Below are 288358 nucleotides of genomic sequence, written 5' to 3' on the forward strand. Positions count from 1 at the left end.
AACACAACATCAGTGTCTCTGATGTGTAATGAATAATAATAAAGAGAACAACAGATGCAGTCTGGCTGATGGCCCAATTTAAAATACTTCATGCCCAATTACAGACACACTCATTTTATATAAGGCAGACAGTTGGATAAGAAATAGACTATAATTTTCTGCTTTATGACTGCTGTATAGAATACCTAAGGTCATAACATGGATGATTCACAGAATACATCACTTCTTATAGGTCAGATGTGTGACAGGGAGCTCCAGTTCTCACCAGACATGCAAAGGTACAACCAGGAGAACCCTGGGGGAGCCTTGTGAAAGAAAAACTGCAAAAGTTAATCTACTTTTCTAAAAACCACCAAAACCAGAAGAGTTTGTCCTTGAACTGCATCACTCAGATACAGATTTCCTGTCTAAGAAAGAAAGTTGGGATACAATCATGTCCTGCTCAACTACAAACTCCACATTTTTCACTCTTTCTTCCCATTCATGTCAACTATATCTGTCCTTGCTTTACCTTCACTGCTTTGCTTGCACAAGAGAAACTTATTGCCATAGAAGAGCCAGCAGAATGCCCTTAATTTTGATGACATCCTCTCTTTGATGTCCTTGATAGCTATTCCTCTCACTCAGGCAGAAATACAGATCTCTTTTACCCAAAGAACTCCAAAATCTACATTTTGTCTCTCCTTCACAAACCTCCTCTGATTAAAATATGATAAAAAGCCCACCCCAAAAGAGGTCTACACCAGTAGCAAAATCAGAAAAGTAATAAAATTAGTAATGAACAAAAAACCCAACCGCCTCATCATAAAAGGTCCAGACCAAACTGTTCAGTTCAAAATAGCTAAGTACAACATTATGATTTCAACTTCTTCAGTCATAAACCACACTTTGAAGGCCACATGTATCTGAAGACAAAATTCTGTGTGTTCCTTACTCCCATTTTCACAGGGCTCCACTGAGGCTTCAGAAGAATGGTTGTGATGTTTGTTTGGGGGGTTTTATTGATCCAACTCAAACTGGGTCTTAGTTCAACCTCTGATTAATTGGTATTTTTGAATGAGGGAACAGTCTGTTGGGAAATATCTGGCTGAATATACTTCATAAAATTGTTTCAGTTGGAAAAGGCCTGTAAAGGTCATCAGGTTCAACCATTAACCTAACACTGCCAAGTCCACCACCAAACCACATCCCTAAGTGCCACATCTACGCATCTTTTACTTGAGGTCTTTGTAAAGCTGAAGCTCAATATTACTTTAGGAAGTGATTTATGACAGGCTGAGTGCTTTAAAACAAGTCCAAAAATGGTGAAGATCCTACATATTTGTTTCATGAAGGACAAACTTGTATAAAGATGAATTCAGATTGCTCCTAGTATGTACTTCTTCTGCCTCTTGTGATCACACCTCAGAGAAACAATTGCTTGACTTATTAAACCCATCTGGATAGCACTGAAGTGCAAGGTCACTGTTCTAACAAGATCTTGTTTAGTGATTCTCTTATTGATTTGGAAAGAACATAAGGGCTAGGAGAGAAGTTTTGAAAAAAAGGGCAATATGAAGTTAAACTAAACTACTTTTGTTTGCTACCCAGGGCAAAGATACAGTGAGGTATGAAATAAGTCTTGTTTTTCCAGTTGCTGCCTTAATCGATCTAGATGTATAAATATATTAACCATCCCTATGGTTATTTTATCTAAACTAAATATTCTGTATTATTGGGAGGATAATTTTCGGATTCATGAACATGTAAATAAACAGTTTTGAATAGACCTAGTTAGAAATGGGTTTAATATCTTTTTACTAGGTGTTCTACAGACACAGAAAATAACAATAATAAAGTCTCAAAATTATACATTATCAAAAATAGGAACATATCAAGAATCCTATCATTTTATCACACCTAGAACAAAGATCATACTGACAGTTAAACAATAATCTGCAGAGACTAAAGGAGAAAATAGGCTGTAGTGAACCAGAGCAAAGTCAGTCCAGCACTTAGTTCTGTCTCTCTGTGCCCAAAAAGAAACATTTTAGGAAGAGACTAAGACAGGGAAAACATATCCTGTCCCTTCCCCATGGTACTCTTCAAGCCCTTTAGGATCTAAGGCTCACAGAAATGTTCAAGCCAGAGACAATGCCTTTGGTTAAGTATTATCAAATTTTTCTTCCAGCATTTTGCCTACAAATTGGGGCCATCAAGGGAAGCATGTGGCAAAAAATGCCAGAGTTTCAATTAATATGACCTTAAAAAAACATTAAAGAAAACATCTTTCTAGACCAAACCAGAAATAAACAAAGCAAGTAACCTCCAAAAATTAGTCTTAGACAGGAAGCTGTTTCCCACTGTTGTGGTTTGAGAGGAAATGAGTTTTTTTGGGATGGTGTGGTTACACCAATGGATTTTCAGATTGGCACCTGGTTTGTCCACTGAGGGCATGGATACGCCTCTGAGAACACAGGGGGTTAAAAGCTGTGAACGCCCAGGAGAAATGCTCTTAGGGTTCCAGTCTTGGAAGAGAGCAGATATCCCCCTGCCCGGCTCCAAGCTGGGGGGGGGGCTGGTGGGGAGGCCATGCGGCCGGAGGTAAGCCAGACCTGGACAGAAGTGAGATTCAAAGGGTGGAGGAGCACTGCAAGGCTTTGGGCAGCCATCCCCCATCCTCCACCATTCCCCCCCCCTCACCCCCCGGAAGGAGAGAGAGAGAAAGCAGCCCATGCCTGTGATAGCGCGGCCGGCGTGAAGGAGAAGGGGGGGTGCCCGACAGGGCAGCCAGCCGTGGGAGTTCTGGACAGACAAAGCCTTGGACTTTTAACCCTTCTTGTGGATGATGGAAACCTGCCAAATGCTGATCTTCCTGGAGTTAGTGAAAGGAAGAGAGGCTCAGAAGAATCCTAGGTGGGAGGAGATGATGGAGTGGTCTTTGGCTGGACTTGTATAGCCATGGCAGAACCACTTGAGTTCCTGTGACACAGAGATTGCCTTCTAGGGGGAGGCAATGGCTCAGAGCCAGGAGAGTGCAGTGATGTGAGAGTGTGTGAACAGAGACGACGGGTGAGGAGGGTGGTGGTGGTGCCCTCCGTCTTCAGAGAAGAAGAAGATGATCTCTGTTCAAGAGACCCCTCAGCCCCAGGGGGTGAAATTTGGGGGGGACAAGTGTCCCAAAAGGAGAGGGACTGTGCTCTTTTTGGAACTAGACAAAGCATCCTTAAAGGGAAAAACCCTAGAAGCTCTGGTCTATGTGCAGTGGTGAGAGCACTGGACATGGAAGGAAGAGGCCACAATGGCAAATGTTCTCTGGGCGCTGCCGCATGTGACACGGAAACACGAGAAGTTTCGACTGTTTCCTGGGGAAATCTGTAGTGCAAGAGGGACTCCTCTCTTCTTGAGAAATTGAGAATTAATTATCTAAAGGGTGGTGATGGACTGAGAGTGGATGATCTAAGGGGTGTTAACTGAATTGGAAATTTGTTGTGGGGAGAAGGAGGAAATTTGGAAGGTTTTCATCCTGTGTTCTGTGTGTTTCTCTTGTAGTTTTAGGTTAATAAAGTTTTTTTTCTTTCATTCTTAAGTTGGAGGCTGGTCTGCTCTATCTCTGATCACATCTCACAGTAGATACCAGGGAAGAGGTAGTAGGGAGGGAAGTGCTCTCATGGGGGCACTGGCATTGCGCCAGGTCCAACCATGACACCCACCAATGCCTCACTACATCATAGAGATATAGAATTTTGTTTTTGTTAATATTGTCTTCTCCTTGCAATTAGTAATTTCTTTACAGAAATTACTAATTGCAAGGAGAAGACAATATTAACAAAAACATTGTCAAAATATCTCCTATTTGTGGGCATTTGATACCTTTTACTAATACTTCCCTGTAAGACATTGTGAAACATGCAGGACTTGCATAATCAATCCACAGATATGTGGGAGCAGAACATGCCCTCCTATGCCACAAAAGCACATGCATAAGAAATAAGTGAATATAGATTTGCAGTCTCAATCCTGTAACCTTTCATGAATTCTAATGCATACAGGAAGAAGCCAGCTATCTCAAGCAATATTATTTCTGCTGCTCCTGGGTGAGATGTCATCTCTGACAGTAGCTTTGCACTGCTTCACTATAGAAGCTTATGCCCATCAGAAAAAGCTGAGATTCTCCAACAGCAAACGCACGAGCTAGCAGGGCATAGGTGACAGGATGGCACGTGGTATGCCAAAGAGCAGCACAATTACTATGAGGTCTTTATTAGTAAAAGGAGTGGGGCAATGGCTGATGAAGGACACCCTACTTTCAGAAGGAAGTGAACTCTTATGTCATGGACAACACATGAAATAGAAATGACAAAAACACAGCAAAGAAAACAAACCCACAAGTTTGTAGATTATCTGGTATTTGATCCAGATAATCTTTCCAACATTCTATCAGTCAGGGCAGGTTATAGAGCTGGCATACAGCCACTGCAGCATTCACTAAGCCATCTCGAGCAACAGGATGAAACTACAACAAGTAGAACTTTCCTACACGTAAATGAAAGTATTTCTGCTTTCCCATGCTGCTCGTAAGGGAAGCAATACTTCCCTAAGCTAACATTATATTTAAGTGATCTTGTTGAAGAAACAATGAGAAAGAAGTACTATTAATTTTTGTGTTGCCAAGTCCCTCAAAGCTGCAGCATATTACCCTCTGTGCAGATTTCATCAACCTTCTGCAGTGGGCTCTTCTGCCAAGCAGCTGGACTGAGGCAATACAAACGAGAGCAAGCATAAGGCAAGGGCTTCAGTTTGTCACAGCTCAAGGCCTTAGGAAAGGAGCTGATTCAGGCTACACAGAAGCAGTGTTAGAACCTCTGTACTGAGATGTCATAAAAGTGTAATAGGAGGAATAGGAACCTAGGAGAAAAAGGCAGGGGCACAGCTTTGTGGAGATGCATAGAGGAACTTTGCAATATGCAGGAACTTTGTACTACTACTGCTCACACTTTGGTCTCCCCAGCACATATGTTATGCCCTTCAAAGCATTTCAAAACATTTATGAATTGAATTTATGCATTTCCCCTGTTCATTACAGTAGGAAATACATACCCCTGTTTACCAACATGGAAACCAATCCAAAAAAATCACCACTTCTCAGATACCAGAACTACATAATGCAGTAACAACTGGAATTGATACTCACCAATATTGACTCACAGCCGTCTTTGCCCACCATTTTTTTTCTTCCCAAGGAAGAAATTCAAGCCATCAGGAAGATCAATTATACTCGGCTGACCCAGCACTACCACCAATGACTGTAAGTAATTCACAGCTGTTTTTTTACAAAGCCAAAACTTAGTCAGAGTATCATACTCCAGCCCCCCTGAATTAATAGGAAAACCCTTATGGATGTTTGTGGAATACAGACTTTTCCTTTCTTTATTAGGGTTTTTCTGTGAGGTACATCTGATCAAAGTTCTAGTTAATGACCAAAAGCACGACAGTAGAAGAAGATGTTTGCCCAACTCTTTCTTATTTTGGAGCATTCCTGTAAAACTGGACTGACAGTGTGTAGGCACATTGACACATTTGCTGCCAGCTAAATCTTTGTTCCCTTCCTTAGAACCCTGTAGAAGCGTTTGTGGAGCAGAAACCATTCAGAAAGCAGAAGAGTGCTGCATAGAGGTCAGCTTGCAGTTTGGGAAAGGGGTTGTGATTTCTGGAAGGACCAAAAAAAGTGGGTTTGGACAAACAAAACCGCATGAAATCGCTATAGGTTCCTGACCCTTTTTCAAGCCTCAAACATCAAACTTGTCAGCTCAGTTACAAAAAATGGTCTCCTCTAAGTAACTGAAATGCCACCCATGAATCAGAAAAACAAATCTGGATCAATCCCTGTTGCTACAGGGGCCCCACCATGGGTGTATGATACCAGCCCAAATCTCCATGCTACAGTCACCTCATAAAGTCTTGCCAGGTGGTCTCAAGGGCCTTGATGGACATAGCTCCAAACCATGCACACAGGGATAGGGGGACAATATTGCTATATAGTTTTACAGTCATCCATGAAAGAAAACAACAGGCTGACACAGTTCTTTGGACACAGTTTCTTGACATGGAAGGTCCCTTTTGGGCTGTATTTCCTCTGTTTTCAAGCTTAGATTGGTTTTTACACAAGAAAACACTGATGCATCATGATGCTCAGCTATTCCACCCGCTTAAAATGTCCCACAAGGACATTGACTGTGGTCGCAGGCCCACCGAGGCACTGAATGTGTGTGTCCAGGTGGGAGCACCATGGAAAGGTAAGATAAATGAGCTTTCAAAGACTGGCATTAACATGCAGGAAATCCTAATGAGCCCACCCTCATGCTGTTAAACTACAGCAAACTGAGAACACGATTCTCAAATACAGCCTCCCCAGGAGACTTCATGTGCTTTGTGTTCTTCAAACCTTGCCTTGTTGAGGAAATTTAATTTCACAGTAGGTCTGATGCCAACAGGGGTGGGGAAGAAACCTGAAAATTTTTATCCCTTCCTCAGGAATCTAGATTCATGTAACATCTTTGTTGGTCCTTTCTTTCCAGAGTGGAGGGCACTACATCTGGGCGCACAAAACACAGAGTTATTTTGCTATGCAAGAACCTGGCCATTTATGGTATGCCTATGAAAACCTCCACACGTGGTACAAGTAAAGCAGGAGGCCATGTTTCATTTTCAATCCTGTTAAGTGACTATCTGCTTTTTCTACACTGCAAAACTAGGAACCCGGACTGTGGCTGCTGCTGTGATGAACATTGGGGCATACAGAGAAAAAGTTATTGAGTCATGGGCTTGAATCCACCATCTCTTCTCCCATTCCCCAGCAGCCACATAAGGGGCAGCAAGTGCTGCTTTGGAAATATGTCTCAGCACTATACTCTCTCTTGCTCACACTCAAAATTTTCCTTTAACAAGCAAACTCTGGATCTGACCTCACTTCCATCACACCTCTTGCTTTACTCTGCAAGTGAACTTGCTGCAGAGCCTGAGCAATGTTTAACATTTGTGTAGATGGAGCATCTACACTGGTTTCACGGAGCACCGGTTTCACGGGTACACTAGTTCAATGGAGCCACATGCTCACCTAGGCTGGATTAGCTCCCCTGCTAGCATTAGTACCTCCTACCTCACTGCCTAGGATGTGCTCCTGTGCTCCAGTCACACCTTTCCAAAATACCAGTCCTGCTGCTCTAAAAATTATCACCAGCTGACATGTAATATAGTTTCACTCCCCTACAGGGACATTTCTTTCTCTCTTTTATCTTATGTGAACTGAAAAGAAGGCAAAAGAGCCTGCAACATGTACCATGCTGCATTTAAGCAGAAACATAAGCACAAACTCAGTGGAGGAAAGTCCCTTTCCAATGAAAGACATTCCCATTCTGCTTTCTGCATGTCATGTCTCAACTTAGCATGTATTTCAGAATTTCATAAATTCAGAATTCCTGTGATTTCATGGTAGTCAGAAGACCTGAAATCTGCTCCTATTCCTGCCACTGAGCCAAGGCCTTGGGTGGTTTCTTTTCTCTTTCTTCTCCTCTTTCCACTTCTTTCTACAATTAAAATCCTTTTGAGGAGTAATTTCACAAACCAGCTCTGCTGCTGATTGGAACCATCATTCTCCTTTGCCTTACCCAAAAAATATGCAAAGCTGTGAGCAAACCATGGCATTGATGCGGGCCAAAACAATGAGGCTTTTTTCTGGTTTTGGGACTGCTGAGGGATAGTGCTGGGAGCAAGTAAGAGGGAGTGCTGGGAGAAGTAACAACAACAAGAGCAGAGAGAAAAAGACAGAAAGCTTGTCCTGCCCTTGACTGAAAGAAGCTTGTGAAAGGTTAGCTCACATACATGGTCTGTAGAAAAAAAGCAGCCTCCTAACCTGCCTGTTCTAAGCTGCTCTCAAACTGGCAACAGCCCTACACTACATGATTTATACATGATGCACTCTCGGAAAAATTAAGGACCCACATCTGTGTTCAGAATCCACCCTGAAAACATACCCTTCCCCCAGAATTTCTGGTGCCTTACTAAATACAGTCAGCAGCTGGAGAAAGCTGGCAGGCTGTTGAGGTACGTAATGCCCTCCCATCCCCCCTGGTTACTGAAGCGCTGTTGAAGAGGAGGATTCTGAACAAGCAGAGGGCAAACATACTAAAATTGGACAAACCCAAGGCATACTTCAAAGTCTTCACAAGAAGACAGAAGATAGTATAATTCACACACAAGACAGGAGCAGTATAATTCAGATGTATTTAATATCATGTTTCTACTCAGCCTTATACTCTAATGAGATGCAGTGTGACATTATTTATTAATTCTAAAATAATTTACTTCTGTGATGGTGAGACTGAACTATAACTTCAGCAGAATATTATTTTTCTTACCCGCTGTAATGAAGTTGGTTTCATAGGAGCACTCTCCCTGTGGTAATGAGCTGCCTGTCTCCTGCCACTACAATCCAGTGAGAGAAATAAGACCAGCTGAGAAATACTTTATACTTTGATCTGTCTCAACAAATCAGTTCAAGAGCTCTAAAACAGAAATCCCAGGGAGAGGGAAGGGGAAGAGGAAAAGTTCAAGCAGGGAAGTTTTAAAGCTGTATTTGATTTGTTTCACTAGAGATGTGGTAGTTAAAAAAAAAATCAAATCTGTCTGTTTCTTCTTTGAGATTTGCCAGCTCTCTCAAGCCCTCTACTCTACCAACTTTGGACAACTTTATTTCAGTGATAACCAAAAGAATATATATATATATATATATATATATATATATATATATATAAGCCTCTGACACCTTGAAAAGTCAGATTCCATAATTCTATAATCTGCCCACATTGGAATTCTCCTGTTGCCAATATATCAACCGCTTGTTATCCACCTCTTATGAGAAAAAATGAATTGAGGGAGCAAGAACAGTACAAGACGGCAGGAGTGGAACCACTGAGGTTTTACTCCTTGCCTTTGAAGTTAAGCTGCTCTGAATGAGCAAGGCATGAATCCTACTTCTGGGACTCATCCTGTCCCTTCTTTGCAACACTGGGGATAAGGAATTCATTACAGCCTTGAGCATTACCATGCTGATGTCTCCTAGTTTTAATGTTAGCTGCACGGAGGAACTTTCTGTTTCTCTTGAACTCTTGCACTCTTTTTGTCTTCCAGTTGTTTTTTCTTTTGCTGTCTGCTAACTTCCTGCATGATCTTGGTCAAACCCCTTCACCCAAGTGGCTCCATCTGCTAAGAAATGATGAGGCTAATCTCCTTACACAGGGAGTATACAATGAAACATCTGGGGAAAATTATCATCAAGGGTTTGGTACTATTGGACAAGGTTTCCTATAATATCAGCACTTCCCTTGAAAGAGGGTAGAAATGTTAAGACTTTTAATGCAAGGGAACGGGAAAAAGCATATTTCAGTCAGGAAGCTCCTCATTATCAACATCTGAAACTATCCTCATTTTCCTGTACATCATTGACACTATTGCTATTTCTAGATACCAGCAGGCACTAGAGGTTGAATCTGTGCATATGTATGGTGACAAAAGTGCAAACTGGTATCACCTTAGTGCAAGTTCACTAGTGCTACCTTGGGTAAAGGTAGTGGTTTAGGTACTAGTGTTTCACCTTGGGGAAAACAGGCAGTTGTAAGGACTTAGCAAATCTAGCCCCTGGGATGGCAGTTTTCCTGCCCACCTGGGTTTTGTCATGTATTGGTTTCTCTGGGTCTAGACTGAAGGCACTTGAGACAGTAGTTCATGTTGGGACTCAGGTGTTTATAATTTCTTATCAGTAAAACAGTCTCACTACTGTGAGCTTGGCAGCTTTTCATTAGAAGGCACAAAATGGCTAACAATCTCTTGTTACAAGCTCTTTTAAGACTAAACTATCCAATTAAGAACTGACACCTTGATTATTTTCCCTTTTAATCCAATAACTGATCCCAAAGAGCCTGCAACGTGGACTTTTCTGCTCAATTACAAAATGCCACCCAAACCCATGAAGAATAAGGAAGAAGCATAAAGAAGAAACCCAGGACGACACCCTGTGCCCTCCATCTTGCTTACATCCACAACATACTAAAAATCCCAAAACCTAAGTTTCTCACCAAGTGATACACCTACACTACTTGCTATAATCTATTTCACACTTGTGGATTCTAGTCTATCTTGAAGTCTAGGAAACTTTCTCCATGAATGACAGTCAAAGTCAGTGTTCCCCTGGGGGCCAGGACACCCCAGAAAAGACTGAGAAATATTCCCAGTGCTCTGGGTTTCCATAGTCATGGGCAGCTCCCCTGCACACATTCCACAGAATGTTCTCTCAAAGAGTTGTGCCAGTTAAAGTCACATTTGGGATCTTGTGTATTTAACCCAAAAGCTAGACAGAGAGCTAGCAGCAGGTAAGATAACCTATTTTTTATATATTTTTAATATATATTAAATATATATTTTTCAGCATATTGGCTGAAAATTTGATTTCTATACACTTAACACCACATTCTGTTTCCAAGAGCATTTTGTAGCTATGAAGACTGTTTCAAAGAAAAAATAAATAAATTAAATTTAGGAGATTTTGAATCTAAAATATACAAAATTCAAGACAAAGGTCAGAGACAGTGTCAATGCTTAAAAAAAAATAAATCCTTCCTTCTTTTCTAATCAAAGTGCAATGTGGAATGGCATTTTAAGAAAAATACAGAACTGTGAAAGCACTAAGCAGGAGCAAATAAAAATGAGTGAATATCTAAAAAGCTTTCAAGTACACCACTAAATTTACTAATTAATTACACTTTTCCATGTTGCTTTTGGTGTTTGCCACTCTCTCATGGGGTAGAAGAGACAACAAAATCAGAACACAACACAATTTTAATTAGCTATGTTGGTATAGACCAACTTTCATATGTGTCCTACTTCTTTCTATAGAAGCATTATGGAAATGACAAGGATAAAAGAATTCTGCTACCTCATAGAGTATTTAACTTTAAACTTTAACTTTATCATGCATTAACTTTATCATGTACCAGCATGATACATTTAACTTTATCATGTACCAGCATCACTCTAGTCCCCTCAACTCACAGTCTAACATTTCTGAGGGGAAATAAAGTTAGTGTTCTCTGAAAGGTGAACTGAGATTATGTTTAAGAGCAAACAGAGGCATGGCTGGACTCCAGCAGCGTACCTGTGCAGGAAATTTCAGGATGCTGCTCCAGCCTCCAGGAGAGCACATATTTTCTAGGGAGAATGCATCTATCCTGACTGAGATTGAAAAAAACTGCTGGCTAAGTTGGCTGTCCATTCCCTGGAGTGCTCTTCCTCTCCTAAAAGCTGAGCATGTGCAATATTTATACTGGTCATATCTATTCATTTCAGCGCTGGGCTTTGCCCAGCAGTTTTGAGTGCTGGCTGGAAGGAGACAGCACAGCTGCCTTCTGAAGCCCAGCTCCAGATTCCAGTGCCACTGACACAGGGCTCTCTTAATTCCACATTGGCTGCTGTAAGTCAGCAAGGAACAAATGCAGGATTAAGTGTGGCAGCCGATTACGAGCGGGATGCCTGTTTTATTGGGACTCTGAGCTTCACAGACACCAGCATGACTTGGTCCACACAAGTGGCCAGAAGGTCACATGGCTTCACGTCTGGGGCCATGGGCATTAGGCACAATTTGCAAGCTAAAAGGGGATGTGAATCAAAGCTGACTGACAGGAATGCGCATCTGTTGAGGCAGTTGGGCCAGCAGATGATATTTGTCAGTTATCTGAAAGCCACCAACAATGTGGATCTCTGCTGTGAGGGTTTTAACTCCTGCAGGACCCAGTTTCTCATACAAGCTGACAGCCACCATTTCAATCTCAAATGCACCAGCTGAGAAGCCAGACACAGATAAATGACTGTTATAAGGAAATACAGTGGGTAATAGGCTGAGAGACGGAGCAGTTGTGACCCTTGGTTTTATGGGACTCACAGACACACTGTGCTGAATGGAAAGACCTTGCTCCATTATCTGTCAGCAGCAAAGATCACACCTCAGAACTTCTTCCCTCAGCTCAAGATGTTACTATTTCTGAAGAAATAACTATTTCTGTGAGAGAGTATCCCATACCTTCAGGCTTTTTCTCCAGCTACTACCCATGACACACATTTCACTGATTCATTTCAGAAAGACTGTGCTCCAGCTCGTGGTGGCAGTGTGTGTTCTAATGACAGCCACCACAGGGCACTGGCAATCCAATAGTTGCTGTTGGTGTACTTGGAATGATTTCTGTACTCTGGGTATCATTTTTCCCACATCTTGGTGTCTAGAAGTTAGATGTCAAGCTTCACTAATTACCTTGGCTCCCCTAGAGCGAGGAATGGGAACTTGCACAGAGCAATTCATGCCACCCTAGAATATTGCATCCTCACAGATCTCTGTAAAGAATATGTCTTTATCATGAAAAACTGAGGATAATAGCTCTTCTTTTAAATGAAAGCAGCATCAGCAAAAGGAATATTCTTTGCTGCTACCACAGTTTGAGAATCTCAAATGGCGCCTTTTCTGCCTGCATTTCTCTGTGAGCTCAAGAAATCAGTCCTCTCCCACAGAACCAGTCCTGTAGTATGGTTATTACCATCTGTTTCATCTCCCCTCTGGATGTCAAGGGTGCCAGAGCATTATGCATCCTTTATTTACTGATATTATACATATTCCTGGTGTTAGAAATACCTTCTCTGGCACCTTGTGTATGGCCACAGCTGGCTTTTTCATGCTTCTGCTGTTCAAAGACCACTATCACACTGTCCATAATACACACAGGGAACAAGCAACCATGGAATGACTTCATTGGCAAGCCACATTGGCATCAGGTCACACACATTTCTCATGCTGGTGCTGATGCATCCTCACAAACCATCATGTGTGCAGGCTCCTCATTTTGGCTAACAGCTTCAGAGATTTTGCCATGCTAATCTCCAGGGCCTCAACTCATATTCCTGAAGCACACAGAAGCATTTTAGCAACTCTGAACCTCCTCATGTGCTTCCAAAAAACAGCTGCCATCACACCTCTCTCACCAAATCTGAAAGCCATTTGTTTTCTTTGTAAGATGTTTCAGAGATTACACCCTGCTCTCAGCAGTATGAGCTTCATCCAGAAAAAAAATGGGCAGCAAAAAAGAGAAAAAAAAGGAAAAAGAGAAGAAAATGCAGTAAAAATTCTTTCAGACACTGGTACCTGACTCACAGCATCCAAAGAGCTCATCACAGAGAGCTAAGTAAAATGGCTGGCCACTGTAGTTTGCTGTCAGCTATTTCTGATGCTTTTTAATGCAGAAGAAATTATCAGTTCTCAAAAAAAAAACCTAACAAAAAAGACTTATGTATTTGCTCAAAAATATGTTTAAAAACCAGTGGTGGCTTTGTAGTTAAACACCACCCCTTCTTTTATAAAAACCCCATGCTTTATAGATGAGAGAATGTCCTCTATTGCATGTGTGGTTTTAAAAAATTGCAGCTTCCCTTTGCATACCTGTGCTTGGACAATGCTTCTCTGACTAACAGACATTTTTTGCTAAAGAGATACTTATATCTGTGCAGAAAATTCACCTTTCCACTAAAAAACCAAAATAAAACACAAAACAAACAATCAAACAAAAACCAAGCAAACAAAAAATTGAGCCAAACACTAGGTTTTTCCTTAAGCAAAAAGGAGCAATGCTCCTAGCCCTGAACCATAGAACATCTGCTGTAGTGCAAGACAGCTTGCTAAAAAATACAGCCCCAGTCCAGGCGAGCACAGAAGCACATGAATAAATAATAGAACAACACTCAGAATATTTTCCTATGCTGTATGAATGCTTCATGTCCAGAGCTCATTCCACTGCTGTGTGACAGTTCTGATGTCTGCAACATCTTTATTCACACATCAGCAATAACTCCTTCCACCACATGCCAGCTACATATAATCTTCAAGTCACAGTGGACTGGGAAGATATAATATGTTCAAGAAATACTTAAGCCAGTATTTTTTTACTCTCCTCTCTATCTCTGAGACAGCACGAAAGATCCAGATTTATCCATGCATCCAGATTTACCCAAGTGTTTTCCACATAATTTGGACCCCTTTGTAGTTTCTGAAACACTCCCTGATAATTTCAGCTTCTTGGAAGATGACAGCAAGCCCCATGCCATGTGGTTTTCTGATATCCATGCCAATAAAAGAAGCATCAAGCTGTGCATAGCCCATAGTCATGGGAGCATGTTGCCCAACAGGCTCACGCACCCAGTAGGAAGCAGGAGTGTGGATGCCTGAAGCAGTTCTGAATTACAGCATGCTGTATGTCTCAGTATTTCATCTGCAGAGATGAAACAAAATAAAAGGGTGGCCATTAGCACACACATGAGCTCGGTTAAAGTGCCACATGTGAGCTTCATGCAAATGCAACTTTGCTTGCTTCCCGTGAAAGAAACCTTGCCTTAAGCTAAAGTGTACCCAAGACTTGACCCTCACTGAATATTTGGGCCAGAGAGATTCTGGATGCTTGCTGGGCTCTAATTTGCTTACTGTTAATGAGATTAGCTGAGAATGTATGTGCAAATTGCTCTAAACCATTATTTATAGGAAGCCTAAAAATATCCAGCACTTTGCTTTAAGGTCTGACCTCCAGTTTTTACAATAGGCATTGAGACACTGAATGCTTTTTTTTTTTTTTTTTTTTCCCATGGAGATATTCTCTAATGTATTCTAGAAGTTTTATCTCAAAGGCAAAATTTGTCCAGCTTTTCCTATTAAAATTGGATCTCAGTGTCAATTTGTTTCTTCCTTGATTCCTAGATAAGGTTATTTATTTTCCTGCCAGCATCTGCACGAAACGTCGCATATCAAAAGACTGTACTGTAACCACTCACCTCCTGACATTGTGTCCCATGTTTAATCATGTCCCCAAAGAATCAATAACACTTAGCTTGGAAGACAGGAACCCAGCTCGTAAGAAATTTTTGAAAATCTTGTTTCATTTGAAAGGCTTTAGAAAAATCCGAACAATTCATTTTTCTTAATCACAAAAATTTTTACTCACATGCACATACATTCACAGAATCCCTTTTTTCCTACAGGCTCCACTGGGCATAGGAACTTGGTGAGATCAAAGTTAATGGGAACTAAGTAGAAATTTTCCAGTCTTGTCTACTATCAATTCACTTGTTCTTCCAATCATACTAAGAAGACACTGCCTAAGAAGAAAAAATAAATTACCAAACGAGTTCATGCTCATCTGTTTTCCATGAATTTAAAAGCAGTTTTTCCTGGTGGCAGAGATGATCTGGCACAAATTTGCATTCAAAGCCTAGCTATGGCAAGTGTTTTGATTCACACCCATATGATTTATTCTTAGGGTTAAAAAACCCATGTAGTCTTGGGATCTGTGAAACCTGCTTTTTATCTGAAGATACACAGTACTCTTTGAGGGGATCTTTTTCAAACATTTCTTTATGGATGTATTTAGTAGAGTTCAATGGGTATACCGTGCCATACATAGTTTTGCATTTCCATTTCACATATGCCTTTTGTAAAACTGTACCCATAGCATAAAAGGCAACTTTTTTTGACCTATTTTCTAAAACTATTTCTAAATAACACAAGGATAAAGTGGAACATATGCTTCAAACAGGAACATAGTGCTTCATTAAGTGTAGTTTTGCAGCCGATCTCTGCAAATAAAAGCCAGGGAAAATTTAATATTGCTTTTCAACAAGATGTCCATAAGTCCACCCTGAACACCTCCTATTCTTCAGCTTGAAATTTAATCACAGTTCCTCTCTTCCAGTTTTTTCCTGTAATTCCTACATCAATTAAGCCCCCTTAAGTCAATGAAAAAATACTGTCAAACCCCATTCTTAGTAGCAATTACACCTGATGCTCAGGAAAGCCAAGACTTTTGACATGAAATAAGAGATTACATACCAAAATCCACCTAAAAAAAAATCCGTTATTACCAAGTGAAGCAAATCACTCTTAGCACAAAAGCATTGCTTGTGAATAACTGACCTTTACAACAATAATGAACAAGTATATGCTATAAAGAAAAAATGAAAGATGAGGAAAAAAACATGAGGTGCTTCCCTTTAAGCTTTATTTCATTGTCAGAGCACATCCTGCTCTGAATAGCAGAACAAACAACTGTGTAAGGCCAGTCATAGTCACTCATTCAGTCAGGGCCATATGACACTAAATGAACTGAAGAAACTTAACCCAAGATTAGTCTCAGCCCCTCCCTCTGTTCCTTTGTTTTGTTACAGGATGGACTCTGATGAGCGATACCAACTATTATTATTATTATTATTATTATTATTATTATTATTATTATTATTATTATTATTATTATTATTATTACTCTTTTAAAAATACTACGTTATGGAACTGCACATTCCATCAGGTCAAAGCTTCATTCCCAATCCAATACTCATCTCTGACAGTGTCTGGAGAAAGGATTTATAGATGGGGCAATGATATGGTGACATTTCTCCAGGTTGCTTTCTGCCTCTGTGGACTAAATACTGGCTGGCTGTATTTAGCAGTTTCATTCTGTATAACATTCTTTTCCGACCATGTCCACCCATGTCTGAAATGGCACCTAGCATCCTACTGCGAGGAATGCCACAGGTTGCCTAAATACTCTGTGGAGGAAAAAAGAGCTCTTCTCATGTTTTCTTTGTTTGGAGAGTGTTGGTTTAATAGGCAAAATTTCTCTTATGTCCCCTGGTCCTTATATCAGGAGAGATAATGAGGAGTCATCCCCTTCCACAGCTGGTGAGATATTGTAAAAGAGCCAGAAGCCTGGGGGTTGATTCCCGCTTCTGATGTGCACTGGAAAGGTGTATTTTCAGGAGTGTGTAAGCCAGGGTCTGCAGAAGATACAGGGGTACATCAACAGTTCACATCCCTCTCTGAATGCAGGGCCAACTGTCCTCAGAAACACTCCATGGCATTAAATATTTAACCATCAATCCACTGCCCCAAAGGGTCACTATAAGCACTTTTCTTAAGAGTGAAAGGAACCAGCAGGGAAGACAGTATATTCCTGAAGCAAACCAGGGGCAGAAATCCATCTGGAAACGGTCTTCTTTTGCTCTGATTTGGGAGCAGATACACCCCAAACTGATTAATTACCCATACTGTGTTAGGTGCAGGCAACATGCATTAATTGGGGCTTTTTCTACTCCAAAACACTCAAGGCATTTCTATATCCTGCTACAGAGGTATGAATCATAGGATCATCAAGGTTGGAAAAGACCTTTAAGATCATTGAGTCCAACCATTAATCTAGCAGCACTATATTTACCACAAAACCCTATTCCTAAGTGCCACGTCCATATGCCTTTTGAATACTTTCAGGGATGGTGTTTCCCCCAGTTCCCTGGGCAGCCAATTTTAATGTCTGACCACCCATTCACTGAAGACATTTTTCCTAATATCCATTCTAAACTTTGGTGCAATTTGAGGCCATTTTCTCTTGTCCTATAGATTTTTACCTTGGAAAAGGGATCGACCCCCACCTTGCTACAACTTCCTTGAAGCCTGTAGAGCTGCTGTTGAAACACCAGTCTGAGCTTCCCTCATTGTTTCCCCAAAATTGGCTACTGCCCAAAATGATGGTGATGCCCTATACCAGAAATGTGGTTTTAGAACACATGAGCTAAGCAGCTGTGAGCATTTCTGAAGCCCAGTCTCTGGGATAACAATGAATGGGACACTTTTGAAGACTAAAGACTATTCTCCTTCTCCCTTACCAGTCAAGAGGAGCTCTGAGGGACATGTCAAAACCCCAAGCCTGGGCTGGGCATCATCTTCCATCAGAGCCTCTCCACTGAGCATTAAGGGAGGAAACTGTTTTCTCTGCTGTTGGCCCAAAGGGGAAACGAAACATGGGTCAAAACTCAACAGACTGCTGAACAGAGGGGCTGAAAGGATGCTGACCTGTGCACATTTCAGGGACACCAAGTGAAATAATTGTATTGAAGCATTAAGTGGCCATGTCCACACGCTATGGAGCAGCTAAGAGAGCAGAGAGCAAGATTCTTTGGCTGCTCTACATCCCTCCTGCACATTCCCATTCCTTGCTGCTGGGATAATTTGTGCAGTCTTCCTTCAGTACAGGAAGCTTTCCACTCAGAGTTAAACAGAAACATAAGGGAATACAGTTTTAGAATGAAATCATTGACTTCTTGAGCAGCACAAAGGGCAAAACAATAGCAAATGGCATCTGGTTTCTGTCAGGACGTACAGCCACTGCAAATTATAGCCCAAATGAATAAGAGCCATCCAAAAGGCTGATCGGTGTCATCTAACAGAGTCAGCTTAATTCAGGATATGCCTCTTTGGTTTCTCAGTGCAATACAAATTAGAAAAAAAGAGTGGCAAATTAAATATGTATGAGGCCTAGGCAGAACTTTCCATCAGCTATAGAATATAAAAAAGGAGGAGAAAGCAATATACAATTAACAAGGCAAGTATGCAGTAGGCAAAGGAAAAATGCAACAAACAGTCCCTAGCACAACAACAGGGCTGCCATGGAGCAGCTGCCTGAGTTTGCCAAATTCCAAGAGAAGACTAGAGAAAAACAAGCCCACAGAGACAGAGCATCCCCACAGGAGAAGCACATGTCCTGTAAACAATTTCACTACTGTAAGCTGGAATCTGAACTCATGGCAACCAGTTCCTGAGTTGCTTTGTCTGGCCATGTGAATCCAACACCACTCCTTTTACAGAGATTACCTACAAATATTTCAAAAGACGGAGGAAAAAGCACTGAGGTCCACCTATGCATTTTTGCTATATGTATTCACATCACTTCTTTTTTCCTCCTCATTCCCTCCCTTTTGGATAATGCTGAAACATCTCTTTTTTAAAAGCAGAAAGGTGCTAAGCAATCTTGCTCAGAATATTTTTACTAATGAACAAAAACTAGGATAAAGACTTGAAAATATAGTATAATAAAAAAATTAGAGATTATTTTTGGTTCATTTGATATAGAAAAATTACCTAATTGTCTTCAAATACAAATTATTTCAGCATAAAGCAAATACAGTGCACCACCATGTGAGATGGCTCCCCGAGGTACATAATACTGTAATAATTGGGGCATTTTCCATAGCTGAGGAAGAACAGATTAGTTTCCTCATATGCCTGTCACCGTCATATTTTCTGGAACAATCCCTATGCCAGAATTTTGCCCCTGGGAAGCTGAGAAGCCTCAGAGAAAAAGGAAAACAATAATAATCTAATTTACTTCTCCTATGTTTTGCTGCTTTGGAATGTGTTTGGACATTGTTTACCAACAGGTGATTGCTTCATTGGTTTCATGTGAATTGTTTTGACTTAATGACCAATCACAATCAAGCTGTGTTGGGACTCTGAAAAGGGTCACAAGTTTTCATTTTCATCTTTCTAGCCTTCTGTAAGTATCCTTTCTGTATTCTTTCGTATAGTTTAGTATAGTATTCTTTATTAATTATAATATATTATCATAAAATAATAAATTAACCTTCTAAGAACAGATGCATCATCCCTTCCTTTGTCTGGTAACCCTGCAAATACAAGATATGTCTAAGGAGATTCAAACTTTTTGGAGAGCAAGACAATCAGAGGATGTAGACTATTTTGGGGTAGGTGGCTGTTACCGTCTACCAAAACTGTAAATTAAATTTAATAAAAAAAGTTCAAGTCTCATATCAGCAGGAAGGCACATTAACATGCAGGTAGCTACTGCTGCCACAAGGCTGAGAGAAGTGGGATCCCTGCTCCCACAGCTAAGCAGGTGTTTTCTACCAGGTGGCCATTGTGCCAGCAGACAGGTAACATGGGAAAGCACAGCCATGGTCAGGCATGGGAAATGCTGTTTCCCATGCCTGACCTAGAGCAGCAAGGACATGAGGAAATACTGTCTACAGAAGCAAGATTCCTAGGCTTTCCTTTCTGAGTCCCTGCATCATCTCTCCAGAGAGCACCTACAGCCCAGCTTGCCATTGATCTATGACACTGAGGGCAGATTTTTGTTTACCAGGCAATTCATTCATTGTTCCCTGACAAGAGGGATTTATATGGTAACAGTAGTGCTTCACAGAAGAAATGGGACTTAAATATAGTGATGACCAAAGGGTCTCTTCAACCCAGACACTGGGTGCACAGAGATTTCCCCTCCCTTCCCTCTCCTTCAGCCTGGGAACACACAAACTGTCCTGCACAAGGTCATCTGCAGGACAAGGTCCTTTCTGCTGGACTGTGGAGCCTTGAGAGGACACCCATTTATTCAGCTGTCATTGATGCCACAGCAGCAAACACAGCATCAATTATGTAATTATATCCATGCTAGGACAGAAACCTCTGTTGTATATGGAACTCTTAAAGGAAATAAAGCATACAATGCAGGGAATCTGAAATGAGAGCTCAGGGTCACAGGCAAAATTCAAATGAAGTATCTTGATTTGAAAAAAAGAAAGAAAAAATCAATCAGCAGTCTCTCCCAAGGCATTTCACCTCTAATTGAAGAGTGAATTGTGTTTAGTTAACTGCTCATGCTCTTGACTGTCTCTCAGCAAATGAATCGTGATTACACTACATAAAATTCAGTGTTTGGCTTTCTTATGATCCCACAGGACTGGATGCCACACTTTAAGACACGTATGTAAAAAAAGAACTGAACTCTGAAAGATATCTTTTCATTGTATAGAAAAGAAAAATGTTTCCTTCAAATACAGATTTGAAGCCCCTCCAGCTCCTGTTTCCACAGCTGAAGTGGAAATCAAAGGAAAGGCCACATATGCTAAAGGTAAAATTAAAGCTTTTTCACATTCCGATTAACATTGGTCAAGAACTATGTAGGCTGCTATAATCTTGAATACCTAAAATCATATTATGTCGTAAACAGATTTTACACACAGAAGGATCTTTACTTTTTCATTATGTGTATGGCTAATTCTGGAGTGCTTAACTTTAACCATTGCTCAAAATTGATCAAAAATGAAGTTTAAGTGAAAACTTATTCAGACTTTTGTCTCAAATGTTGTCATTACTGAAGCAAAATGAGGAACTGCATGCAGCATTTATGAATCAAGAACAATTTGTCAGAAGCTGGGAATTTGAGTGAAGATGGACATAATAGTAAAGCACCACCACAGGAACTGAAAAAAGTCCTAAAACTTTCTGGCAAACCAGTGTGTTTTAAAAGCCAACCTCCCATATATATTGTTCATCCCCATTTGCTTTAAAATGACAGATCCGATTCTTGGGTCATCTTCTTTTGTCAAAATGGCTTTGCAGCTGGAGTACCAATAATTGGGTAGAGCATCTCTATGTGGCAGGATTGCTGGGTACTGTGGTTGCTACATCAGTATTAACTGATCTTCCATCCAGTGGATGGAATATCATGGGACAACTATGTCTTCTCTTCCTGGGCAGCTACGCTACCATTGCAAAATGGTCTTAGCTGTGATGGTACCTCATGCTGAGACACAGCTGTACTGCCTTCTCATCAAACTCCTTTAAACCCATTAAGCACCATTCCCCCCTCAGCTTCACCTGAAAAAAGACAATGCAGAAACTAATGGAAATTCACTCAGAAACAGAGGAGACGAAGCAGGTGGTAGAAACATGACCTTCCTTCTGGAGGTCAAATAGCTTTATTGTGATTAAGCACTACAATACAGTATATATCCATAAAAAAACTCTATAGTGTATATAAATTATTCCTTCCATTCAGTAATTCTCTTTTTGTTTTCATTTTTTTTTAATTTCCATTACAGCTTTGGTACAATGTGATTTTATAATATTTTTAAATATTTTTAGCTTCACAAACTCAACACAAAGTACAAAACTAATCCGAATCGGGGATATTACAATCTACACAGTGGTGTTCAGTGGTAGGAAAAAATCTTACCTCAATGAATTCATGTCACTAGCTAAGCTATAAAGGCATACCTAGCAGACATGACAAAAATATGCACCATTAACCAGCAAACATTTTTTTTTTCAAAATTTATTTTACTTTTTTTTTTTTACAGGTTTTTCCAGCAGCAAATCACTTGAGCATTGTCAGTACTCGTGTCCTCAACTGATTATTCTGTTGTGTTCCTCTTCATTTGAAGGCCATGATTTATTTGTCAAATAATGCACCTCTATCCTCATAAATCTAAGCCACAGTGTCAGTACTTGACCTGCCACCCTGCATTGTTGATGCTTGCACAGTTTGTCCTGCAGCTGGCAGAAATAACTGGAACATTATTGGAGGGGCAGTGTGGGGCAATCAGTCGGAGGTTGTTCTGTGGGGCAGGAGGTATGACATTACAGTAGACAGGCATTCCAGTGGCTGTAAGTGTTCCTTGACCTGATTGATTAGGTAGCATGATTGGTTGTTGATATGATTGTTGTGGCAATCCTTGAGAACCCTGGGTCATTGGCACCTAGGTAGGAATACGGAAAGACGTAGGGGAAAAAAAGACAGCAATTACTAAGCAAGTTAAAGTAGGCTCCCAGAATTCCTATATTCCTTCTAGCTGAATTTGTGTATACTGTATGTTCTGCCAAAATATTCTATTTTCTGCTGCTCAGAATTGTTCTCATCTCTGAGGATTTTATTGTTATAGAAGGTTTTAAAGAGAATTCCCTCTGCTTTAAGCCTAGAAAGTGTCTCTAGCATGACCTAGTAGAATATGTATTACTGGGATAAGTGCAAACAGAAGACTCAAGCCTGGTTATCTAGGCCATCTAAAAGGTCTAAACCTTTAACTTGATCATCAGCCTTTAAAACATATTTTCCATATAGTAATTCTGAAGATGTAAGGGGAAAATTTTACCCATAAGTAACTGCCCCATTTCCATCTGTGTCACTGAAGTGTTTTCAAAGAAGCTGAGGGAAAAGGGGAATGGCTGCTCAATCAGGGCAATCTATTAAAATGAATTAGATGTCATTTAGCTTCTTAACTTTCCAGAGGGACCAGAAGGAAGTGTAAGCACAGGCCACCTCTCACATGCGCTTGGCATAACATAGGTACAAAGGTTGGGAAATAAGTCTGGGTAACTTACGGACTTGGTAAAAATCAAGCCACTGCCTTCCCTCTCCCCAGAACCCAATAAACAATAATCCATTTGGCTACAGCTTGTTATAGAAGACATGTTGAGATCCTTGGCAGGAGTCTCCACAGATGAGTAATTTTTAACTGGATCAGGCAAAGCCCTCAACTTCATTACAGGAAACAGTACTGCACTGGCAAAAAAGAGAAGAAATGAACAATGTTCTTATATTTTTTTAAATTAATTTTCTTCACAGGAAGAAGTCTAATTCCTTCGTTCTTTGTGACATTACCCTCACTGCAGGCTGTAATAAATAGTTCATTTGAAGCATTTCGAAATCAGAACGAAAATCAGGAGTACTAAAACCATGTAAATAGGAAGCAAAGAAACTGACTTAGAAGCGTATTCATCAGAAGGCTTCCTGCCACACACTACCCAAATGAAGTTATAAGGGCACTGTGTGATGCAAAAACTTAATTCAATTAAGCATTCTCCAAGAAAAAACTCTTTTCTTACAGCTCCTAAATACCTGATAAGACGACATGGCTGGATACTGCACCATCATGCCTTGCACCTGATTCCCCTGTTGATTATTCATCATGTTCTGGCTTTGGGGCGGCTGCTGCATTCCCATGAGACCCTGGAACCCCTGCTGCTGGTTCGGCAGGACAGGCTGGTAACCTGGAAGAGGACAGACATCGTCAAATACCCTGCTGCTTGTAGGGGCAAAATTGCAACAGTTCTAAGGTACAGCAAATGATCCCATCATTTATACCCACATTAGTTAAAAAGTTACTTGTTCCTGCAGAAATGTCATTGGAAATGAAAACTGAAGTGCTGTAAACAAGTGCACTTGAGCACTTGTTGCACATGAGTGGCAATCCTAGCAAGCTGACCTGAGTGAGCAGCACACTTTCCTTATGCTTTTTGACACTGTGGCAGAGACCACCTGGAGGATTGTCTGCAGCATGGGACTGTAAAGCCCTAAAGAGACACAGGGTGCTACGGTGTTTTGGCTATTTCCTCAGAGGCAAAACTCCCAACAACTTCAAAGACACCAGCATTTGGCCGTCATGGTCTAACCTGACTATTTCTTTCTTTCTTTCCTTCCCATTTCTTAACTTACCCTTTTACCCTCCTTGTAATGCAGCTCCCTAGCTCAATATAAACAGAGAAGCCTTTATTTAATCAAGAAGAACATCTCTATACACGCTGGCTCTCACTTGCAAGGTTTTTTATGCAATTAGAGCATATTAAGGGTAATATAATCCACTGTACTATTTTTATGTGTGTCAAAGCAGGAAAATAATAAATGAGGGAGTATCCTCCCCATTACTTGGTAGGAACACTGCAGAAGGATAAGAAGAATTCTGTTTTAACCTGTGACTGTGTTCAAAGTTACCACAACATTGCAGATTTTCTGCTGGGATGGCTCCTCTAGGACTGAACGGATAAATGGGCAAAGACGGAAAGATCTAGAGAGCCAAGCCGCTAATGAGGCAGCAGTGAGGATGGGAAGGCAAGAACAAATAAAAAATTGCTCAGCAGCAATGTGATTTTGCCTGGGAATGAGTCTAGACAGATGGAACTGAGCTGGTTGGGTGATGGTGATATTTAGCAATTAAGAACTTCACAGAAAAAGCAGGAAAGGAAAGGAATATGCAGAAAGATACTGTCCTTGAAATATGAGGCCAGACATAGGTATTGTAAATCTATGAATAATTTCTCCTTAACACATTCTGTGTTCTCTAGCACTCATATTTTTAACATGCAGTTATTCAGTGCACTATTAACTCTGTAGTGATGTTTTTACAATAAGCATATTTCAGACAAAGAACCACAAGAAGGAGCAACTCTGTGTCATGTTTCTATGAAAAAATTTGTGTCACGTCTACTCAATTTTATATTCATGAATACAGTACCTAGTTCAACATACTTCACAAGTGAAAACCATCATCTGGATATTTCTTCATTATGTAAGAGAAATAAAGTAACAAATGTCTTTTTCTGCTGGTCTGTTGTCAGTTGATAGCTTTCCTTCTAAATCTGTTCTTATGCCAGGGAAATGTTGAGATTTCTGGTCAAGTATTTGGCATTAAAGATGCTATTCCAGAGATTAATGTCTCCAGTCAACTGAGCAAAATGAAAAAAAAAAAATTCCATGAGTAATTAACTTGGCTGGGATATAGCATTAAACATCTCCCAAACTCACCAATTATTATACATTCAGATTTGCTCTTTTCTTATGCCCAAACACTGTGTCAGCATATTTTTTAGTGATAAAAATTTCCAACATCAGAACTGCTGTAACTGAATTTACAAAAGGCTTATACAGCAATAATAAAATTGCAAGTTCTCTTCTGCTCCAGTACACCAATTATGGGGGGAGGGGATAAAGGATAGAAATAAAAAATTTAGCATTACTCTTTTGGTATTTGCAGGACTAGAAGTTAAGCAGAGGGGTGTCAACTGACAGCAGAAACAGCAACACAAAATTCATCTCCTCTCACCTCCAGCTGTTAAAGTTAAATCCCAGAAGTGTAAAGAACCATAGATGGATAGTGAGCCAAGGATCAAGTGACACTTTTGTGGAATGTAATCCAACACTGGATTTGGGCTCAGAGAACTGGATTGTAATGCACCAGCACAGGGTGGCAGACTGGTGCTCTGGAGAGACAGCCAGACACCACTGGGGCCAAGTAGAAAGCAGCCTTCTGTTATCTCTAGTAGATATGATGGCATTAACATTACTTTTGTGAGACTACCACAAATGCCCTGCTGTGTGTTTAAATATACAGCTCTCTCTTCACCTCAGCTTTTTGTTCCATATTCTCCAAATATGACAGATTTATGACGCAGTACAGACATGACTATCAAACTGAAACAAAAAATCATGGAAAAGCTGAAGTAGCTACCTGTATGATGAATGTATAGGTAAGATCTCCTGGGGATTACAAAAACATATAGTCATAGAATGGGTTTGGTTGGAAGGGACCTTAAAGACCATCTAGTTCAAATGACACACACACATACATAAACACCCAGCCCTGAAAATCTCCTCTGTACTGGGAAGCACTGCTTAGTACATGGCATAACCACTCCAGGTTTTAGATGCAGAAATATGAAAAGGAGGTGGGCTGAAGAGCTGAGGTCCACTGGGCTATGGATTAATATTTCAACAATCTTATTCCAAGACTCTTCAAGGACTTAAGAAATTTCTCCTGACCAAAGGACATATGTACTCCTCACCCCTGGCCCAACCTGCTGAGTACATCCCTGAATATTATTATATGTTTACATCCCTGAAAGTGAGAATAAGACCTTTTTCCTGCTCCTTGTGTAAGCCTTTTGCAATGCTCTGACCAAACAGAAAAGCCCCAGTACAAATACTTCACATGCACTATAACATACTTCCAGTTTGATTAGATTGGAACAAATAGGTTGTATCCTGGATCCTCTTAGTATGTAGGAAAAATTAAGTCCCATCTTTGTCCAGAAGGAGGTACTCTTGAATATTTAATGCCCTGACTTGTGAGTAGAAATGGGGATGTTGAAGAAGTTTACTGGCCTGTGTGTATTTTTGCAAAGATGCTGGCTGTCGTCTCTCTCTTACTTAATATTCATGGTCTTTTATTTTTTACGATCAGCACCATTTGGAATTAAATGAAGCTGTGGATGTCAGACTGTGCTGTAGAACCCAGTATAGCATTTATCCAAAACCCAGCATCTTCTTCAAGATCTTCCTCAATAAAGCCACTTAATTTTACCTGACAGCAAAGCCTGGCCCTTTGTCAAATATGTGAAGAAAGATACATATGTGAAGAAAGGTTCCATTCTATTGAACCTGACATGACATAAAACATGACAAGGTACAAAAGTATAAAAGTATATTCCAACATTACAGAGGAGGTAGAGAATATTAAAAAGTGAATCAATTTTTTTATCTACAACAAGCTTTATATGCAAGAAAAAAAATGTTGTGATAAACCAAAAAAGCCAATATCTGTTCTGCTATATGGCTTCTGTTTCAGCACAAATGAAAGTAGAACAATTGGAAGTCTAAGTGGCAATCCATTTGGACAAGAAGTTGCTAATATTAGAAACCAGCTGTTCTGAATTTCCTATCCCTGCAGCCCAAATTTTCCATGTAATACTTGAAATAGGTCCTCCAGTGTTTACTGAATGTTGATATCTCTTTATGTTTCTGCACTCTGGCCAGGAAAAAGAATGGAGGTGGGAGAATGGAGACTAATATCAACCTTTTAGCACTGTTTGTGAAACTATATTCTTTTTTTTTTCCTTTTTCCTTAGGCACAGACTATCAGAGAGTGCCACTCCACCAAAATTACTTATTTTGTACACACACAGCACAGTCTTAAACTATACTATGCTTTTCAGATGCTATTTACTTTTCAGTGACATGGAAATAATACTGTATTCTCAAAAGTCTTGAAAAACTGACAGCAGCGCATGAGAAACCAGGCATTACTGGGCAGAGGGGGATATTTTGGAGCTACACATGTGTAAGAAAAGTGAGAACAGGAAGTGGCAACATGCTTATGCAGCAATAGTTTTCTTTGCACTTGCTCTTTTGCTCATTAGCTTTCATACTACATGAAGAGTAATCCTTAAAAGCCTCTTTACAGTCCCCTGAGAACATACATACGTGGGCTATTTTCTAATGGCAGTACACATCAGATGAACCAGCCTGTTACTGCAAGCTTCAGGGCCTCTTTACTGCAATTATATCATTCTGCTCTATGTTATCTCTGCTACAAAGGCGGATTTTTTTTAAATCAGGGCAAACATGAGAGACATTGTTAAACAACCAGAGGAACAAAACGTGCACAGAATTTCAACGAATGCCTCAGAGGAAAGATGAGCCTTGGATTCCAGCTGGAATGGAAGAGGCTGTCATATCATCAAGGCAATTCTCTGAACCTTTATAGCCTGCCTCACCATGCTAAAAGTCATCTAACTTAAACATCCCAGGGGAGAAGGACTGCATGAAAGACTCCCAAACGTTTCAATTTCCTAATGTGGCTATACAGCTCAAAAGACAAAATGCAGCAGTTTTACACCATTTCTGGCAGTGTCACCCAGAGCTGCAATTAAGGCATGTTTGGTGCTCTCCTGGAGTCAGCATACATTCTTCATGAATGGCACATTGATGTTGGGAGGGACTGTTTCATTGCTCATTTCAGATTTGAAGCATGTGTTACCAATGTTGGGAACATGTGTTATCAGCACTGTGAGTAAAGAGTGTCTGATGAATGCAGGCAAGAGTCCCTGAACTGCGAATCTTATTGTACTCTTTCCATTTGAAGAGGCTCCTTGCATCCATGCCCATCCAAGGCAAACACAACACATACACTCACAGTGCTTTTTTAATGTAACATGATTTGAGAGCTCACCTGCTCCCTTTCTGCTTTACTCAGTGTAATAACACCTGAAATTCAGATACCTCAGCAACATACTGCAATGGCTTAGGCAAGCTAAGTCCAAAAGAAAGTTAAAAGAGAAACCCCGAGGAGAGGTAACTGGGCTGGGTGGAATGCTGCACAGAATCTGGTCATGCTCTGGCCTGCTCTGTGCAGTGCCCTGCTGGTGCCCTATGCCATCCTCCCTTTTCTTTCCCCTCCTTCCCCCAGTATAGACTAGTACAGCCCTTGCAGCAACTGCCAGGAGCACTGGAAAAGACTGAATTGGAGCTCACATGAAAAAGCCAAGGAGAACAAGCACCAACTCTTGTTGTGGACCTGGTGAAGCCCTTGAAAATATTTAACAGCAAATTTTGCCCACAGAAAGTGCTTACATTTGCAGAAGATTCCCCAAAACTGATAAGAGTTGAGAACCAAACAGATGGTTTGGTTCTCAACTCTTGAGAACCAAACCATCAGTTTGATGAGAACGAAACTGATGGTTGAGTTGAGAACCAAACTGATGCTTCCTGACTGGAAGGATCAAAGATGATCCTTCCAGTCAGGAAGCGCATCTCTTTCTGAAAGGCTTAATGAGCTCACTCTGCTCAACATATTAAAAAGCAAAAGAAGTATCTGCAAATGAGAGTTGTGCTGGTTTTGGCCAAGGTAGAATTAATTTCCTTTCTAGTAGCTAGTATGGGATGAAGTTTTGGCTTTGTGCTGAAAAGAGTGTTGATAATTCAGGGATGTTTTAGTTACTGCTGAGCTTACTCAGTGCTTACTCAGACTCTCTGCTTCTCATACCATCCCATCAGCAAGGAGGCTGGGAGTGAACACAGAATTTGGGAGGAGACACAGGCAAACAAAGGAATATCCCATGCCACATGACAACATGCTCAGCATATGAAGTTGAGGTAAGGAGAGTGTGGGGAATGCTCAGAGTGGGCATTTTTCTTCCTGAATAACTCTTAGGTGTGAAGGAGCCCTGCTTTCCTTGGGGGTGGCTGAACACCTGTCTGCCTATGGGAAGTGTTTCTTTGTTTTGCTTTGCTTGCACACACAGCTTTTGGTCTCCCTATTAAACTGTCCTTATCTCAAGCCATGAGTTTGCTCATTTTTAATTTTCTGATTCTCTTCTCTGTGCAGCTGGGGAGAATGAGTAAACAGCTGCATGGAGCTGAGTTGTTGGCCGGGGTTAAGCTGTAACAATAGTTCTTGAACAGATCAGAAAATGGTATATTAAAATTACAAGTCTGGAAGATAAACCTAGAACTTTATGGATTAGAAAAAAAAAAATCAAAGTTTCATGAGACCCTATAATTAACAAGGAGGCAACTTGCTGAGAGTGGAAGAACTTTTGCATCACTTAAAACCTCTAAAATGAGAATGGACATCTTGCTAGAAGATATTAATCAGTTTAATAAGTAGTTCTGGTAATAAAAATGATTAGAATGTGCTCATTGTCTAGCATTAGTGAGACTATTAAATTACACATTCCAGATTTGAAATACTTAGGAAAATGTTAGCCAGTTAGCTCTTAACATTCTTCCTGCCTCTCAAGCAAAATGACCGATCTTTTGCATAGGAGACAGGATCCTCTCCCCAGCCTCTCCTCCCTTTAATCACAGGCTGGCAATACCACACAGTTCATTCCACAGGCAGAGTTCACCTGTGTATAGTGAATATTCTAAGGGATATTTCTGGCCTATTTTAGTTTACTTTGCCCAGGCTGGAGTAGTGCTCAGCAGACTTTGTAGACTGAAGAAAATGGTTGGTATCTATTCCCACAATTTTATTAGCTACATTCTCCTTTACTTTTTGAAATAAGTTATGGGCAAAGTATTAAAGTGGATGGATCTAGCTTTTACTTTTAATAATACAAATTTACAATGTCTATGACTAAGTTATAATCAGAGAAGAAAAAATGTAATTGTAGAACTACAATTCACTCATAGATACATCCGTACATTTGGTAAAGTTTTTAATAAATTTTTTACCAAAAGCTCTGAGCTGGTTGATCCCAAAGTATTTGCAAAACTGTAAGGAGGAAAAAACTGAAGCAAACTGTTCAGCAAGACTGAACACTGTCTTAGAACCACAGAATAGAATCACAGAATTGAATCAGAAAATACCTCTAAAATCATCAAGTCCACCCATTGCTCTAACACTGCCCCATCCACCACTAAACCACACCTCTAAGCATCCCAAAGAACCTTTGGATTCTCAAATAGACCCTAAAGGTTGTCTGTAAAACAGGAGGAAAGCCAGCCTAATTGGGGAATCTTGCATAGGACAGTTGGCCAAGTTGTGGGAGTCACATAATGAGCACAAGTGAGAGCAGTGATTCCAGGCAAGTGTTTTTGGTGGCCAAAGCCCTTCTTGTTCCAGTGGTACATCAGTCCCTCCTGACTTTGCATGAGATACTCAAGTACTGGACTGCAACCAGGTGTTTCACCTCCTATGTGGACATTGTAACACCATCCCTATGCACTGCTTCCTTTAGAGGGGTGCTGCTCCAAGGCACTTGCTCTTGCTGGCTTGAGCCATGCACACACATGTCCAGGTGTGATTATGTTAGAACTGGGTGCCCAATGACCTGAGGAAAAGGTTTGGGGTTTTTTTTCTGTTATGCTGTTGACCATTATCTGGCAATTTTCATGGCAAATGATGGACAAAACTGTCATGGAACTTAAAATTAATTTATAAATTTAAGCTAATTTTGATTTTAGCCTCACCCCAAAGTGTCTGCAGTTTAGAAGACTCACACAGAAGACATACTAATTAAGTTCTCCCTCCTGGTGTTATTTTCCGTGCGAGTCTGAAGATTTTAACTGCATCTTGTGCAACTGAAATTCAAACCACTTAGTAAACAATTTTGTAGTTTAAGTTTTTGTAGTTTAAGCTATCTAAAATCCAAAGTACACTGCAAAGCAAATCGGCAGCAGTTGGTCTATCCATTCCTACTGCGCTTTCTCTATGGAATACACAAAAAAATGTCTTGACCTAGTAAGACATTTCAGCTTTATATTCTACTTGAAGACAACACAGATAATTTCTGGGTGTGAACTGGACACCATGTGAGCTAGAAGGACAAGTACATAATAGCTGAATGCTAAAATTCCTTCCCTTTACCCTCAAAACACAAGTCCATGCAATTATTTTACTTAGTCTTCACACACATACAAAGGGGGAAAAAACAAACAAGAATACCTATGCCTGAAGTAAGGAAGTCTTAAGAAGCAACAGAAAAGGTACAGAGGTAGGAGGCAGCACAAAAAAACAGCACATGTCAAAAACCACAGCAGCACACTGACTCTTTTTGCCTATGGCACTTGGCAAGTTCAGACCCTCCAAAAACAAGAGAAGCCTTTTAACACAAGTTTGGCTTCTTTCATTTCAGGTGAAAGCACATCCTACTCCAACAGTACAGCTTGCAGGGGAAACCACAGGTTATTATGTTAGATTTGTTTTCAGAATTTTAAACTAATGGCATTGATTCTTTCAAGTTTGTGAGGTCAAAACAATTTTTAGCTAATGGCACTCCAGCTACTTTCACTGGAAATACGTAACACAGCAAATGTATTCCTAAAGTGATTACAATGACAGTGACTCAAATAATTCTCTGCAGAGCTGAGGTTATAAAACTGCAGGATGTTGAACTTTGAGTCTTGAAATATAATTGCTGCCAGAACAGCAGCTCTGAGTCTATAAATTTGCCACAGCTTTGCAAAAAACACATTGATGCTGCCCAAACCTGGTAACAGACCAACAGCCACATTTGTTGTCAGACTCACACACAAAGAGCCATATTCAGCTGCATTAAGAAACTCAACAAGATGCATATGCATCAAAGATATGAGCCAGTAAGATTTATTATCTCAAGAGGAAGAACAAAAATCCTGGATAAAAGAAGTTGGACTGTCTTTCCCCCACCTCATTCTCTCTCAGGTTGACAAAGCTACAAATCCCACGAAAGCAACAGCGCAAAAATGTCTTCATCCAGCTTTAGAAAAAGAAATAAAACTGGGATATTTCCCACAATTTTAAATTATTCCCGAGCAACCTATTAGTTTGATTTAGTAAAAACTGCTGATGAAAATACTGTGCGACACTAGAGGATTTTTGGTTAGGTTTTTTTTTCCTCCTTTTTTTCCTTTTTTTTTTTTTTTTGGTGGATAACAGCTCCAAAATTGCCCACGTGCCAAGTTCCTCTAGGAACTACCCAGGTGAACTGCTCCTCCTTGTCCTCTTGCTATATTCTTCCTCAAAAAGCTCTACGAAATCTTGGTTTTACTTGTTTTGCAACCCCAGGGGCTGGAAGAAGCCCTAAGCACAGAGTGTCTGAAGCATCGATAGTTTCATTTGCTACTCAAGACAATGCTGCCAACTGGGGGCTTATCTCCACTGCTAACAAAATAGAAAAAAAAAAAGTTAGGGAAACAACACAACTTCCCTAGCAAATCAAACCCTCCTGGTCCAAAAGATGTGCAGGTTCGGAGCCTCAAAACCATACTTTTTAACTCTGCTTTTCCTGTATAAACTAAAAAAAGGTAAATTTTAAAAAAAGCCAAGATAGATTGCTTTTTGCACAGACTTCTCCTTGAGAACAGTCACTGCATAAAACAGATGAGTTCACCTGGGAGGTAGAAACCTCCTGTTGGGGTGATTTAGATTATGGCAATAAGAAATGATGGAAGTAACACCACATATCACAATGTAAGATTTAGCACTTCTTATATGTCAAAGAAATATCTATTACCTTTTTTCTATGATGCTAAGTTCCAACCTTAAAATGAGGAATAGCATTATCTTTTAAAAAAATTTATATGCATGCTCAATGTCCCATGGGTGAAAAAACTGGTTGCAAAGAGTGCTGAACTTTCATTTAATGCCTTCTACTCCATAATCCAAGAAACTACCTTTAGGACAAATATGCAAAATCATGTGTAAATTGAATTTATTAATTACTTAAAGATACATATCCACCCCTGAGTTACCTTTCCACACTTGAAGAGAGTTGGTTTAAAACTCTGTGACTTCACTACTAAGTAAAAAGGCCCAGACAAGTAACAGGTATGATTAAATACTTTCATTTTATTCCTAATGAAATCACATACTGTAACATCTTCTGAGACTAAAATTTTAATTAAGGCAGGCTGGCATTTTGGGTTTTTTTGTCCCCCTTATATTCCAGGGGAACAGCAGGTAAGGTCAAACAAAAATCTTATGTGATAAAATTGTGTGAGACTGCTCCTGGGAGACGTGGCATTATTAACGAGAACATGAAGAAGGGCACAGTTGAACAGTTCAAAGATAAATTACTGCATTCAGTTTACTTTTTGCTATCAACTGGAGAACCTGAGAGAGCTGTTATTTGACAAGTAATGTATATAAACAGGCATCAAAAAGAGCTTGAATACAGGAGACTCGAGGCTGGAGAAATTTGTCAGTTTAAAATCTGTATCCATTCATTTACTTCTCTATACAAAGGATTTTCAAATTATAGGGACAGCTTTAAGAAGAACTTGCTACTAGTAAGTGGCTTGATGCTGAAAATAAACCTGTTCTTTCTGAAAACCTAAACCCATGTAATTATATGACACTTTATTCACTTATTTGGTTTCCTTTCCAATACACATTTATTTTATGTTTTGAGACATTTTAATACTCTTCCTGCTCTTGAAAAACTATGAAAAATATTTCTTGCATTCTCCTTCAAGATAAATCTAAAGATAAACAGAGGGGCACATCTTACAGACATGGTATATAAGTCAAAGCTTCTGAAAGATTCTGAAAATTCTATTTTTAAGACAAATCCTTTTATCTCACTTCAGTAAAAAAAATACAGGGAACAGCCAGCTGCAATCCAAAATAATTGCAACACAATAATGCAGGGCTCCATTACAGCAGCCTAATTCCGGTAAAGCAGCTGATCCAGGATCTTGGCACTTGCCCAGGCCCTGAAGCCTGACTTAAATGCATTAACCCAAAGCATGTGCAGCTGTTTTTGTAATCTGAGGCTTCTGCATTTTACTGGAGACCAAGAAAGAAGGGGAAAAAAAAAAAAGTCACCCAGCTAGCAAATGACAGGCTCAACAGCTTTGGAGAAATGAGCTTTGGACAGTGTTTCCCCTTGGCCAGTACCATGAGCAAGGGTTTACACTGGAGTGTTGCAGATGCCCAAAGTCAGCTGAGGTGCCTGCAGGGAGGGTACTACAGGACCTGGGAGGATACTACATTATTCTGAGAAGGGTGAAGCCTTCTCATCCCAACAGAGCTAAGCCGCTGGAGGCATGTATTGCAAGTTGGTGCACAATTCTCACAACAACAGGGAGGTCCAAAAGAATTCTGAGGATCTGCCCTCCCATCCCAGCAACCTTTAGGAGAGTCAACTGAGACTCATGGGTAGGGAAATAAATAATTTTAGAGAAAATACAGGATGCTCTTAAGCGAGATTTACAGCTCAAACACCAAAGCAGATGCAAATCTGGTAGTAGCCCTTACTGCAGACACAGACAGTTACATTGATGAGGTCTGCTGCAATTCCTCTTTAGGAGGTTTTTGAATTGCTAATGTACAACTAAAACACCAGTGTGAGAACCCATTAGAATGTTTACAGAATCCTTTGGCACATGACGTGCTCATTAGAAGAGCTGCAATACTGCCCATATGTACCTGTGTCTATGCTTGCATTGTGTTACATAAAACAGTTCATGGCCATAGAGTAACTGTTATATAAAATATCTATGGATTTTGTCAGTAAATCCCTAAGGAACTGTGTGATGGGACAGCTAATTGCCAAAACAAAATTCAGTATGATTCAGAAAAAGCACAAATACAAGACTAGCAGGATCAGATTTTCCAGCTGCAAACCACTGATTCAGACTTACTGATTCAGATTTACTGATTCCGATTTACTGAATTTCAGCAGATATATTTGTTCCGTTTTGGATTTTTTTGGACTGACCCCTAATAAATAACGTCAGGTCGGAGTAAAAAAAGTTGTTTTGCCCTGTGTATTAATCTATCTATAATTTTTCTCTTGATATCAGCTTGCTATCTTGGCATCAGGTCTTGATACTGATGAAATATCTACAGCCACAAGCTCAGGATGAACTTCTGTGCCAGATATTGTGCAAACTTCAAGGAATAGCTGCAGTCACTACAGCAAAGATGATGCATTCCTGAAAAGACAACTGCAGGTAGAAAAATAAGCACCCAAAGGAAAAAAATTGCCCAGTGAAAAGGAGAACTGCACAATACTCTTCTGGCAGTACACCAAAATATGTGTGGAGTGCTTAGACACCTATTCTGAGCAGGAGCTGCTCGGGCAGACTGCTGCTCACCAGTCTGGCTGTGGAGATGGAAGGTCCCTGGGCTCTGGCTGCCTCTGCCAGGCTGTTTTTTCCACACAACTCCAGGTACAGGTTCCTGCCCTGCCCACATCCTCTCTGTTAAAGAAGACTGCAGTGTTCTGGTGATACCATTTACTGCACTGTGTTCCATTTTACTGTGGGCAGACTGGGGTAAACGACTGCCAGCACCATATCAAATCCTGCTTTTTCACCTTCACAAGCTGGGTTTTGTTTTGTGTCTCAGCCTCAGGAAGAAGTCTCATAAACACAACACCAACTGTAAATACTGCCAGCAACAAAGATACAGCCACTGCCTGATGGCTCTCTTCCTCCCTACGGCTTCTGCATGCACCAAAAGGTACCAAATCACAGAAAGCCGTGAGTTTGTTTGTTTACCTACAACATAAGGACACAGCAAGCTGCAGACTACAGCCCCCAGCTCGATGCAAACAGGCACAGGGATGTTACTGAAGCCAACAGGACTTTGATGGAGCATATGCCTGTCCATATGGGTCCAACTGCAAAAATCTCATCTTTTCCAAGTGCACCCATGCAGAATGCAATCCAAAGACTACTGGGGTTAGCAATCAACCTTAACCCACTCTGTACCATATTAGAAGCAATTGCCTGCAACACAGTGATTGCTCTGGCCCCTATACAGCAGAGCCCTTGAGAATTTGCTTAACTTCTAAGCAGGTAAGATAATTTCTTGATTTCAGAGCAATGATTTTCAGGCTTGAATACACTTCTGGACCAGGGAACTCAACCTTTTGAAGGAGACGATCTCCAGTGGGAAAGATACAAGCACATTTATTCGCACTATATTCTTATCATTGCTTTGAAAGGTTTCTGAGAAACTTTACCAGACAGGTAGCAACCAAATTAAGGAAAGAGAGGTCCTGTTCCAATAAAATCCAGTTCTACAATATATGAAACAAATTAATTTCTCAAATCCTTTTGCATAATCACTGCTTAACCCTCAAGAGAAAAAATGGGGCAAGGTGGGACTGAGCCTGCATTAATGCATGGCCCTTGCACTTGTATGTGTTTGTATGAAAGAGCCATCAGACCAAGCAGTAGCTATGTACCAACTAATAAACCAGATGGCAATCAGGGATGACTCTACATTATTTCACTCCTGTGGCACAGACACAGGGAGCTCCCACTTATGTCTGCCTTGCAATTACCAACTCTTCTAGTTTACTGCAGACACTATTTTATGTTTCCTGTCTTTCTTGATTAAAAGTGCCTTAATGAAAGTGGGTTAAGCCTTTGCTAAAGCAATTGCTATCATTGAGACCCTCCCTTCCCTTTAGCCCTTGAAGTAGAAAGTACAAGACCTGTAAAGTTCCTACATGTACTTTGTATCAGTGTCTGCTCTGGGCATCCCCTCCATTCCATATCACTGCAGTAATATAAACATTAATTGCAATTCTGACATAGGTACAAAAGCAATACATTCGCTCACTACACCACAACTGGGCTGTATCTTCCAGCTAAAGCTTTTTCTCTGAAGTGAAGGGTAGAATCTACAGATGCGGTCATCCCCATGCCCAGTTAGCTTCCCCTGTGGCCAAACTGTGCATCTTACAAAGTAGGGAATAAGTGAGTAAAAGAAAAAATCTCTGGAAAAGTAAAAAACATTCCCCTTTGACATCCCAAACAGAACACCACCAATTTCCAAAAATCTTTTTTTTTGTTATTTGATTTAGTATCTATAGACAATTTTGGTTTTTATTTTTTTTTTTTTTTGCCTTGGGTGTAGAGGATGTGTGGGGTATGAGTCTCATTTCAGAGGAATTTGAAGTTTTGTTTCAATTGTTCAAGGAATGTGCAAAATAACTTGTTCATACAGTTTTACAAACTCTTTTGATTAATCAGGCAGCTAAATTCACAAAGCCTGCCTATCTCCACATCACAGCCAGGAGCATTTTCAACTTTTGCAGAATAATACAAATATCCAAAAATAAAAGGGGAAAAAAAAAAGAAAACAGAATGCAGTAGCTGTAAACTTTCACATTTGCCTTTTCTAACAAGGGTTTAGTGTGACTTTTGAAAACAAGAGGGTTAACACCTGGAGTCACAAATTCCTTGCATAATTCACAAAAGAATTTAACAGAAATGACACTCAGCAACAAGCTTTCCTGAACAGCTGTGCCTAGAAATATTGGCTCAAAGGGAGCTGAAGAAAGAGAAAAGGAGAGGGAGGATGAAGCTGACTTGAGAGGACATCACTTATTTTCTGTATTGATTCCCAAGTCTATACCAAGTGGGACAACAGGCTGACAGCAGTGCTTGGGAAAGGGGCAGGCATCACTGCCCCAGTCCCTGCCTCACTCATGCTAGGGGCAGTCTTTCTGCAGGCTTGAGGAAGCTTGGAATCAGGCCCCTCGTCAACAGATGTCATAATGTCCAGCCAGAATATGGTTCAATTCAGCTACATGAACCAAAACCTCCCCTCTATCCCCAGCTTCCACTGCACAGCACATTAGCTGGAAAACTCCCAGTATAGCCGGTCCAGTGTTATTGCTGCAGAAGATGGTGTTGGTTAACTCCACCAGTGCAACAGCCTGAGAAGGCTGATCTGCCAAGCAAGAGCATTTTATGCAGACTTCTTCTGCAAAACCCACAGGATCAGTCCTGATCCCCTTATCTCCTCCCAAGGTATCTGCAATTGTGCAACTGTAAATAATGCAAAATACACTTTCATTTGCAAAAGCTCCCCAAAGCACAGCACAAATTTAAAAGCAGGAAAGTCTTCTGAATTTTTGTGCTTTGTCTGCTGTAGGTCTCCCCAGGGCGAAGTCTGCCCTTAGAAATCACTGGGACAGACCTGCCACAGCACATTTGCTGCCGCACAGCACACTTAATATTTTGCAATCTCAGCAAGGCTGCGTTTACAATCTTCATGGCCAAAAATATTTGCAAAGTCTGAATTCCTGATGGATGCCAGCTAAGTAATCAGAGAGATGGAAAATGCACAATAAAGACCATAAACATATGGAGTCTTCAACTCAGCATAAATACTGAGAACGAAGATCAACCTGAGTGTGTTGTCAAGGTAGATTTGAGAGCCAGCAGCAGCAGAACTTTTTTCCTTGCATACATCATAAATTCTGATAGCTTTTTTCTTGCCTGGGACCTAGTACACTCTGAGTGCATTACTACTTCTTTCTGCTTATTAGTTTTCTCGTCTGTAAAATAAGGTTTTGAGGGGTGGCATCTTCGTAAAACATTTTGAAATCCAGCACTGCTGAAAAGTGCTATATATTTGATTGATAAAGTCAGTGGAAAAACATCTGATATTCAATATAATCTATAATAAGGAGAGACCTTTAAGTGCTGAATTAATTAGGAGTTACACAGAGAACTTTGCAAAATTTTCAGTTAGTTGAAGAATGCTTCTTTGACCAAAAAAAAAGTCTGTTTGGTTTTTTTTTTTCTGGCAGTGCCTGCAAGAGGTAGGGCCACATTCCCAGAGTTCTACGTCTGTCAATACTGGCAGGAAGGTGAGGAAGAGGGCAAAGTAAGAGTCAGCTGCCAAAGCAAAATCTTAACTACAGGTCTTTGTGAATCAGAAATTTGTCAGCAAAGCAATATAAATGGATGTTTTCCAATTAAACTGGAAGGGTTTGCAGAGGCTTTACAATGCTTGCTAAAGGCACCTGCCAGCTCTCCAGGCTCAGCTGAGGTGGGAGAGAAGTTTTCTGTGGGAAAAACAGGTTTCTTAGTGCTTTTTGTTTTTCACATGAATTGTGAGTATCCTCCACCCTTAGTTCCTCTCATCCTATGAAACAATCTATGTACGTGGGCAGACGAACATATTCATTATATATTAATTCCTCCATGTGCAATCAATCATTGAATTTAATACAGTACCATCCTCCAAATCATCCTTAAGCTAAAATGCTTGTTTCTTGCCTACATGGTCTGGATGGGGTAATTGATTTCACATACCCTTTCTGGGGTTGCTCAAAGTCAAACCACAAAGCAGCTGCCAAAAATATCTCTTCATGTAGAATTTACAACGTTTCTGCATTTCTGAAGCAGTAGCTGATGTGCCTAGCCAATCTGCTGAAAATGTTTGTGTAGCTAAAATTTTTGAAGAGAGAAAATCACAGGATCTGCAAATACATCTGCAGAATATTCTTTAGCAACTACTGTTCATTCTGAGTGTGAACCTTGAGAATAAACTCTAACTTCTGTAAAAGGACAAACCTAAGTCATACCTTTAGACTACTGCTCATGACAAGGAACTTGATCTACACCTAAAAAAATTCCATCAGAGACCGTGCTCAATTTTGAACAATTAACATATCTTTTTCACATTAAGAAACAGAGGACTCCAGTCTTCACATTTTAGCAAATATATCTGCTGCAAATAAATAATTTTCTAATTATAAAACTGACTGCTTTATAGACCTTGTTCTCATATTCTGGAATGATCTATTGCATCAATAAAAAAAAAAAAACCCACACTTTTTTTTTCCCATCACAGGAGAAGCCATAGCAAATTGGTTCATAAATATTCACTGTTTTTTAAGGCATGGCTGTAAAAAAGGAGATACTTTACTGCTCTGGAAACAGTGCATTTAATGTCAGAGCATCTCTGAGAAAGAAGAGCTGAGGAGAGTCTCTTAATGCAGTGAAGTCCTAAACCAGTCACAGGTCACACTCACAAGCAGATTTAAAACGGTGGCAGAAGAAGTCAAATATGATGGATGAGCTTGCACCTATGCAGAGTTTCCAGTGGTGTTAGCAGGAGCCTGCCTGGTGGGGAAGCTGAGCTGGCAGATGGGAGCAGCCCCACTCCGCACGCCTGGGGCAGGAACGGGGCGGGCAGGCAGAGGGGGCACAGCTGGTCCCTGCCCAGGTGGGTGGCCCTGGCTGCTGAGGCACAACTGTCCCACTCCCCAGGCCTGCATGAGCCAGGCACAGCTCTGAGTACTCATGCTGCTCATGCTCCTAGCTGCTTGCTATGGCTCAGGGGAAGCACTCCCAGATGAAGGCACTAATTACGCCTTAGGCATAAATAACTACTCACGACCTCCCTGCTACACCATCCCTGAATTCTCTCTCCTTGAGTTCCTGCCTGCAAGTGCTTTCTGGATTTCACAAGGCTTTTTTATTTTAAATCCACACAGTTGATTGATTTGGTGGATATTCTGCACAGATAGCAAATAAAATTTATGAGTCAATGAGGCTCCTCCTCCCCATCTCCAACTCCATGGCTCATGACTGCCACATAGCTGCTCCTCCTGCTACACAACAGAGTAGGAGAGGAAATGAGCTACAAAAACCAAAGCTGCCCCAGCTGCATAAACTTCTTAGAAGAATGAAAATTTACAAATAGAAAGCAAACTGCTAGAGTTCTTAGAGCTAATTACTAATAAAATATAATAATTACAATTATAAAATGTCCCATAAAAATGCTCTTCTTTACAGTGTTTCCATGTAAAAATAGAATAATAAAAAAAACCCTGGGGCTGCTCAAATTTGTTTGATAAAATAGGTTATGATGTATTACAATTTAGACAAATAAAAGTTCAGAATAGTACCAAGGCTATAAAGCATGAGCATAACATATTGTTCTGGCAAGTGATAAAACTGCTCACAGTGACAGCTGTGATTTATGGAAGCAATTCAAATACACTTTGAAAGTATATTAGCTTTGCTTCTGCCCACAAAGGGTGCATATTAGCAGGGTAGGCCATGCTGATGATAAATTACATACCAGCAAGAAGTGAAGAAAATTGGCAACATCAGATGCCCAAAGGCCCTGAGTTACTTTGATAATGTGGTTTTCAGGATAATACCTCACATGCACAGGCATCTGAGCACAAAAAGAAACACATCAAATCTGTATTTTCATCGGCCCTTTGGAAGATAATGTTACAATGGTGAGAGTGGCTGGGACTTCCCAGCTAAAGCCGACATACAAAGCATTTACAAATTGGCTCTGGAAAAAGAGTCTGGCTCAGAGGGTCACAATTTAGATGCTACCTTTGGGTGGAAGCTGGAAAATAACTGCCTCCTGCTTCCAGGCTGCAGGCACTGAAGCAAGCTGCAGGCTATGGACCTACAGCACACCTACTGCATGGCTTCGGCACGGTGGGTAAAGGGACCCAAGAGCTGCTGTGGTTAGCTCTGCTACCACCCAGAATGGGATGGAGACGCTGCAGTCACCACCTGCAGCACCCCTTCTGCAAGGGAATCAAGTTTCCGGGCACACTTGTTCATTGATCACAGCAGTTCAATCTCACAGAAAAAGCCACGCTCTTCCCATGGCTCAGAGCAGCACTGGAAAAGGAGCACAGGAAAAGCATGATGACAATGTCTTAACCCACAGCAGGATTTTACTAATGTAAAGCACTGAAAAATTATTTTAAGATACTTTGGGCTAAATTCTGACGTACTAGCACAGATGATGACTGATTTCAGAGTCAACCTGTACTTCAGGGGGTGTCCTTTGAAGAGCACACATCCCTGGGCAGTGCTATGGAGAGCCATGTGCCTGGCTTTTCTCGTATTACTAGGGAAAGTTTAATAAATTCTATCTGCCTCCAATTATTGCAGTCCTCCCATTCTGACACACTGGTAAAGCACATCTTTGTGTCCTGAATTAATGACTAGGCCAAAGCAGTTACATCTTACCACGGATCAAAAGAAGTTTATCAGCAGTTATACTGTAATGAGCTCATCTGCAAAAAATAAAACACATTTAACAAAGACTTCTTGTCTGGTGGGAATTTTTAACTTATTTAATCCAAAACACTCCCTTGGGAAGTGATAATAGGAGTATCTATCCTATTTCTAGGATACCCATTACTGTATAACCAGAGGACCTCAGGCATATGGTATGCTCACAGAATGAGTCTGTGAGTAATTTTTTAGTGGAAGTTGGCAATTTCTGGAGTTTTTCTGTATTTACAGGCTCTGGATGAAAAATGGCCCAGTGACACTATAACTGAAAGGATATAAAACTCCTATACATGGATTGATACTTAAAAAGTAAGTGAGCTAAATGCTTTCTCTACAGATGGGGGCTTGGAGAAAATGCAAAAGTGATAAAACAGATTTTCCTAAAACATATAGGAAAAAAAAGAGCTTGGTACCTCTTTGAGCCTTCCCCCTCTGTAGTTCTAATCTAAGAGTTAGAAGAAAAAACATTTTTTCTTGAATTGAAATTTTAGGTAGTACAGATACTACAGCACATTTCAGGCTATCACTTCTATTTATTTACAGCTCTGCAGCACCATGCTTCTGTAGAAACATTTGCAAGAATTGAACTGATTGTGTGTTAAGCCTTAATCTTAATAGCTTTTTCATTGCTTGCTAATGGAAATACATATTCAACATTATTTTAAACTTAATTCAGCGTAGAAGAATTAGTTTCATACAGTGTAATTAGAATTTTTTTCTACAGCACTTCATAGAAATACAAGGCATAAATAGATTACTTCAAGCAAGGGAAAGGAATGAGAGCATTTTTGTTTCTTCAACAACAACCTGGATATAGTAACTGTAACAAGGAATGCACCCCCCTATTTTCTTTTTCTTGTCTATACATTTCAGATTCATGGTTTTCACTTTAAATAAAGGAATGTTCACAGCATTCCTCAGATTCTACTTTACCAAAAAACCAGAAATATTCTGCTAAACTTTACTTCTGAGCAGGGGAGGGATAATCCCCCTCTACTGCAAATTGGGTAGGAGGCAGCAGTCATTACTACAGCCTGTTGTCTTAGAAGAAACAGCACTACCCCTCCCTGTCCCATCACCTGCTTGTGACTTCATGTCCTGAAGCAATGAAATAACCTTCACAGAATTCCAGCAGTCACAGTAAAAGTGACCAGAAAAATGTTTATTTATATTCCTCCCACATACTCTAACCCAGAAAACATTCACTTTAGCCTCTGTTCCCTGAAGATTTCACTCCTAAATACATTCCAAATCTACCTTCTTCTCAAAACCCCATTTCCATGCTGCAGGCTTTGAAATGTCTTTCAGGACACTTCCTTGGAAGGATAACTTCTCTTTATGGGCACAGATGTTATTTTGTCTAAAGAGCCAAAATTACTGGAAACCTATTGCTCCATCTCCAGCTCCTCTGACAGCTTCCCAGCCTCTCTGACCTCAGCAGCCAGCCAAGCTGCTGCAGCTGCAGCTCATTTTTCTTCCCAAGGGAGAGCAGGAATGGTGTCCTGAGCCTCTGAGATCTCATTACAGAACAAAACCAACATCTTTTAATAGTGTGATGGATTTATGATTTCATTATTATTTTTGCAAGGGAAGATTCCACAGAAAGCACCGACAAAAGGAAAGGAGAAAATGTGGTCTCCGAAACTTGCTGATACACACTGTCCCCACCACCCCCTTCACTTTTACTAGGTATTCAATAATATCCTAGTCATGGCTTTATTTGTGGGCTCAGCAACACAAACAAATTAACACAAAAACTAGAAATGCTCCATACATGTCAGGTTCCTCAGGTCTCCAAGGAAAACAGCAGCAGGATTCCCAGGCCTAAGACAGTGGTTCTGGAAAGCTGTCCTGGAAGGTAAATATAGTATAAAAGCTGAGAGTATTTTGCCACATGCTTTTACAGCCTAGTAACTATAAAGAATTTCTTTGCAGTGCTGTCTTCAAATGGAAGGAAAATTCCCCACTTTATTATGTTCAATTTTTCAGTTTCTGTTATGTCAATATTACAATATTTTGTAACAAGAAGACAAAAGCTTCTTCATCTTCTTGAAATCAATATTACTTCTCAGGCAAGGGCAACTGGTGTCTCTTTGTTAAGGCTCTATTTTAACATACTGCCAAAATACAAATACAATTCTTACTCGATAGATAATAATCTGCTTTTCAAGACCAAAGGCTGAAGTAGCCAGGATAAAAAGCCTTCACATATTCTAGTATGCTGCACCATTCTTTCCCAACCCTGCAAGCAAATCAGAATTCTGATGGTGCAGGATGGTCTGTGCAGATGCACCTGTCCAAACGTCAGCTCACACCAGCAGAAGGTTAAGGTCCAAAGTAAAGAGAAATCTTATACTCCCCAAGATTCCCTTCCTGCCAGCCTTGCTCTTCCACAGTGTGATCATAGCAGCTTCACTACTGAGGGACTCTTCAGCAGATAACTGCATTATTCCACAAGTTAGGGATGCATGAACTGTAAGAAAAAGCTTGATAAATAAATCTGCAGTAAACCACACACACTGACAGCTATACAGAGACAAAAAGATCCCTAAAATGAAAATCAAGCACTGAAAACTGGAAGAAATTTGTCATTGCTTGGCTATAGCTGCATTCTCTTTAGAGGTCGTATTTCTAGCTTTCAAAAATGGAAATACAGGTCAATGCATTTGTGTCTGAATGGCCTACAGAGCACCAGGGAACAAGGTTAAATATTTGGAAATCAGAAAAAAGACAATGCAAAAGTAGTCCCTACAACCTTATTTCCAAGGGCATTGGTGCATATGAATGAGATGCAATATTTAATTACCTAATAATCATATATGAAACAGAATTTGCCCTAAAAATTGCTGAAGAATTGGAATGAATGTGAAAAATGCCTCTGCAGAATTTCTAATCTTTACATTTCCGATGTTGCAAACCACAGGAGAACTTCAAAAGGGTATTCAGCATGACAGCTTATAAAGACTTTACCTCAGCCCTTACACAGGTCTAGACATTCAAGAGCACAGATGGATTGGTAAACATTGCTTAGCAATTTTCTCTAGAGGGATTCTTTGTGAGCTGTGGGAAAAATCCTGTGAGAAGTTGGCTGAGAGGGCAAAGTGAATTTCAAAAGATCAAGCCTCGATGAAATCTGCATCTGCTTTTGCTGGGACTCTTCAAAAGAGCAGACATCTTGTCAAATGTTAACCTCCTGCCCTGGGGAGAACTGGTGCTGGAAGCCACAGGTTTTATTTCCTCCTTGTTTAGTCACATGGGAGAGAACAGACGTTCTCTCTAAGCGTTCTCTCTCTAAGCACATTCTCTTACTCAGAAGGCACACGTGTAGGGCTTTCGTGAATTATATAAAGAGGTTAATCTTTGGAAAGAAACAGATGGACACAAGGCAGACTGAAGGAAAAAAAAAAAAAAAAAAAAAAAAGGAAAAAACCTCCACACCAACTTGTCTTGGGGTTATCACAAAGCATTCATATTAAAGGAATTAAAAAATCAGCTGCTGGCCAGTTGGGATCCAAGAAGAATTCACTGTTCCTAAGGAAGCAAACAGCTCTGCCTAGGAAGACCCCAACATTCATGCAACAAAGGACAGCTCTTGGGCCCAACACAGATCTTCCCAAGGACACCAGCAGTCCACAGGCTGTGTTTCTAGTAGGACTGATACAGCGAGTTGTAGAAATTACAGGTGTTCAGATAAACTAGGTTTTAAAAAGACAGACTCAGCATCTTAATTCAGTCCTTCTTTAGACACTAGAAAGCAATAGAAAATGCTTGGATAGCCAATTTCTGAGCAAAGGTAAACATTCAGCTAATATACCGAATCCTGAAACAGTGGTTTTACTATCTTCATTGTACATCAAGACTAAGGGAATTTCTTGAGCAATTTAAAGGCACTTTTGGAAAATTAATCTAAAGTTATATCTAGTTTCAAAACCACTGGAAATATGTGACACATGACCTTTACCTAAGAAATTGAATAACAATTTTGATTATGGCTTTTCCTCATTTACAGCACAACCTAATTATGAAAATACATGCATGACCTCACCTAACTGTTGGACTTTTGGGATTCATTCCACCAAGCTAGCTCTTCAGATTTTTGAAAATAGTCAAGTCTTGCAAATTAAGCAGGTGGTTTCTGAGGGCTGATTCCTGCCATGGACACTCACTTTCCCCCCTTTTCCAGAAAGCTTCCAACTTCCCTGAAGACTCTCTAATCACTAAGCTCTATGGACCTTACCCTAAACGAAAGACAGCTGGGAGTTCTTTGACTTTTAGGTATTATAAAGTGACTCTTATTCCACAACTGTTGAACAAGACGAATGACATATTCTTGTATCTACTAAAGCAAAATCAGAAATCAATCACCTGCAGAGCAGATCCACCAATATTCACCCCTGCTCCACGGCCAGCACAGTGTGCAGTGCAAATCCTACCTCTCAGCATTATAGATCGCTCATAGCACAAAACAGACATAGATCAAGTCAAATCACATTTAAAGTTATCAAAACTTACTGAGATTTTCAGATTACTATCGTATAGCATAAAAACTAGGCTACCACTTGTTTCATCTCCAGGTCAAATATCTCCAGACCTAAAGCTTTTGAAAGCACTGTGACAAAGCTACTTTAAAACAGACAATCAACAGAAGTTTTTGACATTTCCTTTTGTGCTTAGTGAGCTCAGCATGATTAGAGCTCCCTACTTAACTACTGATATACTTGCAGACCACAACATAATGAAAAGAAGACGAAAGAAAAGGTGTGAGGCCACTTCAGGGGAAATCAGAGAAAGATTTTGGTTTATCAGCCCATTTTCTGTGCCATTGTTCACCTTCTTGGTATGCAGCAGCCACCAGAAGTATATTAAAACTTAAAGAAACCTACGAGAAATAAGAAATTCAGGATTTGTTTTCAAAGCCAATTTTGCAATCACTCAGCAAAGCACCCTGCTGTGATTACTTCAAAGAAATACAACTGCTTTGCTAACTGGAGACTCAGGCTGTTCCCCCCTCATTTTCTCAGTTTCAATTTGATGGATGTCCTGAGTCTGTTTACCTACAGGAGGAAACTCAGGAAGAGACTTCTTGCTGATTAATTATGGCCTACTTGGAATCAACATTTTACTAGTCATCTAGAAATAACTCTCTAAGATAAATTGTTTTTCCATGTGCCCACACCTGTTTCTCCAATAAATCATACCTTTCTAAGTACACAATGGGCCACATTATAGCAAAAAAAAAAAAAAAAAGCAATCTAATGCATTCCAAACACTCTAAACTTATTCAATGTTGCAATCAGGACCAAGTAGACTGAGCAGACAGATACTGAACTAAATGTCCCCTTCCTCTAGGTTTCAAATTGGTCAGAAAACTGATTTAAGACCACACACTGCCTGTAATAAAAAATGACTAGCTTTGAACTTCTACATTTTTCCTTATAATGGAACAAATAAATACATCGGGGGCGAGGGGGGGGGCTGGAGTGTATGTGTGGGGGGGAAGAGACAAACGTTAGTTCCATATATTCTATTCCATACATTCTTTAGTTCCATAACTTTTGACACACCACATCAGCCTTTGTAGCCATTTGGTCAGTCTCAAATTTCCAGAGAAGAAACTAAGAGTGTATAAGCAATTGTACATCACATTTATTTAAATTTTATAAAAGAAAGAAATCTTCACTTTAGTTTGTAAATGCTCCACAGTACTCTATCGACACCTAAACAAAATGGGTAAAAGTAGATGAGTTTTAATCACTGTGAAGTGTCCACCAGGAAAGTACAAATATGGCTCACTCCAGACATACATTATCTCTATGAAATTAGTGTGCAGACTCAACAATGTCCTACAAACCCACTGCCATTGCTAGCTGTGTTTTCTAGGAACAAATTTCTTGTTTCTTATACTGCAAAGACAGATTTCTGGGAAACAGAGATGGACAATTCAAAGAAAAGCAGAATAATATTTGCTTTATTATATTTAGGAATGCTTTCTTCCTGAACAGAAACTGACATAACAAACTCATGGCTTCCCATTTTTATGGAATTACCCTGGGGCTTGAATAGCTCCTGCCTATTGCTCTAGTGAAGCAGTATGCTGAGGCATGGTTCTGCACTAAAAAAACACAGCTCTTTTCACTCCTGCATTTATTTTTTTTCTCACATCCTCTGCCTCTCTGTACCAGAGTATCCTGTGCACTGCTCCACGATATGAACTGCTGACCTGTTCATACATGCTTCATTGATCCTTTCACTGACCAGCCTCCACTGACTTGGCTAAAAGTCCCAAGGTGAAGCGAGGTTTACCACACTGTTTTGGGATCTGCAAGGCTTGCATGGGAGCTGTAAGGAATGGCACTGTGGGCAGGAGAGAAGCTCAGGATGAAACAGCTCTATGTTGTATCCTCAGTCTCCTCAGCAGCATGCCACAGTGGAACAGAAACTTTATATGATGGACCCACTGAAAATTTTGTGGAAGGTAGTACTGACAGTAGGGAGCCCTTAGTGAAGAGCAGGAAATTATTTGACAGATGTTAATGCACCCATGCACCTTGGACATCACCTTCTCCCTCTGTAAAACAAGTCCTCTCATCAGAGGCTCAATGTGAGTTATAGCTGAGAGAGCACAGCAGTATTTGCCTGTGTCAACCCTGCAATATAAATCATCTTGTGATAGTTTGTGTATAAAATCTGCTCTGTAAAACCCAGCTCCACTCTTTTATGCGCAAATCACAATCAAATTCATATTCTTCTGGAACAAAGAACATCAGGAAACCTAATTCAAGTTTCTTATTCCTGTATTAGATGATAATTCTATTTTATCAAATTACTTTTGCCTTGCGATGTAGCTGCATTTATAATTATTTATTGCCCAGCTCAAGGTTAAGTGAAGGAACAGCTTCATTGAGAGTCCTGTAGAAACCCTTATTTTTCACAATGTGCTACAGAAGATTAATTGCTTTCTATTTCTCCAATTGAGAGAGAATTAAAAATTGCCATTTGATACAAACTATTAATCCAGCAATCATTTTGAAGTAGCACATTGCTTCTTTTAATTTAATACATTTCCCCTCTTTTTCTTATTCTATATCGTAGTACTTGGGAACCTTAAAAATTCAATTTGTGGAGGTTCATTTGTAGGACCTCCAAAAAGGTCTGCAACGTGAGTCTGCACTCCTGCGGAGTCAGTACCTGATGAAAGGTAGCTCTCAACAAAGAGAAAGCTGGAAATGCAGCAATGTTGAGCAGATGCTATTGAAGATGTTCTGTTTTACCAGCATGCTGCTTGGAAGCCCTTAGGACAGTGCTGAAGCACATAACAAAATATTATGATAACACAGACTGACAGAAAGAGCAAGAATACAGATATATACATACATACACATAGCCTAAATATTTGCTTGCTCAGAAATGGCTGGGGTTTTTTTTTCTTCATTTTTTTTCCCTTAACCAATGCCACAGGGCCAAGGTCCTTCAGAAAGAGATTGTTTGCTACAAGAAAAAGACTGCTGTTATTTTCAGGCAAAGTCCACTACCCATGTCTCATGATGGCTGTGGATTTTCATTGTATAAACAAATCTAAGGAACACCAAGAATGAAGACAATGAGAAATTCAAACAGTAGCAAATCCACAAATTACTCCAAACACTAACATTTAGGAAGACAAACTTGGGGACTCTATATGTACAACTTCAAAAGTATGCTTCCTGTTTTCAGCACTCAGTAGGAACTTTGGATGCCCAATTTTTTACAGGTGTGAATGAACAAATAGCTGCCACAGTAAAAGCTTTTTCTTTCTTTTTCTTTTTTATTTACATAAGCTAAGGAACATTTTTTAGAGCTGGAAAGCAGCCCTGAACTGGATGGCCACCATGGCAGCTGCCTTAACATTCTTTTAGCCCTGACTGCAAGCTGTCTGCCTGGTCCCCAGGAGCAAAAAAGAAAACATATTCATATTTCTTCATACCTAGTTCTTAGTTAAGAGATGTCTTAAGATTTGCTGTGGCTCTTTGGTATGACTATGGCACAAAAAACATTATTGCACAGGTTGGCTTCTTCTTCTTTCCTTGTCCTTAAGCATTTACATGACAGTAATCAAAAGACCATTTGTAATCAAGAGACCACATTTGTAACTAACACACTATGATCCTGGGAACTGCATTGAAAAGGAAAGTTAAATTAAATATGTAAAAATTCAGAATGAAAATCTGTGTTGAAGCACTTTTAATCTCAGCTCTTCTCAGAGAAACTGTAAAAGCTTACTTAACTTCCCGTTACTCGTTGCACCAGGGATTCAAACTTCTAAAAAAAGCGCTGTGGAACAAGGAACTGCAGTTGAACATATTGAGTAGTGTTGCTTGTTTGTCTCTCTATCCTGAAAATAACATTCCTGATCTGGTCATAGTCATGTCTTGCCACCAACACATAAGCAGAAGCAGAAATAGCAGCTTTATTTTTTCCATTCTGGAGTGAATGAACATAAAATGACTTGCGTTTACAGCGAAGTCCTAAGACTGGCAACCAAGGCCAAATAAAGAAACACCTCTTTGCTTCCTCAATCTACATCAGACTTGAAAGAACCCTCACCAGGGTCTGCAGCAAGAAAACCTGTGTTTATCCTTATCATTCATAATGACAAATGCCAGAGATACCCACTGGAAGTGAAACCTCAGCAGGGGCTATGTATTACTAGTAGTAACAGAAATCATCAAGCTGTTGTTAGAACCAGACACTCAGACAGTAAATTCAATTTTTTTTTTAATTTTCTCTTCAATACCACTGACAGCTACCAGCCATCACACATTACAATTAGCTCATGCTGCAGGAATGCTTTCTGCTCTGGTGCATAATGAGTGAGCAGCAACTGAGAGCAGGACCTGGGGAAGAGGTGAAGAACTTTTTCAAGGGGTATCACATATCCTTGCCAGTTGCTAAGGAAACCAGCTGCTTTCTTTGGGACGACTCAAGGGCTGCCTCTTTCACACACACATACTATGAGCGTTACTTCACTTGCAAACCAGCTAAGGAGAACTTTCAAAAATTGCCCACATGCTATATAAATGCAAACATTCTATATATCTACCATTGGTGAGTGAAAATTAAAATATCCTTGTGATTGCAGAGGGATGCTGTTCTTGTGGGTAGTTTAGGTAAACAATAAGAGCCTGTGACAAAGGCTGAACAAAATTCAAGTAAAGACATTGGGACTTTATAATATATCAGGACTGGTTAGCAGAGCACTGCTTTAGTTACTGCAACATCATTCTTGAGTTCCTCTGCCCTAACACTGATCAAACTGTGGGCCCTTCCTCCAGCATACTCACACACGATTCTTCTACTGCCTCCCAATCTAAATATGTGTCCTGTTCTATGGAGTTTTACAACTGCAAAGTGTGCTTCAATTCTTAAATCTTCAGTCAATAGCAACTGTGAGGCAAAAGCTCCCCCCACTCCTTCCTTCCTGCAGTGCAGATCTCTGCTATGCGTTCAGAGTTTTTCCTTTATTAGCTGAGACCTAAAAGCCCTCCACTTCTGCATCCTGCTGCATGCTTTCATCTGGAGAATAGCTAAAGGGAAGTGAGCCCCAAAGTCTACAGACCTCCTGTGAGCACCATGCCTGAAGCAGAGCTGGAGATGGCCTCCATCCCTGCAGAAAGGCTTTCTAGCATTTCTGTCACTGGTGGGGCTCCACTAATTCTGCCAACGGCAGGATGGTATCAGAAAAAAAAAAAAAAATAAAATCTGCCTTTGCTTTCAAGGACTACAATATAAACCTCTCAATTATTCAGTGCTGGAAAATTCCACTGCAAGAAATGGGAGCACTGCACATAGCTCCAACACAGAATTAACACCAGAGATGATGTACAACTCTTTTTGGCAAAGAAAGTCAGAAATACAAAGATTCTTTGTAGACATTGTTGAATACCTTAGTGTGTTATCTTCATTATCTAATAGCCTCTGTAATTTTTACAAAGGCTATTTTGAAAACACTGTTTTCAAGTTTTCAAGAGCAAGTACAACACAGTTAGAAATATTATTCTTCTTGTTGTTCCTGTGTATTAACTAACATGAGACTAACACATTCTCTGGAACAAAATTTAAATTAAAAAATTTGTATTTTACTTTGAAACACTAGAAATTCTGTCAGAAATGGCTTATATTCTAATTAGTATTAGAGAAGTTGAATACAACTTGTGATGCCTTGAAAGGAAACCAGAAATAAGTGCCTGCCTTAAGACTATTCTAGCTGCTGAACCTACCAGTGTTCTCTTCCCTCAGTACTTGCTCTTTTCTGGTGGGGATGCTGAATAATTAAACAAGTCATTTGAGGAAGAACAAAGCTTTCTGACAAAAGTAATTTCATCTTTTAATTTTCAGAGTCAGGTATGCTGTAGGAAGTGTGATAGTATTAATTCTTCTATTAATTTAAAATACAGATATTCTATAAAGTTGAATGCTGGTTCAGTACTGGTGCAGCACTACTGCATAAAGTCAGAGAGACACTGGTGTTTTTAGGACTAGAAAGGATTTGGTGTTTTTAGGACTAGAAATTGAAAAAATTTTAAGCCGCAATCCTGACTCATTTAGGAAGCTTCTCAAAAAGTCTTGAATGAACATTTTGTTCACAGCATCCTCCTCAGGCTGTAGGAAGAATGAAATCCAGAGCACAAAACTTCAGGTAGCATGGGCAGAGACATGCTATCTAAATGGAAGCATGCTTATAGGTAAAGCTCCAAGCTTCTGGATAATTTAAACATAAAATACTTGAACAGACACTAGTAATATTGGTGTGGATCCTTTCAAGATCACAATTTTTAACTTAGTCCAACTGAAATTGCTCCAAACTCCTTCTTGATCTGGTCATACTATTTCACTAAATTATTTTAAATTTCAAAGCCTTCCATCAACATTAATGAGCCTAGCACTACACTTATGTATCTAGAACAGTAGGGCTCTGTCCCTCCTATTCCTGTCAAGCCTCCGGGAAAATGAGATTCACTCCCCTTGTAATGCTTTTTGGGAGCAGCAGTATCTGCTGAAAAGAGTAGCACTGAACACAGATGGACACTTTCCATACAAATCTGTTTCAATAATGCAGTGAGCAATTACTGTTAGAGAAACAGTTTCTTCAGATAATTAGATACTTAAAAATTGAAGTTGTTTATGTTTATATAAGCAGTGAAATTATAGACAGAATTATGCAAACAAATCCATCATGGACCATGAGCTCCTGTCAGGTTGCTAATGAAGGTAGAAAGCAGCAATCTTTCTTTATAAGGTTCTCTAATGACCATGAAAACAAACCAATTTTGTTTTTAGTGCTGCACATTTCCCTTCCCCCATTTTTTCCCACTAAGTATCAGCTTATAGTGACAAATGCTTTCAGAAGACAAAGAGGATAAAAGAGGCTTGAAGTTAACACTCTTCAATTATGCTGACACTGAAATGATTAAATTAAGCAAAAATTCAGTATTTCATTGTCTATTTGACTGATTCCCACCTAAAAAAAAATATGGACTCTGTTAAGGTACATTTTGTCTTCACTTAAAATTTGTTTCAAAGGTGCATTTAAGAGAAAATTACCTCTACTACTTTACTGGAAGCTGTAAAGGCTTATAATAAATACTGCTCTCCATCAGGAACCCTTTCTTCAAGACAAACATTTCCTGTTTACAGAAGATCCATGAATGCTGGTTAAGAAAGGATTGTACACCCAGACAATGTTCAGATATATACTTTCCTCACATAAGGACTTTCTTTGCCTACTGCACACAAGCAAATATGTTGCTTTTAGGAAAAAATTAGAGAGGTTTCCTATTCTCTCTGAGTCTTTTCCTGATATCTGGGCCCTGAAACAGGTTATAATGGCATTATTTGTTGATTCTTGAATATATGAGAAGCAAAAATCCTAACATCATTACATTAATCACCAGAATTACAGAACAACAAATTATGTCAAATAGCATCTTATTTTGTCTGGAAATATTATAGTGTAAAGTTTTGGCAGAAAAACTTACTATCAAAGTACTATAGCTACTTAAAGATCTATTAAAGATCTTAGCTCTAATCTCCTCAAAAGATTATTTCATTGCTGATGCAAAACACTCTCCACAGACATTTACCTTACAACTGCATGATAAATCAAGCCAACATCCTCTTAGAACTAGACCCAAGCAAGAAGATAAATATTATTTTATCCATAAAATTTCTGTTGCACTCTGAAATTATCTGGAACATGAGGCAAACATACAACAATGAACCAGCGAAGGAAAAAAATAATGTAATTTGTTGCAGCTTGTTCATTTGTGAACAGCAATAAGAGTTGCATATCCGAAGATAATACTCATGTATTTATCCAACTCATACTTATAAAGCACTTCAGAGATGAAAAATCCTCAAAGTGCTCAGCATCTGCTAAAATAGGAGAAAATAGAGACACAGATATAAAATAAAACATTGCTGAAATCTTCTGTCATGACAAAATAGAAATAATTACTGTCTTATCATCAATATATCCCTATTTTTCTACTCAGACAGTAACTAGGATCAGTCTATCAAAATAGACATAATTACTGAAGAATGAAATACTGATGATTCCAGACATGCAATTTACAGAGTTCTGCTAGATGCAAATACAGAAATAATGTTTTCTTCCATGCGCTTCCAAAACTGTGCACTCCACAGTATCACCTGTTACAGGGAGCAGAAATGGAAACAGCAACACACCCAAATGGTCTGAAAAATGAGCATACTGTTTTTGACAATACCTGCCTGAACACACCTTGAGAATCCACCCGTGACATTGGACATATGCCATGGTGTGACAGACACCAGCTCAACCCTAGCCCCACCCAATGGCAACACTTTGAAAAACTTTGCACTGAGCAGCTCTAAACACAAAAATGGTGCAGAAAAAGCATAACGAAGAAGAGCAATGGCATGAGTGAAATGAAAGTATTTCTGTTTATACATTTTGGCTTGAACAGAAATGAACATAATTCAAATGGCAGGCATTTGCACAAAAATCTTCATGGAGGACACTGTGCTAGGCTTCTGCCAGAAATGGGTCACTTAGGTTCTCACATAAGCCAGCATTTAGGCAAATAAAACCAAAAAGGGTAAATAAACACACAAAATGTTTTCAGTCCTTTCTCTAAATGATTTATTGCTGCCAGAGCTCTAATCTAATTTTAGGTGAGCTCATCTTTTTTTCTGCCCTGGAGCCATTTTAACTCAATATTGCTCTCCTTCCAGAGCCGCGAGAGAGTATAGGCTCCCTCAGCCACCACAGATGCTGCACAGACATTTTACTTTAGCTGTTTGCTGTAAAAGTCATCAATATCGCTTCATCCTGAAGAGACCTTTTCTTAGAAAAATGAAAACAAATTGCTAACATTAGATGAAACTTTGACCTCTGCATCCCAAAGTAGGGGAAGTAAGATCTGAGCTCCTTGTTGCTGCTCTGAAAGCTTCCAAAAGCTCCTCCAGGCAGGCAAACTTTTGATTTCAATAAAACATTTCCTGAGCTGCCAGGCTGAGGGTGCCTCCTTGCTCACGCTGCTGTAGGAGCCATCCAGCAGGTCCGAGCAGCCAGCTGGGCTCCCGTGGGCCTGCCTGCACTGCAGCTGTCCGATCTCCGAAGCAGCAGCAAGTGATGTGAGGTCTTTGGGGAAACCATTTCAGAAATCATCTTTCCATCTGCGTCCTTCCCATCTGTTCACCCTTCCCATCCTCACTATTCCCGTACTACACCCTGTTTCACAAACACTACTTTCCATCATAGCTTCTTGTTGTGGCCCCTTGTTATCCCTGGCTCCTCATGTGCTGATCTGAAGCTAAGTCTGTGTGGGAAGGAAAATGGAAGTCTGAAACACTTGCTTGTGGATTGCTACTTTCCGGTCATACAAAGCTATTTGTTTCACACATACCAAGAGATGCTCAACGATTCTTACACTACCTCCAAAACAAGATCAGTAGGGAACTGCAATCTGCTTCCTGTCACACTTACCACATGCTGGGACCATGACTAGGGAAAAGGATGTATCAGATGCCAAAGGGATGAAACTAGTGTGCAAAATTGTTCTCAGACATGTCTAAAGATCTGAGATTAGCTAAACACTTGAAATCGTCACCACAGCAGGGAGCCTAAACTGTAAACATAATGTTTTCATTTTTAAACAAGAGATAAAAATAGTGCTTCCAACTGAGAAGGCAGCTGAAAGAGCGAATTGCAGGGAAAGACTGATGCGCTAGAGATTTTACACCAACTCCTTGACTCGTGTTTTCCAAACATGTAAGGAAAATGATGCAGTAAACACTGAAACAAAATTAACATTTGCATCTCTGCATTGTCTACACTCAAGAGCTCCTGTGCTACAATGTATCTTTAAAACTAGGATTTTTACACAGCTGGATCTTCTCCAGAACATCACTTCTACGTCAGACCATCTCTTGTGCATATCATTTACCATACCCTCCGCTAGGCTATAGATATAACATTAAACTGATAAATCTGGTTTTATAACAACACAGTAGATCTAGATAACGTCATCTAAGTTGATTTGCACTTTGTTTCAAGGATCCACTATACAGAGATAATAAATATGTTACTAGACTGTCAGGCAGGAGAAGCTAGAAGAGACAGATGACCTTTGTGCAATACTTCACCCTCTTCTCCTCAGGAATGCATAATATGAAGGTATGAAAGCAGACACAGTCAGTCACCACTGACACTGACCAAAATGTCACCAATTTTATTAGAACACAGAACAGCATAAAAAAAAAATTAATGAATTGTTTAGTTATAGCTGTGTTTGCCGTGTCTTTGTCTCTCTGAGAGCCTGAGAGAATGGAACAAAATTGCCAGCAGTCACATTATGGAGATAGGTTGACAAGCTGGATGACCCCATACGTCTTGTTCACATTTCATGTCTGGGCTCTTGACTTGCATCTTAAATGACTTCCATATCAAGGCTATTGCAGGGAATCTGCTTTGCCATTCTAAAGGGTTTCTGCCAAACTGAGATCGAATAATGGCACATCATTCGGAAAAGCAAAACCCACCCTTCCACCTACTCCCCCTACGCCTGGAGATAATGATTGAGACACCCTATAAGGGAAGGCGTGCACTAAAGAAACAGACAGGAAATAAATAAATTTTAAAAATCTCCAACACCAGAATTGTTTATTCCCTTGAAATGCGACGACTCCTTGACAACCACAATTCCTGCTCTCTCCCAACACACATCAGCCCAGCTCCCCCCCTCTGTCCCTCTTACTCTGGAGTCATCCGGAGTGGCGTGACACGGCAGGAAAAGAGACCGGTTCACTGTGAGACCTGCTACTCACTCTCTTACAGTGTAACGGCCCCCCTTCCAGCCGCACGGCGCTGCCAGCAGCCGCTCCCACGGCACCAACCACGCACAGCCCTGCTGCTCCTCTGGCACAGGCACAGCACAAGGTGGTGGAGAACAACCAGCCCCTTCTGCCTCACAGCCGGCCTGACCACCACGGAGGGCGGTACAAACACTTGAGGAGCTCCCATGATGGAGGGCAACCACAATGGGTGGCTTGAACCTGCAGTGTGACTGCTGGCACCAGCTCTCTCTCAGCTCTCTCTGTGCCCAGCAACTTGGAGCATGGACACTGAGGACACAACAGCACTGCATGCAGGTCAGCAAGGATGGAGGATGCAACCCCTGCTCTTTGTTGCTTGAGATGTCCAAGCAAAAGGGTTCTCAATTTCTAATTTTCACTGTCTTTTCAAACAGAACAGCTAACAGCTTTCTCCTCTGCTGCTCAATTAAAGCACCACCAGCAGGTTTCACCTGCAAAGGCACTGTGAGCAGCTGAAGAAATGAGTACCAGATGTACATACCTGCTTGTTGGGCAGTCTGGGGGATCTGTTGACTCCGCTGTGCATTGTACTGAACTGAGGCAATGGGTCTGTACTGCTGAGTTGTTGAGGTAGGGTACTGACCCGATGGGTAATAATACACGGGCATCTGCAAAGAAAGAGAACAGTAAACTCTAGAGATCAAAGATTCATAAAATAAAAAAAAAACAGGGATGGGGGGGAACAGAAGTTCAAATCAAGCATATTAGTGGTAATGGCAATCAAGAGAAGAGGTTGCCCTCCTGTCTCTTCAGGAATTGCCGCTGTGCTAGGAAAAGGACTATCAGTGCCAACATTTTTTTTCAGATACTTTAAGAAATAGGAAAAAGAAAGAATTTTATTTGAAAGAGGAAAAAAAATAGGATTCATAAAAAGCTAGATGCATATACCAAAGGAAAAAAATCACAGTAACATTTTATCATAGAAATATATCAAAAGCTGCAAGAAAATAGATGCAAACAACACCTTCTGTATCAACAAAGCACTTACAGACAGCATGTTGAACCATTAAAGGAACTCTGGAGAAAATGGTCCAATCAAAGCAAGGAATGGCCTGGAGTACAAATACATAGAAACAAGGTGGAGAGCAAGATGGAATGTGGCACCCTTTAACACTTGAAAGGAAATTATCAGATTGATGCTTCTGTTTAACATGTACATCCCTCCTTACATTAACATCTCCCTCTAAAGCCTTTCTTGCTCTTGTTGTGAAAACAATTACAGTCCAAAAAATAATCACAGCTGTTTTCTTTCAGGAACTGAGGATAGGCATTAAGTTAGCAAGTTCTGCTAGATGGGCTTCTTTTTCCTTCTATTATTAATGTCATTACAGAGAAATGTGTACTACATTTCCTTATCACACAAGTGAACGTGAAAGTTTGAGGGTGACTGCAGCAAAATATTTTTTTCTATACCTGCCACATCACTGTTACTGAGACATTTGAGTTAAACAGCTTTCAACTGACCATTCACAAGTTCAAAGCCCTCAAAATTTCATTTTCAGCTGTCAGGGATACTGTAGGCATCTGACAGAGTTTGGCAATGTATGGTATGAACAGACTGCAGAGGGACACAGGCTTGGGAGAACATTGCTTCTCTCTCAACTTCTGCCACAGCAGTCAGCATTTCTTAATAAATCATACAATTTTTTCTCACTTTGTGCATAGTCATATGCACAGAGTCAGAACAAAAGCTTTTTTTTTTTTTTCCATGCAAAAACAAGAACTATTTTTGCCACTTTTATCTGCATGGAAGAAATATTCCTGATACAGATCATTCAATTTGATCACCCATAAAGTTAGAAGACTAAAGAGTAAACTACTGCTAGGACATCATGAAAGAGATCAGAAATTCTCCTTGGAAAATTTCCAGTCTCAGATGAGGAAAAAAACCAGCATAGACACAAAATACTAGACAAGAATAAGCTATGGACTGCTACTTGGGCAAGTAGAAGCCTACTGAATGGGTAACTGTGGTGGGAGAAGGATTAGAATTAACAAAGCTGGACTGAGTGGTGTCAGAGAAGATAACCCTGCAGACCAACTGACAGTCAACAGCACCTGTCAGTCAAGAGGCTGAACACCCATCCATTCTTCAAGGTCTATTAATTTTCTCTTCAAACAATTAATTTTTCCCCCCTCTCTCTGCTTATATCAGCCTGAGTCAAACAAGTATGAGAAAAACAAGGTTTTGACTATAAAATGTGGTAAACTATCCTCCCTTCAAACAATACCAAGTGACACCTAATGGCTAGTGCCTGCCCTTCTGCCATTTGTTTTGTTAGTGACTAATATAATAAAAACAAAATACCTGTGTAGAATGGACACCACCATTATGAATTTGCTTCTCTGCAAAGAAAAGCGGAAGGAATAGGAAAGTGGGCCACCACATTTAAGGTGCAAAATCATTCTTTAAGCAGTATAAACTGTGGATCAGGAAAGTTTAGTGTGATAAACTCATCTCATGGATACCTGATTGCTCTCAGCAACACTATGCTACAGGAGGCTTGAAAGAAATGAGGAGACCCATTTTAAGTCAAGTCACTGCAAATATTTGATCCAGTCTTGGAGGAGCGGAACAGAACAGACATTCTTTCAAATATTCTTTATTTTCTATTAACATATTCTACAAACTAAAGAACATTAAACCCCTGTGAAAATACTCTCACTTACCCTGCCAGCAGCTTAATCTCACTTAGAGGATTTATTTTATCTACCCTCACCTTCCTCGTTTTCCAGTGCAGACAAGCCCCTAGATATTTAAAACAACATGAGCATTTGGCAACAATTAGAATTATCTCTTTGGAAATGATTCTGTAGGTATCAACCTTAAAACATAACCTGAAGAATCTAAGTTTTGAAGTCAGGTTTATAGTTGAACCAGCTGAGCAAAAAAATATATACACTGAAGCATACACTCTTTTATTTTTATACACACATAAAACCTCAGCATTAGTAAAAGGGTTATCTCCCTTGCTCTAATTTTCTCAATTCATTGGAGTACATTTGTTTTGCAACCCACCTAAAAGTTTATGAGAGTGCAATTCATCAGCATGGAAAAAATGTTAGTAGTAGAAGGGTAAAAAAAATTATTTCACTTATAAAAATTAATTGAAGAATTAGTAGTCATGCACACATGACATAAAAACAAGATTTGGCTTTTGATGGGATTTGTTCTTTTGGTTTTGTGCGGGTGTGTGTTTTGTTAGCTCATTTTTTGTTTGGTGGGGAAGGTCAGGTTTGTTTGTTGTTTAAAAGCTCACACATTAAAAGAGCAGCTTGGTGTAAAATACAGGCATGATCTAAAATAGGTCTTTTATTCTTGAGGGGCTTGGAAGGATCCATTCTCATTTATCTTGAGTACGTCTCTGTGTCAGTAGATGAAATGTTATTTTTCTTTTCTGATTCTACTTTGGTGAACAGTGGAATTAGAGGGATCAAAGATAACAAGTATCACTTACATCATCTGCTCTGATCCTCTTGAATTTTTTACCTTCTCATCACATCAGAGTTACTAAAATGCTTATGTGCTCTTCAACAAAAAGCATTACATTTCTGCAGCAGCCAACCAACATGCCAAATTATACTTGAGTTGCATTCCCATGTGAAATGCACAATCCAACCTTCAACCTTTTGCTTGTAAAACATTTTATTTACAGAACCAGAAGGTTTCCATGGCAGTAACAAGCATGCCAATGAAGCTGTATGGTTACCCTAAAACTAAAGTAAGTTTACCAAAAAATGCACTTCTTAGACTATAACCTAAATAAATGCCACCTTCTTTAGTCTAAAAGCATAGTTTTTTGATCTTATTTTTGACAATAATTTTTTAGTATGATTTTTAAAAATTACCTTGTTTGTAGGCTGACCATTCCACTGCATTCTAATTTTTCTCTCCTATACAACACTTTAACTTAAATTGTAACAGGACTGGGCAGGTCCCTTCAGAGACACTCATGAAATGGTAGAGTGAGGCATTACTTTCTCCTCTTTGTAATGTGCTTTGTCCCTAGATGATGCGCAGAGACTCAATGCAGCATTGGTTTTCTGCTTTGTTCTGTCCACATACAGCCTGGAGCCACTATGAGGCTGGGTGTCTCCCTGGCTGCTCTCCAGCAGCATCCATGACATTCACTGGTACTTTACTTCCCCGTGGCAGGGTCAGGAGTCCACACATACCTCAGGATGATTTTACTTTCATAAACTGCCTCTCTACTGGCTTTCAGCTTGATTCAGCCATTGGACTGGTACTCTACCTTCTCTTAACACTGCTGATATCCAGACAGGTTTGGACTAGCATCTCTGTCCAGCTGCTGACACCATTGCTAATGCCACTGATACAGCCACAGAAATGGGGGTGAAGAAGAAAAGACAAACCCCAGTGATGCACAGACACATGAAAGTGCCATTTCTTCTCAATATCTGACAGGGATCAGTCATTCTTTAAGGTCTTTTCTCTTCTTCCCTGCCCCCTCCATAATAATTACAGTAGCAGGTAACAAAAAAAATGTCTTGTAAAATGTTCTCCATTATAATTTTCAAAGATCATCAAGGAAAGCCCTGCTCATTTGCAGTAACTCCCCAACCTTCTTCATAACAAGTTTCCTAGAGCAGATATGCTATTAATAAAGATTTTGTCTTAGGGTCATTACAGATGCTCAAGGACGGGGCTTCTGCAAAGAGTCAGATGATTAAAGATGACACATAATTCATGATGACACAAAACTAATTCAAATGAAAATCCCTCAACATGTTAATTACATCTCCAGGACTCTTCAAGAATTCATGCCATCTCACTTTTGGGTATCATTTTGCCAGTATACCTTCCAGAATGAGTCAGAAGTAAAAATAACTTTTCAGGGAGGATATGCCTTCTCATTGGCATAATATTCATATTTTTTTCCACTTCTTCATTTGCAGAGGCAGAGACAGGTGCCATTGAAAAAGTACTACAAAGCAGAATGTGGACCCTTGTAAAGTGTTTGGTCCATAAGTGCTACAGAAAAACTATTAGGAAGGGAAGAAAACTAAAAATAAAGAAAGCAAATATATATACGTTCAATATCCATGACAGAAAGCAAACTGGCATTTGCTGCTAAAAATCCCTTTCAGAGAACCCTGGGTAACATTTGGGATTTGGGTTAGTTTTTTGTTGTTGTTGGTTTGTTTTTGTTTTTTTTTTTTCCTAATTGGCTGAACAAACAGAAATCCTTATTTTCAGTTTATTAAATTATGACCTTGTTGTCAAGCTGGTGGATACCTGTGATGAAAGAAGAAAAAAGAAACCTAAAGGTTTCTTTCACCATTTCTTAGGCATGTCATTTCAAACTCATTCTGCTTCTGCTTTAATACGGACTGGGAGAAAGAATCTTGGAGAGCAGCTGTAGAGCCATATTTAACTGAACTTAATAGAAGAACTAGTAATTTAAATGCAGTACTATTGGGTGTAAGGCTTGAAGCATTTCTTTCTCCTACTTTCAGCTCCCAAAGGAAATTATCATACTCACAGGATCTCAACCCAAGTTTTCACATCCATTTTCCAACAGCATACAGGGTATCACAGCCAACCTTATCAGCAGTGCATTTACAGGAACTAATTAGCCATTAAAGTCATGCCACTTTTATACTGATATAAATTCAATAGCAACATTTAAGATATAAAAGTGCTTTTACATTGATTGCATTGCATTGATTAATGCATCACATAATGTTTTGCTTCCATTACCATCTTTATTGCTTTCTTTTTTTCTCAGAGCCTGCCTCAGACCACCTGATATGGTGTCTGAGAGCAGCCTTACTATTTAGGGCATCTAAGCCCTAAAGAGTAACAAAGCTGACTCAGACTGACAATAGCCACTGCCACAGAGAAGCTGTGCCATGGGCAGGACAAGGATTTGGGATCTACCTGCCTGTGTACAGAAAGCTAAGCTCCCAGGGCAGAAGAACTCCTGTTTGCCAGGGATTCACTCTTTTTTTTTTTTTTTTTCTAAGAGGGATCCCCTATTTGCTGTACATGTGCTTAATGTAGTATCCAAACCACTTTCTAGGACTGAAGTGAATGTATAAAAACTTGAAATGTGAATCAGAAGCTCCTGTCTGTGCATGCAGATGCAGAGAGTGGTTGCCCTCTTTCCCTTCTGGCAGAACCAGGCCATTGTGCTTTCAAGGGATAGGGTCATGGGCAGCAGACACTAAACCCTCCCATGCCCTCCTCCACAGGTATCTGACAAGGATTTTTTGGAACAGCAACAAGCTGGAAATGGATGTTATCTGCAGAACTAGAGGAAACTGACAGTGCTGAATTTCTCACCTGTCCACACTTCCCCCCGAGGACAAACCATTCCACAGTGAAATAACTGAAGCTGTTGCAAAGCCAAAGGATATTTTTCTGCTGTCAACAACTTTCCACTGTGTTAAACTACAGGAGGGAAGCAGCTGGAGAACGGACAGAGACACAGTGACTATTAGACACACCAGTGCTGTTCTGGTCCTACAGCAGCCTATACATGAAAAGGCACCTCCTCACCACTTGGTCTGTGGAAAAGTTATTCTGCCTCTAAGTAACACCAGTACAAGGATTCATTTGGAAAAGAGCTTCACCAAGTAACACTGCACTGTGCTGAGTGAAAAACCTCTACTCCGTTGTGCATGCAGGGGTGAAATGCAATGCTCCCACTGCAAGGCTCAGCCAGGGGCATGAGCAGGGGGCAAATCCACCCAAAGCAGCTTATGCAAGGTCAGCCAAGGCAGGTCTAGGAGAGACCCCAGGGTGAGCTGAACATCTGGCCTCAACCAAGGGGGTGAGGAGCTGGTGTGGGGTCCCTGTCAGGACAGGCAGCACCATCCTGCAGTCCACTCAACTCCCACAGCAAACCCTAGCTGGCAGAGTTGGGAAACCTCAGTGCCTGCTGCAGTGGCAGCCTGCAACATGGAGGTGCTCACAGTTACCTGGTTCACTGGAAGTGTCCTGAGGCTGGATTAAATGATGCTGAAAAACACTGAGGGCACCTGGGGGTTGTACATGAGGACTAAAGCCTGGACAGCCTATACTTAGGACACACAATCTAGATAGATTCATCAGGGAATTTTGCTCTTTAGGTCATTTTTTTCTCCCAAATTTTCAAAAACCACTAAACCTGCTACGTTTGGGAAACTGTGAAATAATTTCCTAACAATATTTTTCTAGCAGTATTTTCAATTTTTTGTAAAAGAAAACACATTTTATTGAACTTCAGCTCCTTCAAACTTTTTTCTTGACAAGCCTTCTTTCAATAAAAATAGCAGCACATTTTTTAATAACAGAAATTATGGATTGCACAGTCCTCTATGGGATGTCAGCATCCAGTAGTCTTCAGATTTCTTTTACTGTTAATTAGTGATCTAATTAACTAGATCCTTAGTCCATTCAAAACACTGTAACAGTAAAAATTATTCATTCCTATGTCAATACCATATTCCATTGATAAGCACAAGTGGAAATTTTCAGTGAGAAGCAGTAAGCAAAAACTGATCAACCAAACAACCACTTCTAATAAGGTTTACAAAAGAAATGGTGAAGTTTTTTATTCTATTTTTACATTTTTTCTTCCAAAGGATAAAATGAAAACAGGACAAATGCTATTAATACCATTTAAAGTAGAACTTAAATGAAGTTATTTATAATTGGATAAAGAAATTTGTCTTTTTAATGTGTATGCCTTGAAAATTGGCCAGAAAGTCATCTGTGCATTTTACTTCTTGACAGTAATCACTTTCAATATTCTGTAAAGGTACCCAGGAGACAAGCAGAGATGTTTGGTAGTGAACAGTAAAACATAATCAGTCTTCAGGAAGACAGTTAAAATTACTGATCTGTGACACCTCACATGTTCAAGTCAATTAAATATGATTAACGACTACCTGGGCTGATGTGCATTTTGCTCTTTTGGTACATGCACAGGAAAAAAGGAGTGTGGGCATTTTCTCACCCTCCTCCTTCATATTCATGTGCAGATGTGTCATGGAGTATGAACATATGATCAGAAAACATTTTTTAAGAGAGGGAAGGAAAGGATGAAACGCAGAAAAAAACAGAAGCTCTGCAAGTACCCTGCTGCCTAAAGAACTGCTAAACATTTACCAGGGGAAAAATAAGAAATAATCTGGAATTTCTGTTCCCTCCCTGATGCTGTGAAGGGGATGGTGCCCAAGGGGCAGCAGGGGTTTTGCCTACCTGAGCAGGTGGTGGTGGCTGTTGCACGAAGCCCTGGGGCGGTGGTGGCGGCTGCAGCACCTGCTGGGACACCGGTGCTCCAGAGCCCGTGAAGCCTCCTGGGGGAAGCTGCTGGCTCGGGGAGGCCATGATGTAACCTGTCTGCTGGGCAGGCTGCTGCAGCATGGGTGAGGGGTACACAGGGCCAGAAGGTGACTCGGGGTTGTCTCCTGATGACTGACGACTCAAGCTAATCTGGTTGAACTGCGCTGTCATGTCATCGCGCTGCAGGGCAAAAGACAGGAGAGGAGGATACAGATGCAGGAGGCACATGAGTTAGCAAAACAAAACAGGCTCAGAGAGTGAGGGGAGAAAGGAATCACTCAGCTCTGATCCATGCCAAACTTTGCAAGGATCTCAACAAAAATGGAGGCAATTAAAATTAAAATCATCATAAATGCTTTGTCAAAGACTTCCAGACTTCAAGGTGAACGGCATCATTTGGCAAAAAAGCCAATTATTTTGGCTCTTTCCCCCTGCCACCTTCACCTTTAATTCTAAAATGACAAGTGAACTTTACAGTGTTCAAAAGAAGACATTTTAAATTTAAAGGGCATGGAAATAACAATATGGATACCTCTATCCTCAAATACAGAATTTGTCAGCCAAACATATGCTGGTAATTTCACCTATGTTTCAAACTGATCCCAAGAGGAATTCAGTAGGATTCAGCAGCAGATCTTTCCCTTTTTGGACTTCTTTGAAAATCCAAGGTGGTAAACACAGAGAAAATTTTAAAAAAAGCTAAGCCTGATGTTGCTATTTCAAGGTTTTTATTCCGTGCTGAAGAGAAACAAGTTCCATATTTGATTGAAGGGGGAAAGAAAAAAAAAATCTGTGGTAGGATAAACATACTATATAAAGTCAATGGACCTAAGCTTCATTACATGCTAGTAATAATACATGCATTCTGAACTGTATCTGTTCATTCTTGTAAAAAGATTAATACTGTTCAATGCTCTCAAGTTCATTCTGTGAAGGTCAAAGATTTACAAATGTGGGTGTGGTTCTAGGCATCTTCTTTTGTGCCCATATCATAAGACCTTCAAATACTCAACTTAAATTCCATTGTGTGCTAATATGCCAATTACAGATAGGAAATGAGCACCAAAAAAAGGCTCTTTTTTTAAAAGAAACCTCTTAATATTGTTAGCAGCCCTGTAGTATTTATTCTCCAAAACCATCCTGCACAAGCATTTAATGTCTGGAAGTGTCAAAATGTGTTAAAAAAACAAAACAAAACAAAACAAAACAAAAAGACTGCTTGTGGAAAGCACTTCTGGGACTCACCCTCCCATAGAGAGACTCACACCCACAACAGAAAGCAGATGTCATGGATCAATGTTTAAAACACTACTGGCATATCATCAGGTGGTTTATGGAAGAAATGCTGCTAACTTTTCTGTCATCCTACATTCATATTCAGACACATGAGTTGTCTCTCTGAAGCTGCTCCTTTAAAAAGCTAGGATATTCATTATCAGTATGATGCAATGATTGCAAACAGATCCTGCAAGAAACTTCACTGAGCCAGGAATGCCTCTAGATTTTCATAAAAGAGAAAAACATCTTCAAACACATATAATCTATAAAGTGTTTGTATAATGTAATGTGCATTGAAGATAGTAATTCAGATGAAGTTTCACTATTAAATTAACCAATAAAAATATTAGCTTTCTTGTGACTGTCACTAGGGGAACCTGATATTCCTGCAACAGACTCTTCAAGAGAATCAGCATTAAGATATGCAACTTTTGTTCAACATGGAATATTTCTTTTCCTTTAAATGGTATTACTAGTCATTAATAACATTATTTTATATGCAAGGATCCATTCAGCTTTGTTTGCATATCTTACTATAACTATGTGACATTGGGAAAAAAAAAATCAATCTTAAACAAGATTACTAGACCAAGAGTGAAAAACAACTGAAAAAGTCTCATGGTGCCTCTTTAAAATGTCAGCTTCATTTCAGAACAGTATAATCTTGCCCTGTAAGCACCAAGCCAGAATCAGACTCCAGAAGAACACTTTATTTATTTTCATTATACATGTCCATTGGTGCATTGTCATGATGTACAGCTCACCACACCTTCTGCAGCTAGTTCAGTGCTACTCACCTTCCCAAATCCTGTGATATCACCTAAGAATAAATCCAGGCAGTGGATTTTGTATATGGATAAAATAATATAAAATAAAAATAATGATTTCTTGAGGTCTCTTCTCCTTTCTTTGTGGACACAAAAGAGGAATAACCCTAATCTAAAATATTCAAGTAAGCAATTTAAGGTCACTTATTCAAGTTAGCAATTTAAGGTCACTTGGCATTAAGTGAGGAGACATAAGCTCCTACCAGCAGGCTGAACAAAGCATTTTTCTGGAGGGTCTGCTAAGCAGGTAGAGAGCCCTGCTATAACATCACCGTTCAGGTTAGGTAACCAGAATCAGTGGGAATGCTCATACAAAATGCCTGTCAGTAGTAAAGCATAAAGGTGAACAGGTATTTAGACAGGGTTCTCATGTAGGACACCTGTTGCAGTGCTCCCCAGAGCTCTTGGACACACATATTCACACCTCCAACTTCAAAGAAAAAAAGAAGTAAGAAATCTTTAGTACCACAGAAAACTGCTGTGTTGGAGAGACTGGCAGGAGATGCTGGGGAGGATAAGAAACTGCTGGATATTGGACTGACTGAGAAGATGGCTGCATTGTCTGAACAGGCTGCAAAACAAGCAAAGGGAAAGACAATAAATTCCACCAGAGAAAGATAACAAGAACCATCATCACCCCCTTTGTTACTGAGAATAAAGATCTCAAATACAGCTCTGAAAATACAGGTGACTCATCACCTGCCTGAGTACAAGAGGTCAATTACTGTGATTTTAGTCTTCATTTTAGCCTTTTCCCAAACAACTATTTCTTACTGATATTTCTGCCTCTTTTCGTGGATTTGATGGTTGTTAGATTAAATATAGCCACAGCTATATCCTCTTACTTGTAATATGAGGCAAAGCCAAATTATGATTCCATGTTCAATTTACAGAGATAAAAATGGAAAGCAGCACAGCCTAAGTGTGTATTTGAATTTCACTGTTAGTGACTGATTTAACTCCAAGTGTGTCATAGGCAAAGGAATAATGATTGTAAAGCTGCTTTGGGAGAACACAAGAGTTCAAAAAATGACAAAGAACAGACTGTGAATTACCAACAAACAGGCCATCAGCTTGGAGCAGATGTTTATCTAAGTGAAAAAAACAATTTTCCACAGCACTATTACCTTGGAATAGCTTTAGTATTCCTTTCATTTAAACCTCTCATATGACTTCTTACAGGTTTGGTACTATCTCTGTCTTCTAAAACTGTGAAGACCAGATCAAGAAATAAGAGCCATAAGCATATAAGTCCAAACCCAGTAAAATCAAAGGAACTTCACTGAATTCAAACACTGTATTTCTGCATAAGGTGGGCTGAAGCTGTGCCAAATTATAAACCTACAAGAGAACCAAAGTAGATCTTGGCTGCTCTGTGACTAAGCAGGATATAGGATTCTTGCTTGAGTAGTTCCCTCTGCCTGCTCTGCCCTGGGAGAACAGGCATGCAATCCACAAAATGAAGTCTGAGCCAGACCCAAACCCTGCTGCCCATGCTCAGCCACGTCTGGCCATGTGCCACAGCCAGCACAGGGATCAGAGAGCTAACACTGCACTGTGCTCAAACAAAATTGCTCTTCCTGCTGCAGCTCCAGAACTTCTAGCTCAGAGCAGGATCATGGCCAGAATATTGGTGCAGGCAGAAAACAACTAAAGTGGGGCAAAAGTGCTTGGAGAGCATCCATAGCTTGGGCCCAGTACAACTGGACATAAAAGGGTTTGTAGAGCTCTTGTACCTTATTCTTTGACTCAACCCACTGGTGTCAAAAGAGAAATGTCCCTGGATCTTTGGAGAGAATTACAGACTGCACTGGTTTGAGAATGAATGGTTCAGCTTCAACTAATGGGTGAATTTTTCAAACTAATTTTATGTAGATGTGTAACAACAAACTTAACAGTATTTTTGAAAATGAAATCATCCTTTAGATAAAACTGAAGATGTAATCTTTCCTCTCCATCTGCTTTATCCATCTTGAAAAGAACATCCTGACATGTGGTCTAGCTGCATTCCTCCTTTCTTTCCTCTAGGTCATTCTTCATATCCCCAAGAGCTCCTGCTTTTTTCTAGTGACACCACACCTACCTGTGTGACAAGGTGACTTGCCATTTGCTGCTGTGGCTGTTGAACCTGCTGAGGCTGCTGGGGTGAAGGCTGCTGCTGAGACTGTCCCACCACCTGGCTCCTCATTGTCTGCTGGCCACTGGGAGGATTGTATATTGCCGGTGTCCCATCAGGATTTACAAATGGTTGACCTGAAACAAAACGCCCGGCTGTTGCAGTACACTTAAGAAAATACTGTTTTCTGTGGGAAAGCAATTAATTTTGCTTTAACTGATCACTCTTTAGCTGACCTGCTACAAGAGTAAAGGGTTCATCACTCACAATATCTCATTACAATAATTACAGTATCAGACAGCTTTTTTTTTTTTTTTCAGGCAAGACAGCAGATATTTGTTTCAGCAGCATGATTTTCCAAGGAATGTGTGGAAAGTTACCATGGCTATAAGATGATTCAGATGCTACGGTTACTTGAAATCATTCAATGATGAATCAATTAACATTAAAACTGAACTTTGGAGCAAATACTGAAGGTAGAGAATGTTCCCTTATATTTTCCTCTAACACAACAGTAGTACACAACTACTTCTGAAACAATGTGGTTTGTAGGAAAAGGGAAAGAACCCAAACCCACTCTTGTTACTAATTTACTTACACATTCCAACAACATAGAGCTGTGCCTTATGCTTTAGAGGAGCTAGCACTCCAGTTTTCAAGGAAGCAATACTTAAGGTGTTTTTAAGAATCTCTTATATACAAGACAAATTCTTTTCAGAGTTCTACTAAGCTATTGAACTCATTTTGCTTTGAATAATTAAGCTGGGGGAAATAATCTTGAAAAACAATATTTGTTTAAAATAAAAATTTTTCCCAAGTCATTGTCTTGAAAACAAAAAAGAAATGGTATTTCTCAGTAGGAAAAATGTTTTCCATGACCTCAGTTCTCTTTTCACTTCCATCATAAATCTGTAAATCAAAGGAATTATGAATACCTTCAAGAGGAAAAAAATAAAGTAATTTTAGCAATGATGTTATAACCTTTGAAGTAGGTAACTAAAGTATGAATATCTAATATAAAAAGGGAGGTCTGGAGGAGTTCAGTAACTTAGAGTAACAATAATGAACTTTTGATTTGTACCCTACAAAGCATCTCTATCTGCTCTATCTACTCCTCAGCTTTCTGGTTTCTCCTTCAATTGAATTATGGTCAGAAATGCATTAAGAGCACTGGCCAAAGAACCTTGCCTTCTGTCTCTCTAAAGCATCAAGTTTCTGGATGAACTCAACACCACATTTATGCTGAGAAAGGTCACGAGTGAGTGGAAAAGAAGCATGGGGCAGTTCTATCAACTTATTTCCTGGTTCTTGCTATGAACCCCCTGGGTGATTATGGCATTGACTCCCAAGCTTTGGGAATCTCAAGCCCCAGAAGTACTTTAGAAGATTGAGTGAGCAGGATAACAAGGTCCCAAAGCCTGTGTCAGATTCTCAAGGAAAGCTAACAAAGAGCATTTCCTGTGGCTCAACGAAAGATGGCAGAAAGTCTGAAGTCTCAGCAACACTTTTAAAGACAAAAAAAGAGAAGATTTCTCATGAAGAAATCTTGAATTCAGAAATGAACAGGAGAGATCAGAAGGTAACAGGGAAGACATCTGTAAGTTATGAACTGTGGCCTTGATAGAAGGGCGAAGATTTCAATGCCATTTCAAGGAGTACCAATGAAAAGTAAATGCTCTTAAACTGTCAGAGGGGTTATGGAAGAATGTGTCAAGAAGAATCCTTTAAAGGGTAAAGCAGGCTGATGAAAAAAGTGAAATGGAGAGCACAGCCACATAAATGGTTCTTTGCCAAAGCAAGTAAGAAGCTTGACTATCTGGGGAAGGAGAAGGATAAAGCAAAGGAGAGAAAATAAAGGAAACTGCAGATATGGAAAAGAAAGTGTGTATTCCCAACATCTGGTAAGGAGCAGAGTTATACTCAGAGCAGGAAGAAATTGACTGCATCTCTGGATGCCATTAGAGGCTTACACAGTCAGTGACTATGTAATGTGAAAGGAAGGAAAGATCTTTAAAGGACATAGTGTTATGATCAAAAAAGAGAAAAAGACTGGAAGTAGCCACTCTGCAGGAAGAGAAGAAAGAGCTAAAGAATGGTATGACATAGGGAAAGAAAATCTATTCATTACAGGAAACAAAGACCTTTTCTCCTTTTCTTTCAACTGTCTTCTCTTCATCTCTGTTTCTGACAGCATCCATCACTTTGATAGTCAATCACAGCATCCAGCAATCTAAATTTCCTCCCCATGGAGCTCCTTTTGTAATGTTTCCCTAATAAGATGCAAAGACTCTAAGCGCAAAGAGTGACAGTTTTGCAGCATGTATTTTCCTGCATGTGAAAAACACAGCAGATGCCAAAGTACAGTCTGATTTCCAGCACAAGGTAGCAGCATGAAGCTAGGAGTGTGAGACAAGAATTTCAGGTTTTTAAAGAAATCTGCTCTCTCCATTACTTTTTAAAGTATATATTTACATGGAAGATGCAGAAACGAAACACAAGGCTTGACAGAAGCACAAAATAATATATACACAAAAATACTTGCTCCCTGAATGTTAACCATAAAAACATGCATAGGTTTCCCAACGATGCATCTGCAGACATAGGCACACAGAGCAGGAAGATAAGGTGCTCTGGTCTAGAGACAGTATTTAAAGGCATTATACCTATAGCAGAAAAAAACCCCAAAAAAACCCTGTGTACCAGGCAAAAATCTGAACTAACTGCTGCAATTTGCAAAATTGACAAGATAGATGTAGGAGATGTTCCTCTTACATGGCTCTTGCTTTCAAGTGTGGTCTCCGTCTTTGCCAGGAACAAGCCAAAGAACAATCCTGGCCAGGAACAGCAGTAATCTCTCAGCTGTTTGTGTTCACCATGCAACATAATTTCCTTTCATTTGTTTCTCAGTTCTGACACCTGAATTACAGTTGACTCCTGCCTAGGCTTGATGAGTTTTGGAGTGGACCATATGGTGGAACAAAAAATGCTGTGTTCTGTATTGACCAAGAAATTTCAGTGGTGCAGCCAGAACTGTCATCTACCAGAAGAGAAATGAGCAGATGAATATAATGATGGATCTTTTCCTTGCTGACAGTATTAGGCTCTCATGTCAATAATGCAATAGCTTGGAAAATAAGTACACTTAAAGAGTAAAGGGTTTAGAAGAGTAAAGATTTGTGCAAGTTACTAAGTCATCTCTCTGGACAGAACATATCACAGTTACATTTGAATCTAAACAAACAAGAACTCCTCCTTGATTTTAAATATGCTGATACATATTGATCAGCTCCAGATACTACCATCTAGAAGTATCTGTGGTAAGGTTGGCTGAAGAGTTTACCAAGGCTGTATTTTTCTTAAGTGCTGCAACTTTCTTGGCTGAGCTATGGCCAAAAAAATGATTCTTAATAGTGGACGCGCAAATAAGCTTTAAGCATTTCCACCAAAATAGTGGAACACAGAGATGTAATACATATAAAATACAGGCTATAAACAAAAATCCCCAAAGAAAAAGCTCCTGAATGTTCTGTTAAGTGCTTTGAAAAAATATTTTGGAGTTAAACCCTCAGCTCTCAGTATAATGGAAGCTACATTTCGCTACAGGGTTTCTTGTTTTTCACCCAGCATAACTCAGCTAAGGTTGACAGCACAGCCAGTAATGGTCACTGGACTAGTCTAAATTACCAAAGAAGCACCACACCCTCAAACTCCCTGAACCTTCTTAACACTGATAGTACAATATGGTGGGGAGTAACAGCATAACATGATCCACACTTCATCCAGACCAAGGAGGTAACAAATTGCCTTAAGCTTTCATTAAGCACTCAAGTTCAAACTGAAGAGTTTCTGAAATGCCCACAGCACTTTGGTGCTTGCAAGTGCCTCTTTGTGAGCTGCAGTGATGAAAACTATCAGGAATTTAAGAATTACATCTTTCTCTTATCACAAACTCCACAATTTAAATATAATTGCTAATCATATAGCTCACATAAAATTAATTCTGAAGTGCAGATTCAAATGCAGCCTTTAAGCCTTTTGAAGTTCTGCTGTTAAGCACAATCTCTGAGAATGTGACTTTATATTTTGGTTGCACAATATCTCAGCATGTTTGATATAGAAGACCATCTGTCCTTATTGATGCTAACAGGATCTTAAAGGATTCACTGAGGGCCAGGGAGCACCAGGACTGCTGAATGATGAACATCCTGTCTGGGATGGAGCAAGAGTGTTTTGTGTCACTTCCTACCAGCTATGACACAACAGCCTCAGAAATTAAATCTAGCTTTGCCTGCGCATTTGAAAACAACAATTTGCCAAACATCATTTCAATGTATATTTGCTCATAAAATGCCTCCAGAAAAATATGTCTAGAAACAAGAAATCTGCCAATTTACCAGCTGACATCAGAAACACCAAAGGGCAGAATCAGGCAGGAGGGAGCTGTACTGACCTGTGTGCGGGTTGAGAAGGATACTGCCAGGAGGTATCCCTGCAGCTTCAAGTGGAAGAATGATATAGCTGGTGTTGCTGGGGGCCACCTGGCCGCTCATCCCATTCTCAGGGTAGGACACGCTGCCTGAAGAATTGGCCGTCACCCCAGGGATGAGAGATGCACTTTGGAGAGGCTGATGTATTCGTGACAGTGATCCTGAGGAGCCAGCACTGCTGGAAGACTCTGAGCCTAACAGGGGGACATAAGCACAGCAGAAAGGGGGGTTACAAGGGATGCCACTCCCCACCAGACAGAGCAAATACAAGGACAGCTTCATGGACTGCAAAGGCATGCACCACTCCATGCCCAGCTTGTAGGAGCAGGATTTTCACTCCCTACTGAAGCCAGTACCCAGTGGTAATTTTCACAATCAAAATCCCCTTTCCTCAACATCAGCTCCCCCCCCAGCCAATAAACAGATTTACCACAAAATCCTCAGCATGTATAACACCAAGGTATCAGTTAATAAGGCATAAAAACTAAACACAGTGTTTATAAATGAAAAAAAAACCAAACAAAATGAAATTAAAAAAAAAATCACCTAACATTCTCTGCAAAGCAACAGCAATTGAGTGATCAGTCCAGTCACAAGGTAGCTGTGTAATTTCCATATTAACTTAAAGCTACCTAGGATACCACCTAAGACATTTGCCACTTTATTAAAATTGATCAATCCAGATAAACCAATTGTGCTAAAGCACATTTGTGCCTGGAAGAATGAGAAGACACATTATTTTAACCCCCAAAAATAATATTAGAAATTCTGAGATACTACTTGATTAGGTTTTAATTTGCTTCATAGAAAAAAAGACAAGAATTTCTGAGAGCATAAGGCTCAGGTGATTAGCTTCCCTAAAGTAGGATGGTATGGATGCTTACTCCACAGAGCAAAGTATGTTTTAATTGCAACTTCTTTCATTTTACTTGAGTCCACTGTCTATGCTTCTAACTTCCACAGTGTCCATCTGCAGGTATAGACTAAAAGCAAGGACAGAATTCAGACTTCAGTTTAGCAAACCTCTTTGAGGCAAATTATATATTATCCTTTCAGATATGGGATACTGCAGGTGGACCCTGTAGTGGACTGCTCAGAGCCTCAAATTCATTTTCAGTCAAATGCATTTGAAATTCATTTATTTTCTCACACTCAGAGAAATAAGAGCAGAAGAGGTTTCTTCTGAAGAAATCACACCACCATCCTGTTACGTAACAAAGGATTTTTCCACAGATTATTGCAGATTCCTGTGTAACACACATTTTTTTATCCATCTTCTTCAAACTTTGGGATCATACTGCAATCACTACAGACACAGTCCTCTCTCTGAGCTGTGCACTATTTGCCATAAGTAGGACCCTACATCTGTTTCTCTGGTATCTAATCAAGAAAGAGATTTCCAAAGAATTTTTTCATTTCATTAAATAAGTCATATATAATAAAACATCAAAGTTGTGTTAGTTGCTATATTTTTCCTCTCCTAGCAGACTGAGGTTAGAAATTTAGATAATTTCAGATTCCTGTGTTTCTACAAATTGCAGAGTTATTCCTGGAGGCCACCCTCATCAAGCTGCAAGTAGCATTTGGCATCTTCCTTGCAACTGTAAATGCAACTGCTGAAGTTCAATTTTCCTTCTTCATCAGTTACAAGGTCCTTTGCTGTATTTCCCTGGCCTTTCTACATGCACTTCATGTTGTTCCATTGAATTCTATCTTTACTTTCTCCTCTTTTCCTTCACCTTTTGAATTCAACAGGTCAGGAAGCTGCCTGGAGATGGTAGTGGTGATGAGATTTCTTAAATCTCCCATTATTTCTAAGTGTGTGTGTGAGTAGTACCAAGCCTAAGTTCAGAATCTCTCCACTTTTTGTGCTATTCCAATGAAACGCTATTGGCACAAAAGAGGATTTTAGCTGACATTCAATTGTTTTGGTTTTTCTTTCCTCCCTTTCTGCTGTTCTTATGACAGAATTATGTATTGATCTACACCAGCTTCTGAATCATAAAAGCCAGAGGACTGCAATGAATTCAGGTGTACTCATCACATGGCATGGAGGCAGCAGAAAATACTTTGAGGCTATCCCCACACATTGGTCAAGCTGATAGCTTTGAAATGTCTGCTTTAAAAGATGTAAGATCTGTTCTCTCATGTTAGTAGATCAAGTTAGTGATTTTGAAATAACACAAATAAGTCAAAAAACCATAAAAAAAATTTTCTGAATTTAAAAAAGAAAAAAATTCCAGAAATTACTGCTGTACCAATTTTGCCCCCATTTATACCGTATAAGAATGATCTACTTTATTTAGTTCTATTATTGTAACTTATTTCCTATCATTTTAAGTCTAGACATATTAAGCCAAGTAAATTCCAACACTAATATTTGGAAATTAACACCAATTAATCTTGTCTTTGTAGCTCTGATTAGCTGTTTTCACGCTGCCTGATTTTGAAAGGGGAAATCACTTTATAATGAATTCAGTATTGTAAAAAAGGGGAAAAATAAACTATCTGACTTTATTCAGATTCACATTAAAAGATGTCTTGCAAACGACTTCTGAAAGGAACTTGGACTAAATGAGATTTTTGCCCCCATTACACAATCTAACCTCCTTTTTTCATCATGTAATGATGGATAGTTCTTCTAGATTATTCTGTAATTTTCCTGCTGCTTCACAGTTGAGATAGTAATAACCTTCACATTCTCATCACTTTCCATTAATATATTTTTTAACTATTCTGAGAGATACAGAAGTTCAAAGAGCTGTAAAGAAAAAGAGACAGAAAAACCACCAAAAATGCCTAATAGCTTGGAGGGTTTGCAGAGGGAGAGCATGGAAGTACCATTAATTTTCCAATATTCTAAGTAACAGTGAGTGATGCAACATGTCCTGCTATATTTTCCTTGGATCAGCATTCAGTATCTGATAACTTTCAACATCTCTGCCCATCTCACCTTTCAAGTCCAAGGCAAATTTCTCCTTTCTTATCAACTACACTCTCAAATCTATCCACTATCACTGCTTGCTCTAGACCATCATCATTTTCAGGAACAATAGAACTGGAATGGAATACTGGACGTATTTCTGTCTTGGATATAGATTCTTGGATTAGAAATATTTATTTGCTACTTCTGTAAGTCCCTTGCCTTTCTCTATGCAACAATATCTTTTGTGATCTTTTAATGAAATGGCACGTGCTCATGTGAACAGGATTATTTCTCTCTAAGCTGCACTTCTAAAAATAAAACTGATGTTTCAGCATAGTTGGTGGGAAGATTATGACTGGAAGCAGTTGGTTCGTGACCTGCTGCCCATACATCAATATTCTGATAGTTTTTGCTGGACTTACAAGATTCATCAAGCTAATGCCTAATTCAAGTAAATTATAAAGAAGGAAAAATCCAGTTCCAAAGCTCAGAGAAAAAATATAGTATACAGGACACTTTATTTAAGAAACCCCAAAACCTAAACAAGAAACCAAAAAAAACAGCAAAGGAAGGTTAATGTATTAAAATGCCAGCAGTAATGTATTGAAATGTCTTTCCCAACAGGAATGGCAATGAGCACCTAACAGGAGAGATTAGACTGGGTCTCTGATTACTTGGAGCCCTGCCAAGGAAGCTAATGATCTCTACAGATCTGTAACAACACAGTTAATACCCCAGTGCAACCAGCTTTTTGCAGCTAAGGGAGAAAGAAATATACTATGACAGATGTGCATTCCACTGAATGGAAAATGCATTAGGAGAAGCTAAAGGTGCAATAACTACAAATTTTAAGCCTCCCAACAATTATTTGGGATATGTAGAAACACATAGGACATTTATGTGAAAGACATCTTCTCTCATGATGTTAAAACCTGTTGCAATGTGTCAGTGACAATAACATGGTAGTTGATATGCTAGATTTTCTCTTTTTGGGTGTTACAGACTGAACACATGTATTATTGTGCACCTACAATGAAAACTGTTTCATTCACCACTCTTAGTCAACCCTGGAAAGTTTACTGTATTACTAGAAAGCTAAACAAACCAACATTTTGCATGATGTCCTAAGTAGTAGGAAGGCAATCCAACTGAAATTTGTTAAATTATTAACTCCCCATTTGATACTGAATTATAGCTTAGAACATATCTTTGTACCTAGTGAACTACAGAATAACAGAGAAGGAAATTTTACTTGCATTGTAGAATCTATGCTTTTCAGTAGAACAGGGTATTCTAAACAGTCAACAGGTGCATGAAAATAAACATCAGAACCAATAAAACAACTATATAATGGGTTTCAAACAGCCCCTTTTGTGAAGTTTGCAAAAATGAAGTAACATAATTCCTTTGCTAAGCTCCAATTCCTGTGCAGCTGAAAACAATAAAGTCTAAGACTAATTGACACAACTGGACTCTACTGCAGAGAACAGCATGTTCTGTGATCTCTCTGTGAGCCTAAAGGGAAGCTAACATCTTTCTGAGCTTCAGTTCCTGCTTGTTTGCTATGTATCATTAATTACTGATTTATCATAGGTCAGGGGCAGAACATTTAATTTTGGTGGCAATACGAAAAACTATCCAGAAAGGCTACAATGTTAAATCTGCATCACTGTATACCCTGTTGGAGGCAGCTGTAAGCCTTCTATAAAAATTCTGAAAATTTTAATACTCCTGTGCTCAGGAAGAATGTTTAACAATGCTTCTGGATGACTGCCATATATATAGAGAACAATTTTCACATTTAAAGATTCCATAAATATTTTCCGTCATTTAGCCAATGAAGAACATTTTGGCCACTTAATGAATGCACACTGATTCAATACAAATTTTATGCAAGACAAAAATATTTTAAATTTATTACTGTGAACCTTACAGCCCTTCAGAGAAAAGTCTAGGACAGAATTGGTGCCTAGCAGACTCTGGCATGCTACCAGGGCAGTATGTCTAACATGGGTAGCAACACCTCTGCAAATCTATTTCAACTACTGTAGTGAACACAAGGGAAAAAACCAAACCAAAATGAAATCATCCAAAATAAAAACATGATCAACCTTTAAATGTCTATTTGAATTACAGAACACCAGGGCTGCCTATGTGAAAAGTAGAAAGTAATGAATATAGTATGCAAAACATTCACTATCAAGTATCACTTGGTACCTAACGCACCTTAGAAAATGCAAATATCACATTGACTACTGTATGAATGCACTTAGCATTTTTTTAGTGAAGGGAAAACATTTTATCAAGACATATTTCCCCTTTGTTTTTGAATTGTTATTCTTTTCTGCTTTAATGCCATTCAATAGCATTTTAAAGAGAAGGATAGAAATAGTGATAAGGATACTAGCTCTTATTACTTTTTTCAGGCTGTTTGACTTTGTCTCCTGGCTCTGAAGGTGCCTGTTTGTTTTGATATCCAGTCTTGCTCTTCTTCCCCACTTCTTCCTTTTATCTTGCTTCTCTTTTATTCTTTTTGTGCCTTGGCTAGCTTTCCAGTTTAAACGCATTCCTTAAAAAAGTCAAAGCATTTAAAAAAACCCATGGATTTTTAATATCACTGATGTTTTAAAAATGTATTATAAGAGCTTACATTTGAAAGCAATTTGGGGTTTGGTGTCTACAGGGTGCAGATGAATTTACAAGTATTGGCATGCTTCACATGTCTCTTCTTTAATACATTTCCTAAGTGAATCCTTTTTACAATGCTTGATTTTAACACTAAAATGGCTTAAAAATATTGCCCTTGCAATTAGATGTCTCCTCCAAACTGGATTTCCCTGACACCATTTTAAATGCTCTGCACCTCTGCAACACAATGTTTCAAATACATTTACCCACACTCTACTTAAGGTAGAATGATATAAAAAAATAAAAGTACAGCAGGAGCCTGTGCCGCCTCCTTAATTCTTGCACATCAAATTCAGTTTTGATGCTATTCAAATATTCATGGGAGGAAAAGAAATCTGGAAGTGAAACCGTGCTCTATTCCATAATTCAAGCCCCACTGCATAGCCTATTTAGTCTATATTCAAATAAAAAATACACTAGAGTGTAGTTTCAGAACTATACACACACTGAAACTCCACCTCGCCTTCCGTGGGGTACATCCCATAGGTAGACAGTATACATGATAGGGAGGATTCTGTCATCTCTCCACCTGGCTGAACACAGGGATGAAGGGATGGGGGAAATGGCAACAAGCTCCGGCCCAGCACAGCAGGCAGGTCTCCTGTGTGATTATCTCACTGTCTCAGGGGCCCTGGGAAAACACGTGAGAGGCTCTGCAAGTGGAAACAAACAACAGCAAGGATGGTGGTTCACTTGGCTGGAGGTTAATTCAGACTGCTCCCTGCATCAAAATTGCTTCCATATAGAGAAAAGGATGGGTCATGATCATGGGAGACTTGCTTCTGAAGGGAAGAGAAGACCCAATATGCTGATTAGACTCACTTCTTAAGGTTGTCCGCTACCTCCTCAGTGCTGGAGCTAAAGATGGGAAAAGAAAACTTTTTACTCTGATACAGCTCTCAGTTCATTATCCATTACTGATTTTTCAGTTCGGCAGCAATAAAGTCCCAAAAGGAAGTCTGTGGGCAATCAAGAGACTTCAAGGCCTTGGGATGACTGATTAAAGGATCAGGAGAAAAAGTAGTGCTCTCCTCTGCCCTTCCAGTTGCAGGGACTGATGAGGGAAGAGCCAGCAGATTAAGAACAGACTCTGAGCCTGACAGAACTTTTGGGGTTTTAACCACTGGCTGGTTTATAGAACACCAAGCCTAGACAGACAGGTTGCACCTGTCCATCAAAGGGGTGGAGAGTATCTTTGCAGAGGAGTTATCAGTTTATCCTTAAACTAGAATTAAAAAGCAAAAGGGATGTTATGCAGCTGCCAGTGTTTAAGGGGTGGTGTGCTAGTGAGGTTCTTTGGTCTGACATTCCAGTGGAGGCGGGGGATTGAGATGTATGGAGCAGTAAAGACAAAAAGGTTACTGATGTGTTAGAAATGAAAGAAGTGCCTGAGAATGATCAGTAGGAATTACAGCTTCTTCCCACAAAAAGGGAGCAGGATCAGTAACTCAATTTAAGGCCATCTACAGCAATGCACACAGCATGGGTAACAAAACAGGAGGAGCTGGAAGTAACTGCACTACAGGGCAGCTGTGACACAGTTACCATCACATGGTGGGACAACTCACAAAAGGGGAGGGCTACAGTGATGGCTGGAAATGCCTCTGAAGGCATACACACAAGGAAGGATAGATGGTGGGATATGCCTTGTACATTAGAGAGTGTTTTGACTGTCTAGAGCTTGACAGTGGTGATGAAAGGGTTGTGTGTTTATGGGTAGAAATAAGAGAAAATGCCAAGAAAGCAGATGTCAGGGTGGGAGTTTGTTATAGACCACCCAAGCAAGATGAAGAAGCAGATGCAATATTCTAAAAGCAGATGAGAGAAGTCTCACAACCACTGGCCCTTGTTTTTGCACATGACTGACTTAACAGATAACTGCTGGAAATAAGTCACTGAAGTGAGGAAACAATTAACGAGGTTCCTGAAGTACATGGAAGATAACTTCCAGGCAGAGCTGGTGAGGGACCCAGCTAGGGAAGATGTGCTGCTGGACCTGCTTTTGTGAACAAAGAAGACTTGTGGGTGACATGATGGTTGGAGGTTTATTTGGTACAGTGATCACAAAACAGACAGTTTTCAATCTCAGAGAAGTAGGAAGAGGGGTCTTCAGATGGGCTACCTTGGACTCTGAGAGAGAGATTTTGGCCTTGGGAGGCAGTCCTGAAGGACAAAGGGGTACAGGAATTCTGCAAGAAGGACGTCTTAAAGGCACAGGAGCAGTTTGTAACCATGTGCTAAAAGACAAGCCAGCATGGAACACAGACACCACAGCTCAGGGTAAAAAATGGCTATGAAGGGAGAAAATTAGAAAGGTCAAATCTCAGCTAGAAATTAATCTGGCTACTGCTGTAAAAGACAACAAAAAATGTTTTTATAAACATATTAGCAACAAAAGGAAGGAACAAATATGATCTCCATCCTGCATCGGTTGGAGGGGAAAACTCAGACACAAAGATTAAGAAAAAGGCTAAGGTACTTAATGCCTTCTTTGCTTCAGTCTGTAATTTCCAGACCTGTTCTCTGGGTACCCAGTCCCCAAAGCCAGAAGACAGAGAGAGGGATTGAAACAAGGCCCCCAAAATTCAAGGACAAAGGTGGCGATGTGCTACACCACTTAGACTCACACAAGTCTGTGAGGTCAGATCGGATCTACCAAGGGCTCTGAGGGAGAGGGTAGAAGTGCTCACTGAGCCAATTTTTTATCACCTATCAGCAGTCCCAGTGGGATCTCCCAGCTGAGTGGAAGCTAGAAAATGTGACACCCACATTCAAGAAAAGCCACAAGGAGCATGTGGGGAACCAAAGTCCCATTAGTCTGACTTTGGTGTAAGAAAACCTACAGAGCAGATCCTCTTCAGTGCCATTACATGGCATGCACAGGACAATCAGGCAACAGGGCCCAGCCAGCATGAGTTTATGAAAAGCAGGTCCTACTTAACCAACCCAATCTCCTATGATAAGGTGATCCACTTAGTGGATGAAGGAAAAGTTATGATTGTTGTCTACCTGGACTTCAGAAAAGCCATTTTTCAACACTGTTTTTCACAACACTCTCCTGGAAAATCTAGCTGCTCATTGCCAGGATGGGTGTACAGTTCACCCTGGCTGATGGCCAGGTCCAGAGTGGTGGTGAATAGAGTTACACATAATTGGAAGCTGATCACAAGTGGTGTTCCCTAGGGTCCGTGCTATTTAATGTCTTTATCTGGACAAGGGGATCAAATGCATCCTCTCGGGAAGTTTGTAGATGATACACAGCTGGGGGGGAGTGTTGATCTGCTGGAGGGTAAAAAGGTTTTACAGAAGGATTTGGACAAGCTGGAGTGACGCGTTGAGGCTAATTTTGTCATTCCATGAGACCAAGAGCCAGATCCTGCTCTTGGGTCACAACAACCCCATGTAGTGCTACAGGCTTGGGCAAGAATGGCCAGTGGAAAAGGACCTGAGGGTGCTGGTCATTAGCCAGCTGGATATGGGCCAGCATAAGTCACCAAGAAGGACAATCCTGGCCTTTATCAGCAATAGCGTGGCCAGCAGGACCAGGGCAGTGATTGTCCCCCTGTACTCAGCACTGGTGAGGCCACACCTCAAATCCTGTGTCCCGTTCTGGATCCCTCAATACAAGAAGGACACTGATGTGTTTGGAGCACGTCCAAAGAAGGGCAGTGGAGTTGGTGATGGGTATGGAGCACAAGTCTGATGAGGAGTGGCTGAGAGAACTGGCTCAGAGGCTCAGTGTTCTTTTTGCTCTCTACAACTACCTTAGAAGAGGCTGTAGCAAGGTGGGGGTCATTCTCTTCTTCCAGGGAACAAATGACAGGATGAGAGGTAATGGCCTCAAGTTTCTAGAGGGGATGTTTAGGCTGGATACCAGGAAAAAATTTCTTCACTGAAAAAATTGTCAAGCACTGTAACAAACGGTCCAGGGAAGTGGCTGGGTCACCATTCCTGGAGGGATTTAAAACACATGTAAGTGTGACCCTTGGGAGCATGATTTAGGGGTGCACTTGACCATGTTATGTTAATGGTTGGACTTGATGACCTTAAAGGTCTTTTCAACTCAAATGACTTTATGACTGTTCAAAATTTTAAACTCTGTTCAACATCCAGAGATCTAAAATGTAATTACTATATCAATGGCTTTATTTATTTATTCTAAAAACTCCATTCTGTAGCATCCTGAACCACACAAAAGCTACTGCAAAATTTGGGGAATAGGAATGAAATCTGACCAAGTCAGGTTTGATAAACTGGGTGTAAATTAAGTACCATCCATAAAACACTCTCAAGCTGAAAGAGCACTAAGTGCTACATATTGATTACCATTTGTCTGTACTATAGGTATCAAATGAACCAATCTGATGGAATCATCTGATGGCTTTGTTATTTATTATGCACTTTCAACCTAAAGTATAATAGAATAGCTTAATGGCATAGCTTGAAATTACTTAGATGCAGACCCTGTGGCTCTCATATATATTAATGTACTTGTAAAGTTAATGCAAATAAATCCAGGATTCCCACCAGATTCATAGTCCCCTTAAAGGATGTTAAATGGCAACTAAACAAAAAAATGGAGAGATTGTGGGAGCTCTGTGAGTCCACCATGTCCTCAAATGCCACCGCCAAGGCAGAGGCTGAACTCCAAACTACAAATGGCATGTACTTCAGCAATGACAGCAAAATGTCTTCTCCTCAGATATCTGATATCTAACTATTCACAACTCAAAAATATTAAGGTTAATAAAAAGGTAAAATCTGTGCTTTCTCTGACATTTCAAGCTACAAGTGCAGCATGTGTATGGTGTGTACACACTATACTCCAGGGAAAGCCTACCTCTCCATGATTTGTAAACCTCATGCACTGTGTTTTTTCTTGATTCCTAAAATCTCAGGAGCAAGTACCCACATACTAGCATCCACAGAGGGACAAACACATCTCCTGTGTTCAGGAAACACAACTCTTAATGTATTTTGCCATCTAGTCCAACCACGAGGGTCAGACTACCTGGTCTCTAAAGGTCCATTCCAGCCCACACCATCATGTGACAGACCATACTCAGACAAGCACCAGCACAGCCATTTATCACCACACAACAAGATGCACTGTGAACCCAATACAGTACTAGCTACCTGTTTTAGACAGTTTCCCGGTACTTCTGTTGCTTGATGAGCTATCTCCTCTTGTCAGGACGGTTATCCCACCAAAACTGGCTGTCTTTGTTATGGCTGGCTTCAAATTTCGATTTGAGCTGTCCGAGTCTGTGCTGCTCCATGGCCTCTGGTGGTCTGTCCACTTCAGTTCGTTCTCTGTACTGCTCTGTCGGCTGCCAGATGTCTTCCCAATGCTGTCCCTGTTGCCCCTACAGATATCATGACACAAAGATTTATACGCAAATAAAACCATGTCAAGGCAAAGTCTATCTTCAGGTACCCTGCAGCAACCCAAATAAAGAAAAGGAGATACTCTGCCTTTACAAAAGCAGGTCTGAAATGGGATTTGACCCCCATACTTATCTGCCTTCAGCATGCAAACACAGCTATGCCCTTTTTACATGCATGGCACTTACCACCCTCCCCTTCTGGATACGTCCTCAGAGCACTTTACCAGATGGGGCTGACACAGCAGTGTTATGCAGCACTGATGCAGCTATTCTGTGCCCATTGAGTGTTCTCTTCCCTCAGCAAGACCCTCACCACTTCTCACTTTGCTGTCCATTCATTGTAATGTTTTTGTCATCAACTTCACCTGCACTCTTTGTCTTCATATCCTTATTTCTATAACAGCTTGCTCCCAGTCATTATCAGCTTTGTGAGCCCATCCAAAGCCTTGCCTAAACGTGTCTCCTCTCAGTGTGACCCCAATCTCTTCACTGTTAATGCTTCACTTAGAGACCCACAAGTCAGTTTACTCTGTTTCCACTCTGCACAGAATAATAATGAAATTTCCTGGGTAGAGGCTGCCTGTCCTTAAACAGTTGCAGAGCACCCAGTGTACTGTGAGTAATAACACAGTAAATCCTGTGATCAGAATTTGGCTTATTTATGGTAAACTACTTGCACTGTACTGCTAAAATGACAGAACCAAAATGCCTACCACGGCTTACTGCACCATGACTGTTATCCCAAGTGGTGCTTGTAACACTCTATTTGGAAGGATTTTAAAAGGCATTTTCCACTCCTCTGTCATATATTACAGCATAATAGCTTGCAGGCTCAAAACTCTTTCTAGAGATCAAAAGGATGGGACTGTATCAATTTAATTTTTTTTGGTCCCCTTTTTCCTTGTGGACTTGGTTCCTGCTTTTTATTTGGAGAACCTGCTGAGCTGTGTCACTTGGGACATGTAGGAGGCAGCGTGTCAAAGATGGAATCAGGCTGTTGCATTCCTCGCCTGTAACAGAGCCTCTCTCAGATGTGATCAGCAGTATAAACCTGTTGACCTTTCCTAGACCCACACAGGGGGAAAGCATGAAGAGAAACAGCAGAGAAGCAACAACACAAAAAAAAGGAAAAAGATTTTAAAAATAAATCATCCTTTAAGATTTAATCTGAAAGAAAAAACCCCAAAGTATATTATTTACAGAGTTTTTTGTGCTCTTGTGCTTAGAAATTAACAATTCTCTTCTATTTATATGCTAGAGAAAAAGTGGGAGAGAAACAGAATGCTATTGTATTCCCACTATCTGTGGCTTTGGGTTACAAAAAATTTCTTTAACTCCCCAGACTCAGACATTAACTATTAAGAGTGTGTGTACAGACACCTCCTAAGTCCTGTATGCCCAATCCAACACTCTCAGGTCATCAAAGCTAACCCAAAGCAAGGAGGAAGCTTTTTTTTGCCTGCTGCCAGTGGTCATGGGGCGCAGAAGCAGATGCTCCAGCACTGCTCCTTATCTGGTGCAATCTCTCCATCTCCTCTGTGGCTGCTGTGATGACATGCAGACTCAGCAACCACACATCAAATTTTCTCCTCACATATGCATTTCTCCTCGCAGTGAAAAATTATGTAATATATATGATACAGGTTTGAAGTGAAATACACAAACCCCAATGCACACAGACATATAGCGAATATCTGCTGTGCTGTCCATGTGCCTTAACAGATGAAGGCACATTTCTGAAAGCATCCATTCCTTTTGAAAGCCTCCTCTGCTTAAGACTTGTGGCAGCTGACTGACTTTTAAAGGACCCTGGTTGATGTGAATTGAATGTGTGAGCGCTCATGGTGGGGGAAGACACCATGAGTTTCTAAAACTCTCAGAAGAATACTGTCATGACCAGATTCAGACTTCCAGTGATTCGTGTGTCAATTGGTAGAACTGTTCTTCATTAAAATAGGAATGAATCTTAATTATTTCCTGTTGGCCTGGGATGCTCTTTGGGATATGGAATGCATCTGAATGTGTGGAAGGAATTGGAGTTGAGAAGACAAAGCTAACAGAAAAAAGTTTCAAAACACAGATACTTCAGATAAGGGAGCTTCAATCAGTTTTGCCTCAATGTACTTTTACTTCAGCTTTTAACAAACCAACAAAAGGAAAAAAGGTCAGTCTGGGCACTAGTCTATGAAACGTGCCTGTCATATATGCTCCAGGAAAAATGGAGCTTCTCCAGTCTCTCCCAAACAGCCACAGTCTGAGCAGCCAGGCAGCTGAAAATCTCATGTGGTTCCTGAGGCAGTGACCCAAAGAAAAGGGTCCTCTTGTTACCTCTTCATTCAGAGATAATGGGAAGAGTGGGGTAGAACTCTGTTCTCCATGCTCCTTTCCAAGCAGCAAACTGACATACCCACACATGTCGAGGTGCATCTCAGCAAGGACACAGACAGAATCACAAGTGGGATACACTGGGAAATAAATATTAAATAAAATTCATACAAACCTAAACAGCTGCCTTTTCTTATGCATATCATTGCATATGCTACTGTCTTCCAACAGCCTACTGAAAAAATGAAAAGAAAGATTATGCTAAAAAACATGGTAGTTCAAATTTTTTCTGTTCTGTAAAGTTTTATTTGATTTCTAGATACATTTTTCAATTTGTGCTAGATTCAGTTTAAAGAACCAAAGCTAAAAATGCCCCTTCCTCCCTCTCCCATAGTTGCACACAGTCAACTGAACATAAGAAACATCATCCAGCGAGGCTGAGGGCCAATTTAGCATTTCCTGTTACTGAGAAAGGTAATTCTCAGAAGCTAAGGAACCATTCCATCCAAAGAAAAATTCATTAAAATGTCATCTAATAAGAACATAAAAAATTGCAAGCCAGCAAAATACTGCATATGTAATCTTAAGTACTTGCTAAGTCGCTTGGAAGTCTTTGCAGCTAAGAGAAAGGCTCAGATCCTCTGACAAAAAAGAAAGGCAAAGCAGTTGAACACACACCTAACTTTCAACACAGCCAATCAACAGGATTGCTCATGTGCACGGAGCTAAGCACAAGTTTAAGTGCTTCACCTGATCAAAGGCTGTAGGGCATGCAGCAAGAAAAAGCAGTGTTCTGCAGAATGCAGCTGAAGTCTCCCTCAGGACAGCAACAGTGCAGGCAGGACAATTCCCAACCTGGCCTTTCAGTGGTCCCCACTTGGGTATGCATTCCTCACACTGGGCTGGTCAGTCAGCTCCCAGGTTCAAGGACAGCAAACCATGTGTAAATACCAGAACTGACCACATTCTCCTGCACACAGGTGTGGAACTGAATGCATAAACCAGGGGAAGCCGGGCTATGGAGTTCATGGTTTATCCCACAGAGGTACCCACCCTACCCTTGGCAGTGCAGCCTCTGAGTGCTTTCCATGCTGACTTGGAAGTGTGAACAACAACTGTGTGATCTTTGTCGCCCCAGTCTCCCCTGAGAGGGAAAAACAGATTTATGGGAGCATCTGCTTTTAGCTTTATGGGTTCCTCTGTCAGAATTTTGATTTATTTTGATAAAACATCTCCATAGTCAAAACACAGAAGTAGCAGCTGAGGAAATATCCTTGGCCCTCAGAATATGAGGTAGTTAGATGACAGTGGCCTTGAGCTCCTGAGGGCCTTCCCTCATTCCACTTACAGAAGTGTCCATCAGAAAAGCTGGTTTGTACCATTACTGTGGAGTCATTTTCTATGGGGACAGCTTCACCCATAAATGCATCTGACAGATGTAAGGGCGGACAGAGAACAAAATACTGTGAGAGAGAGCCTCTCCTTATTCAAGGGGAGGTGGTAAACAGTTTTTAAACTTGTGCAGGACAGACTTGGGTCAGCACTGCTCAAACACCCACCAATTATATTCCCCACTTTTGGTTAAAATCCTTATCTGCCATAAAGGTGCACAATTTTTAAGATTTTCAACACAGTTAAGCTAACTTACGTCTGTTACGGAGCCAACACTTCATATTCAACATTTCAAACACAGTTTACTCTTCCCTTTTGGCTTGAGTGGATAACAAAACATTCACAAGAACTATTATGCAGTAATGCAAAGTAACAGTGAGCTCAAACATCACCAATTCATTACTACAGCAGCAATAAAACAGGAACTTGTGTGGAACTTGTGAGTCTTCACAATCAACAAGTGATGTCAATGCTGCTGCTCAGTCCCACAGGAGAGCAGGTTAAACAACAGACACCCAAGTCTGGTGTGTCATAAATACTGTCATCCAGCCACTGCTAGAGGGCTTTTTAAAGATCAGTAAGTTAAATACTAATACTCTGGCACTCCAGAGACAGAATGGTCACTTGAAATGAAAGCTTAGGTGCCGCCCCCACCCTATCTCCCACAATCTGCTTTTTAAACTGAAATGCAAAAGCCTCAGGAAAGCAGCAGTAAAACTTTATCTGCTCAGGTACCATACTGCAAGGCAAGCTCTATTACACCCTCTTAAAGCACAAAACTACTGCAGATAATAGGGACTGCAAATTTGTTCAACAGTCTTCACATTAGGATAAATAACCATAGAACTACAGATAGACAAAAAAAAAATTAAGAGAAACAGCCAAGTTTAGCACACACACACAAAATAAAGCTATTTTTTACCTGTTTTCCACAAAAAGGTTTTCCTGGGAGCAAACTGACTGAAAAATAAAAAAGGCATTGTATCAGACGTTCTAGGTATGTTCTGCTGTTCCAATTTCTTCCTTGATTTTAGAATTACCTCCCCTGCTCAGGCCTAAGGGGATTTCAATTCATGCATCATTTGCATTTGCAGAAGACAAGAGGGGAAAAAAGGTCAAGAATAAGGTCAGGCCAGTAAAATTAATTCCATGCATTACAACACATTGCCAATGAGGTGTCTCTGTTTGGGAACAAACTGAAACTTCTCAGTTAAGAGATCTGAAGAAGGTACTATGTGCAAAATACTGGCAATTTGAAGGGAAAAAAATATTTTTCCTGCATAGTATAAGGTTCCACTGGTCTGGCCTACCACCTCAAAATAAAACTGCAGGATGGCACAGAGTTGTAGGTAGGAAGGACAAACAGAAGGAAAGCATGCAGAATTTACAAAGTTACTCAAAGGGAGAGAAGATACTGCAGTACTTAGAAATAGTGTGTGACTTCACATTTTACAGTTGGAGAGGGAACACTGAGATATAAATGATAAAAACCTTCTTAATGATAATATTAACAACAATCATAGCAAGAAGGCTCTCTGCTGGAGGACTTAGATCCCAAAACAGGTGAAGGGCTCAGAAGAAATAAATCCTATGGGCAAGTGTATATCTCTTTCAGAATTACTGATTTTTTTATGCAGAGAAATGAAGCTGTGTTCAATTTCCCATGAATAATTCTCCCTCTCTGATTTTTTCATTTCCCTCCTATTTCATGTTCGCTACACTAAAAGCCTCGTAGCTGTCACTGGGTTATATCTCGATGAGGTACAGAAGAAAGAATAGTCAGCACTTGCAATGAATTTAAACAAAAGGCAGGTAAAGGAAGGAGGACACCAGAGATCATGGCCATTAGTTTTGTAACAATAGGACTCAGTCCAAAGAATCATAAAATGCCATAATTAACTGTGTCAAATTTTACCAGAATGGAATAGGCACAGAGTTTGGATGTTTCTGTTTTGTAAAGGGTGAGCTAATGACCCACTCAAAAGAGTCTAAGCCAACACCCTGCTCATTCTTAATGCTCCAGCTGATGCCTGGACAAAGTTTTCCCTTGACAGCACAGCTAGCGTTGCCGCATCAATCTACAACAGGAAGAAATTTAGCCCTGAGATGGCACTACAATTTTGCATTAGAGTGTAATTCACCCACTCAGCATCTACATTAGGGAACACCTGACAGTTCTGTGGGCTTCCCAGGTGAGCTCCTACCCTGCACTCCTGCTAAATTTGCAAGGCACTGGGCTGCATCAGGGGCAATATGTTTCTCCTTAGCACAAAGCCTCAGGACATCAGAAACAAATTCTCCATTGCCAGGAACCAAATCCTACCAGCTACAGCAGACCTAGGGTTTCACTTCAGGCTAAGAGAAGATACAAACTGTTTCATCTAAACCAGTGGGATCCTTTGTACAACTACAACACTGTGTCTTCTCTCATTCCTTACTCAGGTACCAGGTTTCACTAACAAATGTGCAGAATTCAGCATAATCTAACTATGCTGAAGCAAAAAGCCCCAGAAAAGCATACTGAGATCACCTCACAACCTCAGCTGTGGGGTCATCATCCCGAGCTTCATGATGGACATCTGTGCATTGACTTCTGTGCAGTCACATTCCAAAGCACAGGATTACAGCTATTCCTACAGAAAAACCTTTGCTCAGACCAGAGTACTGGACTGTGTACCCACAAGTTACAAAAGCAAAGGGGCCTGTAATGCACTTGTCTGTATTTATTTCATTTTATTAAAGTTTTAAAGACTGGGGCATAAAGCAGAATAATTTTCTGGGATTTATATTTTATCAAACAAGCAGAAATGTCTGCTTCCTTCTCAGTGTCTTGATGGGAACCACTATCAAGAGTATTACAGACTTTAAACAGAGTCCAGAGTAATTCAATTTGTCTTCTTGGTTGATGATGTTGGCACAGTGCCACACTGTGCCAACACGTTTCAAATCCCTGGAAATTATTCTTCAGTAAAGTTTTGAGGCTAAGAGGCAGAGAAGACAGGCACTTTTTTATTATTTTATTCTTACTGTTAAAAATCAAGTGGCTAAGCAGCTCCGGATAGAAATTTAGCTACTACAAGGTCAGGACTCACCTTCCTGATGTATACCATGACAGTGCTCAATTTAAAGTACCAGGAAAGCTTAAATACCCAGCACAGTATTGTTGTCAAAACACTTGACTCTTGTTTACCCTTTTAACAGACTGGCAACACACCTATCAGATAAAAAATTATGTAAGATTACCTACAAGTTAGTGTCCTTGGAGATCTCTGCATGCAAGATTTCCATTAGGATGCTCTGTATGACTAATTGTTATTTATGAAATTAGTATTTCACTTTTCCAATTTCCAAGAACCTTTTAAAGTCTCATCTGGAAAATGTGCATCAGTTCTGCCAGTGCACTAGATATACTGGGAGTTGCTGCTCTTGTTTTTAATTACATTAGCAAACACAGATAACTATTAAGGTGCAGCAATATCCTTCAATGGATAGAAACAGGTAATAATTTTCATGTCAGTTAACAAGATGTGATCGATCTCAGGCTTCCAACTAATGCTTTAACAAGCATTTCATCCTCAGCCACAAAGAAAGTCTCTGTACACCAGTACAGGAGTTTTAGTACCTACAGGTTTTTATTAATTTTAAGCCCTCTTCTTCCTAATCTTTTCACACTAGAGGGACAGAACAGGCTGAAGCCATGTCTACAGGTATTTCTTTTGTTCCACTCTTTAATCAGAAACTGATAAAGATTCTCTGAGTTTTCTTAACTAGAGGAATCGTGACCAACTGTACCTAAAGCATCTGGTTCTTTAGAAAAACTCCTTGGTGAAAAATAGCCACTACAGTTGACAACAGAAAATAAAGAGCATGGTGTATTTCCTTTAATAAGTTCCATGTGTACCATGGGAAATTCTAGCATTTGTGTAAGTAAGAAAACACCTACATTTTTCAGTGACTACAGAATGATTCCCAAAGAATGCATTTATGAACACTAAATGGTCCTAGCGTGACTCTGGCCCATGAGGTTATTCACTGCACTAACCCTGAAGAATGAAAGTTTCCCCATGTAATTTGATTGCTAGTCTTTACAGTCAATTTTCTGCAGGCTTCAAAGCCAAACATCGTGTATCATTTATGCACACATTTGGGATTCTCTACATACAGGGAAATAATGTTTTTTATTCCTGTATGTTGTTCTTTGTCCTTCTTGGGCAATAACTTTTCAACTTCTCAAATGCAACTAAAGCAGTTCAAACAAGGAACTTCTCTGCAAGACCCAGACAGTGCAGGTCTTCTGCTCCAGTTTACTTGGCTGTAAAAGTCACAAATTGTTTTAAAACTAAGTTTTCAATAAAATAACTTTTGCAATTTAAAAAAACCCTTGAAAACAGTTTTGAGCATAACAGAGCTCAGCCTCCACTTTTTTTAGCAGCCTGAAAAATCTGAGGTGCACTTTGCAGTTCTTATTTCAGTGAGCTGGAATGATCATGTTTATTAGCCATTTATTTCTTCACCAATTCTTTTATTAAAATATCAAACTAACATGCTTCTCAGTCTTGCTGAGACAGGAGCAAGACTTCCAGCTCTCCTTGTTGAAATTTGTAATAGCCAACACAACAGATGGAAAACCTGCCAGAAAGCATAATTTAAACTGACTAATACTAGAGTAATCATCATAAAGACTATCACAGTGATGGCATTACTCATGAACATACTTATTTTGTTAAAACCTTCCCACTTTTAAATGAAGAGATCTGGTGCAACTAGAGTTCTGCAAGATCAAAAGAAGAATAGGCAAGCTTTATATTGTTATATGGGGTCCAGGTTAAGACATTTTTCATAGCACTCGAAACATGCATGGAATTTTTTGCCTCTGCAACCAGACTGCCTTTTCCTTATAAATTTTGTTTAAAGTTCTGACTTTTGGGCCATTATCTTAAGAGTTTTGGGTGTCTCAAACATCTTTTGGGGGGTTGCTGCTGGATGCAGCACGTTATGGCAGTACTCTTGACCTTCATCGCTGCACTTTGAAGACCTCCCATGCGAGCTCTTTTCATGCATACTCTAACTAGAAGTGATGTATCTGTGATCCACTTGCTAAGATTCACAAGCAAGGCATTGATAAAGGCTTGACTACAGCAGTGTAAACAGTATAGAGGTAACAAAAATACCACATGATTAATCCATCTTTGACTCTCTGTATCTGAAATTTGCAGAGTAACAAGGCTTATGTACCTACCTCACACAAACCTGGGGAGAATTGGATTAATTAATGACTGCAGAGGGCCTTAAAACTTCACAGTCTTACATGCAGTAAGTGACTATCTATAACAGGAAGCCATTTCTCTCTTTCCTAAAATTGAAAAAATACATTGTCCACCACCACAACCACTGGCATCATCCTAAAAACACCTTGTATCTGGCAAGGGGTGCTCCACTCAAAAAAGCTCACATAAAACGCAGATTGCCTTTGACATTAAAAATACAACTTGCTGAAATTCACTGCACTATGATGCTCACTAATACCTGCAATAGCAGAGAGAGAGAGCAAAGGAGTGGATATGAGAGAGAGAGGGAGAGAGATCTAACATTGCTGATCTTTAAAAATACTCCCTCCCAATTCTATTTAAAATGTCTGCCAAAAAGCACACTTTTACTTAGGTCCTGCCACTTGAAAATGCCAACCCAATGAACCACAACAGCCTCCTGCTGTGGGCAATTCAAACACTCTCCACTTGCCTGTTTTTAGAACTCAAATATCTAAAGGTAACAGCAGCAATATACTATGGAGCCACTTTCAGCACACTTTTCCAGCCACCTCTGTTTCCCAGCCTGGCATTTCTAGCTGCAACTTGTGATAGAAACTGGACTATTTTGGAAATAACTTTCCATTTGGTAATTTTTAGCATTTTGGCTCATCTGAATTCTGTATCAAAACCCAAAGATTTTTTTGTTTTGCAAAAGCTCTTTTGTAATGTGTCAAAACCTCTTATATTTCATATAAGAAACTTGTTGCAAAGTGGCTTTTGCAGCTCTTGAACAACTTGACAATTCCACCATGTATAGCCTGGGACAGTATTTATATCAGGCCAACATGCTGAAAGCAAAACAGAAACTGAAAGGCCTCTGCTTTTACTGGAATCATCTCAGCCAGGAAAAAGTGAGGCTAAAAACATTTAGATGTAGCTAGCTATTTACTAAGAAGCAAGTGAGACAACACACACCTTAAAACTACACAGTGTATTCTGCCAAAAAACCCAACTTGGACATGTACAATTCCTAATAGTATTATTAGCTCTGCAACATATGAACAGTTTTGATTTAAAAGGACACTGCCCAATATGATTTTCAAAAATAGTTTTAATTGGATTTATTCCCATATTCCTCCTAAATGGCAGAACTCCCACTGAGATATGAAATAAAACATTAAAATCTGACTTTTTTCTTTTTTTTTTCCTTTTATTACCTCATCATTACAGTATTATAGCAAATTGTGATTTTCTTCTTTTTTTCAGGAACATCAGGTATTGCGCACAGATGTTTCAGACTTAAGTATTTTCCTTAGCAATAGATCTTGTTGAGCAAGTTCTGATTTTTTGTTAAGGGCAAGAATTTTAATGTCTGCTTCATTTTATTCCTTTCAGAATATAATCATCAACAGCATGACTGACTCTTTCTGATGGTAGAAGTACAGTTCTTTAATCAGTCATTTCAAAATAATGATGAAACTCCATGTTTAACCTCTGCCCTTTTTTTGTTCTCAGTGTCTTGATGCAACAGCATTGGCCCAAAAAACCAAAACACATAGGGAGTCTCTGCAGAAGGACACTTATAAAGATTTGATTCACTTTGAAAGAAATATAAAATAACACAGCTATTTGAAATTATTGAGAGTGTCCACTTAAATCACTGCTCTTTGGCTAGCAGAAGGAAAAAGGAAATAAACCTAGGCCTTGTGAACATGAACATTCAAAGAAACAGGATAGGCACACCCCAGACAACATGCTGGGCCTAATCTCTCTTCTACCCTTCTCCCTGCAACTCTCATGACTTCACTCTCCAGAAGCCAACCTCCACACCTGTAAAACTCCTCTGAGACTCTCTTAGCCAATCTGCTTTCCCTGTCACCTCCAGCTCCACAGGGCAAGTCCAGCTGCAGTGTTGTTGGAGGAGGGGGGCAAAACTGTCTGACTACAGGCAAAGGTATGGCACTAAAGAGGCAATTAAAATAACTACTCACATCTTGTGCAAATATTCTCTCCCTCACTCTCTGATACTCCTCTTCTCTCTCTTCAATTGATTTACTTCGTCTGTCATCTCTAAATGGAAGAATTCTGTTTTGCTGAGCAGAAAGAAAACCAGGAGGGTTATATAAGTTGAGCTGTTAAAAACTGCCATTAAGTAACTGTCAGCTGAGAATAATAAATGTTCACTTAAACAAATGAAGCACGAAAATGATAGCTGTCACTCCTGCACAAAGAACCCTGTGAGACTGGGCGCTCAAGGATTCCCAGATAGATTCATCAAGCAGGTGGCCAAAATAAGGCTTTCTGTATAGCTTTTGTGGACCCACCATCCTAAATTTGGGCCTAAGCACTGTTGTTCTCAAATGCTAAGATTTCTTGGTTCTCCTACCAGCTGTGAGGAGCAGGAGGGCAGGCAGTGGTGGGCTACGTAAGAAATCAAGGAAGAAGGAGGGTAACAAGGCTGCTGGAGCTAAACTGTAAATCCTAGAAGAAACCCACGAAGTCTGTGTGTGCAAAAAGAAGTCCCAGATATATGGCACAACAGTTTTAACCATTTTCACACTGTATGGAACCCTCTACTGAAGTTTAGCTGGAAAAGGAAGGGCCATTTTTGCCTCTTGGTAAACCACAGTGTGGGAAACGGTTGTGCCATGGGAAGAAGGAGAGGAGATGAGCCCCATCGGGAAATGCTTCATTGAAAAATGGGTTTCAAGGACTGGTCCTTCTCCCCCTGCACCCCAGGACAGGGTGGGATAGGTCAAGCTGCTTTCCTTTGAGTGATCCCCACAGTCACCACACCCTGAAATTGCTCGGGGTTTGTTTTCAAAGCCAGCTTGTATGCAGCGCAACTGGCAAGGCTGCCATGTACAAGTGAAAGTCAAGGAAAAAAGGGTGAAAAAATGAAAGGAAGAAAAAAAAAAACCGGTCCTTTATGAAAACATGAAGGCAAGTGGAAACAAGAGAATCACTGGTTGGTTCCTGCACAAACGTAGCCCTAGCAAAGAAAGCATATGCTGTGAGAATTTTCTCATAAAAGCAAATCACATCAGAACCATTTCAGATTTTTTTTTTTGTTAATCTATTCCACATACACAGCTTGCACTGGATTGAAACAGCACAACACCCGCTTTTAAAGTCAGCACAAACACACACATTTCCCTGGCGCTCCCCTACTCATCAAGCTCACCTAAGTTAAGGTAGTGTTATGGTACAGGCAATACGGGGGGAACGTCTGCCACAGTACATGCACAAGCAAGTAAATTACACAGACAGTAAAAGGTGGTGAGGGCACAGGAGGAGGAAGGGAAGTAAAAGACTGACCTCACTTAATTTTGGTCAAAACATAATTTAGGATGGTTAAAAAAAAATCAACCTGGCCTCACCATCACATCTTGGGGCTTTTTTACTTTTTTTTTTTTACACTTTTTTTTCCCTCTTTCCTTTTTGGGCTGCATCAGTTCATCACTGGTCCATACTGAAATCCAACTCTGAATGGGTATAACAGAAGAAGGAAGCTACAGGGAGCGTAGCAACTGCCATAGTTAGGCAAGACATTGAGGAATGCGACTGACACAGCCTTCCACACAGCCCAGAGCCACTGGCATTCCCCCTCCCGTGGACATGCAGCAAGTCCTGCGCCAAGCAAACCACCCATGCAGATCCACACACTGCCACGGCTGAAGCAGCCACTCTGGGGCTCGGAGCCACCCACGGTGGTACGTGTGCCAAAGGAGGCGGGGAGGGGCAGGAGGGCAGGGGAGGAGGAGAGCAACAACAAAAGAACAACAATAACATCAGTCAGCCCACCTTCAAAAACAGAACAAATTTCAGCAACTCTCGAACCGAAAACCAACCTGATTGTCTTCTTTATCAATACTAGAGTTATCTCGCTTCAAGATAAATCGCTTCTGGGATTCTTCACCTTTTTCATCTTTTAAATGTTCAGAAAACCTTTGCTCTGGTCTGCCAGCAAAGTAAAACATAGCAATAAAAAAATCTTTCTTTTGGTTTTGCTTTGATCTTTATTTCTCAGTGCTCTTTGTTTTCACACAGGCATTTAGTGCAAAAGCAGTTAACATTTGTGAGATGCTGCCTATAGCTGTCTGAGGCTGCTGTATCGATGCTAACTGTTATTGCTATAAATAGCTTTTGTTGTTGTTGTGCGCAAGGAATGGGAATCCAAATTCTCAGTCACTGAAATATTTAGACTCTCCTCACTGTGACTGAAGGACAGGGAAAACAAATTACCATACTGTATGTTAATTTGCTTCCTTCAGTAGCTGGGATCTCTGGAAACACTGCCACTTAGTGAGGCCTATCTGTCTTGAAAAGCAAGGAAAAAACTGGTAGGAATCTTAAAAAACACAAAACCAAAACCAGACACCCAGGAGTTTCCTCATTCCTGGTAAGCCAAACCAGTAAAGGGAGGGACTGATGATGTTTTGCTTGAACAAAATTTTATCTCATCACCACTAAGTGGGAAAAATACTCTAGAACAATCATAGAGCATCAATTAGTTCACTGATTTAAACTCATTTACTTATTTAGTTATTTATTTATAAAGTCAAACCTCAGGGTTTTGGCTCAACATTTTCAGGTTTATGTCATGATGCCATTCCATGTTCTCACCTTGTGCAAAAAGCAGTATCTTATATCACCCCACCTTGTGCAAAAAGAGAACTTTAAGAAGCAACTTTTGTGGCCAAGTTGGTCACGGACAATGCCTCGCAGCTCCTCCAGCCTGCACCATTCCCAGAGTGGCGTTTGAGCCTGTTTTAAGCCTGCAGTGTTTAAACCCGCAGAGTCTTAAGCCCAACCTCATCAATAGGGTGACCAATGGTCTCAAGAACTGAGCTCACATTCATATGTTGCCATCACCCGACTGAGCGGCTATTACTGCACAAACTCTGTTTTAAAAGCAGCAATTTACTGTGAGATTTGTCAGGGAACGCAAGCCTTGTTCTCAGTGCTGAAAGAGCTGCCAGCTTCAGTGGTGGTAGGAGATGCTCATGTCTAGATACCTACACAAACAAGACATGAAGCTTCTGCTGACATCAACGCAAGCAACACTGAAGAAATCAAAAGGCAGAATTTAAAGAAGTGCTTTTGCAAATAAGAGTCCTCTACAACCTTTAAAAAAACCTCTCATCTTCATCTTATTTCAAAACAGAAAATTAAACCAGAAGCTTAAATCAGCAACCATTTTGTTGTTACAGTGTTATGGATTTCAAATCAAAATACAGCACACATTCACACCATAATTGCAGTCCATAATAATTCATTGTCAGATATACAGGAAACATTTGTAATAAACTGTAAGAAATTCAATAGTAAGGCACACCAGCTATCCTGCCTCTCTTTCTTTATGAATTTTCAGCACTTTCACTTCTGCACACAATTTGCATTTTTGTGACAAAGCAACAAAACACACTATATCCCAATTTCCACAGATTTTGACAATTCAAGAGCCTCTGGCCATCATCCATAGCTATAGAGCCCAGGTCACTAGATTATCTGGATGCCTTGCTAGCCTTCTTTAGGAAAAGCCCAGAGGACCATGGCTCTCTGCATAGTAGTTTCATAATCTAATGAGTCATTCATTATGTTTCCTCATAAACAGAAAGGCTACAAAGCCCCATTAGTGGATTGCTAGGTGGGTTGTTTTCCCTTTGCTCCCATTAATAAGCGTCATGCCCATACAGCCAGAAATAAAGATTCCTTCACTCAAATGTTGTGCTTTCACAGGACTATCTGAGAATTGTTATTTTTCTGGTTGTACATCCTAAAGCACAAACCAAATTTCTGTGGTTGTACCATCAGTGTAAAATTTAGGGCCGTAAACTATCAACTTAACATCTAATAAACCATTTGCAAAGAAAATAAATTAATTCGATTTTAAAATTCCAGGGAAAAGTCATTAGAAAGAAAAAATCAGAGAAAAAAAGCTTGAAAAAAGTTTGAAAAAATGTCTCCTCCAGTTACTAACTTATTTAAACAATAACATGATTTTCATATTTCATAGCATTATTTTAAATTTTAAATCCCATTTTCACTTCATTTATCATTTATAAAATATTTCTGTTTTTCATAAGAGAAAAATATAAGATCAAACTACAAGTCAAAATTAATGATTCTGTATGTATGTGCCTGTTAATAAAACTAATCTACAAGCCCAGTAGGTGATCAATCTCCAGTCATGAAAAGAAATTTACATGGGCAGAGAGACTCTGCAAATGTGCGGAGCACTCTGGAGCACTAGGGTACCTTCAGCACCATGAGAATATCTACCCCTCTCAGTCATCTCCGCAGCTCTGGGCCACGGCTACCAACAAGGCTCCAAAGAGCTGGACCAGCTCAGCGTAGCATTCACATTCTCTGCAAAAATCCTTTTGCCCAGGATTTTTCTTCTGGGAAGCTGAGAAGCCTCAGATAAAAGGAAAACAATTCTTATCTCATTTGCTTCTCCTCTGTTTTGCTCATGTGGAATGTGTTTGGGGATTGTTTACCCAAAGGTGATTGTTTCATTGGTGTGGCTCTTTGGCCAATCAGGGCCAAGATGTGTTGAGACTCTGGAAGGAGTCATGAGTTTTCATTATTAGCTTTTTAGCATTTAGGAAGTATCCTTTCTGTATTCTTTAGTTTAGTATAGTATTCTTTAACATATAATATAATCTTATAAATTAATAAATTAGCCTTCTGAGAACATGGTGTCAGATTCATCATCCCTGCCTTTGTTGGGCATTCCCAGCAAATACAATAGCTCAGTTCATAGGGAGGCAAAGCCTGAAGGAAGACTGTCATGTGACAGTCTTGGCCTCCCTCAAACACTGAAATTCATCAGTAGAAAGAGATGCAGACTATTTAAAGAAGATATTCACACATGTGCTTGTGTTTTTCTCTTTAATACTGTCAACTGCATTTTCTTTTTCAACATCTATTGTACAAATAAATTATTAGTAGATACAGATGACAAACAATATTTAAAACCAGTAAGTGAAACCAAATGCTCAGAATCCCTTGGGTAGAGAACAGGTTGACTTTGAAATGGTTTTGGTCTGTTCCATGGATGGAAGCCAGTGTAAACTCCACATTTCCAGCTATAAAGTTCACTGTAACAGCATAATGCATTTGCTGTAAGGAACCAGAGACATGGAGGTTATTCCAGGGAGATCTGTTACATTAGTTTATGAATTTGAAGGTGAATCAACTGATTAAAACAAGGAAAATAATGCACAGTTTTGTGTAAGATGTAGTGTAATGTCATACACTATATAATTACAATAATACAGCAGATTAAGTGAATTAATGTGAGTCCTAAATTAATAACAATCATTTTTAGCTTTTTTAGCTGATACTGCTACTAGTATTCAGCACAATTTATCAGATTGTGTTCATGCATTTAAGGGAGTGAATTTATCAAGATTATTTTTCGTATGGTGTGAACTAAGTTCCTACCGACATCAAAGCAAGGTTTACAATTATTATTATTACTACAAGCCCATAAAAAAAATCAGGAACTTTCTCAGTATTACCACACTGGACACCTAAATTTTGTCATCAAATCCTAAAAAAAAAAAAAAATGTGTAATTTTAAAAATGGGACTTGCACAGCCTTTTTGAAGAGACATTGAGAACTTTGGAAGGCATCATCACTAACTCTACTCATCACTGTTTAGGGATCTTCAAAAAAAATTAGAAATCACATAAAAAACAACCTACAATACCTGTACTATACAGGTGGGTTGACCAAGGATAATAGTACACCCATCTACTTAGTAAGAGCCATCTGCAAGACAAAAGATATGCAACCCCCACGGAATTCATGTACCACTTGAGAATCTGAAAACCTACTACTCCAGAAAAAGAAGTTTAAGGAGGAAGTACCTTTTAAATCAATGGGATTTTTTTGTAATTTGAGGACTCTACTGAGAAAGCCAAAAAGTATGACCCAGTTATACCTTAAAGGCTCAGAAACCAACATAAAGGGAGCGGAAAAGCACACAGGCTAAAAAGATGTTAAGCCTGGTGTGGTTTTTTCTTTGTTTTGGTTTTCTCTAATATAACCTTTTAATCATTCAAATTTTTACTACTTGACCATAGGGGTGGAAGCAAAACATCTGTGCCCTGAAAATACAACTTCACAAGACCACAACTGCATATGAATTCATTTCATATCTCCTTACAGTTGTCAGGTAGCTTAGTCACCTTTCTGGCAATGTGGTTCTGAACAAAATGTAGAACTATTTCTTGCTTCCCTGTAAAGTTTTTGATCAGACACTACGAATGTTTAACAAAGACTGGACCTGAGAGTAACTTAGTGAATCCTCAGCGAGCTGCACAGTCCCCTTGTCACTCCCAGACCTGCCAGAAAGCACAGGCCCTTTCAGCAGCCAAGACAGCCTCTCCTCTCCATCCTGCCCAGAAAGGTGGCACCATAATATTCAAGTAGGTGCCACCAGCATATCTCCAGGTAGCCAGCTTCAGTAGGTGTCCTGCAGCACCCGAACATTTCACTGTTAAAAGCTTCCCAAACTCTCTTGAACATCTGTCAACTTCTGCAAAGTCTGCTCCCATCACTTTACACTGTTTCCTAATCTCGTTTGTTTTTTTTTTCCCCCCACAGTAAAAAGAAATCACTTTTTGTCAAGTGATCAGTTTAACCAAAGGCCAGACACAGTATGTAACAGGCATCATTAACCCTACTATCCAGTGTTTTTCCCTGGCTCAGGAGCACTTCTACATACTGTGTGCAGTATCAGGTCCAGACCTGTGGGGAGTACCCAGGTAAAATCTCATGGCAAGACTGCATCCCCTTTTCTTGTGGCTGTGCTTCTTCCCAGGCAGCCAATGATCATGCCAAATCTTTCAGCCTCACTTTTGTGTTGGCAGAATACTGTAATGGTCACTTCAAGATAAGTTTCTTGTTTCTGTGCTTGGAATTATTTCATTGTGAGGGTGACCAAACACTGTCACAGGCTGGCCAGACAGGGGGTGGAGTCGCCATCCTGGGGATGGTCCAGGACATGGTCTTGGGCCACTGGGTCCAGGCAGTGCTGCTTGATTAGGAATTGGAAAAGAGGACTTCCAGAATCCTTCCATCCTTAACCATGATGTCATTTTGTGAAACAATCAGTTATACAGTAAAAAAGTCCATAGCAGAGCAAACCTCTATCAGTACCTTTTAGATGTTTTTTGTGTCTGTTGATTCTTTTATAGGTTAGCCATTTTCCCTTCTGATGTTATAGCTCCTTAAAAGCTATGGGCAGTCCTTACTTAAGCAAGGCCCCAAAGGTACTTTTCTGGACTCATTCCTTACAATTAACTTTGATTTTTGAAATGGTAAAGCTGGAGTAAGCAGCAAAGTATTTATGTGTGTCAGGAAGAGAAAAAAAAAAAGATTTTGATGGCATTCGATGATTTTTTTTTTCTATTCTATCATTATGGTGACTTCAATGTGAGCTACTTCCATTCACTTCAGTAGAAGAGTTCCTCTCAATTTATCTCTGGATGACAGAAAACAGAGCTCATCCCTCAAGCATATTTTTCACACGGACTCTTTAAGGAGAATTCCCCATTACATGCTCATTTAATGATTTTGATTCTGAGTCAGCCCTTGTAAGTGGTAATGAAAAAACCCCAAGCCCTAACTACCTTAACCTGGTATTCACTATTTAATCAAATTACAGATTTTAAAAACATATTGCAAAATGGTAATAGCTATTATGATACACAGACTAAGGAAGTAACAAGGCATTTCCTTGAATCTGCCAAGCAAACTAATGCAGTTCAATAGACCTCTATTTGCACAGGAGATAAGAAGTTAAATACTAGGGGGAAAAAAAAGCCTGCACTCATTTAAAATAAGTTAATTAGCTCTGAAATAACTGTCTAAGAGTCAGGAAGCACAGACTCCACACCAAAAGGACAAATGGAAAGAGACAAGCAAGAGTTTTGAATGTTACAATTCTGAAGGCTTAGTCACTGCATCAGCACAGCTCACAAACAGTCTGGTATTGTCAGGGCTGACTTCTATACAGCACATAAATCTTTATTATGAGGCATATGTTTCTGACAGCCCCACAGCACACAGGCTGTTGCAAGATGCCTTTCAAAAGAAGCACCAGCCTCACCAGGTGTGGAAAAGATGGGTTTGCCATTATAGTGCCTGATGCAGTTAAAAAATCTAGCAAGCACTTAGTGTATGTCATCTGCAAAAGCCTCACAGGTAATAGCCAGGCAGCTGTCTGAAAGAACTCCACATAGGAATGCAAGTTCAAAAGGGGAGATCACTGAGATGGGTAGGAGCTCAAAACACCTGAACTGTGCATTTGCAATGCAATGTTCATTTAATGCATGGTGCAGCAGGTTAATATTCCTCTCCTGAATAAATGGCAACAAGAAACAAAAAATAGGTAGGGTAATGGGGCTAGGAAAGGGAAAAACACTACATTGGGTACTGTCAGAATCACATCTGGCAAACAAAATGAAAAACTGACAAAAAGGATCTTACAGAAGGATGCCAGGAGGAAAGCCATGGAGTAGCAAGAGATGGAGAGAGTCATTGCTGTAGAGAGAATTCAAAGAAGTTGTGAAGATTTGGGCCACTCTTATGCAGGCACTCTGATGGTTCAACAGGGTTTTCCTGTTATTTACACTTGTCTTTAATTAAATGGATTGCTCAGCCCAACATCACGTTGGCTTCTATTTTGAAGGCATGCTGTGACACAGTATGGTGACCTTCCCTGCTGTGCTAATTTGTGAGTATTTTCTGTATCTGCCTGCTGTGTGTTTTTTTGGTTTTAGGCTGAAGGCTCTCCTTGGGTTCTGCATTACTACCCTACTAAAACCATGGAAGCATTAGTGTCTCTTTGCTTTACAGCTTGAGGGGCAAAACTCTATTCTACCTGCAGTACAAATGCCTGTTTTGATCCTGGAGGCACAAAAACATACTCTGGAAGTTAGAGAATTTACAGACCATGGAAACAAATATCATCACTGTCAAAAGGTTCATCACCCAACTTAGTGAAAAGGCACTCCAGTCTTTTCCAGCCCATCAGTTTAAACTAGCGGATTAAATTCTATCAGAACAACATCTTTCAAGAATGAGGGCCCAAAATTACACCCTTCAAATACGTTTCATGTATTTAGGGGCTGATGGATGCTAAAACATGGTTTCAAAAAGCTAGAATAGGAATTTAAATATAGATAATTGTTAAAGTACAGTGCAGTTATATTATCCCAACTTAATACTTAAAACCACTCAATATGGCATTGCAAGCATTTGAAGGTAAATGCCTCATTAACAGATTGCTGCTTTTATCATATGAGTCACTAAGAACTTCTGTTAAGATGGTAAAAGCACACTGAAAGCTATAAAAGAAAAATCAGTCCTGTACTAGATGGTTCTTTAAGGTGCTGCCTTCTCGGTAGAACAAGGCGGGGAGGGGGAATCTACAAAAACCAAATGCTACATTTTCTCCAGTATAAGACCATACATTCTTTATAATTTTTTTCAGAACAGCAGCTGGCCTCTAAACATGTTCAGCAATTATTAAACAGGGATGTAGAAAACAGCAGGTTAATTTCACAGGCATTCTTCCCCTCTAATTGGGGTTGCTAATAAGTCCGGAAAGACTGAAGAAAAGAGGCAGGAATGCTTCATGGAAGCATTTTTCCTTCAGTGACTATGAGGTTTTATTATGTCACCTTTGCCCATTCATCAAGATGCAACAGAAATCTTTTTCATGCCAAATTATGCTGCATGTGGACCAAGCAGGGGACCAGATCCTGAGGGATTTCAAAGATACAGTACTTAAAAACCTCTATCTAATGTTGCAGTATCACTGCACAATTCATGACCCTCATAAGCTTTCCTAAAACTTATTTCCAGAAAATCAACCTGTTTTAAGATACAGATGCAAAAACAGTACTTGGCTCCCTGAGCATTGGCTTGAGTACAAACGTCAACATTTTCCCAGTATCCCTGGGCCAGAACACAGGCTTTGAACACAGGGGAGAAGCCTGCAGGCCAAGGGCACATGAAAATACCAGCTCTTCTGATAGATGGGGCAGAAGCACAATGTCCTCTCTCAGACAGAGACCATTTTAGGAGCTTCAAAATGCTCTGCTGTCCTCCTGTGATCAAACTAAGATTATTTCTTTACTGAGGGACCGGCTTCTTCTGCTTTCTCCCCTGTTGGATTTAATTCTTGATATTCAGGGTGTCTATTGAGACTGAACATCTTGCCCAGTGCCAATTTATTTCCAGCTAATAGAGGCTCAAAAGAGGTAGCACAGTTTATTATGGAATTCATTACTGTCTGATTTAAAGGATGTGGCATATTCTGTAAGTGGCTGAAAATTACAGTGTTACGTAACGGCTGTGATCTATCTAAAATTACACTTTTCTATTTCAGAAGTCCAAAAATTAACATGCAAGAGATAGAGAAAAAGGAAGCAAAAATCAAGATTTGAAGACTGCTGAAGATTTGAAGTTCACCAAAAACCAGCAGGCTAACAAAGAAATTATCAGTCATTTTGAAATGCCTCACGTATACACATTATTACCATAACAAATTCTTGTTCTGACTTCTGCTCCACGCCACGAACATTTTTGCCAACTCTAGCAGGAAGACTCATGCATCAGAAGGCATACTCTGAACAATCACTGGCCTGAAGAAGAGGGCCTCTTTCTAATAAACTGTCAGACACAGCCTCACAAGGCTACCCTGGAAACAGCAAGCTGAAACAATGGACAAAGACTTTTCCAAACTCATAATACTTTTTAGATTTCTATGAGTCCTCTTTCCTGTCTTAAAAATGTGGCAGGCTACAGAATATTGCAAAAGACAATTATATAACCAATCTAAACCACTTCTAAAATTTACTTGCTCAAATTTCAATACCTTTTTCCTGAAATGCTCAGACATAAAACCATTACTTCACCTGCTATGACTGCACTGTTGACTCTGAGGAAAGCACAGAGGTCATCTCAGATTTGCAGATCTCTCCCTCTCAATATGAAAGCATAAGTGACCAAACAGCACCTTGATTAATGAGCACTTTCTTACTACAGCTTGAACAAGCATAAGGATTAATTACTCATGCAAGAAAGAGCTTCCTTCAACCAAATTACCTACTTGCTATTCCACAGCACTCCCTTCCTGGGCAACCTTCCATCTACCCACACAGAGCAGGTGACAGTAACCTTCTAGGTTTCATAAAACTTATACTATTAAGTGGTGTGGATTAACAAGATTAAAAAGAAAACAAATAGAAGAAGATATACCATAGATATCTTCTGATTAGCACTTAACTGGTATTTCATCACAGTATAGAACAGATTTAAAAAGCACATGTCCACCTTCACTATAAACAATTTAGTTTTAATAAATTACATTAGATGAAAATGTAATATGAGAGCTATTAGAACTGGTTCATTAACCCTAACATCTCATTTATAGAATAAGTAATATCTTATGGGTCCAGTATACAGTTTACACTGAAGAAAGAATGAAGGCAGTATTTAAGGGTCAAATTCAACTCAACTTCAAGTGTACCATGTATCTATATTTTTTCATGTGACTCTTTCATGCAAAAGAAAAATATTACTAAAATTACAGAATGGTTGCTGAAAATAAAAGGCTGTCCTAATTCAACTATCATTAACAAAATAAACATTTTTTTCTAATCATGTCAATAATTGAATTAATAATTGAACTGACTGAATTAAACTGATTATTTTCATATGAAAAAACCCTAAAATCCAGGAAAACCAATGTAATCTGTTACTTAAATGTACATGTTACAATGTAGCTACATAACCTTGAAGTTTTTATTATATATTATTCTTTTATTGATGTTCTTACTAAATTATTAGTCACATTACATATTAGTTCATCTTAAACCAAAATGTGTCAGCCAATTACAGTGTTATTTCTCAGCTACACAGTTTCTTTGTTTCAGTTGCATACATCTACTGCGCACTCTTTTATTTCTCTACACGTTTGTAGCAGAGAATGCCACAATATTGACTGAGCAGCAGCACTTGTAAACCAGAGGAGTCATCTGGCTACATCCAGTTTCTGTTTTTTTCTTAGTAGTCAAGGAGTAACCATTCTGCAGCAAAGATGGAAACGAGGTAAGTACAACAGGAAAACAATGTCCTCTGACTCCATAGCCCCTTGAAGAAAAAAATGCAATGCCAGACTCCAATGAAAATAATGAAACCAGAAATAAGGGTGTTCATGTATGTTTTCATGCATCATGCGGCTCATAAAAGCAATTCTGATCTCATGAGATCATTCCTCTCAGTGTATATATATGATTATATAGAATAGCATAAGGTGCTTAAATGCAGATGGGATTTAATCAAACCATTTGCATGATAACTATTCTGGTTTACAACAAGAAGGGTAATAAAACTACACTTTCAGGTATACATTTGTCACTACTGCTGTATTGCTAAAATGTCCCATCCAAACAATAGCTTAAAGAAATTAAAGTCATTTACATTGAATACCTTATTAAGTCAAGGGGAAAGGCATATGTTTCTGCATACTCCAAAAGCTGTAACACTTGGTATCCCAAGGAGGTCTTCTTGGCACTTCAGCCTTGGGTAAAATCAATCCTAGAATTGATTCTGCATTGAAATTGCCATGTTCAGTGAATGCCATTTTATTGACATGCCTGTAGGATCCTGTACAAAAGTTCAGACTCTGAAGATGGTGAAATTGTTACAGTGCACGTCTACTAATATAGATGTTATCTACAGCAACATCGCTCAGTGAATACACAACAGAAACTAAACAAGAACTTTTCTTCTTTGTTTTTGATTCAAACCACTCTTACACAGAGGAGGCAGAATAACACAGATTGTACGACAAACTACAAAAGCCTTGCAGGTTATTAAAAGTACAACTTGAACATTATGTCTCCTTCTGCTGATACAGTTCATTTCTAGATTTTAAGGAACCCCTGTAATGCACATAACAGCTAATATTTCTTCAAGTTTTTGAAGCATCTCAAAGGCAACAAAACACAGCCCAACTGAGCCAGCATAATATTAACAGAGGGAAAAAACCCATGCATCACAAGGATCATAACTCACAATACTCCTGAAAAACAAAACAGTCAGAACTGAGGATGTGAGAATCGGTATGAAGTTCATAATAGCTATGTTACACCCTCAGAATATATGAAAATGTCTAAACACAGCATTATAGATCATAAGCATCCTACCTTATCGATTCTGATGAGCCCTGCCACTCACATTTATATAAAACAAGTACATGAATGCATGTGTGGGCTGTGGTACACATATGTTTGTCACATGGCTGATGATCTCAACCAAATGAAAACCCTTTCAATTTACCAAGCACCCCAAACATGTTTCCCCTACATTTCTCCACCTAGCTACAGATAACCAAATCAATGAATCTGACCGAACTGATACAGTTCACAATGTTAATGGGTCTGCAAGAAACCTTTAAGTACTTCCAGTTGTTTGACAGGAATTATGCGAAATATGCAGAACAGAAGGGGCATGTACACATTTTTTGCCTCAAAAAAGGGAGGCCGTGTCTAACATATGGCGTCAATTCCAAACTTCTCTTTATATCAAATTTCACTTTCCTAAGTTCCCCCTACATTTCTGTGTATCTTTAGATAGATGACAGGCAGACACAGATGACAGACAAATATACATTAGAATGGTGACACAAGAGCACTTTCATACCAAGCAAGGCAGACTTCCCATTTTAAGTAGTATTTGAGTTCTTTAACTATAAAAACAATATAACAACAAAATCCTCCTTCATTTTCTAATCAATTTTTCTCATATATACTGCTGAGAATAAGATTTCAAAAATTGGATGATTTAGTTAGGCAGGACTTTGTAAGCACTTTTAATTTCAAAAATCATATAAAAAGAAAATTGGTTTTGAAAATCCACTATTCTCTAATGAAAGCTAGAATACAGAGACTTAACTTTATAAAGGTCAATAAACACTTAGGTGGTTGAGGTCCTCACTGTATTTTAAAATTTAATTCCTTAAAAAAAGCATTGGAAACAGCAGGCTTTATTCACATTCCAATAAAATTAAAGAAAAAAAAAGCATTTTAGATTCTTAGAGTAAGCTCTTCATTATAAATACTCTTCAGCCTGAAAAACTGCCAATATTGTCTGACTGTATTTTTAAGAGATATTTATTTAATATTTATTTTCACTGAGAGTTCATGGAAGCTGCAAGATTGCACTCACAGAGATTCAGATCCTAATGAATTTTTACCACCTTTTTTCCCCTCTATGTAAAGCAGCATGGATTAACAGGAGAAGTTGCAGCCCTCCCTCCAGCTACAACTTCTTCAATAAACACTTTCTCACATTCCAAACCTCCACAAAGTAGGTACTTTGCAGGCATAGGTACATAAAAGTGGATCCACATTGCCCTAAGACAGCCAATTGCTGAAAGCCAGGAAATGCCCTGATCTGCTTCATTCATATGCTCATCCCCTGTCACACACTAGTCCTTTCCGAGCCACCCATAAGGAACACTGATACCAGGGTTTCAAAACAGCTCTTTCATCTCATAACCATTAACTCTTTTGACACTTGCACCTCCAAGCACCTGCAGGCAGTGAGCATGGGAGGTCTCTGCTGAACAGGAATAATGCACCTCACTGCCTGGGGCCAGGGAAGAACTCATCACCTGTAGCCAGGGAAGAACTCATTTCCGGCAAGCGGGAGCATAGATGCGACATGAACCCTCACTCAGTCAAAGAAATAAACACAAGGTGCTTATGCAAGCCCACAGGGCGACACTGCAGAGTCATATGTTCCTCTCAAACAAGCACATGTACACAGAAGTCACAGCCAGTGCAGAATTTATGAATTCCTGAGTATGCAAGAATATTCTTCTCTCTCCACAGTAGTAGCTAAAGTAGTTTGGAAACAACATGCCATAAAGAGCTAATTTAGTGCCAAAATGCAAATCTTTAGAACATCTGTCTGTGGGGCCCTCTCCATAAATTCACATGAAGCCATCAAGCCTTAGGCTTACAACACAACATAACCACGCTGAACAGCGTTTCAGACACTCTTCAGATTCTCCGGTATTCTGGATACTGTCCAAGTAGTAATTAATAGAGTCAACACATTCCCAGTATTTGGTGTTGACTTGAAACTGCACAAAACTGTCTCCTCTGAGAGCAGTGAAATTCAGAACATATGAAATCACATTAGACGCTTTCAGATGTGGAACATCCACAATATTTGCTGAGGATAATAAAATCTCATCAGCCCTTATTCATGCCAGATAATAACAAACTATTTTCTGTCAGAGCCAGGGACGTTTTAAAAAAACATGTCATCTCCTCCAGTTATGAAAAGAAACAGCCACTTCACAAAAGCTTTATTTTATGGTAATATCAAAATAATGTAAATAACACACTGGTGAACCACAAGGCAATACAAACTTCATATAATCCAGTTACCTACTACCAAGTCACTGAAGAGGGAAGAAAGCAGCAGTTTGTGGCTTGTGTGGTGCTTACAAAACAGCTGTACTTACAGTCAACAGAGGGGCAAAACCCTGTGTTTATTTCTGGAATATCTAGACAGGAATGGTGTCAGCAAAAATTTTTAATGGCCTCACCTCCAGTCTGCAAGAGAAGCTGAAGAGGCCATTCGATCTGTTATATCCCTACAAGATCCTGCCTGCTGAGCTTGCAAGAAGGTCAGTTCATACCTAGCAAACGGCCTTGCTTGCTCACTCCCACCATGCATGAAGCCACAGCTTCACCAGAGCGCTCAGATAAAACTCTGACTGTTGAAGAAGGCTTCAGTGTCCTCTCCAGAAGCACAATGTAAGCATTTCCAACAGTACTTCCAGTGCTACCCATCTGTGAGATGAAGGCCCCACAACAGAGCAAAGCATTTACAGATATTAATGTGTTAGTATTATTCTACTACCAAATCAACTAGGAGAAGGAAACGCTGCAAGGAAAGATGTGTAGCAGTTGGTGCACTACACCAGTGACATAGATGGGAAGGGAAAAGGGAGGACTACAAAAGAGAGAGGAATGCCTAAAAGCATTCAAATATGATTGATTGTGCTCTGTTTAAGAGGGGACTCATTTTCAGCTCTAAACTGAACACCAGATTGCTGCATACCAAGCTTTTTCTTATTCCAAACCTAAGATAGCCCTTGTAGGGGGCAGGTATTATCAGACCCTGAGGCTAAGCCTTTGCAGCCTGAGTGTTTTATCGAGCTACTGTAATTCTCTTGACTTCTGAAAATTGAACTGTTAGTGCATGCTTTACTCAAACCTTTAAAAACATTAATGCCCAAGTGCTGTTTCACAGATATCCAAGTATCCCAGGGACAGCCCAGGAAAAGGATCTAAAATAAATTTCCATTATCTTAAATTTACTATATTCACATAGTAGTAGACTTTTACGGCTGAGCAAAAAAGCAAATACCAATGTGTATTTATCTTGAAGAATTTGGTAGTGACAGAATCACAATAAGCTGAGTTGGCTCTCTGCAACTGGATATAAGTAATCACCTAGCTACTGGATATTTAAATGAAACAAATGTTTAGATTTCTACTAATTGAATACAGGAAGTACACAATTTTCAAATGGTGCTTTCCTTTTCCAATACCAGATAACAAAACTTCATTACCCAGCTGTAATTACTTCCTCTTCATTATGTAGCTCATAGGTAGAGAGGGACAGGAAGTCTATGTTTAACACATGTGGCACTTGGCAGGAAAAGTGATGATGATTAGGCATGGGCACATCACTGCAGCTCATATCAAGTTTTGGTTAGCTCAATAGTTTTGCCTTACAGAGCTTTAACCAGTTAATGGAGAGGCACAGAACTTATGCCAGAACAGGTTTAACCTGACAGGAATTTTGCAATGTATTTGCACCATCAGAAGGAACTTTTATTTCACAGAAACACTGTAGTCAAACAGTGAGATTTGAAGGGAAAATAAAGTGGAACTAAGATTGGAGAAGGAAAAAAAGGGAATGAATGGTGGCAGGCGGCGGAGGGAAACCAAATTATAAATTATCAGGCTGGGCAGAAAATGACTCTTGAAGCAGGCAGAGCCAGAACAAGGAAAGAGGCAATCTTCCAAATATGTTTGGGCTCTTTGGGATGTAGCTGTATGGTATCAGGTGACTTGCAAAGCAAAGAGCTCACTTCTGTGGCAAAGTGGTAGCACTAAGGAATCAGGAAAAGTGACATTCCAAGATACTGTGTTTTCTTGCAAGAAAACAGTTAGGTTGATTTCTCCTCATGTATCTTTATAGCCTTAGATAACGTCACCATAAGAGCCCTGTCCTCCCTTCCCAACCTGGAAAACAATAAACAGCACTCACTGCTGCCATAAAAACAAACAAAAATTTATATAAATATAAAAATTACACCACGCAGTCATGGTACAAACCAGCTCCTGTCTTGAGAAAAGGAACAAGGGAAAACACAACAGCGCTGTTACTTACATTCTTGTATTGCTGGTCTTGTTGATAATTACAGATTTTCCAGTCTGATCCACATTGTGATCCATTCCAAAATAAGCTGCCACTCTGTGCACTAGCATCCTCTGATACGATGACATCTGAGGGAACTTTTTATAGTGATTACTAAAAACAAAAGAAATGAATAGCATTGATAATTAAACTTCCCTCTAAGCCATAAATAAATGCAAACAGCAATACATTTGACTGTTCAGTGGACAGAAATCTCACTGAAAACTTCTCCATTACGCATTTACATATAAATGTTTTCTACAGAAAGGCTGAAAGAAAAATAAAAAGAATTAATTTTAGAATTTCTAATAAGTACATTTCCATGTGCAATCCTAGGACAAACAAAGCTCATGCTTCACGGTATATAGTTAGTGTTCTGAGTGCTGGGAAGAACACATCCCCCAGTCCCCCACACACACTCATGCTCCCTGCACAACCAATCCTACAGATTTGCTGAGACACTAGCAACAGCTTTCTGCCTTTCTCCCAAAGGTCAGATGTAGGGCAATTCTGGAAAGATCTAGTTTTGGTAAACACTTATTTTCCCCTCTATTACTGACAAAATGGTTATTTCCCGTCAGCATAATTTTTTTCCTCTGCTGCTATTCTGCCTCTCTAATTTTAAAGCTGCAGGAATATTTTATTATAAAGACCACATAGTAGCAAGAATCCCTCCATCTAAGCTCAGTTTTATTTTCCAATGCATTAGAATAACACAGCACAAAGGAAAAGCCATGAGATAACATATTTGATTATCCTCTACATTCAAAACTTTAATTACATTTTTGGATCTAAATGAGCAGAGCCAGTGCAATTACAACACAATGAAAAGGAAAAGGTTTTCATTTACATCGACTTTGTTTTAAGCTGTTCCACCATGTGGCAGGAAATAGAAGCCTGCTCTTGCAGAGTGCCAGCAACAGCCCTCAGGTGCACTGTAGTCCTTATAAGCATATCCCTCGCACAACCCATGCTGCAGCACATGCACATGACTTAATAAACCATGTGTGGAACGCAACTTACTTGTTGTCACTAATAAAATCAATAATTTCCTGTTCCATTTTCAAGAGGATCATTCTGTCCCTGTCAAAAAGAAACGCAAGGATTTGCACCATCAACCACGAGTAGACATTTTGGAGGAAAATATTCATATAACAGTGTTCGCAAGGCTATTTTGCAAGCATTGTAAGTCATCTCGATTAAAAATCAAACATGCTTTTTTTTTTTTTACCCTGGATCATCTGCAAAAGACTAAAGCCTGCTTTTCTGCACTTTCACTGATGTACAGATTTCACTCTTCTATGAGCTCAACTATGGTTTGAGGGCACTTTCAGCCACCACTGGAATCAATGTGTTGTATAGAAAGACTCACTGCTATGGATAGCTTTGGTCTTTTTTCTACCTTTTTTGAGGGAAAATGAGATTTCCACCTAAGCCAGATCTTTTACAAGAAGAGCTGCTAACAACAGAAATTTTAAACATTTTTTCTGAGACATACTGGAATTCCGTAAGGCATTGATTTGCTGCAAAAAAGCTGGACACATCTAGTTAGAGAGCACAATGAAGAACACCACCTTTGAGCTATGGCTCCCAGGAGGCAATGCCACAGCATTTCTCAGGCAAAATGCTCTGGTTTTCACTGGAAGGTCTCAGATATTCCTTTTCCCTCCCATCCCTTGTCAAAAACATTCAAAAGTTTCCCCAGTATGTTTCCACACATTTCTATACTGGACAGAGTCCCATCATTCCTTAATTCTTTTGAGCTTTCTCATTTTGCACAGATAAAGCAATTCAAGGACCTTCCATCATCTGTACAAGGGGTTATGCGAGCTGTTAGGTACCCAGTTATTACCAGTTCTCCTGGGAATAATTGCAGAATTACATGGTACCTATTTAACATGTCCAGCTGAAATGAGCATTGAAAATCACAATGTATAAAAATGTAACAGATCTTTCCTTGGATGTTTAGAGGGAAATTTAACGATGAGATGGGCTTGTAGCTCCAAATGAAAGCTGTGGCACTGAGAGCAGAATTTGGCACTGAACACAGGATTTTAATTGTGTGCAGCATTGCTAGAAGAAAGCATTTATTTTCATTCACTTTACATTCATATACAAATCTCTAACTGCAATAGTTATAATATATTATTGCAATCACCACGTAGAGCTGTATAAAAGAAGGTAAGGACAAAGACCAGATGTTACTGAAAGTGAAATTAAGCAATAGGTGATTGGATGGGGGAGAAGTAGTTGAGGACTCTTTATACCATTTTTCTCAGTTAAAAGCCTACCTCCTTTACATTTTTCCTCATAACTATCTCCAGATAGTTATAAAATACAGTGTACAGTTATGAGAAGTCAAAGACTGTCAACTACAATTTCAGGAATATCAGCTCTAACACAGGAAATACCTACCTGGGGTTATTCTTTAATGTGTTAATGAGAAACTCATGCAAATCTATGCCTGTTGAGTCTGTATACTCTTGACTGCAATCTGCAAAATAAAAACAAACAGCCTCCACTCATTTATTTCATTTCCACAGTTCCGAATAACTATGCTATAAATCAAAACCCATTTTTCAGCAACAATCTGAAAGAATATGCTCTGAAAGAAAAGAGTCATTTGAAGTTCAGCCAAGAAAGATATACATTCTGAAGCATCAGGTGGATACTCATTGTTCCTCTGTACAATTCCAATGAGAATACTGCATCAAAACTAAATATTGACAGAAATTGCGGGTCATTTATTAACACAGAAAATCTTCAATGCCATTCAAGACCCTTCCAAGTTCTTCCTCTAAACCATTAAAAAAAAACATTTTAAAGTGAGGAAAGAAAAGTTTTATTCATCAGTGTCTCTTTGCATCACTTAATAAACGCTGTACACTCAGCAAATGAGGAATCATGCCAGTGGGAACCCTACTTGCATTAAAAGCCTGAAAACCAATGACACCTGGGAGTAGGCAGGTAATAAGGATGCGTGACAGTAGCCAGAATTAATTTTTCAGCATTATCTCCTGACTCAAATGTACACACAGATCCTCAAGTTGATGTGAAATGTGAGAACTCCATTGAAGCCAAATGACAATTCACTCCAGCTGCAGATCCACACCCAGGTAGGCAATGATTATTTTTGGGAGATTACAATGCAACTTTATACCATGGATTAATAAAAGAATTTTAAAAAGCAATGCCAAATTTATCTAAAACATCTTTCCTGAAGAAGTCTTGGTAGGTGGTAACAGAAGATGGCAATGCAAGTTAAATGTCATGGATTAATTTCCTTAAGCATTCAAAAAAAATTCTCCATGAGAGAGAAACAATAATGAAGAGGATTACCCTCTACTGCCTACACTGAACAAGTTACGTGCCACTATATTATCATTAATCTAGATAAAAGAGTATTAATGGCTTATGACTATATACACTTATTATGCAATCACACACATATTTGTATATTTATTTATGTGTTCATACCAACATGGTTAAGCATTCAAAAGATTGATTTTACATTAGAAAATAAATAAAATCTAATAAAAGACCTCAGTTTGGAAGGTTTCTTCACTTAAAAGCCTGATGTTTGTATGAAAAACATTCTTACACATATACATTCTAGGTTCTGAATTTTCTCAAGTGTGTGAAAACACTTGTACTGTGTACATATACAAAAATAAAGAAATACATCCTTGCAAAAAAGTACAATCCTTTCTGCAATGGTAATTTTAATAATTCAAATATTTTCAAGATCACCTTTTGATAACATTCTGATCTTGCTTTTTTCACTGGTTTTATCTTTATTTTTATCCTTCTCTTTTTCTTTCTCGGAGTCATCTTTACTAGATTTATCTTCTTCTTGCAAGCTAGGAAAACTTGAAAGCTGGAGTTGGATTGACTCCTGTTGGGAAAAAAAGACAGATAAATTACGGGCAAGATTCAGTATGCTTCCCATGGCTTCCAACCTGCAGATATCATCATTAAACTATGTGTAGCTAGAAAAGTTGAAGCCAGGTACATTTCTTTCCTATTTGAAACATTGCATTTTTTTGCCAGGTGAATGACAATATCTTAGAGGCCAAATTCTAGTGTTAAGTAGGTACTACTTCTCTAATATTTTGAGTATTATAAAATTTAGGCTACTTCTGTTAAGGGGGACTATATTATTCTACACTTCAGTAGTTCTCCCTTATGACTTTTCAGAATAATGAAATACATTTCATATGGCCTTTTTTAACTATATCATTTAATGCTACATATGTTCTGTGATGATCAACAGATAGATATGTAAAAAAATAAAACTTTTTTCTTTTCACTAGAAAGTCTGCAGTTTGATATGAATTGTTTTGCACACATAAGGGCAGTATCAGGTAGATGGAGTTTTTTGGCTCTAATAGTAGAAGAGTGCCACCAAATTCCATACTCCATTGTATACAAGCGGGCTTGCTAACTTATCAGGTAATTCATATTTAAAGATATATGCAGATGTGTCTTTTGCAAAAGGGGGAAAATGTGCCCTGTGATCTTTCAAGGACATTTTAGTAAGTGAACTTCTTTAAGGCACCACAAATTCAGTATTTCAGAGACTGTGAATCCCTCTGAAACATGCTTCAGCTTTAAAAAGTTAGCTTTTAAGCAGTTTGTGAATTCAAGCTGGTTTGCATTTTCTAGTTTCTTTAAAGAATTTGCTTTCCCTGCTCACAACATTACTTTATACTGGTTTTGTTTTAACAAAACACAAATTTTTTTCTTTTTAAGTTACAATGGCATAATTTATGTATTTCAAGAAATCCTATTGTGGTTGGACAAAATTGAAGGAAGCATACTTCTTTGTTTTATTCTTTTAAAATAAAAAAAAAAAACCACCCCAGAAAACTACATGCTTAAGTAGTGTAAAAAAGCAAATTTGAAGAAAACTGTCATTAAACTACCTGGTAAAGCAGTTTTCTTTAATAGAAGAGAATCATGCATCAATTTTCATCATCATCATCAATTTTTTGACATCATGTCAACGAAAACCTAATTCATCTCAGTACTGGAGATTTTCAGAGTTTCTTGAATGCTAGTGAATTCCCTTCCTTCACTATTTTTCTAAGAATACTAGCATACCAAAAGATCAATAGAAAACTTTAAAGTAAGGGGTGTGCTTTTAAGGAACCATTACAAATTCAAAAGATGTTTCCATTAATTATTACAAATTTTAGGTTTCTTTAATTCTTTAAAGAACTACGAATCAGCCATCACAAGACATGTAAGACAAGATCCTAACAAAACAAGGCATCAGCATAAACATGCCACAGTAAGACAGAAATTGGTAACTTCTCAGCTTAATCATTATTGACTTTTTTGTGAAATTTGAATGGGGTACAAAAGACTTGAGATGAAAAGCATTGGAAAAGAGCAACAAAGACCTGGACCCAAAATTTAACCTGACCTACTACCCTTCATTCCTACTTTTGTTAGTTATGTCTTACACAAAATCTGAGCCTACAGAGGCAAAGAGTGGGAATTCCTAGTCATTTGAGATAAGGATACATTGAGAAATGTTTTCTGAATTGCTCACTTGTGCTCAGAGAACTAATGCTGTGCCTGCTTTCTTTCACTTCAAATGGCAGTTTGATTTCTCATTCAAACAAACTTTGGATCAACTATTTCCAAATAACCCCAAAGGATAACTTGATTCCCTGCCCTGCCCAGAGCAGAGTGACTGTGGTGCTGACTTTTCAACAGGAGAAAAATGTAACTGGCCACGTTGTTCCCAGGATATTAATCCTAAACTTCACAGTGGTTCTTAAAAATGCACTGATGAAAATGACAGACTTTACAGAAAAGCACATATATGAACATACACTAAATACTATTTTACATGTAACGTAATACTGAGGTATTTGCACTAGAAAAAACACACAAAAGGGCTGTAGAGTCGTGAAAGCAAGCTACTCTGTATTTTCTTAGATTTTTATTGATTTTTCTCAATAATAAAATACAATGTTAATAAATACATTGATACAAGTATAGTGAACAACAAAATAGATTTTCAAATTGCAATAATAATACACTTCTTGGTCTATAGGCATTAACATTAAAGGCAACATTTCTTTTAAATAAGGACATAGTGAACCATTGGATAAGCACTCAAGATCAAGTAATACAGGTAACCAAGTTTTTCCTTATACAGGAAAATGAAGGCAAGTATTCAAATATAAGTACAAACATCAAGTCTGCAGTACAATCCATACTCAGTAGTTCTGGCAAGGTACCGTACATTCTCTGATAATTAATTCCCTGTGGTTTATAAACCATTAAGATAAAATAAAAATAAATAAAAAATAATTCCAAACCAAAAATAAGCTATTTCTCCTCTTAAAGTAAAAGCAAAACAATTTGGTTGGTACAAAACTTCCTGTATCCTTCAGCCAGCCCAGGGAGGAGCCTGCAGGTCCAGCTTTCCATGGCAAAGTTGAGCCAAATTCATCAGTAAAAGGTCAGCAGGAGCAAAAGGGCAATTCCTATCAAATTAATGACACCAAGCCAATTGCTTCCTTAGAAAACACGATGGGGTCAAGGGAGATATTTTATCTCATAAATATTTTAAGATGGTCAAAGAAATCTTTGCTGCGGCTGGTCAGTCAGGTAAGACCAAAGGCTATGTGAAACAGGAAGCCCCCCGCTGCCTGGTGTAAGGATAGGGATTTTGCCTCAAAACCTGCCAGTCTCTCTGTAGTTTAGTACAGGTCCTGTGCAGTACATTGTAAACTACCATTAATGCCTAATACAATCTCTTTATACTGCTCTCCTTCTCGTTCTCCATTAAACAATAGAAAATACAAACAAAATTGGAACAAAAGCCACGCATTTTAAGTAATGCAAGTCAAGCGAAAAGCATCTACCTACAACAGAACAACTGATAAAATAACCTGCCCATCTACTGCATAAGCATCATTGTAGAGCAGCAGAACATGCAAATGTCCTGCTGCTAAACAACTTGGTTTTTGGTCTTTCAATAAAATTAAAAAAATAGAAAAACCTCTCCTTACTTATGAGCTAAGAGGAGAGACAGATTTGTTTCATTTCAAGTCAATAGAGGAAACAGTGAGAAAGTACACTTAAATGTCATTTTTATTTTTGTGCTAAGCTCACAAGAAGCCACTTACTCAAGCTCTCTCGATGGCTGATTTCAGTTGCACATAAACATCTCATAAATTTTAGGCAGTGTTCATCATATTTTGGGTTATAGTTAGCTGGGTTTTTTTAAGCCTTGCTCTCACCAGGCAAGCAAAGAGGAGTAACTGAGGCTTTACTTTTGCTTTTTGGAGTACTTTTTGAAGTTAGTCTGCTAAGACTGCCACCAGTGTTTATTGTCTGAGGTAAGGAATGCAGAGGACAGAACTCTACCAGCTGCTGGGAATACAACACCACCAGTACAGATAAACTCAAATACACGCTTTTTGATATAGTTTAATTTACACCAAGAGTTTAAAAAATGAATGCCATTCAGTAGGAGGCATCCTTGGCTCTACCAAGGTATTTTAGAGAATGAAAGATCTTTGAATTTTATGTGAAGGGGGGACACTGATATGAACTGAAGTCTTAGAAGAACCACAAATCAGAGCATATTCATAACTGTATTTGGTGCAGCCTCGAAAGAGATAGCCTTAGAGAAAAGAACATATTAATATTCTTTTTGATTGTTACTATTTATTTAAATTTTAAAATCTGAATTCTTTTGAATTCTTTTCCATTTGCTGAAATTTTCAGGGGGTCTGGAAAAAAAAGCAAACAACACCCTGTGATATAGTATAAAACTAGTATTTCAAATTAAAGTTCACGCTAAACCAGTAAGAACCATAAAAACATGTTCATTGTCCGATGTAATTTTTTCCCCCAAGAAAGACATTGTAAAATGCCCAATTAAGTAACAAAGTCATGCAACTGGAGATGGAGGTCAACCATGCAGCTAACAGCAATGACTGCAAGTGTACCTGGTTGTCATGAAGATTTTCTGCTCCCGGGCGAGGGGATGACTCTTCACACACAGCAAGACTCCGCACGAGTTTTCCCTTAGCTCCTGACTGAATAAGAGAGAGAGAGAACAAAACAGGAAGCACTCCTACTGACCCCAAGTCACATAAGCTGCCCACATCAGCTGTTCCCAAATATCCCAGATAACTATTTCCCACCCAGTCTAAAAAAAAAATGCAATTGCCTGGATATAACATGGATAAAAAAGGGTTCTAAGCAGCAAGACATTTGCCACACAGGGAAGGTGGTGGGTTTCTTTTTGCTTTTATCATTTCAGCTACAGTTCACTCACTTCCACCAAAAATTGTTACAACAAAGAACACACAGTCCAAGTAATTTAACATAAACTCAAGGGCTCCTTTAGTCATTTGGTTTGTGGTTTTTTTTTTCCTTTGTTCTGGGAGTCCTTCCCCTTCTTCTAGTAGTATATATCCAAGAAACATGGACAATAAAATATGCGTCTATTACAGACTTGCACTTCAAAAAACATAAAAGAAGTTTTTTAGGGTTCTATTTGTTTCTAGAAGCTCCTTTCCACACCTGCCCCCACCCATCCCCCCCCTTAGGGAGCTAGTCAATCTCTGTTTCTTTATGTCAAGATTATTCCATTAAAATAAAATTCCAACAGAAACATTAATTACTAAAGCAAAAGAAGAATGCTTTCTTTTTCCAGTGGTGCATAGAAGCACCCATGCTGTCTAACACAAGGACACAGCAAGCTCAGCAGCATAAAATTAGAATAGATAAAGGGAAGCCTGACACATTCTATCTGGAAGCAGTTCTTTGCCTTTATGTAAAAAGATACAGGGTAGGGGGCATGAAAAAACCTGCAACACTAACAAAAAACTCAACCAGACAAGTTACGGAAAAAAGCAATTTTGACTGTAGAAAGACATTTAACTGAAATCCTTCATCCTACTCCAAACAGAGATGGACCCTTACCTTGGATCTCTTTTTCTGATTTGCCCCTCGTTTCTGGGTATAGCAAAAAAAAAAGAGAAGCAGTTATCACTTCAGTGGACAGTGAGCATGATGAAAGCATTACCAGTAAACAGACTAAATCACTTCTATCTGATGTTTTAAATCAGTTGCTGACTGCAAAAGCAACTTTCCCAAACCGAGTTTGGAAAGCAGGGAAAACCAAGAATCATCTCCGTTCATTTTCATTCATTTTACAAACAGGTATAAACAAGAAAAAAAAACACTACACAGTGTTCTGTAATTTTGCATATAATAAAAATGTAAGAAAAGGTATACTTAAGTAAATGCTCCCCCTCTCCAAATTCCTCTTAAATTGTCGTCTCCCCCTTTATTTTTTATTCGATTGAGCAAAAAGGATTAAAAACCCCTCATCCGATAAAGTCTTCTTATCAAATTACCTTCTTAGGCTTTGCATAACAACTTTTTGTTGGCAGTAACACCTACAAACCAAACCACACATTAAGTAATTATTTATTAGTATTACCTGTAAGTTCATGAGATCAAGGTAGTTTTCTAAATCCCCAAAGAGGGAAAACATTCAAATGTCTCACCAAGCTTTAAAACAGATGTCTAGAAATTAACTTTGCAGAAAAAGTAATAACATGGACAGCAGCCGAAAGAGCTTGAAAGGTATAACAAATAACAGCATTTATTTTATATTGAAATAAAAGAACCCCAAATAAATAAATAAATAAATAATTTTAAAAGGAAAAATAGAAACAGTCGCAAAATCATAAGAAAAATGGGGGAAGCGTAGGCAATAAAAGAAATCACAGAAATGGAAAAGCAATGGTAACACATTGATATCTAACATGCCCATTCACTATTCCTCTCTTACCTGCAGCTCTGTCTTGGAATCACTGAGCTTCTCCTCCTCTACTTCTGAGCTTTCAGATTTATTAAGAACACAGTTGTCCGGGTTGGCTTCAGAGATGGCAGTCTCCTGCTCTTTTGCAGCTTCTTCTGCTGTCTCCTGGTTCAATTTACCTTGCTCAGACATTCTTCCAGACAGAAATTAAAATAACAAGATTTGGTGACCTAAAAGGTCAAGATACCACGACACAAACACACACACAAAAAAATTTGGGATGAAATTTATTTTTTTCTTTTAATTCCAAATTTCAGTTCCTTTGATAAACAAACCAAAATGTGGAGTTCAGGAGTGGAAAACTATGTATGTCTCAGCTGAAGAGATGTACTGAATCAACAACATTGGCAGGTTAAGCAAGCAGATCTGAACAGTCTTTGTGGAGGGCAGATTTAAGGTAATGTGCTGTGACTCCCCAGCCCCACCCAAGGACTGCCAAGGTTCAGGCAGGGACAGTGAAGGATTCTTTACCACAAAGCTCAATGGTACCAGGCATAAAGGACCCATTCTAGGTCTCTGACATCTTGATGTTCTCCTCCTCTATTTTTTTTTTTCAATTTTCTTTTTAATAAAAATAATAGCCAAGCAAACAGAAATAAGAACCAAGCATGAGCACTGTTTTTAGTATTCAGCCGTGGGTTTTATGCATAGCAGAAGCCATGGTGCCCACTACCACTATAAATATATATTTCTCTTTTTTTTAAGGTAATAATTCAAGATAAGTATGAACTCTAAATTTGGCAATAAAGCTATCAGGGTCAACATTTTCAGGGATCAAACCAACAGCTCCATTATTAAAACCTTAAGCCCCTTCCCAAAACCTGTGTCACTCTTCAGTACTAGGAAAATTGTACAGAAAGCCCTTGGCAGGTACTTCTAATGAAGAAATCTCAACTGAACTGCATTTACTCTCAGCTTACAATGGGGCTGTTGTACAGAAGCTTTAAAGGCTTTTCAGAGTTAAAGCCTATTATTTTCTCTCTCTTTCTCTGCCCCCAGATCCCTCCTGAAGACTCCCCCACTGATCAATTGTCAAAGAAGACTCATGAATAATTTAACTTTTCTTTCCCCATCCACTTCACTTAGGAAGCATCTTCAAGAAAAACAACTGTATTTGAAATATAAGGTTATTTCAGGAAGGGCCTTTTGCAACATATTGCCATTTCTCGACAGTGAAATGGCAGCTATGAAGCAAAATCACACTTTGCCATCTTTCTTCCTAAAGTTTGAAATTAAAAATTCAACAGAACCAGTATAGCTTACCTTAATTTTTTAAGCCATGTTTTAAGTGAAAAAACCTAAAGCATACTGAGTTATAAGCACTTACTTCTCCCACTTTTTGCTTCTGTTTTCACATTGCAAGCAAATAAATTTCCTGTATAATCTTCCAGTTTGAGAAGGACTGTGAACTTCACAAGTAATCAAGCTCTAAGTTTCATAAACAAATTTAATGGAATATGAAACTAACCTGAAGCTTGACTTGCCTTACTGTGAGCTAATTTGTGATTTTCCTTTCTCCTACCACTATCCCCAAGAAGGCCGATGATTTTGGCTATTCTACAGTTACGACTGAAACTTAAATTGCTTTGATGAAAATTCAAAACATGAGTGGCAAGACCTTCAACTGGTCTGTTAAATAACCCTTAATTTGATCAGGACTTTCATCAAGAAATGCACATGCACGCACAAGCTCCTCATGAGAAGATTCACTGGCAGCTCATCTACATGCTTTACACAGTGCTCACAAAAACAATGACACTGGGATCAGCTGCACCAAAGAAGCCGTTTACCTGAAAAACTGCTATAATTCCAACTGCCTTTCTAGCGTCTTCTGTTGGTCTTTGCTGTTTAAGTCCACACAAATGATCAACGGCAACGTGAGTCCCATGTCCCCATTAACAGCTCAGAGTGCCAATCTCCATGCTGGTCCTTCGGAGAGCTTGACGCACCATAGTCAACCTGGAAAAGACGAAAAATAAATAACACCGACAGTGATCATGGCACAAGGGAGGGGTGCAAAGGACAGGACCAGATTTCTAACACTAATGACCAGTTTCCAGCAAGTCACTTTCACAGCTTGATCCAGCTCCACCTGTCTCAAAACTGCCTGCTTCTTCTCTAATGAAGGCTAGAGCCGGCTGTTCAAGTCATAACAGCTCCTACGCAAGAAGCTAAAATTAACAATTGCATTATGCTCTGAAGATTACTCATTTCAATTCTAACCTTTTTTAGCGAATTCCAGCACTTTTCATTAAAAAAAAAAAATACATATTTATATATAAGCTCATCTGTTTGCTTCAACAGAAATCAATGAGGAATGAGGAGAAAAGATGTGCTGGCTTTTTAACTATGGCTTCTGCTCCAATTAAAACTTCAACAGTCAAACACTTTTGAAAAAATAGCTAGGTGAGTGCTTTTAGAAAGCGATCTGCTTTACCAGGGTAGTGAATTGAGATGTTCATTTAATAAGCTGAATAATATTTGACATTATCCAGAATGGGAGGAGGACGAGGAGGAGAAGGAAGAAATCCTATGCCCTGAACAACATCCGCTGAAAAAAATTCTTCAGAAGCATTTTGTGAGGAGGAAAAATGAGATTTCCAGGTTTTGGTTTGAGAAATAAGCCTAAAGAAAGAGTTGCCTCAGCAATGCAACTTTTATTTTTCATCGGGATTGGGTTTGCCAGCTGAATAGCTGATTTAACAGAAAAACAAGCATTTTAGGATGAGTCAGACTGATTTACAGGCCATGGCCAAGTGCTGAACTGCCTTGATACAACAGGCAGCTCTTCTCAAGACTTGTATGTGAGTCATGGTTGAAGCAGTCAGTGCAGACACACAAAACCAGCAAATAGAAAGCACATATCATTCTACTGGGGAGGGGGGAGGAAGCCAAGCAAGAATAATGGGAGATGATTTTCTGGTTTTTTGATTTTACCAGACTCCTAGTTTCTTCAGTACATTTTACATTGTGCACAGCTGCAGTTGCCACACAGCACGTGTGTACACACTGCAACTTGCCATGTGAAAAGAGCTGAATTTGCTGCACCAGAAGTGGAGTTTAGCCTTTCACAATATTCCAGTCTTGCTCTCTCTGGGAGCTCTGGCACACAGAGGAGACCAGCAGGCAGTTCTGTAAACTATCACTGCCATCCTGCAAATTTATAAACACAATTATTTCTTTTCCTCAAACTATTCCATAATTTGTAGAGAGTAATATAAGTATTCCTACTAGGTTTTCAGCATTTCTTGCAGGATATTTTTGGAAATTCTAGCTCATTTGAAATGTAGGTTCACAATGGGAGTGAAAGAACACCATGGAAAACTATGCCTAAATACTCAGGCACATGCAAAAGTATCCCATGGAGCCAATACTTAGCAAGCAAAGAGTGAATAAACCACTGACTCAAAATCATTTGCTCATACTCATCCTCCAATGACTGTTTCCCCCACACTTCCAAAAGAGAGATGGGAGAGGGGTAAGGAGAGGGAATCAACCAAAATCAATCACAAACCAAAAATCCCAAAGAAGTGCAGTGCAGCAAGGTTTCACCTGGAAAACAGCCATCCAGGAAATAGACTGCTGTAATCAAAAGCCTCCAAAACCAACAGAGACACAGATATCTGTACCAAAATCAGAACACACACGAAATTTATTGCAGAACTCTCCAGTGTGACCATAAGACAAACAAACAGAGCAAAGCAAACACCAGACAACAAATCAGTCAACCAAAGGTTATCATATGCAGCAGGCGAAGAGATCTGCCAAGACATGGTCTTGTGCTCAGATACTCAACATCATCTTATCATTCTTTATCCAAAGCAAATTTCATTATAAAATGCGTTCCCCATATTGCTACACTTAAGACTTCTGAAGACAAATAATTTTTCACTGGCAATGTACAAGAAGACCACAGAATCTTAAATTAAAACAAAAAAGTTGTCCATAAATTTTTCCAGGAAAACACAAGCAAGTGGGAAATAATCTTACAGTGTACAGCTACCATCCTCAAACCCAGAAAAACAATGTCCATCAGGATGATTTTTTTAAAGAAATCCTTCATAATTATCTTCTGGGAAACAAAAAGAAGGCAAGAAGAAGTGAGACACATAGCAATCAATTCCAGCTCTTCACCTTCCCTTAATATAGATTTCCTCCTCTTTTATTAAGCAATTTAGAAATGATGACTAATCATTTACATACTACAATACGTAAAATACACTACTGGTTGTTTGGGTGGGTTTTCAGAGGGACTCAGGTTTCCATAAAATATTTCAAATATAAATAACAAAAAAGAATCAGTAAGAAAATAGCCGTTAAAAGTGAGACATTTTTGTTGGAAGTGTGTCTCTGCTTCTCGTATATTTCCAGGATATCTCTCTATTCAGTGATGAGTGTACTTTTTACTATTGTCAGTGCTGGAATGACAGCACTGCTATGGAAAAACACACTGGATTATTCTCTTTCTTGCGCATCAACAGAAATGTCAGGGATGATTTGACTGTCAAAACCTTCAGTACCGAAGTGACGCAAAAGGCTGAACAAATGCACTTCTGTTTTTGATCCTCAGGTAGAAACCACAGAGCTTGTTGCTAGGCAAAATCCACCCTCTTGATATGCAAGGGAGCAAAATTTCATCGGGTGTTGGGATCTTAGCAGTCTACAGGAGCTTGTGGCAAAATTTGAGCCCCTAATTCCTTAAAGCAACTTGAGTATTGCATACAGCAATACGACAGAAAATACAGGGACCCACCAAGTCACTTGTAGGTCCACTTTAATGGAAATATGATCTGTTTGTATGGAATTTATAAGCATCAGCTGCTCAGCATATACTGTGGGATGGGAATGCTGACTTTTTTTTTCTCAAATTCTTTTACTTTTAACAGGATTTTCATTTTAGAAGCTGAAGGTACTACTGAGCTTGAACAACTACAGTCAGAGCTTGAAAAGAAATGGATGGAAGAAGGCGTGGATGGTCACATACATTCATACAACACATACCACGCAAATTCCAAGAAAAGTCTGTGGGAAGGAATACAATTAATTTAATGCAAGAGTTTAAAAACTATACCCAGAGGAAGAACTGTCAAAAAAAAAAAAAAAAAAAAAAACAGAAGAGAAAAGCAAGCAAAGGTGTTAGAAAGCCCTATGCAACGAGCACCTGAGAGCTCACCATCAACTGAAATTCAAGAGAGACATCTGACAAAGCCCTCAGAGGCCACTACAGGTGAGCAAGCCCCTTCTGTATAATGTATGAGGTGTTTTGAGGGCCTCAAAGTTACACATGGTGAAGCAGGCATTTCAAGATCATTATGCTCCCAGTGTCACACATTTCCTCTCTCAGGGAGATAAGCAGGCTTTAAGGCCAAAGAGCATTCTCTTAACCACGAGCAGGGAGCAGCAAGCAGGACAGAACTCAGAGTGAATTTCAAGGGCTTTTCTTCAAGCAAATCTGACAAGCACAGAGGTTAAAGACATTCCAAAGTCCAAATAGATCCTGCTACTGAAAACTTGCTGACGCTGCCCGTATCTGTAAGCCAGGGTCCTTCTCATCCCATCATGATTCTCTATTCTCAAGAATGGTTTGCAGGTATGACTCCTCGGGCTGGGAACAGAGCTGTCAGTTGGGCTTTCCACTACGCAATATAAACCTCACCCATACATATCAAGAAAGGTTTGACTCATTATTGCTAAATCACTCATCAGACTCCTGGAAGCCACTGGAAATGGACTCCAGCATTATCTTAAGATTATCAGTAAGCACAACCCTCAATTTTGCCAAATTTTTATGTCTTAAACCATAAACTTCCTGTTATTTGACACTTACTTAAATATTCTTGTTTCTACCATTAGGAAAATCAAAGAAAATCTCAGGTTTAATAATGAAAACAAAAGCTTCAACTCTTTGGTGTCTTCAAAGAAAATATTCATGATATAAAATGTATCATTAAAAAAAAAAACCCTACAAAAAACAAACCCCCAAACAACACCCCCACCAAGCACAAAAAAAAAAGGCAAGTAAAATAAATCCTGCAGTTTTAGATTAAACACACTACTACTCAGGTGTCCAACTCCCTTTAGGACTAGTCTGCATGCTTCTTTCATTGTTTTCCCATATTTCCCAAAGAAATACACAAATGCACTTGGAAGCCAGTGTATTAGCATAGCAGAATAATAATCCATACCAGCTCTCATATCAAAATGCTTTAGTATGAAAAAAGCCCACTAAGCTTAAAGCTGTGAAATGCATGGAATCCTACAAGTCCACTGATTGTTAAAAGACTGAAGACTAAACCTTAAAAAAACAGTGCAAAAATATTTGTAATTGAAGTGTTTGATGTCGTATTTTATTTCCCACCTCCTTCTCCTCCTCACATTGTCCCTCCCTTCTTCATCATCACTAAAAAACTAAATAGTGTGATTGCCTATATTTTCTGCTCCTGCATGCCACAGACCTCTATAAATAAAAGGGTATTTAGACTCATTTACTGATGGCACTTTACCAGAGACTGTCAGCAGATGCTATTTTTTCCTATGAGTTAAAAAAACATGAGCATCTGCATACAAGCAACAGTGCAGAGCCCCCTGACCCAGCTTCAACAGGCCAGAAATCAACCATCAGTGGCAGTGGCAGCCAAATCTTGATGAAAACAGGGCAGACTGAAACACACTGAACTAGACTTCAAATCCTATACAAAAACCAGTTGTCTCTGAAAAGAGCCAACTGGATAATATCGAGCAGCCTCCCAGCTGAAATGTCTGTCTTAGAATGGCACTGGCTCTCATCCCAATCTGCATGTGAAACCCAGTATTTACAAATAATAGCAAGGATTCTCAAGAACAGCTTAACAACCAAAGAAAAATCCCAGAAGCAAATCAACTTTTTGTGGTATACACCTGATTCCTTTTTTCAAAGAGATCCTCTTGTTACTAACAGATTGCCACCAATATTTTTCCACTTTAATCCCCTGTCAGACGACCTCATGTCAATGCCATCATCTTCAGACAAGTAATAATGATGTTCCCTCCAGCTTGTTATATTTCTGCAAAGCTAGAAGTTTTACCCAGAAAAATAAATATAGATGGCCTATAGGGAGAGTCTGCTTTGTTTTAATACTTAAGATAAGGCTTGGGAAAAAGAAAAAAAAAGCTCTTTTATCTGTCACCATGATCATTTGAAGTCTTCCAGGATCAGCATGAAAAGATATGAGGCTGAGTGATCTGGCTAATAAATGTCAATCACACAACTTTTGTAGGAACTGAGTAACACCCAAACTTTTAACAAGCTAATCAGATGTACAAATCAGCACTCTTGGAATGAGTTGTTTGCTTTAGAACAGCCTTCAACACCACCTCATGCATTTCAAACACACACACCAAATTTTCTCTCATTCCCTTACAAAACCTGACAAATTTCCCTAAAATTAAAGTCATTACATTAACTGATCTCACTGTTGGGTGGTGGAAAACAGCACAAGACTCATGAGTTCAAAGAGAGAGACAGTGAGGTTCCAAGCCATCCTCAATGCACACACATCTTGAAACACACAAAAGTCATTTTCCTTAAAACCCGTAATGGAAACAATAGCCAGCATGGGCAAATACACAATTCAAATGGAAAGAGGGACCAAAACTCATCTTCCCAGACAATTAGGTCTATTTCTCAGCTACTGAAGATAATTATATCACAAAGTCCTCTTTAGAGACCAATATCTTTATTTTATGACTAGAGGACATCCAGGGAGGATGCTTTACTAATTTTGCTGTAAAAATGTTCAAGAGTCTCACTGTTTTTTCAGGACATCATCTCCATTACCCCATCGTACACATCAAATACATCATATGTTTTTCTTACTGTGCCAGTAACTGCCCACCAGTTTAATTAGCTTTCTTGATTTCACAAAGGTTTTGTCTTCCTGTAGGAATTAACTGCATATCACCTCATAATTTGTTGTTAGGTTTAAAGAAGACCATTCCTTTTAGTTGCTAGCTAAACAGGTCTGCATTGTTTCCATTGCTATCCACCTCTAGTCTGGTTGGTTTTTTTTGTTTGTTTTTTTTTTTGGCAATTAACATTCTGCTCCATCATTTCCTCACTTGTCACCAAGACTACACTCTGGACACATGTTCCTCCACCCATCAATACATAGTGGTGAGCACACCAGAGGAGCTCTGTTTCCACAAAATCTAAAACCAGTTTAAAGACAATGAATAACACAAGGAGATCCCAGAAGGAACACTATCATTTCAATATGAAACCCTCATCAAAAGCACAGCCTAAATGAACCTGGGCTCCTTACAGAGTGGTCTCAGCAATGCTGAGGGCAAATCAGAGCTACTGTAAACAGCCAGAGTGTGGGAGCCACCACTGAATTGAACTGAACTGATGAGGCGACAGGTACCCAGCACAAGCTCAGTGAGATAATTAAAGCTGCTGGTGTGATGTCATGATACACTTCTATGCATAATGAAATCTGGTGGAATATACAGTTTACACTAATTTTGATTTTTATAGAATAGATGCATATAGTTGAGTTTAATGCAGAAGCTCTTGAAACGTTTCTTGTTTCTCTAAGTCAAGCCATCCCTACTCTTTCTTCTTTCAATGCCTTCTCTTCGCCATTTCAATCAGGTAGCTACACATTATGTCCATTTTGCTTTACACAGAACTACAAGATCAACTTATTTCTTTACTCAGCTCCTTCTAAAGCTTAAGGATTTCACTAGAAAACCTAAGCACCCCGCATCTGCATTTTGAGCATATATGCCTTTGAAGAATTCAGTCTAAGTATACTGCAGGTAATGAACGAGCAGCCAGCTGAGCCATTCTTCAACATTCACTAATAACCAAATACAAAGCAATTCAGTCCAAGGGGAGGAAAAAAAGCCAACATCCCTAAACAAAAGAAGCAAAACAACTTTGTACACTACTAGCACAGTATTTTAAAACACATAAAAGTAAATAGATGGTCCATAACTTATGAGCAATTGCTTTACACTTCTTCCAACATCGCCAGGGGATGGAAGCATAAACTGATGAAAATACATCAGGAACTGACCAAGTATCACCGAGTTTCACATGTGCTTGTCCTGATCTCTTTCTTTCCCAATTTATATAATAGCTCCTATATTTCATCCTGCCATTTCTTGACAAATTAGGTGCATTTTCACTAGATCTAGCTTAATTGGCAAATCCTGAAAGAAAATAATTGCTAAGAGCAAAGCAGCATTACACTGATGAAACAGACCTGAGCTTAACAACCAGAACTGCCTTGGCAGACAAACACTGACTGCAAAACAGCAAAAAGCTTTCATATAAGAATTGACAGGAAAAATTTACTTTATTTTCCTTCAAAAGTCTCTTCTGGTTACCAGAATTAAACATAGCAGCTAATCCTGCTTTCCTAAAGCCATTTTCTGAAACAAAACCAGGCTGCAGCTGAAGTAAAATTCTTCATTCCAGAAAAAAACCCCAACAAAAACAAAAGCAATAAAGATTAAAAAACAAAATGAAAAAAGCACCATCATACACTATGAGACATCCCCTCATGTACTCTGCTGCTCAGAAAGTGCAATTATACTTTTAAAATTCAAAGACAACTCATATCAAGCTTGTTTCAATGCTTGCTAAGTTTTCTAAGCTCTTATTTCAGCCAAGTCTTCTCTATCAAAACCCACAAAGACTAGATAGATCCTTTGAGAGTTCCCAGTACCAGATGTTTTTATACTTTTTAATATATAATTTTATTAGTTTTTCTTTATCAACAAGGGAACAGTCCTAAAATTTCTTTAGATTGTGTTTAACAGAAAATATACCGGAATACTAATGCTTTGTTGATAACTTCTTTTGTGCGTTCTGTAGACTAAGGAGAGCAACATCAACTAAGAACAGTTTACAACATGGACAAAGTCTTATCAAGTACACTCATTCTGCTATAAACCGCTCTTCTGTATGATGAACATACAGATGTATGAACAAGATTTTCACAGTTTTCAATCAAGTCTGGAGATGGCCTGTTTTTAACTCTGACTCTCTAAAGAAGGCTCTTTTTTTTAATGTCAGATCCACATGCCTTTTTTCTCATTATTTGAATATTTCTCGTTATTGTTGTTGTTTTTATTCTGAAGAGCACGAAAATTAAATCAGAGGCATTATCTTTCTGCCTTAATACTACAGAGAAACTATAAACAGATATAATAGATATAAATAGTTATAGGAAAATATATTTTAATGTATTTAATCTATATATATTTACATTTTAATATAGGCTATTGGTACTTTATGAAAACACATGAATCCCATTTTGTTGGTTGCAATTTTGTCTGGTCTAAGGCAACACATATTAAGTAATAAATACAATACATTACAAAAAGAAGCCTTAAGTATGCAATGGATTGTATTCAATACAATCCATGTTGCCATGGTTTCAAAAGGAAATTAAGAAAACTGCCAATTATAAGTAAAAATTAGAAGTCAAAAGGCCTAATGATTAACTGCATGTTACAAAAGCCAATGAAAGCATTAGGCATTTTTGAATAATGCTCCAAAGCACTGGAGTGCCAAATAACCTCAACTTATGCTCACTTGTAGAAATGAAAAACAAGTTGAGCTTTATAACTTTTGTCACTTCCCTTGTCATGTGAAAAAGAGATTAAAACCCATCCTAAAATATATATTGTTATACACCACATTTCCTCCTTAGCATCTTCAAAACAATGTGTTACACGTTCTAATCATCTTCTGAAGAAACAAAGGAAGACATTCAACTATGAAATACCAGTCAGGGATTTTCAATGTCACCCCCATGGCCCGCAAGAGGAAGAAATCCTCTTCAGAAACAGTTACAATAGTTGAGAGAAAAAAGGCAGAAGCTCAGGTTCACAGAACAGGCAATGCCAGTTCACAGGATCTGCAGCTTTGGCTTCTGAAAAGATCTTGCCAGAAACCCTGAGGTTTCAACATTATGTTTGCCTTTTCCAGTGGCTAATTCCAGGCTCCCTGTGATGTTGTGAACAAAAGAAAAAGCAGAAAAAGTGTTTCAATGTCTGATTGTGTTTTTCAGGACAGAAATTATGATATATTTATGAGAGAGATAAGCAGTTTTGTAAAAAGCGTAATTGGCCACCGCACATACACCCAGCCAGAAAGCTTCATGACACATGAACTAATAAAAGAGCAATGAATACCCAGAAGAAATCAAATATTCAAGCAAATGTCTCCAAGGAATATGTTCTATTAAATTTAAGCTGGAAAAATATATATATTTAATCCAAAAGGACATTCAAAAAACAATCAGAAAAACAGTGAGCTTTTCCAGTACTTTAAATCTTGTTATACAGATTGAAGCCTCCAGAAGTTCAAATATGATTTAAAAAAAACTCCTATAATATCAAAAATTGTGTTTACCTGCAGTGAAACAATCTGTCTTATTTGGCACTAGAAACCACTAACTACATCAATGATCTAAAAATACTGAGATTTAAATTACAGGAGAGAGGTGTGGGACCAAAGCTCCACAGCCTGCAATACATTTGATTTCCACTGACGAATGGCCATATCATCACATTTTTTTCATTGCTGTGCTCAGTAACAGGGAAAACAAAAATATAATTATCAAGCACAACACCAAAATCACAGGGGAGAATATACTGCATGAAATTTGAAGAAGAAAAATGTAGGTGGTAGGAATTTATTATAATATGTATTAGAGATAGATCTATGCTAAAAATTGTTTAAAGTAAAGATGTATGTCCAGGCTTGAGTTCCAGTCTGGCCCTTAAATGAGACTGTTAAATGGGGCTCTCATTTCAAAGTTTTTTAGAAAAAAAAAAATTTTCATAATATTTCATGAAGGTATCACTTAGATTTCAGAATTTAATGAGTACTTTGAAACTTCAGTTGCCTCAAATTATATAGCTAGAATTTCATATTGGCTGCTTATGGATATTTTTGTGGAATTCAGCATAATACGGTCACTCTCTTGTTTCTACCTTTAAACTTTTTATAAAATTCACCTGTGAATTTATGTTTTTTCACCTATGTACCCAAATTTAGAGTCTAGGCTGACCTTGCCCTTCCAAGAACTGAACCCATCCTGTTGTGTAGAACACACAGTCTGTTTGGTTAATTAGCTCTTCTCATGTAACACCATGACATTTGAGCCTCAGGATTTATTTTGATACATTCAAGATTTTCAAAGGCTGACGAAACATGACACAACTATGAGAAAGGGCAAGTCAATAACCACTTCTGTCACTGTAATCTCAGTTCCCCTCAGATCCTTCTTGCAAATCAATCTTCCTAAAGGAAAAAAAAAAAGACCTTATCCTTTGTATCATTTATTGTAACATGTCAAAGTGCAATGGCAAGGATTTATGACTTTTGATTCTGATGTTAAAACTTATGTGCCTGAGAACTTTATGCAAAAGACAATATAAGTAATCTACTGTATGCTTCGCTTAACTTATGACACACTCTACAGCAAAAAAAAATCTTCTGAACAAATACTGATTAAAACCCATTATATGCTGTACAATTTGAGACACTGAGAGGAGGGAAAGAGAACTGCAGTTTCATACAGAAACTGACTGTCACAATATCTCAAAATCACACAAATATGACATCCAGTTTATAAGTATTTTCTTCAATAAATAAATAAATAGAAGACACACTCTCTCCTTCCCCCTCTGTCCCAAATCCCAAGTAAATATGCTGTTTCAAAATGGTGTTAAAAAACCCAGTGGCTTGTTATGTATAGGTGCTGACTATAAGTAAGCTCACCAATATTCCAAATTTTAGCAGATGCAATTTTACACTTGCCACCATGAGGAGCATGTGTAAATAACCACAAACTAGCAACTCTGCTAGAGAATCACTGAACTTTCAATAATGCATGACTTAAAAAATAAAATCCATACAACTGAGTAAAAGAAATTTTTAAAAATCCCAGTCTAAAATATCAAAACATTTATTGCCATAATAAATACCTTTTTTGACTAAATGAGTAATCACCTGACAGTACAAGTTATGGCCATATTGTAAAAAAACTTGAGAGGATTTGAAAAACTAATTTTACAACAAAATATTTGTTTGACATTAACTTCAGCTGCTAGGTAATTTAGCTATTCTCCAAAAAAACTAAATTAAAATACTGTATCTTTGAGCAACCTTCTCTCTCTTCTCCTTAAAACCTCATACTTCAACTGTCAGCTGATTTTCTGTATGCTGATCAGATTTACCTAGGCTGAAGTTTTTTCCTTTTGCTATTTGCCTAGCCTTCTATGCTGCACAGGTGATTTTTCACTGCTCTCACAGATGAGCATTGGCTTTTATACACAGGTACCATATACACACAATAATCTGACTAGTTTCATTTTCTTCCCCTAGAAATCCAACAGAAAAGAAAATTAATAAAACTGCTGCATACCTTAAAATTAAAGTATCTAGCAGTAGGTTCAGTTCTTTTAATTAAATCCATAGCTATCTCTAGTCTGAGAAGTTGTGGGCACACTACAGGCTGTCTTCTAAATAGCGAAGTAATATCTTCAGAAAATATTCATTACTTAGGAAGGACCAAGCATAGGTCCATCAGCAACTCCTACAACTGCCCATGCAGACCAATATGTTAAAGGCTCAACAGCACCCAAAAAACTAGGTTGGATTCAAGTTGAGAAGTGGGCCACAAAAGCCCTGATCCTCAGAAGCTCCTACATGCATAGAGACCTGAACCAACCTCAAGCCTGTGATTTCATTCTTACATCTAAGGGATACTGCTTGCATCAGAGAAAAATGAAATGGATAAGCCCCCAATGAACAGCAATATTTATCTCTTCTTTCTACCCTTCTTCTCAATCTTGGTTCTCCTAAAGTACCTCCTGTACTAGCATGGAGGTACTAACATGGACATTTGGAAAACAAATGTCCATGTTAGTACCTCCATGCTAGTACAGGACCATAAAAATAGTTGGGTTTACCAATAGTAAACCCCACCTTCACCTATAAACAAGGAGTCTTGAAGCTGTGTGAGTCAGAGCTACTCACACAGTACACCTTCCAACACTAATTCAAGACTGTCAGCAACTGCAAAGGTAACACCTGTGAAGCCACATAAAGCTGTAACTGTTTTTAAAGGATTTCAGATAGCACTGTGCTTTTAAAGTTAAAATTGCCACTTTAACTAGAATTAACAAGTTAAATAGATTGCATCCTGTTTGATGAGGGAAATACTTTTTCAACTGTGTTTATCCAGAATCCTCCACATTTTGACAGGAGCTCCTCGGGCTACCATAATACATGAAGCAAATCCACCAAAATGAGACAAGAATGTGGTAAGGACGTTTAGGGAGGAAGCCCAATCTTGACTAAAAACATAAAACACCTATCATGATTCTGTTCATCAGAATATAGAATAAAGAATAACAATAAATATAAGGACACTTAAACATTCATAAACCTCCAAGGACAGCTGGACACCAAAATATCACAGACTCTTGCAGAAATTCAAGTTTCCTATCACAATAGGATAAAACCAAACAGAATTTCTGCACGTGAACTCCAATTATAGCAAGTTAAACAAAATCATTGTAAATACAATACCCAGCTGTCAGTTATAAATGATCCTGCTGCTCCACACAAACTCCTCTTGATTTAAATGGGACTCATAAGAGGAGGAGGATGGTGGAACACCTGAAGAACAACAGTAACGTTGACACTGAAAATGGATCTATCTTTTTGAACTAAACCAAAATAATCAGACTCATATGACCAGTATCAGACCAGTCTTCCTGGTCCTGCAAGTTACATATGAAACCTTCATTGTCTGAAAGCTAAAACATTCAAATATTAGAATCAAATCAAGCAGATTAAAGGAAGGATGACACTGAAAGCAGACTAAAAGGAGATGACCACAGCTCAGGAGTCCCAGCACTAGTGAACAGAGCCAGACTTGCTGTGTTCCCATAGCAGCTTGCAGAGGTTACCTTCAGCAACCCCTGAGAGTTCACTTCTGCTCAGCTCAGGGCTTTAGAAACATTCCTGTAGGCTGCACCTATATGGTGCAGCCTTGGCACAGGAACTGTTAATTGTACAGCAGTAGAAAAGCCAAGGGCTTGCCAGATTGCAAAATGGCATGACACAAATCAACAGAATACAAATGCAATTTAGGTAACCCTTTAGTTGTCTGTAAGCCAAGGAAGTAATATTTCAACCTGTTTTTCTAAAACATTTATCCAAGATCATTTAAAAGAATGTACTGAGATGCAATGTGGCTGTAATGGAGCCCACTGTTTAGCCTTCTCACTTTGCTGCATAATGTAATTTATTTCTCCTTGTAATAGTTTTCATTAAATAAAGAAAAAGGCCTGGTTGCTATGCATTTTTCACAGGAATATCAGAGTGGCATTCATGAGCTGATTTTTATCACTAGTGGACACAGAAAAAAATGTTCATGCAAAAGGAAAAAAATAAAGAAACATTAATGTTAAATTTCAAATGATATTTTATAAACACAGAAGTCAAGATTTTCAAAGTGATGGCTCCCACAGCATACATAATGTGTCATAAGAAATATTCCATATTTCTATATTCTATGTTTTATGCAATTTAGCCTAGCTATTACGGTTGTGGGAACCATAAGCAGCCATCCTGACAATTTCATTCTCAACTGCAACGTTGCACTAAGGGAGTTTTGGTACTTAATTTCCCTGTTTGTTTCAAAAATGAGGGAGGAAAAGATACAAGGAATAGCACAAGAAAAAGGAGGAAGAACATTTTAATTTCTTTGTGTTCTAATTATTTAACTCCGTGGTGAATTTGGTACTTAAAAAGAGCTGAGAGCATGGCGTATTAGGAAAACCAGTGCTTACACTAATCCACTTTTAACACACCCTGCAGGCAAATCTGTTAACCCTGGAATGCGACACCAACACCCTTAGATTCCCCTTTTTCCATCCCCTTTTAGAAATGAAGCCAGCCAAGATAAAGCCTGTGTCTCCTGGACAACTGAAGGACCTTGTATTTCCCATGAACAGCCTCCAGATCTTCTCTAGTTCGGAAATTCTTCCGTCTACAACTGTATGATCCCCCCAAAAAAACACCAAGCGACGATGGGGTCTGAAGATGGAAAAGTCCTGTGCATGGCCAGGAGCTGGGCTCAATGATCCTTGTGCGTCCCTTCTAACCCAGCTTATTCTGTGATTCTGTGAAATTCAATACAAAGGGAAGCAATGCTCCCTCTTTATCCCCAGGAGAGAGATAAGAGCTCTCTGGCCTAACCCACCTTCCTAAAACATACAAAACTACATTATCTTGTAATTCTTACAACATTTGCTGTTGTGTGTTATTTTTTCAGTTTGTATGTTTATTACTTCCCCATTCCCATTTCATCTTCTCAATATAGACAAAGCCTGAGACACTACACCACAATTAAACCAGAAGGACTAGACCAATACTTTAAATATTACTACAACCCTGAATACTAATCATTGTAACTTCTAGCTTTGGAGATCGTTCTCATAAAAAAAAAAGCAAGCAAATCCCACAAACCCACCTCTGCCCACACACTTCTTGTTTAAAGAGCTTTGTATTTACGTATTTAATTTTATCTCCTAACCCTGAGTTTCCCACCCATTTAGAGACGGAGCAGTTATTAAAAAGCAAAGAATTCTTGCCACTGGACAAGTCTTTTTTTGCCTGTTTTCTCCTGCAAAAATATCCAGACACGCTATTGCTCCTGAAAATTCAAAGTTCAAAGCCACAAGAGGATAAATAAAACTCCAATTTTCTTTTAGAAGTGTAATTGAAGAACAAGGAATAGAGAGAGAGTTTACTGCTCTTTCATATTTTTTCCTTAATCTGTTTTTTTTCAATCCTTGTCTGAACCATTACCACCTTAAAGTCAGACAAATTTTAGTCTGCTTCTAGATATAGAGGAATAAAAAGTCTGAGACTGTTTACATTTGTATATGACTGTAGCCAAAGACAGGTGCAATTCTGCCAACTGTAATTGCTCACATATTACCTTATGCACAATGTTGATTTTTTTTTTAATTCAACCAGATGTTAGAATTTCAAAGATTAATGGTCTTCTAAATGGTATTATCTGAAAGAACTGCCCAAATTTCAACTGCTAGGTTCAACAGAGGGTCTCGTTTCTTGGAAATCTTTGTTCTGGGAAACATTTAGACCTCACAAAATCAAAATACCAAGGCACTGTCAGAATTGAAAAATACTGAGAAAAACAAGCAGCCTCCAGCATTCATATTGGTGGCTTGACAACTCAGAATGGAACAATGGGGCAGGACTTGAGTGCCAGCTGAATGAAACCTGCACCATCTCCCTGAAACATACTTCCTTTGACTAATAAAACTTCCACTTATAGAAAAGCAACATGACCCAAAATATTTCTACCTAACCAAAAATATTCACAGAATCAAACTTCACTGCAAGAGGCTTTTGACCAATTCTAAAATATCAAAGGAAGAATAGCTACAGCAGAAGAAAGTCAGTAATGGATCTTTTCAACAATGGCTTTAACACCAACAGTGAATGAGAAGCCCAACACTTGTAATATTTTGTCTGCTGTGTGGAAATCTGCTCTACACTCCTACAAGTTGTGGAGAGCAGAAGGTCACAAAGAAAATTTCCATGTGTTTTCAGGACTGGCCTGATTCTCAGCTATCTCATCTACCCAAAAATCTTTCATCTCTCATGTTCTGGCTATAATCAGAGCAAGACAAGAATATTACTGATTTGAAGGCTCTGGCATACACATATTTTCATACTTAGGACAGCCTAAGAAATTACGTATGTTGACATTCCAGTACACTGAAGATGCGTGAACAGGACACATCAGTTTGATATTCATACAGCTGCCTAAAAACACTCATGATAGGGACAACTAAGAGTACTGACAAGAATACTGGGAAGTATTAAAAACACAAACCAGGAAAGAAAACACAAAGTAAAACAGGCATTTGAAAGGTATTCTTATCCTGTAACTTTCTGAAAAACCAATGAACTACATTTAGGTTTATCAATATCATAACAATGGTATGAATATCCTTATAACTGTATGTGGGAATTCTTTCTCACACACTGTTAGGAAGAATATCACTTACCTTCTTGAAACAATAAAACCCTGAAGATACAAAGGCATGTCTCACATTCTGTTTGGCTGCATGAATGTGGATCTCTGCCTCTATTACTCCATTTGCCTCCCACCTATGCCTGTTCAATGCAAAGGACTCTTTTTTCAGTGTGTGGGACTAAGAAGGGAAGAGCTGCATCTTTGTGTAAACTCTAAGCACAACTGCAAAATATAACTCTTATGGGTATTTCATAAGGGAGACTAGAATAAGTATTTTAAAACAATTTGTAACACTTGTTCTCCTCCTCAAGAGGCTTTTCAGCATAAAAAAGCTTTTGAAGCATGAAGTCAAAGAGCAGGGATAACGAAGACAGTCAGTTCCCCTATTTTTGGCGAGTACCACCACTAGCATCCAAACAACTAATAGGCTAATCCCTGGCAAATGACAATGCATTGGCTATCCAAGCATCGTTCACAGAGCACTGCAAAATAACTTTCATGCCATTGGTAAAAAACAAGCTTCTAGAAGACCTCCTCTAGAGGATATTCTTTCCCTCCCATTCATTATCAACATGCCTCACGATTATCCTCTGAGCTGTAAAAAATATATCCGAAGTGTTTAACTTCTGGATAGTCACTTCTTTTAGGGATTGCCAAGGTTTCAAATGCAATAGGAGAAACTTGCTTCAATTTCAGTGGAAGTAATTTCCTCAGTATGCGAACATTTAGTATCTTGCAACAACTGATTCAAATATCAGACTGCACTGACTCCTTGCCACAGCAGAATTAACAGTATTCCAGCTGAAGCTTTGATTGGAAAAGCTACTGAAGCACCCCCCCCACTCCACAGTGCTGTGTGGCCGCAGGTTGTAATTCCACCCATGTATTAAACACATTGTTTTAGGGGCCTCGAGATCAGCTTACCTCCTTCTGTTCTGAAAATGCTCTGCCTTTTTCTACTGAAATCAAAGCTCTTCTCATTTCAATACAAACACTGAAGATTTTGCATGAGTGACCTGATAAAACTAACCAAAGTACTTAAACAACTTTTTTGAATTCTCTCAGAGTAAAAATGTATGCATAATTTTCCATGGCATCTACTTCTTCAGCTTTTATAATCCCTTATGAAAAAGGCTTGTTGACTTCATATAGTAAATAGTTGTATCAGTCCAAGCACGTGAACCAGTACAAGAACAAATTTCACATACTTTGTTGGAATCTCTGGCAATTCACAATAGGGAGGGAAAAAAAATTACATAGTAATACAGACCTTGAGGTCTGAAGGGATAATTTAAGTACATTAAATTTATTTCTGTTTCAAGAGACACAACATAAAACTTCTTTCAATGGTCTTTAGTTCTTCTGCCAAGCACTTCTCTGAGCATGTTCCAAACTCAAAATTACCTCCCAGGAGAGTATCTCAGGTTGGAGCTTTCTTTCATTGTTTCTGGGTTTGCTCCTATGTTATAGATTATAGGTTCCAGATGTGAACTGGGAATGGTAAAAAAACCTTACAACCACCACATTTTTGTTTTCTTGGTCCTTTAGAAGTTTCTATAGAAACTGAAGAGAGTTAATTAGTTTTTCCTCTATACACTGTCTCCTGAGGAAGCCTGATCACAAAGATGTACCATAAAACTTATGGATCTCTTTCTCTCTCAAAATGTGGACACTTGTAACTGTACCAGCTTCGTGAAATCACTAAATGTTTACAAAAGAACTGATGGGGCCCTTCTTTTTAAATGAAAAATGGTATTTCAACACTCACTTTTTTGGGGGGTTGTTTTTTTCAATAAACACCAATATTACATGTGTGCAACTGGTGCATACACAAATTTTTTAAGAAACAGAAATCCTATTAGTTTACTTGGTTAAATTTAACCTAAACAGCAGAATGGCTGTTTAAATTATTTATGGCTTCCTTTTCTCTTCACTATTTTACTACTTGTGACCACAGAGAATGCAAAAATTTAATTGCAGGAAAGTACAGCTAAGCTTGCTTGTGTATATATACTCATTTATCTATACAAGAAACCTGAGTATGAGTAAAACAAGGTAAAACAACTTTTATTTTTTCTTAGACTGCAGTTGCATCTATTTTCACATGGTTTTATGGAAGCTAAGGTCAGCTGAGTATCATCCTACTGGGGCAGATGGGTAGTGACATCCTCTAGGCACTGACAAACACTTGTAATTCAACACTTAAACTTTCACAGCTGTTTTAACAAATCAGACTGATTTTTTTTTTTTGCAGTGTGAAGTCCCAAAGAAACACTTGTGCTGACTGCTAGTGACACACATGGAAGTGTGTTTATGCTTCTGACACACTACTCTATGGATAAATTTACTGAATGCACATTAAGTTTCAATTCCTCAGACAATGGATATATGTTCTTGTCAGACAATGAGAAATCCAACACAACAGTCTGTAGCTCAATCTATACTTTACCATAGTAGGGAAAGAATTGTATTTCAGCTCTTCTGGCTCATGTAAAAGGTTTTATCACTAATTCTTCCCTCTCAAAAAACAAAATAATGGTAAATACATTAATGTTTTACTGCTGCCACTGGCTTATTTTATTAAAAAATCTTTGCAATTCATGCTTCTAGTCAGTCTGTTTTTTCAAAATTCAAAATGCACTACACATTTTCCACAACATAAGGAACTACTAAAGATGTGAACAAAGAAATCTGTATAACCAGAAAGCTGCTCTTGTGCAGACAGGGAAGCCAAAAACAGGTATAGGGATGTTCCCTGGTTCACAAAGGTATGAGAAATGGGTAATCTCATGATATCAGAATTATCAGAAAATTCAAAGAGACTCAGGAACAGATAAACAGGGCATTACTGAAAACAAGGAAGAGAAAGACCGGCTGGAGCTAGCTGCAGCTAGAAGAAAGCAAAAAGTTTCCAGTAGTAAAAGAAAATTTGGAGATCAGAGAAGCACAATGCTCCAGGGGAACTGGAAAACAAAAAGGACAATTGCTGTTTTAAATTAAACTCTTCTTTTATGCTGAGCACAAAATTGGAAAAAAAAAAAAACCTAACACACTTGTCCCAGCCATTCATCCATGGCTGGTATCTCCTTGGATAGGCAGGAAAATGGGATGCAAACTCTGGCACAAAGGAAATACCTGTTGTACAGGTACTCCTCAAAATGAACCTAGACCAGCACTGAGAAAAACTGTAAAAAAGACTGCAACTTACAGCATGGAGCAATTATAGAAAAACCAGTTATAGCAGTTAGAGAAATGCTTTAGTAAGGAGAAAGTAAAGTTAAATTTCTATCTAAAAGCAACTGATTTAAGCAAAAGCTACATATACATGTACATGAATACCTGGTCGTTTCAGTCACAAACTTCAGTGATGTTTAGACAACACCCAAGAGTGAAACTGTCATGCCACAGTGGAAGCCGGTGGAAGGCTGAAAAGCAAAAGCCAGGACCTCTCACACATACAGAGCCCAGCAAACCAGACAACACCTGGTTTTCAATCACTTCTGTATTCCAGCCTCGGGAAAAACCTGGTCTTGTGAAAAATAATAGCTTCTAATGCAAAGAATTAGTCTCAAAACAAAAGTTACAAAGTCTACAGATTCCGAAGGCAATTAAATCCTTATACATGCATACACAATCATTACAATATCCATTTTCATGATATTCTGAAAAAGCTGTTGCGAAAAATATTTACAATCCAAAAATAAAACAGATAAATAAAGACTCCAATTTAAATACTGATTATTTTAGAATCACAGCTGTATCAGAAGAGCTAGGGGTTTATAAAGATTGAAAGGAACTTAGGATAGAGTATTATAAATAATTATTCCTTAATAAAAGGGGATGACCTAATATACTTTCTACACAAAATAAAAAAAAAAAGGCACTAGAGGGGGATTCACATGCCTAGAACAAAACAGGTCATACCTACTTCATAACATTTTCAAAACCTTCCCCCTCAAAATGTTTTGCCTATTGAACTTTCACTTGCAAAATAAAAAGCTGCCTACATAAGTGACAGATGTCTTAAATACTTAAATCTGCAATACTTAAATCTGGTGGTTTTGGATGTGTTCTAATTACTCATACTTATCATCATTGTTCAAACAATGGTGGGTATTGTTTTTTTCTGTTTTTTTATTTTAAATCTATCCTGGCTAGAGCTAACCCTAAAAAAATGCTAAATATAAACACGTTTCTAGACTTAAAATATGAAATCAACCAGCTGAAAGAAACCTCTTAATTTTTTCAAGTTCTGTCTCTTAAATTTTCACATAGATGAGACTTTATTTTTCAAATTATCTTTATTTGTACCTGTTTAAATTCTTCAACATTATCACCTGCTGAAACAGAAACATGCTATCAAATCATTTGTCTGGAAAACAGCCAGTAAGTAAAGTCTGTAATATCCAACAGTGACAGCAGAGAGTAACTGCAGCCAAAGCAAAGTGGGAGTCTTCAAATTTGCTGCAGATTGTGGAGCTGCACACAAATAACTGTGACTGAGCTAACTTGTGAAGGTATCATGACTTGACTGTATACGCCAATATAAGCCCAACAGAGGCACAGTGAATATTCCTACGGTGCCTCTTTATGATAAAAGACTCTAAAATGCCATCATCTCTAATTAATGGGGGAAAAAAACAAGATTCAAAGGAAAATAGGCACAAAAAGTGAGTATTTCCTTCCAGGTGAGGACACTGAGGAATACAGAAGCTAAATAAGCAATAAAGTTGGTCAAAATAAAGAGCTAGATGGGCAACCAGCGCTCCCTTTCCCAGACACATGGCCATTATTCTCCAGTTCCTTGCATTCTCCAGTGCCCCCTTTGTAACAGACAATTCTGTGGCAGGCAGTGAATGCTTGTGCAGGAAAATGAGCCACCAACAAAACTGAAGGATGTTTTAAAAAATTATTTTGCCTATATACATAAAGATGCAGGGCACATAATAAGAAACCTTGAGCATCAGCATTTTAAAGAGTAATAACAACTAAGAAAAACTTTCTATGCTTCTTTCATATTGACCTCCTGAAGCATATTAGAATTATCCGCAGATGAAATTGTTTCAGAAACTACTACTACAAGATAGTAGGTAGGAAAGTGAAAGAACAATGAAAGACAAATGCTTTTATTTATGCAAAACTCTGTCTATAGGATCCATTTTGTTTTAAAACTAACTAGACTGAGACAGCACTTACAAGCCATTTATAATAATGGCTCAGACTCACTACCTCCTTAAGAGAAATGAACTAGGAAATAGCAGCATGCAAGCCTGCATAATAAAACTGGCCATAAAGACGGGGAAAACCAGGTAACTACATCACCATGTAAATAGTAAATTGATGGCATTTTAGTTATTTACAACAAATGCACCATTAAAAGTGGACTGCTATTTTTCACATTTCTTTTACCAGCCTGATTAGCAGTGGCTACACACCTGAAGCCATCTCTTCATGTCTCACTTACAAGGAGGAGCATTTCTCTGGAGTCCCTTGAGGCTTGAGGACCTCAGCCACAGCCCCACTGTGTTATGGGCTATCAATGGGGATGTTACAGGGCACAAATGCAAGCTGAACACAGCAATCAGGAAGGGCAAGCAGTTCAATTTCCCTCCAAGCCGGCTTCCATTACCCAACTTAGAATTCACTCCAAGTGCTTTCCAAAGCCTTGCTGGGACTATTAATTTATAACTTGGGTTTTACCTTCACTGACTACCACATATACAGCTGCCAGCATACCGTACAGACATATTTTGGGTCACCACAGTTAAAGGTGGGACAGCTTAGTTGTCATTGAGCAGTGCAAATGGTGACAAAAATGTATCTTTTGTTTAAAAGCAGTTCCTTTTGTACTGTTTTCTTCCTCTAGTCACTTCCCAAATTCATCTCTTACAAAGTTTCACAGTGATGAGAAACAGCCAGCTGCCTATTCTCCTTCCAGAAGGACATTCATGCTTTCTAAAGCTGAACGTGAGGAAGGGAAATTCAGTGCTGGATTGCTGGACTAAGTTTGGAAGAAAACAAAGCAAAAACAAAAACAAGCTCAAAAAAACCCAACCAACTAAAAAAATCCACAAACAAAATCCCAAAACACCAAACCCTTGAACAGTGGGAATTTTCATTATTCTCATATCTTTCTCCAACTTACTGTCTCATGGCAGACCACTCTCCTCTTGGAAAACCTTCATGCTTCTCATTCACAATCCCCCCCATTTATCTGCTTTTACTACTGGAAAATGTATTTTTGGAGAAAGCTGCTGGGTTTTATGACGACATTAGTATGCTGTTGAACTTGTCAACTTATATTACCTGTAGCACTTGAATTTGTAGCTATTCCCACTATTAGGCCTCTTTTAAAGACAAAGATTATTAAAAGCCTTCACTGAAAAAGAATAACCTTAAATTATCCAAATAACCTCAGAAAAGCATTTGGAAGTACTGAAAATCGGTTCCTTCCTGAAATAAAACCCAACAAAACACCACCAAACATGTCATAGTATTTCACTGACACTACCACAAAATACTTCAAAAGGCAGCAGCCCTGTTTTTCCACTTGGAACTCAGTGAACACATCCTCTCTTGGCAGACTAGTGAGCCAGTTTATAAAAGGGTCTCCTTCTGCTTCTTGAAAAACAGGCATTTTATGACCATCACACCAATCACCAACAGCACATGCAGGGCTGAGAGGAACAGGCCTCCAGCGGCACATGACCACTCCCAGCCCATTTCCACATGCACAAACTTCACAGCCAGGCACCAGCAGCAGCCCTGTGTCATCCTCCTCATCTTAAGCTTGAGAATTTACTTGTTGGTTTTTCCCATTTCTTGCTTTTACAGGAAAAAAAAAAATGTTAATCATAAAGTTCAGCTTCACTGACACTAGTGAGCACAAGAGCGGGGTCAAGACTGCATGTTGCACCTACCGTCATTCTACTGGCTAAAGAACATAAACTTTAAATACAATTAACATTACTTTTATAGCAACTTCCTGTACTATATATCAGAATTTCGCCCGTTTCAATGTCTGAATTTAGCAGAAAGATGAAAACAAGTAATATTCCTCTCTGTCTTCCAAATGCAATCCTGTTGTTTCCTATCCACTGCACTGGAAGGGCAGTTGAGCAGCAGACTGATAATGCAGTCGTTTGGGGAAAATTCCAACTTATTTTGCTCAGTAATACAAATGCTAGATCTTGAACTTTTGAGCCCACAAAACACGTAGATACACATTTTGGAAGAATCTTCCCCCATACCAGCTTGCTGCTACAGAAACAGGATCCTGCTGCATATTTGACAGAGTTGCAACAATAGGGTTATATGGGCTAATATTTTCATGCATTTTTTTACAAGGATTAATATTTGAAATCAAGTCAATAAAAACAAGAGTCAGTCAAATTATACCTAGGCTATGTGAAAAAAAGAAGTCCCTCTCACTGCATTCCAAATCTGTGTTACTATAGACATTTGCACGCATACATTTAAAAAATCACAAATCATCTCCTTGGCAAATAATTGAATTCAAGAATTAAATTAACACCAAGGACATTGAGAAAAGCATAAGCACCATTATTTGCGGAATAAACAGCTTATTAACATGACATCCCTCTTAAAAATGGAAGGACTCCATACAACACAATTCTGTGTTTGAAAAGTAAGAGATTTCTTCAATACATGCTACTTGAGAGATAACTCAGTTGACTGTCCACCAGTCTGGAGATTAACCCACTAAAAAAACCAAAAAATCAGTTCAAAACTTCTGTACATCATCTGGTCAGAGTGCTGCCATCATTTCTTTATTTGGTTTCATTTCAGAATGTTACTTGCATAATAAACTGACAAAGTACTGTGAGCAAATAGTGAACTAGGCACTAATGGCAATCAGATTACTGAAAAACAAGTAACTGAATTAAATCCATAATTGGCAGCTGAATACAGGCAATTCTCCTGCTATATCTCAGCAGCAAGAAAAAAGAAACAAAATATGAGAAAATAAATTTCAGCTTTCAGATGATGGCAGCAAACCATGTTCCTTCAAACACATGAGTGAGAAATTTCAGCCAACAGTTCCTTTATTTCTGTCTTTAGAAGGAGCTACTATATATGCATTTCATAAAAATATATATGGATCATGTGTTTAGTATAGGTCCTCAAATGTGGGCAGCTAGTTGCCTCAGTTGGTAACAATCTCTACAATCAATCAGTTTCCTCCAGTTTTGACCAGGATCCATGGCCATGACATCATGATAATCAGAGGTACAAGAAGAATATATACCCTTTGGTGAAGTTTCCAAGCTCATTCAACAATTCTACAGACATGAAATACAAATAATTCTCCATATGTAAGAACTCTGGTAATTTTCTCCTTCTTTCATTTTACAACCCACAGGAACAGAGTAAACTGCATCCAACATACTGTTCTAGGTGCTATGGTGCTCACAACATAGAGAGAAGTCCATCTGAAAGGTCGGAGAGCCAACACATAAGTCTTTGACAACAAAAACACTTAAAGGTATTTACTCTGGGTCATTCCCACCACACTTTATTTTCTAGGTAACAGAGAAAAATTTATTGAAAATACTGCTAATCCCAGAAAACCAAAATAATCTAAATAAATAGATAGAGAGTACAGGACACAACATTTTCCAGGAGCATGAAACACACACAATTCTATGGAGCTTACTGAATTTGGATGGAGGCCCAAAGGGACTCAAATATACCAACAGAGGCTCCATACATGAAGCTCAAAAGCACAGGGTCTATTGGCTTTTACCATAAAACTTTTTGTTTCACAAATGCACTCAGACCTGGTGGCACTCTTGCCTAAAGAGAGACCAGAACAAAATCCAGGAGATTTGGGAACTGGTATATTCTTAATAATGATAGCATGTTTTATATAATATGCTTATTATAAACTAAATGTCTAAAAATCTACCAAGAAAGGCTGTTTTAAAAACTTCAGTACTATATGACTATTAAATCAAAGGTTTCAACTCTTTCAATCAGGGGCAAATACCTGACATAGAACAAGGCAAGCAAAAAAAAAAAAAAAAAAGCTGGAAAATGTGAATAAATGATGAAAACCCAAGAAAAGACAGACGGGTCAGTTTAACAAAGTTTTCATAAGGGGCAAAGTACGAAGAATGGCCAGAGAGTATATGGAGGAGAACAGAGACAACTGATGAAAGTGTCAAAACAGCCAAAAAAGAGGCAGAAACATCCGTGACAGCGATTGCTTGAAATTCATGCGTCAAGAAGCAGAACAAGAAAAGAGTTTACATTGGGACTGTGGTTAATTCCTCCAATATTTATCTTCCTGCACTTCCAGCAAGCTTCAAATCAGGGCTATGGACCAATTTTTAGGAAAATCCCTTGTTTATGTTACACCTAGGGACATAGTAAGTCTCCTAACTTCATTATGCTTTACTTCACACACTCAGCTTTGACAAAAGAATATAACATTAGCTACCCTCCATATTTTTTATTTTCTCTGCTGAGGTGGCAAAGCTACTTGAAATTATCTCAATTTTTTTGGATTTTATAACACAATAATATGTCAATTTACTGGTTCCAAAATAAACCATCTTAGGTCAGGAATGGAGCCCCTGAATTTCTTTTACTAAAATCATCTGTCTGGAAGTGAATAGACATTGAAATTGCTCATACATGCAGCTCATGTTCCAAGGACCACTGGTATGTTATATCATATGCCAGCCTCATTCCAACTATGGAGTATGGGTAATAAATGACAGATTCCAGGAGAATATTTAACTATGCACCAGATATATGAGGGTCACTTATGATCCTCTTTTGTTATGATCTCAGTCAATGCAAAACTAGCAAACGCATTCCCATGCCATAGAATTTTCTCATAATATACCACTAAATTGCTCAGTCTGCTGTCATTTTATAGGCAAGCCAAAGACTCAGGACTCACTGGAGTTGCTCTCAAAGTCCTGAAATAATTAGAACTGATTTCATTTTTCCACATATTGAAATTGTGCTGTTTAATCAATTAAAAAGTTTCATTTAGAAGCATCAATATTTTACTGTCACATTTTCTGACATGCTTTTCTCCTGATGCAGTTTTATTACAGATGGCTTTGACGTGCCTGACAACATTAATAAAGACACAAGTGTACGACAAGCATGAACAGGAACAGGTGCCAAAAGTACCTACATTTCGGCACTCACTGCCTGGACATTGAGCATAACTGTAGCACAGAAAATAGTTAGCAGCAGTTCTTTGAACACACAGCTCTCCAAGATATGTAAGGGAAAAATTGTAATTAGCCTTCATGAGTACAAATTATGTTCTCTGGTCTACTTCCTGGAAAGAAAAAAAACCAAAAAACAACAAACCCTGAGGAGTAACAAACACATCAAAGAAATACATGGGCTTTGAGAGAGGAAGGTGCCTGCCGCATCTTCCTCCCGCATTGCGGAAACCCAAACAACCAAGAGCGAGTGGACATGGTGTCTGTGGAACCACAGACCATGCCTACACAGCTACCGGCAGCACGCCCACAGGAGTGCTGCATCAAGATCTGTCTCTCAATTTGCTCTTTCCTACCAATCCTCCCCCATCAACAGAAAGCCCTTTATGGAAAGGTGGGGATTTATGTAGTCACAGGGCACATTACACTATTTCAGCAAATACCTGACTAACTTAGGAGGTACTGCCATGCCAAGAGAAGAGGTACCAAGGATAGAAACCAAATTGTTTTCAAAGAACTGGCTACATACCACAGAATCCATGATCTTGCATATCTCCCGAAGACTCACCCACCAATTTCTTTCACTGACATTAAGCCAAGCTATGAAGTCCCATTTTAGCCCACACTACCACGGAGCTGCCCTCAGACCTTGGCAACAATTCTGTTATCTTCCTTTCTCTCCTGCCAGATAGGTGGCAGAGAGAAGCAATTCTGAAACAGCAAAAATCAGGAGACGTACCATTTACAACCCCTGTAACCTCAGATTTAGTGATATTAGGTGTGATTGCAGAGGAATAGTCCTGATCCTCTACACAAAGATAGGCATGACAAAACAAGCATAAGTAGTTTTATTTTTTAAAAAATCAGAAGACAAATTATACTGAAAAGAAGCTACGCATCTATGTATTTGCTCTGTATTATCCAAAATTCCAGTTACTTAATCTTCAGGGAATATGTCCTGAAAGTTCTATTTCCTTTTGCTGTCATCCTACTTCTGATGCCCCTTAAACTGACTTCACATCAAAAGCAATACTACTAGCACTAATCCTCCACTACACCCTCACCCCACCACTCCCTTATCTCAGCCACCAATTTTGAGAGGGCTACTTTAAGAAGCAGGTCATTCAAGGACTTCTTTCAGATGCAGTCATTTTCAACAGTACAAAGATTAAACAAAAGTTGCATTATCCCTCAGTAATAATTCATTGTCTTCCGTACCTAACAGGATTCTTATGCTGCTTGACATAGCTCTTGTCACTAGAGTTCACTCCATTTTGCAGCTCAGTTGCAGAACAGACTGCTACACGGTAGCGGAAAAGAGTATTGAGACACACAAAGCTAGTAAATACATTATGTTTTTCAACTGAAGCTCATTTTTGATGAGTTAAAGCTTACCCAGAAATCATACATAGATCAAACATAGTTTCATTAGCATTTCCAGATACTAACAGTAGCACGCATTATGAAATATGGCACTTTAGGGTGCCCTGAGTCACTCATTAGGCTTTTTTTATAGATCAATAGTCAGAATTTCCCTTTTTTTATATATTTTGTAGAAGAAAACTCTGAATTTTTCCTAAAGGAACAAAACCTGAAAGCATGAAATTCAGACCTTCTCACTTCGGATTTCATGGATTATAAAGTACACAAATTATAAAGCTATCAGACATTTCCTGAGCTTACATTAAAATCTGTAGTGAGCCTTTAGTGTGGACCAATTCATTTGATGTGTTTCCCTAAAAGATTTTATGACACCATAAACATTTCTGACTCCATGACAAATACTTTACAATGTATTAAGCAGCCTCATTTAAACTGTTCTAGATGTTATGCCAATGGCAATGTATTTAGAAACAGAACAGTCACTTGAAAATGGAAAAACCTCAAGGTATAGTTTGTACTACCACAATTTATGATTTACTTTCAGGCACTTCAAATAAAGTTCAATGGCACAAACACCCAAAAAGCAGAAAGTAGGGATAATCTTCAGAAGAACATCATGCTGTACCTGTGTCACATGAAGTTTCACCACTGAAGTTTGCTCCTCAGCAAAACTTCTCAAAGTTGAATCAAATTGAATCAAATATTTAGTGGAACACTTCACACTAATGAATAATAATTTAATTGTATTTCTAAAATGCTTCTAATCACTGCAGTTTATCTTCATTTGCTTTAATCTACTGAGAAGCCCTGCCATCCCTCTTTACACAGGAGCAAATTGTGATAACTCTCTTCACAATAAAAAAAGCATTACACCACAAGAAGCTCTGCAGGTCACCAAACCCAAGATGCATGCACTCCCTGTGAAGAAAAGCAGCACATTCTGATTGATATTTAATAATGAAAACTTAACAAAATATTTTCGATATTGAAAGCCCAGAAAACTTCAATTCATGAGGCAATAAAAATACAAATACTGCAACAGGATTCATTATTCACGAAATTATTAGCTGTTCAGGCATGCATTTCATGACAGAGTTCAAATCAAACATAAAACTGGCTCTGATGATTTTATGAATCCAATAACAATTATTGCAGCATGGCTGTAAAAATTGGGATAAACACAAGCTTCAAAGGAGGCGATTTGTATATATTTACTTTTCATGTTTTAGCATAGATTGCAAACAGAAGACAAAAACTTTGAGAAATCAAAACCCAGAGCATTTAATTGTGGGGCAGAAGGTGTGGGAGTATTTGTTGGGGTTTTTCTTAATCGCTATTTTTTGTCACTCCATCCTGCCAACCATTTAAGTTTTCCCTTGACTTGAAGGCATCCAGTTTTGGAAAAAGGCAGTTTTATCAACTGGAAGTTGTTACCAAGCTTCTAGAATTTTAACACAAGCGCTGTATAAACAGCTCATAAATAAATTATAGTATTGTCCAAGACAAAATTATGAACATTTCAGAAATCATTTAATTACAAAAACACTTTTATAGGACTTTGCTTTCTCATGGTCCTACTCTTTGTAATCTGCGACATCTGACCTGATCCCTAAGTGTCCTAATTTCCCCGTGAAAATTTTCTCTCTCTTATAAAAATGCACTGCTCACCTTACATACTTCAGCATATGCTATGTGAATGTCTGCCCTAAAAACAGCCTTACATGGTTACTGCCTCCACACACTGCCAGTAACTAGAAAGTACTCTAAAACCCCTGCTTCATAAAGTCATTGGATATCCAAATCACAAATTTCAAATTTCCAGCTGTCACTGCCTAACTATGCCTTCTGCATTTCAGCTTAGTCATGATATATGACATTATCACTCTCTCACACTTCGCATCTTCCTTCAGCACCAACCCAACAACCTACTTAGGGTTTCTTTTGACCATGTTTACCACAGCTGCAGTTAGTTCATGTAAACTGTCATCATGAACCCAGTCTTGTAAAAAGCAATTTTGTTTACTTCTTGTTTATGTATTTCTCTCTGTATTTAGTCTGCTTTTTCCTCTCAGTAACAGGGAATATACGTGAAATAGCCGGGGAAAAAAAGAACAAAAAAAGTGATGCATCATTTTCATGTAACAGCTCATTACCTATTTAGGACTCTTGAATGATCAAACACACTTTAAAGATCCCACCACATAACTAAAAAATTGTACATTTGAATGAAAGGAGACCATTTCCACAACAACTTTTTCCAAGGAACCAAAAAGAAGTGTACTGGTGGTGGATTACCTGAAAGCCTGGAAACAACCACAGTGAAAAAGGAAGAAGTAGTAAATACCAGCAAGATTACTACCAGGCAGAAAAGGGCAGCTGTGGCAGGACATTATGGAAGTGTTTGTTTGGGGTATTTTCCTGAAAGGTGACAGAGAGCTCCAGGGCTCCTCCCCTGGAATCAATCCAATTCCTAACTTTCGATTGTCTATGTCACACATTAAGCATTAATGAAGATTATTTATGTGTTCTCATAAACTAAGAAAAGCTAAGGAAATTCAATTTACCCAATCATACAACTGCCTACTGTAAAACCAACATGTGAGAAAACATGAAGCCTAAAACTAGAGTCACTTCAAACATCTAAGCAGCTGTGGACCTAAGCAATCTGGACCTTCAGTGACAAATAAGGAATTAACTAGAATCCATCACAGATGTTACTTACTAAAAAAAATCGTTTTAATTAAAACTGAAAGTATTGTAGCTTTGTAGTGTATTGTCTTTTTCATTTCTCTAATAAACTGTGTGTGTGAGAACATCAGCATACTCATGCAAGCCATAGCAGCTGTTCCTCTGATTTGGTTTTAAGCCTCCTTCTTAAGAAAAACTTATTCTGTCCAAGATCAGCAAGCAGTACGTCTACACAAATTTATAGGCAGATTAAATTTATTTTTTAAAAAAAACCAAAACAAACAAACCAGAGAGGAGTCATTATTTGCCCTTGTTCTGAAATTACTTCCTTGTTAGAAGGGCTTAACATTAAATTGCTCTGTAAAAATAAATACTTTGATAGTTACAAACAAACATATAAGCTTATTTACATCTACATGTTTTTGAAAATCAGTATTTCATGTATCAAGTAGAAAAATTAGAAAACAAAACAAACACCAGCAATTAATCAGGGAAACTTACAATCGAGGGGTGACCCAGTTACAAGCCTGGAGACCAGAATAGGTCTCACTTGATGACTGTCAAGAACTAGATGCATGACCTCACATGGTTTGCATAATTTATCTGCAATTCCATTCACCCAACTTGAATTAGGGAAAATCTAACTTACCTGGATTGCAATTTGTCATCAAAATAGAATGTATCCTAGAAATGCATGTTACCACACAGATAATCATACACACTATTTTAAATCTTCAGAACCAAGTGCTCTCGATTGGAACGTACAGAGTCTTTGCCACGTATTACTTGTTTGATGAATGTTTCAATCTTCTAGAAGAAAAGGGGACCCATTTCCTTGACTTACTACCTGCTAAGAACATTAATACAGAACTTCAAATCTAATAAATGAACAAGCAGGGGACAACTGGAGTTTGCAACTTTATTGCATGGTAGTTACATTACTTCTCAAATGCCCAATCTGTAAAGATATTTTTGAAAAGCCATTACTTAACATGAATAGTATTTCCTTTAAATAATCATGTAGCTTACACACATGTAGCTTTAAAACTTGGCAAGGAAATTAGGCTGGGAGCACTCACAGGATCAAGCCGCTCATTCGTAAGTAGTCCCTATAAACAAGCATTTGCCAGTCTGCCAAAATAATTTTTCTACTCTGAAATTCATGCCAACAAAATTGGTAATACCATTCAATGCAAGTTACAGATCTTGTATGTTATAAGCAGAGAGATGTTACCATCAGCTGGTGCAAGTCTACACTGTTCTTAAGACCAAAGAAACTACATCAATTTACAGCTGCTGAAAATTTGTCCCAGTGTCCGTCTTCAGCACTGATTAAACCATGGAGCCAATTTTAAAGCTCCCACTGACTGCAGTGAGACCAATGCCTACAGGACACAAGACAGACTGTAAGTAAGCCATCCTAGAATTAGTACACTTTTCCTCCCCCCTATTCATTCCAAGTTTAAAGTTACTTATTCAAAATCATGACCTGTGAGGAAGTCAAGAACACAGCAGATTTTAAAACTTCTTAGGTTTCTTTCATGTACTCCCTGAAATTCTGTTAAATAACAGGGATTTCTCAAGCCAAAGCTAGTTACTGTAATCATGCAAATAACCCTAGTAAAGTCCACAAGAAAAGCAGCATCATCAGGAAAACATAATTTGGCCCCCAGTTTTCCTTCGACAGAATGAAGTTTCGAAGTTACTTTTGCACTGTTTTCTCCCTCTCTGAGAACTACAATTACACCTGTGTTAAAAACCTCTTTGCATTTCCTCTATCACCATTATGTAATTTTTCCTTCATGGGTACGATGTGGTGCAACACTCGTCTGAGCAATCCTCTCTTGCACACTTAGCCCAGGGGCAGTCAAAATGTCTAGCACATAGCAGAGAGAAATAATTGCTTGGAAAAAGGATTTTGCAGGAGGGGTACTCAGCTGTTTCTTAGACCACCATCCTGTAAAACTGCAGACAACAGAGAGAAAATAAAATTGTTTTACAGACGTCATCTTTAATCGAGGCGAGTTTCTCTACATTATTCTAAGTGTGTGTATTCTTTCAAATAGCTAATAAACACATTTCTGACTACAAGTACACTAAACATAACAGGGCAGTTTTCAAAAGTATCTCCATGGTTCTTGCCAAGTGGTATACTCTGTAGTTATCTACAGGTATTTTCCTTTATACTTCACAGGAGATTTACAGCCGCTTGCATTCTGTGAACATTGCATGCAACAATGATTTTTAATATCAACTGAATTAACTTTCAACTGCAAGGAATAAAAACTCAAAACTCGCGCTTTAGGAGGCTACCAATAAGCATGTAAATACAGCTAATATTCAAACTGGTTATCACAAGATAAAAATTAAATATTTACGATGTTCCTTAGCACTCCTCAACTTTAAGATACTTCACTATTAAAAAAAAAATACGTAAAATGGCATATTCTTCAACTTAAACATGGCCACATAGAATAAGATTTACCAATAGCACAAAATAATCTATCCAGTTTGCTCCATGCAACTTTTTAAAAGAACTTAAAAAAAAAAAAAGCATCCTAGACACCACAAAACTCTTCAGCTTAAAATGAGCTAATCAATCCCCTTTCTGCACAGCTGCATTTTCTTTCATTAATGTAATAGAAATATTTGAGGGATTTCCGTTTTTACCTTTGCATTTTTCCTTTTCCAGTATCCATAACCAATCATCGCTCTGCTCTTCCATTATGCTTCGTATATTGCAGAGTGAGAAGCATCTTCATTAAATAGTATTAAAAATAGAACACACCCGATCTCCCCACCGGAGCATGCTCTGACAGTGCTGATACCACAGCTCTCAAGGTAACCATGCCCAGCTGGGAGCTGAGAGGCAAAGTCAGTGCGAGATTAGCAATTTGCAAGCCCAATTGCGCACACAAACTTGCCTCGATCCGTGACGACGACTGCTAAAACAAAATCAGCGTGCAGTTAAATTATGCGATTGAAAAAGTTGCAGATCAGTTTACAGTACGGTTTTGGTTCGGTTGTTTTTTTTTTTTTACCCCCTCCCCATCACCCTCAGCTTCAATTGTTTGTACTTGCCTAAAATGTGCATGTGCCATTTAGAAGAACGCGCACCGGGCATGCATCTGGCTCAGCATTGCAACGGCAGAGAAGTCAAACAGGTGATACGCAGACACTTGTGTGGCTCTCTAATGCTTTTGTTTCCCCCTCCCGGCACATTTACAGCGATGTCACAGGGCGGCGGGATGAGTTTTAAGCAAAACCGCACACACCTGGAAGCGCAGAGACACACCTAGCACGTAAAAAGGCACCCGGAATCCGAGCGTGTTCCCCCCGCTGGCTGAGGCGGTGAATGAAGGCAAAATAAATAACAGCAATTAAACAAGGCTGCGCAATGGCTGCGCTAGATGAGCAAGCCGGGGTTAGATGTACAAACGATATCGTTTGAGACGCACAGACAAGTAGGCAGAATACAACAAGCGGAGCAACATGAACTGCTTTTTGTGAAAACGGGACACCTAACAATACGGCTGTAACACCTGGACTGTGATCCTCCTCCACTGCAGGCAAAAAGAGATGCCGAGGAAGCATCAAGTAAATCTGTTGCCCTCACATCGCCACCCTTAAGAACAATGCTAGTCCAAGCAGCCCAGGTTTGCCCTCCAGCAGACACGGCTTTGAAAGCGGATCCCGCGATGCCGTTCACAAATCAGAGAGTAAAAGTTGAGATTTTCTTAAGAGTTTGATCCATTTTAGCTAAAATGACGGCTAGGAGGAGGGCGATCACCCCCCGCAGACACCCCTCTCCCTGGCGCTCGTCCCCCCTGCCCCAGCCCGGCCCCCGGCCACCTCACCTCCGCGCCCGACCCCGACCCGCCTGCGCTCCCACCGGCAGCGCCTCTGGCGATGACCGCCGGGCGGCCGAAACTTTGGGAAGCCGCCGCCCTCCGCGGGGCAGGCGGCCCCGCCACCGCGCCGAGCCCTTCCCGCCCTACCTGGCTGTCACCACCGCTACGCTGCCGCTCCGCAGTCCCGTGCGAGGCTCCGGCTCCAGTACCGATAGCATCCTGCCCCATCGCGCTACAAGCGACACCCTTTTTTCCTTTTCTCTTCCCTCCCCCTCTAGTAAATACCACATCTTAGAGCCGGAATCCTGCAGCCGCTATTAATAATTGCCCCTCGCACGCAATAAAGGCAAGCCTCGGTTCCATACACAGCTCCTGTTTCCCTCTCTCCACTCCACATGCTCCAGCCGCCCTGACCTCAAAAATTAAAAGATCACGGGGAGGGGTGGCGGGGGGGTGGAGGGGGGATGGGGCGAATGACTCCAACGAAATGACAGAAAACACATGCTAGAAGAAAAAAAAAATAGACAAGAAAAAAATCGTGACAACAAAGAACATCACGCCACACAAATGTCGACAGATTCTGCTTTGGCTTCCTTGGGCTTTGTTTTTGGTTTTTTTCGTTCCTTTTTTTTTTTCTTTCTTTCTTTTTTTTTTTTTTTTTTTTTTTTTTTTTTACCTTGCCTGCAAACGGGATCTGCCCCCAGCGTCTTGGCGGCTCGGGCTATTTTTGTTTGTTTGGTATTTTTGGTTGGCCGGTTTGTTTATTTTGCTGCAGATACGCTGCTGTTACAGTACAGTGACTGTCTTCCTGAAAGACATGGTCTCTTCCTCCGCCTCCGCCGCGGGAGGAGATCCGCCGCCGCGCCGCGCTGCTGGCCGAGCGCGGTGGCCGCGGCAGCACCGCCCGACCCGCCGGCCGCCTCCTGTCCTGTCCTGTCCTGGCCCGGTCCGCCGCTCCGCCCGCCTCTGCCCGTCCGCTCTCGGCGCCTGCCTGGATCCCCTTCTGGCTCGCTCCTCTCTCCCTCTCCTCCGTCCTTTATCTGCCGCGCTCCCGGGCTGTACTGTCTGTCTGCGAGTCTCTCCCTCTGTCTTTCTCTCTCTCCCCGCCCACGCAGCGTGGTGCGCCCCGGACCGCAGGCAGCGCCGCGCTTCGGCTCCGCCGCTCGCCGGCTCCGCGCTCGTTGCGCTCAGCGCCGCTGCCCCGGCTGCCGCTGCCCCGGCTGCCGCACAGCATCCGCTGGCCCCGGCGCCATTGCGCTGCTCCCCCTCGTCCCACCCAGCCCCGCGCACGGCCCGAGATGCCCGCCCGGGCCGCTCTGTCTGTCTCTGTGTGGGGCGGCTCTGTCTGTCCGCCCGTCCGCCGCCTGTGGCTTCCCGCACGCCGACCCCTCCAGTCACATTGTTTCCCCCCCTCCCTCAAGCCCTCCCCCGTCAGCCCATCCTCAGCCAGGAGCAGAGAGACAAAGCACCCGAGCGGGGCTAATAAGGAGAAAGCTCGTTAATCACCTCCGATTCCTTGTTATTTGCTCCCACCCACTCCCTGTCGCCCGCGACACACGACCCCCCAAGAAATATAAAGAAGGAAGGAAATGGGCCTTGGCTCCAGAGGACATCTTTAAGTGAAAGCTCTGGGGGGGTGGTTTTAATTATTATTTTTGCTGGTGCAACCTGACAGCCTTCAGGCTGATCAGCCGAGCTCCTGAAAGGGGAAAAAAAATTGAAAAAAAAAAAAAAAAAAAAAAAGACTGCAGCAAATTTTGGGTGGTAGCAATGAGCCACTAAAAATGGGGCACATGATCCTCTCCCCCTCCCCTGCCCAGCATGTCTCTATCTAGGATCTGGCTTGATGATGTTTCCTTCAGTGCCTTGCTGCACACCATCAAGGCAGAGGGAAACAGGCAATTCACCAGCACACGCGTTTCCGATACATGATACATGAAACCGCTGCTATGCATTTAAAACCCGGGCCTCGTTTTACCCAATTGAATACATCCAGGCATTCATCCTGCACCCAGCCGAGAAAAGGGCATTTACCTCTTTGCTAGGTGGCTATTAAAATATGCAGTAAAATTATAGCTTTACAATGCCAAATGTAATTTCCATAGATCATTTAGAGCAGATCCAGCAATTCAGCTGCTGGAAATGCATGTCTGTGAACAACCATGCATCTGGGACAATGCCCTCTACTACAATAACCTGAAAGGAGACAGAAGCATCTGGTACTAGCTGCAATTAGTAATCCTATGGATGAAAAATAAACAAGTCAATAAGTACAAAGCAGCAAGGTCCTATGAAATATAGACATAATTTCCGTCTATGGTGATACAAATGACCCAACTCCCACAGACAGACAATTCTTATTTAAAATACACAGTTAAAAATGCACTCCTTTCATGATGTGCTTTCAGAAAGCCCTAGTTAGAGAAGACAGTTTGCCATGGTTAATGAATGTAGCAGAACTTGCATACCAGAAAATAGGGACAAATATACAGAAGGCCGGGGGAGTGTTGCAGGAAAATGTTTGCTGTAGTAGGTATTATCCTTACACCCCTGGAACCCCTCTTTCCCCTTAGAAGCAAACACCTGCTTTTACTAGGGACTGCTGAATGGAATCAGACTGGAAAAATACAGTGAGTGATGCCTCTGATCACTTGGTGCACACTTCAAGTGATCAGAGGCATTCAGCCAGGCCCACCAAAAACTGTTCTGCTAATGCACCTCCTGATGTGGTTTCCTCCTAGGATGGTTGTGTGTGGCTCCATCTACTTTTAATTTCATTCTTTAGCATATTCCCTTTAATGCTGCGCTACAGGTTCCAGTTGAAAGCAAAGAGACCAGCCGAGAGGCTATAAATGGCACTCCTGTGCTACACCTGGTAACAGGGAAAGGACCAGTTCTTTGCTTTTTGCCATTTGATGTTGCAGCCATCTCAACAATGGTCCAAAGTTAATTTTCCAAGGTGGTTATCAAAACTATTCTGAACCTACAGTGAAATGGAGAGGGCCTCACCTGGCTGCTGCCCATCGAATGATTACTCCCAAGCAGGGTATCCAGGGAAGGGAGAAAATGCACTCTGCACCAGGACACAAAAGCAGTACTCACTCATGCCTTCACTGAATGCTTAGCAACTCACCTCCAGAAGGGAAAGGGACGAGAGTAGTGAACGTTTTAGAACTTTGCTCCAGTCACTAGACACCATGTACACGTAAAACAGCCACGTGTCCACAGCTTGTCTCCCAGCACTGAGATACTGGAGTGTCTTCACAGTGGGAAGAGCCAAAACTTATACATCAGATCTGCAAGAAGATAAAAATTAATCCAAGCTGTAGTCTGGCAGTTCATTCCACCCTCTCCTACGAGGCTTGATGTGCCTGGAGCAAGTTACCGAATGCTAAAAGATGCCAGCTACAGCAACACCAGTGGAAATAATCCGGAAAAAAAACCCCAGTATCACTCCAGTATCACATATTGCAATTTTTAAACTCAGAATGTTGAGTAGCACCAAACACAGCATGTGAAAATAAGTGAAATTGCCTTCCTTTGTTAAGAAGTTACCTCAGACCTTCTCATTCAGATAATAATTTGACAGAATAGGCAGCCTACATCCCTTTCTTCAGGACTTTGTAGAAAGAAAAATCATAATCATTGCACAAACATAATATTGAAGAGGTGACAAACCATGGCAATGACTTGCTGCTGCCTGTTCTGATCTGTAAGCATGGACAGGGATAATTGTCCATTTAATCTTCATGAAAGTCAGCACTTTCATGAGCACAGCAGAAGCTGTGTTTTTAAGCAAAAACAGACCTAGATCAACTCTTCAGATTTCTGAGACTTTTTTCTGTCTTACATGACCAAACTTCGAGGGTAATGGCAAAAAAAAAAAGACACAAGACCTATTTCACCAAGTACTTTCTTGAGCAAAACATCTAACCAATTAACCAGCAGCCCATGCTTTCCTGGATTCTGGAATTGCCAAGTGCCCTTGTGCAATAGAAGCAACGTATAGAGGTGAAGCACACGTGAATGTGCACTCAAAAATGCCTCAGCTCAAAATGACAACAGATTATATTACTTGTTCACTGCAAGCATACTTTTTAGATATGATATTTGAATTTCACTTAGAAATCAAAAAAAATCCTTACTGGGCTCTCAAAACCCAGTATCAGACTGGAAGTATGAGATGTCAGAAAAATAAACAGAGCTTCTTGCAGTTCTGCAATCACGGATTCCTGGGAGAGAAGGCACATGGTGTTACTAAATACCTTAATAAAATCTTGCACAACTGGTTGCACATTTCTGCTGCTTCTAGTCATTTCTTAGTGGAAAAAGCCCCTCTAACATATAAAGTCTGTTGTGTTTTGGAGTTATGGAATGGTTCAGTTTGTGGCACAACAGTATGATAAGCTAACTGTTGATGTATTTTATCATAATCTTATGTGAAAGAGATCAGTTTTAGGGGGTTTCATTTATTTTTAAACTATTTTCCACTTTTATTTTCTTACATGTTACAAACAAATTAATCATGCATAATTTGCAGACAGACTTAAAAATATAGCACGTCTGTTTAAAATTGCACTTTACAATAAGTAAATATAGCCAAATTGCTCCAGTTTTTCTCAGGAAGAGCTAAAATATTTTTTCAGCTACATCTCAAGTAAGGGAAAATTACCCAAGCAATTTGTGTAAAGCATATAGTGGTATCTCAGACTTCACAAAAATAATGAAGCTTTATGCTCTTTCTAATGAACTCAGTTAGAATTTTGCAATGGATGTCATTAGGATTAAGATCAGGTACCTAAATCTCAGATTCTTTCTTTGGAGAAAGATCAATGAACAACCCTTTAAAAATATAATCTGTTGCTAGAGGGGCTGAGGCAGCTTTTTTTTCCCCCACTGAAAACAAAGAATCATTTCTTTGTATCTGACATTTCAAATCCCCTCTCAGTTTCTTTTGGAAATCCCGTCATGTTTGATGTGCCATATCTGTGTATCTTGAAAAGGAGATTACAGTGTGGAGTTCCTCACCCCACACACAAAAAAAGTTGCCTGATCTCCCCCTAAGACTGGAAACGGTAGCTTCTGCAGCACTGTTCAGCTGTGACTTTCAGAAGAAGATGAGCAGGAATTTGAACTCTGTCTTTGACAGCTAGCATTTGTGCACATTGTCTCTCCTGGTGTAGCCTTTACTTCAATTTATATTTACAGCCAGGAGGACTAGTGAACTTTCAGGTCAGAGTGTAGGAGGGCCAGTGTCCTGTTTCATGGGCTGATGAGTGGCTGGCAGCTCAAGAAAGGATGTTCTAAAGTGACCACAGAAAGGGCTCATCAACCAGCTCTCAGTTGCACTGGACAGAAACACATCTCTGATATAGGAACTTAGCATAGTAGTCCTTTTTATAATATGTATGTGTGGCATGCATGATAGGGCAAAGCTACAAAACATGCAGTGGTGAGTAAGGGAAAAAGTAGTAAGAAGAGAGTCAGCTAGAGTGTTGTGAACTGTGGTGTTAGAATGGGCCAGAGAGAAAACAGTGAGAAAAAGAGGAGGAGGGAAAGTCCCAGGCAGAGAATGCAGTGAGCTGGTTATCTTGAGATCTGTGATTCATTGTGGAGAATGTGCACTACCTCCACATATTAGAGTAGGAAAGAAATCAGGCTGAGGAAATTCCAAACACTTTCAATAGGATTTATGAGATTTAATAATCCAACAGCTCGGGGTCACCTAAGAGCCCAGGAACTGCTTGGCTCACAAATATGAGTGGCTCTAAGGAGACATAGGACAAACACAGCATCTGTAAGAGAGAGTTGTTGCAGCCCTTGGTGTAGGAACCATAAGAGTAACAAACAACTTCTACTGGCAAAAACCATCTTCCCATCTAGATTTTACCAATAAAATCTTTATTGCTGCCCTTTGTCTAAAACAAAGTGTAAAAGCATAGGTTACCTCCCAGCACACCTGGCCAGCAGACAAACTTTGGTGGCAATTCTCAACTACCATAATAAGATGTGTGTAATAGAGGCTTTCAACAGGTGCATGGTGTCTTTCTCACTGCTAAAACATTACACACCTACATCTGCCCTTAAGGTGCCCTGGAAGAAGGGAAGCTGAGGGACCAGGGAACTTCATGGGAGAGCAAGTGGATCTAGTAATGACAAGAGGGAGAAAGAAGAAAAAACCAATTTTGACAGGAGTCCCCACTTACCTTACAGAAATCCTACCAGAGCAACATTAAGAATAAACATGCTTATGGAGTTGTAGGTTTGCTTTAACTCTCAAAACCATGTATATTTTAGAGAAGACCATCACCCCAGCTGTAGATTGGATACCGTATGAAAACCTAGACCATGAAGTTGGCAAATGATTTGGAGGTGGAAAAAGAAAGATTTGCTGTGCCAATCAGCCCATGTAACTCTGAGTACTCACTAACACCAACTTCTCAATTTGAAATTCCCCTGAACATGGTGCCCTCTTAACCTTTCCTTCTAGAAGGTCTAGTCTTCTCTTAAATGCCTGTTTTAAATGTAAGTTTAACAGAAGGGTCCCAATTCACATGAGGCCTGGACTTACCTTGCAGGTACTTTTCATAAGTACTCTTCAACCAGACACCATTTCTCAGTTTTCCTTTAAAATTTTTAAGAATAACGTTTATCTTCTCCCATCAGAATCTCTAGAAAGAATCCTGGCCACAGGGTCTGTGTAACCTGGATGTGTTGGTTTCCTACTGCCCACCCTACCTCACTGCAATGTATGCTCTGAGGCTCACACTCACTTTACTAACTCAGCCAGTGGGAGCAAACAGCAAACATTGGCCATGAACCTTTTTCAAGAGGAGGTGAGGGTGCCCTCCACAATAGAGTCAAGAGAGCAACAGAATTTTCTGGCAGATCAATTCACAATAGAATTAAGTACTTGCCCCCTTTAAGGCCATGTTGTGCTTTACATGCAAAATTGTGTACAGATGTGCCAAAGAACAGGCACAACCAAGATAAAAACCTAAACAAAATGAATCAAACTGAACAAAAAAGCCTAACCAGCCACACTTTCCAAAAACAGCCCTTTACAAACTACTGGAGGCAACCTCTCTTCACAGCTTGTGAGGATGAACAAAACCATCACGCTGGTTTTGTTCATCCTCAGTAGAAATGACCAGAAAAGGCAGATAGGTAACCACAATTTGGTACAGTCACTACTTTGAACCATCCTACTCAAAGATCCCAAAACTAGTAGCAGCCCCACAATATGCTGAGAATAATTCTTGCTATGCCATCTAAAAAACTTTCAAGTTCTGTCAGTGGTGAAAAAAATAGCCTTTTTCATACAGTTAGAAGTCTTAAAGGTTTTTCAAAGAGCATGGGTTTAAATCCTACTGAAGTAATCACCCTCACCTCTCCACTTTCACTCATTTGGATCAGTGTTCCTTTCCTTAAAACTGTCAACCAAATATGAGATTAATTAGCATTAATTTAGCAATTTTCACAACACTTGGAATTAATTTTTGTGTTGACTGCTGGGCTGCAGAAAAGAGACAGTGAAGAATGAATGGCTGCTTACATAAAAATTAGGTCTTTTTGACACAAAGTGATGGGGGCAGTAAGAAATCCCCCACCAGTGTACTGCATGGACAGAAAACAAAGACAGATATTTAACATTTCAGCATTTTGTGGTCTTGGACCTTCCAGGTCTTGGAGTCTTAAGCATAGTTATTTCTAAGTCACTTCACTTAAAATAATACTGTTCCCTCAAGTTTTCTCCAGCTGCCTTCTTTTTGTTTCGCCTTGCCTTATCCACTAGACATATTTAAATTTTCCATTGTTTGGAATCTACATTTTTTCACACCCTAAAATTATAGCCTTTGCAATGTGCAATAACTGTAGAAAGTCCCTTCACTGAAAGAGCAGTACATGGTACAATTTTAGCATCTTATAATTTCCTGCATAATTGTTAAATCATTTTCTTCTTTTTCTCCCTCCCCCTCTCTTTTTCTTTTTTTTTTCTTTTTTTTTAATATAAAGGAGAGAAAGATTCAATGTGCATATCCAAAGAGACAGATAGAAAACTTCATGCCACAAAATAATGTGCTACACTGCAACTCAACTTTATTGCAACAGCAACAAAGTCTTGTCAGTGACAAGATTTTCCCTATATATTGATTCAGCATTGAACTCGGTACTCAAAGGCACTATTGGTTCACAAATGTAAACCTCCTTGTGTGTTTGTGACATTGTATCCCCAAATATCACATCATAAAAATATTAAAACAAAACTGTTCATAACATTTTCTTATGCACCATCTGGGCCTAACAAGAAAGCTGACATTATCTGTCAAACTAAAGATAACCACATTTTCTCTCTTTTGTATCGTTAATGTTTGTCATCGCAAATTTCACTTTAATGCTCCAATTACATTATGACATTCTTAGAAACTGAATGGCACTAATGACTTTCATTATTATTTACACACTTCCTTAATTATAAGGCTCTCCCTCTCATTCACAACATGTTCTCCCTCATAACACTCGCTCCGATATAAAGCTAATGAATTTTAAACTTTCTATTACATAAAAGCCCATGATTAATTACTCAGCTTCCCAATCTCTTTATGATGCACAATGCAGAGCTCTCCTGCAGTGATTCAGGAAAGGGGGGGGGAGTGTGGAACTTTTATTTCCTCCTTAGTAAAAGCAAATAGAGAGATAAATAAAGTATCTTTCGCTTTAAAATGGCATATGCAAATTTAATTGAAAACAAATATACATCCAACCATTCCTCAGGAGAAAACTAAATATCTCTACATCAGTTGCATGTAGTAAACAGGATAATAATGTCTATTCTTATAATCTTTAATTTTTCATGACGAGAATTTTTTAACATAGTTCAAGTAAATGAGAGGGTAGAAGTAAAAATATATGGTTTTTACATAAGTCATTTAGTGTCGTATGCTGTATCAGCAAGATCAACTACATATGGGGTTTTAATTATTCACAATACTGGACTCCCTCATTGATAAAAAATAGACAAGACAAAAAAAGCCCAAGGTTTTACCAGCACCACACCCGTTGAAGGGTAGTTGTGACAAATATAAATTACTGCACTTCAGACTGCCAAAGGTAATACAATAAACCAGAGCCTAGAAGACTTTGAAAGACATTGTGCGGGCACTTAACAGTCTAGCAATGAAATTCAGAGCTCACTAAGTACTGACATGGGCTGCAGTCTGCACAAGCTGTACATGTCTCAATGCCTATGCTGCCAACAGAAATTGGATTCTGGCAGCAAAAGGTAAATTTACTGACAGCCACGGGAGTAAGAATGGGTTACTTAAAAGGTGTGGCAACTCTTACTCCATTTGCTGGCTGGTAAACCTGACCTTAAGTTTGGGGGGAACCTATACATATAAAAAATTTATTTCTTGCCATTCCAAGGAAGTTCCCTTTTCTGCCTCTCCCAAGTTAGTGAAGCAGTCACTTGGGAGTCAGTATTGATGTAAGTACATACAAGGAATATAGTTCCTCATGGGGCAAAAGCCCATCCTATCATGAATTAATTGATGGATATCCAGCTATGAATGACATATTCATTTAAAGCAAGAATGAGACACCTAGAGTGATGAAGATTAACTTGTCAGAGCCCTTTACCTATGTGTTGTCTTTATATTAACTCCTACTGCTGATCTGCTGCAGATAAGGAAATTTGCTTTGTTGTGAGAAAAGCCTTTTCCTTTCCAAATTTGGATTGTTTTCTTTTTAGTACCATTATACTTTAAATTTCTAGTTTCCAGTGTCATGGAAAATGCAGGAAGCATATTGCATTAAATAATTCCATGGAAGTTCAGTACAACGCAACCATAAAATGTTGCATTGAACTTCAGCCTTGTGAAAACTCTGAGGTATGGTAACTATAATTTGGTCTGTATGGTCCTACACAGCAAATAACTTGAAATTTTCTCGGGGCCTGATCCAAGGTCCACAGAGTAAGCTACATAATCATCCTACTATCTTCATTTGAGCTCTCATTTCAAGACTGCTACTCATCAGCAATTTGAATTATGAAGCTCTCTAACGTCAGAAAATGTTCTATAGTTTAAAAACAAAAAACAAACTCACATTAATTGAAAATCAGTTCTTCTATTCTCTTTAATGTTGTTTTGCATGCTGTGTATGTTACAAAAAAAAAATATTAGGAGTACATCATGAAGCAAAAAGTATAAAACACTCCTATTATTTCTTTAAATCCATAGCCAGAAGCCGAGCTTTAGCGGGCAGGCAGGCTGCTGGCAGATATTTAACAAATATCAGATGTGGAAGAAAGAGACACAGATGCAGAAGGAGAGTAGTTCTCAAAATAAAATTAGTTTTCTCACTCTAATAAAATTACTTTGTGTAGCAATCAGAAAAAAGGCAACTATTCCAGCTTTAATCAATATGTAATTTGGGGATTCACCATTTTTTCTCAGATATTGTACAGCTGCTCTGTGTAAATAGATAGAGTCCTCCTGAAATCTGTTTTTCTCAAGATTCACCTACTTTCTGTGGCTATTGCAGTTCATCTTCTTTTGCTGACTCTGGGGTCAAGAGCCCTGGACTAAGATATCTATAGGATATGTCTTTTATTTTCAAAGCCTCCTGATATTTTGAGCAGAGAATGTGAGGCTGTCCCAAAGGCCCAGATTATGATCCTCAGTCACCTTTACATGCCCACAAAAAAATTTCAGAATGCACTCAAAAAGTCTTTGATTGGCATAAGAGATGTCCTATATACTCTTGAAAAATTGGACTGTGACCTTAACTTGTGGTTTATTTGTTGGTGTTTTATATTGCAGATAATTTTCCTTAAATTTTAGTGATTGATGAACTTCAGTAGCTACTAATCTTGATGACTGTTTCCATGTAAAATAGTTTCCATGTTCACCTTCATAATTTTCCAATGGTTTACAGGAATAATTGGACTCTAAAGAAAAGAGTGTAGTCCTTGGACTCCTTCATGTACAGAGTATTACTAATAGCAGTGAGACAAAAGAAATGAGACATCATAGAGTAAGACTCAAACATAATAAAACAGCTAGGCTAATCTTTATACAAAGATATTAAAACAAGTGCATAATGTTCATAATCATGTCAGAACAGGTGAAATTAGTCACAACTGTGACTAATGGGACACCTAATTTTACCTATTAAGTGGCACGAGGATTTGCAGTTATAATCTTATGATCCATTGTTAATGCAGACCAGACTTGTGATAAATTTACAGCCCACATGATCTACCCATTAATATAACAATTAAGATAAATATATTTTAATGGCATATGGCATTATCCTTATGCTGTGTAGCTTTCAACAGTATTTCTCTTGTAATATTTGTGTCATGAAATTCTAGCTGTTTAAGATAATTAGATGTGTTTATATCACCATATTCCCCCAAAGATGAATTAGACAGTGGCCCTCAAGATTTCTTGTGAAGAAGAAAAGATTTATTAAATAATTTGAAAGTGAGACAGGCATGGCAAACAGAAATGTTTTTTTAAATCTGTAACTGTGTTACCTGGCCCTGTGATCTTCTGCTTATATAAGTATGTGAGGCATTTGCCTTTTCTGTCTAAGGAGAGTTTCACGGCTTACAGAAGCCAGTGACAGAGAGAAAAGTGGTTCAGAAGAGAGGGGATAGGGCAGAGAGAAAGGCAAGATGCCACTATGAAGCTGATTAGTGGTGGTGGGGAGTAATCTGCTGAAGCTTGTTCTTACAATTGATTTTGTTGTTGCATGCTGTATAAGATCTCCCTCTCTATGAGCCCACAAAAGATGAGCTGTGCATCACCTGGGAAAGCTGCATGTGAAGCAATGTCATTAGGCAGAAACCAGGTCTTTACTTCAAATATCAGGGCTCTGAGCCTGATTCTACCTTTTGCTGAATTGATCATTTTGAGAAATTCAAGCCGTTTCCTGCCTTTGTTTGTTCTTCACAGCTGCTTCTTCTGATCTTTCTTCTGGCTGTTGTAATTCTGGGGAAAGCACTATCTGTCATGATGAACTTCTGTCATGGCAGTCTGCAAAAATGTAACCTCCTACATCCCAGTCTGAAAACAGTCTCATTGAAGATGATGGGAGTTTTGCATTGATCTTGGCAGCAATCTTGTTTGCCAATAATATCATCTGTATGTATTCTTTTGAAATGTTTTGTATTGATTAAGACAGTTTTTAAAAGCACAAACAATAAATTATTCATTTTGATTTATAAAGTAGTTTTAGTAAGTGTTTATTTCAGGGAGAGTATTTTCATACAAATCAGAATACTTAGAAAATAAGCCAAAAAACCCCCCAATAAATAAGAATTTTCCTGTAATATAAATGTAATATCTTTTCTATAATCATAAACAAAACTAAAAAGCTCTTTCCTGAAATGCCTCAGAAAGGAATTAGCCCAGCAAGGCAGGAAAGCCAGTGAACATCATAAAAGACTGTGCCTTTATGGAGAACATGTTACTATCAGCTCCCTGTCATTGAAGGCACAAGCGCCTCTGACTTTTCATCATATGAGTATATTGAACAAATTGTACTACATCTGCAGCAGTAAAATTACAAAGCTCACCAATTTTTGATAGAATTGCACATCACTTGAGGACCTAGATTAATTTGATACAGGACAAAACCAAGACAGACCCAGTCATTTGGAAATACTGCAAATCATGCCCTACAATGGAGAACAGCACACATTAGGGACATGAATTTAAAAAAAAAAAAAAAAAGTGCTGCAGTAAAAGCTTAGCTGCACTTAGGTGCATCTCTCATTCTTATTGTTTGTACAATAGTTGGTACAGTAAACGGTATTTTCTGCGTAGTGCCTGCCTCCTACTAGGAGCTGGCAGCTTTTAAGCTTGACTGCAAGGATGGGGCAGGTACTCAGCCTTGCATACTTGAGTAGCACAGCCAAAAGTGGTGTGCTAATTTCCAAAACAGCGGCAGGGGAGTCATAGTAGGGCCACCAGTAAAAGCATCACAAACTCCTAAATAGCAGAGATCTTTCCTTTTAATTGCAGTGCCTAGCAATTTTTTCAATAGTGAGCATTTGTCCAGTGTTCCCTGTAGGCCTTTTGTCGGCTTCTGTGCACTGTTTATTTTGCTGATGCTCCTTAGCACACATGTTGATAGCTGGTAAAACCATATGCATCTACACATCCATTTGAGAAAACGTGCAGAATTAAAAGCAGAGAGCATTTCAATGCCAGTCTTCTCCAAGATTTTAGAGAACACCTGTAAGGGAGGTAGCCAACAGCTGCCTCATGTCTAGGACAAGATGTCATGTCAGGAGTGTAAGAAAAATTAGATTTTCCAGTGATACAGGACTTCACTCACAAAGTATAACAGTAGTACACCTTGTGGGTCCCCAAGATCCATGATTTTTTCTGTTTTCCCCTTCTCCATTACCCTTTACCTCTAAAAAATAAACTGTTTCAGACTTTCTTTGCCCTTCTGTTCCTCCGTGTTCTTACTGTTCTGTGTCCCATGCACTCTCCTTTCTCATTTTCCTTTCCCTCTCTCCATATTCATGCCGGAGGGTATATCATGATGAGGTTCTCTAATCAATCGTCTGACTCATTGCCTTATGGCAGAATATTGCCATGGCTAATGACTAATATGACTGCAGGATTTCCAAATGTCATCTTATAAGATTTTACAGACTGCCTATTAACTATTTTTTAGCCTTGCCAGGATTAGCTATGTAGCAAAATAAAATGGAATGATTTAGCATAGGAAACTCATTTCTCAGCAGCTGATTTCTATATATAGGTATAGCCTAAAAAAACCAGTATAGGACAAAGTATTTCTAAACTGAGAAATGCTCCATTTATGAACAGCTTTTCCTATGATAATCAAAGTGTTTATTTGCACAGTGAGTGACCAAAAATAGTGGCTGAAACTTTCTACTTTTTGGATGATTGCAATTTATTTTTACATTCAAGTTATGATTCATTATAAAAGAAGAAATATGTGAAACTTCCTAGACAAATAGTTTGATGTACTGTGTTTGTTGATTTTTATTTATGCATACAAAATACTTTTTCCTCCACATTATAATTTTGCGGTGAGCTAAAGAATGGAACAGTGCATTTTCTCTCTGCAACTCCCATGTCCCTGAAAATTATATTTGTCCTTTCAGTTAAATAGAGTTATTCTATAATAGCAAATTAGTTTTATTTTAAATTGGTTTTTAAACAACACATTTATTTTTAATAAGAGGATTTTTTTAACACTGATAAGAATTATAACAAAAAGCAGCAAGAATGTAGGATGTACAAGGAGAATTATCGATGATTTTAATGTCTGACAAGATACAGAGGATGCTTTGCTGCGAGCCTAATGATGCTAGTCCAGTATTATTTAAAGACACATATGTTTGTTCTATTTTTCTCTTCTTGCCATGCTCATGGAACTACAAACAATCTCACCCCTTTGCCTTTTTCAAATTCCTGCACTGGCATGAACAAATAACTAGCTAATCACGGGAGGTTGATACTTCCTCTGAGCAATCAGCTATTACACTCCCACAGTTTGGCCATTCCTAAAAACATAATAGTAGTATTCAACCATCTCTCCTGCACAAAACTAATTTCAGCACTGACAAATTTCATAGATATCCATCTATAAATACTTACTGGCACCTTCTTGATCAACTCATCTGGTCACCTTGCCACTGATGGTAAATGACATTGATGTGAAACAAACATCCTCAGCGATACTGTGACAATGCTGAAGTGTGGGGGACTGATAATTCTTTGCTGGTGATTGTCAATGAATTAGCAAGAAGCATTATCTTGGGTATAAAAGAACAGAGCCTATAGCTGCAGAAGGAGATAAAATATCAAATTGGGAAGCGTACTGTAAATATTGGTGTTAGAAAACTACTGAATAACATCACAAGTCCTTAAACTAGCTATTCTCATTGAGAGATCTTGTTAGATCATCAGATTGCTTAGATGAGAAACCTGCTCCCATTGCTTGCATGTGTGTGGTATTAAACCCAAATAGTATTTCTCCAGATGAATTTTCATTCATTAGAGTTGGAGAGCCAAGTAGAAAAAAACACAGTGGAAGTGAATTTGTTTCCTCTTCACAAGCAGAGTTTTCTCTGCACGTAGGTGTCACAAGTATGACAAGCACACACTGAGATTGGCTCTAGTGGCTGTCACAGCTCTGTCCCTTCCCCAGAGCCCTGCAAGCTTTGCTTCCTCAAACACCCAGCCTCCAGCACAGAAACAGTAAGGACTTCCACCATATTAACCTGCAAAATCCAACACAGCAGGAAAAACTCCACCTACCTACTCAACAAGTGCTAATTTGCTGACAGCCTTCATGTCAGCCAAAACAGGGTATGTCCTCCATCAGTCTGCCCATGTTTCTTATTCATTCTGTGTATGTGGCATTTTTTTCCCTCAGACCTCAATATGCAAAGTTAAACCACTGCTGACTCAATCCCTTGATTCCACTTCATCATGTTCACATCAAGTTATCCTATCTTATAGTACAATTAGAGTCACATCCCTTCTAATAATTCCTCTAAGCCCAGGATCTCATTGAAGAAAGTAGAATTTTGGAAGCAGGGATGAAATCAATGCTCTGCTGAATTCATGCCACTGATTTCACCTGAGCCTAATTTTTACAACTCCTCTTTATAATAATGAGGGTTATACATCAGTGGCTAAATTTTAAAGTTGCTTATTTCCTGTTATGTACTGTCAAAACCTCATGCAGTGTACCTAACACACTGCCTTAGAAAACTGTTGAAATATTAAGGCCATGTGGTTGTCTCAGTTTTTAAGGGTAAATATTGCAGGGTTTTTTTGTTTTTTTTTTTTAATCAAGTGCAAAACTTTCAAGGTGTTGAATTTGTAGTGACATTTGCAATGTTCCTGAGGCATCATAAGGGGAATCTGTGAATTTTAAGTAAAGATGATAGATAAGGTTTGAGAAATATTATATTAAAATTTATATCCCAAGCCCATGATCCTGACAAAGCTGACAGTTTATACATGCTCAGTCATCATAAGTGTTATCATTTTTCTTATTTTGTGAAAATACTATTGATCTTATTTTGACCATCAACTATAAAAGCAAACTATTAAACTCCTCATTTAATAAGATAGTAATTTTACAATGGGATTAAAACTCTAGATGCAATGAGGTCTACATCAAACACCGGCTTAAATCCCTTGCACTAGAATTCATATTTGTCATCAGAAGGGGATAAAAGTTGTTTTTTTTTTATTATTTTTAAAGCATCCGTGGCTCACAATAGCAAATGTTGTCTATTCAGGAATATGCTTTAAATAAACTTGGGGTGCTGTTAAAGAAACCTACTCCCCACAGCTGAACTGAAATTAGGTTGCTTTCTTTCAGCTTTTTGAGCAGACAGATAATCTAAATGTTCAGTTTTGCATCTGCATTATACAATTGCTTTTTTATTCTGAGTCATTTGGTAACCTCCAAAAATAGTTCACTCATCTTGAATTAGGTGCAGTGTTATAGATCATGTAGACAGGAAAGCCCATCTTGCTCCTGCCCAGCCAGAGTGCTCCAGGGCTCCTGGATCTGCTGGGTGGCTGCAGTGTATCTTAACTCTAGCAGATGTCTCTGCCGCCCTCACTCAGAGCCAGAAGGGAAAATAAAAGAGAGAGAAGCAATGGATCACAGGCGAAAACAATTGCTCAGTTCCAAAAATAAAACACTATGTCCATGGAGGTGGGCAGGGAGAAAAGAAAATATTTGTTTTTTTCAGATCAGTACCCAACAGGGTACCCTCAATAGGGGGTGATATCATTTTTGCAATAGAGGAACCATCTGTTTTGCACACAAACCCCAGACTTTGATGGAGTCAGAAATGTTGAGTCCCAGCTGTCCCAGTGATGTCCTGCAAATAGGAGTCCAGGAATGAAGAAGTTAATTTGTTTTCTTTTTCTGAAGTACTATTATATTCTTCCAGGATTATTTACTCAGGTGAATTAGATTCTCTTTTGCTTTGCTTTTCAACTATGTGATAGGTGTTGAGAGAATTAATTTCCAATAAAAAAAAGCCTCAGCTGCCTGGTGAGACAAGAATGGCTGTTGTAAAAATTAAGGAAGTCCAAATGAAAGTATATTTTAAAACACAACTGAATCAATCATATAATTTAATCAAAGACAAAAAAAAAATCAATCATGAAATTCGAAAGGACTTTCAGGTGAATGAAAAGTTACTATTGTCAATCCCAAATTTGCTGAGGAAAAAAATCAATTTGAGAACAAAAATAAGAACAATGTGTTAAATTTCATGTATACCCTATAAGCACTCCATGCAATCAACGTAACAAAGGTGAAAAAATAATACTTTTTGTTGCTGCAACTTGTGGAAAATCCTAGCATTTTCCATGTAGTTCTGCAGAAAAAAGAAATATATGTGTCTCAACTTCTTCTTTCTGATGTTCTAAGAGGGTCACAATATTAATGGGATATAATACTATACATTTTTTGTTAAGAAGAAATACAGGTTATTTTCCTCATGTAAAATGAGATCTTTCAGAAGGTATTTGTTGTTCTTGTTTGATATCAGTTGCCTTAAGAAAGCTTTCCCCTATCTGTTAATTTTTGCAAGGACCCTTCCATCAACTTTCATCTCCTTTTTTTCCTATTTATCTCTCCAAAGGAACTGGGAAATAGAAGGAACCTTACTCCACTTCCATCACTAAAACCAGGATACCCTTTTCTGCTGGGCTGGAAGCAAGGATGGCTTTATCCTGGAGTGAATTAACTGCTTCCCTCCAGTACAAAGCTCAGCTATGCATTCCCTGAGAAGTTTCTTCTCCCACAAGATAAAAGCCTACAAAAATAAGGTGCCTCCTGGGGCTTGCTCTGTGAGGGTTGAGGTGCTGGAATTTTTTTTTCATTTTACTGCACTTGAATTTTCTGTGAGTGTGGGGCCATTTGAGAAATGTGCACACACATGTAGAAGTCAGTGGGGTGGATCTGCTTCTACCAGAAGCCCATTTCTGATCCTCAAGTGCACTAAATAAATACTGAAATAATTCTTTATAAGCCTCTTCCTAGCACTAAACTGGAGATATTTTTCTTTATCCATACCAATGACCAAGATTCCGATGTATGAATTTTGCTAACAATGTGCCATAGAATTTTGATGCCATGGTGCAGAGTATTCATTTTCTAATCTTAAACATCCCCATTTGAATTCCACCATCGTTGCAATAAAGGCTCTTTGCCACCACTCAGTGCTTTTTGTACTTTTATGTCAACTCTGAATCTTCTTATTTCTAAGATAATCACTTTCCACTTCATATGAGAGCTATCTTTTGCTTTTATTCACTGTCATAATTCTTTTCAGAAATACCATCTAAACCCATAGAAACCTTTCTAAAAAAAACTGACCTACAGTTCTATACAGGTCACTCCAGATGAAAAAGTATTTGTAAGTCACATAGAAACATGTCAACACTTGTCTGTACTGTTCACAAGCACCTAATGATTCCTAATTCATGGCATTCATAATTAATATTTTTAGCCACAAATGCACCTTGTCTGCATAATAATAATAATAATAAGAAGAAACCTTCATGCTGATGTCCCTTTTGCCATCTTACTGGTTGTAATGCAAAAATCCTCTGAGGTCTGTCTAGGAAGCAAGAGACATTTTTTAAAAGAATGCCAAGATTTCAACATTCTACTTTAAAACAAGATTCTCAACTATTTCAAGAAGAAGGAAAAACAGACATGAGAGAAGGTGTGCACAAACCACATCAAAAAAACCTTGACTGCTTTCCCTGGGACCTTCACAGTCTCCCAGTGGCACGTAGCTTACTTGTGGAGAATCATAACCTGAATCTAGCAAAGCCCTCTGATTTCCTCTCCCTCCCTCTTCTGTAATAAAGACTAGCAGATAATCAAGATGAAATTTTATTTTTCAAAAACAGTTGAACTCCTTTTGCAGACCTTCTACTATTATGAGGGATATGTAATGTAATTTCAACACAAACATTTGGAACAAATGTTTTCTTTGTCTATATAACCATGTGTATACATTAATATCAAACACGGGAAAGTCCATAATGCAGTAAGATTTGAAAAAAACCACAAAACACAATTTTAAGGGAAAAAGACAAAATGGCCTTTTCTTGGAACAGTTTGTTTTGAATATCCAAAAATCAGTGACATTCTTAACCTGAAATCAACACTCTTTTCCATAATCTGGCTGTATGCTCTGTTCTTCACTTTGTAACTTTTTCACATTACAGTTTTCTATATTTTTCAACTTTTTGTTTCATTCTGTAGAGCAAAAGATGTAAAGAAAATGAACTCATGGCAAAGACTGAGCTTTAGTGAAGCAGTTGATTGTTTCTGGAGAGTGTTGGTGAGAAAGATCTGCTAGCTTTCAATTGTTTTGCGAAAACTAATTGTTGTTAAATGACACTTTGAAATCTTGCATGTGCAATCATATGTATTAGGTAACCTTGATTTAAGGCTGGAGGAACATGAGAAACAGTGCAGGAGAAAAACTTGGCATTGATCTCTACTCATTTATATGATCAATTTTATAATTTGCTGTAACATATTCTTCAGCTAAGGCAGTTGGTAATACAAGTAGGAACTCAGTGAAGCTCTTATAGATACATCTAAATATGGGCTCCTTCTAAAAGGATGCTGAGAGCACCAGAATGAGAGCATTTCAAACAACCTCATCATGTTGTGATAAAGGAATGCCTCTTAGTTTACTTTCTGATTTTCATGCTTTTTTGGCACATTGAAAGGCCTATATATATATATAAGTCTGCATATGTACCTGCAAACACAGGCACGAACATGGGTTAAATCTCCCCCTTCTTTTCTTGCTTAATCATATAATTCCATGTAGACCTTTGGCAGCACAGCACAGCACATAATACAGGAGTGATGTTATCTTTTCCATCCAGAAAGAAGCCCTGGCTCCGTGATCCCAAAGCACAGTGAGCACAGAACTGCAACTCCTGTTCATGGCTGGTACTTCCAACACTGGGCTGTGCAATATCTGTGAGACACAAAACACACTGTACTGAGTGGTGCTAATAGGCAGGCAGTCCTCCTAAACTCTCTGTAAATCTCTGCTAACACTGTCAGCCCGAGATCTTGTCATACATGTCGCGAAATCTGGTCTTCTATCCCCCGCCTGGAACATCTTATTTCCTTTTTCAATGGAAAGTAATCCACAGGGTAGCACATGTTGATGTATCAGACACAGAATGAGATTTAGGAGCATGAGTCATGCTGATGGGAATTATATCTGGGCCTGCTTTTTGCAAGCCTCCTCTTTTATTATCAATCTTTTAAAGAAAAATTTGCCATTTGTGAAACTTTACAAGAGCTTTAGTTTTCAAAATTTGTAAGAAGTCCAACTAATCAGAAATGTTAAAGGTAATGACAACAGGTTTTCATTTCTTTTAAATTAGCTTCTTTGTCTTGAAACAATTTTAAGTCAAAAAACATTTCCTGTACTTTCCAGAATTAAAATGTTTTCCGGATTTCTGAAATAAAAGTATGCAATCTTGAAGCTTTGATTTTTTTGTAAGTTATATGCAGCTATAATTGATAGCCATATGCATATATTTTCAGTTAAATTCCAATTTTTTTTTTTAACAATTGTGAAAAGATGGAAATTTTTTTTCATACCCAAATCTGCCACAAAGCATGGCAGAGCCAGGAGTTGATTAGATGATGAGATATTCTATATTTTAAACTTATAACATATTTCTCTGAGTTATTTCCTGAAAAATGCAGAAAAGCTCTCTGAAACTGTGCATCTCAGCTGGGTTTTTCCCCTCTTCTGTTTTGCTTTGTGAGAGAAAAACAATATAAAGAAGCTACATTCAAAGATGTTATTGAACTGTCAGTTAACTTGTATAACACATAACCTTAGAAAATAAATCTATCAATATTTTGGCCTGTAGTAGTCAGTGTGTAAGGCTGAAGTGCATCCAGCATTGTATCATAATGACTGATTGATGATTTCTTTAACAACAAAACTGTAGATGTCATACACAGTTGGCCACAGAGATACATAAAGAATAGACTTCTTCAAAAAAATGATGCAATGTTCTTCAATTTCCACTTCTTATGTCAAATAAAACCTTAATTTAAAACAGAATATAAAACCAGACACCTGTCCTAATAATTTCCATTACCTTACTGATAACATATAAAAATTTGTAATTGCTTCTGATATCAGGATTTCTCTTCAGGCATTTTATTCAGGAATTACTATGTCCACTATTTAGTTTTATTATTTACCTAAGTCTCCCTGGAAAGTTGGCTACTTTCTTTTCTTTTTTCCCAGCTGGACAAATTTCCTTGCAAGCCTTTACTATCCATTTTTTTTCAATTGCTCATTGTTACTGATGTTTTCTTAGTCACAGCTTTTTTTCAGTTTTTGCCAAATCCCTTTTATTTGCCTAAGTGGGTTTATTACACTAGTCAGATGCTAAAACATCAACACCCTCAATTAGGAACACCTACAAAATATTTTTTAATGTAGGAAATCACTGTCCTGGCATAATGAAAAGCAAGCTTAGGGCTCAAAGGCACAGAGATGCACAGAAAAGGATGCATACAAATAAATGTATTGGTGAGATGGTAACTGTACATTGAAGGGTAATCAGGTTTTTTAAAGATTCCATGGTTTATTGCCATCACAGAAACACCTCTTCATCTGTCCACAACCTTTTCAGAAAATTGGTGTTGCATCTAGAAGAGACCTATGAAGCAAGACACCAGTGAGCATGAGCAGCTCTATGAGCCCTGCTGTTGTGTAGGTGCCATGTGTTGGGGGGAGGCACTAGAAAGAGGAATCACAACTCAGAGGGGCTGAGGTTGTCATCCCTGGCTATGCAGTTGGGATATGGTGGAACAATGCGTGAAAGTCACCAGCAACGAACAAAGCTATAAAGATTTGTCTGAGGGAGGCTTCACGAGAATCCTGAAGTCCCTGTGCTGAAGGAGGAGCCCCGCTGTGTGTCTGTCAGGTTAGGGGGAAAGGGCCAGGCAACTTTTCTTGGCATCCTCCATGCATTTGAAGTGGAGGAGGGACAGCTTGATCGCCAGAGACACAGAGAAGTGATTAGCAACAGAAGGAGAGAGCAAGATGCACGTACACCTCATAGTTTTCCTTGATGTTTTTAGTGCTAGGTTTTTGCCAAAACACCCAAATTCGTAATTTGATAGTAAAAACATGTTTTTCACCTTTCTATTGTACCACATAAGTAAAATATTAATCCTCAGAAAGTGACCGCTTTTTATTTATTTCTATCTTTTTTGGTGAAATGACACCTCCCACACAAACACAAACACACAGAGTCTCTTGCTTTAGATATAGCATGCCCTAAAATGTTAATTATTACTGCAAAACTGGTTTGCCTCTCTGAACAACTGAAAAGCATCTTAAGCTCTGATACTCTCTTTTTCTTACTTTCTTGTTCTTACTTGTAAGAATGTCTTTTCATTTGTGACTAACTTAAGCTTGCAACTCCATTACATGACCTATCCAGTTAAACTCCTAATTGATGGAGGTGGCTTTCAAAACATTATACACAAGAAAAATGAAGCAGAGAGAATACTGTGAATAGCAGTAGTAGCATACAACTTCAGCACTTAATTTCCAGCTTACCAACCAAGTATATCCATATATTTTTACTTCTCGTCATTGCCTCTCAATTTCCAGTGTATTTTTTTTTTTTTTTTTACTGATCAGTACTTCATGCCATATTGTAGCACAATGACAATGAGAAATTCCACTTGTTACATGAATTATGTAGGCTGGTTTCAAAACCCCAATGAAAAAGACAGAAACAGCAAAAAATGTGCCCCCAGTGGTGATCTAAAGGTTGCTTGATGTAGCTCACCAGTCCTACCACGAAAAGTAAGCCCCATGGGAAAGGAGTATTGGTACCAATGGACAGAAAGCATTAAAGATGGTCTGGAACAGAACAGCCTCCCTGAATGCTGTTCCAGCACAAAAGGGGGGGGAAACTTGCTAGACATGAATTGCACTGCCAAGTGTCAGAGGGTGTCCAAGAAAGTTACAAATTATCTGAATTGTGAAAAAAGAAAGAGTGAAAGGTGATTTCACATAAATTGTTGCTCTAAACTGGCTAACTGGCTCAGTGCATTGCAGAACACCCTTGACTGCCAAAATACAATCAGCAGTTGACAAGCAAGGCCTACAAAAACTAACAGATCATAATTGCTTGCTCTGTCTCACACTACTACTTTGGGAAGCCATAGCTGTCTTCCATACAGGCTGGATTTTCCAGTGGAGCTCCCAAGTAATGCCATACAGAGACCTAATCTGGGGCTGGCAGAGAAGGGTGGGGCAACTCAAAAGGAGTGGGAAGGAGCCAAATTTTGTGGTTTGCTATTGATAGCATTCTCTATGGCTGTGAAGTCAGAGAAATGAGAGATCCTAGACTATTCTGAAATTGTGATAAGGACTTATTGCTAAAGGCCAGTTTTTAAAGATATTTAACAGAAAATCCAAATCCTATTACATCCTTTGCAGTATGAGATTCCCGCTGTTAAAAAGCACTGCTTCCAATCACACAAAGAGTCTCAAAGTGACTCCCTGATGAGAGATGCTGGATTCTGTCATGATGGTAAACAATTCAGGTCCACTGAAAGTAGGACTTGTTGTCTAAATTACTCAAAGATTTAACTAGAATAGAAAAGTAACTGGTTGTTTTTTTCCTGTTTTTATTTTACTCGTATTAATATCATTAACATACAAAAATACACTAGAAAAAACAAGAAGTGTATCTTATAAACTGGCCAGTTTCAATCTTTTGCATGCATTCTCCCTTAGTTTCAAGATAAATGAGTACTAGAGAGTTCAAGTAGCATCTGGAGGTTGCTCTTTGTGATATGGTTTAGTTTCAGGTAGTCCTTCAAGGAGAAGGGCATTGGACTCAATGATCCTTGTGGGTCCTTTCCAACTCAGGATAGTCTATAATCACAATGTGATTGCAATCAAATTTTAAACATAATTAAAATGCAACCATATTAATGAAAAATTGTGCTATGAGCAATAGCAGACCACCAGAGAGAGTGTAAGATAGCTGAACCTTCTACACTACCAGATCTTATGCAAAAAAAATAGTTTCTCAGAAGAGAAACTAATTTAAAATAAAACAACTTAATTTTAACAAGTACTTTTTAAATATATGCTCTTTGTGAAACCCTTTTTTCCCTTAAGTGTTTTCAGTTGCCAGAAAAATTCATTGCAAAACCCTGGCTCTGCCTTTCTTTGGCTTGGCTTCTCAAACATTCTCTCATTCATATGAGCAAAGATAGCTTTCTGTATCATGAGAAAAGACAGTTATTGCGGGGGGCAAACCACCTAGAGGCAGCTTTGGCTTACCAGTGATACCCATATAATTCCTGCTGTTTCTTGTTGACTGGTTTGTTTTTCCCTGTTATCACTAGACCTAGTGGCAGAAAATACTCAAGTGGTCCTGTCTGGGAATTAAACTTATATCTCACCTGCAGGATAATACCCCTCGAGGCTCTTTCACTAAAAGGGACAGGCTGACACATCAACCTCTGCTTTTCTTGTCTCCCCAGATCACAAACAAACTTGGAATGCTACTAGCCTTTTTATTATGTTTGGACACATTTCCACAAAAGAAATTAGAGAGCATTCAGAAACTTCATGTGAAAATGCAGAATAACTTTGTTTGCTGATTTATATTGTGTTTGGATTCACTGTTTGCTGGGAAAAACAAAAACCTTAGATTACTCAATAACTAGAGTAATCTAGACACATCTGGTTATATGAACTCAGCATTCTGAGTACCAATATGCTTTTTGTTGTTTAATAAAAGCAGAGGGCCCTTCAGAGTTCAAAGGGGCTAAACAAGATTTTGAGATTTTACTGAGAGACAAGCTGTCATGATTTCAGCCAGCAACCTAGCCCCACACTACCCAGTCACACACTCTCCTTTCCCAACCACAGGGTAAGGGAGAGGATCAGAAGAGTAAAATCCAGAAAACTCATGGATTGAAATAAAGAAATTTTTATAATGAAAGAAAAAAGCTGCAGGCACAAGCAAAGCAAAACAAGGGATTAATTCAGTGCTTCCCACTGAAGGCACGTGTACAGCCAGCTCCAGGAGAGCAGGGCCCCATCACACATAGTGACTTGGGAAGAGAAACACCATCACTCCAAACATTCCCCTCTTGCTCCTTCTTCCCTCCAGTTAATATAGTGAGCATGATGTCAAATGGTCTGGAATGTCCCTTTGGTCACTATGGGTCACCTGTCCTGGTTCCTTCTCTACCCAATCTCCCATGCACTTCCTGGCCACTGTGCAGTAGGAAAAGCAGAAAAGCTCAGCTCAGCAATAACAAAACCTCTCTATATTATCAACTCTGTGTTCAGCACAAATCCAAAACACAGCCCCACACCAGCCACTGTGAAGAAAATTAATTCTACCTCAGCTTAAGCACTTCATAAATTTATTAATCTATTTTTCTGGCTACTCTCCAGCCAGTAGCAGACCCTCCAAAACTGTCTCCTTAATTCTGACTTGACATAGGAGATAAGTGAGAACCTCCACTTTGCACATTTGTTCCATTTTATGCCTTTTAGTTTACATCATGAATTCTTCTTTCCCCAACATGCCACATGTTCTTTGTGTTGCCCCCCAAACTGAACTCCAAAATCAAATTAACAATCCCACTCCATAGATAAATTACTTAGCTATTTCTAATGAGTACCAGCTGATCCAAGTAACTAAATGAAAGTAAATATGGTGTTTTTGCCAACAGTGTGGTTCAGGGAAGGACAAAATAAGGGAAAGAAAAAGGCAGAGGTATCAATCACGGCTCACAGTACAGAATGATTATGCACTTTTATCATGGACAGCAAGACTACTTGTAATTAAAACACTTTATTACAAAACTGCTTCCAGCAGAGATGGAACAGATCCTAGTCTTCATGTTTAGAAGAAAGGTAAATTTGTAATATTTCTCTTCCAAATAGAACAGTAAATTTCATTTAGAAAAAAATGAGTGATGCTGAGAAGAAACACATTAAAAACTCTCCATTAAGAGTCACAATCAACAAAACACCAATAAACAAGACAAAATGTGGTCATTCTTATAAGAAAGGAAACTTGGTCTTATGGAAAACTGTTCTGCAATTACAGAAAATTCTGCATGATGAAAGCCATGCAATAAACTTCATTGTGTTGTATATAGCATGCTCAACTCCACCCTAGTGCTCACTTCACTTTCAAGGCTACTCCTAAACTCCTGCTTCTTGGCCTGTGCAGCTGCAATTTACTCCCTTGATGAGGATGCATTAGCATAGGATTTTTTAAGCACGTGGTCTGCTTAGCAGATTCCTCAAAGCATAGAGCCCCAGGGATGGATGGTACCCATACTATGAGAAGCTGCTCAGTGTTTCATTTCTCATCAGTGCTAATGGTTTGGCTTCACGCTTTACACCTTGCTCTGAACAATTTACATACAGACATTTTGGCACATATCAGTAAAGCACTCAAGCAGTTATTGAAATGCTACTTTTTATTTTTAAATATCTACAGGGTTAAAAAGCAATACTAACTCAATTTTAAATTACAGGAATTGAGACTCAGATTTGAAAAAATCATAGGCTAAAGAGACATTCTACTTGCTTGGAGAGTTGAAATGTACCTGGTGTTCAATGGCATCATTTATGTCCAAAGTACCTCTCTCACAGATTTCATTTGATGCTGAGTCCTTCAAATGCTCACAGAGATCAGACCCTCAAATTTCTGGTGATATGAACATTCACTCCCAGTTGAAAGAATGGTTTTAGGTGCTGCTGCAGTTGAATTTGACAGTCTTTCTGCTTCTCCCCTCCCAGTTACTGCAGCTGACATGGAAGTCACTGCACCTTCAGAGGAGAGGGAGTAAGTGACCACATGAGTATTATGGTTCCTGTTCAGTGCAAGGTAGAAAAGGCTCTCTGAATCCATTACTGAGGCAACCAGTGTCACAGTACTGTAACTTTCACACGGTCAGTGACTGAATCTGTTAAGGGGACATTTAGTGCAACATTTTATGGAGCTGTTCAGGTAGGACTTGTAAAATTGTCACTGCCTTTCTCTGGTTTTGATATTGCATCAAAACAACATGGCAGGAGTAAGGAAAAAAATCCTTCAGGAAAACATTTCACTATGATAATTTTCTATCTCTATTTTCAGTTCTTCTGTAAAATCCCTAATTTCCCAGCTGGTGAGGGAGGACATCTTTAGATATACAGCATCCTTAACTGCTCAGTTTGTATTTGTTGCTGTATCGGAACTGTTCTTTGCAATGAACAAAGCATGAGTCCAGAGGGAAAAAATTCATCATGCAGTTAAAGTCTCTTTTGCAAAGAGTAAATTATTTATGTGCAGAGCAGGGAGAGGCTAATTAAAGTGACACAGGCAAAACTAATTCTGTCACTTCCTAGTGTAGGTCTCGTAGGTTACTATTGTTAAGGTGCAACAACGCTAAAAGGGATTAAACACATACTTGGCTGGAATGGGAGAAACTTCACAGAAGTTTCAAAAAAGTAAAGCTTGTATCTAAAGTCCTTTAAGAGCCTCTTCAGGTTTTGGAAATAGTGCATGAATTCAAGTGTCATGCATTGTTGAAAGGTCCTGATTGTGATCTTGACTTCCTTCTCATCCAGTTGGACTCCTCGTTCCATGTTTGTTCTCCCAGCTAATCACAGCCTCCAAACCTGAGACTTATCACCGATCCACTGCTCTTCCTTAGTATCCTAATGTTCATCATAACCCAAGTGTAGCAAGCTTATTCTGACAACCCTTAAGGTACACACGCCAATATCGTTAATATAGTTATTTATGGCCTTTTCCTGTTTTCTCTATATCTCCTTTTCAAGTTTGCCTGGAGCCTGATTTCTCATCATCCAGACTGTTCCCTCACTGTCTCTGCTTTTGTCACTGCTGTTGATTCAGAGAATCCCACTCCTCCCCTCACACCTTTACTAGGGTGGAACTGAAACCCACCTTCCATCACTGCCTGAAGAAGCAGAACTGCAGTTAGGGCAGAGGCCATCAGACTCATTTTCTGCTGAGCCAACACCAGAATAAATGGCTTTTTCTTTAATAAAGGGATCAAAGTAAATTGGTCAAACAAAGTACCAGCAGAAGTAAACAGAGCTTTTTGCTTGTCAGTGACTTGACTGATCAACCATTTCAACTAAGAACAACTGTAAATCTCTGCAGATAATTAAATATGTTATAGCCAGCACCATATGCTAAAGAGCTGATAAAACACACATATCATGCTCTCAAGAAAGCTCTGACCTGTAAAAGGAACTCATGAGAAGTGAGGCACATATGATCTGTGCATGTCAGATAGTGTCAGATATTAATATTTTGAGCCAAAACCTCTGCGCTGCATATTATGACATTAAAAAAAAACCCAAAAAAACAACAAAAAAACAAAACCAAAAAAAAAACCAAACCAGACTGCAAGGGGCAGAAAATCAATAGTCCATTGGTATTTCCTAAACAGATCCACAACACTGCCAGGACTGGCTGCTTGAACTTACTGTACAGCTGCAGGTTTAGACAATTAAATTTTTTAGAGAATTTGAAAAATATTGTGAAAGCATGAGAAAAATTATTAAAAAAACTCCTGCTAAAATTAAAGGAAATCTCTTCTGCACATGTCTGGAGCAGTAGTTCCAAAATATGTAATTTTAATGGAGGCTCATGGGAAGAATAAAAATACACATCTCTAAAACAATGGTATTTTCAAAGATCTGATTCAGGTCTTCAGGGAAATGAGTCTTTAAAGGAAAGTCTGTCAGAATGGTTCTTCTACTTGCTTGGTTTTGGTAAGGGAAAGCCAGACAATACTATTGCCTAGATTTGTTCTTAGAAACAGCTGAATGGCACTGAATGAAATTTCAATGAAATTTTGCCCAAAGCATAGACTTTGGAAAGTCCCTAGAGAGAATGGCAGACGATTAGGCAGAACTATAAATTACTGAAATAAGAGTGGGTTTTATTCATAGTTGCTGTTGCTCTTTAAAGGGTAGTGCCTGGCTGTGCTACCTGCTCCACCTACAGCAGTCTCTGACTAGATGCCAGCGGCCATGCATCTGCTTTAGGGATTGTCTTCCTCATGGTGAAGGAAATCTCTGAAGAAAAGCTGTGACCATTTTAGGCTGGTGCTTTGAAACCTGTACTAGGGAAGGTACTGCAGATATTAAAAGTTCAATTTCTGCTCTCTTTCTGTTTGCTGATTAAGGTGATGCAAATACAGACACATTCACCCCTTACATTCCATGAATTTGTGTATAAACAACAATCTTGTGCAGAGATGTAGAAGTCTTTCTACTAGCCTTGCTTCCATCCTACCATATTCTTGATCTATCTCAAGCACTGTCTAAAGATGCATTTTTTTCAAAAAGGCAGTGAAATCCAAAGCCTCGTATTCTGCAAACTTCCGGAATTTGCTGAATTAGAAAGCATGTGCACCTGAATACTTAATTAGATATTTGAAACTTAATAATTTAGCATTGTTCTTCAGCCTAGAGGGTTGCAAACAGGTGCTTTTAATCTTAACAGAATGAAACATCAGTAGCCCTTGTGTTCTGTGATTGCACACTCCTCCCTCCTCCCCAGGCTGGATGGTGATGCTGCTGGTCAGTGTGATGGGGTGGCATACTGGGTCCGGTCCCATTAACTGGTTTTCTCATCAGAATAGTTAATGAAGCAAGATATTTTCCCCTGCAGCTTTGCTGTCTGACTGAACTACAGAACTGCAGTCTAGCTTCATTTGAGAAGTCAGCCTAAACATCAAATATTTTTGAAAATTTGGCTCACAGCATATTAGCACTGTAACATGCCAACACTGGATATTTACAGTGCTCTTAAAACCTTTATTTTCGTTCCTGTTTGAAGTAATGATAGTAAACCATACAGGATCTGTATGTATTAATGAGTAAATGTTGTAAAATAGCTGCTCATACCTACCAGGAAACTCCATTTAACTTCAGAAGCCATAACAGTGCCAGGTTAGCACTTTACCTTGAATGCTGCAGTGATAGCATAAAGCTTTTCTAACCAGTTATCTAAGGTCAGCCTTAATTGTACCATAAAATTTCTTCAACACAAGGCAATTTTTGCTTCCTGAGGGCTTTGTAAGTTTGCTGTAAGTGCATTTATACATCTGAGTATCTAATGAAAATAAATTAGAAATACATCCTTGCCCAAATGTAATGCAAAGCCTTAAATTACTTATTAGTCTAATAAAACACTCTCAATTCAAATAAACGTTTTAGAATAGAGGAATGAATGTATGAAATACCAGAATAGACCACTAATATACATTCAGCAGATATATATTTATATGTATAGATTATGTATATGTCCCCTTGAACTGACTGAGCATACAGTTTGAACAGTTTGAACTGTTTTGGCTCTTGCTCCTCCAGCCAGACTTAATTACATTGCCATGTAAGAAGGACAGTGCTTGGCCTCTTAATGTTGATGCACTTAAACTTTCAGAACATAATTGGTATTTCCATGTGTTTACAAGTAAATTTTTAAATTAGTTTCTAAATGAGTATAAAATTTGAAATGGATCCTTCAGTTAACTTAGCATCCAACAATTGCCTGTTGCCTTGTCCCAAGTGATTTTTATAATATAACAATGGACAGGTTTTGTATTTCCTACATAATTAATACCCAGATGCCTTCTGCTGTGTCTATCTGAATAGTATGCAATGGTCATTTTCTTTCCATTACTCTCCATTTCTAAGGGTTTATTTTTCACCATGAGACTACTAAAAGGCACACTAACAGTTATTTCAGTCTCACTAGATTGACACAGAAAGCAATGGCCATTTTGTAATGGGTATCTTAATAAAGGATAATGATAGCATGTTAGCTGAGGACAATCTGGTTAAGAACAATGGCAGGAATATGCTATGGTGAAAACAGGAGCTTCTCTCAAGCTTTCAGAGGAGAGAGAAACACAAGATAGATATTTAGCTGCCTGTGGAAAAAAAATTTAAAATATTTTATTGTTAAACCATTTTTATAAAAATAAAACTGCTGATGACAAGATTTTATAATTCTGTAGAAATTATATACAAGGACACCCTTGCACTGTTCTGCAGTCTAGTGTCCATTAATATAGGAGTCTTTAATATCTTCATCTATCTCCCTTTCAGCATTTCCTTAAATGAACTTGTCTTTTATCAAGTGGATTGATGGTGCAATGAGTCTGTGACCAGAGCTCTGCTTTGATACAATTGCTGGCAGTCACAATTTAAAAACCTACCAGTACATCAAGTAATCCTAGAAACTTGTAAAAGCTCTTTTTCTCTCTAGAACAGTATCCTTTGCTACCTGCACAAAGATCTCAGTAGGAGGAGGGCTAGACTTTCACTTTTAAGAAAATCACTGAAGACCAAATTAAATTATTCCTCTGTCACTTGTCTCTCTAAACAAATGCACATTGAGAAGTTCATTCCATTTTAATGGCTGAACATTGAGGAGATGAGAATGCACACACAGTAAAAAGAAATGGGTGCCTTCCCACCAGTAGGTATCTTTTGTTTCTGTTACCAATACAGGTGTTTCAGCCACCGCAGTTCTTATTGAAGATATGGCCTCACTTTAATCTCCATAATGCTGGGACACTTGTATGTAACAAAAACAGGAACTATTATTTTAGGAATCTATGGTAGAAGATGTCTTTGTTTTTATACAGAGAATACTGGAGATGCTAACAAGGCGAAGCATGAAAGATTTTCCAGATAATTGACTATTAGCTCTGTCTCTTTCTTTGGTTAAAAAAAAAATAAATAAAGTTGTGAGTAATTAAATTTTAAATTCCTCTTTTTTCTCCCACCACTGAAAAATTATTAAATTAAACACAAATTCCCATTACTCATAATTCAGGAAAAAAAAAGAAGGTTAAGAGGAACAGAAGTAGAGTTACAAGCTTACATGAACAGTTAGGACTCATGGGCTTTCCAGCTGACATATAATCCACCTAAATACCCTCAAATACTAAGTAGCTTCCAATGAGTCAGGGTTGAGCTGAGAGCTCACAACATTTAAGCCACAAAGCCATCTCTGGGACCACAGGTCCGCTTGATGCTCTCCAGCACACTGCAAATTCCATCAAATGAAGTTTCCAACTAGAATTTCTGAGGTTGGATTGAGATAATTCAGAGAGGCCAAGTTCACCACTCTGTGGATGCTCTTTGTAGCTCTAATCTCTTCAAACCAATCTGAGCTCATTTTAAATTTCATGGATCCAATTGGCTCATGAAGCTGAGCTTTAGGAAAGGCTGTGAAGTTGAAAATTGCCATTCTGCTGAATGCCTGCAAGTATAATGATACATGTATATTCCTGCCTTTCTGCAGAGAGATGTTACTCACACATAATCTTTGCATATCCGCCAACCTCTAAATCATAAACAATGAATTTTTTTGTTCCAAGGAATTCATGTTTCTGGGTTTGTGGGTATTTTTTTTTTGTTTGATTTTTGTTTTTTTAAAATTTTCTATTTCATATTTAGATATAACTCCAACATTAAGTTCCACAATAAACAGAAGCCAACACTCAGTAAACATATAATCAAATATGAGGCTGAAAAGAAAACAATATAAATAATTTTTTATTGCTTATTCATATCTCTATCCCTCTGTTATTCCACCACTAACTTTTTCTTATCAGTTGATAATCTCCAAATAAAAGTTTACTTCTTCTTTTATTCATATAAAAGCCCACTGACTGGCAATGATATTTCCCTCTGTTTAGCATTTAGATAGTGCTATAAACATTCTGTTACATATGACATTAACAAATTTAAAATAGCTTTTCAAACTGAAGACCAAACTTCTCTTTCAGTGTACTTGTGAGACCAGCTCGATAAAGTGATGGTACTGCCGACATGCTACCTAGTGACATTCCCTTTCTTCTCTTTACTCCCCCTTAATTGAGGAATTCCTCCTGGCCACTGGAACAGAGAGCTCTCATGAGGACTTTTTGGGTCCTACAAATTTTATAGACAAGGGCAGATAGGCAGATCCCAAGACACTGCTTTTATTGAGGTAAACGCAGGTAAAAGTTGTCTGTTGCCAGTTCTTTTGGGTAGTGGCCAAGCAGCCAAGCTGTGTGTGCAAGCTCGCAGCTAGCCCCAAGCACATCTTTCTTCTGTGTTGGGAGAGCACAGAGGGAGGACAGAGCAAGCACTTCGGGAACAGGGCAAGCAGAGGATCAAAGAAGAAATCCAGAGCAAAGACATTTTGCTCTTCAGGGACTAAGGAATTTGCTGTGATACTGGACACTTTAGGCTCAATCTTTCTATTTTTGATTAGTACAGGTGCTGTTTGAGAGAAATTTGTGCATTTTTTCCTGGGTGGGGGTGTAATGTAGACTAAATCTGTCCCTATCTGTCCTCCCAGGGAGGGAGATCAGAGTACGGGCCCCAAGCACTTCTGCCCTTTTCCCCCTTGCTGTCCCACCATGGCTGCAGTCACCAGTCCTTGGACATCTATCATGTACAGCCCACAGCCCTCCTGGGCTTTCTCTGTGTGGACCCTTTAGGCTGCAGCAGACCGTCCTAAGCATTTTCCACATCTCATCTTGCTCACACCCTTCCTCCTGACACCAACGGGACTCACAAGTTTCTCAGGCAGATCTTCCCATGATGACAGGTCAGAAAAGTATGGATCATAGCCTTAACAAAGACTCCCTCAGTCACATCTCAGTCCCAAAGCCACCACTTATAGACAACTGGAATATATATAATCTGCCTTCAGGTACACATTGGCCTAATTTCTGTACTTCTTCCTGCCATGCCATAGCCCAGGCAAGCCTGCACTAGTTGCTCCAGTGATCACAGTCTCAGCCTAGTCTTCAAACTACCAGTTTTTGACACAGTAAGCATGCCAGGATTTCTTCATTATTTATTATGTGATATTCTTATTTTAATTTTAAAATTAGCTTCCCTGCAGACAGGCAATACACACTTCGGTGCTAACAATTTGGATCTATTTATCTACACATTTATTGAAGAATAACTTACCCTGGGAAATAAACTTCCATACTTTTTGTTCTGCTTGACAGCTCCCAGGTTAAGCTGAGTGTAAGCTTAGCTTACAATTCATGAGTGAGGATACAAAAATTCATATTTGGTAAAAACTCAGGGGCTTAAAATTTAGTTGTAAGTGAAACAAGTAAATATCTTTAAAAATTAGTCTTATTACAACCAAAGCAAAAAAAAAAAAAACAAAAAGCTTTTTTTAAAAGGAAATAAAAGCCCAACTAATAAAGACAACAGAGAGAAGTGAATTACTTTAATACTCTTCTTGAATTTCAAAGGGAAATCTTTTCAAGTTAGGTCAGAACAGGAGAGAAGGCCAATGTCTTGTGTGATACTTCTAGTATTTTAGTGGATCTTTATGACTTAGGCTATGATAATTGCTTTTGAAAAGCATCTTTTCACTCTGACAGAAAAGTTAAAACTTGAAGGGAAGCCAATAACTTTGACACCAGCTTATCGCAGGATATCTTTCATATCACACTGTCAATATTATTATTTTATAGAAACTGTCACAGAAGTGGAAGAAGAAGGTCATATGAGAGAAGAATATGAGTTGAAATATTAAAGAATAAACTCCAGTAGTTTTAAAAGGTTTGAATAAAAAAATGCTGAGGAGAATCTTCTATGCGCTGATAGGAAAATTAAACTTTCTAAGAGGCAAATACAGCTTCTTTATAGTCATAATCTATAACAGCCTTACACCCACTCCCAGTGGATTATTGTGTATTTTTAAGTTTGCACATAGTTTGCAGACAAGCAGAGCAGAACAGGTCAACTCTCAGAGTCTTTTGTTGGTAAAAATTCTCAATGTCTTTCAGTCTTCTTAAGAGGAAGATATTTTGTGTTAAAATAAAAATTCTAGGGAATAGAAGCTTGAACCTTGTAATTTAATTTCTGAAATTATTAATTTGTTACCAATTCCCATGGGTTTATTCAAAAATCGCTTCTTGTTATTACTGTGTTGTAATATTACACTGTGAGACGATAACAGATTTTTTTTTTTCTATTTTTGAATCTTTAAAGCCAGTCAGCACTTAGTGCCAATCCCAATACATCATATTCTTTTTCTGTTTCAAAATGTTTTCAGTCTGTATATTAATGAAACATGGAATCTACAACAGAGGAACCAACATGGAACTGCAAGTTAAATGTCTGAAATTCTTAAAGAGGACTCAACCTTGTCATCAGGCCTGGACATACCATAAAAAACATTATCACAATGGAATGAAAAACAAAACTATGATAAAATGGTATTTGAACTAGCAGTAATAGAATGGACAGAGTTCACAAAAAATCAGAGGGTGTGGTAATAACCTACAAATTGCCATATGTGCTGCTGTCTCTGTATTTTCAAGAGAGGTTAGTGATTCATTGATTATAGATTTACTGTCCACACCTCAGCCATCTTCCTGTGGGAACCCCAGGTTTGCTGCTTTTAAGAAGAGGTGTTAGGGACAATACTTTGCAGTCAGGATGGGAAAATCAGCCTGTATGAGGCAGTTGGTAGGAATACAGTGGGCACCCAGCTCTATGTCAGGACTGCCACTGACCTGGCTGTACAGCCAGGCAAAAAACAAATGTACCAAACAGTGACAATGCCACTGGAACTTCCTGCATGACACTGGACTGCTTTTTTGTGCCTCTTTCAGAGTAGTTTGAAAAATGTTTTTCCTCCGTGACAATCCTCTCCTTGCAAGTTAGAGGCATGCTGTTTCTCTCCTAATTCACTGATGACAGTGGGAACTTGAGGCACTCAACTCATAAACCACCTATCACAGCAATTCATTAACAGCTGACCAGATCACCTCTTCCTGTGCTCCACCTCTAAAACATAAACTCTCTTGATAGGTTTTATTACATGTTGTAAACTTGACCAATTTTCATTTTTCCCCTGTGCTCAGTGTTCTGCAGCATTTCACCTTTCAAGGGGAGGGAAGAACAGGGAGCACAGTCTAATGTGGTTTGATTTAAATTATTACCCTGGTGCATACTTTCTTTGAGATGCTATTTTCCCTGTCTGTTCTAACTGCTGAGCACAATCACGAGAGCTCAATTATTAAAGAGATTCTAAAAATAGTGCCATGCAAGGCTGTCTACAAAGAAAAATCATTCAAACACAAAAAGAGACATGTCCTGGGCAGTGAGCGTTCACTGTTATTAGCGTCTTAATTCTTTCTTTCTTTCTTTCTTTCTTTTTTCCCTTCCATCTTTTGCTCTCTTGCTTCTTCCTTTCCATTCTTTCCTTCAGTAGCAATAATGAAGAGGCACTTTCAGGACATTCTCTCCATTACCCTAGAAAACTGCATTAGCTCATGCACACATTGGCACAAGAAAACATTTCCTTTTTAGTAAATGCCAACATTCTCCAACTTTCCTTTCAAGAGGATCATGAACTTGTGTTCATGGGAATATAACCAAAATAAAATAAATAAATAAATGTAAGCCCTAGTATTTCTAGCTGTGAGTCTTTTTGTGCACTCTTCAGTGGAGTTGAAAACAAGGGCATAGTTAACCATCTGGAAGCCTCAAAACTAATGTTTCCCTGCCAGGGATTTTTACAAGTCTGTGATTCACTTGATGATTCCTGTTTGGAAAAGCTTTTAAGGCTATGGTTAAATCTCTAATTAGGTGTAGGTAAGCTCTTGCCTCGAGAAAGGTCTCTCCTATTTTGAGACACTAGTTAGAAGGGGAGCTAGGAGGAAAGGTGACTAGGATATCTGAGAAGATTCACCTTATAGTCAGTTTGGGCATCCTAAATCCTGGCTACTCTTTCTAAAAGATATCTTTAAGGATAAATAAGGAAAATAAGGCTGATGCAAGATAGCAGTATGCTAAGTTTCTTTTTTTAAGTTTCCCAAATGATTTCAAAACAAACAGAAGCATTACATCTAGATCTAGAGCTGCAGGAGGGAAGAAAGACACAAGAGGCGGGAGAAATAGGAGGGAAAAAGCTAAAGTCTTTTTGCCCCCACTGCAAAGCCTGGATGAATACACACGTGTACATGTGTCTCTTGCTCCGAAGCAGGGATCACATCACTGTTTCTGGCAGCCCCAGCAAGAGCCTTTTAAGCAGGAGACCGATGGGATCACACCAATTTCACCTGGCTACAGGCATGTCTGTTTGGAAAGAAAATTTCTTCCTCCCCCTCCCCTCCTACATAAGTTCCACATCCATTAACGTTCAGACTAAATCTGCAGTTACAATCCCTTGATCAGGCTACAGCTTGCAGGAACAGCTCCGCCACCAAAGCTGTGAGGACTGCAAAAGTGTCAAGGGACTTAGCCTGAAAATTAAAATCAGGGGACTATCAGCTTAGAGGCTGCATGGTCTGTGCAGGACATGACAGCAAGGAATTAATATAAATCTTGTAGAACTGACAGATCTGAACCATTTTACTCTGCTTTTCACAGAGAGCTTAGGTGACCACACACCTCTTTCACATGGCCTATCATACACAAGAAAGGTGTTAACTGCTAATGCCAGCAGTGAGAAGCTGTTCAGGAATTTTTCTGCCAGCTTTTGCAACACAGCAACACAGTAATTGTATGCAAGGAGCATACAATCCTGGAGACTGTGCCTCTTGGTGTCACACAAACTGATGAATGGTCCTATGCATCTTGTAGGAAATTAATGTCCATGGTCATTGTCAGCTAGACACTTAGAACTGAATGCATACATCTTTAAAGCAAAATACAGAGAAATATGAGCCATTTGGAAGTTTCTCAGGTACCATCCGTGGTCTTTACTAGGTTTTAATACCAATTTCAGCTATCCAGACTAAGATAAAAACCACACGCAGAACAATGATTGACAAGAACAAAATCTATTTCACAGTCAAACTGGACATTTGAGATACACATCTTGCTGACATTAAGAATGTCTCAGTTCACCAGCTAAATTTTAGAAATAAAAAGAATAACTGAAAAGTATTTTTTTCCTATGGTCAGTGATACAACTTATTTTTATCTAAATACTATATAATGCCACCTAACCACTCAGTTAATAAAAAAGACCACTAATGAGAAAAGAAGCTGGGTAGTAACCTAAGTTTCTAAATTCCCTACATGATTTAAGTTCAGCAGGTAACTTATACAACAGAAGAAGCAAAACATTGAAACTAAAGCCCAAGAACTTAAATTTACATTCTCTGAAGAGTTTCTGGAGTACCTTGTACAACACTGTCACAAGCACTAGGTATGACATGAACAGAGTGTCCCTGTCAGTCTGACTGAGTTTTAAAGCCTGATGAAAATATTTCACTCAATTAGTGCACCTTGAAGTAGGGAAAAAAATATTCAGAAGAGCAGTAAGAACAATTCAGAATATAACATCTGTGAAGTACCGCTGATTAGTAAAAACAATAAAAGTCAGATATAAAGTACGACATCCCTTTGTTAATTATAGATTGCTCTCTTTAATTAAAACACCATAACTAATTATTGGCACTTCCTTTAAAAAGGCAGAGTTTGCCAGAGGCACAATAAATGCTAACAATTCACTCCACAATTACTAATAATTCCCTTCTATGGAGCTATTTATCCATCTAATCCACACAAAAATAGAAAAAAGGGTTGGGAGTACAATTTGGTGCTTGCTGCAAGCAGAGAGAAGGAGCTGATTTGACCAAGGCTGCAAGGAGAGCTGGTGTCAGGCAAGGATGGGTTATTCCTAGTCACCAAGAGTGAGGAGACATTGATGTTTGTTGTACTGCAGATACACAAAGAGTCATACACATTTTCAGCCTGAATGGCTTCAGTGACATCAGGGAAGAGGAAAATGCTCCACAAAGCGGGAATGTGGTGGGTACAGGAGTCAGCTCCAAGCACTTGCTGCCAACCTCTTCAGAGATACTGAAGCTCCATGGCATTTGAAAGGTTCAGGGCAGGCAGCAGAATTGGGTGACATCTCCCTTGTATTTCCATAGATAATACATGGCTGAATAGCCCCAGCTTCCCTCTTCTTGCCTGCCACTCAAGACCGGCCATTAAACGTTGAATGAACAAAGAGCCACTAATCTGCAGAAATTTTCACGTGCCATAATTTAGTATGAGCTATTGGAAGTGGCCTTCTTTGACAGCCTCATTTACTGCAGAGCCATAGTGCCTTTTAAATATTTATTGTGAGTGATGGAGCAGCAAGGAGCATCAGCCTTTGCTGATTTTATTATTGCACTGCCGGAGGAACACAGATGTATCCTTCATGATTTAGGAAACCTACAACGTTCTTCACAGTTTAAGAATGAAAGACCTAAACCAGTGTCATGCCACCTGGGCACTTTATATGTGATCTATTCCATTTCTCATACTTTCTTTGGAGGCTAAGTTTGAAAATAAAACAAACCTGGGAATCACTCTCAGAGGCAAAAGCTATCACGGTAAATGCACACACACAACATAGATACTGATGTTCTTCCCCCATCCCTGTCCACAGCCATGACAAACTCCACCCCAAATTCTCAGTGGTTGGTTTTCAGGGCTGGGTTTTTGGAGGCCATTTTCTATGGGTTTTTTGTTCTTTTTTTTACAGTGATCATTAAAGGAAAATTAGCTATGAAAAGGTTTTTTTTGACAGTTACTCTGAGGAAGGCAGAGCATGAGGAGACAAACATGAAGTTTGTTGCCTGCACCTGGAAACAGTTTAGCCACAGAGAGCTGGATTCTTCTCCTGATCAAGTGTGAAACACCTGCATGGGACCCCTGATGGAAAAGAGGAACTTTGCCAGTAAGAAACTTTAGGCTGCCGGGAGTCACACTTTACCTGCCAAAATCTAAGAGAGTTGTGCCTGCTCCCCAGGCAGTGTGGAGGTGGGAGCATCAGCCTCCACACCTGCCTTTCCTGAAATCCACTGCAGTTCCCAGGATGTTTCCTATACAGCTTGAGTAATCCCTTAAGAAACAATACAGAGAAAGACACCCACAAAATACTTTTTTTTTTCAATAGCTCATACTTCCAGTTTACAGCCTTATAGGTCATTCTCACAATACAGTCAGCAGAGGAATTTCAAACTGTAGGTTCACTGGATAAGGGAGTAAAATCCCCCATCCCCTAAAACAAACTGAAAAAAATGTCCCTCAAACTTGTCACTATTAGCTAATGGCTGTGGTATTTTAGGGTGAACAAACTGTGTTGGCTGCTCATGCATGCAATGTCACTGAAACTATTTGACAACAATGAGGGCACTAGGGGCAATTCAGACAAAAAAGTATAACCACAGCCTCAATGCTTCAAGTATCTAATATAACATGTCTGAGAACATGGCTGGTCTCTGTCAAAACAGGCAATTAAAGTCTTCTATATAGATCTTGGAATGAATTCATCCTGGCTGCAACATCAGGGATTAATTATTTATGTGGATTTTGCACATATTTGGTAAACTGGAACTCCAAAGTCTCTACTTGCATTTAATATAATACATTTAATATAATGCATGTTCTCAGTTCCCTAGACTGTTTATGTCAAAAGGGAAAAAAAATTAAAAGCATACAAACAACTTAAAGTGTGAATTTGCCTCTCTTTCACCTTCTCCTTTATTTTTTTTTTCAATAGATAACATCTTGTTTAAAATATCTATTCCAAAACTATGATCAGTAAACACAATTAAACTCTGACTCAGACAGACTCATGCCAAATGGCAATCTGCCCCATAAAAAGGTACTTTTGGTCTCTTTCTATTTATCTCCCCCTGCCTTGAAGTATTCAGTATTAGAGAGCAGAGAGATTTTGGGACAGCTGAGTAGCATGCTGGGAAAAAGGAGCAAAAGGACCATTTCATTTTCTTGGCATATCCTAGCTACAAACAGGTTTCCTACAATAGAAGAACAAATGAGCAACTTTAGAAGAAAAGGGGTAGCTAAAGTCTTATATAATGGACTATTTCAGACTATGGTCTGAAAAAGCTTCAAACCAATGTAAAAGCATCATCTGAAATAAAAAAGTAAGGGGAATTTAAGACAAAAAAAAAAAAAAAAAGACTTTCTGGTGTTAATACTTACCATGTCACTCAGACCAAGTTGCTTTCTGGTGGTATTTTACTGCAATATTCCCAGCTATGGAAAAACCATTGTTTCATTTTAATGATGATTGCTGATTCTTTTCTTTATAATGCTACACCTGCCAGCTGAGTGCTGGGTAAACTCAGGTTAGGATTCTAAGCTTACGAAACAAAATGAGATTTTTACCAGCAGATCTTTTCCCATGAGGTGGAGACACCTTACACCTTCTGGTCATGGGGATGTTGGTGGTCTCACCAACGTCCCTTCCTCCAGACTCCAGAGATCACTTCTGACTCCAGTGATTGTTGCTTGGTCTGACATACAGGCATGGGCTGAATTGCAGGGTGAGAGGTCACCAGAGTATTACTTGCCTGAGGATACTGGGGTTTGTCGCCATTGGGTCATCTGATGCTTCTTTCTTACTGTAGCTGGCATGCCTTCACATGGGACTCTTTCCCCCACCAAACATGCATTTAATATAATGCATGTTCTCATTCATGCCCTCTTGAGTCAGGACAAAGGATGGAGACTGTTAGAAATCTTCAGTTTCTTTTGCTACAATATCCTTTTGCTGTTATGGAAACCGTGGCTTTTTCAGACATCCAGCCTCCTGCTGCAGGGGGAACTGCTGCCTTTAACCATGAAGCTTTAGTGACTATGGTGACAGCTCATGACCACAGTCGTGCCAGCTTCAGTGCCTCCTGCAGGGCTCCAAGCACCACATTCGCTACAGTCTCATAAACCCCATACGGCTCTTTTTCAAACCATGTGTTTATCAATGCCTAGAAATGTCCCTCTTAGGCTGAGAAGGATCCCAACAGTTGGCCTCTTTCCTTCTCTGTCAGAGAGATTTTTGGTTTTATGCTGAGTTTAGTCCTATTTGTATCCAGCAGTGAAAGTACTCTTGCCCTTCAGCTGTGATAATCTCCAAATAATCCAAACTATCCTGTGGTTTTATCATCTGTCTGCATATGCCCATTTGCCTCAGAGTGATTGTCTTGACCATTACAAGTATCTAGTAGCTCTTCTACATTACCCAGAGCTGCTCCAGGCAGTGTTTGGTTTGCCCATCAGTGACACTGCCCCCTTTCCTTGGGATCACACCCGCCAGCCCAAAATACTGTGCGCCTCATGTATCCCATAAACAAATACAGCTTGACGAGACTCAACATCTCTCAAACCAAACGGTTTCCCAGAGTCTTCTTCAAACTCTGAGATCCTTTTACCAAGATCAACATATGCTATGCTCACTTCCCAGCTGTAAAAGTTGGTTTTTTTGGAATCTGTCATGTTCTTAAACTTTTCAAGTCTCCAGACTGCCCATGATCACAGATTAATGAAGGAGAAGCAGGGACCTGGAGGCTGGAAGGTAGTTCTTGGATTTCATTTGACTGTGCTTTGTAACTAATCATGAAAATATGTCATAAGGGTGCTGGAAAAACACATTTTTCTTTGCATAACATATGTTACTTAGATAAAATAAATAGATAACAACCCCCATGTTGCTGCATACCAACAACTCCCGTTATATGAATGTGACTCAGGGAGCCAAATGTTTAAAGCTAATATGCCAGTAAAGAACATCAATCCAGAGTGAAGGGAAGCTGCTGGCTGGATGATAAAACCAAGCACGACCCTTTCTTCAAACTCAGCGTGGCCCTTGAGTGTTGCAGTGAAATCTTTGCCTTCACATGATGAAATCCTGAGCCTGGGTGGGCAGGAAGGGGGAGGTGGAAGGGGGAAGGGATCTGGAGGAACCACAGTGCCCTGGAGTACTGCTAAAGACATTAAAGGGCCATCAGCAGCTCACCAGCAGAACTCTGCATTTATTACAGCATAGAAAATTTTCAGAGATGAGCTCCTTTCATTTAGGTCTGCAGCTGCTTCTGACATCTCCCAGCAGAAAAGGGCTGAGCATTCTCACCATATTAAAAACTCAGCTTCTTTTTCTCTTGAAACTGTAGAGGGAAAGAGCACTAAAAAAAAAAAAAAAAAAAAAAATAAAATAAATAGTCTGCTGTATCCTGCCTGTTTACTTTCAGGCATAGGAGGACTGTATTAAATTTAACACGACTGAAAAACTGGAGCCAAAAGACTTGTTTTTGGAATCTGTGCCCTAGATAAGAGTATGTAAGCTGTATAAAATTGAATGTGTGACTCTGATCTTTACAGTAATGCTGTGAGTCATCAGCTAATGGTCAGTCTCCCCTGGCTAGAACTCATTACGGGTTGAAAGTCATTACAAATAAATCCTTTTATCAGAAGAATTTAAATTCCCACTGCTTGTTCCAGGTGCCTAAACAACCAGAGTCTAATTAACTAATGATGCTGACCAAACTGCAAATACCATTTGTTTACCAGATGATGATACCATACATATATGCAACATTCTCTGGCAGCAAACTGGGCAGTATGTATACACAAGATCATAGCTTTAAAAGCTCATTTTCCTTAGGCACAGGTCAGAGATGACAAGGGCCCCTCATATGTCATATAGCCAGTGAGTAAATGACAGCACTGTACAGCAACCTAGATGTGCACACCAAGTATATATTAGTGGATCAAAAGATGGCTCTTGCCTCTAATTCATGTCACTCTGCTTTCACTGAGGTGGGTTTGCTGTTTGGCTCTTTGAGCGCCTTGTTTACCAACACTTGTTGCCTTTACAGTGTTAATGCCACAGAAGGATGAAACTGAAGGAAGCAACAACACTTTATCACACAGAAACATTAATATCTCTCAACTGGAAACAAACTGCTCAAGGGTTCTGCCTGATGCCTCCAAGCTTAACGAAATTAGGCAAGATATGTGTCTAAATAAATGTTTGATGCTGGATTATATGGTCTAACATAACAACACCATGCAAATTGAGAAAAAAGAGTCTGCTTTATTTTTAAAAAATAATAATTCAAAAGTACGGTATCTAGATACCTACAAAAAAGATCAGGCCAAGTGAAAAACACTTTCAACTAGAATTTGAAAAAGAAACCCTGTGATCTACAAGCACTGTTTAGATGTGCTAGTCAACACTGAGTAGCAGCTGCTCTTAATGTTTAAAAAAAGAATCGATTAAAATAAGTATTTCAGCTATTGCAAACAAGACCAAATGAAAGATGAAAACCAGCACTGCGCGCTATTGACATACCAGAGGAAAACAGACAACTGAAAAGCCAGTAAAATAGGACATTAAGTGAATTTTTAGAACTCTATGCCTTGAGAAAGTCAAGAGCATTTTAGCACCCATTTCAGAATCAAAACAATACTTCAGCATTTTCTCTAAGATAAATGTAAAATTGTTACCCCCCCCCGAAAATCTGGCATTGAGGTTAAGAAAGGGGAAAGGACTAGAACAGACCTGAGGAAACAAAAAAATTTCTTCTCTTCTGCTTAGAGGAGGCAGAGAGGAAAACCCAAAAAGTTTTTCTGGTCCTTGCTACACCTGACCCATACCTGGGTGAGCCCAGAGAGGCACTGTGCCCCCATTCCTGCTGGGGATGGTGAGGGAACAGGCTTTCTGGGAGAGAGCAGTGAGGATGAGTGGCAGGTTACAGAGATATTACTGCAGTTACACTCCCTTTCACAAACCTGGTGTCCCCTGCTCTGGTAATTCCTCCACTGCATGGAGGTTTGTGGGTGAACGGAAAGAGCATCTGAGTCTTTGGCATCAGTCTCTCCTTCAACGCAAGAACTGAGTGACACAAACTAACCAGGCAGGGAAGATCCTGACACCGGTGTCTTAAAAGCCACCCTCCTTCTGGAAGCTGAATCAAAATGTATTTATTATATATATAATCATGCAAGTTTTAGGAAGGAGCCATGAAAAGAAGAAAAGCATGCCACAATCTTCCTGGTTCAGCACTGACCAAAAGAAACAGACTCCCAACTCAAAGAGGTGTCTTGACAACACGTCTCACTAAAGCTGTGCTGAAGTTACAAGTGGTTTTGCAAAGAAGCAAGATAAGTGTTGGTGTTTCCCAGTCATCTTCATATACTCCTCTTTAAGAGTAGCTTTTTAAAGGAATAAAAGAATTTTTTTTTAACAAAGCAACTGAACTTTGCAACTGCAGCTTGTCTTTCTCTCAACTCTTTAGTTGATTAAAAGAGAAAAATCAGAAAAAAATATTTTGACTTTCTCATCTGTTTAAAACTCTTCCTTACTGACATGCTATTCAAGTTCTGAAACATTTAAACCACAATAAAACATAGTTTTTCCCATTGAAACAACAAATACAGGATTTTTTATCACCAAATTATTTTGACACCTAACTATAGCACATTCACAGCCATTTTATCTCTGCGACCACACAGTGAATTTCAATATCATTTCTCATGTCAAAAAAATTTCCTTAATATTAATGAATTATCTGGCTGAAATTGCAGTTTTTCATGATATGCCCTTTCTGTTTTAACACCAGAACTCCTACTGCTATAGATAATATCTCTGTGATGAGAAGAGCTGGCACACACTGGCTCAAGCCACTCGAAGCATTTTTTGAGAGGATTTGGCATTGGTTTAGGCAATTTTCAGTGAACATTCAACATAATATAAAATGTCTAACTGAAATTCACTTTTAATTTCAAAGCTTTATTTTCCAAATAAAAATGACTTTTCATTTCAAAATGGATGCTAATGGGTAGCAAAAATAAATTTTCCTGGAGTAAAATGTAAACTAGAATCCCTTACTTGACCTCACACAGGTTTCTTCCTCTCCCACCTGTAGCTTTTGTAAATTTTTGGTCCACAAAATTATTCAAGTGATGCAATACTTGAAAAAATAGTGGAAAAAATATTGGAAAAAATTTGAATTATAAATATCAACATATCTATCATTTGAATTATAAATATCAACATATGTATGTTAACTATTAACTCTCAATTTTTGTAAACTGAGAGTTTGTAATTTTTGTAAACATGACCCAATTTTTCCTGCCTGCTTCATGGGCCAGCACAGCCACGCCTCTTGCCAAGCAGAAGAGGATCTTCTTGGACTTAGAAACATCTTGCCTGTTTGCACTACCAAAGAGAATGAAAGCCCCAGTACTTTTTTTTTTCTTGTTTGTTTCAAAGCAGATCAAAACCATTCAGATCTCCTAAACAGATGGCATGATTTTAAATCAGAACCACATGGACCATGTGTGTCCTGTACACTGTGTGGATTATTCCACAGAAGCTCTTGCTGGTGATGGACCTAGCAGTACATTGGGCCTTTGTTGTTCACTCCTTGGCACTTCCATAAATGCTCCCCCTTTGGAGTAGTAAAAGCTTTCTGTTGCATCTATGTCAGTGGCAAGTATGAAGCCCTGACATGTTTTAATGATATAATAATGGAGAAAGAGCATAGCAAAGCGAATAATTAACAAGGACATGCTTTCTCTCTGTTGCCACTGCTATAGCACTTTTTATTCTAACCTAGGAGCACCTGCTAGAAAGGTTATCTGAGGCATGGGGGATTTGAAATTATTATTTTTATTATTATTTTAAGGCATTGCTTATACCCAGCATATGTTTTGGGAAGCAGATGTTTCACACTGTGGGATCCCTGCCCACCCACTGTAATATCTGACTGGAGTTCACATCAAGGCAACACCACGAACCAGGTCCTCCACGGTGACTGAGTGGGCACAGTTTCCAAAAGCTAAACTAAAGGGATGCAGTCCATCCAAAATAATACTCTTGGTGTGTGTTTTTTGATCTCTAAGTGTGATTTGGGCTAATTGCAAATAGCAGCTTTGATGCTCCTATAATCTGTTTTCTGTTTTTCTTTTTGTGAGTGTTCATGAAAGTTAAATAAATTCTGGGGAACTCTGTCCACTTTTGTCTCTGAATGAGCAAAGGTACTCCTGCCTGCAGGTAGGAGACTGTCCTTCTTCCTTGGAAGTGGCCTGTCTCTGATTGTAGGGTGACAGTCATCTGGCAGCAAGGACAACATTGCAACTTGAGGAATTAAATTTACCTCCCTATTTTATAACCCAGTGACACAAAATGAAGAATAAAATCCTTTATGAACCAAAAGCTTTCTGGATGAGTGTTTTGCAAGCAGAAATTGTCAGATAAATTGTTTGAGTAGTTCAGCCAGTGCCTTTCCCTGGCTCCATAGCTCTCCTTAGAGAAAAATGCTAAGATTAAGTTATTAAGGGTAGATTACCATTGACTTTATCAACCATGTCTGAATCATACTATCACCTCCACAGCACTAAAGTAACTCAGAGCACTGCAGTCAATGGAGGTTGGTTGCTTTACACCAGCAGAGGAGTCTTCCTATGCTTCACCAACAGCTATGGGAAAAAAAAGCCTTAAGTGGATTTATTCATGGGTGAGGGAATGAGGGTGGAAACAGTTTCTCGGAAAATCTGAAATCCTGGCCAAGGATCCAGAAGAGGATTATAATTACAGTATCCCTCTTTATGAGCTGTGCTGAGCTGAGCTTGTTAGAAAGGTGTTAACTTTCCTCTGCCAAGAGCACTTTGCAGTAATCAGTTTATGAAAAATTCAATTTGGCAGCAAACTCTTGGCAGTCTCAAATCAACTGCACCTATTATACCCCAGTCACAAGTGGATGGGCAAAGGTGTCTCAGTGCATCAGTCTCTCCTCCCCCTTCTCCGCAGCCTTGAAATTTGCTCAGCGATTCTGGAGGAGGAAAAAACAGTGTTGTGTAACTCATCTACAAAGGACAAGGAGGAGGGGGGAAAAAAAGAAGTCAGAAAAAAAAAAAAAAGGCATCCAGCTGCAAAGCTTCTGGCAAGAGCTTACAGGTAGAAATTCTGTTTGTGTGGGCTTCCCAGGACAAAGAAAACAGCCTGTGACCTGTGACTACAAATATTCACCCAGACTGGGAAAAATGTAAATGATGCTGAAGTGATAATGAGTACTCAAGTGGATTTCTTCCTGAAATGACTCACAGCTGCTGTCAAAGCTCCATCAGTTTGCTGTAGCAAATGAGGAGAAAACTCTTCGGAATGCCACCTGAAAGCCTTTGCTGTGGAAGAGGAATGCCACCCAGCCCAGGCAGGAGCCCAGCAGCACAGAGCACTATGAACATCTTCCCCATCCAGCTGGGAACAGGGCTTCCAGCTGCCTCCTCTAGTGAGGAACCCTACACACAAAGAAACCATTGCATTATGGTGCATTGCTGTGTGTCCTGTTGTTAGCTTCATGACTGTTTTTCCATGAGAAGATATCGCTGGAACTGGGGGAAGTAGGCTGTAGAGGAAACAGATGGTATTTTCTCTCTAATTTTGGTGTTTGAGAACAGAATTTGCACAGTTTGTTCCTCGGTCAAACCTTACTTTCAGGATAAAAAACTGTTACCTACCAGAATATGAATGGTTTTGAAATGTGCAATAAAAAAAAAATTTAAAAAGCATGTGGAGGGGGAGCTTTCATTTTAAAGAGCTACCAAATTTTGCATTCCTGAGATCTGATGCAATGATTATCAATCAGATGCTTTGGGGATAGTAAAGACACTCACTAATATCAAAAGTGAACACCCTTTCTTCCTCAAGATTTCCCAACAGATCTTTAAAGTCTTGATGTTCCTCTTACTCTTAATACTCACTGTGATTATGTTGTATCTGCAGAAGTCTTCTTTATACTTAGAGTTTAATATTTTCCACTCTCCAACAGATCTCCTTTTAGCTCGGGTCCGTTTCAGGTAACTGCTATCTAAAAGCTAATATGCCCATTTATATTTATACATGCCCTCAAAAGAATAGGACTTGGAGGCTCAGTCTGATACACGCTGTGCCCCGGCCTGGTAACTTACATGGCATTATCCTGTCATGGGAACCTTCAGCCTAGGTAAATGCCCCAGCTGCAATAAATGAAATCTCCTGTTGCATCTTATATGTCCAAATGACTTCACATTTCTCTTTCCCATCTTCCCATCTGTACTGAGAAATAGGCAAGGAGCAGATGAGTGTTGTGAGGTGCATGAGCAAGCCTTGTGCAGAATGAGACTCATTTTCCTTCCTTCCTTGGTAGAACAAGCTGATTCCCATCCACCAGGGCCTTTTCAAGAAAGAATGCTGTAGAGACAGCGTGAAGTATTTTGCTGGCAAAGTGACAGAAGAAGGAATTTCCATAAGATGTTTGGAAATTGTGGGTGTCCTTTTGTGTATGCAGAGCAGAGGCTCTGGGTAAATCATGTTTCCTCAAGGTGGATTTGATGCCACAGCTGCAGTGGAGCAGGAACCCTTGGGTCTGCTTGGGCCATGTTCCTCTGAGCACACATGCACATGCATCCATCTTAATTAAAAGTCGCCAAAATCCAAATTCAAAGCATTCCCCTTTTCCCACCTCTCTTCCGCCAGCCACACTCACTCTGCTGAAGGTGTAAATAGGTCAGATGTTTCCATGGCCACAGTGAAATAAGCAGCTGGGGTTCAGTGTGTGATGTGGGTTTTTTAATTGTTCCAGCTCTGGGGAATGTGAGGTGTGTGACACCACGCTGGCACTACCTGACTTTCTCCTCTGGCTCATTGTTGACACACCTGCTGGCACTGGTCCCTTCTCCCCCTGAAACAGTTATCTCCTGTGAGCTTCAACAGGCAGCTCCTCTCATGGGGTAGCACTGATGAAAAGTACATTTCACACAGAAAATGTCTCTTTGAGAGTACTAATTGCTGGTTCCAGTGAGGCATTGAACCTATTCACACAAGGTGTAATTAAACTGTGACTCACTGCCACAGGATGCTGCAGAGGCCAGAAAGAATAAAATAAACCTGTGCCAGGACCAGACAAATTTATGAGGGATGTGTCTAACAAACAGGATGGTTGGGATGCCACACCATTCAGGAAGTCCCTCCTAAACTTCTTAATGCCTGAAGGCAAAGAGCTGTAGAAGAGAAAGGAGGGTTTGGTCCTTACTGTTCTGCAGGATCCCAAGCTAGATGAATATGTAGTCTCCCACCTCTTCCCCATAACAAACAGAAAAATTGATATGAACTGTGGACCTGGTGGTTCTGAGTCTGAGCAGTGCAGAGGTGCCTCTGATCACAGTTAACCATCTTGAGAAGAATACCCAGGACACCAATGGGATCAGCCCCGTGCTGCATTTGGCCATTTGTCACAAGACATTTTCCCACCCCTGTGTGGTGAGTCATCCATCCAGCTGCTATGGTACAGATCAGTTTTCACTCAGTGAAAAGCACCACATCCTTTCACACGTCACACATTGAGGTATTTGTCAATAAAATTGCTCATTTAAGACTTATTTATCACCCCTTCTGAGACCCAAATCTGGAGATGTCCACTTTGGCTTATGCTGTTCATGAAAGCAAGAGTAGACATCTCCAGATTTCATAGACATCTCTGAAAAATAAAAGCCTTCTCTGGCTGGAAGATTTTGTCCCATAATCTGCCATTCAAAACCATCTTTGTCTCAGCTGTGATGTTCACTGAAGCCTCCTTGCAATGCAGAAGAAGGCTTTATGAGGAGGAGTCAGATTAAAACTGCCTCGGTGATCAGCCTGCCTGGGGAAGTTTTATATCCATCTTGTAAAACGGCAAACCAATCTCTTCTGCAACTTGTAAAGAATATGGTGCAAATAATGCCACAAAAGTAAAAATAGTAATGGAAGAATTATTAATCCAAATATGCTGCATGATCCTGGAATTTCAGTTCAGGCTCTAACAGCCTGTGGTTGAAACACTGCAGTTTCTCAGGGCCCGTCCTCATCTCCTGGGCTAGCAAAGGAAAAGAAGGGTCCATGCCGAGATCTCCTCTCGCTCCTGCAATCAAATACAGCTCAAACATTCGCAGAGGACCCCTGAGCTTTCCTGGCAGACTTCTAGTATAAGCTTACTCAGACATATCCTTCTCTAAAACCTCATTTCAGCTATGTTTCCCAACTTTCGGCAGCCAGGCTTACCAAAGGACAATGGTTGTATTTGCCTGGGTCACAAGGAAACCAGTGATGGTGTCCATGCCTGTTTTCTCATCTCAGCAAGATGGGGCCTGAAACCTTTGGCATTGTTTCTTGCCAACACCATCATCACAACCAACCAATGCCAACCAAAGCAACAGCTTTTGCCCCTCCACATGTTGTCTTCTCACACAACCACTGGGGCTTTAAATTCAGGGTGTTGTTGAGGCCTTGGCAAGCATTTGGGAAGGTAATGAGCAGCTCAGTTCCCTGCCCTTCTGAAGCTTACTGACTTGACTTTGCTTTTACAATCCCAGCGTCTGGAAGTGTGAAAAGGAAAACAGATTCTAACTTCAAGGAAAAATTCCTCAACCTTAGTTACTATGTGAGACTTTGTATTTTTTCCAGAGTCTCTCTCAGAAACTTGATAAACATACATTCCTAGCTTGAAAATATTTCTTTTTTCCTCTTCAGTATTTATTTTCTATGTGAAATGAAAATCAGTAGAGGTTTTCTTGTTTACCAACCTAAGATCTAGTGTAATATACAAGTATCACCTTGTCACACAAATAAGTTTTACTCAGTCAGTGGCATTAGCAATGTCCACACAGCCCTGGGAATAACGGCTTGTTTCAGCTCATTACTGCAGTGTCAGCAAAAAGAGAGCAGTGAAGCTGAAATCCAACACCCAGATGTGTATGTGCTGCTTGGAGCCTGCAATGGGTGGCTGTAAAAATGTTCTTCAGAAAGTCAAAGAGGACACAGCATGGCTGGCAACTGGTGCTGCCCTCTAACTCTTTCTCATTTTCAAGAAATTTTAAATTTCTTTCTCATCTGTAAAGTGGGGATAACCATATAGACAACTATTCTGTAAAGCAAATGAAATATACAAATAAAAAGAGCAGCCAGCTAAAACCACTGCTGTTAGCTGACTGTCTTCTAGGGAAACTTTTTCTCTCAAACGTATTCTTATAATTAAGATAAATATGATGTTGGAACCAATCTGTGTTGTATATAATTATCACCTCCCCACATGCATATTTCCTCCACCCCTATTTTTCACCTATGTAAAACCATATAGTCTTTTTTACCAAATAGGTGTGACCCTATTAGAGTTATCTGTAATAGAACAATTATTTGTTCATTAAAAATGCAGGGTTTAGGGAACATTGGATTAATGAGGAGAGATTGTAATGCAATACTATGGAAACTATATTGAGGATTAATGTTGTATACTCCAGTGGCTAGAAAGTTCTGCCTTATAATTCTGTGGTGTCAATACTGTACTGAACAGCAGGTAATCCTAAAATCCAGTTAACATGGGCTTAGGGTACTGCAGAAGCACAAGAAAGAGCAAGAATCTATCCAATCACTGAGTTACCATAGTTAAGGGATGGGTTTGGGAAAAAATGCTTTATTTTGTTTTGCAGATCTCACTTTCCAATGCTGGCACTCACTAGGTCTATACAGCAACTGTGGGGTCTTTGCCAGATATTCTAAGTCAGATCATAGGTCACATGCCCATTCCAAAATAGTTCTCCCTCCCTGCCAATTCCTAAGTCCCAGAAATCCTTATCACAGATGAGAAAAACAGGAGATATGCAATCAGGTGCACAGGAAGGCACTGAAATGACAAAGCTTCCAAAATTTTAAATACATGAAAAAAAACCACACAAACTATATCATTTAACTTTAGTGCTGATTTTCTAAACTCTCACTCTCTTGAACAGTCCTAGAAGACCCACTGGAGACACCAGCACCATATCTGGGAGGGGACCTCAAATGCTCTTCTGGTCCTTATTCACTAACTAATTACCAGTGGCCCACAAAAACTCATACTTTCAGCAGGATAATCTCTGGAAACTAGAACTCAGTGGCATAAAATGGAATTTTTAGTGAGTTTATTTTTTCCTGCAGCATGGTTGTCCAGCAAACATGGATAGCAGGATAGCTGACATTGCATGAAGTAAGATTCTTGAGGGGGAGAAAGCCACCAAAAATTCCCCACAGAAAGTATTTTGAAAGGCATTGTACAAGACCCTAAACATTGCAGCTAGGCAGGTAATTTCAGTACTCTCATTCCCTTGCTCCTCACTAACCCTCAGACACATACTAAGAGAAAAGAAAACTTCAACATAAAATTTCTTATGTGCTTCTTAGGTGTTTATAAGGAAAAATAAAAGAGTCGGAATTTTGTTTCACTGGTTTCAGGGAGCTGAGGCCAAGACTGTTGAAACTAGCTCAAAATGTCAAAAATATACTCAGTGTAGTACCCCATTCCTGTTTTTTTTTAAAAAAAACCCAAGAGATGTTCCTTGAATAATCCCTTTCAGGCAGTTAAGCAATGAATAGATTTCATAATCAAATTATTTATTAATTGGCAATGCTGTATCCAGGTAGTATTTATCTATCTAGAAAAAAACAGCATTAGTAGAACTTACTTAATGGACAGCTGCAGCAGCAGTAATAGAGGTCTATTTTTGCTATTCAAATAAAAATGAACAAGAGAGGAAAATGCATACCAAAAAATCTGCCAACCAAACAAACAAAACCCAAACAACAAAGTTCCCAGAGGAAAAAAAAAAAAAAAAGCTATTGTAAATAATAAGCCACAACACCTGGAAATTTCAGGGGATTTCAGTGGAGAAGTTGAGTCTGCATCCCTCTATGTATTATCATGTATCACATATAATGAGCCAATGCCTAGGGCAAACTGTCTGATTGTTCCAGTCTTAGTGGCAGCCCTGATAACAAGTGCAAGAAAAGACAATGTTTTAACCATGGGTACAGTAGTGGGGTCTCAGCTCCAGACAGTGACATTAGACAAGCTGTGAGGGAAGTTGTTTTGTAACCTTAACTATGACAACTGAAAACCTACAGCAATACTTGGCTTGGATCTGCATCAGCTTTAGATTACACTGACTATATGCAGCAAACACAGCTTTGTTCATGCCTGGCTATTACAAATAGGAGTCCTTGCCTCTGTACCTTTTTTTCCTTAGAGAAAAGAAAATCAGAAACTATTTTTGCTCCAGAATTGCCTGTAGGACCTGCAGCAACATAATCTTATTTATAAACCATCACTTCACTATGCAAACATTTCCTACTGTGTCAGACCAACCATTTATGATATCATTTACCTCTGAGGTCTCAACATCATCCATCACTGGTAGTCACCTGCCCTGCTCCTGCTCTGGGCCTTTGCACTGCACAGGGATCCACCATTTCAGGGGCTAGGGGCCTGGGCTGCTGCCATTTTCCATTTTGTCATTCTTCCATTAACACTTGACGTGCCTGGAGCAGCCAGCATGTTGATAAGGATTGAGTGGGCACCTTCTTTATGAGCCTTTCCTATAACCTCCTCCTAATATAGGAGAAGCCAACCTGCCTGCATGCTTCATGAACAACTCACCTCCTTCTTTGAAGGAGAAATGGATGGAGATTTCCTTCCCTGTGAATAACTGCGGTGTCTGCCTGCTCTCTCCTGCATGTTCACGAATGGATGTCTTTAGCCTAGGGATACACAAATTTTCACCTAACCTTTCTTAATTGCTGCAGGGAAGAGATGAAGGAGTAAATAAGGATGCAGTTCCCATCATAGCAACAAGGGAGAAATGGCTGAATTTACCAGGAAAGTACCAGGGAAAAACCATAATTAGATAGATCTGAGATCTAGATTCAAGACAATGACATCTAAATGTAATCATGATTAGTGAGAACATGTTAACATTACCCTAGTTTTCTAGTGGAGTTTTTCAATAACAAGTCAGGCAAGAACAGGACAGCAACAGACTCAGCTCCACAGGGGTATGTCCTCCTCAGACCTTCCCAAGAGATGGGTCATGTAGTCCCGCTGATGTACCCCTGCCGCCTCCAGTAAGATTGTTCATCCTTTTTCTGTATTTCCAGTAATTTCCCTCCTCTATTTTGATTTTTAGAAGGTGAGATTTCTCAATGATACACAATTCTAGCTGTGGGCAAACCTGTCTGCATATTGCCTTTGCTCTGGAGAGTATCATCTAGTAGAAATTGTCCCATTCTTCTCTTCCCAATTACTGTGCCAAACATCCTTTCTCCCTTGCTCTTTTTCTCTAGACCTGAATGAGGAGGGAATAGGCCGTCATCACATTTTCTGCGCTAGAAGTAGAAGAGAGCATTACTTGCATGCTTGGCTATCATCAGCTCACCAACAGTGCTGTAATGACCCTAAAAAGGTCAATTTTTTGAGTATTTATCACAGGTTCTTTATATGATAGAAATTATATTCTCAAATGCATATATGTATGTACACTCCTAGGGCATAGGAAAAGGCAGATGTTTGGGGTAGTTGAGAAAGTAAAAGGGATTGCTTTTCTCACTACCTAGATTTGTATGCCATTAGAGTATATTTTTCTATTTTCTTAACAGAAAATTAAAATAAATCTGACCAGGTAACCAGTTACCTTTAGAAGCTTCTGTGTTTACAGAACAAGAGAGGATTCTCACAATGCTTCTAAAGGTAACTGCGTTTTCTTGAAATATGTTGTAGTGAAATTACAAGCTAAATTTCCAAGAAATTAGTAGAATGATAGGAGGGTAAGTTATGATAATAATGTACTACATAATGTAATACAGGAGCTCATAAACCCATAATGTCAGTTTCCTTTGAAAATGATGCATAATTTTAATGAAAAATATATAAACAATTTCTAGATGCAGTAATGACTTCATGACCTCCTTGGTTATAAAAGATTATTTGTAAAATTTACTTGGATATGCCCTCTAACTTTTCTCCAAGATCACCAATTTGTGTACAAAATAGGATAAACATTTTATTCTTCTCAAACTCTTGTAACTCTGAGAATTTTATCATAGTGGTTAAAAAACAAATAAAACTTTTAGTAACATGCTGTTTTGTACCCAGCACTGCTGGAGATCCACATATCTGTTTATGCTTTCCTACCTGGATACAAGGTCTTTAGTGGGGTGACAGATCTGGCTCTCCAGTGATGCAGGCTTCTGCACCTCTCCTAAGAGACTTGGGGCTGCCAATTTTAGTGGCAGCAAAATCCACTTTCATCTTGCACTTAAAAACTGGCATCAAATTTGCAAATGGCTTCTCTGTGAGCTGCTTATAGAGGCCCTTTCAAAGTCACAAATCAATGCTTTTTAAAGGGAGATAGTCATGCATCTTCCCTGTGCCTCAGCACATGTCCCTTCAGCACAACATCAACCCTCGGCGCTGGCCCATCCCTGCGGGAGCTCCTGCTCAGGCATGGCTGAAGCACCAGCTTGAGGTACAGCAGATTCTGCTTCACGTATCAAGATAAGAGGAATAGAAACCAGTGTCAGTGGGTGGTGGGAAATAGAGAGGGAGCTAGAGAAAGGTTTCTCTGGAAGCAGGACTCAAGGCACTGCGAGATGTGTGGGATTGTCATAGTTTACATAGTGTCCTCATTGCCAAACTACCATGCCAAACCCCAGCGCAGTGCTGCCTATGCAGAGGCCAGGAGCTGCAGGACAGTAGTAGTGTTACAGTAGTAGTGTCCTCAGCCAGAGACAATGGCCCAGAAAGGATCTCACAATCCCATCAGACATTATGGTTCCCACAGCAAAGAGCCTCCTCTTTGTGGTACAACCCCACAGGAAGCACTGAGAAAAGGTATTTTCTCACTTTCATGTCAAAACAATGCCTAAATTTTAATGGCTTCAATCATAAACCTCTCCTGGAAAGAACTTAAACCCAAACTATGCATAGACACACCTGACACTTATGAAGTTGGACCTTTCTCATCAGTTCCCTATTGTACTTATTTGGCCCAGATAGCGCTTATTTATTCCACAACTCCCAAAAAAAGCTACACATAGAAATAATGAGGACTGTGCTCACCCAAAACCTACCATAGTTAAGGGAGAGATTCCCACTTATTTCAGTCCCTTGCATCAATCTAACTCTCCAGGAGCATTACTTCAGGCTAACCTACTGCCCCAGGTTGTGACTAATTCAGAGCAGAAATCAGTGAATGAAGAGATGAGTCCCTCTTTTATTTTTTTCTTTTTTCTTTAATTTAGAAGCGGCAGCAGCAACAGTACTTGTTTTCCAGAACAGAGCAGACTGCCACACTGGAGCCAGAGCCCGCTCAAGTCCCTGAGCAAGCTTGCCTGGCTCCATCCCTGAGGATGCATGTAGGCAGAGCACCAGCACACACAAGTCACACTGTGGCACACAGATCCCTTCTGACCTGCCTTACAGCCCTGCCTTTTTTCACACAGTCAACAAAGAGGGGTCACATTAAGGGAACAGGACACTAGAAGTGATCCTGTAAAACCTTACAAGCCTTTCGTCTCCTCCTTCCTCTAACATTTAGGCTATGTAAACACCACCTAGATATTTTGTTGTTCTTACCAAAAGATGCTATAATGGTTTAAGAAAATGAAAGAAAAAAAAAAAAATAGAAATTATAAAAAAAGAGATGGGAGACCTTAAGATATCATGCCAGAGCAGACAGATCAGATAATTTTAGAGGACAGCAATAGCACTTCTTCCCCTCCCCAGAAGTGCAGCCAGCACACTTGATTTCTTTTTCAGTATCTGCCCCATGTTTATTATTAAAAATCACGTCATCACCGTGTAATCATGGAATTGACAGTAACTTTTCACAGGAGCATTCTAAACTCAGAGAGTGCCAATTAAAATTATTGCAAACTCAAAGTACTGTGCTGTAAAGAAACTACGGCCACAGGATAAGCAAACACAACCCGCATTTGCTCATTTCAGAGTGCTGATACTTGACTTTTAGTACTTATTTGTTTGTGTTTCCCTCCTCTAGTAGCAATGCCGCAAAACCACGGGTCTGGGGCTCTGCAGAAACCTTCTCCTTACCCACAGCCACAGTTGTAGGTGCCGTCCAGAAACGTCCCGTCTTCCCGCTCCAGAGGAATCCCGGTGCGCTTCTTCCCGCAGCAGCCTTCCTGGGTGCTTGTCGCCCGGCTCCACGTCCCGCAGACAGCTGGGGCCAGCCTGGGGTGCCGGGGCATCGTGGCGACGGGACATGGCCCTTCCTGACATAATGGGAAGGCTTGTGCCAGCGCCGGCATCGGGCCGGGCGGGATTCCAGCACGGCGGCCGTGCCGCACCTGTTGCAGGGCGGGCACCAAGCGGGACCATCAGCTGCGCCGCTAATATTAACCAGCCGTGCCGCCAGCACCGGGGACTGCAGCGGGGACGGGAGCATGATTCAGGGTCAGAGCAGCTCTCAGGGAAATAGTTGTTCCCCTTTGCCTTTAGTTAATAGGAAAACAAACCAAAAAGAGCAGTGAATATCCCACCAGACAGATAACCTACGCAGAAATCCCGTTCATTACATTAGCCTGCTTTTGTCTCCAGCAGTGGTTTAGGTCCTTTCAGCAGGAAAAGGTACATTCGTATTTATTGTCTCTGCTACCTTGGCACTGATAACCTCAGATCCTCCAACAGCCGGAGGAGTTACACCAAGCTAAGGCTCAGCTGTACTGAGGGTGACAGTCACACAATCACTCTGCTTAGTGTCACGCTTTGATTTGTGGCTACTGGGAAAGCACCATGACAGACAGTGCTGTTGCACACAGCATGAAGATAAAATGAACTATGCTGCAAGTGACTTATAAAAATCAAAATTTAAAACAAAACCTTCCTGCCCAGCATAACGTTCAATGATAACATAGCATGTTAATGCCCTGCTTAAAATAAAACACCTACAGAATGGGGCCACTTTTTTTTTCTTTTTTTTTAAGATGATTTTTGCAATGCTTGATTCCCTCTTCTCCCTGGATATTGCAGATGTCTCCAGGCACCAGGGGACACAATAAAGGCATGCACTGCAGAAGTAGTAAGCACCAGAGGGCAGCTTAAATGCCGACATGAGCTCCAACTACAAATTCTCTGACTGAGCTGTTTACAGCAGACCACCCCCATTCCTAGCTGTAAGCTTCTCTAGTGCATCCATTTTGTGTCCATGAAATGACTATGTTCAAGATTAAAAGGATGGAAAGCAAGAGCTGTAAGACCTTGTTTTCTGCAAGACCTCTCTGGAGGGAACAGGATCTGATGGTTACAGTGTCTGTGGAAAAATATAGGTGGGTAAGCTCTCATACTGGGTTGTGAAAAGTGTAAAGTCCTTCTGCTGGTTGTGTCCTGAATAGATTGTTATTTTAAACTATATCAGGGACCAGATGGTGCCTTAAAAAAAAAAAGGAAATAGTGATTATAAGCTAAAATTTAAAAATACACCAGAAGCATTTGTGAAACTGTAGAAGAATTAAAGGGACAAACACCAAAAGTAAATGCAGTGTGACCTTGGCTTCCAAAGAAGAGAACTGCTGCAGTGTGAGAAAGATAAAATGAAACTGGATGTTTCCACTTCTGCAAAATGTCGGAGGCTCCCTAGACAGCTCAATTAGAGACCAAATGTGACACAGCTGAATCCCTACATTTTTCCTGCATCCTCTGAGTAACCTCTTTGGTCCCTGGAGAAAAGAAACTTGATTAATTTCCAAAGCAAACTCTCTCTTGTGATAGTAATATATAAACCTGGCCAAGAGCTGGGCAGGTTCCTTCTTCCCTATTAACTGTTTTTTTCACTGCTAGCTGACTAAATCAGGATGGGCTCGCCAAATTGCAATAGTCAAATAATGTCTATTCATTCCCTGACTAATCATTCAAGTAGCTCAGTTTAAACATATTTCAATTTAAGAAGAAAATCTATCTTTAAATCTTACAAAACAATTAAAAATAAAATTTACATTTACATCTTTCAAATAGAATTATTGCTAGATTTGGAAATTTTTCTTGGTATTTTACAGCCTTTCAGAGAAAAGATGTCAGGTGATGAAAGCTACATAATCCAGCCTGCTAGAGAAAGAAACATTTCTCTTAAGGAATGTGGATTCAGATCCATGTCTTCCAATCCTTATAATGCATGCCAAACTGGAACACGGGAAGACTGCTTTGTCTTTATCTGACACAAGCTGTTAAGTGACTATATGCAGCCACTTTAATATAAACAAATTACTTATATTGGTCTTTGCTTTGTTCAGTTTCTGTCAAAGGCATTAAGCTTACTATGGAAGAAAATTACAGCTTTCCTTAAGAGAGGAAGGTAGCAGATATCTGTTTAGTGAGGAATCTTTGTGGCTGAGGCTTGTGTTGTATATACTTTTCAGGAAACGTGTGTCCTCAGCCAGAATTCTCATGACAGATAATTCAAGCCAAATGAAAGCCAAATCTAGCTGCAAAGCTTGAGTGCAGGTAGGAGACTATCTCACCTCTGAGAGCACTGGGATGTGACTGCCTCCTTCAAGCCTCTATTGCATATGGGACAACCTGCCAGCACATACCACTAGAACGTAAGCATATCAGAACAAAAACTTGACATGCAAAGCCATATTCTCCAAGAGAGTTATAGTGAAAACCAGAGAGACTCAGGAAACTACTTATTTCTTTCTCAGCCTCAGCTCCCAACCCTCTGCTTTGCAGTCTAGCAGCAAGCCAATCATTCCTGCAGGCCCTTTGTGTCCCCTGATGGCCACCATCCTTGGAGCTGTAATTCAAGAACCTGAGTACAGCTGGTGTCATCACTCAATATTGTGCAAGCCCTTCAAACACAAAACAAGCTGTTCAGGTGCTGGCAGGAGGCTAGTGTTGGAGCTGGATATGCCTTCATGCAATTCCCACAAGAGATTTTACCCTACTATCGAGTTTTCTCATGTATATGTTGATTTTGTTTCATATGGTGCTGTAGAATTTCTAGAGTGTATGGTCTCCCATGATGTTGTTGACTTAGCTTGCTATGGTTATCAGAAGAATCAAAATTACAATACTGAAAAGAAAAGCATTTTTTAGTCCAACCCCTCTACCCATGTTTTTAAATGTACTCCCAAGGATATTAGAGGACAAAAATAGATACAATCAGATCCACAAGAGCTGGGTGCTCAAAAGTAACACTTGGCTTCTGCCTTGTGGAAATGCCTCTAGTTTTCAATGCAACTGTTCCAAATATCTGCAACTGAGTCAACTCGTTTGTACTTTGTCACAGCAAAACTGAAGAGCTTAATCTGTAGGTTATATTGAAGATAAGGCCAATCAAAGTCATACCTTTTTTATTTCTCCAAAACACCTGGTGGTTAGAGCTGTGGCAGGGTATATGAAAGAAATAAATTGTTCCTTTCCCCATCTACAAGAAACTACCTACCCAGTTAAAGATACAAAACTCTGAGGGAGACCTCTGCAACTTAAAACTGTTTCTATTTTAGTTGATTAGTTTGAATAAATTCTTATAAGATAAAAGCAATATCCAAGTTTCCAGCTAGTCTGATATACAAGGGAACATTCCCATATTTCTGCAACAGGACTTTAACTTGGCAGAATGCCTTGATCTCTAGACTAGAGTCTTATTTTTGAACTCTGTCAACCACCCTTTCATTAACCAAACAAAAATTTGAATGTTTTGATGGACATGGATCTGTATCTACTCTTATCTTTGGTTACTAATAATCATTAAATTTTCATTCTGTTTTGGTTTTTTAAGTATATCAGTTCATCTGAAGAATAGCAATACACATCCAGTGTGCAGAATAGTCTGTGTGATGTGCAGGGCTGTGCTGTGGGAGATAAGGAGGAACAGCAGCTCCTCTGCACTGCTCCTGAGGTGGGATTTCCAGAACATCCTAGCTCTATTCCTACAGAAGTCTGTAATTATGCAGTCTCTACCACGCTGGGGAAGGTTGATTGATCATCAGGTTACTCCAAGATTAATTCCAGGCCAAGCGACATGTGACAGATTGGCTTAATTTTTTTCCAAAATAACTTCTGAGGACTTTTTTGCACCTACTCAAAGAGAAGCAGTCCCCCTCACCATATCAGAGTGCAGTGCTGCACCAGGTGTAGGACTGTGAACACACAAAAGCAGGGATCTGTCAGCATCCTCCTACTCCCTTCATGTAGATTTGGGACTCAACATCTACAGCAGTAGAGGTCAAGGCAGGAAGTTAATCCACACAGTTACATGGACCTGTCACTGAGATACCTTAAAGAAATTCTGATACCACGAAGTGAAGCAACTGACAGAGTCACGGAAGGAAGTCAATCATACCCAAAGCTACACTGTATTTACCTGCAGATGAAAGCACGTCTCCCAAACAGCACAGACGTAAAAAGCTCCAATGCTTTTTGCTTGCAAGCACAAATAGAAAAGGCATCTCTGAGTCATGCAAAAATACAGTGAAAAAAATAATTTAACTCAGAAAATGAGTTTAGGACAGTGTGAGGCATCTCATCAAAGGAAATCTGTGTCATGCTATGCCGACTATATTCAGCTCCTAGACCAGGAACATAATACACTTTCAATTTTTATATACTTCTTGACAGGCCATCAGTAGCACATCAGTGGCAGCAGCAATATTGGAAAAAACAACCCCTGATTCAGCCCTATACTGGGTACTGCTTTGCAGCAGCTTGTGTAACTCCCTCAGTACATGCATCATCTCTTAGAAATCCCTGGGCTTGACAAAATCTTTCCTGGGCACAAGCTTGTGCTGACCACAATAAATTCTCTAAAACTTCCTAGCCATTCATAGGATCCAAATTAACAGAACTGTTGATACATAAAGACAGGGAAATGAAGATACAGAGGCAAAGAATAGATATCAGAACTCACATAAAATTTGGGGCACACAAGACAGGAAAGGGAATAGGAGTAGAGGAGGTAATGCTGGATTATGAGTTAATTTGTCAACTGTGCTGCAGCGTGAGGGAGAAAATGATCCTGTGACCTCACATCTTTGCTTTTCCAGACTAGCACAGCTTCACCAATTGCATCTCAGCCACCAGGGACTTGGGCAACTTCTGCTGTTTGACAGGAATCTAGCTGTGCCGATGAGCTGACAAATCCAAAATGCCTCCCGCCCCCAGTCCCTGCTGTGTGCCAAATTGCTATGTGTGTGCTTGTGTGCCACTTAGAATCCATCTTCAGTGGTTGCCAAGAATGACTCCCTCCCAGTCTCTCCTGCAGAAACAAACCCGAAGAGGGAAGTGGGGGGAGATGGAGAGGCAGAGAGAGGGAGTATGCTGTGCACTTAGAAAGCCAACTTTTATTTTTAGAGATGTGAAGTAGTGCTCAAACACAGCTTGCTTTTCCCCCAAACAGAAAAAATTAAAAATCAGACAAAAAAAAATCAGATGGCAGCTTGGCATTAAGCAGGTACCCAAAAATGCCCCTGGATGATGCAAGAGCCTGGCTGAAGCAAGAAGCAGAATTAAAAATTTCTAATGAGCAGGGATCAGGACACACAAGTCCCCTTGCAGGTGCCTAAATGGATGTTGCTGTGCGCGCGCACACACACACACACTCCCCACCAACATCCAAGCTGCCTGCTCTGCACCAGCCCATTCACAAAGCAGCTCACCCAACAAACAGGCAGGCTGGCTGCTGTGGCAGAGGTTTTAGGAAAGACCACTTGGTTTTGGCTCCTACAGGCACCATGATGCTATCCCAGATTGTCATTTGGACCAGGATTTAGTGAATGCTGCAGCCCTACGAGAAGGAGGAAGAGGTGTATTAACTGCACCATCTGAGGAGAAGAGAAAGCAGAGATGAGCAAGAAGAACAAGCTCAGTGCAAGATGCTGGCCTCAACACTTGACCGATACAAGCGGCTAGCAAAGCCAGATTGTCAAAGGATGGGACACTAATGATTAGAGATTACCTAGAAAAAGTATATCTGAAACATGCCTGGTAGGAAACAAGATTGTGTCATCATTGTCTGAGTACACTTACTTGTCTATATTTTGCTTTTACTTACACATATTCTTGACACAAGGGAACATGCAAAAAAAGCTATTCTAACTTAGATAAAAAATACTTCAAGCCAAGAGTAGTTCAACCCTAGTTAATTCTCCATCTCTCGGAAAAACATATTTGAGTGGTTTCAAAGATGATTTGGGGGAATGTTGAGACTTTATTGTCTCACCCTAAAAGAACATGGTCTGAGAAACAACACTAAAAAAAGGAATACATATATCTCCAATTGCTCTTCAGATGTCACATACTGCAATAGCCTCCAGTTTTCATAGAAAACTTTTCATTTTACAGAATGATTTTCTGTAAATCATGAGGGGCAAGGTGACACTGAAGTCTAGCAGGATAGCTAAAACAAGGTTCCACTGCAGAGGTGGTGCCCGTGCACACCATGGATCATTTGGCAGAACGTGCAGGTGAAATGGCATCCATCTCTGGCTTGGGGGTGCAGCTCTGAAAGACAACTTTAATTTCCAACACCCACCTTGAATTGCTGGCTGGCACAAATGATCTAGGGCATCAGGAACTTATTAAAGGTGGCTGACTAGATGCCTCATTATAGCTAATACAGCAATTCCTGTCTTTATATGATGTATTTTCCTGAAATATTCTTCTCTTTTTTTTTTTTTTTTTTTTTTTTTTTTTTAATCCTCAATTCTAAGCAGAAGAAAAGGAAGATCTGAAACAAAATTAACAAGTCCATGTTTGGATGGCAAGTCAGACCGGGCTAAACTTCAAGACTTTTTCACTGACAAGAACCTTAAAAAGACCCTGGGTTCATGTTTCAAGGAATCTGTCAGAATTTTAACCTCTCATTTGTGAAATGACACTGCTCACAAGTTTATCACTGTCAGAAGTGATACAAGAAAGCACAAATATCCTCCTGATGAAAAGCCTTTATATTTTCTCTTAACAAATGCCAATGGTTTTATATTAGTAGTGTTCACATTTGTGTGTTGATTAGCAACACATTTCCAGCTGCACTGAAAATGTCTTCACAATACAGGGAGGAGGGTAACTTCAAGGCAGCATTACCAGCTAGGAAAGCATAATTATATTTCACTCACTCAGGCTCCCCCTTCCACCCCCAAATTATGTGAGGCTCATCCCATTCTGTTGCCAATTCCTTCCTTAGCATCACTTACCAAGGCCAACTCACATTCTACCACTGAGTTCCCCTCTTAGAAAGCTTCCTACTTGCAAGGAAAAACCAGAGCAAAGATTAGTACTAACTCCAATCCCCGTTTCTGATATATCACAATCATCTCCCACTCATTAGCGTGACTGCCTCCAGTTTTGGATGAAATAAGACATTCTTATCTTTCTGAAAAAAACCCCAGTTTCCCCTATTCATGGTGTTTATTCTGTCATATGTTTATTTTTAGACGTATTTGGATAACAAATCATTGCCCTATCCCAAACCATATCTGTCACTAATCAGCCTAACTTGCAAGACTAACACCTAAATGGACAAACATGTATTATTCTCCTGATTAGTCTCCAGCCTGGAATACATCACTACTGTCACTCTGGTATTCATTTCTCATGGCCAGTGATTCCTTACATGGAATCAGACCATCTATTCAAATAGTCCTGTATTCTCCTGGAAGCTGACAGCATAAATATAATAAAGGTTATTGTCATCCTCCTGCTGAAGCTGGTTTTCTAAGTGACTATTTCTATGAAAAACCTGCCTGAAGATTTAACCACTGAAATCACAACAAAAAAGAGAAATGTGAAGAGTAGTTTACTGACCATGCTCTCTCTCAGATGTTATTAGTTTCTAATAACATCTAGATCTTCTGAACTTTCTCAACAGCACTGCATAATATTTTGAGATTGGCACTGCACAAAAGACTACCCCAGAATATTGGTTCAAGTATGGAAATGCCTTTTTTAAATTTTTTTTTTTTAAATACTGACTGTCAAAAACACAGTTCTAAAGATTTTCAGAAGAGTGAGAAAGACAGGGAGGTTGCACTTTTGGTCTCTATCCCCAGAGTTCCAAAAATCAGACACAAGAGCTGCATTGTCTGCTCTCAACAGCAGAAATTCATCTGGCAAGTCAGCCTGATTTGTTACAACAAAATCATGGACTATATTGTGTCATTGCTTTTTATGCAAACCTCCCTCCCCACCCCATCTAAATTTCTGCGGCAATGGGAGGGGAGTTCAGCTCTAAAACTGATAGCAGGTTACAGCCTGTGGGGTTCTCCATAACATCTGAAGATAATACAGAATGGGAAGCATTCAGACAAATTGATGAGGAAACTGGCAACACAGATAAGGTTTTATTTCCTAGTGCATGACTAGATATTTTAGAAAGTGCTAGGGATTAAAAAAAGTAAATAAAATACCCAAGTAAACACAAAAACAAAAATGTAATCTCCACCCACCTTCTCCCCCAAAGGGTCCTTCCCCTACAAACTTGGTCACTGGTATAGTTGATGAGTCAGGGAAAGGGACCCTTTAAGGCCATCAGCATGTACTGACCCACTTGTTGTCTTATTGAGATATGAATGAGATATGCCCATGATAGTCTGGACAGGAGTGTATATTGCTCTGCCTTTTTCTTTTGAGAATTCTCTGAGCTGAACTGAGGCACACCATTGCATGTTTTAATAAATATAGGCAAAAACTTAGGGCTGACATAAAGAACTGGAGTAGTCTTTTTTGCATGCACATGACAGGCTGGAGCAGTGTGCCCCTGAGAAGTCACAATCCCCACAATCTCCTCACAGCCCCAGTGGAGGCAATAAGCTCTAGGTATTATGTAAGTACTTTTCTGCAACTCAGACACGATCCTTGCACACTGCACAACAGCTGAGCCATGTTTAAGAAAGTAACTGCAATGCAAACCAGCTTACACTTGTTATGGTGCCACTAGAAATACAGCAAAGCACCAGCCAGAGAGGAGTGGAATAGAGTGAGGCAGCCTGAAATGTCATGATGAAAACACTCAAAGGGGTAGCCAGGCTCCCCTAGAATGCTGCCCCCATCGGCTGCCTCGAGTACCTGGCCAACACTGAGCCTTGAGTTTCTGGCTGAGCATTCAGGAAAGAAAGAGGCCATATCCCATTTAGATTTCTGACAGTGACTGCTTAGCAGAACCACCATGAAGACCTGGGATGGACAACATATTGATGTGTTAGAAGCAAATAGCAAACTCTTTGTTAGAGGAACACTTCCTGTGTAAGGGAAACAGAGGACTAATAGATCATGGGCCTACTGGCGACCAAAACCAGCTCAACTTTTAAGTTAGACACTGTGAGACATAATCACTCTTCCCTATATTAGATCTTACTTCCCTTGGTCTTTAAATGTCAATAATAAAGTACTACAGTGGTAATTGCTGAGCATTATCAATGTATCCATATATATTTGTATTATTTAATATATATTTGAATACTACAATATCAATTTACTTAATATCTTCTCATGGCAGAACCACAAATGAATGAACATTTAGTTCAAAATGGATGATAATGGGGGAAGAGAACAGAATGCAAAACATGAGGCAATTGTGTAGCCTGACAATTTATAACACTACCTGCCTTCTTCTGCCTGGTTATTTATGTCTGGGTGGGGAGATAAAGAAAAGAAAGATAGTTGCAGGGAGGACAGCTTAATTTGAAACACTGTCGCTTGCACCAGCTAAAAGTCAGGAGTCAGGTTCTTAATATATGTAACAGGTACACTGCTGCTGAGCAGATCCACTAATAACAAAATCAAGTTAAAATAAAGTCATCCTAAAACAAAGATGAATGAAAAGGGAACAAAAAAGCCTCAAATCAGAATGCTTTTTAAGTGTAGGCTGTGACATTTCAGCTGTTTTCTACTGGCCATCAAGACAGAACATCCCCAGTTTCCAGTCTATGGCAGAGCCGTGGTTTTGTATCTGGGCTCTCCTAAGTGTCCTTGCATAGTAAACACGTCTTCTAACTTCCCATGTCAAAAGTATGTGCCCAGCATTATGGGTTCATATTCCATACTTGGAGTCTGATCTAGGCTTCAGCCTGCTGGGTCTGCTTCAAAAACTGTCCACCAACAGAAGCAAGAGCAGCTGGAGGCAGAAGGATGCTTCTAGCATCACCCAGCAGACAGGCAGCATAGCCAGTTAAAGATCATCTCTCCCTGAGATTTACAACACACCAAGCCAAAATGCCTCCAGTGACAGAAAGCAATTACACCTGAAACCCAGGGGTTAGAGAGAATAAAGGCATATCATTGTTTGGATTAAATTATATGAAATACAGATCTCCCAGGCTGGCTTTTTTATCTTTCTCTGTCCTTTTCTCTCCACACCCACTCAATGATTCTTACACAAGGCAAGTAGGTGTCACATTGCCCTTGGCTGTAATAGTTTGTAAAGTGTTTTAATGCTCTAAGTATGAATCTTTAAGTATCATCCACCCACAAATGCACAGAAGCAGATCCAAACTGACATTTATTATGAACCTAACATGGGAAAAATCATAATTTTCATTTCAGACAAAAATGCAGTACCTTCCCTGGCTATGTGCTGTCTTCATGAATAAGAACTCACAAAATCTGCTTACACTAACATTAAAAAAAAAATAAAAAGAGGATGTAGAAGAAATACATGAAACATCTACTGAAAGCAGGCAGATTTTGCTTAATTCTTCATTGGCATTAATATCAGTCAGGTTCAGCTGGGCTGAAGCAAGCAGAATTGCACAAATGTAAAAAGAAAAGCAGTCCTCCCACTTTTAACTAGTCACACAGCCATCTATCTATTGGGAAGAAAAAGGAATGGGCACTAAGTCACAGTCCAGACTGTTATAAAGGTAACAAAAGTTCTGCAAGCTCAAAACTAGAATTCATAAATCCACCATGCATGTACGTTTGGAGCTTTCAGTTTCACATCAAATCTCAACAAAAATGGAGAATGCCAGAGCATCAGTACGATATGCCATGGGAACAGAAATCTTCTAAAAATCCCGAAGTGTTCCTATCAAGCACATTGTCACGACACTGAGCAGCAATAAGACACCAAGTATCCACTGTCATCAAAAATGTTCTCATCAAAAATAAAGCATAGCAACAGATTAATTTGCAGGTCAAAGATTATCATTAGATTGGGTAACGTTACTGCGTGACTCTCTCCTGATGACAAGGATTAAAAAGAGAACAGAAAATTATGTGGATGATACCCACAAGAACAGCATCAACAGCTGAAGAAAGAATCATTTCTGCAACTGGGGAAAGCCAGTAAAGCACCATTTTGCTGATTTATTAAAGCAGAGCAATAATGGGATAGTACTCTTATCCTATGAGATCCTTATTATAATAGTGACAGATCTTTTGCTGACCAAAAAGCATTTTGATAGGACATGAAAACTTTCAACATTCTTGGACTGTTGTTTTTTTATAATTTTTTGTTCCTCTATTTTTCACCACACTAAATAAAAAAAAAGCATAATTGATATAATTTTACTTTTGTCTTCATTTCTATTGCCTATTTAAACACTTGCTTCCTATCCTTTCTCTCAAATTTTATTAGAACTGGTTTTGCAGAGGAATCTTTTTCTCTCTGGGACTGGAGTTACTAACATCCTGTTTGCAGTAACTCACCCAAAGCAGCACAGCCCTTTTCAGAGGGCTCTGGAGCTGATTCATTTTGCTGTCAGCTACCACCCATGCCTTACTATGCACATGCAACCAAAGGAGGCTGCAGGCAAGCTGTATATGCTACAGGACCCTGAAACTCTTCTTTCTATATTGACTATGAATTGAAATAAACAGAGATGCCTCTCTTCTCTAAATTAAAGCCATCTTTTACTTCTGCCATGCTCTCCTCTCTGTCTCTGCCCGCTCCTCTTTTTTTGGAATAATTTTCTTTCTCACTAAATGTCTCCTCTACCACTCTGTTCAACAGTACCACTCAACACATTTTCAGGATCTCACTTCAATTTTACAACAGTACTCTTGACAGGATAGTCCCAAATTATGTTGCTAGATGGTAGTCCAAACACCTTGTAAATGTGGCAAATCCATCCATCTGCAAACCAGGGATCCAGGACCCAAAATGCCCTTGTCAACATTTAAGCAAGAAAACCACCATAGACATAGTGGAATAGAGTGTCAGATGGGAACCCAAGGGGTTAAAAGAAGAAAATCTCAACTATTTCAGTACATCTTCCTATAAACTGCATGAACACCTTCCCTTTTTTTTTTTTTTTGACACTTGTCTTTTAAAAATATATTTCTGTTTTGACATCCAGTTCTGAACATATTTCACTCCTGCCAACCCACTGTTTGTGTTTTGAATAACTTGGAACAGATTAAGTGCTGGTCCAGAGACAAGAAATCCTCTGAACATCTGTCAACCGCTTCAGCACCAACAGCTGAAAGCAAACTCTGCCAGTAGCTCTGCCCGTCCTGCTGCACTCAGAGGCTGTGGGAGTTGTTAGGATGCCTTCACAGCCAGGCAGGCAGCATAGGATGAAGGAAGCAGCATGACTCAAACCTGCAGTGCTATAGCGGTGGTCTGAAGCTCCCTGGGATGTGTGGAATGAGGTAGGGGGAATGTTATGAATAAGGAAAAAAACCCTACAGTGCCACTGAAAAGCAGGAGTAGTGCCTCCTTTGTCACAGGCAGAGAAAGGAGAAAAGAAGGAAAACTCATTCTCTCACAGAAAGCACTCCTGTGATTTTAATGAGATGAAAAGCTTTATGCTGGCAAACTGCAGAGATCCTTTACCATGTCCCTTCAAGGGTCTTAATCCCTTCTAAACAAGACCTAAGCCCTCATGGAACAATAAAATAGCAGCTAAAGAACTAATGAGGAAAGAGAAAGTTTTCAACACTAGATTCTATCTGGGTGATGGGGAGAGCACCCTGGCATGTCCCATGCTCATCTTCAGAGAGTTGGTGGACTCTGACCGGCAGCGGCTGTGCCTGGAAGAGGGAGTGAGGAGGAAGTGAAAGCAGGGCTCATGCTGCTTGGTGTCTCCTCTCAGGCTGCCTCCTCCTGGTGCCCTGGATAGGCAGTGTGGGCAGGGCCAGGAGGAGCTGGAGAGGGAGGTACTGTGACTTGATGAGCCCATGAGCACACTGTTTCACAAGAACAAGCTCCTGAGCTGTGAAACTGCAGGCAGGGATGTTTCCCTCACGTTTAGGGATCTGAACATGGCACCACAACCAAAGATAATGCCCATTCAACTGTTTTTTGTATCCATTTCTGTAGCCCAAGATCCTGCATATTTTCTGAGGTTATGCTCAAAGACAGAACCCTACTGCAGGGCTGACAGGGCAGATGTGCAACTCAGGTGCTCTCTCATTCTTAGATGTGCAAAATCACCAGTTACATCTGGAGCCCCTCATTTCCAAAAAGCCAAGAAGCAATGCTCAGTGTCAACTGGATATCTCTCAAGTTTTGTCATACTCTTCATTTAAATCAGCCCTGTGAAGCAGCAAATCTGTTTAGCATCTAAAACTCATGGATATCAGCTTAAAAATCACAACTAAGCTCAGTTTTTTTGGTTACTTAATGGTGAGAGCTAAGGTGTCTCACTGAGTGAAACACATTTTGTCCCTGAAAATAGTGGCACTATCTGATCCCTGTTGCTTAAGAAGTGAGACAGCAGAGAGCAGCAGGAGACACAGATAAAATCATACTTAAATTCATCAGAAATCTGAGATTAATGAGTAATGCTCCAACCACATTAGGCTTGGAAAGAAGAGACAGACTTTGACTTTTATCATCTCTAACTAACTGTTTTATCTGCATCTTAGTTATCATAGAACCTTTCCCAAAATCTTCACAGACATTACCCAATTAAATGGTATTTCTGTGTGCAAAATAGTTCAGTTAGTTAGGACAATTAAAATAACTTGAAAGGCAAGTAGCACAGCTTCATACCTTCATGAAGGCAAAAGCCTAAACTTTGATAAAAGTTACTAGAACATTCTTAAACATTCCCTTAGTTTAACTTCATAGTAGTGAAGTTAAACTAAGGGAAACACAAACAATTAAAACCCGAAAAGAGATCCTTAGATTTAATGCCTATTTAAAAAGGTAACAATAGTTAGAAGGCTGCTTTGCTTGGTTTCTTAAATTAAATAAACACGTCTCAATCTCAGTGAAAAAAAAAAATCTAAATAATACGTAGCTATCCCCTAGTTTAAATAATGTAACAATTAAAAATAAAGAAAGGCCTGGGGTGTCAGCATGACTCTGAACCAGATGCATTTTGGGAAGAAGCAATAATCTAATGTAAAGAATCATGAAGGCTGGAAAAGGCCTCCAAGATCATTGAGTCCAACCATTAACCCAGCAGACCATATTCACCATTAAACCAGATGCTACACTCACACACCTTTTGAACACTTCCAGGGATTGCTATTCCACTACTTCCCTGAGAGGCTTGTTCCAATGCCTGACTACTCTTTCAGCGAGGAAAATTTTCCTAATATCTAATCTAAACCTTCCCTGAAACAACTTGAGGCAATTTCCTCTCATCCTGTCACTTGTTACTTGGGAGATCAGCCCCCACCTCACTACAACTTCCTTCTAGGAAGATGTAGAGATCAATAAGGTCCCACTTCAACTTCCTTTTCTCCAGGATAAACAACTCCAGCTCACTCAGCTGCTCCTCATCACCTGCAGGGTGCTATTGACCCTAGATCATGACAAGGAAGGAAGTGAATGCTACTCTTGACTCTATCACACACTCACAGTTAGTCCTTAAATAGGACTTATTTTTTGTGTTTCAGTTTCCCCAGCTGTAGGAAATATTGACCTATTCTTTAAAGGGTCCAAGCTTAAGAATGCATTTTTTAATGTTAAGCTCAGGACTTCCTAAACCCAAACAACTTCTGCTCTCCAAAGTGTTGGCATGTGGAAGAGCACAGCACTGGGCTCTGAAAGAGCAGTGTGAGCTCCCATTCAGTTTCCATGCAGACCCTCTGCTCCAGTAACCAGTGTGCAAGCTCCTCAAATCCATATTTCATGAACAGAGATTACTATTACTATAGTAATAGTAATCTCTGTTCATGAAAAATATTACTATTTTTCAAGTAATATTTTTCTTCTCACTGAAAGAGCCAGTGACTTTTCCTTTTAAGTACCAGCTCTTTGGTCCTCTTCTGCTTTGGAGATTTAGCTTGCTATATGTGGTGTGAATTCAAAGCTGTGGTCTAGAGGAGCAAACTGTACTTATACAAGTGGTTTGACTGCTGTAGCTTGTGGAGGAACTGAAATGCAGATCAACCACATGGCTTATCACAGCTTGCAATGCTCTCTGGTATTAAAGACATAACAGGAGAGTTGTTCAAAGTGTTGTTTGAGGATGTGGCTGAGTAATTCCCTTCATCCTTGCAGATGTCATTGGGTATGTGACACTAGACAGACATATAGACCAGAGGACATTTAGATGTTACTTTTTTAATGCATACGAGATGACTTAAAATATTCCTAAATTCCAGGCCTCTCACAGGCACAGATCTCAATTTTGATCACCAGGAAAGTGGAGGACAAATTGTGTACCTGCACAATATCCTCTCTCTTTACCCTGGGAAGGAAGCTACACTGAACTGATCTCCTTGGGTGGAGCTGATTGGGTCCCTGCAACAGAATGACACGTTTTGCACAAAATGTTTAATTTACCAAAACCCACAGATTTAAGCATGAGAAGCCAGGACCTATGTTGCAAGAGACCGCCCAGCAGGCAACAACGCTGCAGAAATTCTTATTTTTAAACACTCTGTATCTTTCCAGTCCCCACTGATGTTGCACAACAACTCACCAGCGTAATAGTTATTTCCAAGTTTTTTTGTTGTCCCTGCTTTTTCTTGCCCAGTTACTACTTTGCTTTCATCAGCTGAAGTGTTTGAGACCTCTCAGAGGCTCACTGCTGCATGCGCCTGTCAGCTCTCTAAACTGTCATTGTTTTGACATATTCTAAGAGAGACTTTATGTGGGCATCTGGATGAATATAATTCTTTCCACACCTCTGGGAAAATGGGAGTCTTCTTTGGGCTATCTGTGGGAAATGAAGGGTGCATGGGTTTTCAAGCAGAAGTGGAGTGTATGTGTGAAGAACAGTGCCCCAGGAAGTGGGAAGGCTAGAAACTATTCTTCCAGTGACACTAGAAGTGCATACATTTATGCATACAATCAGTTTGCAGGAACATGAAATTATTCACTGCATTATTTTTTATGTGAAATTTCTGTGTTACATAATATACTCTATATTCCTGAAAGTAGTTTATGATAGGACAAAAATTACTTTAGGCAAACACACAGCAGGAAAGCAGAAAACATACCATTGTTTCCGATCTTGATTATGTAGATTGGCTTCTCTAGTAAGGAAATTAACTCTATGCCACAGCTGTGGGGGCTAAAATTACAGAACAATCGATATTTTGAAAACTTTGAAAATCTGCCAAAGGAGAAAATTACACGATTGAACAACAGCTTCTAAGGAATCAAAATTAAATATTTCACTAATGAATTTGTTCAGTGTTCTGTTTAAAAATTTAGACATTGAATTTGTGATAAACCCAACAATTTGTCCAACCATATATAATTTAGAAATTCCTCTTAAAAACAAAAAGAAACAAAAAGTCATTCTTCACTTTCTAGACCTGATACACAAAGCAACTTTTTACTGCATAACTTAAAATGTTCTTTTGAATCCTTTCCTGACCATTTTAAGTTCGATAATACATTTTTATCTGGGGAAAAAAAAACAAAAAACAAAAAACAAAACATAAACACAAGACCAGACACAAGGAGGAAATGGAGGAACCTTAGCAAAAATTAGAACCAAAAGTGTAAAAAAAGGTACTTTGAAAATTTTTGAAGTATTTGGGATCCTTACAGATTCCATCTATTATAAAAATGACTGTTACTAATAGCCCCAGGATTTTACCTTGGCATGGTAAGAAATTCATATGCTTCAAATCTTGAAAAGGATGGCAGCAAGATGGGATGACTAACGGTGAGCAGTTAGAGCAGAGCAGGCAGATGAAAAGCGGCCTGTAAGCCCATCCCCAGACACCCTGGGGACTGAGCAAACACCAACAACCCAAAAGCTACAGAGACACAACTTGATAAAGAGTTTCGGTAAAGTGGCTTCCAAATATCAAATCTGCTGATGTGGGTATGATTCACAACCACTATACTTGAATTATTCTGAGCCCCTCCAAACTGCAGTCTCAAGTGTCATTTCTGTCAGCTTGGTCACTCATTTTTAGCATTATTCCTTCCCTTCCTCCGAGCCCAACAACACAATGAAATAAATGTGCTGCATCCTACATATTCAGGTTACAAAAGTAACTGACGCCAGCAAGGTCAGTCACATAAATTCACTGCAAGATTGCTTTGAAAGAGACTCATGCTAAAGGATTCAATAGCTAGATAATCACCTTGTGCCAGTAAATGAAAAAGAGAAGGAAATAATTCTTTCATTTTCCATCACCACTTCTCTCTTATTTGTGGGAGGAAGATAGGAAGTTTTTGCTGTTCAGAGTAACACAGAAATTAAGTAAAAATAGTGTTATGTTTTATAAAGCAGAGCAGTTGTCAACTCATATCATTTATTCATTCATTACTGCAGCTACCATAACCAGAAATCAGCACTATACAATCTAGGACAGCTGTGCTCTCCTTGCTGCTAATACTACAGGCAGTGCCTCATACCATAAACCCATCATTCATTACAGGGAACAACTGACAGATTCTTCCCCTAAGGAGGCCAAGATTACTTAAATCTGAAATGCCATACCCTGTCAACACAGGTGTACAAGAGAGAAGCTCATTTACTGGCAGACTGGGTAATACATAAAAATAGTCACTACCCAAAGTTGATAATCAGTTAAATAATACAAACACAAAAAACAACAAATGAGGTTTGGTGCTCAGTTGATAAAAAATTAAATAACAATTGTGACGGCAGGTGTCCGAGGATGAGGTAAGAGACAAGAAAGTTGACCCCATGTTTCAGAAGGCTTGATTTATTATTTTATGATATATATTATATTAAAAACTAAAATAAATAATAGAAGAAAGGATTTCATCAGAAGGCTTGCTAAGAATAGAAAAGGAATGAATAACAAAGGCTTGTCTCTGACCAAGACAGTCTGGACAGCTGGACTGTGATTGGCCATTAATTAGAAACAACCAGATGAGACCAATCACAGATCCACCCGTTGCATTCCACAGCAGCAGATAATCATTGTTTACATTTTGTTCCTGAGGCCTCTCAGCTTCTCAGTAGGAAAAATCCTAAGGAAAGGATTTTTCATAAAACATGTCGGTGACAAACAATTCTCCATTTGTTTCATGAAGGCTATGCTATTTAAATCCTTCAGAAGATAAATTTCCTTGTGCATAGCTTGCAGACCATTTAGCATGTGGGCTCTACAGCCACAGAAAAGCATTTGTAGGAGGCTCTTGCTGTGCTGTTGCCAGTCTCTCCTCCACTGAATGAAATACAGCAATTGGCACAGAGATGCAGGGAGGCAGGAGGTCCAACATACAGCAAGCATCTGGAATGACTGACTTCTGTTGGACAGAGGTTTCACCTACCACTGAACTCAGACTAATTGCGTACATTTATTCTTCATACTAACAGATCCCTTTAGCATTGAACCTTTCAAGTGTTGGTGTCAAGCGCATCATTTAAGACAGAATTTGCTGAAAGGCAAGAAGGTTTATTTTAATATGCCTCTCTGTACAAGGAAGAAATGAGGCTGGAACTGGAAATACCTGCAGTACAGTACACTGCATTTTTTTCCTGATTCAAGTGCTTCATTCTTTTTTTTACCCCTCTTTTTCCCACTCAGAGAAATATAAAAAAAATACAGGAGACCTGTTTAGTTACTTGCACTTTGTCCATTTTAAGTCAAAGCAGAAAAACACTTGCTGACCCAGACATATAAATTACACCATTATCTAATGAACTGTTGCAGAACTCATTTGAATGTAGCTGACTTTGTGAGAAGCATGAAACTTCCAGTCATTTAGACAAGAGTTGTTCAGGATAGACAATATTAATTTAGGAATGAGTCATTATGTTCAGTACCAGTCTGATGGTACTGAACTAATGATTTGATTCAAATTAATTCAAATCACTAGGGAGAAAAAAAATTACTGAAATTATACATATAGAAGAATATCAAAACAATCTTTCCCAAGATCCATAGCATTTATGGGCTGTCATTGCTAGGCTGAAATTTCCTTTTTCACATCACAATGTATGTACACAACCTTGCTCAAGTGCAGTGGTGCAAAATTCATTGGCTAGAGCATCCCCATAGCTCCTCTGAGACAGAGAGGTCTGGGGTTCAGAAAGCTTTAAAGCTGTATAGAGAAAGATTTCTGCCACTCCCTGATGCAGGTGATATTTTAGAGTAGGCAAAAAGAAGGAAAGGATTGGCAGGGAGTCAAATGTCTCGCTGAGCCCTGATATTAGAGAATGGAGGATTGAAGGGAATAAAAAAAGGATAAGAGGTTGTTTTGGTTGGGGTTTTTTGGGTTGTTTTGGTTTTTTTTTTTTGTTGTTTGGCTAACATGACAGAGAATTTCTTCTAACATTTCACCACAGAAACATGATACCCTTGGATTGTCTTCACATCCATCAGGCCAAACAGAGCTGGAATTTGCTACTCAGATATATTTGCTCCATTTACACATTTGTGGAGAACTCATTAGGAAGCCTGAAAGGGAGGTAAAACTTTCCATGCTTGAAAGCTGAACTAAAATCAGAAGATTATTTATTTCCAGAGGTAGCTCTGTAGTGGGTAAAAGGAAAGAAAATACTGGGTTATACGTCTTTGTATTTTTTTTTCACTGTATTTTTGCTTGTGGTATTAGGGCAGTCAGTCATATATTGGCATCCAGCAAACCAAGGAGCAGAGCAGAATCAAAGCAGGGCATTGGGTTTATACAAAATTATGGGCAAGGGTTGATCTAACCCTTCTGAAACAACTACAAGGAGCCACATCATGGGATGCTCACCTATAGTAAATGTTCAGTAACATAGCCTATTTTTGAAAAGCTGTCTCATGGATGCTTTGAGCCTAAGCTGCCGAAGAACACTTTATTCTCCTCTCCTTCAGAATACATTGAGAAAGGATTACTTCTCTGTTTAGCTCTTAAGAGATCATTGATAATAATTTAGATGGAGGTGCAAGACAGAAATTCTTTATGGTTCTGCTTTTGCAAATTATAAAGGAGCCTTTAATTACAAGCTTGCTCACTTGCATTTTAACTACGGAATTAAATTAACTCAGTGAACTTTGCATGCTGAGCCCCATGGACTGCCACACTCCTGGATTCTTGAGTGACTGGTGACCTGTTGATACAGGAGATAAAGCCTTTATTCTCCATGCTATAGCAAACTGGACTCAAACACCAAAATAACAAAATTAGGGGACTAAAATTACCTGTAGCTATATAAACTGGACTGTAGAAAGCAACACAGGATTGTGATCGACAGATTTCCTTTTGTTGCTGATTCTGTCAGCTGGTTGGGAAGTGAGGGCAATTACTAACTCAGTCACTTTCCTGCATCTCTGCTTGACTCTGTGTAAACTGGAGTTCATGATATTAATTTATTTGCAAAACACTGATAAGAAATGTCATGTAAAATCTTCTCTGGCTACATGTAAAGAAGAGACATAATTTAAGATTAGCCTACATTCAAATTTACTGGTGACCAAATACAGTATTTTAACAAAAGTCTCCAAAGATAAACATCCAAAAAAAAAAAACTTACTGCAGCACATATTCCCCTACAAAAAGTTGATTTTGAAATGCTTGCTTACACTTCACTGACTGCACTGGCTCCTTCACTTGAGAAATTTGATTTTTGACACTAGCTCCACTGCAGGACTTTCAACCCTTCAGGTTCCTCCTTTGCTGCAAGTTGATCATCACATCCAGCCTTAGCTTGTGCAATGTACAAACAGTTTGCATGCCTCACTGTGCTCACTGGGGTTTCACAGCTCTGATTGCAACAATTTCCCAGAAAAAGAAGAACTGCCTAAGCCTGAAACTCTGAGTCTGTCCACCTCCTCAGAAAAAATGTTGCTGCACAAACACTGTTGGTGGCTGCATGATCCATGGCAGTCAGTGCAAGAGATTTCAAAACCATTTGACTTCTGTTTTTAGTAGCCTATATCCAATTCATTAGAAGAAGCTGGTAAATGTCAGCTCCACAAACAGGACAAAAAAAAATGATTCAGTCTTCTCTATATAATCTGTCTAATAAATTCAATAGGTGTCACTTTTGTGGAAGGGTCTATATACCTCAGCAGTAATTTGTCACCATGAAACAGTTTCAGGGCGTTTCACAGTTGTGTGTCAGTGTTCATTTCAGGCCTTATCTTCAATGAACATTTCTTGCTAAGAGCAATTAATTCCTTGCATCTGTCACTATAGGAACAAAGAAAATGCACTTTTATGCAGAAGGCCCATTATTCAGTACATTAGGCACTGATATGACAGTTCTCCTCATCCCACAGTCACATACAATAATAAGTCACCTTACTTATCACTAAGATTTTCAACATTTCATATTATGAAGATATGTATTTTCTTTCTTTTTTAAATTTTAGTTTTGGTATATTAAAAAAAATTAAATATTATAACCCTAATTAAATAAAGCAAAAAACCACCACCCCAAAACAAAAAAAAAATTCCACTCCTTCAGTAAACGCTGCATTACCATTTAAATTCAGGCAAATTTGAAGGTGAGATAAAAAATAAAAATAACTAACTAAATAAAAGCACATAAGGGGAGAAGGAGAGAAAACTTCTAAACTACACTGAAGTGTACTGGAAATTATTTGAAATTAGCAGATCTGTCTGCAGCATGACTTTTGCTCCACTCTGACCCCTCATCCTAGCCTGCCCTCAAATATAATGGCCTAAATATATTCCAAAATCAATATAGGTAGTTGTGGACTTATCAAATAAATGAGTTAATATTAAAAGTTCAGTTATAACACCTTAAGATATCATTCAGAAGAGAGGAAAGAAAGGAAATGCTAGAAATGCCGTGTAAGAAAAGCAGAAAATTATTTGCCCATTTGATGTTTGCTGCAATGAGGAAGAACCAGGGAGCTTCACATACAAAATACTTTCAATCAACTGGAGGAAAATGAAAAAAGGAAGAGAAAAAAGATTATATTTATTCTTTGTGATGTGAGTTACTGGTTTCCTGAAATATTTTACAAACTGCTAGGGGATGAAATTAAACAACCACAATAGCTACATTATGCACCCTGGATATTTGGATATTTGGGCAAAAATATGTAAGCACAGAGCAACCACTGAAGTAAGAGAGGCAGTTTATTCAAGCTGCATTCATTTTTCTTAGTGATGCTAGAACATATATTAATGCTTAAAACCTGCTTGCTAATCATTTTAAGCAAACACTGGAGAAAATTCAATTGGGATGCTTTTAAGCAGGCACCACAGGAAGCTCATTTTGGGACAAGCTCACAAACAGTTGGAGTTATTTTCATCCACTTTGAGACAGAAAAAACAACACATGACGCAAAAGTCCAGTCAGAGGCAAACAACATAATATAAACTGCAGATCATCACAGTGCGACAGACCTCCTTTGCCATAAAGATACCAGCTACCAACACTGGAAATGTGATGCAGGACAAGCTATTCTACACACCTCAGAGGTGTGGTGTACACACCACCTTAAGGATACTTGTTTTCTTGCAGGTTTGTGCCATACATTTGGGGTGCTGCTCCATGCCTACCTTAACAGTTGAAACCTGTCTTCCATGCCTCCTGCTCCATGGTTATACATTCCTCCTCCATGTCCTGTAAACCCTGTGTTGCTCCCCAGATCTCTCCTATGTCTCTCAGCTAAGGATTATGCTTCACTAGATAATGTTATGACCAGATTCAGACTTCACTTGTGTGTGGCGGGCATAATGGTTTATGTTTGTTTCCCTTTTATTAGGCACTAATGAGACATTTTCTCAACATCAAGTTTCACTCAATATGTAGGAAACCATGCTTTTGACACATCCCTATGTTTATTAAAGGTAGTGAAAGTTTTAAAGAGTTTCAGAAAATAACCCAATGGTTCTAATTGTAAAATCATGCAAAAATGAGCTATGAAATCATCAGTGAGCTACAGACATTTCTTGCTTAATTGTCGGATCAAAACAGGAAGATAGAGTCAGTGAAAATTGATTTTGTCATTAAATTAATCTCAGTATCTGCAAGCAGGCTGATATATATACATGCATATAGCCTAAACTGTTGCACAGTTTTCATTAATTAAACTGGCTTGTTTTTCCTTCCATACAAGGTCTTAGAAAAGCCCAGACTTTGTTCTGCAGCCTGGGATGAATTCAGGTGTCCTGCACCATAGCCCTTTCAGCAGCTGCTCCCCAGGGCCACACAGAACTTCACCTCAAGTGTTTACATGCACACAGTCTTCAGATACCTCCACTCACCTGCTTTAAACCAGAGAAATAGTGTCAAGCAGCACTAACCCTCTTTGAAAAAACCAAACCACTTGGAAATGTTGGGTTTTCATAAGTAATATTCCATTCATTTAGGAGAAATTTACTAGTTAAATGTAACTGTTTATTAGCTGCAACTGCAGGGGGTGGTTGTAACATTTTTTCAATAACAGAATTCTGCTCTGAACTAGCAAAGGCCACTGAATTTTTTCTTTAATGACTAGCATTTAATCCCTGAACCACTGTGCTGGTGTTTTTCTCCATCCTATTTAAGTGCCTAAAAATATTTGAGCTCTAAATGGAGGAATTGCTGTGGGGTTTGCTGAATTTCCCCTGGTTTTTAGCTGTCTCTGTTTCTTTAGCTAGCTCTTGAGTCACTCCAGAAATATCCCATATTAGGGGTCTTTTGGACCCCACGATCGCAGCTGCAAAGAGAGAAAGAGAGACGTTTTTCCATTTTCAGAGAGGTTTCATCCATTCCAGGTTCAGGAAGTGCTGTTATTTCCTCTCTGCCTTTATACTTTCTCATACATACCTATATGCTTCTCAGTCCTATGCCTCTCCAGTGGCATAATTCCTTGCGTTCTTCAGCACAGGCTGCCTCACATTTCAGGCATGAGCCTCTTGCCTGATACCACAGAATCAACTCAGCTGGCATCTCTAGGTATTACTGCCATGGACACCACCCAAAGGAACATGGATGAAGATGTGCAGCCACTATCATTTAGAAGAGCTTTTTAAGGGCACAGAGAATACAGTGGCATTTCAGATACTTGGAAACCAACATATTTTTAGCTTAATTTAATTGGAATTTTCTGTTTAATGAATATGCTAGTTTCTAAGTGTCTAAAAGAAAAGGATTATTTTCCAAGCCAGTCAGAATATTTCTATTCATCACTTTAATTCATGTTTTCTTTGCTGAGTTAATATCTTGTGATTTTTAAATGTTCTAAAGTTTAAAAACCATTTGTCCCCCACTTTAACTGCTGCTAAATGAGATTCCTAGGAGCTTTAAAAGCCAGAAAAGGATTGTTGTTTCACCAGTACTTTACTATCTATTGTTTAAATCCAATTATTTAGTATTCCTGGAACAAAGATAATAGATTTACACATATAGTAGTTGCTTTACGTTTAGCTCCTTAAACCTATTTTCATTATCGCCTTAGCATTTAACAGTCACTGAAAAGCCATTATCCAGTCACAGGTTCACAACACATAATTTGATTAAACATATTACAAAATTAAAGAAAGGTTTTTTTTCCATCATGCTTTACCAGAACCATGAAGAGATGCCATGCACAACAATTCCCTCCTCAAATCAATCCGCACAGACATGTTCTTTGTTTGCAAAGCTTCTTTGTCCTGTGATGCTTAATTAAGGATATAATGGAGAATATTATAGTCATTTTAGAATCATTTGGAAGTAATGATGCCTGAGGCCAAGCATGGAGCTCTGTTTAACTCAGCTAAACGTAGAAGTGTTGGCAATGGCCATTAAAAATGGACCCTGTTGCTATCTCAATTTTCAGAAATAACTTGCTGTTCCCTTCTCCTCCCCTCTCCCCCCGGCTATGCTTTTTAATTTCTTGGGTGCCATGCCTCTCAGCAGCATAAAGTTGCATTTTGTAAGAGCTTATCTTTCTCCTTTATTAAACAGCATGCCTTGAAATCATTTCATGCTAGCACAAAGTTCCCAGAGGCATGTAACTCCCATCACAGGTTGTAGCTGCCTCTATCAAGTTAGTCACGTGCATCACAGAGGCACCATAGCTGTTTACGCTAAATAAAAAGATCTAGAGGTGAACAGCTAATTTCCATGAAAACTTACTGTGGTTTTATGGGTTTTCAAGAGGAGCTCTCACCAGCTCAGTCTAGTATCTAAAGAAGATCAGGGTGGAGTTGTTACACATCAAGCTCTAGTGAGGCTAAGAGGAATTATTTTTGATATGCACAGTCTTACTACAAAGGTTTCCAACACATGAATGCTTTCATAAACGGTATTTGGACTGCAGTAAAATAATGATTTTTCAGGAGTATTTTACAGAGACACTATGTACCATGTAGATTAATGTGTGGAAAATAAGGTACTTCTTCTAAAGGAAATTTTGAATTTTTCTCAAAATCAGTTTTATCAATCTTCTTAACAATGTATGGAATCAGAATAAAAACTTTAAATATGAAAGTCTGTTCCCACAGGAGAAGGAGTCCTGGACTGTGGTAAGCCAGGTCAGATCCTGGAGCAATGAAAGTTGGACCATGCTCCAAAATATTTGCTTAAACCCAAGGAAGATCTCTCCAGGATAGCTCAATGTTTCCCATTCATTTAATTTCTCTATTGAAACTGGTAAATTTTGATGCATAAATCTGTGCACTGTGAGCAGGACTGTTGCCTTAAGCTCCCATTCCCCAAAGCAAGGCTGCCAGGCATAGAACAGCAAGTTTCACTCTCTTTTTTTCTACTCCTAGAGTTAGTACCTCTTGAAATCTTTTGTAAGGGAAACAGTACATGCAATGGGCCCATTTGAAACTAGATCTAGAGAAACAGAGGAATTGGAAAATTTCTCCAAATTCTTTTCCGCAGATAGGACAGTACATTAAAATTATCAGCAACTCAGTGAAAGTAGCAGAGAAACCTCCAGAAGTCTTTTTTTTTTCAAATAAGTCCTTAAAACTCTCAACATTTTGTGCTGTGCAAAAGTTATGTTATTTATCTATCACTCCCAAGCACAAGTTTCTAGATGACTATCCCCAGCCTTCTGGACGTGCCAACATGAAGTGAGCTTCTGCCCAGCACAGCTAAGGTGTAAAGTGAATGATGCAAAAGGAACAAATTTAATCATAACTATGGCTGCTATGTATTTTTCTACCTGACCTTCCTTATGAGCTTTGAAGTAGTCCCCTCCAAAGCCATGTATTTATTTTAATTTTAAATTTTTTTCTTTTTTTTTTTTTTCCCCAGACTGGAATATTTTTTCTTAGGCTAAAAAAATAACAAAAAAAATAATTTTAGAGCCATGCACTCCAGGACACTTCACATTAAACTGCAGATACTACAGGCAACTAGATAACACTAATAGCACCTGAGGCAATTTCCCTTCCTATGTTTCTTCTCAGTTGGCAGCTGGAGTCTGGGCTAAAAATAACCTTGTCATGACAGAATAATGAATCCCAGCAATAAATGTATTTCACAGAAATGCAGTGAGGTCATTATCTGAGCCTTAATGGATGAACAGGGTGGGAAAGAGAGGGAAGGAGTATACAATAAAAATGCAGAATGAATGAAAGAAATGTGAACAAACGTTGTTCAAAAGCTCTGGAAATCATAGCCTGCTTTCCTGTTTATGTTAGTGTACGAATAATTTACATGACGTTAAAAATTGAAAATACTCTTAAGAAATTCTTAGCTGGCAATTTGTCTGCATAAACAATTACTGCTTCCCAGGGTCTATGAAATTATTCTCTTTTATCTATAGGACATTTCATTAATTGTACCATATATCTGTTAGTTACAGTACCACTAATAGTAAGGGAAACAGATTCCAAAGATAATCTACTTAAAAAACCCCCAACCAACCAACCAACCAACCAACCAACCAACCAACCAACCAACCAACCAACCAACCAACCAACCAACCAACCGCTAAGTCATCCAAATCCAAGACCTCTGAACTAGTTGTTGCCTGAAGTATTTTACCCCTCAAAGGTACAAGTAAATAAATAAACAAAGAACAGTATATCTACATTCTCATTATTATGATCTGTATCGAAGCAGTAAATCTGCAGCTAGCTACAGATGACTTAGGGCATGAATTTCAGACTAAAATTACTTAATGAAAAAAAAAATCTTATTGCTGCTGTAATAGCTAATTTTACTATGCCCCCCAAAAAACTAGTCTTTTTGCCTCCCAGACTACCCTTTTGACATAATTTTCTCACTGGCTGTTTCATCATTTCCTCTCTTTAGAAACCATCCAATCATAATGTCATGGTTTGAGCCTGGCGCAATGCCAGTGCTCCCCATGAAAATACTCTTTCCTGGTGTCTGCTGTGAGATGTGATCAGAAATAGAGCAAAGCAGGCTCCAACTTAGGAATAAAGGGGAAAAAACTTTATTAACCTACAACTATTAAAGAAAAACACACAGAATTCAGGACGAAAACCTTCCAAAAACATTCCTCCTCCCCCCCACCAAATTTCCAATGCATTCACCCCTCAGATCACCCACTCTCAGTCCAGCACCACCCTTCAGATTATCAATTCTCAGTTCATCTAGGAGAGAGGAGTCCCTCTTGCACCATAGGCTTCCCCAGAAAACACAGTCGAAACCTCTTGTGTTTCCATGTCACGTGCGGCACCGCCTGGAGATCATCTGCCATCGTGACATCTTCCTTACATGTACAGTGCTCTCACCACTGCACATGGACCAGAGCTGCTTCTAGGGTTTTCCTTTTTAAAGGGTGGTCTGCCCAGTTCCAAAAAGAGCACAGTCTCTCACTTTTGGGACACCTGTCCCCCCCCTCACCCCCCAATTTAAACCCCTGGGGCCGAGGGGTCTTGAGAACAGAGATCATCTTCTTCTTTTTCTTCCCTGAAGATGGAGGGCACCACCACCACCCTCCTCACCAGTCGTCTCTGTTCACGCCACTCCCTCACATCACATCACTGCACTCTCTTGGCTCCGAGCCATTGCCTCCCCCTAAATGCAGTCTCTGTGTCACAGGAAAAATGGTTCTGTCCATGGCCATTAATGAAAAGTCCAGCCAAAGGCCACTCCATCATCTCCTCCCACCCAAGATTCTTTTCAGCTTCCCTCGTGGCCCACTTCCTCTTATCTCATCTCTGTCTCTCTTCTCATTCAACTCCAGGAGGAATCAGCATTTGCAAGGTTTCCAGCATCCAAGAAAAGGGTTAAAAGTCTCAGGCTCTGCCTGTCCAGAACTCTCACACTGCCCAGCTGGCACCGACCTCCCCCCCTTCTCCTTCACTCCAGCCGTGCTATTTTCAAGGTGGCACAGGCACAGACACCAGCTCTCCCTCTCTCTCTCTCTTCTGGGGGTGGGCCCGATGTCTCTCAGTGCTCCTCCACCCTTCGATCTTGCAGGGCCCTTCACCTCCCTTTTCTGCCCAAGGCCCGGCCTGGCGGCCTACCTCCTCCGGCTGCATGGCTCCCCCCCCCTGCCCAGCTTGGAGCTGGGCAGGGGAGGTTTGTTCTCTTCCATGAACCAGAACCCAAGAGACTTTTCCCCTGGGAGTTCTTAACTTTTAACCCCCTGTGTTCTCAGAGGCATATCCATGTCCTCAGTGGCCAAACCAGGTGCCAATATTCAAATCTGAGCATCTATTGGTTTGACCACAGCATCCCAAAAAACTGACTTCCTCTCAAACCACGACACATATCTTTCTTCAATGTCTTTAAAGACAGCACTTAGAGAAAGTACATTTAATACTCATATTTTAAGCCAACTCTCCTTTCTCTTCATTGAGAAGGAAGCAGAGAGGTTTCCACTTAGGAAAAACACCCTCCCTCCACCTGAGAGACACGTTGTGTGACACTGCCCGAGAGAGACGGGATGTGTACATAAACTATACACGCCAAATACCAAGAAAGTTGCTGAGAGTTGGCAATGAATAATATAATATAGTTAGTCCAGCAGGTAGAGAAGGGGAACTTGCACCAGAGCATTCACGAGGAGGCCTTGATCAGGAAAACCACAAAACCTGCTAAGTTTGAATCAAACCGCCTGCTTGGGCCCAGCACAGCAAAGCTTAATTGCTTGTTGTGCAACACCATCAGAATGCAGATTTGCTTGGTTAGAGCATTTAGTAGAGCATAGCTTAACATTCTGGACTCCCATGCATTAGGAGAGAAAAGCACAGCAATAGTTCTTGCATAAAAGTTTGATACGTTAAAAGCAAAATAAAAATAATTTTGAGGCACACCAATTCTCTTTAACATGCAATATAATGACAACACTTCAGACTACAGAACAGAGGCAGCCACTGATCCTGCAAGCCTTTATTGGCCTGCACTTCCCTACCATGAGTAATTTCTTCAGGATTCCATGAAGCTGCATAATAGAAAAATGAAACCATGTATCATCATTTCAAAAGCACGCATCTGAAACAATTACCATCTACAGTCTCCACTCTATTTGCTGATCAGAGGAGAGAAATGAAGGAAAAAATAAAGTGGAAAACTTCTCTCACAAAGGTCTTGCTTTCCTCTATGGCTGAGGAGAAGAGAAGACATTACCACCAGAAAAATTGCACAAATATTAACAGTCCAATGATCCCAACATTTTCAAGTTGAATAGGTCAGGATAGATTGGCCTAATAGAACTGGTAGGTCCAGACTCATCCTGTTTTGTGTCAGTTCACATTCTTTTGAGGGAGGCCAGGATATTGAGCCTTCATACATGATTCCCAAAGGTAAACCCCTAAAACTGACCCAAATTACAGCATTTGTGTACACACAATGGCTACTTGCAGCTTCTAAAGTCTGGTTTCAAGTACAACTATTGAAGTCTGCATTTACATCTCCTTTTGATATCTACTCCAAATATGGGTTTGGGGTTTTTGGCTTGCCTTTTTTGTTTTAGATATGACTGGGTTCAGATGGGGGTTCAGACTGGCGTCTTGGCTAGTCTGCTTGTAGTGGACTATGACCCAGCCAATATCTCAGAGACAGCAACCACAGGGAGGACGATGGATATGGCCACAAGCTCTGCCCCACACTTTGGATGTGCCATTTCAAGAGATACAGAGACTATGAAATGGAATGCACAAGCAGCGCCTATCATAGTCCAACACTATCAGAGGTGCTTAAGAAAGGGATGGCTGGAGGTTTAGGTATGAAATGGATTGGCAATCTTTTTAAATTCTAGGTATACACCAATTTGGTAGTTTTGCAGCCAGGCTTCTCAGTCTTCCCAGGCTTCCTGGCTTTTTAAAATCCTGTCTTTAGGATTTTAACATTGCTTTTTCCTCTGTCATCTTGGTGCTTTTATCCACTCCTTTTTTCTCCTGCACTCTTGGGTTACTAAATATATTATGGTAAGAATGGAAGCACCAGTAGTGAACAAGAGCAATTACTAAAATTTGATGGCTAAGGAGTTTCTTCTTAGCCATCAAATTTTAGTAATTGCTTGAAAAGGCAAGTTTTCAAATATTTGGTGCAGTTGTAATAGATGACCTACCCACACATTGCAGCCACAATGTCAGGAGGGACAGTTCACCAATACACAATGCAAACATACATTTATAAATTGCACTATAAACAAGATCTGAGATGCAAACCTTTAAAAGCAAAAGAAATTGATCAATTTTTCATACATTTAAGCATGAATTAATATTTATTAACTATTTCCAAATATTTGTTTAGTACCTTCAAACCAGCACCGATTTTTACATTTTAAAATAAGTAGCAAAATACCAATTAAAAGAATTTGCTGGCAAGCTAACCAAACCCCTCAAAGATATTAATACTCAAACATTCTTTCTTCAAATAATTTGAGGACAAAACCCCCCAACAACCTAGACTTAATTTTAGTATTTTCTAGGCAAATGTTTTACATAACAACAATGCAGTTTGGAACTGGAGAACAGCTTCTAGAAAGAAAGAAAAAGCTTTGAATTCATAACAGCTGAGAAGGGGTTAAGTAGAAATTTACTGAAACACAACTGAATTAATGCTGTGCACAATGCAGCATGAAATAAGGGACTGAGAGGAAGGAAGCATATTAAGGATTTAAGAGTTTCCATTATGGGCTCATATTAGCACATATCAAAGATTTATCTTCCTCCAGAAATTTTGCTCCCAAGCATACTGCTTAGTATGAAAACAAAACAAAACAAAAGAAAACCAAACAAAGCCTGCTTCAAAAATACTTATTTCAATATTTTCTGTCCCATATGCATCTCAGGCAATAGTAGATATGATCAAGTTACATTTTTCTAGAACAGCAAACATATTACATATAGAATTGTTGTTGCTGCTAAGTACCAGAGGCATAGGATCATGCATTAGTATTATTAAACAGAAAGATACTTTCAATACTTTCTTTCCTAACACTCCTTCAGAATGCAGCTGCCACTTCCCAACTTTGTTTTCTGACATCCACATGTCTCCTCTACACTCTGTTCTACATGTGAAATAGTTTCAGGGATGGCTCCGCACCAAGATACATGCCAGGCCATCTCTCCACTATCTCAGATACTAAACACAGGCTCCTTTATCTTAGTTTCTCCAGCAACAACATAGAAACAGAAAAAAGCAAGAATACTAACATCGGGCTAGGCAATATTAATTATAAGGTACAAAACCTGCTGAGATAAAGAAAGCACATTCCAGAAAAAACGCACATATGCTTCATAACTGGAATAAACACAGCATATCCCAAAACTACTTGCAAATTGAGTCAAATATGAACACCAAAAATACATCCATTCAGCAGCATGCAATTTCTCTTTCAATTTAAGGATTGTGTCCTTGCTGCTGAAATTTTTTAATTCAAGCTACTTGATTAAAATTCTGTGACTAATACATGCTTAGAGTAGCAGCTCAACTGCATGCAAGGTGTTCTTCAAAGCAGATTTGGATAGATGTATCTATATTGCATTACAGATGCTGTTGCCAGACACTAGCAATAGCTCCCATTTTGAGCTTGTGCGTCAGTCAAGCCCTTATTAAAAGGTGAGACCGTTTGGGGAATTTTTCTTCAGTGACAACAAACCAGTGCACTTTCAATTTCTCCAAATAGGTTTATTTTCCCAGTTAAACTCTGTGACTTTATTGCTTCAGAAAATATAATATTCTCCAGTGTTTCTAGAAAAGATACCACATATCCCACCTGCTCCCACAGGTATTGAAGCCTGACAAACAGACCAACTGAAAAATGTCAGGAAAGCAAGACAAACTGAAGAGACCTCACATCATCACCTGATATATTGCCCACATGAAAAAGGTACATGTGGCAACTGCTGCTGTGTCTTCCCTACAGTACCAAATCCTAATGATTACAGAAATGCACAGGTAAAGCACAGTCAATATAGACACTATCAGAAGCATCCCCAGATCTTACCATGAGGGTAGATGGATGAGATGAAAGCCTGCATAAATAGATTCATTCCCAGTGTATTGCATGTCCACAAATTTCTTTCTTTCCTCTTAAACTGGCATAAGGCATAGAAATTAGAGCAGTCCTGGAGACAGAGCATTTTCTGACACAAAGCTTCATGTAGCAGACACAAGTAATCCTCTCTCACTGGCAGGCTCTCATCCAGTTTAGCTCAGCATGTATTTCTGCAAGAGGTGCATTACCACTTGCTGAGAGAGACCACTCACAGGGGCATTTTTCCTCACAGTCTGTGTAGATTGTGATGTAAAACTGGATAAATCATCATGACATTGAGTTGTGACAGCTGTTCCAACATTCCTTTCTATACCATCAAAACACTTTGAAGCAAGAGCCCCTGGTCTGATCTGAAGATAGTGCCACACAGCTTTCAAAACCTATACCAGACTCACAATAACACTGACTCAACTTTTGTCTCACATACCTGATGCTCCGGGTCTGCTACAGCAAACCTCTACAACCAGTAACATGCTGTTTGTAATCTGCTTCTTAGGTAAACATTAATGTGCCAAAAAAAGACACATAGCACGTGGAAGAAGCTTTTGGCCTATGCTTGTAAGGTTTAATTTATTTTTTAAAATACAAAGAAAGAGAGAGAACGTGAGAGAGTGTGACTTGTAGCATCAGCTAAGCATTATGAATCCAAATCTACTGTCATTTTTGAGAATATCTGATTAAAATCAAGAAGTCTATAATAGCAGTCATTACTTCAATGTGGAAATTAGGGGTATTGTTAATTCTTTTCATCATGTATCAGCTCCCTTCTAATTGGATCTATATTCATTACTGAAGGTGAAATTAAAGAACAGCTATGAAAGGCTTTTGATGTCAGCTGTATATATCATGTCCTGAATTAAGTTACAAAAATGGTTAATACATTATGTGACTTCAAGCACCTATTTCACTCCATTTAGTTGCACAGGTCCTGAGTACTGGCTGAGGTACTTCACTAACACAGCAAACTTTTAGGATGGGTAAAAGAACTCATTCCATTTGAATTGCTGAAAAATGCATGGATCATGGCACCAAACCTCCCTCAAGTCTGTTGGTTTACAATTGATTTGTCTGCCAGATGCAGGATCTGCTCAATAAATGAGGTGTAGGACAGGGAAGAAATAGACCCTTTCAGTTACTTCCCACCAGAAATGCCAGAGGAATACCAAGTAAAAGCTGTCTAAACTTGAGTAAATGTACTATGCCATGGCCACTGCAAACATTTTTTTCCTAATTAAACTGTGGAAGAAAAGAATAAGGGAGGAACAGTTTGTGCTCAGTTTCAGAAGAGTTTTTTCAGAACTTCCCATTCTGTCTCACACAGCTTAATTTTTTCTTTTATTTTGCACTGGATCTAAAGGAAGGAAAAAAAAATGTATTGTATCAGTCCCTCAGACTGTTAAAATTTTCTCCTTCTCCTACTTTTTGCCATAAACGAGTAGTACATTTATTCTCATGCCTTCAAAACCTAAACCCCATTGCACTCTTCCTACTTGTTCTGTGTGGCACAAAATCATGTGGGAATAGTTTTCCTTACCTTAACTAATACAGACTGGAGAGGGAGAAGAGGGAAGAACAGGTTGCCCTAACACTTTAATTTGCTCTCTTTTGAATGCAATCCTGTTTTCCAAGTATCAACAACAAAGGTTTAACTAACTGGAGTAAAGGGATGAGCTCTTTGTATCTCATAAAGATAGATAACATAAGGAAAGACAATGCAGAAGCTGTTACAGGATGCAAGTTTGCTGCACTCTGAGGTATAACAGAGAAAAAGCTATCAGGGAAACAGAGGGTGTAAACCAGTGTTTCCCAGTAGAGACAGACCATAGAGCTGGGTTGTAAACCAGTGTTTCCCAGTAGAGACAGACCATAGAGCTCCTACTCAAATGAATACTCCTTTTTCTTTAGGTTAGAGTCTTTAGCTAGTGCTTACAGGCCTCTAAGAGGGGCTCTTAAGAGCTTTAATAAGGGTACTAAAGCATGTTAAAACATGTTACACTTGAATTTCTGAATGTGGAATTACTAGACAAGGCTATGTCTCTGGAAAGGACTGTTAAGTTCCATAATCAAAAGAGCATTTCTTTTGTGCAGGTGCATTCTCAGAGAAGGCTGGGGCAGACCAGCCTTCACTGGACTTTAAAACAACTTAAAAATAGTAATACACTTCTTACAAACAGATTATTTAAAAAAGGAAAATCTGCAGTCCCCCAGCAAGTGTGAGCTATCCACTAGTAAAAAACAAACATAATTTCCAAAATGAGCATCATTTCCTTCCAGAAACCTATGTCCTCTTTTCTGTGGGAATTCTGCCAGTCCTTATCTGGACTGCTGCAGGTTTAACCTTTCTGCCTTCTCAAAACAGCACACCTGACATTTGCTCAGACTTTCAGAAAAGCAGACAAGCCACTCAAATTTTATTTGACCAGAACAAAACCTTAAAGTAATTAATGTCAAGTAAAGTAAGGGATACCTGGCTGAAGAAGAAGTATATTCCATTTATTCCAATTATCTTGGCCATAGTTCACCAGTTTGCAGTGATAAAAAGCCATTAATGAGCTTTGTCACTGATAGCATTACTTTCTAATCTTAATTCTTTTAGGATTATTAGCTTTAGAAAGAAGATAATTTATACTAAAATGAAATTGAAAAGTAATGCTTAGATGCAGCAGTATCTACACAATAAAACAGCTTTACAAACATTCACTTGAATAAACATCACTAATTCACTTGTTGTTATTCACAAAGCCTTAAAAAACTGCGAGAAAACAAATTTTTAATAAATCGCAGGGACACATATGGAAGTAAAAATATCACAGAAAAGTTAATCACATCTCCCAATTTCTTATTGAGTTCGACGTTTGCCCGAGCTCTCTTTGATTTCTTTATCATGTTGAGCATTTTTTTTGGTTAGTCATTGTGTTTCTCATGACAGATTTTAGAAATTCCTCTTCCTAACTCAGCAGGCCCTCTTGGGTTAGAGATTTGCATGGGGAAAATAACCCAAATCACCTTTTCTCTCCAAGAAACTCATGACAGAAATAGTTTTAATAGGGAGAGTTGGTTAGAAATGTTATTAAGATCATGAAGCAAGTAGCTGCTGGAGGCACTAGTGCGGGGCATTTAAATCAGGTTTGGTTTGAGTTTTTTCTTTTTCTTGGCTGATAGTTGAATACTTATATTAAATGAGAAATGTCATCACTCCTAGCAACAGAGGCTTCTCTGGAGTACACCTGATGAACCTGAGGGATCCTCATATCCTTATTAGCAGGGACCCTGATATCCTTATTAGGAGCAGTAATAGTTACCACTAAAGGCTCTATCCAAGAAAGGCATAAGTGAGTTGCTCACCAATCCCACAGTAAATTAGACTTTAGACCACAGAAGCAAAATCCAGAACAGAGACAGAAACCTCCATAGTGGGATCCATATGTCTGTATATAAGGATCTACCATCATTTTAGACATCCCTAGGCTTGAGAGGCATCCATACATAGTTAGTAGATATAAAAGGTGAGTTTTACTTGGCAAGATTCTTTAAGTAACTGCATTATTTTTGGTATCTTAAGACAGTCCATGAGTCCACCTACATTTACACTCTTGATTTTTGCTTTCTCCCACCTCCTTGCTCACCACACATAGTGAATTAGATACCTAAGAACAAGATTCAAACCACATAAACTGCATAGAGAGATCTTAAGTAGTACCCCCTGCTCCCAAAAAGGGTCAGTACAGGGAAGAATAGAAACAAGTACCTTAATCAGGCTTTAAGCTCTACATGCATGTATTAATAAACTACAGTACAGCATCTTTGCCTAGGATTTACCTGTATGCTGAGTTCACAGAGAAGATTTTTACATTCCTGTAGGCTTTCCTGGGTTTAAGTCAAAGACAACTGTTCTCCACCTCTTCCATTCTTGTATAAGTGCACACATAGCTCCAGCTGTGTTGTGGGACCAGCTTTAATTTGTTATTCAATGCCTCCCACATCAAACTCCCTATGATCCTGCAACCTGGCAGGACATCCCAAATCAGTGCTTGGCCACAGCAAGCCTGGGAACATTCACATTAAGCATGAGTGGCTTGGAAAGTTCAAGCACATTTAAAATTACATGGTACCATTTCAGGAGAGATGGCTGTGAAAATGTCTTGCTAAACTAATTAGGGAAATTATTTAGGTTAGAAAGATCTGCTTGGAAACTTCTCTGCTGCAAGGAAAGTGAGGACTTGTAAAGTAAGTACACAACAAATAGTCTTTCTACCCCCTTCCCCACAAAAAAAAAAAGAGAGAGAAATGCAATAACAACATATGTGATGCTGACCAAAATACTAGCTGGACTGGCTGGCACAATTTCTCACTTTCACAGCTGGAAGCACAGGTGCTGTAGATATGGAGAGAAAAGGGGGAGAGGGGAACCCGTTGAGCTGTCAATACACTCCTAACCCACAGATGTGCACTTAACTCATGATGTTGCAGAATGTTTCACTGGCTATGTCAGAAGAGCCCTGCTGGTTCCAGGCACCACTGCAGAGGCACAGCACCCTTCTAAAGGCAGTGCATCTGAATAATAGAGAGGGATTGTAAATTCCGCCCAAAGGAATCACTATCAATCTTTTGCTGATAGTTATGTTTAATAACTTGCAGAGAAAAATGGATTTGGGGACAGGAGGAATTTTCCTAGGCAAATGTCTTGCGGCTTTTTGCTTGTTAATATTCAATAATGAAAAAGAATCTAGTATTAATAAGTGGATTAAAGGGGAAATGGGTATATTTGCTGCCTATATGTCTTGATCAACAAATCACTCCCACATTGAGAGCTACAGGGCCAGGTCCCTCTTCTTTCCAGAGGCAGAAATCCTCTGACCTCAAAGATATAAAACTGAAATAAAACCAGGAGAGGTTAAAGCCTTAGTCAGGATTAGGGAAATATTCAGAACTCTATCCACATGGGTTTTGCTGTATATATTCTCAGAGCCTCTGGCAAGAAGAATTTCATTGCTTCCTTCCATACACATACAGGTAATACAGGGCTGATGATCAGGTATGGGGTTTTCAAGACTGTCCAGTTCAGCTACAGCCTTTGGCAACAGCAGCCCTTCTTACCTGTTAGAGAGAGCAGAGCTGGGACAGTGCTAAGCACTTCTGTAACTCCCATCTGCCCAGGAGAGGGGATGGAAACAGGAAGGGATGAGAGGATTGACCCCTCTGTCAGGAAATAAGGGATTTCAGGCTACAGAAATGTCAGATAGGAGGTCTACCAAATTTGCCTCTTGAAGACCAGGGAAGGAAAGAAAAGCCCCTTTAAAAGTTTGCAGTTATATGTGGGATGCTAGATACAAGGCAGCTCTTTTTTAATGTATCAAAATGTGTAATTAAAAGCCCTTTAGACCCATCATTTATCTAACAAATATTCAAAACAAAACACCACAATATAGAAAATAATAAAAAAAAAACCCTACTATAGAAATAGAAATATTTTTATTCTTTATTGTATTTCGTAATTATGGGTAATGATTTGTTTTTCATATTTATGAGATTACAATACTGCATCAAGCCATTCAGGTTTGCTTTTATCTTTCTCTGGACATAGAAGATATACGGTTTGATCACAAACTTTGTACAAAATCTACAGGAAACACTAAAAATTCTCTCTTTTCTCAAATTCCTTGTCATAATTAAATAAAAGGTGCAGCTAAAAATTAATTTTGGACAAAAAGTATAATTAATTAAATCAGTACTTTTAGTTGCCTAGTTTTCCCTCTAGTTTTCATCAATCTGTCTGCTCTTTTCTAACTTGATGCAAATCTGACAAAGTAGCAGAAATCATAACAATAGTTGTGTTCCTGAAAATTTAATACAAATTATGTCTGGATGGATTGAGAAGAGAGCCAAGTGAGTTCTTCCCAGGAGGAAAAGGGCTTCAGCATGAACTGAGCCATCATCTGTTGTGCATGACCTCCCAATATCCACACAGCAATTTACGTACTACGTGACTTGTCAGCACATGCACCTCTCAGGTCTATCCCTGTACCTACAGCTTTTCTTGCTCAGTGAGTGGTCAGGGGACATGAGAATGAACCAAGGGAGAGCAAAACCATGAGAAGCCAGGGAGGAGCCCCTGCAGCGGGTAGGAGCACAGAGGTCAGTGTGTAAAAACACAGAAAAGTTGGCATTTCCAGTTTTGCTCCTCAGGAACAAACCTGAATGTTGTTTGGGAGGCTTTTTTCCTTAAAAAGACATTTCTGTCCTATTTGAAGGCTCTCACTCCTTTCCAAGTAAGTGGTGCAGGACACTGTGGGATTTGTGTACATGTGTGCCATTCATTGGCTGTTCAACACAGTGGGACAAAATAAAACATTTGCTTCTGTTCATGGCTTACATGTTGCTTACATGAACCCCACCAATACCATTGGCTGCTATTTTTTAAACCCAAAATGTTTAAAAAATAGCAGCCTGGGAGCCACAGATACGGCTTTAGTGGAGAGCAACAGTGGTTGCTCAACAACAGTGGTTAGTCCTGAATCTCTAAATGGGGGCTCAAGTCTTCTTTACAACCAGGAAAACAGATCTAGGAAACATCATGTGCCAGGGCTACCTTGGTTGCATCTGCCCTACAAGTAAACAGAGAAATTCAACTCTAGGGGCATCAACAACCTGGCAATTTTCACTAAACTTTAGCTCAAGATAAATCTTTTAGCTAGAAACTTGGCTAGAAAATGAAAATAAATGCACTTTGATTTAAAGCTGAACAGTCTCTTCAGTGACCTGCATCAGAGTTTTTTCTTCTCTCTGGCCACAGGACAAACCTGAAAAGATTATTTTCTTTTCCTTGAGGGAAGAAGTCTAAGATTAAGTAATAATCAATAGCAGACAATAAATGAACCAATCCCTTAATGGATTACAAAGGGACTTCAGAGGTTTTTGTGCTGCATGGCAGCCACTACCAAAAGAGCAGGCAATTGCCTTTAAAGAGTGGAGACAAAGTCTTTAAAGAGTCTGTGCCAAAGAAAGGTCACACTCAACAACAAGAATACATCCTAAACCTATGAAAGCCTAAAAGCAGCAGAGGTAGGATGGATCATTCTCTCTCTAACTGGACAATGCATCTTGAAGACTGTTTGCCACTGCTCTGCTGTACATAAACCATTACAATTCAAAAAGTCAGACCTAAAGAAAGTAACAACAATCAACAATAATACAGAGACCCAAATGCTACAGCTTAACATTTTTTAAGATCCTAGAGAGTTCAGAAATAAACTTTCTGCTGGTGAAAAGCAGTCTGAGGCAGTGCTGATGATCTGACACAATGCAGATTTATCTGGTTTTGCAGAATAGAAACAGTTGTCACAGAAACAAAGGATTAGTGACCGATTGCATCAAAACATAATCACAAATGTTTAAGATTCATAGCACTAATATTCTTAAAATTGTATCCCAGTCAGATCAGATCACATAATTTGCTACCCCTTTGTGAGAGTCTGTCCGAAATATCCTCCAATCTGCCTCACAACTGTCATTGAGAGACCACTCAGAAGACCCCCTTTGTCCCACCCCTAGCCACAGTGGAAAGTTACCCACCAAGCCAGGGGGCTTCATGACCTGAAAGCATTGCTAAGTCATTGTTTCCACAGGTGCACTCTCCTACATGCTACACCGAGCTCAAGGAGAAGAAGGGGGCACTGTGCCCTCTTAACAACAATAGCCTTGGAAGCTGTCCCACCTCTTGGCCCCAGCTGGACTTCTCCTGAGCTTTTGGGTGGTCTCCCACAGAAGAGCCTTCTTGTTCAACTACAACCACCGTGACAGACAAGCGGAGATGACAGAAGCCTCTCCACCAGAGAAAACCCCTAGAAATGCCCATGTGAGAAAAGTCTCCCTCACACTCCCCACGGACTGGGACTGAATCCCCTAGCCCAGGGGAGGTGCGCTGACCAAAACAAGATGGATGATTGCAGGTGCAGGCATTGGACCACGAAAACAATGGCTCTCACCCGTTGCGAGGTGGACTGTGTGTACCCCTTTTCCAAATACCATTCTTTTTACCAGAAGATACAATAGATTCAGTTTTAAAATAATCCCCTTCCCCCTCATCAAGAAAAGTATAATTAGGGTGCAGAATAGACTGCATCTCTGAGATCTCCCCAGACGTGATCTGCTGAACCTCTTCAGCTGGACAACGAAGGACCTCCGCCATTCTCCCTTTTGGTAGCTATATACCCTTTTCCTTTTTTTTTCCTTCCTTATTTTCCTTACTCTTCCCTTTTTTCCCCTTATTCCTCCCCAACGCATTTTTGCTGTGGTTGTTTCAATAAAGTCCATTTGTGTTGATTAATCTGCAAACCCCCTTGTACCATGACAGTTTTTGCACCTTGAAATCAATCTAAAGAACCTCTACGAAGCCCGTCTGCAGGGACAGCTCGTAATACCCTTGTATCCTCTTTTTATACCTTTGTTCCCTCCCAAGCTCTTCTCCCTTGCCACCTTCACTCCCTTCCTAATAAACAGACAGTGTCTCTTTGCACTTTCCAGTGGGCCCAGTTTGGCTGATTTCACGCTCCTATTTGATGCTTGTGACACGATAGTGTTACAGTAATTTCAGTCTTGGTCAGCAGCTCTGTTATAAGCTGCTACTCCACATTTTGTTTTACTTTCAAAGTCTCTCTTGGCTTCTGCTTCTCAGCAACTGGAAGACATGTCTGGCCTTTTGTCAGCACAACTCAACAACTTCCATGCTTTAGTTCCTTATCCACTTAATGGATGTATCTTTTCTAATGCCATTTTCCTGCCTTGTCCATACAGACAAATAGACAATGGACATCCCTTCATTTAAGCACCTGATTTCAGATGAAGGCATTCAAGTAATAGTGACGTAAAATTAGGCAAGCAGACAAATAAGAGCATAACCACACAACCCCTCTAAACACTTCTCTTAACCTGTGTCTCCTTACCAAAACACATCTGGAAAGTGGAGTTCCTGTTATGCCCCAAAGTGAAATAGAAAATAAATCTCAAGATTATTATACCATTCAGTTATACTCTTCCTCAACTTACTGCATCAATTTGTTCTTCTCAGAAAGTCTCTACTTTTCACATTCCCAGACTATTTAGTCAAAAATAAACTGAGACAAATGTAGCTGGAGTCCACAAGACACAAAAAGTGTAGTCTTATCCCCCATATTCTTATAACAGTTTTGCTGTTGTGGCTCCATGGAAAACAGTCATGGGGTTCCTGCGGCTGCCTATGTTCATACAACATTCAGCAGCTGCTGTCCATCTCTGCCAAATACCCAATGAAACCACACTTTCTTGGAAAGTAAAGAGAAATACATTCAAGAAGAGAAGCTGTTGTTACTATATTGCAAAGGTTCCATATTGCTAGAGTTTCATGCTTCCTTGATTTTTCTGGTAGGCAGGTCCTCTAAACACTGACTCTTCCTTCTCACAGTAGCCAACTGATTCCAGATCCCCCTTAACCACCCAATCCACTCTTTTATAACACTCTTCTTATTATTATTGGCTATAGCTGTGGTCTGTCAGACTCAGGCCTGTTCCTAATCTCTAATAATTGGCTCAGCTGCAACTCCTTAGGGGTAAGATTGCTTTCTATACTACCTTTAATTTCTTATATTGTATACCCCTACAAGAATCAGCAGTAGATCCCATCTTTGGATCTGGACTGAAGAGTTGCAAGAAGATGTAGTAGTTTGAAAGCCAATAAGCTAGAAAGCCTTATATTTTGGCTAAGTTTCATTTTCTCCTTTCAATGGTCTACCTGAAGCAAACAACTGTTTTTCTTGATTAAACTAGAGTAGTTGAGTTTTCCTTGGTGAGTACCTATCTCATGCCATAAATAGACTATCATTCAAGCCTGGAGATTTTATTCTGATGAATTACACTATGGATGTAAAAAATAGAAAGTAACAGTCAGGAGCTGCCTTCCCACTATATATTGTTGAGTTGCACTGATTGGTTGCTCAAAAGCAAAACCTATTTAAAAAATCAAAACAAAATAGTGCAAATGAAATAATTGGAGGAGAGACAAGAGGAGCTTAAAATTCAGTCTATCCATTCTGTATACTTTAGGTTCAAATGTTAAAAGAAATAAAAACCACTTCTGGCTAAAAGTGATACATGACTGAGATGTAGCTCTAAATTAAAAGCTTTGGATTTGATAAACTGCATAACGATGTCATGAATATTTAGAAGTATTACCACTTTTAGCAGGGGGAAGAAATCTCTATGATAGCATGCCCTTCAGCTATCATGGTGCTAAACCAAAAAAATCACGGATTATAAAACAATTCATTAAGCTTAGGATAAAACTGAAATCTCTAGGTTAGGCACTTTTTCTTTTGTGTTGTTTTGGAGTAATTTTTTTGTTGTTTTTTTTGGGGGGTGTTTTGTTTTATTTTGGTTTTTTTGCTGATGTTCTGCTCCATTACCTGTCTGAGAAAGTAGCAGATGGTTGTAAAAGATTCAGATAAGTATCTTGCCAGGGAGAGAGTAAATCCAGCTGGGTGATTTTAGCATCTGTGCAGCTTCCAAGAATACAGAGAAATGCACTGAAGTAGTTAAAAAAAAAGAAGCTGGAAGGTTGGAACAAGGGCAGGCATGGTGTAGAGCAGGTCCATTTGAAAGCAGCCTGGAGATCCATTGAAATTCCTCCCATTATTCTGGATCTCTCAAAATTTCTTCACATTTCTTCTTCTGACTCCATTTATTTTCTAGATTTACAATAGGACAGTCCTTTCTTGGTGATACTGGTGTTCTAGGGGCTTTGCTTCTACATGCCATTTAGAGCCTGATCACCAGTGTGGGTTCTTTGGTTTTAATGCAGATACCAAACATTCCTAGAGAAACATACAGCTTTAGGACATAATTTAAAATGTGATGAGCACATGGGAAGCTAAAACTTGAAGACTATAGTTGAGGTAGCAATGTGTTTTACTGTGTAAATTACTTCGTAATACTTTAGCTTTAAAACCAGAAACATTTTATTTCTTTTAGCATGAATATTGAATCTGATAAGGTTAAATCAGACAAGCTATCAGAGCTGAAGGATTACTACTAAAAGCTAACTTATAGGTCTGATAGGGAAGTTGGAGGCTGGCTTTGCCTGAATTTCAGAAGCTGTGAAAGACACTGAGAAATGCGGGGACCAAATACACCAAAGCCAACTGATCTGCTCACAAGTACTAGGCCGTCAGGGCACATTAAACAGGAAAAACAAAAAGCACAGAGAATGGATATATTAGCAAAAGAAAACAAATTTTGACAGGAATGTTTTGGTTCATAAAAGGTAAAGACAGCATTGGGGCTGCAATTTAAAAAGCAGGCAAGAAAGCTAGCATTAATTAAGGTCTTTTGTATAGGCATCAGAAATGTGATGAGAGTGGTCAGGAGGCCATGGACACCTAAACTGAGCTGGTGGAGAGAAGACAGAGGAGAGCTGTAAATTCAATCTTCTGCAAGGAGAGAGATTTCATGAGCATAAAGTGGGTATGACTTCAGGTGGCTGGAATCTCCCTCGGAGCTGCCATTCCCATTGCTCATTTACATTTATTGCTTTTACTGATACTCCTTTTCTTGCTCTCCTGTTGATTTCTACCATAATGTTCTCATTTGAGCCTTGCTGATTTAAACACTTGTGCGTTCTGGGAGGACAAAAGAAGATGTATTGATGAGACCCCCTGCTTCATAAGGAGAAGAAATATACATGAAAATGACGGTACACTTAAGATAACTTAAAGTTTTCTAAGTGCATGCATATCTGCAAATGGTGGGCAAAGGCTCTCTGTCTTTCTACTATAGAAGGCACAGTACCTGAACATTTAGAAAGGAACCACTTAGAAGTCACATCCTTTGAGACTACTGAGAAACAGCTGGGAGAACAAAGAATATGACAAAAATTTATTGTGTAAAACTACACAATAAATCAACAGGCAGTAGCAGTCAGGTGAGCAATAAGCCATGACAAATGCAGGTATGAGAAATAAAGTCATACAGATCAGAGACAGACATCCCGTGTGTATCTCAGCAGGTTTTTTTGCAGAATAAAGAGCAAAGAAATACAAATAAATAGCTCATTTGTGATCTAGTTTAACAAATAAAAAGCATAATAACAATGAAATTTCCAGATGCCAGTAACAATGTCTCTAGCAGCTCAAGTCAGGAAACTCACCAGCTTTCTATCTAAAAACAGCTTGTTTTATATGACTGTTATTTTTAAGATATTATTCAATTGATTTTCATAGGGGTTAATTTAAACTTTTCCCTAAAAAGTAATTGTGTTTGGTATTTGGATGGAACACTTCTTGCTCTCTGAATATAAGGAAATAAGAAAAGAGAAGTTACAGTTGGATCATTGGGCCTTTGATTTGCCTTCAGAGAAAGCAAAAGTGGTCTGTGCTCTTCAAGCTGAAAATCAGAAATCTGTACATCTTATGCCATCTTTTTTCTGTGTTCCTCGAACTAGACATTTCATCAGATGAAATGTCTAGTTAATACACAGAATATATGAAAAGGTGTTTGGGTTTTTTTGTTTTCTTTTGGAAAGAGGAGTTCATGGTTTCAGGGGCTTACTCTGCTGAGATTTAGGTATAGAAAGAAGAGCAACGAGTGAGGGAGAGTAATGACAACTCTGAACATAAGGTCTCTTCTGTGAGCATGCAATGGGACAGACTCATTTCATTCAACTAACACAGCACCTACTCCAAACTCTGTAGGATAAGCTCCATGAGAAGCAGGTGTGTTGTATTTCCATCCATAATTCCTTAAAAAAAAAAAACCACTCAACAAAACAGATGCCAAAAGAACCCTAGAAGCAATGAAGAAGACCTAAAAAGATTGGACTGCTCTAGGAGTGAGTGAGCTACTTTCTGAGTGAGGTTCTTCCTTCCTGTCTCCCCCAAAATGGAATTCCCTGTGGAACTGGCAGCTCCCCAGATTTTTTCAGCTGTTAGGCTTAGTATCTTCACAGGGACTGCTGTGCAGGATGTTGGCTGTTGAACAGAGCCATCTGTATAACCTGCTGACATAGGTCTTAAGTTAAAGAGTCTCTCTGGGGGACTCTGAACAGCCCACTGATCATTCCTATCCTGCAAGAAGGGAGTCATCTGGCAGGAGCATCAGCATGTGCTTTAAGCAATGATGAGTGTCAAATATTGACATTTTGAAAGAGCCCAGGCTGAAGAACTGCACGGAGACATAGACTCCCAGCCTGTCTGTTAGAGTCATGTCTGATAGGGATTGACTTATCCAAAGTACACTGTGCTCTCTCCTCACCCATGAGAGTTACCAAAGCAATAAATATGTATCTTTTCATTTGGGTAATTATTTTGGCACGCAGGAAATCTCTGTTGATGTCATATTGCCAAAGTAAGAAGAACAGGTGGAAGCTTTTTGTTGTAGAGTGCAATAATCAGTAACTAGACAGAGACATGGTTCTTTAGTTTAAATATTGAAGGAGACACATTATTTGTTCTTCAAACCTATATAAAATTATTCTTACATCAGGATTATGGAATTTTCTAATTAAATTAATTGCATCCACATTTGAATGATGCACATGTTTGGGGTTTTTTTGTTTTTTGTTTTTTTGGTGTTTTTTTTTTTTTTTTTTGGTTTTTTTTTTTTTTTTTTTTTGGTTTTTTTTTTCTGACCAACAGTTTCCCAAGAAATGAGAAGCCTGAGCAGTGGCAGGAGCACATAAATGAAAAGCACCTCCTGATAAGCTATCAGTTGATTTTAGGTTTCGTCCTTAGGTATGACAGCTGGAAGAGTTTACTGTCTTGAAACTGAACACAGACTCACAGCAGAGAATTGTCAGCACCTTCTACAAGGAGGAGAAGAAAAGTAAGTGAAATGGAGCAGACAGAATTCAAGCACTCATATTTCTGAGTTTCATCTGAAACTGTCCTGTTTTGAATGTATCTAAAGAGACTCTCCTGTAACTGATTTTCCCAGGCATGTAGTGTACCATTAAAAAAAATTATTAATACGTGCATCTCTGGAAACTAATATTTCCTGAAAATGCTTACCTCTGGTTCTCCTCTTACAAAAATCAATTAAACCCATGTTTTTAACTACTTCCCCCCTCACTGTTGCAAACTGGGGTTCCCAGATTTCCTCTCTCTCCCTCCAAACCCTCTTGAAAACAACATCCAGAGGAAGAAATAGAGTCACCTACATGGAGGACCCATATGGAAATAAACCTTGTCAGGCTGGGCAAGAAGCTCATTTCCTGGTAGCTTTTGCTCCAACCTGTCTCCCCTTTTTTGTTCTAGAAAAACAGAGCCATGAACATTTTTTGATCAAGTCATGTATTCAATGGTTTCAGCCCTCCTTCCTGGTTTTAAATGATTCCTTTTGATTCGCATTAATTTGGTGGATACTCAAATAAACCAAATGAATGGTTTATGCAAATTTGACTGTTGCTTTGAGAGATTTCTCATTATTCATGCTGTGTGATTGATTGTTGAAGTCTCAGGGTATTGTTTCTATTCCAGGAGTGGAGAAGTCCTACAACCAAGAGGAGATTTCAAGATGGCCAAACACCATCAGGGCTGTTCTTCATAAAAACATCAGTTATTACCAGTGTCTAACATATTTCCCCTTTCTGCAAAAGAAAAATTTATATATAAAAAAATTCAAGGCTTTTGACATGCAAAGCAAAGGGGAAAGGATAATTTAATGAGCCTGCTACTTTTCCCCTGTAGAAATTTCTGTAATTATGTGGCACTCACCCAGGAAAAATCTTTGAAATTATTTCGCAATCATTTGCAAATACATAAAAATAATTTGTCATATAGGAGATCTTCAGAGGAAATGTCTTTAAGACTTGGTTAGTGGTTTTGCTCAGCTGATAAGCTAAGCTACCATAAATTCATGTTCTTTTGTAGGTGATTTTCTTTATAAACAAGTGAATATGGTATTGTTCACCTGGTATTGACAGCTAGACACTGACAGTGGCATGCACTGAAATCAGAAGCTCTTGAGAAAAAGTGGTCAGAACAACCAAGTATACCTTTTGTGAAGTCCACTGCTTAAGATCATACCTAAGGGGTCTGAAAGCTGGATGAGAGGTACTTAAGCCTGCTTCTCGTCACTGTTCCCTCTTCTTAAGCCTTACAAATTTGCTACTTGTGTAGGTCTTCTCTAAAAAAAAGAAAAAGCACCTAAAGCCCATTTTATCATAGAGACTAATAGAAAAAGAAAGAATTCATGAGGGAAGGGAGTGTTCTCTACATTAGTATGTATAGAGATGAAATCCTGGGTTGGACAAACCCTTAGCACACTCTATAAAGTAATTATTTTGGTTCACTCTGTGTTTTCCTCTGTAATGGTGATTTAGGGTATTTTTCTTTCACAGCTTTTCTTTCTTTAAATACTACACATGATTCTTTAAATACTACACACATCTCTTTATACAAGGCCCTTACATTATACTACAGCCAACATGACAGCACAGGGGAACAGTCTCAAACAGCACAGCTCCCAGAAATCTGGCATTTCCCAATCTTCTATCATTTAGCCCTTTTTTTTCCCCTCCAAATAATGATCTCATAGGAAGTGCTGATATAATACTCTTATAGTCAAATGCACTGAAGATCCCCTTAAAGACATGTGGATACTGGCATTCAGCAGGAGACTTGCCCTTCCTAATACCTCTGTTATGCCCCCTTTTTGAACTCTTCCTGCCCTTTTATCACAAACCCAAAAAGTCACCTTATCGCACCCTTCTGCAGTCCCTCTCTGCATCAGCTGGCCCTTACTAATTTGTCTTGAAGCTTCCTTTGTTCTTTTTCCCTGCTTCAAAATAATTTTTATGCTCTGCTGCCTTTATAGGAAAGTATATTGATTCGAATGGAAAATCCATGTTGTTACTTCCTCCCTCTGACCCCTGTTTATTGACACTATTTCAATGGATGGGAACTTTGTACATGTGGAAAGCACCTACAGCAGAGATTCTCAGCAATAAAATCTCCACAGAAAACAAGAGACCTGAATAGTGTTTCAAGAAAATATTCTGGTTTCTGTGAGCCAGCACTGCATCTTCAACAGCAATTTCACTCCCACTCTAAGAGAAAATTTTTACCCTCATGAGTGAAATGTGTTTCCTCTTGTACACTGAATAACCTTGGTCTTTAGTCTAGATCTGAAAATGCTGTATCTGCGGCACCAAAGCTCTTTACTTCACCTAATGACTGAACTTTCTGATCTCAGACATTTAATCTCTGTGTGTAAGCATGACAAGCTGGCTCAGAAAATGAGAATTGCAAATCACATTCTCCAGAAGAGAAGTAAAATTCTCACATTATGTGAGCAACATGATTGTTTTATCTAAAAGGACAGATACAAAGCAACATTGAAAAATCTGACACCAATTAATATTGCCCCCTAATTTCTCAAAAGAAAATTAGTGCACATAATTCTTCACACATTTACCCAAAAAAGGTCAGATCATTACCTGGTATTTTCTGGCACAGTCCAGTTAAGAAATTAGGGCCATGCTGATTTATACCAGCTAAGGATTTTGATCCCATGCTTGCTAACTCTGCTCTGGTATTTTTCTTCTGTCTGTTGACTTTTTCGTTAGTTAACTAATGTGTGATTTATTTTGATGAATAGGACAATTGTCCTCAATTTGCTTTTGTAATTAAGGTACATGATCAACCACTTGTTTTTCAAAAGTATGTTGACCTCTTAAGGTCAGTTTAAAGGAAAAAAAATGTTACTTTGCCTCTACAGAAACATGTGGAGTCCTTGAAAAAGCTGTAGACATCTAGAGAAAACAATTCTGAAGTCCTTACAAGCTAAGTACCTTGCACAGACACATTATAAAACTCTTTTCCATTTCTCAACAAGAGCAACTTTGTAATAGAAATAAAAGCACAAAAACATTAAAGTTCTGGTGGCCGTGGAAGACATTCTCTGCACAAATATGCACCATATTAATTGAAATGTAGTGACTGTAAAAATGTTAAACCTATTCTAAGGTAGGTAGAGAGTAGAACACTGAATTAAATTACACTAATGATTTATTTCTTTTACAGGTATATTGCATTTTATTCCCACTGAATTCCAACCTGCATGAATAACTGAATTCCTCACATGTCAGAGACAGGCTAGTTTTGTGGCATTTCCACCTAGGTCTCTAGCAGGAGAGATTACCTCATGAGGGAGCCTGTTCCTAAGTATACTGCAGGTAGATAAGATATTCAGGAGACTCAACTCTGTTCCTGAACTTCTCCATGCTTCACTCTACTGGAGTAGCTTCCAAACTTTGTATTACATCATCATATTACAGCAGCACAAGGAGAAAGGCCTTGGCATGTATGTGATAAGATTGCTTTCAGATATGAGCAAAAGATAACCAAAAATATAGCAGGGTTTACCCTGCCCAAATATTTATGGGAAAGAGCAAATGCTTTAAAAGGCCAACATAAATAACAGGAGGAAATTATAGTTTACATTTTTATCTTGTGAGATAAATCATGAAAGAATTCAGCAACTTGCTTAGAGACCTGATTCTTGATCTGATGCTACTTGCCACCAGTGCTTTGATCGGTGTTAACTCACAACTTCCATGTGAAGCTCAGTCTTTTCTTTCTCATTCTTTCACTAGAAAGCATTGAGAGACGCTATTGGAAAATTTTCAACAAAAAAATCATCGAGAACCCATTTAAAAAAGACCAATTTATCCATGACAGTGATCTTCACTGTACTGACACAATTTGCTAAAATCCTGTTGAAAGAACAAGTTTTCTTCATTAAAAAAAAAAAAAAAAAAAAAAAAAAAAAAAATTCTTTTATGGCGGAAGAAGATGGGAAAAATTTGCAGCTTCCAAAACATGAGGTTCAGGCCTACAGAGAAAAGAATACCAGGCACCTACACAAAAAGTTGTAGAACACATACTTTTAGTAGAGGAGCTTACATGAGCAGCAGAAGCCACAGACAAGCACAAACTAGAGATAAAGTGATGGTAATGGACTGAAAAAGGAGTGCAGCTCTGAAGAATAGCTAGAAAGAGAACCATCTGGCAGAATTATGTCTAAAAGATGTTGGTAATGAAATATGCCCTATTCCATTTCTTGAGGGTTTAGGAAAATGGTTTTTTTTTCATTTTTTTAAATAAAGATTTTTTTTTTTTTTTGCATCTTTAGTTTTCCACCATTTAGCAGAACCTCAAATCTGACTTTTCTAAAAGGGGACAATGGTTCCCGTTTACTAGACAAGCATGGTTTGTTTATGTCATAAACTTCTTAAAAATAAGTACTGTAAAGTTTTTTACATGATTTTAGATAGATTTTTAAAAGTATGGAGAAGTGGTGATAAATCACCACTGATCAAAATTCAGATATTAGACATATATTAAAGCAGGTAAATGAGCTGAGTCATTTAGGAATAACTCAGCACCATTTCTAATTTAAGATACCTTCAAATGTTTAACACTGAGCTCTGATGTCTAAAATGTCAGTTTCCTGCCTCAAGAAAGAATATTCTTCTCAAGCGTGGCATATCTTTCTTAGATTCACTGTTAGAGTTGTTCCGGAACTTTCTTGCTCAATATGAATGTTCTGTGATGAAAGGAAGTTCACTCTAACAGGGGCATTCCAAACTGGCATGCAAGTAACCTGAGGAATGGTATGGAAGATGCAAACACCTTGAGACAATACTGATCTTGCATATCAGATTTGCTCCCCTAATATTTGCTAGGACATTTTCCAAGTACACTGATCTCAGTCTTCAAAGAATTTTTCCAGCTTAATTTTCAGGGTTCAGTGAGTCTGGGTAAGATCTGGATTACTTGAGGTGCACCTTTGAAGAAGTAAAAATCTTCTCAAACTCAAAAGCAGTACTGATTTAATATCTCATTCCCTTTAAAGAATTTAATAAAGAAAAGCCAGACTAAGACTATTACCATTGACTCAGAGCAGCAGGAAATATGGATTCACTCCATCAAAACTAAAAGCCAATATGTTTCTTTTCTACTTGACACAAACAATATCTCACAAGCCCCAAACCTGACGTCAGTTTGGAACCACCCAGGTTTACCTACAGCTTATTACTCACGAATATTCATAGATATTTGATGTCCCAAGTAAAGAAACTGTATTCCATTTTTACCCCTTGCTCACTTTGAAGTTGTCAGCAAAACTCAGATGATGCCCACTTGGTAATGTTAAGGACATAACGTCTCTCCAAATAAATTTCCATAACCATCCACTTCAGGTTACCATCTTTTCCCTTACTGTCAATCCATTCATATGCTTTGTCTCATACTTTTAATTATTTACTCTTTTCTATTTTCAATGTTTGTTTCTTTTTTTTTTAAATTTTGCTAATTTGTCTTTATTGATGAATGCTTTGCACTGTTTCCCCTCTACATTTTTGTTCGTTGTTTTTTCTTCAGTCTTTCAAAGTATTTCAGCCATCTTTCAAATGGCCTTTTATCCTACTCTTAGATCATTTTTAGACTCTGCTCCTTTCAACTTATTTTCTTCTGTTTTGTTACCCATTTTCTTTAGATTTCTTTTCAACAGATCTGACTTTCTCAAAATGTTTCCTTGGAAATACCTTTGACATACTGGCAATGTTTGAACCAGGATGATTTCCTCTCTATAGGTGAAAATATCATGAAAGAATGGAATGGACTTGACATCAAAGGCCCCAAAAGACACTGTCTCTGTTAATAGCCCATCTAAATGTCCAGAGGAATTTCTAACTAAAATAAGAACTGATAGAACTGATTTTTTGCACATTTAGTGCTATGCCCCGTTAATATATGTTATGCTGTCTGTGAGAAATGAAATGCCACATTAGACAGAAGTAGAAATACTCCAGGGAAACACAATTTAGGAGACTAAATACTCCAGGGAAACACAATTTAGGAGACTATCTGGACTATCTGTGATGTTTCTCACAGATTTGAATAAAAAATGTCCTATGAGCATCAAACTACAATCCTACTGAAGGGAAAAAAAATGGATAAACCCAGCACTAATAATGCCTAAACTCTGAATTTCTCCAGCACTTCCAGATAAATAGCAGTTTTACTGTGAAAACAACTGCATATCTATGCATGCATATGAGTTTGGTCTGGCTCTTATGGAATGCAATATTTAATGGTACACAAGAGGCATGGTGTCCTTATGGTTGCAAATGTGGGACTCAATATTGTCAATACTGTTTTTTAAAGGATACAATAATAATAATAATATGGAAACTGACTTACCTTTTTGTGGGTCATGTGAATCAGAGGACTTGTCACCTCAGTCATAATTAATGTGTATAGAAATGCTTCAGTCTGGCTTAACCTGGCTTGAAAACATTTTGGCAGCGCCTTTAGCCACTGGTTTATGTTTAGCTGCCTGAAGACCCCTGTAGATCTGGGTGTGAAAGGGTACCTCCAACATTGAGACCTCACCTTATTCTGCTCACCTCAACTTGTCTCCTCACCTTGTTCTGCTTTTTGTTGCTTTTTATCCTTTACAGCCACCTCAGCTTCTCTTCTTCAGACTTGCAGAACTTCCAATAGGATGGCAATGAGTGGCCAAAGCACAGGAAAAGTACAGGGTCACTGATCTCAGCTCCAGTTTGGGAGAGTGTTTCAGCACAAGTCCTGATAAGGCGACTTTGCTAGACAAGAGAAAAATGTGACCTAATCCATTAGTTGCTTCTACTGATTCTGATGGACTCCTATTTTTAGAAAACTTATATCTTTCAAAACTATGAAAAAAGTGTTCTGAGAAGACTATTAGTGGAAATGGGTTAAGATATGGGATGTCTAGACTCTGGGATTTCTCTGGGTATGCCTTTTAACTGGTAATGCATTTTAACTTACATGCATTGTGAGTATATCCTCATGAGATAGATATAACAGGGTAAAGAAAATTATGTTTTTCTTAAGTATGCTTAAGACAAGCACACATGTTATGCAGCCAAGAGGAAAGGAAGTGCGACCTATTTTCTAGAAAGCCTGAAGTAGCCTCACATTAAACAAAGAGAAATAATTTATCCATGTTTAGAGTTCCAGTGATGAGCAATTCTGTGCTAGCAAACAATGATATTTTCACCCCTTTCTTCATGCTGCTTCTCTCTTAGGAATAGCTGGCACATACTGATTGCTATTAGAGAGCACTAAAGGAGCACATGACTAAACGAACAACATTAGCAACAGGCAACGCTTTGACTGTTATTTTTTCCTTAATGACTCTGAAAACGGTGTAGGAAGGATCAGCTGTGGAAACAATTAAAAAGGTGAGAAACAAGACACTGTGTCCCCAACTCAAACTCCTCTCCCATCAATGTAGTTAATATTCTCTAAAATAAATCCTTGATGAGGAGCTTGTAAAGATATAATGTTTTGTCACTTGAGTGTGGGATGAAATGTTAGAGCTCTTTTAAAAACTAAACAAAAACAAACACTAACAAAAAGCCAAACTGTTTGAATATCTTGTAACTTTATAAACCTCAGTAACTTTGGAGCCTATTTTACCCACTAATTAGGTACAAACTTCTTCCAGCTTTGTCTCAATGTGATTTAAGAGTGGTTTCAAGGTAGCTAGTGGACAGAATGGGCATTGGCCTCTACATAGTAGCATGATCTGTAAAACTAAGGTAAAACTTTTACTGGATGCTCAGCATCCAAATATCTCTCTCAAGATATAACCAGTGTACATTAGAGCAAAAAACACACACAGAAAAGTGTGTTCTCCATGAAGACGCACAAGCTGGTCATGCACATGTTGTATGCAATTTCTCCTGGTAACATTTGCTGGTTCAGAGTTTGGTTAGGTTAGGAAGAAGAGTATGCCTGGAACCTGAAGGGCTAACACTCAAGTTTGTGAGAGAGATGCAGCTTGCCCTATTTGTGCTGTTCTTTACCTCTTCACCAAACTCATATTCCATTTCTGAATTTACCCACAAAAACTTTGAAAACATATTGGAAATTCTTGTGATTATTTCAGATAAAGAAATTAAGTTGCAGAAATTATGAACAGTATTCTTTCAGCTTATAATGTGCCTTATTTTGAAGACAAATGTAGAATAACAAAGATATTTAGAAAAGTATTTTGCTTGGTCTATCCAAGTAGTTTTGAATGCTTAGATTAGAAAAGCAGCAATCATCAATTTAGGACAGTGGGGCACTGTCTACTGCAGAGTAAAGACTGCAAAGTTAGCTAATTATATATGATCAACCAGCCTGAAGCTTTCAGTGAGTTCGTTTCAGCACACCATGCAAAACCCAGCCTAGCCAGAAGTGCTGATGTGGCTGGAAAAAAAAAAAATAACCAACAAACCAATGGCTAGTTCAGGAGGTGGACCAGAATAAAAAAAAAAGTCTGATGGGACAAAATCTGCTTTGGGCACATCTGGAAACCCGGACCTTTCTGTCCATATCGTTTAGCAGCACAGCATGAGAAGCTGGAAGAAAACACAGAGAAACAGGAGCCTGAAGCCACTTTAAGGGATCAGAGGCAACTCAGTGCTAAAAAAGCATCTGAAGATGAGCACAAGAGCCAGCTGCAATTGTGGAGACAGGAAAAAGCAGCTGGAACAAGACTGCAAGAGGGAAGCCAAGCAAGGGCTGCTGAAAAGGCAGAGGCAGGATCCAATATCCCATGTTCTGCTTGCTCACCAGACTTTACAACCTTGAGAGCTGTGTACTCACCTTCTCTAAGAGATCTCTTCTCCTGTGGAGACTCTCATATGTTACATACTAACAGAGGTAACAGAAAAAACATTGCATACCCATTCTGATTTTTAAGTGTGAATGAGGAAGACAGGAGTGAGAATGCCAGTTATTCTCAGGACTCCAAGTCCAGATGTTATGACAGATGTCTGAAGAATCACTGTTGTTAAAATTTCAACAGATTTATCTGAAAGCAAGTTTTTGAAAAATTTGCTCTGAAAAGAGAGGGGATAAAGAATGAAAGAAACAAGAAGAAAACACCAAAATGCCTAAACAGAAAGACTGAGAATTTTTCAGCTAAATGGTTTCTTTGTGATTCACTGATTCACAGAAATGAAACTTTTCACAGCAGACTGTTTCTAATCATTTCTCAGGCAGAGGCCCACGGGCACAGTGCAGACCTCCTGAGCTGACAAGAGAAAAACTCATTGCACACAACTTAGTATTGCAGGCTGAAATATTACTTAAGTTCAGCTCATGTGCTCTGGGCTTATATTTCTTATTAAATACTCTCACCAGCAGACTACACAGCAGGAATTTTGCCACTGTCTTTTCTTACAGGGTCTATATGTGTGCACAGACACACATAGACAGGAAAACCATGAGAATATCTGATATTTTCCTTGGGTGGCATAGGAATTCTCTTCTTAAATTCCAAACTTCAGAGGCTGAGGCAACCATTTGCTAACCTGCTTTACTAAAAAGTTAAATAAAAATTATAATAATATCTATTAAATGCTAAACACCTATTAGCTTCTTCCAGATAAGTGGTCTGGAAACACATCTAAATTATAGATGGCTAGTGCAAATGTATTAATTCAATAGCAGCAATATGAACATCCTTGTAAATCAGAGCTGATCAGGTGCCAAGTGAGCTTGAAGATATTTTACAGCTTTCACCTTTGCTTTGCTCAAGTTAGTGTGAAAAAGAGAACTCATATCCTTGACCTTATGAAGCAGATTTCATCCATAAATATGAAGATTTATAAGCAGAGAAAATAATCTTCACTAAGATGAATTTGCTACTGATTGTATAAAAAATTCATCATATGGGTATTTCCTCAAGGGTGAAATATATTTTTAAACAGCGTGCATCAAAGAAAAACACTTGTAGATCTTCCCGTTCGGCATGGAATCTTGGGCTTCTATAGCCAAATGGAAAAAATATATCAGTGTGAAAAGAGTTGAAGAACTATATGTATTTAAACAGACTTCTCACCCATACATCCAAAAGCTTATAAGACGTAAGAGTCATATTTTCGTGACATTTTATAAGTGTATCTATTGAGAAAAAGCAACATATTTCTTATTTGGTTTTACATTTCTAGAAAAAAACAAAAAAAAATCTCTGAATTTTCAGAAGCTTGAATGAGATCAACATCCTAACACTGAACACAGAACTAGGCTCACAGAAAAAAAAAATTAACCTGATTGTCTATTTTGCATCATGTCTCCTTTGCATCTTTGGGAAGCTCAGAGTTGTTTTTTCATCCCACTCAATGACAAAAGGAGGTATCACATAGTGATTTAAGATATTTAATCTAAGCGTAACAACTTATCTGTTATTTGTAATATTGCTAATGAGTTGCTTGTAAGGGAGTGGAAAAATATCTTTACAATTAGAGGCTTGACTTCAACTTATCTTTCATCTGTAATATGTTGTAGGTCTGAACTGAAATTAATGGCATTATGGGTAGAATTTGGATAAAAGAAAGTTGAGGTGAAATGTAGCCAGATTGTTAGTAGGAAGGGAAATACAGCAGCAGCAGAACAATTCAGTTCTCAGTAAGTCATTTTAATGCTCACTTTGACAAAAACAGAAGTCCTGGGATGTTGTAAGGTGACTGAAACTGAATAATGAGAAAATTAGCTTAAGCCCATACAGCATCTGGAAAGAAAAGGTAATTCTTTGTCCACATTACAAATCCAACCATGTGGAGAGAAGCCTAAATACAAACAGATGTATGTCCTGGCAGAACACCATTAGCCATCATATTCTTCTTCAGAAAAGACTGAGGACACTTAGATGACTGTCTTCATGTCTGAAAGAAAAGTCAGAAAGAATTAATATCCCTAAATGCTTTAATTTTCTTTTGCTGTTTCTAGAGCTAGCTGAAAATTTCCAGGTCAGGCCTCACAAATACTTGAGTCCTGAAATCATACTTTGTTCCTTTCTTCTCTTTTAGTCATTGCTTATGAACATTCACACTTGTAATTTTTTGTTTGCACATATGTTTAGAGAACATCTGTTCTTTGTTCCCATCTGGTTGAGATTATCTATGTATCTATGCATGAAGAAGGCAACTGCTTATCTGCTAGTGTCACTTATTTTTATCTAATTTTATAAGCCAGAGGGAGTAGGGATGGAATAAACAAGGAGGAGAACCTCTGCCTTGCATAATTGCTGAAATGCATGACTTTCACATAACTCATATCCTCAGCAAGTAAATATCAAGGCACTTCAGTGACGGAGGCCAGTATCATTATCATCAACTTGGAAACAGAAAAAAAAGACAAAGAAAAGATACCTGACTTGGCGGAGGTCTCCAGATCAGTGGAGGATCTTAACATAAGTGCCAGTTCTCCTGCATCCTAGCTCATGTCTCTCTCCTTTGCTGCACACCATCTTCTTGTAATAAGGGCGTGAAACAATTTTTTTTCATATAAATAGTTAGAAACAAGTAGAAAAAATAAGAAGGGGTTATTCACAGTGGGATAAATTATATTGGATATCCTTGGGGCAATAAATACTTTTATCAGTACAACCTAAGTAGATGAGTTCTTTTGAATGATGATTTATAAAGAAATTTGGACATCAATCAACATACAGAACCCTGCACCTGTTACATCTCTTTTTTCCATCACTGAAGATGGCATTATTTCCTACAGGTTTAGTGTTTCAAAAAGACAGAATTTGGCTTCAATAATATATTCTTTAAAACTGTGCAAGTTCTCACAGATGCCCATCATAAGTGAGCTACAATATACTTGGTAATAACATTTATTGGCTACAAGTCATGTCTGTGATTACCTCTCCTGTCAGGCATAGTGTAAGAATATGTTTAGCTACAGATTTGATGTAGGCAGCCAGGCTTCTATAACCAAGCGGGTTTTTAGTTCTGAAACCCTATTTTTCAAACTGTCTTGTATTGTACAGCAGAGGCAATTGTGGCAGAATGAAAGTTCCTGCTTTTTATCCCCATTTCTATTTACCTATCTGCAAAACAATCTAAATTTTCACTGCAATTCTCCTTGACATTTCCCTTATCTATTTTCCTTTCTCATTAGTCTGCCTCATGAGAAAATATGGGTACAGAATACTAAATCAACTTTATGGTCAACACATCTGGTGCCTATTGACAGACAGATTGTCCCAACATGAAAGTCTTGGGCTTGAGGGTTTTTTTTACCAGAAACATAAGAACATGCTCTTCTTGAACTGGAATATATTCAAGAAAAACCCTTGCAAATAAAAGACTGTTATTCATGTAAAGGAAGCAGGTGGCATCATTATAAGGAAGCAATGCAAGCATACAAATGAGAGGAGAAAGATGTGTTTTCTTTCCTTTGTCTGAAGATTTGGCTGGTTCATTTGGTTTACCTTTTTGATTATATATATGAAGAAGTTTTCAATAAGAGGCAGCCCAGGAGGAACTGCTCTATGTCCAAGAACTTACAATTTTTATTTTAATCTTGACAAGGCAGAATACAGTATTGCCAGAGGTCAAGACCAAGCATCAAGATTTGTGATTTCATTTCCTAGGGACTGATTCCGTTGATCATTGTATTCAGAAGGATAGGATTCTGATCTCAGCTGCAGGTCACAGGCATTTCCATGATACAGATAAACAAAATATTAAATTGACTGTATTTACACAATGACCCACCTGGGCAGAGACGTTCAGCTCCTCATTTGTCATCTGCAGAACAGAAACCGTATGACTTCTCTGTAGTCACACAGAAAGTAAGAAGTAAAGGATAGGACAGATCTTTCCCTACTGTAGATACTCAGCCAACCCTTGGCTTTGACAAAAGCATAATTTCTCTTCAGCCAAAGATTCAACCAAAATTGGTGGCACACATCAAATATGGCTGCTGCTTCTCCACTGCTGGCAGTTTTCTGCAAGTGCAGTGTGATGTGGTGGACCCCTTTCCAAAGTTCCTGCTATCCACCAGCAAAAAGTATTTTTGCATTATAGGCCCTTAGGTTTTCACAATTCTTCTGCAAATAGGATGTAATGGGAGAATCCAGACAGCAACAATAAAATTATTGAAAAAATGAGAAGGGAAAAGAAGGCAGAGCAACTTAGTGTTTCTAATACTCTAGAATGTTTTTCTGTAGCATCAGTGAGTCTGAATGTTTAGTTAACTCTCTCCAAAAACTTACAAATACCAACATGGCACGAGATACAAGTAAGTGAATATGAATATTCTAACTAGATTCTGCTCTTCTCCCACTGGACCTATTGGTAAAGGTCCAATGCAATTATTATAACTCTATGGAAAATCCACACAAAAGCACAAAATGGCTGAGGTTGGAAGGAAACTCTCAAGGTCACCTTGTCCAACACCTGGCCATAGCAGGATCCCCTAGAATTTGGTGGCTCCAAATTTGACCAAGTGGCTCCATCTGACCAAGTCAGGTAGCTTTTTGAATATGAGATGGAGTTACCCTCAGAGTAAAAATATGTATTCTAATGTTCAGAGGCACCTGCCTGTGTTTCAGTGCGTGTCCGTCACCTCTGGTGCTGTCATTGGTACCACTGGCAAGCGCCTGGCTCCATCCCTTGTGCATCCTCCCACACATTAATGAGGCCCCCATGAGACTTCTCCAGGCTGCAGAGACCCATCTCTCTCAGTCTGTCCTCACAGGAAACATCTTTGTGACCATTTGCTGGACCTCAATGCATCCATCTCTCTCTTGTACTAGGGAGTCCAAATCTGGACACAGCTTTCCAGGAGTGACCTCACCAGGGCTGAATAAAGGGGAAGGATCATCTCCTCTAACCTGCTGGCAACACTCCAACACTCCTAAGCAGCCCCAGACACCATTTCCCTTATTTTTTGTGATGCAACTTTTCTGGCTCATATTTAATTTGGTGTCTTCTGGGATCCCCAACAGTAAATCTAGGCTTCAAATCTAACCTTAGTAGAAAATCTACACTCTAATATAATCAGCATTTCAGAAACAAATATTGACTTAATTTGCCTGCCATCATCCAAAATTCAGATATCCATTTATTTTAATAAGTTTAAAGACTCTAGAAAAATATTTATTATGCTACGTATTCTTTGTTCCACAAAAATACTAATTTGTCAAGATTCAAAGATGAAAAATATTACCTTCAGTTTATTTTGACAGGACACAGATGAAATAGTTTAATTTCAGTATTATTGTACAATTTTCTGATTCAAGACCAGAAACATACTCAGTCATTGTCTGCAACTCTCTAAAAAGAGTCTTTTTTACTAGACTGCTAAGACAATTTGTTGCTTTGCCCAAGAAGTGGACAAAAGTTTCTGATCCTAAGACTTGCCTTCCATGATTTTAATCTGGCTGTGAAATTCCAATGTCCACACTTCTCCTTTCCCACCCACGAAGTGAAACCCTCAGTCCCTTCACCTCTTGTTCCCATGATGCTATTGATACCATTTCACGGCCTTGGTTCACTTCCAAATCTGACACAAAATACTGGGAAGCACTCAAAGAGTTCAGAAGCCAAGCTGTAGTTATCTGACATCTCAGCAGCCTCTTTCTCACTTTAAAATCCATCTTTGGTTGGATGTAGTTGTGCAAGCAGTGATCACAGCCTTCTTTCAGTGTTTACTGCTGGCTGTCAACTCACAGTGGAGCCAGACTGAGAAACAGAAGAATTCCAGAGAAGTATGTTGGAAGAATGTAAAACAGAAGTAGAGAAGAAAACATGCATCTTATTATTAAATACATTCTTTTAAACGAAAGTCAAACACATCCAAAAATCACCTGCCTTTTTCATTTCCTACAAAGAGTACACCAAAGTTCAAAGGCTTTTTTAGAAAACAAATACAAAGCTACCTACAGATACATTATGATTTAAATGTGACAGATCTACTGGAGCTGATAAGAGTGTCATTTCATACATCACCCTGACTGGGACTGGAAGGGGGTTTTGGGTGACTTCCCAATACTATGTGTGTCTTCTTCAACACTGATGAGATTAGGTAATGCTAGCAACTTGGAGGAGATGCTCAGCACTTTGCAGACTTTGAGACTTTGTGGACACTGATAAGCCAGTGTCTAAAAAATACATTCCTCAGCGTGATTTGTATAGGTGTTCTCAGAACATGTCAGAGCTGTACAGAATCTCAGCACTCTGAGTTAATGCAGTTGTTCAGATCACAGAAATGGCTCTGGGTTTAGCATACAAGTGGGTGTGTTCTAGCAGCACAAGAGTGGAAAAGAGAAGAATAAGGAGAGGATGAGGTTAAGGAAGACAAGGAAAAAGGAGAAGAAAGAGAAAGAAGAGTGAAAGAATATTTTCATTGGCTCAAATAGAAAATATGCAGAAGATGCAAAGAAGAAGAATATAAAGAGAAAGAAATATAATCGTATGATGACAGCTTTGTAAGACCATGAATATATACCAACAACAACACTGCAAGCTAACATGTTTCTTTTTTAAGCCAAATCTTGCAAATCATACTAAGGCAAAAAAGTATATTACCTTAAATACTGAGTAGGATTTTCAGATTTCACCATTTCCTAGAAGAATTTATAATTATTATTCTCTTCTGTTTTCATTGACACTGAAATTCCATATGAAATCCTAGTTTCATTGACATTATTGTCAAAACTCTTTTTTACTCTAATGGACTCAGCATTTCTTCATCATTAGGTATTACTACATGCATTAAGTAGCTTATATATCAATATATTATATATATTATATATATTATAGATAATAAGTTATACAGATGTATAACTTATGACACTGGAGACATATTTTCAGTGGTCACAGTAAAAGAGCACAGGGTCAAAGAAAACACAAGACTTTTTTATCTCTTATAATTATCCTATTAACAAAACTATACCATATTTTCATGTACACTTTTGAGATGGTGCAGGTTCTGCTGCCCAGAAGAAGTCAACCTAACCACTTATAGTGGACAGTTTCTAATGTGAATTTGTTCTCTAAATCAACTTGCTGAGTAAGCTTATCTTGAAGAGAAAGGAGAGAGATGAGAGAGAGGGAGAAACACAGAGTCAGGAATTAATATCTGCTGCTGTCCTGAGGGATAGGTCTCTTAAAGCCTCTATGATGTTCAGGCCCCCACTGTGGAGGCAGACACAAATTTGCTCTGCCCAAGCAACTCCAAGTTTCTGACTGTAGATATTTATGAAGCAGAAGCACATAGCTACCTCCAGCCTTGCAAGCACCAAATTTACATCTAAACATAAAATAGCTCCTAATCCACTTGTAACACAGGTGGAGCATGCTTATGTCTGCCTGCAAAAGGCATTGCAAACATAGTCCTCTCTCTGTCTTCTGTCACTCATCACTGATCTGGTTTATTTGCAGTGGTAGATCTTCTCAGAGCAACATTCTCTTACTTCAGATCTTGTTTGAATCCCTCAGTTCAGCAGAGCACCAGCAAGAGTTCTCCACTCTTTGCTCTAGTGAAAGAAGTTTTAATTTGATGTGTTTGAATAAGCCTGCACTGCAAAGCTGCATGCAGCAGGTAATTCCCTCTCCATTAGCAGATTTAATTCCCAGTTTCCAGGGAGTGGCAATTGAGGGTGAAAGCCACAGCAGGTAGGAAGAAGGAGTGCTGTGAATATGAACTGTGTGGGGGCACAGATTTTCTTGCTCTCAGTACAACACAACACCATATTTTCTAGAAGCAGATCCAAATGGCAAAGCACAGTGATGTCTCTGGTGACTCTACTGGAGACAGGAGATCCCCAAGAACATTTCAGTAGAGCTCCATTGATTTCAATACGCCACAGAAAGACCTGAAGAAGTTCACCCACTGAGAAACTAATAATGGAGAGGGCTTCTTTTTACTCCACTTCCTATTCTACCTGTTCTTAAGTTACTTACATACAGATAAGAATGTGTGCATAAAAGTGAGAGAGAAAAAAAGTGGGATTTGGAGGAGAAAAAAAAGTGGGGTTGGAAGTAAGGAAGGAGCTAGCAAATGAAATCTTTCCCTAATTATGTCATACTTCTAATGATCTGCAAAGCAGGGTTGGAAAGAACAAGAAAGAGAATAAGGAGCTTAGAGTAATGAACTAATTCATTGTTTAGACTGTTTTCTATTCTTCAGCACAGAAAAAGAAATCAAGATTAAAAACAAAAATGAAAGTTATTAGAATAATTAAGACATAATTATGATGATGTACTGATTTGGCTTTGTTCTAATTATGAAAAAAGAAGCCAAATGGATCCTGCTTCATAAAGTTGTATTATTTCAAAACCAATAAAGTTCCTATTTTTCAAAGTAAAAGCTTTTGAAGTGTGCAATTAAATACCTTTTGAAAAATACAGGAGTATTGTACTCAAACTGAAGAGATCAGCAAAAAATATATATTTTATATCATGCTAAGAAATTATGAAAGTCTGCTCATTTTGGACTGCTCTATGCAAGGCATTGCATGGTAAGGGACACCTCACTTTCCTCACATAGCCCCTACAAGAAAGTGCTCTCCTAAGTGTTTCTGGTGCAAAACTGGAAACATGGCATGCATCTGAATTTCCCAAAGCTAAAAAACACTGCTCCCGAAGGGCTGACATTTCCAGTGTGTGATCATGGAAAGCCTCTACTCTGGATGACTTCTGCCAGTGCAGCTCCTCCAGTGTAAGAAGTGAGAAGTGTGAGGCTCCAGCCCACCTCAGCACAATCACTCTGAACAATGCAGCAGGAGATCTGTTTAGCTGCTTCCTGCTAAAGGAGCAGAAGGGCAAAATAGTGACGGCCCCAGCTGACTTGGGAACCGCAGACTGCTTCTCCTCACAAGTGCCCTGTGGGGGGCAAAGCTGTCAGGGACTACAGGTGGAGATTCAAGCAGGAGCTGATCCTGACAGAGAAACCGCTCACGTGCAGCCTTGGACAGTTTTAAACCTGTTAGTAAATCTGAGGGAGGTTACCCATGGGCCTTATAGTGATTTGACAGCATGTACAATATGCATAATGTATGTGACTAGCACAGAGACAGGGAGGATGCACTAAACAAATGAGTGCTGTAGGGGAAAATATATGCATCAGTTTGACTCATCGAAATTAAAAACACGCTGGAGCCACCGCTGAACACACAATATACTGAGCTCCCTCAGCAGCAGCTCAGAGATGCATGATCTAGGGCAACAGCTAGTGCAGCTAATTCTCTGAAATACAAAGTGACCAAACTTGTGAGGATAAAAATACTGTGGTACTGTGGTCAGCCTGGCTAGCACAACTCAAAGAGAGAAGTAATATTATCAGATGAGGTTGATGTCTGCTAATGCAGTGATCAGCCCCACAAAAGTTCTATACTGGTTGTCTGGAATACACAGGATTTTGTTTATTACATCTGGTTACATTATTTCTTTTAATATCTTTTAATTTTTGTTGTTGTTTTGGCTATGTTACTTATAGTGGTATGTATATTATTATTATTATTATTATTATTATTATTATTATTATTATTATTATTATTATTATTATTATTATTATTATTATTATTTCAACTACTATAACATTACTATTATAATTATCATTAGGATTATCATATACCTCTATAGCCCCTGCAAATACTGAAGCTGATAAAATGCCTACTTTCAGAAACACTTTTAGAAAAAGTTGTTCATCTTGATCATTGGTAAGTTTTGGCCTTTTAGTCTTTCTTAAATGAAACTTACAATATGGAAATTTTTTTCTCAGTAATCATGATTGTTGGATATTTCATTTCATCAACAGACTACTCAATTGCCTAGGCTGCATTTTCCAGCACTGTGTCAAATTTGACTTGATGTGAGGATTTCAAGGAAATGGGGAAGAAGGACTTGAAAGGAATGAGCTAAGGACACCAGCCGAATGGTGTATGATACAGTGAGCCAAGATTTCAGATGATGTAAATAGTCAATGTTTTGCCAAAACTAGCAGACCTGTACTAGAGAGTAACAGAATATCTTACTAGACAGAAAGAGTATTTAAGGGGAACTTTGATTTTCCAAATAATCTATCCTAGTTAACTTGTTTTGGGGATTTGAAACCTGAGAGAAGTATTTGAGAGACTTCAGAAGCAGGAAAAAAAAAAACCAAACAAAAAAAAAAAAAAAAAAAAAAAAAAAAAAAAAAAAAATCCCAAAATAGATGCTCTATCATGCGAGTTTATTATTGTTAGTAGACTTGGTACATATTAAAAGTTGTTCCATAATGCAGTCATTTTCATTTCAGCTATTCCTCTGCACTCTTCAGTTATTAAAGTTTAATGCACAGAAATCCTCAGGGACTTTCACATTTATTAACAAAGCATTTTATGTGCTAACAGAAAATCCCAAAATTAGGAGAAATCATTTACAAGCAGACAACAGCTGTAACAGCATTAAAACTTTAATTGGCACCCCCTAAATGATCATTGGGTATTTCAGTCATCCTCTTAAGGATGTGATAATCTTTATGATATTCAGAAAGAGAACAATTTATAAGGATAGGGCTGCACATTAGCAAAGATTGAGTGTGTATGCAGATGCAAATATATATCTGTTCAAAACAAATGGTACCCTGAGAAGACACTATGTGTGAGTCAGGAACCTGAATTCGGCCATTTATCCCTGATTTTATACAAGCCATTTCTCTAATTTGCTTCAATACCCATTTCTTGCCAGTACATCTTTAAAATTCTTCAGAACCAGGGTCAATTGTCACTATTCCTCCCATTAGACAGAACTTTCCACTACCTTGATGATGCAATTAATGCAATTAATGGGTATGATTTGTTAGCACACAAGAATACAAGAAGATGATTACTTGAGTGCTGTGCAAGAGCGAAAGATGATTTTTGCTGAATATCTTGCACTTGGAATCTGTACCAAAACAAATAAATCAACTGACAATGCATCCAACTCTTCTATTGTGAAAACAAATATTTGAACAATTAGGTTAGTGACTGAGAGACAGAGAACTTCATTGATGAAACTATTAGTGGTCTGGCTCAATGGCACATTTGGAAAAAAAAAAATTAACAGGTTAATTGGTAGAGTAAATGATGTCTGTATTTCAACATCCATTTATCTAAAACCTGTACATGAAAACAGTACAGGAATGAAACTGAAAACTCATGTGCTTCTCCTCAGGGATTTTTTTCCATCTGTGAACAACATTGTTACAAAGTTTTCTCTGTTTCCTTCATTCCCAAGCACCCTAAATAAAACAGTAAATGAGAATTCCAAAGACGATCAAAAGCAGTATTTAAAAAAATGCCTTGGGATGGGTTTTCATCTCATAAGCAGCTGCTTAAGTGTTTTGTTGATCTAGAGTCTTAGAGGAAGGTTTTCTCCAGTGGTAGGAAATACAAAATGGTTTCACAACTTAGCCACACTAACAAAATACATCAAATGTTTTCTTCACAGCATAATTAAAAGATACTTCCTAATGCTCCTGAAGGTTTGACTTTGAAAATTATGTGGCAAACAGAAGGCTAAACAATAATTATTATTAGAATAGCAACTCAACTATTTAAAGCTGTTTCAATTAACTTTAAATTTAAGCATGAAAAAAAGGCAATGATTAAACTAAGATTTCAAATTGTTGATTCTAACTTTAAAAAAAAAAGGTAATAAAGCGTAAACAGAGGTAAGAAAAACATATTTGTAAAGACTTGTCCTTATCTTGTTTTCATGGGCAACCCTCTTATTAACTTTTGTGGTGTTATTTCATTGTTGTATGTTAGAGCTAGTTTCAGGCTTCTGGTCAAAGAAAATACCCAGTTTATCCTGCAAAGCATAAATGCTAAAGGACTGAATTTGGACAAATATAGAGCTAATTTAGCTCTAAGCAAGATGAACACTGAGGAACTTTTGACTCCACAGAGTGATTGTAACAGGCTTCCACGTATCTTTTGAGAGCCTATTCTGAATACAGGAAAATCCTTCCTAAATTCTAGTCATCCCTTTTTAACCTGTACACAGTGGCACAATACACTCTCAGGTCAGTTTTTCCAACATGCATCAATTTTTTAAAATAAAATATCTGGATTACGAAAACTGTTCCTTGTAATAATCTTAAATAAGTTAAGGAATTCATGTACACCTTGATGCAAAAGGAGATCTTTCACTCAAAGAACACAGTTACAAATGACTGACACCTCTTCTTCTGCATTGTTAAGGAGATGCTGCAGTGAAATTTGTATTTGGTGTCACTCTCACAGCTACTACTCGTCTGTGCTTATCAACTGCAAAACAAGTCCATCATGAATTGCTCAGAGGAAAAAGCTGACAAGAAAGGAAAAGGTATATCAAAACATGAGTGACAATCCTATTGGCTTAGCCTCAATCACTCTTAACACACTTTATTTTGTGTATACATATATGTGTGTGTGTACATATATATATATATATATGCCTGGAAAAGTGTTTGCACTTCAATACAATGAGAAAACAGCCAGGACCAATACATTTCAGTTTAGACACAAAATAAATTATATTGCAAGAGTTTGTATTGTGTAAGACCACAGTACTTCAAAACTTCAGCATGCGTTGCCATACATATGGCAATCAATACCATAGACTGCAGATTATAACTCTTGTTTTACAAAGTTTCTTCTGGCTTTCTGTATGCATTTCTATACATGGTGCTGTCCATCTTCAGTATCATTTTAACAGTTTGGATGACATAACACGAATGCTATAATCACTAGACCTGAACCTCATCTACCTGCACAACATTTTTAATAAGATATACTCCCTGCTTGAGGTAGCACTACTTGGCAATCCCTCTCACACCTGTCTCTGCCAGGTCAAAGTAAGACAGATTAAGAAGCAAGGGTTCAGCATTTGGATGCATTGGAAGGACCACACCATTGCTTCACATTTACCTGACAACAAGGCAAGGAGCCAGACAGTCTCATGCCAAAGCTTGCAGAGGTATTAATGAAAATAATGTGGATTAAACACATAAATTCACATAGTGGAAAGGCTTACTTGCAGGTTCTCCAATATGAATAAATGCCAAAGAAGAAGTAATCTAAATGGTTATTAGCATAATTTGAGTGCTGAGTGCTGTTCTGCTCCAGCTACAAATGTGATTGAGACATATGCTTGCTCTGATGAAGGAAATTAGCAGAGGATTACCGTTTTCCCTAAGAAGATTAAACTCAGAAGAAAAAATAATTTGCTTTCCATTGCACTGCTATACCATCTACCATTCAAAGAAAGCAGACCCCATTAAAAAGGACTATCAGTTTAATGGAAAGATTACTCTGAGAGTTGCCAGCTTTACAGCCTGTTTAGTCATGTGAGTCAAACCCACATAAGAAGCAACAGCAGAAGCTGTTACCTTAGCCCAGACAGTAGAAATGCAAAGAATTCCTAATGACATCATTAAACAAAATTAGGAGATCAGGAGTTTGTTTTAGATTCCTGCCTTGTCAACATCATAGCATTATCCTATGATCCCATCCCATCCCAACAGAGGAACCTATTCAAAACTGCCAGTTATGGGAACTGAGGACATGGACAAGAACAATCATATTCCCTTTACCCTTCCCAAGCCTTCAAGACATATTACAGAGTTCAATATCTATGTGTTCTGATTGAAATTTGAAGTATGTAGGAATAGTGTAAAACAGTCCCTCTTAGTATCCTCAAATCCATATTTCATGTCCCATACAGTCATGTGCCAGTCACGGGCTGCACAGTCCAAGGACACTGCTAATGAAGATGAAGGCAGTGGCATGTGAAAAAAGTCAAAGAATGTGGCAACTTTAACACAATGGGCCATAACATCTTTCCTCATTACAGGATGAAACACACCCTCTCCACTCACAGAACTGCACAGGATGCTGTTACCAGTGCAGACAGAGAAAATGTAAGAGTTTTGCAGATATTTTTAACTGTTTCACTAGCAGGATCTACAGTTTCTCCCTTTTCTGCAATTGCCATAGCTCAATAAAGATAAGCAGTAACCTTCCTGTATCCAAATGTTTCTTCGAGCTACCTGGGTATTTTCTTGAATAAAACCATTTGGACTAGAAATACCACTGATACATCCTACTCATCCTCATGAGTAGGATGTATCAGTTTCCCTCTGTCTCATTCAAGCTCTTCAAGACACAGGAAATAACAAACATTTGGCTCAGGAGCTTACCTGGAATTTTGCTCTGGTGAATCTGAACCCATTTTCCAGCTCTCTAAAGAGCCACAGTTTAGGCACTAATTTATGATGCCTATTTGTATTAATTCCTGCATTTCTGTTCAATTGAAGCAGTCAATTGCACTTAATCTTAGTCTTCAATTAAAAGCAGTCATATCTAAACTGGTTGAACTACTGGTTACTACTGCCATGTTAAGGAAAACTTTAACCTGGCCTTACACAGCCCACTCATTTGTGAAGCAGATAAATGGAAGCATTAGGAGGCAAATATGCATTAAGTTAGTGACTGACTTGGGTCAGTCCCAAGCAAAAACACAGGTTGCATGGAGAATGGATGGAGAGGAGCCCTAAGGAGAAGGACTGAGGGGTGTTTGTGGACAAGAACATTGACATGGCTCAGCAATGTGTGCTCACAGACTAGAGTG

General features: G+C 39.1%; 1 protein-coding gene across 23 annotated transcripts; it reads right to left on the reverse strand.

The window, feature by feature from the left end:
- Positions 1-21624: 21624 nt before the first annotated feature.
- On the reverse strand, positions 21625-218673 carry ARPP21 (cAMP regulated phosphoprotein 21). 23 transcript variants are annotated; one of them, XM_018920717.3, is made up of 23 exons: positions 218365-218673; positions 163646-163808; positions 126084-126252; positions 124264-124463; positions 123824-123865; positions 123387-123419; positions 122405-122494; positions 118179-118323; positions 116844-116922; positions 115452-115511; positions 114402-114542; positions 98743-98851; positions 96883-96984; positions 90565-90602; positions 88426-88485; positions 85672-85904; positions 74888-75118; positions 70405-70574; positions 68788-68892; positions 66133-66396; positions 58405-58531; positions 23580-23731; positions 21625-22440 (listed from the first exon to the last, which is right to left on the reverse strand). In XM_018920717.3, exons 4-23 carry the CDS (start codon positions 124423-124425, stop codon positions 22183-22185), a joined length of 2601 nt encoding a protein of 866 aa, XP_018776262.1. In that variant the 5' UTR covers positions 124426-124463; positions 126084-126252; positions 163646-163808; positions 218365-218673; the 3' UTR covers positions 21625-22182. The 23 variants fall into 23 exon arrangements, with proteins under 23 accessions (XP_018776262.1, XP_050827288.1, XP_018776258.1 ...); XM_050971331.1 differs by lacking the exons at positions 163646-163808; positions 218365-218673 and adding exons at positions 159332-160339; positions 160660-160922; XM_018920713.3 differs by lacking the exons at positions 163646-163808; positions 218365-218673 and adding an exon at positions 161189-161404.
- Between the last annotated feature and the right edge of the window lie 69685 nt (positions 218674-288358).

Source organism: Serinus canaria, chromosome 2 (assembly GCF_022539315.1).
Source record: "Serinus canaria isolate serCan28SL12 chromosome 2, serCan2020, whole genome shotgun sequence".
NCBI lineage: Eukaryota > Metazoa > Chordata > Aves > Passeriformes > Fringillidae > Serinus > Serinus canaria.

What these genes read in the sequence shown, in the direction of transcription:
- ARPP21 (XM_018920717.3), bottom strand. Translation starts at nt 124,425, where the DNA reads ATGTCTGAGCAAGGTAAATTGAACCAGGAGACAGCAGAAGAAGCTGCA. An exon ending in GATTTTATTAGTGACAACAA is followed by an intron (nt 114,543 to 115,451) that starts GTAAGTTGCGTT and finishes TTTTGTTTTTAG; the next exon opens with TAATCACTATAAAAAGTTCC. An exon ending in TTGATAAAGAAGACAATCAG is followed by an intron (nt 96,985 to 98,742) that starts GTTGGTTTTCGG and finishes CTTTCTGCTCAG; the next exon opens with CAAAACAGAATTCTTCCATT.